The sequence below is a fragment of the Pinus tabuliformis genome, chromosome X (assembly GCF_031772625.1).
Source record: "Pinus tabuliformis cultivar Carrire ecotype Pingquan chromosome X, CPIR1, whole genome shotgun sequence".
Classification (NCBI taxonomy): domain Eukaryota; kingdom Viridiplantae; phylum Streptophyta; class Pinopsida; order Pinales; family Pinaceae; genus Pinus; species Pinus tabuliformis.
Genome location: NC_142308.1, coordinates 436,857,445 through 437,145,802, shown reverse-complemented (window position 1 = coordinate 437,145,802; position 288,358 = coordinate 436,857,445). Strand labels below are relative to the sequence as shown.

Below are 288,358 nucleotides of genomic sequence, written 5' to 3'. Positions count from 1 at the left end.
ATATTTTTCTTTATAAGAATTACATCATGACATGAGATAAAATAACAATTATGAAGACCGAAACTAGTTACATTTCCCAACACTACCTCTTAACTAGGGAGGCACTCATAATTGTCCAATTGGTACAAGGATAGTACTCCATTTGAAAATTTCTTATAAGAAGAGATTCAGATTGATAAGAATCACTCATCATAGCTAACATTGTCACATTACCCAATACCTTGAGAGGTACACTCTATCTCTCACAAGATCATAGCAAAATGCTAGGAGGCATTCCATAACACACCATACTACCTCATCATGGTACATACTCCACCTAAGATACCCAGAGTAATCCTACCATCAGACCATTCTTATCCAAGTCCATGTGACTTAGGATCTTCATCCTAATTCATCACATTACATGACTCTAAGAATGTTTGTCCAAGATGCTTATCCAATCCAACATTCTCTTTATCCATGTCCATGTACTTGGCTTAGGACATCATCCCAATCCATCATAGTACCTAACACAAGGAGAACCAAACAAGTCATCATTCTCCCTATCCATGATGCATGCACTAGACTTATGAATTTTAGTCTTGGTCTAGTACATGGCATTGGCAAGACCAATTTCAAACCATAATCCCTCTGAATTACGGAGGATATCCATATTATGATTTTAATTAAAGAATATATCATGTTCCTATTCAAGGAGACTCCTTTTACTCCCTCTCAAACCAAGAGGATATTCCCAACTTTGAAGTCACTGCCACAAGTCCTCTTACTTATCTTTCATAAAAGCACCAACTATCAATTATTTATAGCTAGCATGGCTCCCTCTTTCCTCCAAATTTCATTGTACAAAGCATGCTTCCCTTGATAGTATCACAGATCACAGAGCCATCTTTTTATGATAAATTCAGGTCATCCATCTTGTACATGACTTACGTCTTGACTTTATCAATGAAGGAATCATATTGAACCTTCCCAAACTCCAAGTTGATCATAGCTTTCTCATGAAAGTGACCTTCCTTCTAGACCTTCAGGTTATCTTCTTACACTGCTACATTCCAATCCCAAGATGAGAACATCTTGATATTCATAGACATTAGTTACCAGTTGTTGAGATTTCCCTCAATATCCACACAATTGAACTTGCCTCAACTGTCATCATGTATACCTCCAACATCTTTCTAGGTAACAAAACAACATGTTTAACAAGATATCCAAGAATAGATATTAACATCAAACTTACCTCACCATGACAATATTCTTCAACAAATCATCAACATCCTCATGGTCCATCTCTATATGAGTCTACCTTTATCAGAGTGCCCAAGGATCCAACTTTATTACCAAGTTATTGTTCCCTCCATTCATCATGCTCTTCATGGAATAAGATCAACAGATCTTTCTCATTTTTATTCCTTCATTATGTACTTGCAACATTCACCGACAAGTACTACCAAGCAAAATATACAAGTACAAGAGCATGATTGACAATCTAGGGATTCTATGAAATCTTAGACAGGGATAAATCCTAAGGTTTTTAGATCCATACCCTAATTCTCTTGATATTTCCTTTTGAAACATCAACCCTAGGGTTTCAATCTCAAATCCAATTCTACCCTCACTAGGGTTTTCCATTCACCCTAGACTACCTACAAACCCTAGAGACAAAAATCTAAGGTTTCTATGAGGGAAAAAAACAAATTAGGGTTAGAGTTTCTCTTTTGACTAGGGTTTTACGAAATCCTAGTTACCAACAAGTTTTAACAAGATGAAGAATACAAACACCAGAATCAAAACATGTCCCAAAAACCCTAATGCAATTCATGTCAGACCCTTTATGTATAAAAATAATTATATGTTCCTTGTAGACAAGGATTACATACCTCATTTCTCTGTAGAATTATACTACACAACTTTCTTTATGATTTTCTTAATGTTTTCCAGAGTGAAAACTCTGAATATCTAGAGCCAAATACTGCCATCAATGATCTATTTTTTGATACATTTGAAGCCATTTTGGAAATGTCATACGCTTGTCAAACTGTAGTACTTTTTCACTAATCATTTTCCAACCTCTTCTTAATTGTAGAAACTAGCAACAAGGTCTTGATTCCTCTTCTCAATGACTACTTCCAATATGTGACATCGGCCCTCAACAAGGTCTCCACACTACTCATTGCATATGCCTTTTAAAATAAGCCCAAAAGGTCTTCCATGTAAGTTGTCCTAGATACATTTACTAGGAATTCCTTATGTTGACCTATAGGACTATATCATGGATCCTTTTTATTCATATAAGACACCTTCCAAATCAAGATTCTTAACATACCTCTGAAGATGGAAATAGGGTTGCCTTTTTATATCTCCTTTTTCTTTTACTGTACATGAATTATTTCCACAATTTTGTTCATATTCATAAAGGTCTCGACCTCTTAATGCACAAAACTTTTGAACCTATATTAGGTATATTTACTTGGCTTATTTAGCACAATGTTCCTTCCTATCTTAGGTCTCTCAAATTTATTTCCTACTTAGGATGGTTGACTATTCTTTTGGTATGAAGTTTGATGTGCTGAACTTCAAATAGATGTGAATATGCTATGATATATGCCTTTGGTTCTTCGCTGGCCTAAAGGACTGAGTTTAGGTCCTTTTGAAATTTTAATTTGTTCAGAATGTGATTGCAGATATTCCTTACAAGACCTTTGACCTAGTCTAGCTCCCTGAGATGATCATTTTTGACCTCCTTTTTAGCTTGTACTTCAATATAACTACCTATTTCAAATAATGTTTGGTTTAAACCTTCACCACAGAGATCTCCTAGCTTCCAACGATACTAACCTTGCTCTGATACCATGTTGGAAAATTATCAGGGAAACATATTTCATTTTATCATTTTCCTTTAATGACATTTACTTATGATTTAGGTTCTTGTTTTCTTGATTATGCTTATGTTCTAATCATCAAATAAATTCCTAAAATAATGAAGATAATATGAACACAGGATGTAGCTACATGTTAGGGAAAAACCCCTCTAACAGGGGAAAACCCGCAAGAACTTCTCTTCTTATCAACTTCAAAGGAGACTTCTAATACCAAATTACCAAGTCAAGCCTTCTAGCTACAAGTCAACACTTCTCCAAGAATCTTCTCAAGTCAAAATGGAACCTCCTACAAGATTCAAGAGTTTAAATGCATTCTTGAACTTCACTATTCTTCTTGTTGCAACTTTCATACCTCTAAGATACCATTGTGCAATCTTCAGACCTTTGTTCCTCTCATGCAAACTACAGAAATTTGTTCTTCTTACTGTAGACATCAGATCTTTGTACCTATTGCAACTCTCCATGCTTTAGTGCTTCTTGTGACCTTCAGACCTCTTACTATGCTTATGAATGTAATTTTTGGGTCTCCAAGATATCCTTATACATTCACTTTGAGCATACCACTTCCTGTTTAAGTTCGAAGAAGATTTTTTTTAATGTTTTTTGGTATTCTAGTCTTGTCTTAGTTCTTTCTTCATCGAATTCTAAACTGATTATAGAGATGTCCCAAAATGATTCGAATCTCATGATATGTATACCAATCTTGAGTAGTTTGAAACAAGGCCGACATGAATAACTTCTAGGTTGACTTGAAGTGACATAGGGCCAATTTGAAGTGCTTCTAAAGGTTGACTTGAAGTGCATCTGAACGTTTACTTGTAGCTAGAGGCCTAAATGACTTCTTGAAGACAAAATTTCATGAAAAATCTTATAGGCATGCAATGGATGGCTAGACCTATTTGACCAATGACCTAATCATACAACCCATGCTTCAATAATATTTTTATTTTTACATTTTTCTTTATAAGAATTACATTATGACATGAGACAAAATAAGAATTATGAAGACCAAAACTAGTTACATTTCCCAACACGTATTAATGAACACATAATAGACAAAAACCATAATTGACTCCTAAACTTAGCCATTGTTGAGCATTCTTTGAATTCCAAGCACCTTATATATTTAGATCATACCAAAATTCTTACCTTTGCCCCCTTTCATAACACTCAAATCATTCGTGAAGCTCTTGAAATCGAAAAGAATCCCAACAATCACAACAGGGAGGATGGTTACAAACTAGTCACTCTTGAGCACCTGTGTTCATCATCTAGTCCATTGTTTTCTTCCTCTCCTCTCCTTTTTTCCTTTCCCTTTTATTAATATTTATTTCCCTCATACACCTTTTCTATATTTCTCCTTTACCTCATTATTATTTCAAATCTTTAATTATATGTATCCTCTTTTACTTAATTATTTTAAATTAATAATATAAATTTTATCCATCTCCTTCCCCCATATTTTTTATTATTTGTTATTGCACGTTTATCTTTAATTTATATTATGCCTCCTATTTTAATTTATTTTATAATTCTATTTTATTCATATAATTAACAATCAAACTTAACTCAAAATATTTTTAATTCAAATTAATTTAATCTAATTAATTTTTTTTTTTTTTTTTTCAAATTAATTTAATCTAACTTATTTTTCCTTTACTTTCACTTTATTATGAATATTATATTTCAATTGTATTTTATTGTTTAATGTTATTTATATCATTTTTAATTTTGATATATTCCTCTTTTTAACTTCTTTCATCTTGACATTTGCTATTTCTAATTATGGTTCCTCAACAACAAGATCCTATCCCTCATATATAATCTCTCTCTCAACAATTGTTTAGCATATTATCCAAGCTTTCTATTCCTGATGATGGGTTGAGTATCCACTCGAAACATTGGACACACTAGTCATCTACACAATTTTATTCCAAAAAAATTTTGACGACTTGAAGAATGTTGTAGATTTATTGACCAATTATGTTAGTTTTGAAAATTTTCCTGTTTGTCGAGAATAAATAGGCATTTCTACCCTCAATGGTGAATTATATGAATGTTTCACCCCTTTCCCATTTTTGTGAGTATTCAACAAATGGTATAATGTTGGATATATTCTCATTTCTTTGTAGGTATACTTAGTTACATCTTAATGGGGATTTAGGGGAAAATCCCTCAAGTTTTTTTTCAATCCATTATGCATTATGTTGGCTAATGGTTTATACCAATTGTAAATTTTAATTGGCCTAGAGAAATGGTTACAATCTAATATGAGTTAGTGGATTAGGGTTTTGGATGCTATACAACATGTAAATATTGTTTCGTGAATGATGAAGTTAACATTGAGATAGAGAGAGGTGCAACCATCAATTAGGTCGATTTTTCTAGTTAAAGGTTTACAAGGTCAATCTTGTGTATATTATGTGAATATGCCATTGTTATTTTTATGTTTTAAATTATATTAACATTGATTTTTTAACACATGTATCAAACTCTTCATAGATGAGAAGGATTTTTTTTCCAAACTCACTTGATTGCATTTAGTAAGGGGAAAAGTATTTTCATGCTGTACATGCATTGACCACTGATGTGTAACAAAGTTATTAGATGACATCCTACTACAAACTGTCATATCAAGGATGAAAGAGTATAAGAAATGAATTCAAAGTGATACATATCCAATGTGAAGGGAGCTCAAGAAAAAACAAACTCGATAAAGAGAAACTCATTTCCTATCAATGCCCATATGGGTTTGAATTCAAAAAACCAAAGATAAAATTGTGCTCCTCCTAACAAAAGGACTCCACCATCAAATACAAACAAGGGAAAATATCCATGTTTTAAGTGTCACACATTTAATTGGATTCCAAGCCATTAATGTGAGGAAAAAAAGTTCTACCTATGTGAAATAAATAATATTGAAAGTGACAAAAAGGAAGAAGGGATACATTTATCTTTAATATAAACTATGGTAATGAGGAATCTAAAAGATTTAATAACCTAGCAATCAAAATACCATTCAAACACTCTTTGTCACCACAAGAATGGGTATTCTTAACCCTAGACTCTTAAAGTAACCATGCTCATAGATAGTGGCATTGCACATAATAGAGATAAGAGTAGTGAAAATGATTAAATCTATTCTTTTACCCCACCTAAGTCGCAATAACAAAGGACAAAACTAATTCATGTCATTGGAATGCCATAAAGAAGAATTAATAATTTATACTTACAATTTAAGGTCTCCATTCTATGTGATGCTAATCTGAGGAGTAGATTTTGTTTTAGGAGACCAGTTGTTGGCCATTGTTGGTATGGTATGGTTAAACCTATTAAAAAAAGTTGAAATATTTTGTGAAAACGGAAAAAGACAAGTTTCATGGTATCGAGAGCCCACTGCCCTAAATATCCTTATCCAAAAAAATGAAGAAAATGATTCTAAGAGGAGCCAAACCTTTGTTTTAAAATATTATTTTATGGAACGAACACTCGATGAAACAAAGAATCCAAAAGAACCACAAAAGATACTCAAAAAATATAATATCATTTTTCAAGACTTACCTCAATGCATTCTTATAGAATGATCTATAGATCATATATGGGACTAATAATTGGATCATAACAAGTTAGGATAAAACCTTGTGGACCTTCTCACAAATACAAAAGAAAAATTTAATATTTAGTTTGAGAATTATTATACTAGCACATAATAACTCGAATCAAGGGTCAACAATAGTCCTACTTGTAAGGGAAAATGATGGCTCCTATAGACTATTTTAACTATTAAGCATTAAATAAAATTACCATTAAAAACATGTTTCCCAATCCATTTGTAGATGAATTATTATATGAGCTTCACATTGCTAAGTATTTCTCCAAGTTCGATGTGAAATTAGGTTATTACCAAATAAAAATATAAGAAGTGGGCATTCCCAAAACTACCTTTTGTACCCAAGAAGGCTTGTATGAATCCTATACCATGCCTTTTGGACTATCAAATTCCCTAGCCAACTTCTAGGATATGATAAATGGCTTATTTCATCCCTACCTACAAAATCTTGTACTTTCATTATTTAATGATACATTAGTCTATTAAAAAATTTGGATCTTGCACCACAAGCACAGAAAGATGGTGTTGAAACTATATTAGGATTGAGTTTTTACACAAAGAAATCAATATGTAGTTTTGGAAGGGAAGAAATGGAAATCCTAGGCCAAGTTGTATCAATAGAGAAAATTAAGGTAGATCAAAAGAATATTGTTGTGATCATTATATAAAAACAATGATATATCACATCATTATAAATATTCTTAAGTCTTCCATGTTATGAAAAAATATTTGTAAAAATAAATTATGTAGAGATTGTTGTTCTATTAATAGTGCCATCAAAAAAATATGCCTTTAGGTAGAATGATGCAATAAACACTTGTTTTAAGAGGATGAAAACGTTAAAAAATTCCATTATTATCTTAGTTACCATGGAATTCATAAAACTATTCGTTCTGAAATTTGTTAGTTTTTGTAGCAACAGATGGTGTTCTAGTCTCAAACTTTTTAGAGAAGCTAAAACACATGAGTTCTCCAAAACTTATAAATCATTTCTAGAAACTCCACCTAGAGATAACTCAATTAAATTAATTGACCATCATTTAAATTAATTAAAATTAATTAATTAAGAAAGGTGAGAATTTTATAGAAACTCACACAGATTGACTTGGAGATGATTTCAGCCATCGATTAAGTTTTAATCTTGGTCGTTCAAGTCTCAATTGGAGATTATAAGAAGAGGTTGATGGGTAGATGGAGGAAAAACAAGTGATCACCAGTGGCAAATACTTAGTGATCTAGACAATTCGATTTTCCAGATCAAGTGATTCAACAAGAGAGATTGAGTAACAAGTGGCAAAGGGTAGAAGTAGCAAAATTCCAGAGGAGTCCAGTTTCAGAAGAGTCAGGAGAAGAGATCGTATTATTTCTCAAGGAGGTTGTGTAGGGGCTACGCAAAGCCTCAAGAAGGAAATTCTATTTGGCTATGGAGCAGGTCGTTTCAAGTGTCGAAGGTTGAGAAAATTTCTAGAGGGCATGGCTAGAGACTTCCAACAATAGAGACATGCAAGACGTCTAATTTAGAGGGAGTTCCTGGCTGAGCGTACAAGGGAATGCGCAGAGGTTGACACAGAGGATGAGCTAGATCCGGTTTTGAGCCCAGACTAAGTCAAAATTGCTTGTGGGAGGGTAAATCCCCTCAAATATTTTTAGCTAGTATTTCTCTCAGATAGAAACACCAGTTTGGCACCATTTTATTGTACTCAAAACTTATGTTGCTACATAATAATAAAACCCCCATTTGTTGCACCGGTCTTCTCACATTGGGGTTTTCAAGGGACAATTGTCCAAAAACTACAGTGTCATATTTTATGTGTGTGTGCTAGCATTTCTCAGTTTCCAACATTTTTATTTCCACAGCGTGATTTTTTTGTGAATAAATTGCAGTGTGAATAATTCATTATTTTGTCGTAAACAAAATAAATTGCATAATTAATTTATCAGTTAGAATAATTATTTCCAGATGTTGCATTTCAAGGAATTTTCACATGGAATCAGAGCATATTTGACAGACAGGAGACTCAGAGTGGACGAAGGGAAAATTTCCCTAATTAAATGGAACAGTAGGAATTTTTTTTTAGGGGTTGTGTAGTGCCTAGCCAAGCAGTGCGAATTGATGGACATGTTTCGATTTTCCTGTTGTAGGTGGTAGGAAAGTTTGATTTATCCGGGGAAGTGATTCCAGCAGGTAGAAGTGAGCGTCACCGTATTTTCACAGAGCATATTTATTGTCTGGATGTAGAAGGGTTTTTGCAGCAATTTTCTAGAGCAAAAACATTGTTGGGTGGAAGATAAATAGGACACAAAGGGAGATTTATCTTAGAGGGTTTCTAGTTTTAAAAATAGAAATTTCTAGTTGTAGTAGGCAGTAGCAGCAAACATATTTTCTCACTCCATCAAAGAGTATGAATCGTAGAGCTAGTAGTCGAGTAGGTGAAAGAGGGATATTTCCATCCCAAGTTGATTTTTTACAGGAATGGCTTTAAGAAGAATCTGAGATCATGACAAATTAGAGAGTGCATTGAACTATTGTATCTGGAAGGCCAAAATGTCCTTCCTGTTAGATGAGTATGGTCTAAATATGTACATAGAATGAGTTTTAGCTGTGCCTACAGATGCAGACCAACTAGATAATTATAATAAGGAGATGATTAGGGAAAAGTGTTAATTCTCGATGGTGTTCAAGGTCATATTGTATCACACATTGTGGTCAAGAATACGACCAAATAAATGTGGGACATTATTGTCTCACTATATCAGAATCATTCCGAGTAGCGGAAGATGTTCCTGAAGGAAAAGATGAGGAATGTTCATATATTAACCCTTTTCTCCCCATAATTCAACATATATGGGATGAGCTTGCAACCGTAGGAGAAGCGCCTCAAGCTACTGATATTGTGCATTTGGCCCTCAACAGTGTCTTTGAGGAATGGAAGACCTTTGTCTAGGGAATTATGGGACGAGATCAGTTACTTGGGTGGGATCAGATGTGGCTAGATCTTCAACAAAGGGAGATGAGGTAAAATCTAGTAAAGAGATCCATCAACGACAATAACAAAAAATGATCGAAGGGTGTGAAGGAGGAAGAAAATGTGGCCCTTGCATCGAAAGGGAAAGAAAAAGGTCCCAGTCAGGGACAAGGCTTGTAGGGAGAGAAGAAGAAGAAGAAGGATATGTCGAAAATCAATTGCTTCAGGTGTGGCGAGTTTGGCCACTATAGTGCTCGGTGTCCTTAGAGAAAGAAGGACTAGAAGGAGAAGCAGGATCGGGTGGCAACATCCGTAGAGATAAACGAGTTGTCCTCGAAATTGGAGGAACAATTCGCTTTGTATGTAAATATACCTCCAGGAGAGAGGTGGGGAGACATCGAGTTCTAGACTCTAGAGTTGCACAAAGCTAGGCAAGGTCCATAGAGGAGCAGTAGTTGCAGTTTACTCCTCACATTGACAATTACCCTTGTTACAAGGGCCAACAATATTCAGTAGCGGGAGGATTAATGTCAATTGGTGTAGTCAGATTCTAGAGTGACATTTGCAAAATAGTTGTAGTCAGATGCTAAGGAGTGGAAATCAATGTTGATAGCAGTGCAGGAGGAACAATGCAGAGTCAACAACAACACAAATTTCCCAGTAGATAGTGCAAAGGCTAGTAGGAGTCAGAGGCTCATGAGATGGTTGCAGGACATAGACATAGTTGATTTAATGTTTTGGATGCTTCTCAATTGCAACAGTTGCAGGACAAAGACATAGTTGATTCAATATTTTGGATGCTTCTCAGTTGTAGTAGTAGCAAAAAAAGTGAGAGGGAGTGTTAGTTAGGTTGCAGTGCAGATGTAGAGTTGAAAACAATACAGGATGTACAGTGTAGTGTCAACAACAACACATATGCAACATGGTTCAACTATAGTGAATGGCAAATGAATCAGAGTTAGTGCAGTGGTTGATGGACAGTGGCAGGAAGCTATAGTTGTCAGACATCAAAAACATGTATGGAGGATGATGCAGAGACATGGTGTTGTAGTAGTGTAGCGTAAGAGAGAACACATTCCTTGCTAAGAGGGAGAGTTAGTTTTTGTAGCATCAGATGGTGTTCTAGTCTCAAAATTTGTGGAGAGGCTAAAACACATGAGTTCTCCAAAACCCAGAAATCGTTTCTGGAAATTCCACCTAGAGATAGCTCAATTAAATTAATTGACCATCATTTAAATTTTTCCTAAGTCTAACTTAGGAAAACTGGTTAATTAATAGTAATTAATTGAGAAAGGTGAGAATTCTCTAGAAACTCACACAAATCGACTTGGAGATGATCTCAGCCATCAATTAAGTTTTAATATTGGCCTTTGAAGTCTCCATTGGAGATTCTAAGAAGAGGTCGATGGGTAGATGGAGGATGAACCAGGTATCACCAGTGGAAGATACTTAGTGATCTACACAATTCGATTTCTAGTGTAGTTGATTCAGCGAGAGAGATTGAGGAGCAGGTGGTAGAGGGGCATAGGATTTTCGGGTTGAGCGTACAAGGGACTGCGCAGGGCCTGGACTGTTGGAAATAATACTGAGAGGGGGGGGGTTGAATCAGTATTATCACATCAATAAAACTTTTTCATTTCCATATTCAGATTCATATATGCTACTTCCACAACTTCTTATGATTCAGTTAGTTGATCCTTAATGAGTGCATTAGAACATTATCAACCATATTAACAGTAAACAGGTGCAGTAAAATAGAACAGATCATCACACATAAGCCACACACATGAACACCATGATATAAGGTGGAAACCCAATGTGGGAGAAAACCACCTGCTGCAATATGTCTCTATCTTCTTTTAATAAGAAACTCCTTTTACAATGATTTTGTACTGGTGCAGTCCTTTACCAGTACGCAGGCTACAACCTGCAGAGAGCTACAACTCTCTCTCTCTCGTTTTCCAGTCTCTCCTGGAAGGGAGCTACAACCCCCTACTTCTTTTCTTTCAAGAACCACTTTTCATTAATTTTCAGACTGGATCCAAGAACATCAAAAAACCCATCAACTACACTTGCATCATCAATCAGTGCTTTCACCCAAGCCAACCTGTATACAGATCTGCAAATACTTCCTTATAACTTTGCAGTATACCCAGATCATAACATGTGTACAATAAAACATGCATCAATAATTCATTCTTTCAAATATTTAGTTAACCCAGATCATTAGATTTATAGATCAAGTGTGTGCCACATATCACAGATCAAAATCATATAGAGATACCACTATTCCAGCCTTAAGATTTTGACCCATCAATAGAACTTATCCTTCTCCTTACGCTCAGGTTCCTTCTTCATTCAGATCCAGATCTGCACCATAACCTAATCACAATATTCCAGATCTAGCACTTTATCAGATATTCAATAATTCAGAAGATGCTTTGCCAAATGATCTCCTTCCTCTTTTATAGCCTTAGTCCTTTCCCAATACCACGGTCCAAAACCATAGGATCAAAAAACTGTTGGACTAATACCATGAACCAACCATGAAAGTGCGTGAGATCAACACTTTTGGATGCAATACCACGGGCCAAAACCATAGGATCAAAAACTGTCGGACTAATACCATGAACCAACCATGAAAGTGCGTGAGATCAACACTTCTGATGAGGTACCATGGTCCAAAACCATAGGTTCAAATACCAAGGACTAACTACCATGGACCAAAGGTAAGTTCTCTAACATATACGCGCTTTTCCTTGCATGAACAACCCAATACTTGGGATCAACACTTCTGACGAGGTACCATGGTCCAAAACCATAGGTTCAAATACCAAGGACTAACTACCATGGACCAAAGGTAAGTTCTCCAACATATACGCACTTTTCCTTGCATGAACAACCCAATACTTGGGATCAACACTTCTGACGAGGTACCATGGTCCAAAACCATAGGTTCAAATACCAAGGACTAACTACCATGGACCAAAGGTAAGTTCTCCAACATATACGCGCTTTTCCTTGCATGAAAGTGCGTGAACTTTTTCTCTACATGAAATAAACTTTTCTCTGCATAAAAGTGTGTGAACTTTTCTCTACATGAAATAAAATTTTCTCTGCATAAAAGTGCGTGAACTTTTCTCTACATGAAATAAACTTTTCTCTGCATAAAAATGCGTGAACGTTTCTCTACATGAAATAAACTTTTCTCTGCATAAAAGTGTGTGAACTTTTCTCTGCATAAAATTTATTATCTGAGATGAGTGGGTTGCCATCAAGTACAACATATGTATCACAATGCCAACAATCTCCCCCTTTGGACTTGATGGCAACAACAACCAATCACTCTCCCCCTTTGACATCAAGGGCAAAGTGTTATGCTCCCCCTAAGAACAGGCTCCCCCTGACTATAAACTAGATTTGCAAAGAATAACCATAATCCATGACCATGAAAGAGATAGAGACGTATTGCAGCAATATTCAGACCAGCATCCATGATCTCCTTCTGTACTTCCTCCATAATGCCAACAATGCATGATATGCTCCCCCCGAACCTGTGCCATTCGATCTTTGACCAATCCGCAACCCAGCACATGTACGCATATACTTCAGATGAACCTTGCGTACAACCAACAATCAGAAGAGATTCAACAACAAGATGATGCATCAACAACCCCCAGCTTTTTCCTGAGGTATTCAAAGGTCTCCCTAGGCAATGGTTTGGTGAGTATATCAGCAACCTGTTCCTTAGAAGGAACATACTCCAACTTGACCTTTTGTTCAAGCACTTGTTCCCGGAGAAAGTGATACTTGATTGGTATGTGCTTGGTTTTTGAATGCATGACTGGGTTCTTTGAAATGCTGATTGCACTTGTATTATCACATAAGATGGAGATGGGTGGTGTACAAGTGATTTGAAAATCCTGCAAGGTCTGCATCATCCAAAGGAGTTGAGTGCAGCAAGATGCAGCAGCAACATATTCTGCTTCAGCTGTAGACAAGGCAATCGAACTCTGTTTCTTGCTGAACCAAGATACTAATCTGGAACCCATAAAGAATGCACCACCACTTGTGCTCTTCCTGTCATCCACGCTTCCGGCCCAATCTGCATCTATATAAGCATGAAGTGTGAGATCTGTATCTCTAGGATACCATAAGCCATAGTTTTGAGTCCCTTGAAGATATTTGAAGATTCTCTTCACTGCCTGAAGATGAGTTTCCTTTGGATTTGCCTGAAATCTTCCAACTATTCCCACTGCATGCATGATGTCTGGTCGGGTACCTGTCAAATAAAGTAGACTTCCAATCATAGATCTGTAAGTTGGTTGATGCACTGCTGCTGATTCATCATTTGCACTGAGGTTACATCCTGTGACCATGGGTGTACATACTGGTTTTGCTTCTTCCATACCATATTTCTTCAAAATCTGCTTGAGATACTTGGTTTGAGACAAGAAGATCCCTCCTTCATTTTGTTGGATTTGCAAACCAAGAAAATATGTCAATTCTCCAAGCAAGGACATTTCGAATTCTTTCTGCATCACCAAGGCAAAGCTTTGACTCATAGATTCTTCATTGCTGCCAAAGATAATGTCATCTACATACACAACAAGTATTAGCAATTTGTCATTTTCAATTTTTATATAAAGATTGCTATCTGCTGATCCTTTTGAAAAACCTTGTTGATGAAGATATTTGTCCAAACGATAGTACCAAGCCCTTGGAGCTTGTTTAAGACCATAGAGAGCCTTTTTCAATCTGCATACAAGATTTGGATCATTTCCAAGAATGAAACCATCTGGCTACTCAATGTATACTTCTTCTTCTAAGTCTCCATTCAGAAAGGCTGATTTCACGTCCATTTGAAATACCTTGAACTTTTGAAAGCTTGAGAGAGCAAGGAACATTCGGATGGCCTCAAGTCTTGCAACAGGAGCAAAAGTTTCCTCAAAATCTATTCCTTCTTGCTGCGCATACCCTTTACAGACAAGTCTTGCCTTGTTTCTAATTACTTCCCCATTTTCATTCAACTTATTTTTGAAGACCCATTTTGTCCCTATAACATTCTTATCCTTTGGTCTAGGAACCAACTCCCAAGTGTTGTTCTTTTCAATCTGCTCAAGTTCTTCATCCATTGCTTTGACCCAACATTCATCTTTGCATGCCTCTTTTACATTTTGTGGTTCAGTGGAGGAGAGTAATGCCAAATAGCTTGAAGCTTCTGCAATTGTTCTTCTTGTTTGTACACCTGCTTCTTTCTGCCCCAAAATCTGAGATTCTTGATGATTCTTCTGAACGTACCGGGATGGAGTCTTCTCTTCTATTCTTATCTGTTCCTCTGGTGCTCCTTGAGGTTCTTCTTCTTCATCATTCTGTCTTTGAGGGTAGTCTTCATCTTCTTCGGTATTTTCATGATTTACTTGCCTAGGAATGTATCCCTTTTCATCAACCACTACATCAATGCTGTCAACAATTCTTCCAAGTCTTTTATTGTAGCACTCATATGCTTTGCTGTGTGGAGAATAACCAAGAAGAATGCCTTCATCTGCTCTAGGTTCAAGTTTGCCAAGTTGCTCATCAGTATTCTTAATATAGCATTTGCTCCCAAAGATTTTGAAGTGCTTTACCGAAGGAGTCTCACCATACCAGAGCTCATGAGGAGTTTGAGTGCTGTTCACTCGGACATTTGTTTTGTTGAGAATAACAACTGCAGCATATGCGGCTTCACCCCAGAAAGTTGCGGGAGTTCCAGACTCATCCAGCATAGCATGAGCCATTTGTTGGACTGTTCTGTTCATCCTTTCCACCACTCCATTTTGCTGAGGAGTTCTAGCTGTAGAGAATTCTCTTCTTATCCCATGTTCTTCACAGAAATCGAAAAATTCATTTGAGGTAAACTCCCCACCTCTGTCAGACCTGAGGCACTTAATTTTGTAACCTGATTCATTTTCAACCAAGGCTTTGAAGGATTTGAATTTCTCGAATGCTTCGTCTTTGTGCTTCATAAGTCCTAACCAAACAAACCTGGAGAAATCATCAATGAATAATATCAAGTATTCTTCTCCTCGAGGTGTCCTTTTCCTAAATGGACCACATACATCTGTATGGACTAGCTCAAGAGGCATGCTAGCTGATCCTTCCTTCTCTGGAAAGTTAGTTCTGGTTTGCTTTCCAAACTGACATGATTTGCATATGGTGTTGTCTGGAATTTTGATATCTGGAAGACCACGAACTGCCTGATATTTGCATGCTTTCCTTATTTGTGAAAAGCTTAGATGCCCCAACCTCCGATGCCATAACCAGTGTTCATCATCCTTGCTCAAATAGCATTGTTGTTGTCCTTCTTCAAATATGTATAGATTATTTGGAGTTCTTCTACCTTTGATCACTGTTTTCCCTGTATCAAGATCACGAATGCTACATCCATTTGATCGAAATATTACCTCGGTTCCTTGATCGCACATCTGACTGACACTCAGAAGGTTATGCTTCAAGCCATCAACATACAAAACATTTCCAGCTTTGACCTTTTCTTTTAACTGAGCTGTGCCTTTTCCTTTTATAGCTGCTGGAGTATCATTTCCAAAAGAAACTTTCTTTCCCTTTTCTAAAGCAGAATATGATTCAAGTTTTTCTTTATCACCTGTCATATGCTTCGAACATCCACTGTCGATGTACCATAGATTTTCCTGTCCCTCTGCATAAAAGGCTATCCCACATCTTTCTCTTTGTGGTTCCTTTATTCTCCATGTTCTGGTGCTTGAGGCTTGTTCCTTTGTCTGCTGAAACCTGCTCCTGCATTCAGAATCTTCATGACCAAAGTTATTGCAAATAGAACATTCAACTTCATTTTGAAGAGCCGAAAAGTTGTTATAGGTCCTTTTTGTAATCCCGATCATACTTCTTTGTTTTTGAGCTTCTCTAGTCATGATTGTTTTATATGCAACACATTGAGCTGCTTTGTGACCAAAGTTATGGCAAGAGAAACATTGCCCATTGAAGAAACTTCTGCGATTATCAAATCTACCGGCCAAATGATTGTAATTTCTATTGTCATCCATTCTTGAAGCAAATTGAGAAGATTTTACCTGTGGCTGGTTGTAGCTTTTGTTCATCCTTAAGGCAGATTGCCCCTGGTTTACCTGATAGTCTTTGTTCGTTCTTGATGTAATTCATCCCTGCTTTACCTGGTGATCTCCATTGTGCTTTTGCTCATTCCTTCTTGCTGCATCAAGATAACTCTTTGAGGTGGATGCTTGAGATGTTTCTCCATTATACCCCAGACCTGTCTTGTTTAGCGGAGAACGCTGTACATTGATGATCTCATCCAGAGTTTCAGATCCTTTGACAAACTTAAGATTAACAGCCTTTGTTTTCTCAATTTCTTTTCTAAGGCCAACAATTTCACCTTCTAACTTTTCAAGATATTTTTCTTTTTCATCAATTTGAAATTGTAGAGTATCAATGATCATATTATTTTCTTCTATACATGTCTTAAGTCTAGAAATTTCTTCATAAAAACTATCCACATCTATAGCATCCATGTAATCATCATCTTCAAAGGCCATTAAAAGTTTATAGTCATTACCTCGTTCATCTTCATCACTATTTGATAGACCATCACTGTCTTCATGAGTGTAGTAGCTTTTCTTATTTGCATTCTGTTTCTTGTTCCATCTAATAGGTTCCTTTCCCTTGTCGATCTTATCCTTATGAGGACATTTGGCAGCATAGTGACCTACTCTTCCACAAGAAAAGCATTTGAAGGGTAACTTACCTCTGAATCGTCCAGCGCCCCGTTGAAGATTTCTGACAAAATTTGATTCTTCTTCTTCTTCTGACCCATGTCCTGATTCATAGTACTCTCCTTTACCTGAAGCCTTGAAGGCAGCTTCTTTCCTGTCAGATGGACCTCCTTTTCTCATTTCATAAGCAGTTAGAATTCCATGTAGTTGTGACATTTTAAGATGTTGTAGATTCTCCTTTTCTTCTATAGCAGAAACTTTAGATTCAAACCTAGGTGACAAAGATCTTAGAACTTTTTCAACCACAACAACCTCTTTTATTTCTTCACCCAAATTTTTCATACAATTAACAATCTCATCCACATGAAGAAAATAGTTAGCCACACTTTCATCATTATACATTCTGAGATTCTCATACTGAATCCTGAGGGTTTGAAGTTTTGCACGTTTTACCTGTTCATCTCCTTCGTAGCTCAAAACAATCTTGTCCCATATTTCTTTTGCGGATTTATATTGCATAACCTTCACGAATTTAGATTGAGATAGACATCCTAGAAGAGTATTAACCGCCTTTGCATTTGTTTCATATTTCTTCTTCTCAGCTGAATCTGTAGGAGTAGCTGATGGAAAAGTATACCCTGTTTCTATAATGTCCCATACTTCTGTACCCAAAGATTGAAGATAGGCAGTAACTCTTACCTTCCAATATACGAAGTTTGTCCCATAAAAAATCGGTGGCCTGATTGATGCTTCCCTCTCGTAGTTGCTCATGATGTTAGATCTTCCTTCAAGCGATCAAGCTTCTTCAGAAGGACCTGCTCTGATACCAATTGTTGGAAATAATACTGAGAGGGGGGGGGGGGGTGAATCAATATTATCACATCAATAAAACTTTTTCATTTCCATATTCAGATTCATATATGCTACTTCCACAACTTCTTATGATTCAGTTAGTTGATCCTTAATGAGTGCATTAGAACATTATCAACCATATTAACAGTAAACAGGTGCAGTAAAATAGAACAGATCATCACACATAAGCCACACACATGAACACCATGATATAAGGTGGAAACCCAATGTGGGAGAAAACCACCTGCTGCAATATGTCTCTATCTTCTTTTAATAAGAAACTCCTTTTACAATGATTTTGTACTGGTGCAGTCCTTTACCAGTACGCAGGCTACAACCTGCAGAGAGCTACAACTCTCTCTCTCGTTTTCCAGTCTCTCCTGGAAGGGAGCTACAACCCCCTACTTCTTTTCTTTCAAGAACCACTTTTCATTAATTTTCAGACTGGATCCAAGAACATCAAAAAACCCATCAACTACACTTGCATCATCAATCAGTGCTTTCACCAAAGCCAACCTGTATACAGATCTGCAAATATTTCCTTATAACTTTGCAGTATACCCAGATCATAACATGTGTACAATAAAACATGCATCAATAATTCATTCTTTCAAATATTTAGTTAACCCAGATCATTAGATTTATAGATCAAGTGTGTGCCACATATCACAGATCAAAATCATATAGAGATACCACTATTCCAGCCTTAAGATTTTGACCCATCAATAGAACTTATCCTTCTCCTTACGCTCAGGTTCCTTCTTCATTCAGATCCAGATCTGCACCATAACCCAATCACAATATTCCAGATCTAGCACTTTATCAGATATTCAATAATTCAGAAGATGCTTTGCCAAATTATCTCCTTCCTCTTTTATAACCTTAGTCCTTTCTCAATACCATGGTCCAAAACCATAGGATCAAAAAAATGTTGGACTAATACCATGAACCAACCATGAAAGTGCGTGAGATCAACACTTTTGGATGCAATACCACGGGCCAAAACCATAGGATCAAAAACTGTCGGACTAATACCATGAACCAACCATGAAAGTGCGTGAGATCAACACTTCTGACGAGGTACCATGGTCCAAAACCATAGGTTAAAATACCAAGGACTAACTACCATGGACCAAAGGTAAGTTCTCCAACATATACGCGCTTTTCCTTGCATGAACAACCCAATACTTGGGATCAACACTTCTGACGAGGTACCATGGTCCAAAACCATAGGTTCAAATACCAAGGACTAACTACCATGGACCAAAGGTAAGTTCTCCAACATATACGCGCTTTTCCTTGCATGAACAACCCAATACTTGGGATCAACACTTCTGACGAGGTACCATGGTCCAAAACCATAGGTTCAAATACCAAGGACTAACTACCATGGACCAAAGGTAAGTTCTCCAACATATACGCGCTTTTCCTTGCATGAAAGTGCGTGAACTTTTTCTCTACATGAAATAAACTTTTCTCTGCATAAAAGTGCGTGAACTTTTCTCTACATGAAATAAACTTTTCTCTGCATAAAAGTGCGTGAACTTTTCTCTACATGAAATAAACTTTTCTCTGCATAAAATTTATTATCTGAGATGAGTGGGTTGCCATCAAGTACAACATATGTATCATAATGCCAACATGGACAAAGGTTGATGCAGGGGCTAAGTTGGAGTTGGTTTTGAGGCTAGACTGAGCCGAGATTGCTTGTGGAGGAGGGTAATTTCCCTCATATTTTTTCCAGTATTTCTCTCAATAGAAATGCCAGTTTGTTGTCATTTTATTGTACTCAGTATTTTTGATGCTACATAACAATAAAACCCTCATCTGCTGCATAGGGGTTTTCACATTGGGTGTTTCTGGGGACAATTGTCCAAAAAAAATAGTGTCATTTTATGTGTGTGTGTGCTAGCATTTATTAGTTTCCAACATTTTTATTTCCGCAACGTAATTTTTATTGTGAAGAAATTGCAGTGCGAATAGTTCATTATTTTTCCATAAAAAAATAATCTGCATAATTAATTGATGAGTTAGAAGAATTATTTTCGGTTGCTACATTTCAAGGAATTTTTACAAAAATGTGATGTTTTAGGGGTAGGAATAAGAGCTATACTTAGCTAGGAAAACCATCCTATTGCTTTCACTAAGTTGAAGATCAAACCAACGAGAGCAAGAAAAATGTACATGTGATAAGGAAATGTTGGCAATCATCCATGCTTTGGTAAAGCAAAAACAATGCCTACTAAGAGCTAAAATTTTGGTCAAAATCAACCAAAATAGCTTGAAATATTTCCTAAACACGATCTTATGATCAGGATAACAAAAATAGGTAAGTGAAGTTCAAATTTTGATTTTGATATTTTCTATAAGGGTATGGAAAATCAAGTTACAGATAATTTATCAAGGAAATAAGAAGGAGATGTTATATCATGTTCAATATTGGTGGTCATCCTTGAATGGGTCTAAGCCTTAAAAGAGAATCACAATTCCCTAATTATAGAACACATTGGATTTTTCAAAACATACTACAATATCTGACAATTATTCTTCTCAAAAGAAATTAAGATTGATATTCAAAAGTATTTGTTTGAATATAACACCCGCCATTGCCAAAAGCTCGAATTAATTGTATCTCCTAGTCTCCTTTACCCCTTCATACCTTATATAAAAAATGGGAAGTATTTATGGATTTTGTCATAGGTCTCCTTATCTTAGAGGGGAAGGATATCCTATATATAATCATAAACCTATTAACCAAATATGCTTTACTTCGTTAGAGTAAAATTAAAAGCTAAAATCAAGCAAATCAATAGCAATTGTGTAAAGAATTTTTATAGACTCCATGGATTCCTTAAAGTTATTATTATTAGCTACTTTTGGAAGGAATCGTTCCACAAGATGAGTACTACATTAACCATGAGCATTTTTTACCACCCTCAAACAAAAGGACAAATTAAAAGTGGTAAATAAATTCTTTGAAAGATACTTGAGGAATTTAGTGACTGACTACTAGTTGTAGTGGGACAAATCACTGCGCCTTACAAAATGGTGGTACAACACTATATACCACCCTTCAATGAAAATTACTTCCTTTGAAGATTTGCAAGGATACCGACCACCTTCAAGAAATGAGTATGTTGTTACTATTTCCAGAGCACTTGCTAGTAAAAAATTGCCTAGCCACTTCTAATGAAATGTTTGTATCCTAAAGAATCATGTTGAGAAAGGAAGCAAGCATGGAATCATATTGAGAAACAAGTCGATTTGAAAAGAACTAGTCATGAATTTGAATTACAAGATTGGTTGTTCATCTAACCCCAAAAACTTACAAGAATCATAAACTTGTGCCAAAGTTTTAATGGTTTTAACCAAATTTAGAAAAGAGTAGACTAAATATCCAATGCACTAGACATTTCAAACAAAATAACATCACATGATGTCTTTCATGTTTGAAGAATTAGATAAGAAAATGAAACTAGTATTGATATTGAGAATATCTTGAAAGAAAAAACCAAGCACATTCGTTCAAAAGATGCCATTGAACCCACTAGAAAATAAACCTACTTGGGAAAACAAACACTTTATATCAAGACACTCTTCTTTACTAATAATTCAAAGACAAAGTATTTAAGATAAAATGACTGGTAAAATACCATACTTAAAACATAAGTTAAATATAAACAATTAATAATATGTAAATGACTAATTCAATCATAGTTGAAATACTATTCCAATAATAGGTGTAGGAATAACCAAGCCATGAACCATTATAAAACACTACCTAAATAAATCAAATATATTTTTGTAACATATGTTGGTTTGTTTTCAATTTCCAATATTTAAACATATTTCCAAGTCTCTCATTCAAATTCAACTTAAAGCTCCAAGCACCATTTCCCTATTCACACTGGTGGCTCCTCCCCTTATGGTTGTTATATACTTTTTTTTCTCAATTTTGTAGTGAATTTCTAATGTTAATTAATTTTCTTCTGATACATGCATGATTTTTACTTTAATGACGTCACAAAAGAAGTGAATTTAATATAATTTGAAATTCAATAACTTGGGTTGTCCTCTCTAAAATATTTTTTTGAAAATTTTATGTTTCACCATAATGAAGATAATAAATAAGATCAATCAAAGAGATTTAGAACAATCGGTGAAGGATCGCACTGTTAAGGTGCTCCATAAGCAAAGGTCATCGGTTCTAGGCTCGTCGATACCAAAAAATCTAGCATGGTTTCCGCTAGTGCGGCTCAGGCCGGGTGCGATCCCCGGGTGACTTTGACGAGTTAGATGCCCCTGAGTCGTGGCCTCTCAGCCACAGGGTAAGAGTGATTTTCAGGATTCACCCATTTATCAACAAAAAAAAGATAACAAATAAGATCCACACCCCAATTTATATTTTATACAACATTCTGCAATGGTCCAAATCAATAATTAAAAAAAAAACATTTTATAATATTATAAATAACAAAAATAAATGTTGACACTTGGATACAATCTCTCTAAATTACTGAAATCTGTATTTTATTCCAAAGTAAGAATCTAAAATTCAAATATTGAGCTCCACAAACATCATCGATTATCTAAGTATCTTTTTCTAAAGACATCATCACAAACCCATTTAATTAATCTAATAAATATCTTTAAAAAATTAGAAGAATAATCAATATGATGGTTTTTTCCTTTACAATTATTTTTTTTGCAAATTGAAAGATTATTTATGGATATAAGTTATGACCGCGTGAAAAAAGAAGGTGCTAATGCCATTTTACCACACCAACTAGTAAAATATTTACTAATATTCATAAATTTATTCTAAATGCTTTTTATAACTTTAATATGATAAATTAATATTCAGGAAGGTAGGAGCAGGAAGGGTCATCTTTCACCCTGATGAAGAAAGGGAGATTCAATTTTCTTGGGGTTTAGGGATTTCAACAAATAAACATGCCAAATATCTAACTTTGTGGCAAAGCATGGAATTGACTTACTTTAAGGGAATTCACAAATTGATGGTCTTCGACAACTCAATGATTGTGATTCAAAAGGTGACTAAAGTTAAAGAGAATGACGAGTATATCTCAACTTCTATTTTGCATCGAATTAAATTATTATTGAAAAATTTTGAACTTATTGAACTCTTCCATGTTAAGAGAAACCTTAACACAGTGGAAAACTCTTTGGCCAATCAAGGAGCTCTATTAGAACAAGGTGTGTTAAAGATTGATGAAGGGGATTTGCATACAAAAACAATCCCATAATGAATAGATTTGGAAATTTATGCCTCTAACATTCCTGGGAATTAAATTTGGGATAAGGTGTCGAGTCTCATCATCTCTTTCGGTCATGCATCATTTTGAAACACTATTAATTACTTTTGCATTGTGGTAGCCATTATTTGACATAGAGGGATGTGATCGTGCAGCCACATGGGCGACGTTTGCCACACTACGTTGGATAAAGGACATATGGAGAGACAAAGTAGTGGTTAATAAATCCTTTCGAATGTGGGAGGTCTTCCTTCTTCCATTCGAGATGCGATTTGCATGTGTGATCACTATGCCCTTATTAGAATTTTCTTCAAACTCCAATCTTTCCATTATGGCCTCTGATTTCCTTGATCATTTAGTTTCTGTGAATCGAAGTGGCATTAATGACGAAGACAATGGATTCAATTCAAGGAAAGTTAGATTGATGAGGAAGAGAGGAAGAGATCAACATATCTAGTTAAAATGACAGGTTCTCTAGAATTTCTCATCGCTTTGGTTTCAAAGCATGCTAAGATGATTCTGACTAAATCATGAGCCCATTTCGAGCTTTTAAACCAGAAAATGGGAATACTAGAGGTTAAAATGGACAGATTGCAATTGGCATATGAAATGTTGAGTTTTCGTGTGGATCACTTAGCTCAGGTAGAGGATGTCAACACTGACGAAGACCGTAATGGAGTGGTTGAGGATATCATTGTAACGAACAAAGTTCGAAGGTAGAGGAGTAATCTTTAGAATAATTTGAAGACAAATACATCTATTGTAGGACAAGTAATGTATACTGAATATTATATAAAAGAATTGATGTGATATGAGATGATTACAAATGAGAATGAGGGCCTACTTATATACCTTAAGTAGGTGTCATTTCATGAATGGTCATGTCTCTAAGACATGCCTCTTCATTACTCACTAACTAATTATTAGTTAATTATTTATTATTATTATTATTTATTATTATTCTTATTATATTTATATTTATATGAATTATATTCATAACATTGGCCCTCTCTTCAAAAAACTTTGACTTCAAAGCTTATTAATGAAAGAGCTTGATCTCTTTTCCTATTTTGAATATATTCGCGTCTCAAAACTTTCATCTTCGTTGATACAAGACGATATTATCCTCAGAGTGATAAATAAAATTGTCGCACTGAGAATGGATTGGATCATCCTAGATCAACCTTATGTGGAATCTTTTGATCGCTAGAATTTTGTAATGAATTGTAATCATAGGACTAGATCCTGCAAACTTCAGTATTCCTTGGAACATAAATATGTTGTTTCCTTTCTAAATGGTTCAAATACATAGACTAACTTAGTTGTTTTCTCTTGTGATTTGGATGTCGATAAGGAGTTATTATGGTTGGACTTCCCCTTATCATGTGTGTGGCAATTTCCTAATTTACTTTAGGTACTGTTGCTGTTGAGTTTACTATTAAATCATCACTTGGAAATTCTATTGTTTGAACTGTAACTTCTGAATATGTTTTAACTTCTATTGGTTTTTCATCATCTTGAGTTGTGATATTGACTGGATTGGTATTTGTTCCTTTATCTTCAACTTGGACTTTTACGATTGGAGACTTAAATACTTCTTCTTGAAGTTGTTCTAACTTGTTATTTAGTGACTTCTTGTCACTTTTAAGCTTATTTGTTTGTGTAAGGAGATTTTGGTTATGATTCCTTAGACGTAAAAGTTCGTCATTTTTTGAATCATTGACTTTGTCCTTAGTATCCTTCTCCTTATCTTTTGTACTTTTGATTTGTTCTAATAATTTTTTATTAAGGATTTTTAGACGCAAATTTTCTTCTTCCTTTCCTAATAGACTGTCATTAAGTTTCTTCTTTGAACTTTCATTTTGTTGCTTTAATTTTTGCTTCTTAACCTTGAACTTTTTGATCTGTTCAAGTAATTTTTTATTATTGTCCCTTAGGAGCAAAATTTCTTTGTTACTTTCTATTGATTCTTCATAAAAATGATCTTCGAGATTTTTATATTTATAGTCTGATGCTTCATTTTTGTTGTTGAAATTTTGTGATTTCTTCTTTTAATCTTTTAATTTGCGTCTTGTTATTACCTTAATATTATTCCAAAATAAACAATCTTCGACATTTTGAACAAGGTATTGTGTGATTTTTAAAAATCGATATATACTGATCTTCTTTTTAAAAAAATAGGCATTTATTCTAAAATGTAGAGTTATGTATGGAATCTATAATTTATTTGTTCATATTCAAATTAAACTCCATTCGTTCATATTCAAATTAAACTCCACCCTTCTTTTTACTGAATGATTGACTTTAATAAATAAATATTTTTAATTTAAACTTGAACACCTTTGTAACTTCCTTTAATAATTTTTTTTTAATATAATAATTCTTTTATTTTTCACATAATAAAATGTCCTTTTTTTTTTTTCTTTTTTAATTTCTCCCTCATCCATATAAAATCATACCTTAATATATATTTATTTTCCTTCTCTTTAACTTCAAAATCTCTTTTAATTTAACTTGAAATAAAGTATTATCCCTTTTCAACAATTCTTGTATATAGTTTTAATAAGTAAGGTTGGGTCTTAAACCCTTCATTAAAGTTTTAATAAAACTTTAACCTTACTCCTCATGCTTCTTTTTATACCTTTAGCATAATTCACTAAGGATTAATGATTTTTCTAATTCCAACATTGGTTTTTTATTGTAAAACATAAATCGTTGTCTTTTGGAACTCAGACTCCAATGTAATTCATTGTCCGTTGAAATTCAGACTCCAATGTAATTCATTGTTCGTTGTGCTATATATCAGTCGTTGTTAGTGATAGGTTATAATTAAGATGACTTTTGTACGATGACTGACGGTGGAAATTCGACGGATGGTATGGTAGCAATGAGAAGCTGAATGTGGACAAAGTGAATGTAACTTGATGGGGACAAAGTGAATGTAACTTGTTGAGCTTAACACACCAACAGAAGAACAAAGGGACGAGGTTTTTAGCAGCGTGAAAGTCAGTGGGACGTGTGCAGTGGTCAGACGACTGACATAAGGGAAGTTTCGTTTGTTCGTTTTTTTTCAAATATGTTTTGAAAAATTTTAATGTCTTTTTTTAATACATATGTGTGCGTTTTTGTTTTAAATTTATTTTGATTTTATTTTTTATTTTTTTAATACATATTTTTCTTTGACTTTTTTTAATATATTTTTTTTTATAATTTTTTTTTCTAAATATTATGGCTAAAGGCTTGACTAACGAAACCAACGAAATGGAGAAACAAGAAGTTTGTGTAACAATGCTTCAATCATGACTGCAACAAAGGTTGACGAAGACTTAATGGCCAAAGGCCATGATTGGAGAACGTGGCTTTGATACCAATGTAACAAAACAAAGTTCGTATACGCAACAGATCAATTGTGAGGAAACTAATGTATATTGAATATTATATAAAAGAATTGGTGTGATATGAGATGATTACAAATGAGAATGAGACCCTGCTTATATGCCCTAGGCAGATGTCCTTTCATGAATGGTCATGTCTCTAAGAGATGTCTCTTCATTACTAACTAACTTTTAGTTAAATAGTTATTATTTATTATTATTATATTTATATTTATTATTTTTACATGAATTATATTCAGAATAATCATGGTGCAACATGGACTTACAACGTAGCACGGGGAGAGTAGCTTCATCGTCGGGCAAGACTCCCCTCTTTAGCTTGAATTAGAAGAAAATGAAGCTCAAGTCGCTTGGGATATGTAGTGACTCACTGAGTTGTTAGTCTTTTTGTTATGTTTTGCAAATATATTGTGTTTGTAGGTGTTTTTTTGGAGGATGTATGGGGAAAATCATTTTAGAATAGTTATCTATTGTCCAGGTGTAAATTGCGTCAATCCGTCTTAGAGTTTTTGGACATTAGAAGAAGAAATTTTGGCTTATGATGTACGAGATTTGGTCTTCAAGCTAGATTGTTTTAATACAATACATAACTATTTTGTTATATATATATATATATATATATATATACCTTTATCCTGTTGGCATTATGATGCATGTGTTTTCTTTGATGGCAACTCACTTGTAGACGAACAAGTATATGGTAACTAGATGAATCTACAGGTCAAAAATGACAGAATGATGGACATACAAAATCCATGGAAGTTGTGTTTACATAATGTGAAATAATGCAGGGCAGTTCAGAAGTAATATACAATGACAACTCACATTATAACAAGTCTATTCAGAGGTAACAGAGTAATGGTATAGAAGAACATGAAGATGGAAAAATGACTATAGATCAGAATCATGCAATTGTGGAAAAAGAATGTTTTCAGGTATGCTAAGTTGTAAACATGGGTTCATTGTACAAAAAGAGCATATACAAGTGGTTTCACTATACAAAAAGAGCGTATACGTATGCACTCACTTTCACAAGAGGAAAAGCGCGTATGGGATGGAAAATTAAGGAAATTAAGGTGAAAGAATACCAAGGGTCCATACGATGGTATTAGCCCACAATATTGAGTGGAATAATGGTTACTTGATTACGTCCACGAATACCACAGGTTCTAAGTGTTTTTTTGGTCTAAGGTATTAAGAAAGGGTAAAAATGTATAAGGAGGAGAAGATCAAAGGGCTAAGTGCACAAGTAATGAATATATTACGAAGTGTTAGATCAAAAGTAAATATGCATGTTAATGGGTTTTTGATGCTTTGCTTGATCTAGACTAAGTATGCACCTGAGTGTTTGATGATTGATGAGATCTAATGATGGATCAGGATTATAATGACTTATCATTATGTGATCTGATAATGGATAGGCTAAATCTGATTGCTAACAAATGTTTTCTCCTTTTAAATGCTATGATATGGGTATATTTGAAGTCTGGAATAGCTGCAAAGTTATAAGTTTCTATTTACAGATCTATACACTGGTTCGCCTTGGTGAAGGGGTGTATACACGTTGGTTCGACACTTCCAATTAGCGTATGCAGAAGAAAAACTTGTTTTTCAGGGATGAGTGATCTATTTGATCAGTGTTGTTGTTTTACTGTTGTTTGTCAATGATGTCTTCATTAGATCTGAAAGTATAACTAATTGTTTAAGGAGATTGAGTCTGGTTGATTGATTGATTGATTTAGAAGGGTGATATTCGCTGCTATCTGTTTAAAACTTTGTAATTTGACAGTAGATCTTCAGAATGTCACTGGTTGGTACAGTTTCGGTTTAGAGGTTTTTATGATTCAGTATCTTTAGAGGTATATGCAAGTTGGGTTAAAGGAAGTAGCATATACATGCAGGTTGGCTTCACTGAAGTAGCATAAACATTCTAACATATGATTTTTGAAGTTGCAGTTGGTTTTGGTTGTTGATGTGGTCTTCTGAGTTCATATCTGTGTACTTGTTACAATGATCTGTATGTTCCAATTGATTGGTTGAATTTTGATTAAGTGTCGGTTGATTGAGTTTTCAGTGATTGATTGATTCAGTTGTGGTTGATTCAGAAATTGATGATTGGGTGATTCAGTTATCTCATAGGTTTCAGTAATTGATTGATTCATTTGTGATTGATTCAGAGATTGATGATTGGGTTTCAGTTATATCAAACATTAATGATTAGGTTTCAGTGATTGATTGATGCAGATGTATTTGATGGTTGTATTGCAATGGTGATTTTTTTTAGCTTCAATGTTACTGATGGGTCCAGTATGAAAATTTGATGAAATGTGGCCTACATATTGTGTTTTTGTGTACCAGGAGTATCCAGTATGAAAATTAATTAAATGTGGTCCCTGGAGGATTTTGAGGGTTGGAGCCTTCAATGAGGAAGTCGAAGCTTCCTGCCAGTAGTGGCTAGTGATTAGATCAGGGGGTTGGAGCTCCCTTCCGGTAGCAGCTGGAGAACGAGTGAAGGTTGGAGCCTTCTATAGGTCGGCGCCTATGTACTGGTAAACATATCGGCTAGTACAAGAGCTAAGGGGTTGTAGCTCCCTTCCAGTAGAAGATGAAGAGTGAGAGAAGGTTGTAGACTTCTGCAGGTGGGTGCCTGCGTACTGGTATGAGTCTGCACCAGTACAATATTGTAAATAGATTATTCTTTATATTAAAAAGAAGACAAAGACAACAAAAACATGTGGTTTTTCTCCCACATTGGGTTTCGACCTAATCTTGGTGTTCATGTGTGTTGCTTATGTGTGATGGTTTATTTTATTATTACTACACATTGTTACTATTTAATGTCTAATAAAGTACCGATGCACTAATTAAAGATCAACATATGATGACACATTGTTACTGTTTAATGTCTAATAAAGTACTGATGCACTGATTAAAGATCAACATATGATGAATTCACTGAATCATAAGTTCACTAGATATACAATGGTTGCCTTAAGAATAGTTGCATGCACACGCAAGTTCCCTTCACTAAAGTAGTGTATATAAATCTGATTATGAAATGGAAAAATTTATTGATTTGTAAATACTAATTCACCCCCCCTTATTATTATTCCCAACAATTAGTATCAGAGCATGTCCTTTGGCAGAAGCTTGATCGCTTGAATGAGATTCGTAGTAACAATGGGAAAGAAGCAAAAGAAGAAAGAACCTCAAAAGAAGAATACATCTCAAAGGAACTGTGATAGTGGGAGATATGATTGGCTATTATGTGGAAGAAACTCTTCAGATTCAGAATCACCTCAGAATGAAGATGAACAAGAAAAATAATTATGAGGTACAAATTTGTTGTCCTCTAATGATACATTTCTCTGTTCATTCGAAGATAATGAATGTGACAACAAAACAGCTAAATTTTCTCTAATGGGTGAAAGAGAAAGAAATCGAATAGAGACAGAATTTAAAAAGCTCACAGACACAATCAGAGATCAAAAGGATCTAATTGATAAAAGTGAATGTGCCTACAAAGAAGAAGTTACCAGGTTAAAAGCCCAATTGGAGGAAGGAAACAAAATAAGGAATCAGTACAAAGAAAAGGAATATCAATGTCAAGGGCTGTAGGATGAAGTGACATCATTGAGAAATGAAGTAAATAAGAAGGATACAACAATCAAGAAACTTATAGAAAGATCCAGTTACTATAAAAGTCTTGAAGCTGAGATAGTCTCTCTAAAAGAAGATCTTGAAAATTCAAATAAGCAGAATGAAGAACTACCTCAAGCAGATGAAGAACAAGAAAATGAGATTCTCAAATTAAAACAAGTGGAAGAAGGAAGAAAATTTAAAGAAATAATAAAGAAGCAGTATATAGAAAAGGAAGAGAAATATCAGGTTGAGGCGAAAATCCTAAAAGGTAAATTAGAAGAAAAGGATAAACTTTTGAGATTTCAAGATAGTACTAAGATTTTTGATAATATTATTAGTAGTCAAAGGTCTCCTATCATTAAATCTGGTTTTGGTTTTCATGAAACTGTTGAAGGTGAATCTAGCTCACAAGATGAGGCAAGGAACTCTAATGCAAAATCTGAAATGCTCAACAAGGAGATAAGAGGTCAACCCCATCAACAACCAAGGAAAGAAAGACTTCAAAGAAAATCATTTACTCCTAACTATGGAAGTGATAATCGGTTATTTCCTATGATGAATAATGTTGAATGTTTTATATGTCATAATTTTGGACATGTTGCATCCAGATGCAGAAGTAGAATGGTTCAAGATAATAACCGTCACACAGAAAGATCATCAGCTTCCAGGTACTTTAAGGGATATTGTTTTTCTTGCAATATGTTTGGTCACAAACCCATTGATTGCTTTAGAAGGAATATGAAACATATAAGATGTTATGCTTGTAACAAGTTTGGGCATATAGCAAAAGAATGAAAGAGCAAATTTCGGCCAACATACCAAAAAGAGCAAACATCATCACACTCCAAGGTATGTAAGAAGAAGGAATTACAGTCAGAAAAATGTGGCATAGCTCAATATACAAACAAAATATACTTAGGAGGAATTGAAAGTATGAAACTTCGGTGTTCTAATTCTCATACACAGTTATTATGAAGACAAGTCGCGTATATACACGAGTTAGAAGTTGCACAGTCGCGTATATGTTGGTTTGATGTAGAAGCAGTAAGATAGACTCAGGAAAGGGGGTCTGCAATGGTCCATTCAATTATCAATTATCCTTGCTGTTCTGATTGATGATGATTACAGTTTATTGGTGATATGTAGAAGTGATTTTGACCCTCATAAGTTGTTGATGATTTGATGTATAACTAGTTGATGATGATGCCTTGATGATTCTTACTGATATATGCAATGATCAGATATGACAGTGAACAATTGGCATAGTTTCAGCGGAGAATATGATATGCTTCTGATAATACATTGTTGGCATTATGTTTAGAAGTCTTTGGTACATAAAGGTTCTTATCGATGGTGCTGATGCTTAAGTTGTTGAAGTGTTTAAATGACACATCATGCTATGCTACAGTCATGGGTTTCCAACGATAAAGTCTCAGATGATACCTATATTGCTTGAGCCACATAGTTGTTATTCAGATTAGATTTATGGATGATTGTGGATGACTCTTTTGATTATGCATATGGTATGTTTCTTACATGGTGATATTCATAAGAACAGGGAGAAGTACAAAGCTTGAGTACACAACCTCATTATTTGATAAGTGTCATTTCTTTTTTGTTGTTGTCATCATGCCTTCAAAGATGTATAAACTTCATATGGTGTAGTTATGGATGAGGATTCCTAAAGTTCTTGGCCCTCACATGGTTGAGGATTGTTGTTGTTGATGGTATCAATAAAGCTTGAAAAATGACTATGAGCTCATGGTTTGCTAGATACATATTTCTATCTCGATGATGGATACATGGATGATTACTTAAATTACACAAATAATGTTGGTTGGCCAAGACAATGGTGTTACTGCAAATTTCATGAAGACATATCTATTTGAAGACATGGTTATTTGGAGACATCGCTTACTTAGTCACATAATGATGATGACTTCTTACTTTATGATGATAGGCTTGACTCTCACATATGTTGATCGTCATGGTTGATGCTTATCAAATGTGGGATGTTGAAAGAATCCCTTCTGAAGAGGCATGGTTGATATATTGAGGGTTGTTAAAGAAAGATCATAGAGTTCTTGGTACAATGATGATGGTATAGTCATGGATGATGAATATGGTGTTTTCACATACATATGATATGTTGTGAATGGTTTTTTGTTAATGATTGGAGATATGACATATGCTTAGTTGATTCATGGAAGGTTATGTTCTACTAATGAAACAGAGCAAGTTGATCTTGATGAGATCAAGAGGATGAATTTGATATCTATATGCGGCATATTTTATCACAAGTTGATGATATTTACATTGTCATACTGATGAAGGACACATACAGGTTGTTGGTCTAGATGCCGCTGACAGATGCTTATGGTGCATATCATACATGCTGTATGATAGTTGTTGATGACTATCATGGTCTTGTTTATATCGTTGGTCTTTGTTATAAATGTCATGTATATCATTTGATGTAAAGGTCATGTAAAGACCTATGATGTAATAAATGTCATATTCAATGATGTAAGGACTTTTGAGATCAAGTCAAATATGTAAACCCACTTGGGTGGATGAGTTAAACTTGGTGTATCCCCACTTCGCTGGGTGATTGATGTATGTATGAGTCATTGGTGATGGGAAGGTCATACTCAAATAGTTGAGTTAAAGAGTCATGTTATTCATTCAAAATATTTGTGTAGACTTTGCATATGCTCAGGGGGAGCATGGATGATATAGTGCATCTCAACATGTACTAAGGGTGAGTTTGATTAGAGATTTCAGCATGTGCCTAGGGGGAGCATGGTCATTGTTCATATTCAACAGTTTAGATATAGAAGTCTTCGTTTAACATTGGTCAGTCAACGCTTTTCCCTTAATGTCAAAGGGGGGGAGTAGCTTGGTGGTTGGAAAGTGGTGTTTGGGGAATAGCCTGATGTCTTGATGTTATTTACGGGTTGTGGTGACTAAACACCAAAGTGGTTTCCATCAAGTCCAAAGGCAGAAATTGTTGGCATTATGATGCATTTGTTGTCCTTGATGGCAACTCACTTGTAGCAGAACAAGTATATGATAATTAGATGAATCTACAGGACATATCAGAGGTGACATAATAATCGAAAATAGATGAATCTATAGGTCAGAGATGATAGAATCATACACAGACAAAATGCATGGCAGTTGTGTTTATAGGATGTGACAAAATGTAGTGCAGTTCAGAGGAATCAGTTCAAAATTAATATACAATGACAACTCACATTATAACATATCTATCCAGAGGTAACAAAGTAATGGTATAGAATAACAAGATGATGAAACAAAGGACTACAGATTGGAATCGTGCAATTCTGGAAAAGGAATGTTTTCAGGTTTGTTAAGTTGTATATGTGGGTTCACTGTACAAAAAGAGCGTATACGTATGCTCGCACTTTCACAAGAGGAAAAGCGCGTATGGGATGGAAAATTAAGGAAATTAAGGTGAAAGAATACCAAGGGTCCATACCATGGTATTAGCCCACAATATTGAGCGGAATAACAATTACTTGATCCCGTCCACGAATACCATAGGTTCTAAGTGTTGTTTTGGTCCAAGGTATTGAGAAAGGCTAAAACTATATAAGGAGGAGAAGATCAAAGGGCTAAGTGCACAAGTAATGAATATCTTATGGAGTGTTAGATAAAAAGCAAATATGCATGTTAATGGGTTTATGATGCTTTTCTTGATCTAGACTAAGTATGCACCTGAGTGTTTGATGATGAATGAGATTTAATGATGGATCAGGATTATAATGACTTATCATTATGATATCTGATAATGGATAGGTTAGATCTGAGTGCTAACAAATGTTTTGTCCTTTTAAATGTTATGATATGGGTATATCTGAAGTCTATAATAGCTGCGAAATTATAAGTTTTTATTTGCAGGCCTATATGCTGGTTCGCCTTGGTGAAGGCGCATATACATGCTGGTTCAACACTTCCAAGTAGCATATGCAAAAGAAAAACTTGTTGTTTAGGGATGACTGATATATCTTATCAGTGTTGTTGTTTTACTGTTGTTTGTCAATGATGTCTTCATTAGATCTGAAAGTAAAACTGCTTGTTTAAGGAGATTGAATTTGGTTGATTGATTGAGTTAGAAGGGTGATATTTGCTACTATCTGTTTAGAACTTTGTAAATTGACAGTAGATCTTTAGAATGTCACTAGTTGGTACAGTTTTGGTTCAAAGGCTTTTATGATTCAGTATCTTTAGAGGTATACACAGGCTGGGTTAAAGGAAGTAGCGTATACATGTAGGTTGCTTCACTGAAGTAGCGTATACATTCTGACATATGAGTTTTGAAGTTGCAATTGGTTTTGTTTGTACCAGTTGATTGGTTGAATTTTGATTAAGTGTCGGTTGATTGAGTTTTCAATGATTGATTGATTCAATTGTGGTTGATTCAGAAATTGATGATTGGGTGATTCAATTATGTCAAAGGTTTCATTGATTGGTTGATTCAGTTGTGGTTGATTCAGAGATTGATGATTGGGTTTCAGTTAGATCAGAGATTGATGATTAGGTTTCAGTAATTGATTGATGCAGATGTATTTGATGGTTGTATTGCAGTGGTGATTGTTTTTGAGCTTCAATGTTTTTGATGGGTTCAGTATGAAAATTTGATGAAACATGGCCTACATATTGTGTTGTTGTGTACAGGGAGTATCTAGTATGAAAATTAATCAAATGTGGTCCCTGGAGGATTCTGAGGGTTGGAGCCTTCAGTGAGGAAGTCAAAGCTTCCTGCCAGTAGTGGTTCGTGATTAGATCAGGGGGTTGGAGCTCCCTTCCAGTAGAAGCTCGAGAAAAAGTGAAAGTTGGATCCTTCTGTAGGTCGGTGCCTATGTATTGGTAAACATATCGGTCAGTACAAGAGCTAGGGGGTTGTACCTCCCTTCCAGTAGAAGCTGGAGAACGAGAGAAGATTGTAGCCTTTTGCAGGTGGGTTCTTGCATACTACTATGAGTCTAAACCAGTACAAGATTGTAAACATATTATTATTTATATTAAAAAGAAGATAGAGACATCAACAACAGGTGTTTTTTCTCCCGCATTTGGTTTCCACCTTAAATCTTGGTGTTCATGTGTGTTGCTTATGTATGATGTTTTATTATGTTATTATTGCACATGGTTACTGTTTAATGTTTAATAAAGTATTGATGCATTGATTAAAGATCAAAATATTATGAATTAACTGAGTCATAAGTTTATTGAATATACGTTGGTTGCCTTAAGAACAGTTGCGTGCACACACGAGTTCCCTTCACTTTAGTAGCGTATATAATTCTGATTATGAAATAGAAAAAGTTATTGATTTGTAAATATTGATTCATCTCCTCTCAATATTATTCCCAACAATTCCTTCAACAAAATATAAAATATTATGTATAAAATAAAATAACATATAATTTATATTATACTTAAATAATATACCTATAAATAATAATATTCCTTATAATATATATATATATAATTTTCAATTGAGTTCATTGTGAATGTGCATATTGAATTCAAATTCATTACATTGTTGTAATAACTTTACCATTTCTTATAAAATAGTGAATAAGAAACTTAGAATATATATATATATATATATAAAAATATAATATTTATTTTTTCAAAATTAAAATAAAAAATGAAAATAATTACATTAAATTTTATTTAAAATATATTTTTATAATTAAATAATAAAAATAGAAATATTAAATTCAATATTATTTTTATTAAATAATAATTAAATTATAATATTAAAAATTATTACCTCTTAGGAATATCATATTAAAAGTATGTAATCATCTTCAACGCTTTTTATAACACAACTGGTACAAATATACTTAAGCTATATCTTTTTTCATTAAAAAAATTCATACATAATAATCATAATTTTAACGACATTAATTTAAAATAGTGAATGAGTATATATATATATATATATATATATATATATATATATATATATATATATATATACTCATTCATATATATATATCAAAATTAATTAAAAAAATTACATTAAATTTTATTAAAAAAATCATAAAAAATAATCATAATTTCTACGATATTAAATTTTTTTATCAATTAAATTAAAGTCAAGAATCCTTTTTATAATAATTTAATTTTTATTTTATTAATGATTTTTGTCATCAATTTAAAAGTCATCACTTAAATTTGATAAAAATGCAAAAAATTTATTAATATTATTAGTTTGACTATTTTTTATTGTGCCTTAATAATTAAACAAGGGTACTGCCATGGAGGCTGCATGGCATGGCAACTAGTCGCTACCTTGAGTGGGAGTAGTAGTAGTCCCTCACTTGAGAGGAAGAGTAGTACTGGTTCCATTATGATTGGGAGGCATAAAGTAGTACCAAAACTTTACAGTTATGCAAAACCCATTCACAATGCCATTCTTCTGTATGCATGTAAATTAGGCTTGCATTCTCTCAGTCAATGTGAATGGAGGTGGGTCTTGCATTCTCTCTTGAAATACCCATGTAAATTATTCTTATTGGGTATATATTACCAGAGAAAAAGATCAGAAGGACGCAAGAAAGTCTTGAATCCAACAAATGATAGATTTCGTAAAATACTGTAAGTATAAAATCTCTCTCAATAGGGACGAGCTGGAAAGGACTTAGAAAGTACTCTTCCTTAATGACATCAATTAGCTCCTTTATTTTCTACTCGCCAGAAGAGTTGCTTGAACGCTGGGAATTTCCATGTTAGTTAATGCCAATTTTTTTTGAGAAGATTCCGCAGAGCTACTTTGTTCAAATAACTGTTTTATAAGTACCTGGTGTGACTGCCCTAGAAGCTGAAGCTATTTGTATAGAGCATCAAAATCCCTTTCCAATCTCACCAATTGCTATGTTGTATTTTCATTGTACATAAAAAAAAACATTAACAGAAACGAAATTAAGATCAGGTAACTTCTGACCTTCGCAATAAACCAGAAAACTATCGAGCACCCAAGCAATCCTCTCCGTGTTCCAGTAAATCACCATTCATTCAAATCCCGCATGATGAACTTTCGTGATGTTCAAAAAGTCGTAAATTCTTCATCGATCTGAAATGCTTAGGAAGCCCTAAATGCTTAACTATATAAAATAAAAAAAATTGAATTTCTAATGGTTGAATAGATCCTTCTCTTCAAAACCTAGATTCCAACCCCATTTTTATTGTACACAAATATACCATAATAAAGATCAAAACTGTCCCAAGAGGTGTTTTGAACAATTCGAAGTAATGTTTCATAGCCTTTAGTATTAATTGTAGTAGATTCCAAGTTCAACTTTGCTAACATTTTGCTTAATGAATTGACTTTCAACAACATGACGATCATGTTCAGTACATGACATCTCAACCATCCTGCAACCTTCTTTTGCAAATATATTCAAAAAACCTATAATAACGTTTTGCTCTTTTCTTTGCCAACCCTAACCTTTTCAAAAACAAACGGAAGGCCACTCCACCCCACTTTGTTGCTCTAAGGCCCAAACATAGGCGGTCATCATCTGCTGGAAGGAAATGTTAAATGTGTTATACTAGAAACCTAACTAAACTAAAACTCGCCAACTTTGGTAGTGTGACCTCTCAATGTTTGGGCTTTAAATGAAAATGGAGCAGGGAATGTGATAGTATGGATTCGATCTAAGATAACAGACCTTCGAGAACCCATATTTTCAATTGTTGGAACCATCTAGGAGGAGCATTAGGGACCGGAAATGAGCCTGGACATGCATGGGATAATATGTCGGTGTTGACAAGCGGTTTCCAGATGGGCCTATATGTGCTTCGTCCAGTGCTTCCTTGTGGAATTTTCCGAAATGTGTTGAAATTTTATTTTTCTATCATCGCTCAACAGTTAAACAATGTTGGTTGTATGGGACAACCACTGAGGTGAAATTTGTAAGACGACTGTAATTAGACTGTGAGTCCTTGTGTTGAAATTCAGACTCCAATGTAATTCATTGTTCGTTGTGCTATATATCGGTCGTTGTTAGTGACAGGTTATAATTAAAACGACTTTTGTACGATGACTGACGGTGGAAATTCGACGGATGGTATGGTAGCAATGAGAAGCCGAATGTGGACAAAGTGAATGTAACTTGATAGGGACAAAGTGAATGTAACTTGTTGAGCTTAACACACCAACAGAAGAACAAAGGGACGAGGTTTTTAGCAGAGTGAAAGCCAGTGGGACGTGTGGAGTGGTCAGACGACTGACATCAGGTAAGTTTCGTTTGTTCATTTTTTTTTCAAATATGTTTTGAAAAATTTTAATGTCTTTTTTTAATATACATGTGTGCGTTTTTGTTTTAAATCTGTCTTGATTTTATTTTTTATATTTTTAATACATATTTTTCTTTGACTTTTTTTTTAATATGTTTTTTTTATAATTTTTGTTTTGTTCTAAATATTATGGCTAAAGGCCTGACTAACGAAACCAACGAAATGGAGAAACAACAAGTTTGTGTAGCAATGCATCAATCATGACTGCAACAAAGGTTGAAGAAGACTTAATGGCCAAAGGCCATGATCGGAGAACGTGGCTTTGATACCAATGTAACAAAACAAAGTTCGTATACGCAACAGAGTAATCTTTAGGATACTTTGAAGACAAAAACATCAATTGTAAGGAAACTAATGTATATTGAATATTATATAAAAGAATTGGTGCGATATGAGATGATTACAAATGAGAATGAGAACATGCTTATATGCCCTAGGCAGATGTCCTTTCATGAATGGTCATGTCTCTAAGAGATGTCTCTTCATTACTAATTAACTTTTAGTTAAATAATTATTATTTATTATTATTATATTTATATTTATTAGTTTTACATGAATTATATTCAGAATAATCATGGTGCAACATGGACTTACAACATAGCACGGGGAGAGTAGCTTCATCGTCGGCCAAGACTCCCCTCTTTAGCTTGAATTAGAAGAAAATGAAGCTCAAGTCGCTTGGGATATTGTTAAGTTATGGTATGTTCTATGCTTATAACAGTTTACTTCTTTTTCTTATTATATTCCACCGATTAGCAATCACATGTACATAAAGTAAAGTGCAGATAGAACATTAAACGATCGACAAAAAACAAGCCAAGACAAGAGACACAAGATGTGGTGGCTAGCCAGGGACAAACCCCACAATGTGTGGGGAAACCCTTTGATCAAATATTCTTTTATCTTCAATAATTTAGCAGAGAGAAATAGTACAATAAATCTGATTCATATCAGCAGTAGCAAACCCTAGATCAGCACCGTCAGCATTAGCGGCTTCATTATCAAACTAGGGCAGACGATATCTCACAAACCGACCGTCGGATTGACTTCATTCCACCACCAAAAGTTTTGGCTTCTAGAGGAGGTTCAGATGAACCTACAACGCAGTTCAGATGAGGAGATCTTCTAGGCCACGCAAGTCAATTTTTACTTCTGCAGTTGCAGCTTCAGTTTCAGCAGTTTCCAGCTTCAAACTAGGGTAGTCGATATCTTGCAAACAGTTCGTCGGGTTGACTTCATTCCACCACCAAAAGTTGCGGCTTTCAAAGGAGATTCAGATGAACCTACAACGTAGTTCCAAAGAGGATATCTTCTAGGCCACGCAAGTCAATCTTTACTTCTGCAGCTGCAGCTTCAAATTCAACAGCTTCCGGCTTCACATGTGTGAGAGAGAGAGACCCATTTCAGCGTAGTAGAGAAGAGACTCATATCTGTGCAGTAGAGAGAGAGAGATGTGATGAGATGAGTGAGTCTAAATGAGGAAAAGTCCTCTTATATTTATACACAACGTTGGTGGGTGAATAGATGCGACTGTTGGGCTTCTGAGCCTACATGAGTTGTAGGTCGGCTTGATAATAATTCCATAATCAAAATAAATTCATATCTCCATGAATACTTATCGGAATTGGATGATCTTTATATCAATCCTACACCTCTCGACGAGAGGAATCTAATAAAAATATTATTAGCCATGAATAAGATGACCCACATGAAGTTTTGCCCTGGTTGCCAATTTTAACACTCCCTCTCAACCATGGAGAACTTCATCTGCAATCTGTCTATCGGTCGTTACTATTCATCCATCAAATGCACTGCCTTGTACAGCCTAACCCTTGCCCTGCTCTGCTCTATTTTGCCTGTTCTGCTTTGTCTTGTTCTGCCTACACTGATCTGTACTGTTTTGCTCTGCTTTTGTCCGAATTATGAAGAAGAAGAAATGATCGAGGATGTATCATACTGACTCAAAGTCAGTCTCAGAGTATGTACCACTGGTCCCAGACCAGTCTCAACCAACCCAAAGTCAGCGTCATAGTGAGTACAACTCTAATGGTCCCAGACCAATATCATCCTCCACTGACTCAAGGTCAGTCTCAGAGTATGTACCACTGATCCCAGACCAGTCTCAACCGACCCGAAGTCAGCGTCATAGTATGGTACAACTCCTACCATTGGTCCCAGACCAATATCATTGATCCCAGATCAATGGAGGTCATCCTAGCGTAGGGAGTACGGTAGTTACAACGATGCGTCCATCGGTACTACTATGGTCCCTAACTTCATTTCCCTGCTCATTGATCAGATGAGAGGTACTTCCCATGAGTCCCAGACTGCATGGGTAGGATGCCTCGACAGGAGAACTAATCAATCCTGTCCTCACAGGAGAACACATCAATCCTGCTACAATTGCCATGGAGAACACATCAATCCAGGCCTCACAGGAGAACACATCAATCCTGCTACAATTGCCATGGAGAACACATCAATCCAGGCCTCACAGGAGAACACATCAATCCTGCTACAATCGTCGTGGAGAACACATCAATCTAGGCTGCCATGGAGAACACATCAATCCAGGCCTCACAGGAGAACTAATCATCCTGCTACACAGGAGAGCGAATCATCCTGTTCCACAAGAGAGCGAATCATCTTGTCCCACAAGAGAGCGAATCATCTTGTTCCAGTGTGCACCACCAGGGGAGAGTGAGTCACCCGGTAGTCATATGTTGCTCCAGTAGGAACCGCAAGCCCTTAGAGCTCCCAGAGCTCAATGTATGCAACATGCAGGACCCTTGTACAAAGGTTTCTTGCCGACTCCAAGTCGTTTTGGAAAATCACAGATTAGATCTTTCCTCGGGGCTTTGACAAGGTGTATCAACGTGTACATCATCTTAATGTGATGGAGCTTCCTTGCTCATCAACTTACCATATCCCAGATGATGTCTATCTGCTAGAGCAATTGACGAATACGGGATTCCTCAATAATCGAATCCCACCTCTGGTTGTTACAGAGAATCACAGTGGTATCCAATGTAAATCCAAACAGCTCACTGAAGAGCTTTCGCAACCAGACTACCTCACATGAGGTTATGCTAGCAACAATATATCCTGCTTCGGCGGTGCTCAAAGCCACCGACTTCTGCTTCCTGCTCATCCAGGATATCGAAGAAGATCCCAAGGTGAAACAGTACCCGGAAGTGCTCTTACGGTCCACCACATTGCCTGCCCAATCAACATCAGTATATCCAAGTAGTCTCACATCTCCGACAGTGTATCTTAATCCATGAGAGATTGTGTCCTGAAGACATCTCAGAAGATTCTTGGCATCAATCCAGTGAGGCTCAACCAAATATGAGCTCACAATGCTAACTGCAAAACATATGTTTAGACAGAGGTTCACCAAGAACATCAATGCGAATGAGTTTTTGAAACTCAGAGGCATTTCCCAAGTCTGGTCCAACATCACTACCATATAACTTCTAAAAGTTAAGTTCCTCGAGGTAGTCACAGGCTTGCAGTCCATCATACCGAATCTTTCCAATATATTTACCACATATTTTCATTGAGATAGGAAAATTTCCCTTGGCTTCTGCCACACTTCAAGTCCTTGGTCCTTCATTTCAAATTCAAAAGCCATCTCCCTCTAACATTTGTGAATGAGAGGGTTTGCAGCTTCAGCCCATAGAAACTTAGGAAGACTTTGATCATGTAGCATGGCCCGGACAACTTCCATAATTGTGCGGTTCTTCCTTTCTGCCACACCATTTTGTTCAGGAGTATATGGTGTAGTAGTCTCCCTCTTGATGCCAGCCTCTTTACAAAAATCATGGAACTCATTAGATTCATATTCAGTCCCATTGTCAGTTCTTAAGATCTTGATCTTCTTTTCGGTTTGATTCTCAATTAGGGCTTTGAAGTGTTGGAACCAAGGGAACACTTCATCCTTCTTTTTCAAGAAGTATATCCAGGTCTTTCGAGAATGGTCATCTGTAAAAGTGAGATAATATGAGTATCCTCCCAAGGAGTTCATAGGCATCATACCTGATATGTCTGAGTGAACTAGTTGCAATATATTGGAGGTATTGCTTTGACTTGAAGGGAATGGTCCCCTTTTGAGCTTTTCTTTGGCACATCCTTGACATACACCTTCTTTCTCTACTTGGAATTCAGGCATCCCTGTTACCATCTGTCTTACATCGGGTAGAGATTTGTAATGAAGGTGGGCAAACCTCTGATGCCAAAGTTCGGACTGAAGCATTGTGTCACAAGACATGACACCTAGCAGACTTCCACCGACTTGATATAAAGAATCAACTCGAAACCAAAGAATGAAAGCATATTTAACATTATTTTTCCATATGCGTACCTTACCATCGCTGAAGGTTACCTTATAGCCTTTGTCTTCCATTTCCGATATGGATACCAGGTTCTTTTTGAGATCAGGTACATATAATACATCTTGTAAGTGAATCGTATTACCTTGATTCAGTTTAAGAGAAACATTGCCTACACCTTTCACTGGGTATTTCATGTCATCTCCAAGGACAATTTCCAGGTTAGTTTCTTTCTCTACCAGATTATAGAGTACTTCTTTGTAACCAGTGAAGTGTCTTGAGGCACCACTATCAATGAGCCAAATTCCCATTGAGTCCGAAGGAGCGGAAGTAGATAGAGCAGCTGGTAGATAATATTCAGCCTGCTTATCGTCAACCGTGTTAGATTCATATCTAGAATTTCTAGCCTTCTTGAATGGCTGCCCTCTTCCTTGATTTCCCGCATTCCTTTTTCCTTTGTTGTTGAATTTTCCATTCCTTCGATTACCATGAGAGGGATTTTGATCATCGTCACGGTGAGAGTCCTTTCTATCAGGGCATTCCCTTGCATAGTGACCTGCTTTATTGCAAATGAAACATCGCCCTTTTCTTCCACCCTTAAATCCAGCCTTTCTTTTCGATTTAGACCCAGAATTATTTCTTTTCTTAGCATGAGAAGAAAAAGCAGTAGGAGGACCTTTAGGCAAGGGCATTTCCTGCTCTTCTACCCTTGTTTGTTCTTGAATGCATCTAGCCATTAATTCCTCGAAACTAGGAATTACATTATTGTTCAGAAGAGTGTCCTGAACACATACCATTCAGATGGTAATCCTCCGAGAGTTGTGAGTGCCATTTCTATGTCAGTAATGGTTTTCCCAATAGATAGGAGATCGTTCTTGATCTCGGTGATTCTTAAGAAGTATGCTTGCATACTTTCATCTTTACCCTTCTTGATTTCCCTCAACTTATTTCTAAGAAACAAAACTTGATTTGAATCATTAACTTTAAATAAACTCACTAGTCTGTCGTAGATTTCCTTGGAGGTGTCTAGATCAGATATGTAGGCCACCAAACGCTTGTCGATAGAGTCCCGGATGATCTTCTTTGTTTTGACTTCTCCATTTTTCCATTTGTTCCAGGCAGCAGCAGATGCATTTGATGAAGGCTCAACAATATTGTCTCTTACATGGTCCAGCACTCCTTGATCTTCAAGGGTTAGATCGATAGACATCTTCCATCCGTGATAGTCAGCTTTCTCACGGAGCTTGTCTTCGGCAGGAAAGAGTGTTGAGGACGCCATAGTTCTTTTAGGATAGCCTTGCCAATCTTCTCTTCAATGATTGCTCTTGCTCTTGCTCGGGCTTTGTCTTCACCTCAGCTTTGATACCATGTTAAGTTATGGTATGTTCTATGCTTATAACAGTTTACTTCTTTTTCTTATTATATTCCACCGATTAGCAATCACATGTACATAAAGTAAAGTGCAGATAGAACATTAAACGATCGACAGAAAACAAGCCAAGACAAGAGACACAAGATGTGGCGGCTAGCCAGGGACAAACCCCACAATGTGTGGGGAAACCCTTTGATCAAATCTTCTTTTATCTTCAATAATTCAGCAGAGAGAAATAGTACAATAAATCTGATTCATATCAGCAGTAGCAAACCCTAGATCAGCAGCATCAACATTAGCGGTTTCATTATCAAACTAGGGCAGACGATATCTCACAAACCGACCGTCGGATTGACTTCATTCCACCACCAAAAGTTTCGGCTTCCAGAGTAGGTTCAGGTGAACCTAAAACGCAGTTCAGATGAGGAGATCTTCTAGGCCATGCAGGTCAATCTTTACTTCTGCAGTTGCAGCTTCAGTTTCAGCAGTTTTCGGCTTCAAACTAGGGCAGTCGATATCTTGCAAACAGTTCGTCGGATTGACTTCATTCCACCACCAAAAGTTGTGGCTTTCAAAGGAGATTCAGATGAACCTACAGCGCAGTTCCAAAGAGGAGATCTTCTAGGCCACGCAAGTCAATCTTTACTTCTGCAGTTGCAGCTTCAAATTCAACAGCTTCCGGCTTCACATGTGTGAGAGAGAGAGACCCATTTCAGCGCAGTAGAGAAGAGACTCATATCTGCGCAGTAGAGAGAGAGAGATGTGATGAGATGAGTGAGTCTAAATGAGGAAAAGTCCTCTTATATTTATACACAACGTTGGTGGGTGAATAGATGCGACTGTTGGGCTTCTGAGCCTACATGAGTTGTAGGTCGGCTTGATAATAATTCCATAATCAAAATAAATTCATATCTCCATGAATACTTATCGGAATTGGATGATATTTATATCAATCCTACACCTCTCGACGAGAGGAATCTAATAAAAATATTATTAGCCATGAATAAGATGACACACATGAAGTTTTGCCCTGGTTGCCAATTTTAACAGATATGTAGTGACTTACTGAGTTGTTAGTCTTTTTGTTATGTTTTGCAAATATATTGTGTTTGTAGGTGTTTTTTTGGAGGATGTATGGGGAAAATCATTTTAGAATAGTTATCTATTGTCCGGGTGTAAATTGCGTCAATCTGTCTTAGAGTTTTTGGACATTAGAAGAAGAAATTTTGGCTTATGATGTACGAGATTTGGTCTTCAAGCTAGATTGTTTTAATACAATACATAACTGTTTTGTTATATATATATATATATATATATATATATATATATCCTGTTGGCATTATGATGCATGTGTTGTCTTTGATGGCAACTCACTTGTAGAAGAACAAGTATATGGTAACTAGATGAATCTACAGGTCAAAAATGACAGAATGATGGACATACAAAATCCATGTAAGTTGTGTTTACATAATGTGACAAAATGCAGGGTAGTGTAGAAGTAATATACAATGACAACTCACATTATAACAAGTCTATTCAGAGGTAACAGAGTAATGGTATAGAAGAACATGATGATGGAAAAAATGACTACAGATCAGAATCATGCAATTGTGGAAAAAGAATGTTTTCAGGTATGCTAAGTTGTATACATGGGTTCATTGTACAAAAAGAGCATACGCAAGTGGTTTCACTATACAAAAAGAGCGTATACGTATGCACTCACTTTCACAAGAGGAAAAGCGCGTATGGGATGGAAAATTAAGGAAATTAAGGTGAAAGAATACCAAGGGTCCATACCATGGTATTAGCCCCCAATATTGAGCGGAAAGGAATAATGGTTACTTGATTACGTCCACGAATACCACAGATTCTAAGTGTTGTTTTGGTCTAAGGTATTAAGAAAGGGTAAAAATGTATAAGGAGGAGAAGATGAAAGGGCTAAGTGCACAAGTAATGAATATATTATGAAGTGTTAGATCAAAAGCAAATATGCATGTTAATGGGTTTTTGATGCTTTTCTTGATCTGGACTAAGTATGCACCTGAGTGTTTGATGATTGATGAGATCTAATGATAGATCAAGATTATAATGACTTATCATTATGTGATCTAATAATGGATAGGCTAGATCTGAGTGCTAACAAATGTTTTCTCCTTTTAAATGCTATGATATGGGTGTATCTGAAGTTTGGAATAGCTGCAAAGTTATAAGTTTTACAGATCTATACACTGGTTTGCCTTGGTGAAGGGGCGTATACACGCTGGTTCGACACTTCCAATTAGCGTATGCAGAAGAAAAACTTGTTGTTCAGGGATGACTGATCTATTTGATCAGTGTTGTTGTTTTACTGTTGTTTGTCAATGATGTCTTCATTAGATCTGAAAGTATAACTAATTGTTTAAGGAGATTGAGTCTGGTTGATTGATTGATTGAGTTAGAAGGGTGATATTCGCTGCTATATGTTTAGAACTTTGTAATTTGACAGTAGATCTTCAGAATGTCACTGGTTGGTACAGTTTTGGTTTAGAGGTTTTTATGATTCAGTATCTTTAGAGGTATATGCAAGTTGGGTTAAAGGAAGTAGCATATACATGCAGGTTGGCTTCATTGAAGTAGCATAGACATTCTAACATATGATTTTTGAAGTTGCAGTTGGTTTTGGTTGTTGATGTGGTCTTCTGAGTTCATATCTGTGTACTTGTTACAATGATCTGTATGTTCCAGTTGATTGGTTGAATTTTGATTAAGTGTCGGTTGATTGAGTTTTCAGTGATTGATTGATTCAGTTGTGGTTGATTCAGAAATTGATGATTGGGTGATTCAGTTATCTCATAGGTTTCAGTAATTGATTGATTCATTTGTGATTGATTCAGCGATTGATGATTGGGTTTCAGTTAGATCAAACATTAATGATTAGGTTTCAGTGATTGATTGATGCAGATGTATTTGATGGTTGTATTGCAATGGTGATTTTTTTTTAGCTTCAATGTTACTGATGGGTCCAGTATGAAAATTTGATGAAATGTGGTCTACATATTGTGTTTTTGTGTACCAGGAGTATCCAGTATGAAAATTAATTAAATGTGGTCCCTGGAGGATTTTGAGGGTTGGAGCCTTCAATGAGGAAGTCGAAGCTTTCTGCCAGTAGTGGCTAGTGATTAGATTAGGGGGTTGGAGCTCCCTTCTGGTAGCAGCTGGAGAACGAGTGAAGGTTGGAGCCTTCTATAGGTCGGCGCCTATGTACTGGTAAACATATCGGCTAGTACAAGAGCTAAGGGGTTGTAGCTCCCTTCCAGTAGAAGATGGAAAGTGAGAGAAGGTTGTAGCTTTCTGTAGGTGGGTGCCTGTGTACTGGTATGAGTCTGCACCAGTACAATATTGTAAATAGATTATTCTTTATATTAAAAAGAAGACAAAGACAACAAAAACATGTGGTTTTTCTCTCGCATTGGGTTTCGAACTAAATCTTGGTGTTCATGTGTGTTGCTTATGTGTGATGGTTTATTCTATTATTACTACACATTGTTACTGTTTAATGTCTAATAAAGTACCGATGCGCTGATTAAAGATCAACATATGATGACACATTGTTACTGTTTAATGTCTAATAAATTACCGATGCATTGATTAAAGATCAACATATGATGAATTCATTGAATCATAAGTTCACTAGATATATAATGGTTGCCTTAAGAATAGTTGCATGCACACGCAAGTTCCCTTCACTAAAGTAGTGTATATAAATCTGATTATGAAATGGAAAAATTTATTGATTTGTAAATACTAATTCACACCCCCCTTACTATTATTCCCAACAATTGGTATCAGAGCATGTCCTTTGGCAGAAGCTTGATCGCTTGAATGAGATTCGTAGTAACAATGGGAAAGAAGCAAAAGAAGAATACATCTCAAAGGAACTGTGATAGTGGGAGATATGATTGGCTATTATGTGGAAGAAACTCTTCAGATTCAGAATCACCTCAGAATGAAGATGAACAAGAAAAATAATTATGAGGTACAAATTTGTTGTCCTCTAGTAATACATTTCTCTGTTCATTCGAAGATAATGAATGTGACAACGAAACAACTAAATTTTCTCTAATGGGTGAAAGAGAAAGAAATCGAATAGAGACAGAATTTAAAAAGCTCACAGACAAAATCAGAGATCAAAAGGATCTAATTGATAAAAGTGAATGTGCCTACAAAGAAGAAGTTACCAGGTTAAAAGCCCAATTGGAGGAAGGAAACAAAATAAGGAATCAGTACAAAGAAAAGGAATATCAATGTCAAGGGCTGCAGGATGAAGTGACATCATTGAGAAATGAAGTAAATAAGAAGGATACAACAATCAAGAAACTTATAGAAAGATCCAGTTACTATAAAAGTCTTGAAGCTGAGATAGCCTCTCTAAAAGAAGTTCTTTAAAATTCAAATAAGCAGAATGAAGAACTACCTCAAGCAGATGAAGAACAAGAAAATGAGATTCTCAAATTAAAACAAGTGGAAGAAGGAAGAAAAGTTAAAGAAATCATGAAGAATCAGTATATAGAAAAGGAAGAGAAATATCAGGTTGAGGTAAATATCCTAAAAGGTAAATTAGAAGAAAAGGATAAACTTTTGAGATTTCAAGATAGTACTAAGATTTTGGATAATATTCTTAGTAGTCAAAGGTCTCCTATCATCAAATCTGGTCTTGGTTTTCATGAAACTGTTGAAGGTGAATCTAGCTCACAAGATGAGGCAAGGAACTCTAATGCAAAATCTGAAATGCTCAACAAGGAGATAAGAGGTCAACCCCATCAACAACCAAGGAAAGAAAGACTTCAAAGAAAATCATTTACTCCTAACTATGGAAGTGATAATCGGTTATTTCCTATGATGAATAATGTTGAATGTTTTATATGTCATAATTTTGGACATGTTGCAGCCAGATGCAGAAGTAGAATGGTTCAAGCTAATAACCGTCACACAGAAAGATCATCAGCTTCCAGGTACTTTAAGGGATATTGTTTTTCTTGCAATATGTTTGGTCACAAATCCATTGATTGCTTTAGAAGGAATATGAAACATATAAGATGTTATGCCTATAACAAGTTTGGGCATATAGCAAAAGAATGCAGGAGCAAATTTCGGCCAACATACCAAAAAGAGCAAACATCATCACACTCCAAGGTATGTAAGAAGAAGGAATTACAGTCAGAAAAATGTGGCATAGCTCAATATACAAATAAAACATACTTAGGAGGAATTGAAAGTATGAAACTTCGGTATTCTAATTCTCATACATAGTTATTATGAAGACAAGTCGCGTATATATACGAGTTAGAAGTTGCACAGTCGCGTATATGTTGGTTTGATGTAGAAGCAGTAAGACAGACTCAGGAAAGGGGGTCTGCAATGGTCCATTCAATTATCAATTAACCTTTCTGTCCTGATTGATCATGATTATAGTCTATTAATGATATGTAGAAGTGATTTTGACCCTCATAAGTTGTTGATGATTTGATGTATAACTAGTTGATGATGATGCCTTGATGATTCTTACTGATATATGCAATGATTAGATCTGACAGTGAACAGTTGGCATAGTTTCAGGGGAGAATATGATATGCTTCTGATAATACATTGTTGGCATTATGTTTAGAAGTCTTTGGTACATAAAGGTTCTTATCGATGGTGATGATGCTTAAGTTGTTGAAGTGTTTAAATGACACATCATGCTATGCTACAGTCATGGGTTTCCAAGGATAAAGTCTGAGATGATACTTATATTGATTGAGCCACATAGTTGTTATTCAGATTAGATTTATGGATGATTGTGGATGACTCTTTTGATTATGCATATGGTATGTTTCTTACATGGTGATATTCATAAGAACAGGGAGAAGTACAAAGCTTGAGTACACAACCTCATTATTTGATAAGTGTCATTTCTTTTTTGTTGTTGTCATAATGCCTTCAAAGATGTATAAACTTCATATGGTGTAGTTATGGATGAGGATTCCTAAAGTTCTTGGCCCTCACATGGTTGAGGATTGTTGTTGTTGATGGTATCAATAAAGCTTGAAAAATGACTATGAGCTCATGGTTTGCTAGATACATATTTCTATCTCGATGATGGATACATGGATGATTACTTAAATTACACAAATAATGTTGGTTGGCCAAGAGAATGGTGTTATTGCAAATTTCATGAAGACATATCTATTTGAAGACATGGTTATTTGGAGACATCGCTTACTTAGTCACATAATGATGATGACTTCTTACTTTATGATGATAGGCTTGACTCTCACATATGTTGATTGTCATGGTTGATGCTTATCAAATGTGGGATGTTGAAAAAATCCCTTCTGAAGAGGCATGGTTGATATATTGAGGGTTGTTAAAGAAAGATCATAGAGTTCTTGGTACAATGATGATGGTATAGTCATGGATGATGACTATGGTGTTTTCACATACATATGATATGTTGTGAATGGTTTTTTGTTACGGATTGGAGATATGACATATGCTTAGTTGATTCATGGAAGGTTATGTTCTACTAATGAAACAGAGCAAGTTGATCTTGATGAGATCAAGAGGATGAATTGATATCTATATGCGGCATATTTTATCACAAGTCGATGATATTTACATTGTCATACTGATGAAGGACACATACAGGTTGTTGGTCTAGATGCCGCTGATAGATGCTTATGGTGCATATCATACATGGTGTATGATAGTTGTTGATGACTATCATGGTCTTGTTTATATCGTTGGTCTTTGTTATAAATGTCATGTATATCATTTGATGTAAAGGTTATGTAAAGACCTATGATGTAATAAATGTCATATTCAATGATGTAAGGAATTTTTAGATCAAGTCAAATATGCAAACCCACTTAGTTGGGTGGATGAGTTAAATTTGGTGTATCCCCACTTGGCTGGGTGATTGATGTATGTATGAGTCATTGGTGATGGGAAGGTCATACTCAAATAGTTGAGTTATAGAGTCATGTTATTCATTCAAAATATTTGTGTAGACTTTGCATATGCTCAGGGGGAGCATGGATGATATAGTGCATCTCAGCATGTACTAAGGGTGAGTTTGATTAGAGATTTCAACATGTGCCTAGGGGGAGCATGGTCATTGTTCATATTCAACAGTTTAGATATAGAAGTCTTCATTTAACATTGGTCAGTCAACGCTTTTCCCTTGATGTCAAAGGGGGGGAGTAGCTTGGTAGTTGGAAAGTAGTGTTTGGGGAATAGCCTGATGTCTTGATGTTATTTACGGGTTGTGGTGACCAAACACCAAAGTGGTTTCCATCAAGTCCAAAGGCAAAAATTGTTGGCATTATGATGCATGTGTTGTCCTTGATTGCAACTCACTTGTAGCAGAACAAGTATATGATAATTAGATGTATCTACAGGACATATCAGAGATGACATAATAATCGAAAATAGATGAATCTATAGGTCAGAGATGACAGAATCATACACAGACAAAATGCATGGCAGTTGTGTTTATAGGATGTGACAAAATGTAGTGCAGTTCAGAGGAATCAGTTCAAAACTAATATACAATGACAACTCACATTATAACATGTCTATTAAGAGGTAACAGAGTAATGGTATAGAAGAACAAGATGATGAAACAAAGGACTACAGATCAGAATCGTGCAATTCTGGAAAAGGAATGTTTTTAGGTTTGTTAAGTTGTATATGTGGGTTCACTGTACAAAAAGAGCGTATTCGTATGTGCGCACTTTCACAAGAGGAAAAGCGCGTATGGGATGGAAAATTAAGGAAATTAAGGTGAAAGAATACCAAGGGTCCATACCATGGTATTAGCCCACAATATTGAGCGGAATAACAGTTACTTGACCCCATCCACGAATACCATAGGTTCTAAGTGTTGTTTTGGTCCAAGGTATTGAGAAAGGCTAAAAATATATAAGGAGGAGAAGATCAAAGGGCTAACTGCACAAGTAATGAATATCTTATGGAGTGTTAGATCAAAAGAAAATATGCATGTTAATGGGTTTATGATGCTTTGCTTGATCTGGACTAAGTATGCACCTGAGCGTTCGATGATGAATGAGATTTAATGATGGATCAGGATTATAATGACTTATCATTATGTTATCTGATAATGGATAGGCTAGATCTGAGTGCTAACAAATGTTTTGTCCTTTTAAATGTTATGCTATGGGTATATCTGAAGTCTATAATAGCTGCGAAGTTATAAGTTTTTATTTGCAAGCCTATATGCTGGTTCGCCTTGGTGAAGGCACATATACATGCTTGTTCAACACTTCCAAGTAGCATATGCAGAAGAAAAACTTGTTGTTCAGGGATGACTGATATATCTTATCAGTGTTGTTGTTTTACTGTTGTTTGTCAATGATGTCTTCATTAGATCTGAAAGTAAAACTGCTTGTTTAAGGAGATTGAATTTGGTTGATTGATTGAGTTAGAAGGGTGATATTTGCTACTATCTGTTTAGAACTTTGCAAATTGACAGTAGATATTTAGAATGTCACTAGTTGGTACAGTTTTAGTTCAAAGGCTTTTATGATTCAGTATCTTTAGAGGTATACACAGGCTGGGTTAAAGGAAGTAGCGTATACATGTAGGTTGCTTCACTGAAGTAGCATATACATTCTGACATATGAGTTTTGAAGTTGCAATTGGTTCTGGTTGTTGATGCAGTCTTCTGAGTTCAGATCTATGTACTAGTTACAGTGATCTGTCTATTCCAGTTGATTGGTTGAATTTTGATTAAGTGTCGGTTGATTGAGATTTCAGTGATTGATTGATTCAATTGTGGTTGATTCAAAAATTGATGATTGGGTGATTCAATTATGTCAAAGGTTTCATTGATTGGTTGATTCAGTTGTGGTTGATTCAGAGATTGATGATTGGGTTTCAGTTAGATCAGAGATTGATGATTAGGTTTCAGTGATTGATTGATGCAGATGTATTTGATGGTTGTATTACAGTGGTGATTGTTTTTGAGCTTCAATGTTTCTGATGGGTTCAATATGAAAATTTGATGAAACATGCCTATATATTGTGTTGTTGTGTACCAAGAGTATCTAGTATGAAAATTAATGAAACGTGGTCCCTGGAGGATTCTGAGGGTTGGAGCCTTCAGTGAGGAAGTCGAAGCTTCCTGCTAGTAGTGGCTGGTGATTAGATCAGGGGGTTGGAGCTCCCTTCCAGTAGAAGATCGAGAAAAAGTGAAAGTTGGATCCTTCTGTAGGTCGGTGCCTATGTACTGGTAAACATATCGGTCAGTACAAGAGCTAGGGGGTTGTACCTCCCTTCCAGTAGAAGCTGGAGAATGAGAGAAGATTGTAGCCTTTTGAAGGTGGGTGCCTGCATACTAGTATGAGTCTAAACCAGTACAAGATTGTAAACATGTTATTATTTATATTAAAAAGAAGATAGAGACAACAACAACAGGTGTTTTTTCTCCCGCATTGGGTTTCCACCTTAAATCTTGGTGTTCATGTGTGTTGCTTATGTATGATGTTTTATTATGTTATTATTGCACATGGTTACTGTTTAATGTTTAATAAAGTATTGATGCATTGATTGAAGATCAAAATATGATGAATTAACTGAGTCATAAGTTTATTGAATATACGTTGGTTGCCTTAAGAACAGTTGCGTGCACACGCGAGTTCCCTTCACTTTAGTAGCGTATAAAATTCTGATTATGAAATAGAAAAAGTTATTGATTTGTAAATATTGATTCACCTCCTCTCAATATTATTCCCAACATATCCTTCAACAAAATATAAAATATTATGTATAAAATAAAATAATATATAATTTATATTATACTTAAATAATATACCTATAAATAATAATATTCCTTATAATATATATATATATATATATATATATATATATATATATTTTTCAATTGAGTTCATTGTGAATGTCCATATTGAATTCACATTCATTATATTGTTGTAATAACTTTACCATTTCTTATAAAATAGTGAATAAGAAACATAGAATATATATATTAAAAATATAATATTTATTTTTTCAAAATTAAAATAAAAAATAAAAATAATTACATTAAATTTTATTTAAAATATATTTTTACAATTAAATAATAAAAATAAAAATATTAAATTTAATATTATTTTTATTAAATAATAATTAAATTATAATATTAAAAAATATTACCTCTTAGGAATGTCATATTAAAAGTATGTAATCATCTTCAACGCTTTTTATAACACAACTGGTACAAATATACTTAAGCTATATATTTTTCATTAAAAAAATTCATACATAATAATCATAATTTTAACAACATTAATTTAAAATAGTGAATGAGAATGAATATATATATATATATATATATATATATATATATATATATATATAATATTAATTAAAAAAAAAATTACATTAAATTTTATTAAAAAAATCATAAAAAAATAATCATAATTTTTACAATATTAATTTTAATTTGATAAAAATGCAAAAACTTTATTAATATTATTAGTTTGACTATTTTTTATTGTGCCTTAATAATTAAACAAGGGCGCTGCCATGGAGGCTGCATGGCATGGCAGCTAATCCCTACCTTGAGTGGGAGTAGTAGTAGTCCCTCACTTGAGAGGAAGAGCAGTACTGGTTCCATTATGACTGGGAGGCATAGAGTAGTACCAAAACTTTACAGTTATGCAAAACCCCTTCACAATGCCATTCTTCTGTACGCATGTAAATTAGGCTTGCATTCTCTCAGTCAATGTGAATGGAGGTGAGTCTTGCATTCTCTCTTGAAATACCCATGTAAATTATTCTTATTGGGTATATATTACCAGAGAAAAAGATCAGAAGGACGCAAGAAAGTCTTGAATCCAACAAATGATAGATTTCGTAAAATACTGTAAATATAAAATCTCTCTCAATAGGGACGAGCTGGAAAGGACTTAGAAAGTACTCTTCCTTAATGACATCAGTTAGCTCCTTTATTTTCTACTCGCCAGAAGAGTTGCTTGAACGTTGAGAATTTTCCATGTTAGTTAATGCCGAATCTTTTTGAGAAGATTCCGCAGAGCTACTTTGTTCAAATAATTGTTTTATAAGTACCTGGTGCGACTGCCCTAGAAGCTGAAGCTATTTGTATAGAGCATCAAAATCCCTTTCCAATCTCACCAATTGCTATGTTGTATTTTCATTGTACATAAAAAAAACATTAACAGAATCAAAATTAAGATCATGTAACTTCTGACCTTGGCAATAAACCAGAAAACTATCGAGCACCCAAGAAATCCTCTCCGTGTTCCAGTAAATCACCATTCATTCAAATCCCGCATGATGAACTTTCATGATGTTCAAAAAGTCATAAATTCTTCATCGATCTGAAATGCTTAGGAAGTCCTAAATGCTTAACTATATAAAATAAAAAAATTTGAATTTCTAATGGTTGAATAGGCCCTTCTATTCAAAACCTAGATTCCAACCCCATTTTTATTGTACATAAATATACCATAATAAAGATCAAAACTGTCCCAAGAGGTGTTTTGAACAATTCAAAGTAATGTTTCATAGCCTTTAGTATTAATTGTAGTAGATTCCAAGCTCAACTTTGCTAACATTTTGCTTAATGAATTGACTTTCAACAACATGACGATCATGTTCAATACATGACATCTCAACCATCCTGCAACCTTCTTTTGCAAATATATTCAAAAACCTATAATAACGTTTTGCTCTTGTTCTTTTCCAACCCTAACCTTTTCAAAAACAAACGGAAGGCCACTCCACCCCACTTTGTTGCTCTCAGGCCCAAACATAGGCGGTCATCATCTGCTGGAAGGAAATGTTAAATGTGTTATACTAGAAACCTAACTAAACTAAAACTCGCCAACTTTGGTAGTGTGACCTCTCAATGTTTGGGCTTTAAATGAAAATGGAGCAGGGAATGTGATATTATGGATTCGATCTAAGATAACAGACCTTCGAGAACCCATATGTTCAATTATTGGAACCATCTAGGAGGAGCATTAGGGACCGAGAATGAACTTAGACATACATGGGATAGTATGTCGGTGTTGACAAGCGGTTCCCAGATGGGCCTATATGTGACGTATTTTTTCCATGTGTGCACGCAGATCGACTATCATTAACTTCTTGTGTGAACAGATGGGCCCATGTAGTGGTTGTGTAAGTTTACTTGGCCATAAAACAATCTAGTTATAATGTTACATAATATTATAATTTATTATAATATTATAATCCATACACGTTAAACGGATAGGTGTGAATAAGAGATATAAATTTCTTGTATAATGTTGATTTAGCTAATATGAAATTGGTAATCATTTTTCTTGTTGGTATTCTCAATACCATACCTTATCATGCAAAAACAGACATCGGGGTCATTCTGTTTTATTCCTCTCTTCACAATGTACTGTACACACCTTAAAATGGGATGGGAGTTTTAACCTGTAAATTGCTTGTACTCTGCAATTTGCACTGACACTGAGGATTCAAGATGGCACTTACCATAGAGTACTCTTTCAAAATTAAGTTGTTCATGGTACCCTTTCTTCCATTCAGTACGTAAAATACAAGAGAAAATGGAATCAACAGATGGAATTTGAGAACCGGTTAACGTTTTACCAGCGATATAAAGAGAAAACTAAATAGACATGCAACCAACGGCAATAGCGAATGACAGAGGGTAATACAAGCATAACTTGAAAATCACTGTCAAATCCACACTTTGACAACACCAATAAGAAAAAAAAGAATAAATAAACATGGAAACCTTGATATCCCACAATAAAAATATAATAAAACTAGTAATTCGACACCTTTTACATTGCCCTGATAGAAAATGGAAAGTCTTAAAGTCTGCTCCAGGGGGGCTTCAAAGCTGCATGTGGGTGAGGATTTGGACTCAATAAGAGGGCTCTTCTCGAAGCTTCGCTCAAGATTCCTAGCTTACAAGAAACTAGAATAGAGCCGACTCCCATCCTAAGGTCTAACAGTAACTTCAACATTTCACTAGAGGATAAGGTCTCAGAGAGCCTTAAGAGAATTACAATATAGATAGGTTGCCCCTTTCGCAATCACAGATATTTATAATGTTGAAACGTAGACAACTTTGTTTTTCCATCATGGAAAGTGTGTAAACCTATTTTATTGCAACAAGATGGTGCGTATCCCCTAGTACAACCTTAGTAGCTCTTCCTTCTGAGATTTATTAAGCGTTGCTCACTCGATTGGGAAGCGTTTACCTAGTATATGATCAGTTGGTCATATGGGCAAGGCACTTTCTGAATGTCTGCAAAAAGCATGATACACCTATTAACCAGTGTTTCCCTGTTGACCATTGATAAGGAGGGTTTCTAGCTAACTAGAGGGGAATCCAATGAATGGACAAGCCTGGATAGGTCACCTTTGGCCCATATAACCGAAACCACCCCAAGAGGCATGAGATCCCAACCTTGACCAGAATAATAAGAAAGTAGGTGTGATCACTCCTTGATGGCAGAGAACTACTTCATAAGATCACTTCGTTAGTTAGAGCATCCTTCTGACTTCTTTTCACTAGGAAGTACATCTTGGATTATAAGGGATGAATTGCTCAGGTTTTCTGATTAAGCGGCTTGCTCAGGTTTGACAAAGGGAATTACCAATTCAGATAATATATTCAATATATCTATTTTCGAAACCTGCAATGTGGAAAATGATGCCCGGTTGAGATGGGTATGCACCATAAATGAAACAACCCCAGAGTGCAATGGCCCATGGCTGAAGCAGAAGCTGCAATGTGGATAACCATACCCGGTTGAGATGTGTATGCAACAAAAATGAAACAACACCAGACTGCAAACGAAACAACCCCAGAAATAAGCATTTTCCATGGATCATTGCGGTGGTTGTTTCGTTACTCTGGGCATGGGCTATTGACATCTTAAACGAAGTTTCTACATGTCAATTTAAAAAAATTAATAAAAAAATTTAATAAAAAGTAAGATAAATAATAAATAAAGCAAAATTAAAATAAAAGGAAAAAATTTCTCACAAGGACCTTGCATTGAATTCACGTGTCAAGAGATTGAAACAAGCCACCAGAACCTTCACAAGTTACAAGCTTTCACGGCTGGAAGTGTCGATCCTCCAATGCTCCATGAGTCACCACAATTTACACTTAATATAATGTTTACACTTACTTCCAATAATTTAGACACCTTGATCCTTTGTTGCTTAACAACTAAGCTCCATTTATTATTCTGCAGAGGCTATGTTGGTATTCATAGTTCAGGCTTCAGGGATTTCTTCTAATACCAGAGATTATTGTAGACTGTGGATTTGAACATCCATCCGAAGGTATTCCTACTTAACCTATTAGTGCTATAATATAACAGTTCTTATAAATCTTGTTAAAAGAAATTTTGTTGTCTGAGTTATTACTGCTCTGTTTGATGTTGTTATTATTTGTTTTATTTTCTTGCACAATATTAACAGTAGCATCTTAACTAAGATAATCATTAAACTTAATAAAACAACTTAACTATTACCATAGTTATTACGAGACTGTAACCAAGGAATAGATAGGACTGAGATTTTCCCTCAGTAATAAATAGGGTGGTGCTATTTAGCCTATGATTAAACCTGTAATTAAGCTGAACAACTATCAAGTTGGCTATACAAACTCATAAAATAGACCATAAAATAGACAATCACATATAGTGGTTAAGAGAAAACAAGATAAGGTTTATGGGCTAATTAATACCTGTCCATAGCTAGCTCTAAGTATTTAGATCACTGCTAACTAGTCGCTGCACTATGTAATGGAACAAAAGCCAGGATACAAGTCAGGCTCACCGAGTTACAACTTTGCACCCTGTAATGAAACAAAAGCAATGATACAAGTGAGGCTCACCAGGTTGTATCTTCTTTGCACTGTGTAATGAAACAAACCAGTCAACTGAATCCTCTTTTTCTGCGGGTCTTGGTAATTGCTTTTCAAAACTTTTCTGGAATTTTCCCATTTCTCCACTTGCTCTGTATTCTACGGGTCCTGGTAATTTATTTTCAAAACTTTTTTGGAATTTTCCCATTTCTCCACTTGCTCTGTATTCTATGGGTTCTGGTAATTTCTTTTCAAAATTTTCTGGAATTTTCCCATTTCTCCACTTGCTCTGTATTTTGGGATTCTGTAGTCTAAATATTCTGTATTGCCCATGCAGCTTATATTCTCTGTTTTTTGGGATTTTGTAGTTTGTAGTGTACATCTTTTGTATTTCCCATGCAGGTTATATTATCAACAATAAGGGTATTAAACCGAGCTCCAGAGATTTGAGATTTTTATCGTGTGAAGACAGAGACCTGGGATTCTGTAGTGTACATCTTTTGTATTGCCCACGCAGGTTATATTCTCGGTAATAAGGTATTAAACCCAGCGCTTCTGTATTGCCCATGCAAGTTATATTCTCAACAATAAGGTATTAAACCCAGCTTTGGATATCCCAGCGCTACATAAGTGTTACAAAGGCCCAAATGGCAGTGTCAGAAAGATCCAGACCTCAAAAAGGGAAAGTTAAGAAAGGAAATATATTAAAATTGCCATGTATGTTGGTGAAACAGAACTGGCATTTAATGTGCTCCGCTAATGCTAGCATTAATTTAGCTAGTATTTACTAGTTTGAAAATACGAAACAAATTAATAATTATAACATATGGTTTTGCTTTTCGGCTCGGGAAGAGGCCAAATAAGAAGGCAAATCAATCTATATCGAAAAACTTTGGATGGCGAATCAGTCTATGTCGAAAAACTTTGGTTATATCGTGATCAGTGGGATTAACAAACAAGTGAACTAATGCTAAGATGGGCATAATCGATTACAATAGTCCCATGCCATTACCAGATGGCAGGGACTAATAAATCTCAAAATATTCAGTTCATTTGTGACATTATGTGATGATCACTACTTATATTAAAAGAAGTGTAAAGAATTTATTCTTATAATTTTTGAAGAATTTATTTATATTTTAATTATTGAATATAATTTTTAACTTTACAAAAAATTATCTATTTTAATGAAGATAATATAGTTAGGAATTAGAAGGATTGTATTATTTTTCAAAATTATAATATTTATAAAATGTTTTTAGATTTTAATAATTTAATTTCAAGTCTCATAATTATGAATTACTGAAAATATATAATTTTATTTTATTTTAATTTTAGAATTTAATATTTTTGAGTGTACTCTCTAAGGAAAAATCATTTATGGTTATCTTCTAAACACTTCGATTCCAATTGAAACCCATAAATAAGTTTTAAAATTTAATAATCATTTTACCATATTAATGATAAGTTTATAGCTTTTGTAAAATTGTTATATAACTTTCATAGCATTTACTTAAAAAATATAGCTCATTTTTAATATTATTTATTTTAATTATTCTAGCCTCCTGAATTTTACAATAAATTTGAACAAACTCAAAAATGCATCATAACCTACATGATTTTTTGGTAACTAACCGAGCCTAGGTTGATCATAACCTACAATTTTAAAATTAAATACAATATTTATTATCTTTTCTTTCTTTATTAATATTAGATTCTTTACTAATATTAGATGTACTTATCACCCCCTTTATAGAGAAGGTTTATGATAAAAAAACATTTATTTTTAAATTGTATATGTACAAAACCTAATCACACTTGAAAGATTTATGAATAAACAACTTTTCTACTTTTTTCCACTTTCCCCCTTTTTCATCCAATAAGGCAAAATAGATACCCCTTAGGATAATTTATTTCCTCACATATAGCCCCTACCCTCAACCCCGTCCCATAAAATTTAAACTTGGTATAAAAAATATAACTAAATCATTCTTAATACTATTTATTCTAATTATTCTTTACCATTCTGGAATTTAAACTTATAAAATCCTTCATAATTTTTAAGATAAATTTGAAAAAATCCCAAAATACATCAAAACCTACAATTTTAAAATTAAATACAACATTCATTAACATTCTCTTATTCATTATTAATTCTCTCTTTCTTTATCAAGATTAAATGTATTTATCTCCCCCAATTAAATATTCTTTCCTAGCATCTAAAATCATAACTACATATTTCAATTACATACATAAATAGTTCTAAAGTCACGACTACATATTTCAATTACGTACATAAATGGCTCAAAATTAAAATCATAACTACATATTTCAATTACATACATGTTGGCGGTGCAGGACCCGCCGACAAACGGGATCTCCTCGATATGAATTCCCAACTAGGCCCCACACCATTTGGTGTAGGAATCCCATCTGGTATGATGGCCCCGTTGCCATTTACTTAGAGATCTGTCTTGGCTCTAGCTGTTAGCACATGAGAGTGTTACACTGGTATCTCCAAACAACAAGGTACATGTTCCTGGTGAGTGCGTAATGTAACTGTGTCAAAGTCCTCTTACTACAAAGGGGGAGAGTAAAGTGAGCCTCTAAGTGAGAGATAGTAGTACCACCTAGGAAGAGACACACGCAAACCAGAAAGGTATGTTCGACGCCCAACGAAATAGTCCACAGTGGATGTGGCAGTCGTTAAAACAGAGGTGAAGGGGACAACACGTACACCACCCAACGGAGTAGTCCATAGAGATATGATGGTCGTTATAATCAGAAAACAAATATGGTTTGTCGAGTATCCCGTGGAGTAGTCCACAAGGATATGACAGTGGTGATAGCCAATACACAAAGGTGGTATGTCTAATATCCCGCGGAGTAGTCCATATGGATGAGACAACGGTGATAATAAATACAACACATCTTCAATAATGTAAGTACTGAAATAACCAAAGTAGTTCAACAATCTTAGTATAGGTTAAGCAAACATGCATTACAAATGTTTAAAGAGTAGCCTTACAAACATCTACAAAACATGTGTGAAAACGTGTTGGCATTAACAGGGTTTTGAATTAAACAAAAGTCCCAAGATACATATGTACACCATACATCACTAGTCCTGGTAGTGGGATATTTGAGCCACCCCTTACTCCTCAAAGCACTGATTGCCTAATTTTGAGTCTATATGGGAGGAGCCAAGGTGAAAATTCCTTGCTCATACAATGGGAGGGGTATATATAGCCAAGGGTGATGCTTGACCCTTGTGATTCTTGGACTACCCTCATGACCGTTCAACTTCTAATGAATTTTCAACTGACATGACTCTTCAACTTCTTGTGTGTGTCAATTGAACTTCAATTTATATTACATTGAGTTACAATGGATATGGCCCATAGAAGTGATGTGGCCAAGACAACTCATGACACAACTCGACATGAAACTGCTGACATGTACTAGCTAACTATGGTGTCTGTGTCAAGCTACTGCGTTGTTGAGTGATAGATGTACTCTTGGTGTGTTTAGTCTTCTCCTCTGCATGGCATAGTGTTGCGAGGTCTTCGATGGTCTTGGTCTTGCATGATGGTTCAATGCATATGTTCCTTTCACTTGTTTGATGTGCTTTGTATGTTTGTCCAGATGCAAGCAAATCTTCTAGTATGTGCGCTCCTTCTTCATCTCGTTCATCGTCTGACCATGATCTATTCGTGTGTTGATTTTGGGTAGCATTAGATGTTCTCTATGCTTGAAATTTTGTAGGGAGGCTTGGGCATGTGTATTCCAAAGAACCCAGAAAGCGTTTTTGGAAATTCCACCCAGAAGTGATTTTATTAAAATAATTAATATTTTTAATGAGGCTCCTAAGTCTAAACTTAGGAAAATTAAAATATTAATGAGTATTAATCTAATCATGGGTGAAACTTCTAGAAAAAGACACAGATCAAACCAAAACGATCTGAGCCTTTGATTAAGATTTAATCTAGGTCGTTGGTTGTCCAATAGGAAGATATAAGAAGGGGCTTGAGGGTCATTTGGAAAATACACCAAGAGAGATCAAGAAATCGATTTTTTGAAGTGAGAAGTCCTCAAGAGGAAAATTTGATTGAGGAGATCTCTTGCAGCAGAGGGGCGGGGATAGCTTCCGGAGAGAGTGACTTTCTCAGTCGGAGAATCATCAGTAGAGAGTAATCCAGCAGTGGCAACACTGAGCCAGAGGGGCTGACGCAGAGCCACGTAAAGGCAGCGTAGAAACCAGTGACGAGTCCGAAATTTGCAGAGAGAATTCAAGTTTCGGAAGCCGAGAGTCGGGGTGTGAGACCGGGAGGCAGAAATCGAATCTCCTGAGCAGCAAATTTATTAGCCATAGGAGTGATGCAGTCTCCAGAGAGCTTGATGTTGGGCTGACACAGACACTGTGCAGAGGCAACCAGAAAAGCCGGGGGCAATCATTTTGGGGCTGGATCAGCCAGGATTTCCAATGATAGTGTGAGGTAACCTCACAAATCTTTCTACCAGTATTTCTCTCTGTAACTTAATAACTTGTGAGGTATTCAGAGATGTATTCAGAATTTGCTACTGCTTAATAATAATAAACCCTCAGCGCTGCTACACCAGTTTTTCCGCATTGGGTTTTTCCAGGGGCATTTGTTCAAAAATAATGGTGTCCTATGTGTTTGTATTTCCTTGCTCAGTTTCTATGTTTCATAATCATATTTAATTTGGTGTAGGTTGCTTCAGTAATTTGCTTCAATATTTCAAGAAGAAATCTGAAATAAGTTTGTAATATAATTTACAATCTAGGAGAAGTAGATTCAGTTGGTTGTAGTAGGATTCCTGAGATTGTTAAATCTAGGAATTTTCACTTTGTATCGGAGTGTTAGACGTGAAACAGGAAGAGAATATCTAACATTGAAGCAAGGGCCAACTCGCTGCAGCAAGCAGAATTTCAAATCCCCTGAGAGATTGTGCAGTTCTAGCCAGGAGGGCTATATTTGCATGGGTGTCTCTCTCTGAGTGAGTCGACAGAGAGGTAAGACTATCAGATTGAGAATCTTCCAAGGCAAAGGGAACCATGTAGGGAATCAGCGCAGAGCTAGAGGGAGGCAATTTTCTACAAGCTAAGTGCTTGGCAGAAAAGTCGTTGGAAGGAAGAAGCAGATCACATAGTGAGGGAATACTTCCTCAGTGAATTATTGCTAGGGAAATCAGTATTTCTCAGTTACTGGGTAGCAGAGGAGCAACAAACTTACTAGCTCCATCAAGGAATGTAAGCCAACCTAGAAGCTATGCAATAGGGAGAAAGAGGAAGTTGTTCAACAATTTTTGGAGGATATGGCAACCAATGGCTTGAGGGATTAGGACAGTTTGGACAGGGCTTCAACTATGTCATCTGGAAGGCTAGAATGTCCTCCCTTCTAGATGAGCATACCCTCAAGACGTATGTTGATAGTGTGGTAGTTGTCCCTGCGGATGCAGATCCGTTGAAAATGTACAGAGTTGAGATGGTGAAGGCGAAGAGAATGATCCTGGATGGAGTCAAGGATCACATGGTGTGCCACGTTGATAGCAGAGAAACTGTTAAGGAGATGTGGGATGCCTTGGCCACATTGTATCAAGGATCTTCCAAGGAGCAGATGATGTACTTAGAACAAAATTTGAGATCTGCTCAGATGCATAAGGGAGAATGTGTGGATCCATTCCTCAAGAAACTAAAGGAGATTCGTGATGAGTTGTCGCTTTTAGGGCACACACCTCAAGATTCAAAGTTAGTGAGGCTCGCTCTAAATTCCATCTCAGATGAGTGGCAAGTATTTGTCTAGTGTATTCTGGGCAGAGCAACATTTCCAAATTGGGACGAGATGTAGGCAACTCTTAAACAAGAAGAGTTGAGGAGAGACCTAGCCAAGGTCAAACTTGACGGAAGTAACAACAGCAATGGGTCGAAGCCCAAAGTAGAGGAGGAGGATAATGCAACCCTTGCATCAAAGGGACAACATGGGCAACGGAGACAAAATGATGTCTCCAAGATTAAATGTTTAAGATGTGGCGAGATGGGCCACTAGGCATCCCAGTGTCCTTTGAAGAAAAAGGATAAGGATGAGAAGCATGATCCTAAGGTTGCAGTTGCAAAGATTGAACGGGAAGAGGAGTTCGCCATGACAACCAAGATACCTCTAGGAGGGAGGTGGACTGATATAGAATTGTAGTTCGATAGAGATATAGATGGGTGGGATCCTTGAGGAGCCCACCTCTTGGATCAACACCTTGCTACGGGAGCCCATGATCAATAGTAGTGGGATGGAGGAGTTTTCAGTGGGTACCATGGAGTGTTGGAGCGATAGATGTAGTTGTTAGCAACGCCAGAACTTGAGCAGTGCAAAGCAGAGAGGTGGTAGTGCGTGGAGGCACAGTGTAGAGCTCCAACAACACAGTGGCTTCAAAAGATAGCATGGGACTAGCAGCAGTTAGGATTTCAGCACTGAGGTGTATCCACTGGATACTTGGCAAGTTTTAAGTGTTTTCAATTGCTTCTCTCAGCAACTGAGTTGCAGTACGGATGCAATGTTAGCAGTGGCAGTGTTAAAACAGCATAGCAGATGCAACATTTGAGAGGGAGTTGTAGTGCAGATGTAGCAGTGACAGTGGTAGTATCAAAGGTAGCAGTACAGTAACAACAACATTGCAGTAATTGGTGGAAAACATGTTAGACATCAGTAGCACAGAGGACGATGGTTGAGAGTCAGAGCAGTATGCAGTAGCAGTGTATTGCTAGAGCACATTCCTCGTTGAGGGAGTGTTGATTTGGGGTAGCATCGAATGTGCTCTAGGTCTCAAATTTTGCAGGGAGGCTTGGGCACATGTATTCCAAAGAACCTAGAAAGTGTTTTGGGAAATTCCACCCAGAAGTGATTTTATTAAAATAATTCATATTTTAATGAGGTTCCTAAGGCTAAACTTAGGAATATTAAAATATTAATGGATATTAATCTAATCATGGGTGAAACTTCTAGAAAAAAAACACAGATCAAGCCAAAACAATCTGAGCCTTTGATTAAGATTTAATCTAGGCCGTTGGTTGTCCAACAGGAAGATATAAGAAGGGGCTTGAGGGTCATTTGGAAAATGCACCAAGAGAGATCAAGAAATCGATTTTCTGAAGTGAGAAGTTCTCAGGAGGAAAATTTGATTAAGGAGATCTCTTGCAGCAGAGGGGCGGTGATAACTTTTGGAGAGAGAGTGATTTTCTTAGCTAGAGAATCAGTAGCAAAGAGAGGCAAAGAGTAATCCAGTAGTGGCAGTGCTAAGCCAGAGGGGCTGATGCAGAGCCACGCAGAGGCAGCGCAAAAACCAGTGAGGAGTCTGAAATTTGCAGAGGGAATTTGATTTTCAGAAGTCGGGAGCCGGGGTGTGAGACCGGGAGGCAGAAATCAAATCTCATGGGATGAAAATAGATCAGCGAGAGGAGTGACGCATTCCCTAGAGAGCTTGACACTGGGCCGATGCAAACACTGTGCAAAGACAACGCAGAGGTAGACAGAAAAGTCAGGGGAAATCAGTTTGGGGCTTGATTAGCCAAGATTTCCAGTGATAGTGTGAGGTAACCTCAAAATTATTTTTGCTAGTATTCTCTCTGTAACTGAATAACCCTATGAGGTATTCAGAGATGTATTCAAAATTTGCTACTGCTTAATAATAATAAACCCTCAGAGCTGCTGCACTGGTTTTCCCGCATTGGGTTTTTCCGGGGACATTTGTCTAAAAATAACGGTGTCCTATGTGTTTGTATTTCCTTGCTCAATTTTTATGTTTCATAATCATATTTAATTTGGGATAGGTTTCTTCAGTAATTTTCTTCGATATTTCAAGAAGAAATCTGAAATAAGTTTGTAATATAATTTACAATCTAGGAGGAGTAGATCCAACTGGTTACAGTAGGATTCCTGAGATTGTTAGATCTAGGAAGTTTCACACAGTTTACTTGTTCCTGCAATTCACTCATGACGGGACAATATCAAATCCAAAACCTCCTAGTCTAGCATGATGCATTGTTATCGTGTTCCAGGTGACAGGGAAGGAGGACAACTCACTGAGACAACGCAAGCACAACTCAGGCTGGAATGAGGAACTCCAGGAGGACAACCTGCACTGACGAGAAAAATTGTGGAGTGACCACTGGGAGGCAAAATTGCACAGTGAAGGACACTAGTGGAAACTGCAAGGTGGGAATCTGAGGGGCACTTCTACATAGTTTTTGGAAGGAAGGAAATACAGGGTTGTAGGTGACCTGCTAGGTAGTTCTGCACAGTTTTCAAGAGCAAGGCATGACAGGGCTGCAAGGAACCTGTTGAGCATGAATGCACAATTTTATTGAATAGTGCAAGATAGGCAATAGAGGGCTTGCTAGACATGACTGCGCAGTTTTGGAGAACAGTGCAGGACAAGCAGCAAAGGGCCTGCTAGACATGACTGCGCAGTTTTGGAGAATAGTGCAGGATAGGCAGTAGAGGGCATGCTATACATGTCTGCGTAGTTTTGGAGATCAGTGCAGACCCGGATCTTGGTTTAGTGCAAGATTCCGACAGACCAAAAGGAGGAATGATGACTGTGCTTGAGAAATCACAGTTCAATTTGGACATGGAGGCAGTTTTTGCGCAGTTTTGGGAGGTAGACAGGTTGCTCACCTCCAGGATTGCACAGTGCAACTGACTTGGAGGACAACCACAAGCACTCCACAGTTCCGAGCAGCAGAGAAAGGTCACTGAGGGCTAAGAATGCACGGTGTAGCTCAGTTGGGATCAGGTGGAAGAGGGTTGACTGATTGGACAAATTTTCAGGAAAAATGGCTAAGTGTTAAAAGCAAGTTAACTTGTGCAGACTTGACATTGTGATCATACACTTAAGATACTTCGATGATGAGACAACACAAACCACCAGTGCAACAAGACAAAACATGCCCTCAGTGAGACAGTCTTAGAGCCGAAAGCGACAAGCGCGCCACTTGAGATAGGCTTTCTGACGATTGTGATGACACTTCGCAACAATGCTTACAACTTTGTGTGTAAGTACGACAGATGTTTACATAACGAAGACAACCCAAAAACACAAAGACAAACCTTCAAACTCACCAAAACAAGATCTCAAGCATGAAAAAGCAATCAATATGATAAAAGATGACCATTGGTCAAATAAGAAAAAAGGTGAAAAGATTTCACAACAACTCACGAGGTGAGCTTGAGTGTTTGCAACCATTAAAGGAAAAACCAAGGAAGGCTCTGAAATTTGGATGTAAGCCAAAATTTTGGAGGGTGTTGCAGCTGCTACAACACTTGGCAACACATTGTTTGAATACAAGAATCTCTGTTTTTGTTTGTTTACAGTGAGGCTTTTCGGGGCGTATTGATTTGTTGTGCGGATCACTTCGACTTCCCCACTTACTCTGTGGACAGACATGGTTCACCTTGAACCGACTCAATTAAACACAACACAAAATTTAGCCAGATCACAGTGTTTCAAATCGAGAAGGATAATTTGGCTCGCGAGCTTAAGATTTTCAGAGTATAGTTTTTCATCTCTGGTGTTGCTCCGTTGCTAGCAGGCCTAGACAGTACCCCGACAGAGTCACACAGGAACACAAGCATTGCTCCACTGCTAGCGAGCCTAGACAGTACCTGTGTGGAGTTCCCTGCTTCACCTCTCTGCGCAAGAATCCTTTCTCTTCTTCTGCCTTTGTTAATTTTTAAAAGAGAATTATGCATAGGCACTTATTTGTTTGGGGCAAAAGAGGGATCCTGACTTATTGAAAGTAGGAGAGGTTGTTCCTTCAGAGAAGCATATAAAGACCTCTGATTCAAGTTTTCTTGTTTAGATTTGCCCCTTCTCCGTTTCTACTAGTTGGATAAGCTTGAACACACCAAAGAAGAAAACTGAGTATAGGCATGAGGTTTCCCACACTGGACACGAGTTCATGGTTCGACCAAAACTTTCCTTACAAACATATCGTATTTTCCATCAAGACTTCATATTCCAGAAGTTACAACCAAACACAAAGAAGACAGACATAGGACTAGTCGAGCGCTGTAGTGTCACAAGACTCTTTGAACTTCAGCCACATACCCATTCAAAAACTAGAACAAAGTGCAGGCACAACACTTATTCACGTAGTGCAAACAAACGAAAAACTCAACACGAAAGGAAAAACAAGACGCAAGAAAATGCATACATAACAAGGAAACAAAACCAAAAGACAAGAAAGAAAATGACTAAATTAACAAGACGTAAAATAAGAAAACCATGATGAACTACGAGCGCAAAATAAGTATAAGGAAGGGAAAACTGAGATGCAACTAATCCTACTCCTATCCTAGCAGTTAAACTGTTGAGGTTACGTGAAATTAAATTTCCAGTGAAGCCACCGTAGTCGCTCCTGACCTACATCCACAAAGATTCAAGCGATTAAAATAGATAAAAAGTAGTGTGAAAAAAAAATACAAAAACTTGAACAAGCTGTACACGAAAGGGAAGGTCTTGCCTATGGGCAGAAAGATGTGTCACAACCACCCAATACATGTGGTTACCTTTTTTATGGATACCCTTTCTAAACAAACCTCAAAAAATTATTGCGGGTGCATCCTCTTCTGCATTGAGCTTCTCAAGAAGCGCGAGGAAGGATTGAAGCTTGTTGCCTACAACATGGCTTGCCAAGATTGTTCCAGCCATTTAGTGATTGGATCATAAAATTCATGATGGTTGTTTGGAAAGCCTCTTGATTTTTGAGAGGATGAATTCTCGATTTGACAGATGGGATCACAATGGGGATATTGTAAGGAAAAAAAAATCCAATCATTCTCGATGGTCATGCCAAGACAGTGAGGACTTTCCATCAGCGCAGGTTGAAGTGCCCCACCTGCGTGATAGAAATCTGAGGAGAAAGATGCTAAACAATGAAGATTAGAGTGCACGAAGCAAATGCCATTGGACGTGCTGATGGGAAAATGATAAGCCAAATGACAGTCACCCAAGACAAAGTAATGATAAAATGAATTAATTCAGACATCAGATTCCCAATTTGCAATAAAAAGAAAAATCCAAGTGAACGACCTTGTGAATGCTCCTAATGATGGAACCAAGTTTGTTGTGAGCTAGATATGATGAACATATTTGTAGTGCAAGATTCGCAAGAACGCCGAGGAGTTGATCATGAAGAGGTAAATTCAATAAGTATGATAGCAGGCAAAGAGAGTCTTTGAGATGATCAACTTCACAATCCCATGATTTCATGATAGATGAACATTCCCAACCCGAGTCTGACATGAGAGATTTGCATGAAGACGGATGCGCTGTGATAGATTCGTGGATTCGGTCATACGTGAAATTTTGAAAGTTTGAAAGATCACACCCGAAATACCAAACATTTTTCACACGAGAATCCACATTGAGTGCAACCATACAGATAGACAGATTGTACGTGAGAAACTAGATCTGATGTGGTTCCAGGGGCTTACCAGAGTCGCGAGGTCCTGACATAACCATCAACGGACGTTGAAGTGCCTTGACTCCCTGGTACGTCCTGAAACTTTCTAGAATTGTAGAATCGTAATTTGAAGCTTGAACCAAATCGTGCATGGCTTGAGGATGGTTGTTGTTGCTGATTTCAAAATTGCTCTCAGGATGGCAATGATCTATGTCACAGGTTTCACCAAAATTTTCAGCTTTAGCAAGTTGACTTGAAGAGTTGTCATCATGCAAGAGAAGAGATGACGGAGCATGGGAAGGAAACTTTGTGATTACTTCTTTCAAACTTATCATGGATATACTCACTGCCTTGTGTCAATTGAGGAGATAACTCATCGAATGGAGCAGCAAGAGAACATGGAGTATCTCTGCCGCATGTAGATCCGTCGTGAATGGTAGGACACAAGGGCAAGTGAGATGAACAGGAAGTTTCAATATGGATGTCTTATTTAACCGAAGCATATTCTAGATCTGAGTTAAATTCTTCATGAGAAAACAGAAAATCACATGATGTGCTTGGGTGTTCATCACGACATATGGAAGCATGGGAGTGATCACTGCCCAAGACTAGGGGTCGGTCGAAAGAATTGATTGTACAGGAGTTCCATCGAGATTAGTAGATTAAGTATTGTTCAAGAATGGAAGCTCATTATTTTGATACGAACAATTTTGAAACAGAGAGGGAAGATTGATAGAGTCCTCACCTTTTTGCTCCTCTGTCTGTGTAATGTGATTGCCTTGTACCTAACCGTAATTTGAGCCAGCGGCTTGAGAATTAAGTGAATGCGAATAGTTGGTTGGTGAAGCGGATTGATCAAGTGAGTCATGGTACAAGGAGTCATGGTTTGTAGATGATAGAGGATTGCAGAGACGCAGATCAGATTCGAGACTTGAGTTCTGCACGGTGACGTCCTCTTGCGAAATGGAGGAGTGAGTCTTCACTGTAGGCTTCCTGAGCCATTCTGGAATTTCCTCCATTGAAGCGAGATGGATGAGAAGATGGGTTAGGGACATGCTGCACAGATTTCTCAACTTTGCAATCATCGCAAGGGGACACCCACTGCGCAGATTTCTCAACTTTGCAATCACCGGAAGGGGGCACCCACATCAGGACTAGAAAGGGTGGAGGACAAGGAACAAATGAGGTGTTGGGCTCCTCCTTTGCAATCTGAGGTGCCTCATCATCCGCAAGAGTTGGGGAGGAAGGGAATCAGTGGGTTCATCATGTTGAGAAATATGAACCAAGTGTTTAAACTCTTCTCTCTAGAAGTCAAAGTTCACAAGTTGTGCAAGAATTTCATAACAGAGGTGAAGGAAGCGATCAGAAAATTCCTCAACTGATTCGTTGGGCTCCATACTTAAATGGAAAAAAAATTCACGGAAATCCTGGTGGCTATACTCATCAAACGTTTTAATCATCATTTTGGTAAGCTGACCAAATGAATCGATAAAGGCAAAGGGTAATGCGTAACACCAATGTTGAGCACGGCCTTCGAACGCGATGGTGAGTAATACAGTCCAGACATCTTCGTACTCTATCTTGTGGCATAGGAAAAAGTTTATAACTTGGTGCACATGCACATGAAAAGATGGTTCACCCTCACCACTGAAATTTAACTTGGACAAGTCATGGATAACTTCCACAGGGATGGTACATTCGAACTTTGTAGAAAAACATATCAGGATTATGATGTGAGGAAGAGCCATTTTTAAATAAGATATTCAAACCATACTCTACAGGCACAACCTATTGTCTGGCCCTCCTAGCACCATCTTGTTGACAGTGTTGGACCTGCCAACAAAGGGGCTCTTCACGATATGAAGTCCTAACTAGACCTCACATCATTTGGTGTAGGAGTCCCATCTGGTATGATGGTCCGGTTGTTATTTACTTGGAGATTTGCCTTGGCTATTACTATCAACACAAGAGTGTGTTTTGTTGGTATCTCTAAACAACAAGGTACGTGTGCCTGGTGAGTTCGTAATGTAGCTATGTCAAGATTCTCTTACTGCAAAGGGGAAGTAAAGTGAGCCTCTAAGTGAGAGGTAGTAGTACCACCTAGGAAGAGAAACACGTGAACTAGAAAGGTTTGTCAAACACCCAGTGGAATAGTCCACAATGGATGTGGTAGTCGTTAAAACTGAGGTGAAGGGGACAACACGTACACCACCCAGCATAGTAGTCCACACGGATGTGACAATTGCTATAATCAGAAAACAAATGTGGTTTGTCGAGTATCCTGTAGAGTAGTCCACAAGGATGTGACATCGATGATAGCCAATACACAAAGGTGGTTTGTGTAGTATCCCGCAGAGTAGTCCACAGGGATGAGACAACGGTGATAAGCAATACAACACATCTTCAACAATGTAAGTACTAAAATAACCAAAGTAGTTCAACTATCTTAGTATAGGTTAAGCAAACATGCATTACAAATGTTTAAAGAGTAGTCTTACAAACATCTGCAAAACATGTGTGGAAACGCGATGGCCTTAACAGGCCTCTGAATTAAGCAAAAGTTACAAAACACATATGTACACCATACATCACTAGTCCCAATAGTGGGACATTGGAGGCACTCCTTGTTCCTCAAAGAACTCATTGTCTACTCTCAAGGCTACAGGGGAGGAGCTAAGGTGAAAAGTCCTTGCTCATACAATGGGAGGGGTATATATAGCCAAGGGTGACACTTGACCCTTGTGACTCTTGGACTACCCTCATGATCGTTAAACTTCCAATGACCTTTCAACTAACATGACTCTTCAATTTCTTGTGTGCGTCCATTGGACTTCACTTTACATTACATTGAGTTGCAACGAATATGGCCCATAGTGGTGATGTGGCCAAGACAAGTCATGACACAACTCAACATGACATTGTTGACATGTACTGGTTGACTATGGTGTCTGTGTCAAGTTCTTGTGCTGTTGAGTGATGGATGTACTCTTGGTGTGCTTTTTCTTCTTCTCCACATGGCATAGTGTTGTAGAGTTTTCGATGGTCTTAGTCTTGCATGATGGTTCAATGCATATGTTCCTTTCGCTTGTTGTTTGATGTGCTTGGTACGTCCGTCCAGCTACAAGAAAATCTTCTAGCATGTGTGCTCATTCATCTCATTCGTCGTCTCGCCATGATCTATCAGTGTACATGTTCCTACAATTCACTCATGACGGGACAACATCAAATCCAAAACCTCCTAGTCTAGCCTGATGCATTGTTATCGTGTTTTGGGTGACAAGGAGGGAGGGCAACTCACTGAGACAACGCAGAGCGCAGCGCAAGCTGGAATGAGGAACTCCAGGAGGACAACCTGCATTGATGATAAAAATTGCGCAGTGACCACTAGGAGGCATAATTGCGCAGTGAAGGACACCAGTGGCACTTGCAAGGTGGGACCCTGAGGGACACTTCTACGCAGTTCTTCGAGGGAAGGCAAGACAGGGCTGCAGCGGACTTGCTGAGTAGTTCTACACAATTTTCAAGAGCAAGGCATGACAGGGCTGCAAGGGACCTGTTGAGCATAACTGCGAAGTTTTGGAGAACAATGCAGGACAAGCAGCAAAGGGCCTGCTAGACATGACTATGCAGTTTTGGTGAACAGTGCAGGACAGGAAACAGAGGGCCTGCTAGACATGACTGTGCAATTTTGGAGAACAGTGCAGGACAGGCAGCAGAGGTCCTGCTAGACATGTTTGCGCAGTTTTGGAGATCAGTGCAGACCCAGGTCTTGTTGCAGTGTAGGGTTCTAGCAAACCAGAGGGAGGCTTGATGACTGTGCTTGAGAAATGTGCAGTTCAATTTGGACATGGAGGTAGTTTCTGCGCAGTTCTGGGAGGCAGACAGGCTGCTCACCTCCGGGATTGCGCAATGCAACTGACCTGGAGGACAACCTCAAGCATTGTGCAATTCCAAGCAGTAAAGCAAGGTCACTGAAGGCTAATTCTGCGCAGTGCAGTTCAGTCAGGATCTGATGGAAGAGGGTTGTCCAGTGGGACAAATTTTCAAGAAAATGGCTAATTATTGAAAACAAGTGAACTTGTGCAGACTTGACATTGTGATCACAGACTTAGCATACTTCGATGACGAGACAACACAAACCACCAGTATAACAAGAGAAAACATGCCCTTAGTGACACTGTCTTAGAGCTGAAAGCGACAAGCACGACACTTAAGATAAACCTTCGGACGATTGTGATGACACTTGTGCAACAATGCTTACGACTTTGTGTGTGAGTACGACGAATGTTTACATAGCGAAGACAACCTAAACACACAAAGAAAAGCCTTCAAACTCACCAGAACAAGATCACAAGCATGACAAGAAATCAATATGCCAAAAGATGAACGTTGGTCAAACAAGAAAAATGGTGAAAATACTTTAGAAGAGCTCATGGGGTGAGCTCGAGTGTTTGCAACCAAAAAAAAGAAAAACTAAGGAAAGCTTCGAAATTTGGATGTAAGCCAAAATTTTGGAGGGTGTTCAGTTGTTACAACAATACATAAATAATTCTAAAGTCATGACTACATATTTCAATTACGCACATAAATGGTTCAAAATTAAAAACATTAGAAACATCAAACTACCCTTCTCACTTTCTTTATTAAGATTAAATGTACTTATTTCCCCTCTTTATTGAAATTATATTTTTTTAGCATCTAAAATCATGATTACATATTTCAATTATATACATCAATTGTTCAAATTAAATAAAGATAAACTCCTTCACATTGCTTCTAAGATGAGTAGTAAACTCCACGTATTTATAGAGGTTGGACAAAAAAAAAAATCCAACGGGTGGCTTCACTTAACTATACAAACATTATTAAAAACATCAAATTAGTAATATGAACATTGAATCTTACATTATCGTGAAGTTAGTAATATCAATAATCTTACATTATTGTGAAGTTTAAAGAATTGGAAATAAGTCATTATAGTTAGAAAATTGAAACACTATAAAGATTTTATAAATATAATACATATTTCAATTATTGAATCTTACATTATTGTGAAGATTAAAGAGCGGGAAATAATTTTTATTGTTAGAAAATTGAAACACTATAAATGTTTTATAAATATAATACATATTTCAATTATTGAATCTTACATTATTGTGAAGTTTAAAGAACCGGAAATAAGTCTTATTATTAGAAAATTGAAACCCTATAAAGATTTTATAAATATAATACATATTTCAATTATGTACATAAATGGTTCAAAATTAAAAACATTAGAAACATCGAATTACCCTTCTAGCTTTCTTTTCTTTCTTTATTAACATTAAATGTACTCATCTCCCTCTCTCTTTCTTTAATGAAATTATATTTTTTTGCATTTAAAATCATAATTACATATTTCAATTATATACGTCAATTGTTCAAATTAAAAAACATTTATTAAGATTAAATGTACTTATCGCCCTCTCTCTTTCTTTATTGAAATTATATTTTTTTTTGCATTTAAAATCATCATTACGTATTTCAATTATATACGTCAATTGTTCAAATTAAAAAACATTAGAAACATCAAATTACCCTTGTCGCTTTCTTTATTAAGATTAAATGTACTTGTCTCCCTCTCTTTCTTTATTGAAATTGTTCAAATTAAAAAACATTTATTAAGATTAAATGTACTTATCTCCCTCTCTCTGTCTTTATTGAAATTATATATTTTTTGCATTTAAAATCATTATTACATATTTCAATTATATACGTCAATTGTTCAAATTAAAAAACATTTATTAAGATTAAATGTACTTATCTCCCTCTCTCTTTCTTTATTGAAATTATATATATTTTTTGCATTTAAAATCATGATTACATATTTCAATTATATAAGTCAATTGTTCAAATTAAAAAACATTAGAAACATCAAATTACCCTTCTCGCTTTCTTTATTAAGATTAAATGTACTTGTCTCCCTCTCTCTTTCTTTATTGAAATTATATTTTTTTGTATTTAAAATCATGATTACATATTTCAATTATATGCATCAATGGTTCAAATTAATTATATTTTTTTTTGCATTTAAAATCATAATTACATATTTCAATGATTTATATGCATCAATGGTTCAAATTAATTATATTTTTTTTGCATTTAAAATCATAATTACATATTTCATTGATATACGTTAATTGTTCAAATTAAATTATATTTTTTTAGCATCTAAAATCGCGATTACATATTTCAATTATATAAATGTACTCATCTCCCTCTCTCTCTTTCTTTATTGAAATTATATATATTTTTTTATATTTAAAATCATGATTACATATTTCAATTATATCCCTCAATTGTTCAAATTAATTATATTTTTTTGCATTTAAAATCATAATTACATATTTCAATTATATATCTTAATTTTTCAAATTAAATTATATATTTTTTAGCATTTACGATTACATATTTCAATTATATGTCAATCAATCAAATTAAATAAAAATAAAAGGAAGAAAGATAAAATCAATCAAATTAAATAAAGATAAAAGGAAGAAAGATAATCTTATTTTGTTCAAATTAAATAAAGATAAACTCCTTCCTATTGTGAAGTTTAAAGAACCAGAAATAAGTCATTATCATTAGAAAATTTAAACACTAAAAAAGATTTTATAAATATAATTTTGTCTATCAAAAACTATTTTATTAAAAATTATTTTTTCAAAATTTAATAATTTAAAGAATAAAATGAAACGAGTAGCTTCACTTAACTATACAAACATTATTAGAAATATTAGAAACACTAAGTTAGTAATATCAAGATTGAATCTTACATTATTGTGAAGTTTAAAGAAAGTCATTATCCTTATAAAATTTAACCGCTAAAAAGGTTTTATAAATATAATTTTAATTTAAGGAATAAAATAAAAGTTACAAAATTTACACCCTAAACAGATTTTATAAATATAATTTTGTTTATCAAAAATTATTTTTTCAAAATTTAATAATTTAAAGAATAAAATGAAAGTTGGACAATATTGAGGTTTAATAAATATAATTTTGTCTATCACAAATTATCTTGTCAAAATTTAGTAATTTAACGAATAAAATTACAGTTGGAAATATTAAGATCAATATTGAGAACTTTCATAATATCATGAGATTAATCCTAGCCCCGAGGGTTAGCTCAATTGGTTGAGTTCTCGTCGCTACCCATCACTGTGGGTAAGAGTGTTAATCCAGGATATAGACTATCTAACTACACGGTCTCACCCATAATCACTGCCACTGAGTTTCAATCTCGATCGAAAACCAAGTAATGATATGTTGCATCTCAATTTGCGTAAGGGCCATAATCTCATTGGTAAGCACCACTAGGCTTTACTGGGATTGCTCGCATAGGCAATTTGGTGAGGCACAATGGGCGTATCAACCCACCAACAAGCGATAGATTCCCATCAACCCATCCCAACTTGACAGACCCACCAACGAACCTTTTGATGCCCACCAACGAGCTATCTCAGCTCAATTGGTCAAGTTCTTGTCGCTAAAACACCTCACTAATGGGAGACCATGAGGTCAATTTTCCTCTACGAACTTAGGGTTAGGCTTTATTAATAAGCTTGCAGGATGTGATCCCTTTGGGTGAATTTGCTTGGATATTTTCTTGGAAAAATCATGAGATTAATCCTAAAACCTTTTGAAATAAACAAATTTGTTGAACTATGATACATGGGATGTTCATTATAAAAACCATTTATTTTTAATTTGCCCTATCCTTTGTAATATAAAGTATAAATTTACCTTGTTACAAAACCTAATTACCCTTAAGAGATAATGACAAACCACTTTTTCCCTTTCTTTTTTTCTTACATCGAGTTAGGCATAAGCTAGCCAAGGCCACCCTTAATGTTGGATTGAAGAACAATTTGCTCATCAATAAGATGCTATCACCAAGAGTGCTAATTTGGCAGAGCTTAGACACCCCTTGGGATATTTTATTTCCCCACATGCCACTCCAACCCTTAACCCCTTTGGCCGAGCTTAGATACCCTGTGGAATGAGAGTAGGTAGATGGCCTAGTGTTATCTTCAATGAAGGCATCAGTGAAAGAAAGAAAACATGGATGAAACAAAACTACACATGGATGCAAAAACGGGATATCTACCTCAATGCCTGTCCCACAAATAGCAAGGAGCTAGAGGATTTTGTTATGGAGAAGTTTCGTAAAAAGGTATGGGGAAAAGGGTTGGGCAGAAAAAAGAAATATTACATTGAGGAATTCAACCCTACGTGTGATTTACAACAAAAAGAATTCATTGGCGCTGGCATTTCGTGGAGGGCAAAGGTTCTTATTGCTCAATTAAGGACCAACTCACATCAACTTTGGTGTGAAACAGGATGGTGGAAAAGGCCTAAAGAAGCTTGGGAAGAAAGGGTGTGCACATTTTGCATGTCTAGGGCTGTGGAATCGGAAAAACATCTCATTTTGGAATGTGATGCATTCAAAGACATCGGAGGAAATTATGAGAACATGTTAGCATCAATTTCTTGGCATTGTCTTTTAGCGAGGAGATTGTTGGAAAGTTGGGTCAGCGCATCATCAATTTGACTCGAAAAAGGACAGAATTGCAAAGAGCGAAAAACAGGGAACTAATGGTCTCATAGACTATTTTTAGTCTCGTGGACCTTAAAATATCATTTCATTTCATATAATGTTTGAACTTGAGACTTGATTTAAACTTTGAGACACAAACCAACTGATGTAAAGGGTGAACAACTTTAGCATGACTCCTCTATTGACACTATAAACGTGTCACAAACACTCTTATTTATTGCAGAATTTACAGCAACCCTTCTTTGATAAAAAACGATTTGGTGTTTGGCATTCTACATTCTCTGCCTTGGCTACGGTATCACCTGCAACTAATTAGAGGAACTACGAGGTGATGATCTATTCTAATCTAATTGACTGGCCGGAAGCTTCTTACCAATTTTTCATGGTATCTCCTGAAATGATTGATTAGAGGAATCACAAGTGTGCGGGTACTTCTTACTCAGCTGAATCAAGGGGCATAGTTTAGAGGAATCAGGCTCCATCGTATACCATATCATTTTCTACCATCAACAGCTCGCCTCTATGTGAGCAATGAAATCATAGAAACAATGTGGTCCTACCACTTTTTGGATTTGTACATAGTAATCGAAAATTTCTTCATGCAAGACGCTCTTGACATCCAAAGCTAGAACTTACTGCCCTGAAACCAATTGACCAATTGACTCCATTTTAAGCGGTTACCCTAGTTAATTTTATTACCTTTGCCATATTTTGATTATCTATGACCATCACATCACCACATTAATCAAGATCAAGAGCTTAATGGCATCTATCTATGCTACTCAAACTAACTCGTTTTCATACAACTCATAACACTATTTAAACGCACCCAATATCTTATTTCAAGAGCACCCCAAAGCTGATTTCAACGCTTCTCATAGTGTGACCGCTTATAGGAAAACAACTGTAACAGCATTTCTCACAAAAATAGATGCCATTTCAAAATACTACTCTGACTGTTTACGTCCAAGAGTTAATGTGTATGACTCCTCTCCGAATGAGTTAGTAAATTCTATTTATAAAAACTAACTAAATGGAAAACTTAAAATCAAAAGATCAATATTCTGTCCATCCAAGGGTTCATTTTTACAAACCTGTAATATCTAATGACACGTTTAGGCTTTATGCAAATAATCACCCAACAAAAAAACTACAGTGTGCTAGCTTCTTTCCCTCCATGCAAAAGTACCCCAGAAGACAACAACCAGACACAAGTTAGCCAAGGGTTATTCCAAAATGCCACCAGAAAATAACAGAACTGCAAAAGCTGGGATGAACTACCTGTGACGGAGGAGACCAGCACTGCAAGAAAAGTGTTACTCGGTATCCTTTAGAGCAAAAAGCGTGGGTATAATTCCTAAAAGGAGAAAAACATCACTGTAGGAAAAATGATCTCAGTATCACGCCCAGCCTGTCCAAACCTTAATTTACATACGTCGAATGAGAAAGCAGCAGCCTCTTACTTTCTTCATGCAGTTTTGATACAAAATGTTCCTTTTAGATGGCCAACTCATCTATCATCAAGGCCAATGAGCCAGGAGTGACATCTTTCATCTGGCCTTAGCACCTATTTGATTTCCACTGTCTAGGCACGACTTCTCCATATACTCTCGAAAGTTAATGATGCCATTGCAGTAAACAATTAATCAAGACATAAGGCTACATCCCCGGAACTATTTTTATGATCTCTGTATAACTATTAATTTGAGGCAAGTGAATTCATGAAGCACTTGTCTTCATCCTCTCGTCTTTCGTGGAGGGACGCAAAATGTTTCCTGAACTCCAAAAAGGTGTCTTTCCTTGCTTTTATCTTTTCATACTCTTTCATACCTTTATGTACAAAGAAGATCTTCCTTGATGCTGGACTACACGACGGCATTAGCTCCTGCAACAGGAACAAGAAATAGAAGAATCATCAAGTTTTTCCTTAGGAAAAAAACTGTAATTTCATTTCGTAAAAAATTAAAACAAAAAATTACATTTTGCATATACACATCTATCAATGTGTATTCACTTAAATCTTTCCAGATACATAGCGTTGAATTTTGTAGCTATGGTGAGTCTTCATAATCAAGTTTTAGCCCTCCAATTAATCAAGAAATGATAAATATATATGTGGATTCCTAGTCGGCTTATAAGAAGAAAAATTGAATTTTAAAATCATGAATTTTCCCTCCAAAATGTAAGGTCAGCTTCAAGTCGGCTCCAGTGAAGGGACACACCAATTCGGCACATTCAACCACTATTTATTGGCATTTGTCCTCTCCATTTGAGCAAGAATTCAGATCATTTCTGAGGCCAAAAATTTGGATTATCTGAGGCAGAATTTCAGAACTAATTAAGGACAAATCTGAGGCTAATAATAAAAAAGACGACTACGGGGAAGAATCAAGAATAAAATCTGAGGCAGACCTAATTCTCTAAGGAAGCCCAAAATTTCTGAAGCACAGCAGTCCACATTCGTGAGGCTAATTGAGGGCTGTTTGACCAGGTTTGACTTGGGTTGGTTACTGGTCAGTTTGATTTTATTTGATTTGAAAATTCAGATTGTATTCCTTGTTGAATGGACAAATTTCTCTAAGAAAAGGTTGCTGGTTTTTCTCCTGGTTTGGGGTTTTCCAAAGATAAATTTTGTGTCTCTTGTATTTGGCTGTCTCTATTGTCATTATTGTTTTACTGTTGATGATTTTCTTGTATAATTACTTAATGATGAATATGGTATATGACGAACTGGTTTAAGAATCATTGGAAGTAATTATCAGTTAAGGAAATCATGTAAAAATCAACATGGCATCAGAGCTATAGTGAAAGAGCAGCCTTGAAGTCAAGAAAACTTAAAGCTAGGGCTTGCATTAGCCCTCCTTAAGAGACCATCTGAAGAAAAAAAAATTGTTGTCTACTGGTCAAGAATGAAAAGGGATGAAGTTCTGTTACATGAGGCCGAAAAAGCCTCAGTTTGGTTGCAGAACGCTAAAAGGCCTCACGGCTAATCTCAGGAACGTCGAGGAGGCCTAAGGGCTAGTGGCAGAAGGCCAAGAATACTTCAGCATTGTAGAAATTTCTGTTTTCCCACCCCGGTTTTCAGTTTCACCTTATTTCTCCCATGTAGTTAAATGCTTTTTCCCATAACCATACATTTAACAAGCTGAAAAAATAAATATTGCTGAAAACACAAATTCTGGAAATTTTACAGAATGCTGGAAATTGCAGAAATAAAAATCAGCAGTAATAAACAGCCATTAAAACACATTTAAACACTGAGATTTTTGGTCAACTTGACCCTGGAAAAACCCCGTACAACTCTTGGGGAAAACTAGTTCGAGAGCTCTTCTTTATTTCTGAAAATGTCTTTTTCACAGTGAGAAATATTCAACAAGCAAATTTACAACTTATCTCTTTTCCCATGCCTCACAGAAAACTAGAAATTACAGCAAACAGGACAGCAATAAATGTTGTACGGCCTCCTCGATTTTCGTGCCCACTTTTAGCATTAAATGCTGCTGTACTGCCAACATTAAATGCGTTGTACGGACTGCAATAAATGTGTTGTACAGCCCTCGTTTTGCATGCAGAAAAATCAGCAAACTACTTGATTTTTGTGCAAACCACTCCTCAAAAATCGTGCCAAAATCTGCCTTTCACTGTGTGCTGAATCAGCTGTACAAATCTGCTCAACTGCTGCCTTGGAATGTGTGCCAAGCTGTTGTCTTCTCCTCCCTGCTCAGAAATTTCTCTTGCTCTCCTTCTCCCAATCTGCTCATGAAAGAATGAATGACCTTTTCCTCATTTTCCTCCTTTAATGTAACCCCAAGTGACTTTTGGGTGATCCCTAAATCCAATGGTTGAAATAGATTGAGATCTAAGGCTGAGATTAAATGCTTATTTAAATCTCACTTTTTATTTTTTAATTCACCCCACTTTAATAAAGACCCACTTAGTCATTTATTTCCAAAGTCACTTTTCCTTTCTAATTTTTCATTGATTTTATAAAAGTCACTTTAAAATTAAACTTAATAACTTTATCACTTAAAGTCACTTTTAAATTAGATTTAACTTTATAAAAACTATAAAGTTACTTTAGGAAAAAAATTAAATTCTTTTGGACACTTTTCCCTAGGCCAAAGATCAAAGCCTTAAAGAACCATCTATCCTCCGGTACCAAATTTCAACACTCCCTCTTACCGAGGAAGGTGTTCCTCACCACACCTATCTTGTCTCTGAAGTAGACATGCTTGCCCCGTGGTAAGGCTTTGGTAAGAAGATCTGCAACCTGCTCATCAGTGGAAATATACTCAAGCTTCACAGCTCCCTTCTGAACATAGTCTCTGATGAAATGATATTTGATCCCGATATGCTTTGACCTGTCATGAAATACTGGATTCTCCGTGAGTTTAATGCAACTCTGATTATCACAGTAAATCACTGAAGGTCTCAACGGCTGACCAAATAAGCCAAACAACATCTTGCGAAGCCAGATAGCCTCACAACTAGCTAGACTGGCTGCCATATACTCTGCTTCCGTTGAACTCAGTGCTACTGACTGCTGCTTCCGGCTGAACCATGACACTACTGCTGAACCCAACCCAAAACAGCACCCTGAAGTGCTCTTCCTATCAGAAGCACAACCTGCCCAATCAGAATTAGTGTATCCTGCTATCTCACTCCATCTCCCTGCCTGTAGTCCAGACCATAATCCACTGTCCCCTGCAAGTACCGCAAAATGTGTTTTGCAGCCACCCAATGAACCTTCCTAGGCTCACACATAAACTGACTCATCGTGTTGACTGCAAAATAAATATCTGGTCTAGTGTTGACCAAATACATCAAGGAACCAATCAGCTGCCTGTACAATGTGGGATCCACCAACTCGGAATCCGAAGCATGAAGGTTCTTCCAGTTGGTGATCATCGGTGTCGACATGGGTCTACAATCCTCCATGTGAAATCTGCTAAGGATGTCCACAATATACTTCCCCTGCCCCAGGAAGAAATGCCCCTCCTCCTGCCACACCTCCAAGCCCAAAAAGTAATGCATCAAGCCGATGTCCTTCATCTCAAACTCCGTCGCAAGATCTCGCTTGCAGTGCTCTATGAGTCTCTCTGCACCTGTAATGACCAAGTCATCCACATACAACACCAGAATGAGAGGCTCCTCACTAATCACAATAAAGTAAAGGTTCAGATCTGCCTCACTCTTTGTGAAACCCATCCCCTGCAAATATGTATCTATCTTGGAGTACCAAGCTCTGGGAGCTTGCTTCAGGCCATAAAGGGCCTTCTTCAGTCTGCACACATGGGACTCCTTCCCATGCACCTCAAAGCCCTATGGCTGCTCAATGTACACCTCCTCCTGTATGAAGCCATTGAAAAATGCGGTCTTCACATCCATCTGGTGGATCTTCCAACCCATCTCTACTGCTATCGATATAATGGAGCGGATCGAAGTATATCGAGCCACGGGAGCGAAGGTCTCCTCATAATCAACTCCCTCTACCTGGGAGAACCCTCTAGCCACAAACCTTGCTTTGAATTTCTCAATGCTGCCATCTGCAGCATGCTTTACCTTGTAAAGCCATCTGGAAGTAACCACAGATTTGCCTTTAGGCCTCGGCACCACCTCCCAAACATCATTCTTCATGATAGAAGAATACTCCTCCTGCATGGCCTCTCTCCAGACCTGCTGGCTAGCTGCCTCCTCATAGCTAGAAGGCTCAGAGTCAAGGATGTTGGTAACCATCGCCATATAGCTACAAAACCTCTCTGGTGGTCTACTCTCTCTGACCGGCCTCTTCGGCTCAGCAACAGATGTGGTATCTCTCAAGGTGTCCTGAAGCCACTTGGGCTTTCTCTTCCCTTAGCATGCTTCTCCCATAGGAGAATGAAACTCCTCCTCCTCCTCCCTGACTGTCTATCTGTTGTCCTCCTGCCTGCACCTGAACCTGTAGAAGCTGAGGTACCGTGTGAACTGTCCATCAGTGGACTCCCTAGTGAACTGCTCTGTGAACTGCTCTGCATGCTGCCCGGAGCACCACCCCTCTGGCTCGACGAGCCACTGCTCACTGATAGACCTAACATCCTCATAGATGTACCTCCGGATCCTCCTGATCCCTGCCCACTGGATCCCTGCGACTGACTCAACTGCTGCTGAGGGTCTGGCTAATCCAGATACTCTAACTCCCGTGACCTCCTAAAGGCCCTGTCCTCCTCGAACTTCACATCCCGTCTGACAACAACTCTCCTCTGTGCAGGAATGTAAATCCGAAAGGCTTTTGAGGTCTCATTATAGCCCACAAAGATACCCTTCTCTGCGGTGGGCTCTAGTTTGGTCCTCTTCTCCTTGGGTATATAGGAGTATGTAATGCATCCAAAGATATGAAGATGACCAATATCAGGCTTCTTCCCAGAGAAAGCCTCCTTCGGAGTCATGTGCCCCAAGGCACAATGCGGACTCCTGTTCTGCAAGTAAACAGCTGTGTTGCAGGCCTCTGCCCACAAGAACAATGGCAACCCCTGATCATGTAACATGGCTTTGGCAGCCCCTATGATGGATCTGTTCTTCCTCTCCGCAACCCCGTTCTGCTGCGGGTTGTAAGGAACAGTGAACTCCCTCCTAATGCCTGCCTCCGCACAATAATCAACAAACTCTCCAAGGGTGTACTTTCCGCCATTGTCCGACCTCAGGGACTTGATCTTCCGACCTGTTTGTGTCTCCACAAGAGCTCTGAACTCCTGAAACCGCTTGAAGACCTCACTCTTGGTCTTCAAAAAATAAATCCAGGTCCTCCAGGAGTGATCATCAATGAATGAAACATAGTACTCATATCCACTCAAGGAAACATGAGACATCCGACCGCTCACATCGGAATGAATCAAATCAAGTATCCGAGTCGCTCTGCTGTCACTGCTGGGAAAAGGGGATTTGGCAAACTTGCCCATCGCACAACCTCTGCAAGTATCAAAGTGATCAGTACTGAAATCTGGCACACCTGTAGTGATCTCCCGCAATGTCCTCAAGGCTCCATGATACATATGTCCCATCCTGCGGTGCCAAATCTCACACAGCTCAGAACTGCTAGCTCTGCTGTCGGTACTACTGCTCAATGCCAAAAGGGGCTGGAATGCAAACTTGTACACCTTTGCATGGCGTACATCTATCACTCTAGCTGAATCAGTTGGAGTGCCCCTGGGATACATCAACACCTGTCCTCCCCTAAACAGTACCTCATATCCTCTGTCCTCCAAAGCTGAGACGGATATGAGGTTCTTCCTCATCCCTGGCACATAAAGAACATCTAGCACTTTCAAGGGAGGTTTGGACTCCCTTTGAAATGTTAGTGTCCCCACCCCGACTGCTCTAACAACTCTGTCATCACCGAGTACTACCTCTATATCAGTGCCACTCTCTGAAAGCTCTGAGAAGTACTCACGAACTCCTGTCATGTGACGTGAAGCCCCACTGTCCACATACCAGATACCTGAAGATGCTCCGCTAATCGAGGGAAAAGCATGCTCCCTCTGAACCTGTGTGGCAGGTGATCCTGCACTAGAGGACTCACACGTAGTGAACGCAGACTCCCGGTCAAAACGACTTGCAAAGTCCTCAATCTTTGCTGAAGCTGCCACGTCCTGGTTCTTCCCCTTCTTCTTCTTCTTCTCCAGACACACAACTGCATAGTGTCCCATCTTTTGACAATTCCTTCACCTTGGAATAGTCCTTCTGTGTGTTCCCCGGTTTACCTTTACCTTTGCCTTTGCCCCCACCACTGCTTGTGGAAGCCTGCTTCTTCCCTTTGCCTTTCTTACCTCCTGCCACCAGTGCTACATTCTCATCCTGCTCAACTGGCTTCGCTGCCCCAAGCTGACCTTTCCTGATCTCTGTCTGAATGCAATCATCCCAAAACCTCTCCCATGTGGGAAGGATTTCACGTGCACAAACTCCATCAGCAAAGTTCAACCATGAACGAGGGAGGCCATTCACTGCAATCCGCACCAACTCAGTGGGTGGAATGGCCTCTCCAATCGCTGCCAACTCATTTCTCACATTAGTAATCTTTGTGAGATATCCAGCTGCACTATCATTACCCATCTTAATGTTCTTCAGCGTCTCCTTCAGGACCATCTTCCGGTTCTCATTGGTACTCTGGTAGAGATTAGACAATGCTGTCCACATCTCATGGGCATTGCTCTTTCCTCTCACATGAAGAATGCAATGGTCTTTGATTCCGTCTAGAATCAGCCTCTTACCCTTATTGTTCTTCTTATTATACTCAACCAACTGAGTAGCATCAGTAGGCACAACAACAGGGTTCTGTGTGGTATGCACCATGATATCCTAGACTTTTGCTTCCTCAAAGATACTCTGCATTCTCTCCTTCCAAACGCTGTAATTTGTATGCCCATCCAGCCTATCTCCACCCTCAATCCCAGTGACATCCTGTTGTCCTAAAACTGAAAAATAGCACTGTTGTAGTAAAGATAAAACTGTTGTTTATGAAAAAATCAGCTTGCTGGAATTTTCTGAGTGAAAAATCAGCCGCTGTAATTTTTCCTTTTGCTGTCCCAAACTGCCCTTCAGCACTCAAGCTATGATACCATGTAGAAATTTCTGTTTTCCCACCCCGGTTTTCAGTTTCACCTTATTTCTCCCATGTAGTTAAATGCCCTTTCCCATAACCATACATTTAACAAGCTGAAAAAATAAATATTGTTGAAAACACAAATTTTGGAAATTTTACAGAATGCTGGAAATTGCAAAAATAAAAATCAGCAGTAATAAACAGCCATTAAAACACATTTAAACACTGAGATTTTTGTCAACTTGACCCCTGGAAAAACCCCCTACAACTCTTGGGGAAAACCAGTTCGAGAGCTCTTCTTTATTTCTGAAAATGCTTTTTTCACAGTGAGAAATATTCAACAAAAAATCAGCAAGCAAATTTACAACTTATTTCTTTTCCCATGCCCCACAGCAAACTGGAAATTACAGCAAACAGGACAACAATAAACGCTGTACGGCCTCCTCAATTTTCGTGCCCACTTTCAGCATTAAACGCTGTTGTACAGCCAACATTAAATGTGATGTACGCACTGCAATAAATGCGCTATATGGCCCTCGTTTTGCGTGCAGAAAAATCAACAAACTGCTCCTCGATTTTTGTGCAAACCACTCCTCGAAAATCGTGCCAAAATCTGCCTTTCACTGTGCTGAATCAGCTGTACAAATCTGCTCAACTGCTACCTTGGAATGTGTGCCAAGCTGCTGTCTCCTTCTCCTCCCTGCTCAGAAATCTCTCTTGCTTTCCTTCTCCCAATCTGCTCATGAAAGAATGAATGACCTTTTCCTCATTTTTCTCCTTTAATCTAACCCCAAGTGACTTTTGGGTGATCCAAGTGACTTTTGGGTGATCCCTAAATCCAATGGCTGAAATAGATTAAGATCTAAGGCTGAGATTAAATTCTCATTTAAATCTCACTTTTTATTTTTTAATTCACCCCAGTTTAATAAAGACCCACTTAGTCATTTATTTCCAAAGTCACTTTTCCTTTCTAATTTTTCATTGACTTTATAAAAGTCACTTTAAAATGGCACCTTTCTCTTAAGTATGTGAAATTCCTCTTGGGTACTTTTATGTGAATTATGTGGTAGTTTTCACTTTGAAAATATGTGATCATATCTCTTGATGAGATCACGAAACCTTGTTATGTACCCATCAAGCCAAGCTATTGTGATGATATTAATTCAGTGATATTATTTTATAAAGAAGATCGAGCCTAATAAGAGTCCAAATCTTGCTAAGCTTCTGAATCTCGTCTCTATGGAAAAAGGACCGAATGTTTTAAATACCAAGACATCTGAGCTTAACAAGGTCATCTTTGCGCAATCAAAGTTTGTGCTCTTTACTATTATGATGTAACAATGACTACTTTAGGGGACTCTATTCTACGAATAAAAGAAGAAAAAAATATAAGAAGCCGAAATCCATATGTACTATCTTGTGAAAGGAAAAGTCTGATATTAGTATATTCCTGAAGAATGATCTGAACGAAGAAGAAAGTTGAATTTGCATGTCTAAGATTTTTTTGAATTAAGGAAATGATCTTTTGTTGACGAGTAATGTACTCCTCTCTATACATATAATTCCTAGTCAATATACACTGCAAAGAAGCCAACCTTTCTAAAATTCCAAATTAGAGAATCTATTATATAGCCATGCTCCTCTACAAATCTTCAAATCTATGATCAGGTTTATATAATTTTACTAATGATCTTCCTTTGGATTTTCTTCAGCCCTATGAGCAGTCAACAATGCCGGATGACTCAGTATCTCAGGATTCAAGCCTTCAAAATTAGCAAAAAGACACTGCCCTGGATGTTACTTGCCTATGTCTCCCTTGATGATCTTCTAAAATTCTGGCATGAATATTTATCACAAACGCAATGTGATCTGAAGCATGTAGCTTTGAACACTAGAATAAATGCAAGAATGTCAAGTTTACTTCATTTGCTAAAGTTTATTATTGCTAAGGTTTTTTTAAGTCTTGACGAGATTACATCTCCTAAGGTCTGAAAGCCTAGATGTCTGACCAGGCTCTAGGAATATTTTTAGGTTTGCAGATCTCTAGTAAGGGTTTGTTCAAGTAAACTCTAAGATTAAATGTAGTTCAAATGTTCTCAAATCCCTAGGACTATTTGATGAAGATAAGTGTTAGGGTTTATAAACCCTAGTCTAAAATTGAAAGATCATTAGGGTTTGGAGTTAAAACCCTACCAAGTCAAAAGGGGTTGAAAATGAAAGCCCTGGGCTTGTGGATTGATTGCTTCCACTTAGATAAAGAAACCCTAGCTCTCAAAAGATTTGACATCTTAACGATGAGGCTGATTTGCAGGTTGGATTCAAGAAGACTAAAGATCAAGAGGGAGTTGTCATAATCTCAAAAGATAAGTATCTTGTATTTCTTTTATTGTCATAATCATTACTGACATTGGATTGTTTATGATTTATAATCCCTAGGTAGGGTTTGAAGAAGAAAATCGAAGGCTTGAAAGAAGAAACCCTATCTCCTTAATGATGTGGATAATGTAAATTTATTGATGATGTGGATGTCTTGATGATAATGTAAAATCTGTACTTCTTAATGATGATATGTGTTGACTTTGGGGTAGCATCGGATGTGCTCTAGCTCCGAAATTTTGTGGAGGGACTAGAATACATAAGATCTCCAAGACCCAAAAATTGTTTGGAGAAATTCCACCCAGATTGTGAGTTACTAAAATAATTAATATTTTTAATGGGGTTCCTAAGTCTAAACTTAGAAAAATAAAAATATTAATAGGTATTAATAAAAATATGGGTGAGAAGCTTCTAAGAGACAAGGATCAAGTTTGTTTTGATCTTAGCCGTTGATTAGGGACTTAATCTCAGTCGTTGATTCATCAACAAGAAAAGTATAAGAGGAGGCTTGAGGGTCAGTTGGAGATACACCGAGTGATCAAATCAATTCGATTTTTCTGGGGCGTGGTTTGCTGAGAAAATCAAACCAGTGATCTAAGTTGCAGTGAAAGGACCAAAAGCAGAGATTGGGATCGGAAAGGAGTTTCAAGCCAAAGAGTACCGAACAGAGAGGCAGCAATAGCATCAGAGAGGCAGCGCAGAAGCCTACGCAATCCAGGAAGGGTCTCACGCAATGTTGACGCAGGCCAAGAGGGTCTCTTGCAGCAGCAATGCAGGATATTGGTCAGACGATCGAGATTTCGTTGAAGAAGCGAGGTTTTGAGCCAGGAGGGCTGAACAACAGTCTTCCTCCAGCAGACGGGGTGACACAGTCTACTAGAGGCAAGACGTTGGCCCAAGCAGTGATTGCGTTGGGATTTCGCAGTGTTTGTCGGAGTCAGGCCACTCAGTGGATCAGTTGTGACTTGGAGAACAAGGTAAACCCTCGTATGTATTTCTTGTTGTCGTGATTTCTCTGAAAGGTTAGCCAGTGTGAGAGGCAACCTGTTGTACTCAGATTCTGCTTGCTTAATAATACAAACCCTCTATTTGCTGCACCGGTTTTCCCGCATTGGGTTTTTCCGGGGACATGTTGTCCAAAAATAACGGTGTCCCTTGTGTGTTTGTCTCATCTATTGTTTCAGTTTATGATTTGTATGTCAGTGTAGTCTGCAGTAGTGTTTTTCATCACTGTTTATAAATTAAATAACTTGTTGAATGACATAACAAGTAGGAGATGCTAAACCATTAACTGCAGTAGGATTTCTATGTGTCTAGATTCATAAATTTTCACATGGTATCAGAGCATTGCAGATCATAGGATATTGAAGCCATCAGCCAGGAGATCCAGCAAATCTGCTGCAGAGAGGCAGTTGTCCCGAGTGATAGCGTTGTTCTAGAGCCAGAGATGCAGAGGGAGAGTGACGCAGTGCAGAAGAGGTGACGCAGAGGCTCACGCAATGCTTGCGTCCGCATTTGAGCCAGGTGAGGGTGACGCAGTAGCTGGGAGAAGTCCACACAGCATCAGCATTTTGAGCCAGGTGAGGGTGACGCAGTAGCTAGGAGGAGCCCGCGCATTAACTGCGTCAGCGATCTAGGCCAGCACAGAAGCAGAGAGGGGCAGATCAGGCTCACGCAGAGCCACATCATCTTTCTGGACCAGGAAGGAGTGACACAGTGGCCAGGAGGAGCTGATCTAGCTCACGCAGTGATTGCGCAGAGCCAGAGGAGCTCAGATTCTTTAGTTGTCGGGGCAGTAGGAGCAGTGCAAATTCGATCTGAGGTGCTGATGGGACATTGTTGCTGCTAGTGCAGAATAGTGTCTGTGGAGACGAAAACAAGGTAGAGGGAGTCATTGCCTTAACGGATTTCTTGCCAAAGAAATCTAGGTCCAGGTTGCTGAGCAGCAGCAAAGGAGGATTGGAGAAGGGGTGATTCAACATTATTTGGTGGGAGGATTTCCGTGAAGGAAATCAGGACTCAGAGGGAGTCTAAAAGGAACTTGTTCCTTAGAGGATTTCTAGTGCCAAAGAAATCTAGATCCGAGTCTTGCTGGGGCAGCAACGAGAGAGGGAGAAGAGAACCTGTTCTATACTTGTTTGAGCAAAGATGACAGTTAATGGACTGAGGCATCAGGACAGATTGGATGAAGCATCCAACTTTGTCATCTGGAAGGCCAGGATCTTGGCAACCTTGGACAAGAATTGCATCAAGGATTATGCCTTCAAAGTAGTTGTTGTTCCGGTCGATGTTGATCCTCTAAAGAAATACGAGGAGGCTCAGGCAAAGGTGAAGTGAATGATCTTGGACAGGGTCAAGGATCATGTGGTCCCACATATTGTTGAAAAGGAAACAACAAGAAAAATGTGGTAGGCCTTGACCAACTTGTATGAGGGAACTTCCGTCCAACAGAAGATGTTGGTGGAGAATCAGCTAAGCCAGTACCATATGCAGAAGGGAGAAGAAATCGATCCCTTCCTTCTTAGCTTGCAAGGGATTCGAGACCAGCTGACTTCCGTAGGGTCTACACCAGATCCTGAGTTCATGGTCCAGACTACCCTGAATGCAGTCACTGAAGACTGGGAGACCTTTGTCCAGAGCATTTTGGGTAGGGCTTCTCTCCCCAGTTGGGAGGAGATGTGGGCAACTCTTCAACAGGAAGAGATTAGGCAGTTAACCAAGGCGGGAAGTAGCAGCAAAGGGGTCAGAGTCAAGAAGGAGGAAGAGGAGGATGCAGCTCTCGCATCAGCAAGACAGCCAGGGCAGTAGAAGAGGAAAAATAAAGACATAACCGAAGTCAGATGCTTCAGGGGTGGGAAACTAGGACATTTCGCCACTTAGTGCCCTCGGAAGAAGGGAAAGGAAGAGAAGTCTGACTCGAAGACTGCTCCAACGAAAGCTCACAAAGAGGATGATGACGAGGATTGTGCCATGAGAGCTCATGCACCTCTGCAGAAGAGGTGAGGCGACATAGAGTTGTAGTCGAGAGGACTACATGAGGGCAGGATCCTTGAGGTGCCCAAACTCTAGATCACATACAGCTATGGGAGCCCTTAATGATAGTAGCAGAATGACAGGAGTCAGTTGGTGCGAGGGATGATGGAGCAACAATGGCAGAGCTAGAGTGCCAGAGTCTGAAGCAACACAGTGGAGGTTGCAGCAATGCGAGAGGCACAAAGCAGATTGTAGCAGAGGGTCAGCACAGATTAGCAGCAGAGGTAGCTTCAACATCACGAGGTACCCAAACTTACTAGTATGTCAGCTTTTGGGTGGCTTTTTCAGTTGCTTACTTCTTAGCAACTAAGTTGCAGTGTAGTAGTTAGTAGTGGCAGTGCTATGGGCAACATGATGCAGCATTTTGAGAGGGAATTGTAGTACAGATGCAACAGTGGCAGTGGCAGTGTCATGGGCAACAATACAAGATGCAGCAGTGCAGAGGATGAAGGACAACAGGGCAAGCATTACCAGCACAGAGGACCAATGTCATGGATCAGTGTGATGCTTCTATTGGAAGTATTTCTAGAGCACATTCCTCGCTAAGAGGGAGTGTTGATTTTGAGATAGCATCGGATGTGCTCTAGCTCTGAAATTTTGTGGAGGGGCTAGAATACATAAAATCTCGAAGACCCAGAAATCGTTTGGAGAAATTCCACCCAGATTGTGAGTTATTAAAATAATTAATATTTTTAATGGGGTTCCTAAGTCTAAACTTAGGAAAATAAAAATATTAATGGGTATTAATAAAAATATGGGTGAGAAGCTTCTAAGAGACGAGGATCAAGTCTATTTTAATCTTAGCCATTGATTAGGGACTTAATCTCAATCGTTGATTCATCAAACAAGGAAAAGTATAAGAGGAGGCTTGAGGGTCATTTGGAGATAAACTGAGTGATTAAATCAGTTCGATTTTTCTGGGGCGTGGTTTGCTCAGAAAATCAAACCAGTGATCTGAGTTGCAGTGAGAGGGGCAGAAGTAGATTTTTGAATCGAAAAGGAGTTCTGACCCAAAGAATACCGGACAGAGAAGCAACAGTAGAATCAGAGAGGCAACGCAGAGGCCTACAAAGTACAGGAAGGGGCTCACACAGTGCTGACGCGGGCCAAGAGGGTCTCTTGCAGTGGCAATGCAGGATATTCGTTAGAAGTTCGAGATTTTGTTGGAGAAGCGAGGCTTTGAGCCGGGAGGGCTGAACAACAATCTTCCTCTAGCAAATTGATCCAGCAGAAAGGGTGACGCAGTCTCCTAGAGACAAGACGCTGGCCCAAGCAGTGATTGTGTCGGGATTTTGCAGTGTTTGCCGGAGTCAGGCCACTCAGTGGATCAATTTTAACTTGGAGAACGAGGTAAACCCTCGTATATATTTCTTAATGTCGTGATTTCCCTGAAAGGTTAGCCGGTGTGAGAGGCAACCTGTTGTACTCAGATTCTGCTTGCTTAATAATACAAACCCTCTATCTGATGCACCGGTTTTGCCGCATTGTGTTTTTCCGAGGACGTGTTGTCCAAAAATAACGGTGTCTCTTGTGTGTTTGTCTCATTTATTGTTTTAGTTTATGATCTATATGTCAGTGTAGTCTGCAGTAGTGTTTTTCATCACTGTTTATAAATTAAATAACTTATTGAATGAAATAAAAAGTAGGAGATTCTAAACCAATAACTGGTGGAAACGAACATGGGTTAATAAGTGGTGAGGCGGTACCCTACAACCTCATACTGGAGACTACATATTAGTGGGTTGCCTATTGGATCTACTACCATGACAACTCCTGGCATGGCCTACCACCAGCGAGTACTAGTAGGATTTCTGTGTGTCTAGATCAAGAAATTTTCACAATATGAACTCGATGATGTAAACTCCTTAATGACGATAATGATGGGGACATGTTGATGATGATAATGATGTGGACTCGTTGATGATGTAAACTCCTTGATGACGATAATGATGTGGACTTGTTAATGACGTACACTCCTTGATGATGATGTTGACTTCTTAATGATAATGATGTGAACTCGTTGATGATGAACTCTTTGATGTTGTGGACTCCTTGATGATAATGATGTGAACTCATTGATGTTGTGGACTCCTTGATGTGAACTCCTTTATGATGGTATGAACGAAGTTAACTCCTTAATGATGTGGACAAGGTTGACTAGATCTGAGAAGGCTAAGATCAAGAGGGAGCCATCTTCTACTTCACCATCATCATCATCTTGACCATCTTGACCATCTTCTACTTGACCATCATCTTGACCATCTTGACCATCTTCTACTTGACCATCATCTTGACCAGATCCTCCTTCAGGAATTATTTGATTAATTCTAATGTCCAGATCTTTTAATAAACGTCTCAACTCACGACTACTCTACTCCACACCATTGATTTATATCATAATCAGAATGGGTACACAAAACAATAATGGGATATAGTACCCCTATCCCTTGATACACTCTCAAAAGATAAGTATTATCTTGATTGTTTAACTATCTGTCTCTTCACTACCTTGGTTGTGCTTGTTCTTCCATGCCCTCCTAATGAGGATTGCAAGTACATAATGTTCAGAAATCTAGGTGCAGAAAGGTAGATGATTTCTCTTCTTGATAACTGCTTGTGATGTGTTTTTACTTCACTTAGTCAACTTCTTCTTTCACTTATTATTATTAGTGTTATCTATCATCAAACAACTACCAAAGCATAAAAAGCAATGAGACAATAGGAGACAATATGTAAGCTATCAACCAGGGCCAAAACCTCTCCAACTAACAGGAAATCCCACAAGAATTCTTCTTATAGAATCTTATATTGAACAATTCCAAGACCTGGAACCTTGACCAAGACCCTCCAAGACCAAGTCAAACCTTGCTTCTAGCAACTTCTGCCAATTCTAACATTTAGCAGCTTCTTCTGCAATTTCGACCTCCCTAGCAGATTCTTCTGCAACTTTGACCTTCCCAACAAATTCTTTTGCAACTTCAACCTCCCTAGCAGATGCTTTTGCAACTTTGACCTTCCCAACAAATTCTTCTGCAACTTCGACCTCCCCAGAAAAATCTCAGCAGAAACCCTAGATCTTGTTCCTTTCTCCTTCGTTTGAGTAGATTCTCTCTCCTAGAGAATTCAACTTGCAAAATAGCTCTGCTTGATGACCTAACTTCACTTCTACAACTCGGCTTATTCTGCTGCAATAGGAGCCCTAATTTCTTCACACGTGTGGAGAGTATTAGTCCAGAAACAATCCCAAAAACTAGATTTCTCTTCCTCCTTCGTCCTCTTCTTCTTCGCACTCCTTTTCTTCCTTGTGATCGAACTTGAGTGTGTGTAGTGTGTTCTCCAAGTGAGGTCGTGGTCTCCTTTATATAGGCTTCTCATTGGGTCATGCTGTCGCCTGGATTGTAGAGGCACTGTGACAACGCTCAGGTCGAGGGTTGTCACCCTGATCCCCGACATCTCTGTTCTAGTTGTCTCCCAACAATACGCTATGGGGGGTAGTCCTTATGGAAATGAGATGAATGAAAACAAGTTAGGAACCAACTTGCATGGGAGACACAGTTAAGTGGTCTAACCACTTGGTAAAAAATTAGCAAAATTAATGATTTGATTAGATTTAAAGTTTAAGACCAGTGCCTTGTGGAGTCAAGAGTTCTTGCTTATTATAAATTATGACCAAGTAATGGGATGGACAATTGTTGCTTGTGTTGATTTCTGGTAGCATCAGATGTGCTCTAAGCCTCAAAATTTGCAGAGAGGTTTGGACACATGTATTTCCACAATACCCAGAAATCGTTTTCGGAAATTCCACCCAAAGACGGTTTTATTAAAATAATTAATTATTTTTGATAGGTCCCTAAGTCCAAACTTATGAAATTAAAATAATTAAAGAGTATTAATTTAACTGTGGTGAAACTTCTAGAAGAAGACAAGGATCAAGCCAAATGATCTGAGCTATTAATTAGGATCTAACCTAGGTCGTTGGCATTGTTTTAAAAAACGGTCGTTTCGATACCGAAACGGCGGAGTTGATCCGAGCCGATACCCTCAGCCATGACTCGGCCTTTGAAACGGTACGTTTCATTCAGTGACTCGGCCGAGTCATGGCTGACTCGACCAACTCGGCCGTTTCCGTTATGACTCGGCCGAGTCACAAAAAGCCGGCCCAGAACACGTTAAACAACGATTTAATATTTTTTAATGGATTTTTAAGGTGATTTCTGAATGGTTTGGACTCCAAGGTGTTATATGAATTTGCTAAATGTCATTTGGGGTCCATTCCCCCTCCCAAACCCTATTTAACACACTCAAATGCTCTCTACTATTGATATGCTATTCAAATTTCATGGTAATGTTAAATTCTTAAAGTAAAAGTGACATTCTCCTTAATCTTCATTTTCATCCTTTTACTTAAATTTTTAACATTACCATGAAATGACTCAGGATGTTTGAGAGTGGTTTCAGCCTCATTGGATTTCATATGGAGAAAGTAGAATTTTAGATTTCATTCAAAATCCAGCAGACTTATTAGTTTTTCAGGATTTCAGGATTGGAGGATTGCAATGTTTCCATTGAATTTTGTCATGTATTAGGGTATGGAACTCGTATTTAATCAAGAGCACCAATCCCTCTATGTACCTTGATGTTAGTGACATTGGTTGTCGAACTCCTCTGGGATTCGCTCCCAAACCAAGAGCTTTTGAAAATGTCGCTCCCGCTCCCATTTTCGCTCCTGCTCCCAAGTAACACAAAGAAGAGAAACCGTTTGGATCAAAAACGGTTAAATGATCTAGTTTATGTCTAATACAACCTCCGGCTTAGACAAAACCATTTGCTAAACAAAAGACCTGATTCAAATCCCATTGTGTTGGAAGACATTGATCCAACATCAGATTGGGTAGTGGAGAGTCGTTCAGCAGAGTTTGATCTTGATGAGGATCTTGATTTAGATTTAGATATCGAGACATCAATTGAACTTGAACATGTTGTTCAGTTGAATGCAGATCCCAATCCACCAGCCTCAGTCTCACAACCAGCAAGGACTCCAGTTGTAGGTGCTTCCTCTGCTTAGCCACGACAGACGCGCAGCCGCATATCTACTCTATCTCAGCTTGCATCTGCTGCAATTGCACAGCCTGCTAGTGGTACCACTTCTACAACTGCAGTTGGAGATGATGATGATGAGGAGGAGCCATGGACCCCCTGTCTGACTCTGATGATGATCCAAAGATTGATCGACATGATCTTGGCTCCTCTGGCAATAGCTACTAGCCAATAGCTGTAGTACTAGTACTGGAGTCTGGTCACAGTTTACTTTTGTTGTAGAGGCCATTTCTAGCCTCCTTGGTTATGTGTTTTTTGTTTTGAGTCTTTGATCATGTATGACAGTTGACTATGTATTGCCATTGGGTACCATTTTGATATAATGGATTGGTTCATGAGCCTACTTTGATCATATGTTGTCTTCCATCTATATTATAATGCTGTGTGTTTGGAAACATGAATGAAAATCTCTAAAATTATGTTTAAAATCTTTAAAATTATGTTTTTTTATAAAAAAATAAATATTTAATGTATTTTTTACAACGACCGAGTCATTGAAATCAAGCCGGCCGAGTCATTACCGTTTCGGAGTCGGAGTCGGAGTCGATCCTCGGCCGAGTCGAAGTCGGAGTCGGAGTTTTAAAACTATGGTCGTTGGTTCTCAATAGAAAGATTATAAGAGGAGGCTTGAGGGGCATTTGGAAGATACATTGAGTGGAGATCAGAAGATCGAATTTCTGAAGCACGACAATTGCCGAAAGAGGAATTCGAAGTGATCTTTTGCAGTGAGGGGCAGAGTTAGCATCCGGTGGGGAGTTTTCTTGGGATGGAGAGTACAGGGCAGAGGGCAGAATGACGTCCAGAGAGGCTGACGCTGGGCCACACAATGGAAACACAGAGCCCGAAGGGAGGTCGAATTCCTACAGAGAAAAACGAGTTTCAGAAGCCGGGAGCCGGGGTGTAAGACTGGGAGGCTGAGAGCCGAAGTTTCTAGCCAGCAGAGGGTCAGAAAGAGGAGCAGCGCAATCCCCAGCAAAGGTGACGCAGAGATTACGTGGGGTTGACGCAATTCTACATAGAGGCTAACGCAGAAGGGACGCAGAGGCTCTTTTCTAGTAGATCAGAGCTGGATCTTCCAGTGACAGGGTGAGATCATCTCACTATTTTGTTTTGTCCACTTTCTCTCTTTATTGGATAGCCAATTGGGCATCCAATGAATTGTACTCAGAGTTACCACTGCATAATAATAAAACCCTCAACTGCTGCACCGGTTTTCCCGCATTGGTTTTTTCTGGGGATGTTTGTCCAAAACTAACTGTGTAGATGTGTGTGATGTTTCTTTCTCTCCTCTGTTGTATTTAGTTTCCGCAGATTTATTTTGGTGTAGGCTGCGGTCTATGTATTTCAGTATTTGTCGTAGAAAACTGCAAGTAACTTGATCAAAAAAATTTAACAAGTAGGTGAAATATAATTAGTTTGTTGTAATAGGAATCGAGTAACCAATTTTTCACATGATCAGAGCACAAATCGTAAGCAAAAGAGCTCATAATCAAAGTGGAAGAAGAGTTTGAAATTACTGGAGAGGTAGCAATGTGAAACCCTAGAGGCAGCGTAGTTCGAAGGCCTGAAGGGCAAAGTTTTGAGGAGAAACCAATTTCTCTGAGTGAGTCGACAGGGAAATTCGATCTCTAGATCGAAGCTTTCCAGAGGCAGAAGAATGCTGTAAAAATTTCTCATTTCCCACCCCGGTTTTCAGTTTCACCTTATTTCTCCAAAATAGTTAAATGCCCTTTCCCATATCCATACATTCAACAACTGGAAAATAAATTTTGCTGAAAACACAAATTCTGAAAAAAATTACAGAATGCTGGAAAATGCAGAAATAAATATCAGCACATACAAACCGCCATTTAACACATTTAAACACAGTGATTTTTGGTCAAGGTGACCCTGGAAAAACCCCTACAACTCTTGGGGGAAACCAGTTCGAAAGCTCCTTATTTCTGGAAAATGCTTTTTATAGCGAGAGAAAATATTCAGCAAAAATCAGCAAGCAAACTTTTACAACTTATCTCGTTTTTCGTGCCTCACAGCCAACTGGAAAAACTTGCAAACAGCAAAACTAAACAGCAATAAATGTTGTATGGCCTCCTCGATTTTTGTGCCAAATTTCAGCGTTAAATGCTACTATACAACCTAACTAGAAAAGGTGCAAGCTGCCATAAATGCTGCTGTACGGTTTCCTCGATTTCTGTGCCAAAAAAAACAACAACAACAACAGCAGTACAGTGTACAGATTTCTGCCTAGAAATGTGTGCCAAGGTACAGCGACTTGTATGGCCTCCCTTGAAAAACGTGCCAGCAAATTTCAGACTTTCTGCTCCTTGATTTTTGTGCTAACTTGCTGTACGGCCTCCTTGGAATCTGAGCCAAAACTGCTGTACGACCTTTTTAGAAAATCGTGCCCAAAACCTGCCTTTCGCTGTGTGCTAACTCAGCTGTACGAACTTGCTGAAATGCTGCCTTGGAATGTGTGCCAAGCTGTTGCTTCCTTCTCCTCACTGTCCAAAAATCTCCCTTGCTCTCTTGCTCTCCTTCTCTCAATCTGCTCATGAAAGAATGAATGACCTTTTCCTCCTTTAATCTAACCCTAACTGACTCTTGGAGAATCCCTAAATCCAATGGCTGAAATACATTGAGATCTAGGGCTGAGATTAAATGCTCATTTAAATCTCACTTTCTATTTTTTAATTCACCCCACTTTAATAAAGACCCACTTAGTCATTTATTTCCAAAGTCACTTTTCCTTTCTAATTTTACATTGACTTTATTAAAGTCACTTTAAAATTAGACTTTAGTAACTTTATCACTTAAAGTCACTTTTAAATTAGATTTGACTTTATAAAAATTATAAAGTCACTTTAGGAGAAAAATTAAATTTTTTTGGACACTTTTCCCTAGGCCAAGGATCAAAGCCTTAGGGAACCATCTGTCCTCGGGTACCAAATTTCTACACTCCCTCTTACTGAGGAAGGTGTTCCTCACCACACCCATCTTGTCTCTAAAGTAGACATGCTTGCCCCGTGGTAAGGCTTTGGTAAAAATATCTGCAACCTGCTCATCAGTGGGAATATACTCAAGCTTCACAGCTCCCTTATGAACATAGTCTCTGATGAAATGATATTTGATCCCGATATGTTTTGACCTGTCATGAAATACTGGATTCTCCGTGAGTTTAATGGAACTCTGATTATCACAGTAAATCACTGAAGGTCTCAACGGTTGACCAAATAAGCCAAACAACATCTTGCGAAGCTAGATGGCCTCACAACTAGCTAGACTGGCTGCCATATACTCTGCTTCCGCTGAACTCAATGCTACTGACTGCTGCTTCCGGCTGAACCATGACACGACTGCCGAACCCAACCCAAAACAGCACCCTGAAGTGCTCTTCTTATCAGAGGCACAACCTGCCCAATCAGAATTAGTATAACCTGCCAATCTCACTCCATCCCCCTGCCTGTAGTCCAGACCATAATCCATTGTCCCCAGCAAATATCGCAAAATGTGTTTTGCAGCCACCCAGTGAACCTTCCTAGGCTCACACATAAATTGACTCATCGTGTTGACTGCAAAACAAATATCTGGTCTAGTGTTCACCAAATACATCAAGGAACCAATCAGCTACCTGTACAATGTGGGATCCACCAACTCAGAATCTGAAGCATGAAGCTTCTTCCAGTTGGTGATCATCGGTGTCGACATGGGTTTACTATCCTCCATGTAGAATCTGCCAAGGATGTCCACAATATACTTCCCTGCCCCAGGAAGAAATGCCCCTCCTCCTGCCACACCTCCAAACCCAAAAAGTAATGCATCAAGTCGATGTCCTTCATCATAAAATTCCGTCGCAAGATCTCTCTTACAGTGCTCTATGAGTCTCTCTGCACCTGTAATGACCAAGTCATCCACATACAACACCAGAATGAGAGGCTCCTCACCTATCACAATATAGTAAAGGTTCGGATCTGCCTCACTCTTTGTGAAACCCATCCCCTGCAAGTATGTATCTATCCTGGAGTACCAAGCTCTGGGAGCTTGCTTCAGGCCATAAAGGGCCTTCTTCAATCTGCACACATGGGACTCCTTCCCGTGCACCTCAAAGCCCTGTGGCTGCTCAATGTACATCTCCTCCTGTATGAAGCCATTGCGAAATGCAGTCTTCACATCCATCTGGTGGATCTTCCAACCCATCTCTGCTGCTCTCGATATAATGGAGCGGATCGAAGTATATCGAGCCACGGGAGCAAAGGTCTCCTCATAATCAACTCTCTCTACCTGGGAGAACCCTCTAGCCACAAACCTCGCTTTGAATTTCTCAATGCTGCCATCTGCAGCATGCTTTACCTTGTAAAGCCATCTGGAAGTAACCACGGATTTGCCCTCAGGCCTCGGCACCACCTCCCAAACATCATTCTTCATGATAGAAGAATACTCCTCCTGCATGGCCTCTCTCCAGACCTGCTGGCTAGCTGCCTCCTCATAGCTAGAAGGCTCAGAGTCAAGGATGCTGGTAGCCATTGCCATATAGCTACAAAACCTCTCAGGTGGTCTACTCTCTCTGACCGGCCTCTTAGGCTCAGCAACAGATGTGGCATCTCTCAAGGTGTCCTGAAGCCACTTGGGCTTCCTCTTCCCTGAGCGCACTTCTCCCATTGGAGAATGAAACTCCTCCTCCTCATCATCATCAGGAGCCTGAACTCCTGACTGTCTGTCTGTTGTCCTCCTGCCTGCACCTGAACCTGTAGAAGCTGAGGTACCGTGTGAACTGTCCATCAGTGGACTCCCTAGTGAATTGCTCTGTGGACTGCTCTACATGCTGCCCGGAGCACCACCCCTCTGGCTCGGCGAGCCACTGCTCACTGACGGACCTGACATCCTCATAGATGTACCTCCGGATCCTCCTGATCCTTGCCCACTGTATCCTTGCGACTGACTCAACTGCTGCTGAGGGTCTGGCTGATCCAGATACTCTAACTCTCGTGACCTCCTAAAGGCCCTGTCCTCCTCGAACTTCACATCCCGTCTGACAACAACTTTCCTCTGTGCCAGACTGTAAATCCGAAAGGTCTTCGAGGTCTCACTATAGCCCACAAAGATACCCTTCTCTGCGGTGGGCTCTAGTTTGGTCCTCTTCTCCTTAGGTATGTAAGAGTATGTAATGCACCCAAAGATACGAAGATGACCAATATCAGGCTTCTTCCCAGAAAAAGCCTCTTCCGGAGTCATGTGCCCCAAGGCATGATGCGGACTCCTGTTCTGCAAATAAACAGCTGTGTTGCAGGCCTCTGCCCACAAGAACAATGGCAACCCCTGATCATCTAACATGGCTTTGGCAGTCCCTCCGATGGATCTGTTCTTCCTCTCCGCAACCCTGTTCTGTTGGGGGTTGTAAGGAACAGTGAACTCCCTCCTAATGCCTGCCTCCGCACAATAGTCAACAAACTCTCCAAGGGTGTACTCTCCCCCATTGTCTGACCTCAGGGACTTGATCTTCCGACCTGTCTATGTCTCCACAAGAGCTCTAAACTCTTGAAACCGCTTGAAGACCTCACTCTTGGTCTTGAGGAAATAAATCCAGGTCCTCCTGGAGTGATCATAAATGAATAAAACATAGTACTCATATCCACTCAAGGAAACATGAGACATCCGACCGCTCACATCGGAATGAATCAAATCAAGTATCCTAGTGGCTCTGCTGTCACTAGTGGAAAAAGGAGATTTGGCAAACTTGCCATCGCACATCCTCTGCAAGTGTCAAAGTGATCAGTACTGAAATCTGGCACACCTGTAGTGATCTCCCGCAAGGTCCTCAAGGCTCCATGATACATATGCCCCATCCTGCGGTGCCAAATCTCACACAGCTCAGAACTGCTAGCTCTGCTGTCGGTACTAGTGCTCAATGCCAAAAGGAGCTGGAATGCAAACTTGTACACCTTTGCCTAGCGTACACCTATCACTCTAGCTGAATCAGCTGGAGTGCCCCTGAGATACATCAACACCTGTTATCCCCTGAACAGTACCTCATATCCTCTGTCCTCCAAAGCTGAGACGGATATGAGGTTCTTCCTCATCCCTGGCACATAAAGAACATCTGACACCTTCAAGGGAGGTTTGGACTCCCTCTAAAATGTCAGTGTCCACACCCCGACTGGACTAACAACTCTGTCATCACCGAGTACTACCTCTATATCAGTGCCACTTTTTGAAAGCTCTGAGAAGTACTCACGCACTCTTGTCATGTGACGTGAAGCCCCACTGTCCACATACCAGATACCCGAAGATGCTCCGCTGATCAAGGGAAAAGCATGCTCCCTCTGAACCTGTGTGGCAGGTGATCTTGCACTAGAGGACTCGCACGTAGTGAACGCAAACCCCCGGTCAAAACGATCTGCAAAGTCCTCAACCTCTGCTGAAGCTGCCATGCTCTGGTTCTTCCCCATTTTCTTCTTCTTCTCCGAGCACACAACTGCATAGTGTCCCATCTTTTGACAATTCCAGCACTTCACCTTGGAATAGTCCTTCTGTGTGTTACCCGGTTTACCTTTACCTTTGCCTTTGCCCCCACCATTGCTTGTGGAAGCCTGCTTCTTCCCTTTGCCTTTCTTGCCGGCTGCCAACAGTGCTACATCCTCATCCTGCTCAACTGGCTTGGCTGCCCCAAGCTGAACTTTCCTGATCTCTATCTGAATGCAATCATCCCAAAACCTCTCCCATGTGGGAAGGGTCTCACGTGCACAAACCCCATCAGCAAAGTTCATCCATGAATAGGGGAGGCCATTCACTGCAATCCGCACCAACTCAGTGGGTGGAATGACCTCTCCAACTGCTGCTAATTCATCTCTTAGATTAGTAATCTTTGTGAGATATCCAGCTGCACTATCATTACCCATCTTAATGGTCTTCAGCTTCTCCTTCAGGACCATTTTCCGGTTCTCATTGGTACTCTGGTAGAGATTGGACAATGCTGTCCACATCTCATGGGAATTTCTCTTTCCTCTCACATGAGGAATGCAATGGTCTTTGACTCCATCTAGAATCAGTCTCTTACCCTTGTTGTTCTTTTTATTATAATCAGCCAACTGAGTAGCATCAGTAGGCACAACAACAGGGTTCTGTGTGGTATGCACCATGATGTCCCAGACTTCTGCCTCCTCAAAAATACTCTGCATTCTCTCCTTCCAAACGCTGTAATTGGTATGCCCATCCAACCTATCCTCCACCCTCAATCCCAATGACATCCTGCTGTCCTAAAACTGAAAAATAGCACTGTTGTAGTAAAAAATAAAACTTTTGTTTGTGAAAAATCAGCTTGCTGGAATTTTATGAGCGAAAAATCAGCAGGCTGTAATTTTCCTCCTTGCTGTCCCAAACTACACTTCAGCACTCAAGCTCTGATACCATGTAAAAATTTCTCATTTCCCACCCCGGTTTTCAGTTTCACCTTATTTCTCCAAAATAGTTAAATGCCCTTTCCCATATCCATACATTCAACAACTGGAAAATAAATTTTGTTGAAAACACAAACTCTGGAAAAATTACAGAACACTGGAAAATGCAGAAATAAATATCAGCACATACAAACAGCGATTTAACACATTTAAACACAGTGATCTTTGGTCAAGGTGACCCTGGAAAACCCCCTACAACTCTCGGGGAAAACCAGTTCGAAAGCTCCTTATTTATGGAAAATTCTTTTTACAGTGAGAAAATATTCAGCAAAAATCAGCAAGCAAACTTTTACAACTTATCTCGTTTTCCGTGCCTCACAGCCAATTGGAAAAACTTGCAAATAGCAAAACTAAACAACAATAAATGTTGTACGGCCTCCTCGATTTTTGTGCCAAATTTCAGTGTTAAATGCTGCTGTACGACCTGCCTAGAAAAACATGCAAGCTGCCATAAATGTTGCTGTACGGTTTCCTCGATTTCTGTGCAGAAAAACAGTAGTACAGTGTACGGATTTCTACCTAGAAATGCATGCCAAGGTACAGCCACTTGCTGTACGGCCTCCCTTGAAAAACGTGCCAGCAAATTTCAGACTTTCTGCTCCTCAATTTCTATGCTAACTTGTTGTACGACCTCCTTGGAATCTGTGCCAAAACTGCTGTACGACCTTTTTAGAAAATCGTGCCCAAAACCTGCCTTTCACTATGTGCTAACTCAGCTATACGGACTTGCTGGAACGCTGCCTTGGAATGTGTGCCAAGCTGTTGACTCCTTCTCCTCACTGTCCAAAAATCTCCCTTGCTCTCCTTCTCTCAATCTGCTCATGAAAGAATGAATGACCTTTTCCTCCTTTAATCTAACTCTAAGTGACTTTTGGGGAATCCCTAAATCCAATGGCTGAAATAGATTGAGATCTAGAGCTGAGATTAAATGCTCATTTAAATCTCACTTTCTATTTTTTAATTCACCCCACTTTAATAAAGACCCACTTAGTCATTTATTTTCAAAGTCACTTTTCATTTCTAATTTTACATTGACTTTATTAAAGTCACTTTAAAATTAGACTTTAGTAACTTTATCACTTAAAGTCACTTTTAAATTAGATTTGACTTTATAAAAATTATAAAGTCACTTTTAAATTAGATTTGACTTTATAAAAATTATAAAGTCACTTTAGGAGAAAAATTAAATTCTTTTGGACACTTTTCGCTAGGCCAAAGATCAAAGCCTTAGGGAACCACCTGTCCTCTGGTACCAAATTTAAACAAAAGCAACGTATTTTTCCTTACAAAGCAGATCTTCCACTGGGATGCAAGAATTTTGCAGCAGTTATTGACAAAATAGCATCAGTGGGAGAGAGAGCGAGACAACATTGAGGGAATTTCTTGCTCAAACAATTCCTAGCCAGGGAATTCGAATTCTCCATCCAACTATGTGATCTGGAAGGCGAGGATGTCATGTCTTCTGGATGAACATTTTCTCAAGATCTACGTCGACAATGTGGTCAGTGAGCCCGCGGATCCAAATCTGCTCAAGAAGTACAAGGGAGAGGTGGCGAAGGCCAATGGATGATCTTCGATTGAGTGAAGGATCATGTAGTATGTCACATCTCAGGCAGAGGGACTGCCTAGCAGATGTGGGATGCCTTGTCCACGCTATATCAGGGATCTTTCGAGTAGCGGAAGATGTACTTGGAGCAAAAGATGAGATCCACGCAGATGCAGAAGGGGGAACACATTGACCCGTTCCTTGCAAAGATTCAGGAGACCCGTGACGAGTTGGCGGTTGTGAGGTCAACACCTCAGCCTACCGAGATGGTGAGGCTGGGCCTTAACTGAGTTTCAGAAGAGTGGCAAGTATTTGTCCAGAGCATCCTAGGCAGAGAAAGATTACCAGACTGGGAAGGGATGTGGGTCACTCTTCAACAAGAAGAGATGAGGAGAGACTTACTCAAGTGCAAACTTGACAGCAGCAGCAGTGGGTCGAAGCCCAAGGAGGAGGATGAGAATGCAGCCCTCGAATCTAAGGGGCAGCATGAGCAGCAGTAGAAAAGGAAAGATATTTCGAAGATCAAGTGCTTCCGATGTGGCGAACTTGGTCATTATGCTACACAGTGTCCTCTCAAGAAGAAGGACAAGGATGAGAAGCATGATCCGAAGGCTCCATCCGCACAGATCAAGGAGGAGGAGTTTCCCATGATCACCCAGAGGTGGGGTGATATAGAACTGTAGTTCGAAAGAACTACAGATGGGCAGGATCCTTGAGGAATCCACCTCCCGAATCAATACCTTGCTACGAGAGCCCAGATCAGAAGTAGCAGGATGGACAGGGTCAGTGGATGAAGAGGAGTGTTAGAGTTACAGTTGCAGCGGCTAGGAGCGCAGAGGCTTCAGAGGGTCAACATAGAGACTAGCAATAGTCAGAACTCCGGTAACAAGATGCATCATACTGAACACCAGTTCAGTAATTTGGGATGCTTTTCTGTTGCTAATGTAGTAGCAGCAGCAGTTGGAGAAGGTTGCAGTGAAGATGCAGTGTTGGCAGTGGCAGTGCCAGCAACAGCACGGATGCTAAATTTGAGAGGGAGTTGCAGTACAGATGCAGTGTTGGTAGTGGCAGTGTCAACAATAGTACAAATGCAGCGTTTGCATAGTCGTAGCTGGGTAGCGATGTCAGACATCAGCGGTGCAAAAGGAAATGTTACAGAGCAAGGTGATGCTTCAGCAGGTTGCATTAATAGAGCACATTCCTTGTTAAGAGGGAGTGTTGTTTAGCATCAGATGTGCTCTAAGTCTCAAAATTTGCAAGGAGGCTTGGACACATGTACTCCACAATACCCATAAATCGTTTTGGGAAATTCCACCCGAAGATAGTTTTATTAAAATTATTTTTAATGGGTCCCTAAGTCTAAACTTAGGAAATTAAAATAACTAAAGGGTATTAATCTAACTGTGGGTGAAACTTCTAGAAGAAGACGAGGATCAAGCCCAAACGATCTGAGCCATTGATTAGGATCTAATCTAGGTCATTAGCTCTCAACAGAAAGATTATAAGAGGAGGCTTCAGGGGCATCTGGAAGATACATCGAGTGGAGATCATAGGATCGAATTTTTGAAACAAAGTTGTTACCGGAAGAGGAATTCGAAGTGATCTTATGCACTGAGGGGCAGAGATAGTATCCGGTGGGGAGTTTTCCTAGGGCAGAGAGTACAAGGCAGAGAGGGCAGAACGACGTCCAAGAGGCTGACGATGGGTCACACAGAGTTGACGCAGTGGCAGCGCAGAGACTAAAGGGAGGTCAAATTCCTACTGAGGAAATCGTGTTTCAAAAGTCGGGAACCAGGGTGTGAGACCGGGAGGCTGAGAGCCGAATTTTCTAGCCAGCAGAGGGTCAAAAGGAGGAGCAACACAGTTGCCAGCAGAGGTGACGCAAAGACTATGTGGGGTTGACGCAAAGATTGCGCAAAGGCTAATGGAGAAGGGACGCAGAGGTTCTCTTCCAGCAGATCAAAGCCGAATCTTCTAGTAACAGGGTGAGATCATCTCACTATTTCATTTTGTCCAGTTTCTCTATGTATTGGATAGTTGGGCATCCAACGAATTGTACTCATAATTACTACTGCATAATAATAAAACCCTCAGTTGTTGCACTGGTTTTCTCGTATTGGGTTTTTTCGAGGATGTTTGTCCAAAAATAACTTTGTAGATGTGTGTAATGTTTATTTCTCTCCTGTGTTATATTTAGTTTCCGCGGTTTTATTTTGGTGTAGGTTGCAATGTATGTATTTCAGTGTTTTCCATAGAAAATTGCAAGTAACTTGTTCAATTTATTTAACAAGTAGGTGAGATATAATCAATTTGTTGCAATAGGAATCGGGTAACCGATTTTTCACAGCTTGTATGATTAACTAACCTACATGCTTATGGAAATCCTAATATTAATTATATGCCTGGTCTAGTTGTAACCTTCCCTTAATTGTTTTGCAGCTAGGCTCCAAGGTAGGTTGTGGGAAGAAGGCCAGCAAGAAGTAGGCAAAGACCTGATTAACGATACCTTTTGTTAGGCTCCTATAACCCAGTTTGAAAATAAGCAACCTGCAAAAATAGCCTGAAAACCCTAGATGTCTAGGGTTTCTATGGTCTCCAATGTCAATTTCTTCCTCAATCCTGAAACAAATTTAGAATAGAAACACAAATACCCAATATAAAAAAATAAATAAATAAAATAAAATAAAAAATTCAAAACCCCAAATATATAAAAATATACTAAGAATCCCCAAAACCCAAGTTACAAAAAATAATTTACAAGCTAGATCTACAAAATTATTTACAAGATTTACAAAAGTACAAGGGTTTTGAAATTTTTGAAATTTTGAGAAAATATTTTTATGGAGTTGTTTCCTTTGATGAATGGTTAAAAACGCTTTAGAAACCCCCAATGTATACTATAGCCTTAGCAAGGATTCAATTCAACATAAAAATATTTAGGATCCAAGCAACAGTGATTTGTGTCGAAGCTTGTGAACTTGGAGACTAAGGATTGAAGTACCTACATACAATGTATTTTTCTCAAAATAATATGTTAAGATCAAATGGGGAATAATCAAACCACCTAAGATTAGACCAAAACTATCAATAGTATGATTTTATCTCCATATAAATGATAAAACAGATCCTACCAATATTCAACACAACATAGGAATGCTCATAGTCAATGCATACCACAAATCATTAAGCATGAACACTTCGAATTTGCACCAAAAATTCTTTATTATGATAGAAGAATAGTTCCCAGTGGGACAATAGTTACAAAGAATGTTTCAGCAACAATTTTCTAACTAGAGATCAAAATGGCTAGAGACTCAAATGACTCTCTAATTTATAGATAAATCCTCCAAGTGGAAAAATAACGGTTAATTTCTTTGGTCCTTGTCAAAATAATCTTGGTCGTTGATAAAACTTCAAAATCTTTTAATCTTAGCCCTTGATTTTTTATTTTTGAGGAATTTTCGAATTTCTCATTTAACTCCATATTAATAAAGCTCAAAATTAATTATTTTGAGCTAATTTCATCAAAAATTTGACTTTGACTTAACCACCAAGGCCCAAGGGTCCCATTTTTATTGAAATATACAATATTCCCTTGATGGAGAACCTTTAAAAATGACTTTTTATAAACCCACAAATTTTTCCACTTGGAGAATTAATTTTCCTACGACAATTTAATTTGACTCTAATTAATTAATTTTCTTGCTTAGGATTTAATTTTATTTTGCCAAAAAAAATTAATTAATTCACACATGAGGGGATTTAATATTTTTCCAACCCTCTAATACATAAGATTTTACATTTACAAGCCTCAAAGAGGGAATACATGTTCGGCTTATACTCTCGAGACACATAACCCATCTGAAACACAATATGATCTAGTAGACCAAGAAATTTGTAGTAAAATAATTAAGCCAACTAGCTTAAATTATTCCCAAATCACTTTTACATCAAACTCGACTAGAACACTAGGAATCATCTATGATTTGAAAATAAATCTCACCCTAGCTTTGGGATTTAAGTTGGAGGGAAAAAACTCTTATGATTGGTCATGTTTAGAAACACAAGTAATCAAGGAGATTAAAAAACTGCCTAGGATGAAATTCGTCATCAAAATCATAGACTTACCTAGGTTGTTACATATACTCAAGGTCTTACTAGGATCATTTACATTACATAACTTGCAAAATGGGTTTACTAAAACATGTAAATCGCTGATAGATGGCTTGATATTGTTGAAAAAAATTGGCACTTTCACTTCCCTAGAACTTTGACAATTTGAGTGCAACATATGGCTCCATATGGGGACACGTAGCTTTTGTGAAGTAACGTGAGAACCCTAGAATCTTGCATCCAAGAAAACAGAAGTCCATCACATAGATATCCATTCAACCTCGAAATCATCTTGCATATATACAAAATATCGCCATAATAGAAAAATCTACTCTAGTAAACTAAAATATAAAAGACATAATATAGATGTATGAAATGAAACTATCTAATAGCATGAAATAAAAGGAGTAGGGTTAGAGATACTATACAAAGATGCCCTATGGCATCAGATGTTTTCAACATAGTGCATATTGAGCATCTGCCGACTTTCCGATATGTCTGAAGGTTGCTCCTCTGTTGTGCCATGCCCAATCTTGCATATTATAGGACTTCGTCTTATCTAAATATCGAGTTGCTCTCGGCTGTCAAATGCATCAAATCGCTTCCTTTTTCTTTTCTACTTTTTGCTTTTCTTTTCGATGGGTTGTGATGTCAATAATGAGACCACTGTAGATTTTATGTATTGATCTTGAAGATGCTCAAATGAAACATCTGAAGAACCTGAAGTATGGCCAACTTATTTTGAATATACTCTGTCAAAGGATAGACATAAACTTGGTCTTTCTTAACCTCTTTTCCAACCCTGATACTTCTAATGAACCTATTTTCAATGGGAAAAGTGACCTTATTGTTATGAGATGGGAATTGCTTCGGCAGACTAGGAGACTTGTGAGTCGTGAAAAACTCTTTGTGCTTACCCCCTGGATTCTTCGGCCTAATTTGAAGTCCCAAAACCTGTACTTTTTCCATCATTTGCAACTTATTTTGAAGAGTGGTATTTTCGATTCTGATGGCATCCATATGGTTAGAGTGTTCAAACTTTATAGCATTGATTTCTTTGGCATGGCTTTCTTCCATGATCAACAACTTATTCTGAAGGCATATTTGAGCAACTTCCATATCTTGTATTACTTTGTCATTATCCGCTTTCATGGCAATCAAATGATTTTGCATATTGGACATCTCTTGAGCACACTTTTCCTCAATGGTGGCTACCTGATTGGAGTGATTAATTTTCATGACCTTTAGTTCCTCATCATGTTTTTCTTCCATAGCTGACAACCTACTTTGAAAACTGATTTCCATGTCCTTTATTACTTTATTATGCTTTGCTTGAATAGAATCAATTTCTTCCTTGTGATTTGTTTCCATAGTAATCAAATGATTTTGCATGGTGGATATCTGATTAGAATGTTTATCCTTTATAACATTGATTTCCCTGGCGTGATTCTTCGCCATTGCTTGTAACCTGTTCTCGAGGTCACTTATCTCCTTGTCACGATCGGTAATTAATTTTGCTTCATTAAGCTCCATGTTCTTTAGTTCCTCAGCATGTTGTTCTTCTATGGTTAATAACCTGTTTTGAAGGTTGACCTCCCTGTCTTGCATAGAGCTCATTTCTTTCTTATGGTTTTCCTTTATGATGTTCAACTCTTCAACATGCTTTTTCTCAATAGCCATCCACTTGATGTGCAAGGAAATTTCATTTCCTTGGAATGGTCTGCCACCAATTTTTTTTAATTAAGCTCCATAGTTTTCATCAACTGAACTTCATTGAACTCCATGTCTCTAAGCCTTCAGGTTAATTCTCAGATAAGATCTCTTTGATCACTTGTTCCTGCCATTTTACTATCTCGAATTCTGATTGCAAAGGTACAAGAGGATTCATCATGAAAGTGGTCACAAGGTCTACAATATAGCACTTCTTGATCGTTATCATATAGCATCTCATTCTCTTGAAACTTCTTCATGCGATTCTTTATATCAGCAAGTTGATCTCTATGCTCCTCTCACATACATCTAATGATTTACTTTAATTCATCAATCTAATAAATTTTCTCCACGACTTCTTTCTCTGGAAGGTCATGAGGGTGACCTTCGATGTTAGTAAAATGACAAGGGGTAGACAATTCATCCATGGTGACTTGCTTGAAGGGAAAGGGAGCCAATGGATGTCAGAGAGAAAGATCCTTGTTCAAGAAAAACAAGGAATCCAAAAGAAGTGAGCTTCTAGCAGGAACTCTTGTAAGAAATGAAAGAAGTGAAGTCGCCACTTGAACATGAATCTATCTATAAAATCCAAAAGGCGAAAACCAAAAAGTTAGTTAGGGAGAAACAGATAGATATCAGGGAGGGATTCATGTCTAAGAAAAATGAATGCTTTCTAGAATGTAATTTGTTCAATCGAACTCTTAGAGTGGGGTTAACAAAGCTACCAGAATTCTTTCTAATGAAAGATTTTGTGAAAGGATGAATCAGTGGAGTCACCACCCAAACAGGAAATTAACCCAAATTTCAGGTGCTAAGGTGTAGATAGAAAAGTTGAGTAAGGATATAAGAAGATTAGTGAAAAGGATAAACTGATGAAAAGATGAAGAATGATAAAAAATGAGAAGATTTAAAAACTATCATTGAAGCGCAAAGAACAAAATAAATTTATCCCCAACAACGGTGCCAAAAAATGTTGTCCCCGGATTGTACAGGCACCGCGACAACGCTCAGGTCGAGGGTTGTCGCCCTAATCCCTGACCTCTCTGTTCTAGTTGTCTCCAAACAACAAGCTATTGGGGGTAGTCCCTATGGAAATGAGATGAAGGAAAACAAGTTGGAAACCAACTTGCCCGATAGACACAATTGAGTGGCCTAACCACTTGGTAGTGGACCAAAATTCAAGGGTTTTGAATGGCTAGAATGAATTTCCGTTGATGCCCTAGGTGACCCTCTAGGGTTAGGCCTAGAATTCGGAAAAGTGAAGAAAAGAGGGGTAAATTTGACCACCAAAGGGATACGAGGATTAATGCATTATTGCTTGGGCTTAATGGAGTCAAGATACACATAGATCAAGAATTTTTGTGAGCTAAGGAGCCCTAATTGATCTTTATTAGCCTCTCCAAGGGCAGGAACTAGGTCAATAGGGATTTATACTTCAAATTTGCGAAAGAGACAGTTTCGAGGTCTTCAACCTAAGAGGTGCCTCTAGGAACATTCACCCAATCCCTCAAAGATCAACGCATGCATTTAATCACTTATTCAAGGTCCCAGAAGAATTTCACATTACATTAACCCATACAAGAATAATGATAACAAGATACATGCATTTGATAAGTAAGATAACAAGAATAGCATCAAAATTTTGACTTACATGCGAGAGAGAGAATTTATCGATTCATCAATTTCGCATTAGAAAGAAGATCCAAAGACAATAGCGAAACTACAAACATCATAGTGCATCAAGAAAGCTCCAAAAAATAATCCCAACAAAAAGTGTGAAAATCTCTCAAGAGATACTAATCCAAATCCAAGTGACGATGTGATCCGTAAACTGTCATGGATATTCCACTGGACAATTCGTCACAACAAATCTAAATATATTATATTAAAACTCTGAAAATTCTACGCTATTACAGTTTCTTAAACTATAAGATTTGTGGATTTAACTGTAATTAGTGCATGCGTGCGAATTGAAATTATACAGAAAAGTAGAGAATGACAAAATAAACATACACACACAAGACAAAAGATATCCTCTCTGGGAAACCCTTTTGGGAGAAAACCCAACTAGAAGGTGAGGCCGCTTTGCTCTCTTTCTCTGTTTGGAAATATGGCTGCAGGTACAAAGAAGTAATGCATGTGGCCCATGGGTGCTACAGTGCACAAATCCTCTCTGTGTGCTCTACCTCCTATCTTTCCTGGCTATCTTTGCTCAGCTATGGAACAAAATGCTCTCAACAGGATTGAATGCCTTTTCCTCCTAGTGGCCCAGTTATAACACAGCCTGATAACCTACCAGTGGTTAATTTTGACTACATCAACTCTTAACTAGAGTTACAATATAGACTCTCCTAAAGTCTTTTACATCACAAACACGTGGCTAGCCCCTTTTCCATAAATAATGGGGGTTTACACGGCATCCTCCTAAACTATAGGTATGAAATAGGAAGGTCAACTTCTGAGTGGCATAACTTTTGCATACGGACTCTGATTGACACGCTTCTTACGTCGTTGGAAAGGCCTTTGTGTAGAATAGCATGAAAAGTTGTTGCGCTGGAGCGACTAAGTTTTACCCCCAAAAAGCATCATTTGATGCCTCAAAACGCACCCAGAAGGTTTCAGACCTCGTTTCGCCAAACTAAGTCCTGTCGGTAAAAACGGTCTCGTGAGCTGATTCCTCCACTTTTTCCACACCAAATGCATCGAGATGTATGACAAACAATATAATGATCCAATTCGGATCACACCTCCCCATTTTGGGAGGCTTTTGGTCCCCAAAATCTTTTACTGAATGAGGCGAGGAAATTTTTCTTCCACTTTCTCTCTGGTGTACCATTTAGCTTTGCCTAGAAGTTGTCCCTTCAACCCAATCAGCCAAAGGCCATGCTGCCCTTGTCTTGTAGTTCTGGACCTCTTCTGCAACATTGTACCTTCGATCAACTCTAACTGAGCATCTAGTGCCAAATCCTCCACATAAGGTAGGACATGTTCCTTTTCCGCATCTAGCATGGAAGGCTCATAGAGTTTTAAATTCACTACATTCACAACTGAGTAAATGCGCATATATGGTGGTAAACTAAGTCAATAAGCATTATCACCTGTTGATTTGGGGTAGCATCGGATGTGCTCTAGCCACGAAATTTGGTGGAGAGGTTGGGGCACATGAGATCTCCAGTACCCAGAAAGGGTTTGGGCAGATTCTAAACAGTTTAGGACATATTAAAATAATTAATATTTTTTATGGAGTTCCTAAGTCTAAACTTAGGGAAAATAAAATATTAATGTGTATTAATATGACACTGTGTTAGATTGGTCCAAAAGACATGGATCAAGCCAGATCTAATCTTAGCCGTTGATTAGGGACTTAATTTCAGTCGTTGATATGTCAACAGGAAAGTATAAGAGGAGGCTTGAGGGTCACTTGGAGAAAACACCAGAGTGATCAGTCATTCTATTCTCTAAAGCGGGGTTTGCTAAGAGAAATAGAATTAGTGATCGGGAGTTGCAACTGAGGGGCATTGAGTACAGAGACACAGAGAGGCAGAGATAGTGTCGGGAGAGCAGCGCAGTAGTCGAGGAGAGTGACACAGAGCTAGCCAGGGCTCACGCAGGGTCACGCAGAGGCAACCGAGAGCTACGCAGAGCCTCAAAGTGGCCAGCGTTGCTGACGCAGAGGACCAGAAGGCTGACACAGGGCCTCCTAAGGTTGACGCAGACCCATTTGAGGTGACACAGGGCCAGCGCTAGGCAGAGAGGGGCTGACGCAGTCCAAAAAACGCTGACGCTAGGGTTTCTAGCACAGTTGGTGCTGAGGAGCTGTCGGAAGGATTATCCGAGGTTTTAGCCAGGAGATTTGTCTCAAACTGAGAGGTATTACTACCAAGGAAATTCTTTGTTGGGTAGGCCAGTTTCAACACCTAGATTGTACTCTGATACTGCTTAATAAGAAAACCCTCAGATAGCTGCAACGATTTTCCCACATTGGGTTTTTCCGGGGACATTGGTCCAAAAATAACGGTGTCATTTGGTGTGGTTGTTTTTGTTTCCTTCAATTGTTGATCTGTAATATGTTGAACATGCACTAGTGTTTATTTTCAGTATTTACATTGTAAATAACTTGTTAAGTAACAGAACAAGTAGGTAGGAATAAATTAGATAAAGTGCATGGAGGGTTTCTAACTAAGTAGAGTCAAAAACTTCAACATCACCCACCTTTTCCAGTATCTCAAAGGGGCCATACCTTAGAGCCTTGATTTTCTTACCAGGCCCCTGCAACCTCTCCTTATTCAACTATAGCCATACTCTGTCTCCCACCTTGAATGATTTCTCTATTCTATGTTGATCATGCATGGCCTTATACTTCTACAATGTTTCATGTACCTGTAGATGGATCTACCTGATCTTCTCTATAAATTTTTCAGCCCTCAAAGCATCTCATGTAAGATCTTTCCTCACTTCTCCTTGCTACCCATATGTAATATCCAAAGGTGAAGGTGGAAAATATCCAAAACAAGTCTCAAATGGGGACTTTCGTGTAGAAGTGCAAACTGCTTTGTTATAAGAATGTTGTATATATACCAGATTTTCATCCCAGGTCTTCAGATGCTTTTGGTTGTATCCCCTCAAAAGCTGCACCAAAGTTTTGTTGACTACTTTTGTCTGCCCATCTGTCTGTAGATGGAATGTTGTAGATCTCTTCAACTTTGTGTCCATCTCCCACAATGTAGTTCAGAATGCACTGAGAAATCTTGTGTTCCTGTCTGAATTGATGCTCCTTGGTATCCCAAAGTGCACCCAGACCTGTCCAAAGAACAAGTTTGTTGCTTGTGTCCGTTTATGGTCTTTTTACAGGGCATAAAAACACATATCTTGCTAAACTTGTCAAATACCACGAACAGGTAGTCGTGTCCCTTCCTGGTTGTCGGTACACCTCCCACAAATTCCATGGAAATGCTTTCCTAAGGACGAGTAGGTACAAGTAAGGGATGATACAGACCTGTTTCATGTTGCTAGGTTTGTTGGTACAACAAAGCATGCATACTCTTATGAACCTAGCTACCTGCTCTTGCATCTTGGGCCAATACACATACCTCTGCAAGTTAACCACAGTCTTCCCTACACCAAAGTGCCCTGTAACCTTGGAGGTGTGAGCCTCTCTAATCAGCTGCAAACGCTCACCTTTAGGAACACATAGCTTATCCAGCCTGTAGAGTAACCCATCATGAAGATGGTAGTCAACAATGTTGTCGCCATCGTGCACATGACTCTGACTCTGCAACCACTGATACACCTCCTTGAAGTCCTCATCTTCTAAATATGCCTCTCTATATGCATCATGGGTGAATGGCTCCATGTGCATAAGAGTCCCCAAAGTTGTAATCTTTGATGTGGGTGACTAAAAGCATATTGTCCAGCTTGTTTGTGTTGCCCTTCTTATACTTGATCACCAAATGAAACTAACGTAAAAACCCCATCCACTTGTAATGTCTGGTCTGTTGTAGCTTACTCTGGGCCTGCAAGTACTGTAACGGTTGGTAATCTGTGTGGATTATTGTCTCCTTTCCCATCAGATAGTGCTTTCACTTCTTCACAGCTTGCACCATGGCATAGAGCTCCTTATCATAGGTAGGGTAGTTAAGAACTACCCCATGAAATACTTCAAAATGGTAGCAATGGGCCTTCCTCCTTGCATCAAGACAACTCCCATAGCATACCCACTCACATCTATCTCCACTTCAAAGGGCCGTTGCAAGTTTGGTAATGTCAGAACCGGTGCTTGAATAATCTTCTTTTTTAGCTCCTCAAAAGCCTTCTGCTGAGTTTTTCCCCACTGGAAACTCTTGCCACTTGCTGTTATGGTGTGGAGCGGTGCTGCTACTGCTGAAAAAGAGGCTATGAATTTCCTCGGGTATTGTGATGCCCCAATGAAACTCAATGACCTTAGAAACATTAGTAAGCACCGACCTTTTCATGAGGGCATCCATCTTGGAATGATCTATCTTCAACCCTCAACCGATCACCATACCCCAGATACACCAAAGACAACTGCTCAAACTCACACTTCTTGTGATTTGCTAGCAGTTGGTGCTTCTTCAAGGTTTCCTACACCTGCATCAAATGTGAAATATGCTCCTCCTAGGTAGCACTATATACTAGTATATCATCCAGATAGACAATAACAAATAAATCTATAAAAGGGCGTCATATATCATTCATTAATCCCATAAACGTAGTCAGTGCATTACATAGGCCAAATGGCATAACTAACCACTCATACAAACCTTGCCTGATTTTGAAGGCAGTGTTTCTTGTATCTTCTTCTTTGACTCGAACTTGGTGTTATCCAGACTTCAAGTCCAGCTTGGTGAAATACTTTGCTTGCTGCAACTAATCTAGCAGATCATCTATCCTAGGCAGGGGGTATCTGTTCTTGAGCGTGATTTTATTCAACACCCTGTAATCTATACACATCCGCCAAGTCCCATCCTTCTTTGGCACAATGACGATGGGTGACCCACATGGTAATGTACTAGGTCAAAAGACACTCTATTCCAGCAGTTGTTGCAACTGTTTCTTCACCTCACTTGCTTCTATAACAGATTGCCTGTACAATGTTGATTTTTGGGTAGCATCGGATGTGCTCTAGCTCCGAAATTTTGTGGAGTGGCTAGAACACATGAGATCTCCAAGACCCAAAGATCGTTTGGAGAAATTCCACCCGGATTGTATTTTGTTAAAATAATTAATATTTTTAATGGGGCTCCTACGTCTAAACTTAGGAAAATTAAAATATTAATGGGTATTAATGAAAATATGGGTGAGAAGCTTCTAAGAGACGAGGATCAAGTCTAATTTAATCTTAGCCGTTGATTAGAGACTTAATCTAAATCGTTGATTTATCAACAGGAAAAGTATAAATGAAGGCTTGGGGTCAGTTGGAGAAAACACACAAAGAGACTGAGGAAATTAATTTTCTAAGGTGAGAAGTTCTCGGGAAGGAAATCAATTGGGGAGATCTTACAGCTGGGGGGCAGTGATAGTTCGGGAATACAGACAGAGAGCCAGAGAGAAACTTGTGGAGGCAACACAGTAGCCGAGAGAGCTGATGTTGGGCTAGTATGGGCCCATGCAGCCTTGAAATAGAGCCAGGAGGGTTAGCGCAAAGGAAGAGCTGCCTTCCACGCAAAAAGTCGGGGAGCTTCGAGAAACTGTCGGAACAGCCGGGGCAACGGGCAGTAGTGCTGACGCAGAGCCTCAGAGAGCTCCACGCACACCCACACAGTTATTGCGATGGGGCAGCGCAGTTGTGGCCAAGGGCCAACTAGATTTTTTGCCGAATCAACAAGATTTTTCTGGGTGAAGTGAGGCAAAACTCACTTAGGTTCTCCGACATTGTATTTCTCTGTCACTGGTTTGTCAGGAGGGCAACCAACATTGTATTCAGAACTTCTGCTTAATAATAGAAAACCCTCAATGCTGCTGCACCGGTTTTCCCGCACTGAGTTTTTTCGGGGACATTTAATCCAAAAATAAGTGTCATTTGCATGATTGTCTCATTTATTTTTCAGTTCTTGATCTGTATAGAGGTGTAGGTTGCAATGTATTTACATTAATATTTGTTGAACATTTATGAAAATAACTTGTTAAATGAAGAATACAAGTAGGTGATGTAAATCAGTTTTCTGCAGTAGGATTTCTGGTTTGTTAGATTTAGAAATTTTCACATGGTATCAGAGCAATTGCAGATCAAGGACTAAAGCCATCAATGAAAGGACAGAGGAGAATTTTCGCTGAAGACAGTTGTCCCAAAGGACAGCGCAATTTCTGGCCGAGAGTAGAGGAGGGTTGACACAGTCACTAAGGGAGGCTCACGCAGAGCCTGCATCAGCCTGATTGGGTGACATAGTTGTTGTAGAGGGCAGCACAGTGATTGTTGGGCCAACGCAGAGACTGTTGAGTCTCGTTTTCCAGATTGTCATGGCTAAAGGTGCAGCGCAGACTTCATCTGGAGTTGCTAGTGGGGTGCTGATTCTGTTGGTGCAAAACAATACCTAGTGGGGCAGAAGCAAAGTACAGAGAATCAGTTCCTCAAAAGATTTCTGCCAAGAAATCTAGATCCAGTGCTAAGCAGCAGCAAAGAGAGATCAGAGGGGTGGTTCGACAGTTGTTGGCAAAAGGATTTCCGTGAAGGAAATCGAATTTCATAGGGAGCTTGTTCCTTAGAGGATTTCTAGCGCCAAAGAAATCCACATCAGAGTTTTGTTGGGGCAGCAGTGAAAGAGGGAGAAGAGAACCAGTTCGACACTCATTTGAGCAGAGATGGCAGTTAATCGACTGAGGGATCAGGACAGGTTGGATTGAGCATCCAACTTTGTCATCTGGAAGACCAGGATCCTGGCAGTTTTGGAAAAAAATCGCATCATGGATTATGCCTTGAAGACGGTTTTTATTCCGGTTGATGTTGATCCTCTCAAGAAGTACAAGGAGGCTCAGGCTAAAGCGAAGTGCATGATCTTAGACGAGGTCAAGGATCATGTGATCCCACATATTGCCGAGAAGGACACAACAAGGGAAATGTGGGAGGCCTTGACCACTTTGTACGAGGGAACTTTCATTCAGCAGAAGATGTTGCTTGAGAGTCAGCGGAGACAGTTTTAGATGTAGAAGGGAGAAGAAATCGATCCCTTCCTTCTCAAGTTGCAAGGGATCCGAGATCAGCTAACTTTCGTCGGGTCTACACCAGATCCTGAATCCATGGTCAGGGCTGCTCTGAATGCAGTCACTGAAGACTAGGAAACCTTTGTCCAAAGAATCTTGGGTAGGGCTTCTCTCCCCAATTGGCAGGAGATGTGGGCAACTCTTCAACAAGAAGAGATCAGACGGTTGACCAAGGCAAGAAGCAGCAACAAAGGGATTAGAGCCAAGGAGGAAGAGAAGGATGCAGCTCTCGCATCAGCAGGACAACAAGGGCAGCAGAAGAGGAAAAAGAAATACATATCCAAACTCAGACGCTTCAGATGTGGAGAAATGGGTCATTTCACCACACAGTGCCCTCGGAAGAAGGGCAAAGAAGAGAAGTCTGACTCAAAGGTTGCTTTAGTGAAAGCTGACAAAGAGGAGGATGATGAGGATTACGCCATGAGTGCTCATGCACCTCTGGAGAAGAGGTGGGGAGATATTGAGCTGTAGTCGGGAGAACTACATGACAAGGACAGGGTTCTTGAGGTGCCCAAACTCTTGGATCACATACGGCTACAGGAGCCCTTAATGACAGTAGCAAAATGACGGGAGTCGGTGCGAGGGATGATGGAGCAACAGTGGCAGAGCTAGAGTGCCAGATTCTGAAGCAGCATAGTGGAGTGTTGCTGCAGTGCGGGAGGCACAACGCAGATACGACAACAACGCAGTAGCATCAAAGGGTCAGCACAGATTAGCAATAGAGGTAGCTTCAGTGTCACAGGGCATCCAGACTGACTAACATGTCAATTTTTGGGTGACTTTTCAGTTGCTTACTTCTCAGCAACTGAGTTGCAGTGCAGTAGTTAGTGGTGGCAGTGTTATGGGCAACGTGATGCAACATATTGAGGGAGTTGCAGTACAGATGTAGCAGTGACAGTGGCAGTGTCATGGGCAGCAGTACAAGTTGCAGCAGTGCAGTGGTTGAACGGCAGTAGGTCGAACATCAGCAGGGCAGAGGACCAATGCCATGGATCAGTGTGATACTTCTACTGGGAAGTATTGCTAGAACACATTCCTCGCTAAGAGAGAGTGTTGATCTTTGGGTAGCATCGGATGTGCTCTAGCTCCAAAATTTTGTGGAGGGTCTAGAACACATGAGACCTCCAAGACCCAGAAATCGTTTGGAGAAATTCCACCCGAATTGTATTTTGTTAGAATAATTAATATTTTTAATGGAGTTTCTAAGTCTAAACTTAGGAAAATTATCATTTTAATGGGTATTAATGAAATATGGGTGAGAAGTATAATAAATCAACTAGAAGAGAGAAGGAAACAAGAAGATATCTTATGGAGACAGAAGTCAAGGGTTCAGTGGCTTAGAGAAGGGGAAAGGAATACTAAGTTCTTCCATAAAGCAATGATACAACATAGACAAAGAAACATAATTTTCTCCATTAAGAACCAAGAAGGTCAGCGTGTCCTCCAGCATGATGAAATAGAAAAAGTATTGGTTAATCATTTCAAAAATTTGCTAAATGAAACTCAAGATAATAGAACAGAGGCTATAACGAAGATAAGCAAGGAGATCCCTAAACTGGTAACCAGAGAACAGAATTTGGCATTGATGAGGAAAATTACTATGGAAGAAGTGGAGGAAACAGTCAGGAATATGAAAAGGAACAAAGCCCCTGGGCCAGATGGGTACACGGTAGAATTCTACCAAGCAGGATGGCACTTCCTTGCTGAAGAAGTCCTAGAAGTGGTGGAGGAAGCTCGAATTCATCAAAGAATATGGCCAGGTATAAACTCAACCTTGTTAATCCTCATTCCTAAAACTACCCAAGCGGATCAAGCTGAAGGCTTTCGCCCTATAGCTTTATGTAATGTTATCTATAAGATAGTGGCACCAGTGGTGGCCCAGAGGTTGAAATCCATCCTCCCGAACATAATATCCCCAGAACAAACTGGGTTCGTAGAAGGAAGACAGATTCTGGATGGATTAGTGGTGGCCCAGGAAGTAATCCATACATTAAAAATGAAAAAGGAAAAAGGAATGTTGATTAAATTAGATCTGTCAAAAGCCTATGACAGATTAAATTGGAGATATTTAGAAGCCATCCTTCAAGCCTTTGGATTCTGCGACAGATGGGTGAAATGGGTCTTAAGTATGATCTCCACGCCAAATTTTTCCATCCTGCTAAATGGAGCCCCATCTGCTACTTTTAATGCTTCAAGAGGTCTTCGACAAGGGGATCCCCTATCCCCCTTTCTCTTCATAATAGCAGCAGAAGGATTAGGTAGATATTTCAAAAAAGAATTAAGAGAAAGGAAAATCCAGGGTCTGAGGTTATGGGGCAATCATACTACAGTTACTCACCAACAGTTCGTGGACGACATCATGATATACTGTAAAGTATCCCTGAATGAGGTGAGAAGGATAAAGCGAATTCTAGAGGTGTTTATGAAAGGTTCAGGTATGGAGGTAAATAATGAAAAATCAAGAACGTTCTTTTTTAATACAGTAGAACCCATCAAAAATCACTTAACCAGGACCTTGGGCTATAGAAAAGGGGAGCTTCCAACAAAGTATTTAGGAACTATGCTAGACTCATCATCCCTAAAAATAGGAAACTGGAGATCCATTTTGGAAAAGATCATGAAAAGACTTGAAAATTGGTCTTTCCATACTTTGAATCTTGTTGCAAGGGTTGTATTGCTCAAATCAACCATTCCGGCGATCCCGATATATCCATTATCAGTAATGGCAACACCAAAAGGGATATGCAACAAGCTGATAGAGATATACAGAAAATTCCTATGGGGAGGGCCTAAGCAACAAAAGAAATGGGCACTCTGCTCATGGGATAGCCTAACTAAACCAAAAGAAAAAGGCGGACTAGGTCTAAGGGACCCATCTGTTCTAAATCAAGTTCTAGCAGCCAAACTAAGATGGAGATGGATGCAAGGAGGAAAGGACCTGTGGAAAGAAATATGGACAGCAAAATATAATATTCCATCAACTGCTGAAGAAATATTAAGGAAACAAGAAATACCAAGAGGATCAGACATATGGAACCTGACTAACCAAAGCAGAGAACTAGTAGATGGAAATATATTTTGGGAAATCAGAGGGGGCCAGAATGCGAGATTTTGGGAGGAAGCGTGGCAGCAAAGGGAGAAAATGGTGAATCTACAGGGAATGCAGGATATCTACAGAACAGGGATTGACAGAGAACTCATCTTGGTCAAAGATTATTGGATAGAAGGAAGAGAAAATGAAGAATGGAGAGAATGGAAAACAATAGAAGACTGGAACAGGAATGCAATGGAGGAACAAAAAATCTTGTTTAGTAAGGAATTAGAGTCCAGGAAAATAAAAAACAGAGGAGGCAATGATATTCTACGATGGGGAAAAGAAACTAAAGGAACTTTCACTATTAGGGAAGCATATAATATAAAAATCCAGCAAGAGCAGAGGGAAGAGGAGCAGAAATGGAGAAAACTTTGGAAAAATAAATGGTGGCCGAAGATAAAGATGTTCGTGTGGTTGGTAGGGAGGAAACGTATTCTAACCTGGGATCAAATCCAAAAAAGAGGATTCTCAGGCCCATCAAGATGTTGTCTCTGCAACCAAGACGGAGAAGACCAGGAACATTTACTAAATGGCTGCAGAATAGCCCAATTCCAATGGGATAAGACTAAAGATCTCTTTTCAACAATTGAACGAAATCCACAAGATATCATACAAACTCTGTGTAATTGGGGAGAAGGAAAGTTTAAAAGCTCGGTGGTGAGAAGAGCCTGGAACATGGTGGCAGGATTCAATGTGTGGAATATTTGGAAAGAAAGAAATGGAAGAATTTTCCAAGGGAAAATATCAAATCCGAAAGAAGTTTGGCAAAGGACCCTGAGACAAATCAGGGAATCAATCCTTGCAGAAGTTTGGACAGAGGAAGATTGGAAGACCTCTGAGGAAGAAGCAGAAATCCTAAGAAGGTTGAACTTGGAACAAGGGATGGTCTTTCAACAAAAAACAAAGCAACAACAACCTATCGCTGCCCAAAGTCTTGCAGTCTTCCGAAGGCCACAGGAAGGGTTTATCAAGCTTAACTTTGACGGAGCGGCAAAGGGGAATCCAGGTCCAGCAGGATATGGAGGAATCTTTAGAAACAGTCAAGGAGATATAGAATGGATTTATGCAGAACATGGAGGAACTATGAGTAATAACGAAGCGGAATTCATGGCGGCTTATCAGGGCCTCAAAATTGCGATAAGAAATGGATATAGAAAGTTAGAGATCGAAGGTGACTCAGCCCTGGTTATAAACACCATAAAAAAATTAATACAAGGGAAACAGTGGGAGCAGGTCGTCAAAAGTTGGAGAACAGCAAGCATAGTCCAAGAAATTGAAGAAACATTGAAAGATATTGAATACAAGATCACCTCTCATGTCAAGCGAGAAGGAAATAAGCCTGCGGATTGCTTGGCCAATTGGGGAAGTAAGGAATTAATGGGGAAAGTGGATGACAGTTGGACAAATCAAATGGTGATGACAAGATGGGATAGTTTAAAACAACTCATAGACAACGATACCCATGAAACAACATAATTGTAATAAAAAAACCGTGAAGCTCCTGAGCGGGAAGATAAGGCAGGTGTATTCGGCAGCAAAGATAGGACAGAAGGACGGCGGCCATACCTCCCTGACCATAGTAATTAATGATAATTCAGAGCAGCAGGTACGCAATCCAAAACAAATCTCGGAAAACACCGAAGAGAGCATCATTCAAGTTACAAGGGAGAAAGGAAGTGGAGGACAAATTCATCATAAACAGAAAGGTGGCGATAAATCTATAAGGCGGAACAAGAGAAGGATGAAAGACAGCAAGAAGTTGAAGAAGGTGGCGAGGAAAGGAGAGACCTGGCAGAGGAATCAAAACCAACGTCTTAAACGAGTCAAGATGGCAGCGAGCTGGGATAAAGAAGTCCAGGCAGAGCGGGAGGATTTCGGAGACAGACAATTTGAGCGGAGCAGAATAAAAATTGAGGTCGAAAGCTCAGAAGACATGGAGATTAACCAGGACGAGGGTTTCCGGAGTAAGACTTTTGAAAAAGGACAGAGCAGCAAAAATGTTAAACGAGGCAGAACAGACGGAAGAAGGAAAGCTCGTGAACAAAGAGGTAAAGGTCGACCCTGGCAAGCAAACAACGGAGAGGAGGGAAACCAGCCTCAGGGAAGGCGAAAAAGGGGAAGGAAATCTATCCGCAGGACGGTTCATGAGGCAGAGCAGGCTTACAATCAAGAAACGAATGAAGACATCCGAAAAATCATTGAAGTCATGGAAAACAGAGTCCTGGAAGAACCGTCGGACCCTGAGATGGAAGAATGGAAATCCCAGATGCCTGATCCAGGCAATACCAGAGGTAGACTAACCCTATACCGTCGAGCTCTTCACACTTACTGGGTCCTGAAGCACCTTTTGGCCAAGGCAATGGAACAAGTCGCTGCAGAAATGGTGGAGATGGCTCAGGAATCGATGGCAGCAAGAAAGGAGATGGCTAATGTTGAAGGTATAATGCGTCAACAGAATGAACAGATTAAGGAGATTCGGGAGATGCTGAAGGAACTGGTAAAAACCAAAGACAACAATGAAATCAAAAGGGGAAGCGCGGAGATTTGAGAGGCTTGTTAACTCTCTCTTTTTGATTTTTGATGCTACTGCTCTGTTTTTGGGAATTTGATTGCATGTCTCATCAACCAGTAGTGAAGATAGGTCTTTTAGTAGATCTTAGAAAGAACAGTCTTTGAAAACATTCTGATTACAAAGGTTTAATGTCTTGTAAGTTTTTTTTGACAGTATGTAAAAAGAAAAACAATATCGAATGCTTGATGAAGAGGAACCAACAGATCCGGTTTCCCATATGGGCAGATTGAGGTTCCTTAGTATGTATTTTTCAGTTTGCTGTAGATAATAGAAATTCCTTAGCTTACAAAAAAAAAAAAAATATGGGTGAGAAGCTTCTAAGAGACAAGGATCAAGTCTAATTTAATCTTAGCCGTTGATTAGAGACTTAATCTCGGCCGTTGATTTATCAACAGGAAAAGTATAAATGAAGGCTTGGGGTCAGTTGGAGAAAACACGCAGAGAGATTGAGGAAATCGATTTTTTGAGGTGAGAGGTTCTCAGAAAGGAAATCGATTGGGGAGATCATGCAGCTGAGGGGCAGTGATAGTTCGGCAATACAGACAGAGCGACAGAGGGAAACTTGTGGAGGCAGCGCAGTAGCCGGGAGAGCTGACGTTGGGCCAGTCTAGGCCCACGCAGCCTTGACACAGAGCCAAGAGGGCCAACCCAAAGGAAAAGTTGCCTTCCATGTCGAAAGTCAGGGAGCTGCCGGAAACTGCTGGAACAGCCGGGAAAGCTGACACGGTGAGAAGTAGTGCTGACGTAAAGCCTCAGAGGGCTCCACGCAGGCCCACTCAGTTACTGCGAAGGGACAATCCAGTGGTAGCCAAGGGCCAGCCAGATTTGTTGCCGAATCAACCGGATTCTGTCAGGGGAAGTGAGGTAAAACTCACTCAGGTTCTCCGCCATTGTATTTCTCTGTCACTAGTTTCCTAGGAGGGCAACCAACATTTGTATTCAGAACTTCTGCTTAATAATAGAAAACCCTCAGAGTTGTTGGATCGGTTTTCCCGCATTGGGTTTTTTTGGGGACATTTAGTCCAAAAATAAGTGTGTCCTTTGCATGATTGTCTCATTTATTTTTCAGTTCTAAAACTGTATAGTGGTGTAGGTTGCAGTGTATTTACATTAATATTTTCTGAACATTTATGAAAATAACTTGCTAAATGAAGAATACAAGTAGGTGACGTAAATCAGTTTTCTGTAGTAGGATTTCTGGTTTGTTAGATTCAGAAATTTTCACATACTGCCCAATATTTGGCAATGGGGAGTCTGGCAATAGTTGGATCTCGTGCTCCACTTCTCTCTTAGGTGGTAACCCTTTAGGTTCTCGGAACACATCCTTGTATGCCTGTAACAACTCCTCCAATTGTTGTTTTTGTTTCTTAGTACACCCCTCCAGGGATGCCTTGTCTCTTATTGACTCCTCTTCAGACTGACTTTCTCTTAAAAACAATAAAACATACTTCTTGTTGGAACTGATCAATTTCTTGGCTTGGTTGGCACTTACCAGTGAAATTTTCGACTTGCCTTTGTGCACGTTGATGATGAACGATTTTCCATCCTTGATGAGTCGATACTGGTTAGCTCTCCTCATGAATATTGCATCACGCATGTACATGTATGGACTCCCAAACACGACTCCACATACATCAAGGGGAACCACATCTAGATCTACTTCATCAATAAAATTAGCACTGATAGCAAATCTAATTTTATACTTTTTTGTTACCTTCAGCTCTAGATCCCTATTTATCCATCCCATTGGATATGGGTTTGGATGGTCACGTACTTCCAACCCTAACTTCTTGACCAGATGTGTTGCAATGAGATTTGCCTACGATCCTGAGTCAAACAGAACATCAATCTTTGTCTTCTTGCCCTGTATCTTTATATGGAAGAGTTTGGTCATTTCTTTCTCTTCCATGTTGCTGAAGCCTACTCAGATTCACCTACTTTTGCACTGATATACAGACGATCTTCTCATCCACAGCCGAGTTGCTTTCAACTTGGTTGCTCGAATCAGTGGCCATGAGATTCTTCTTCTTATTATCTTTCTTCTTGTTCTTCAAGTTTATCTCTGGATGCAACTTCCATCACTTCTCCTCTGTATGGCCACCAATGTTGCAGTGGTTGTAGTGGTTGCTAGGATTGTTGCACTGATGTGTTGTGGCTGTCGTCTTTTTATATTTTCCCCCTTTATGGTTCTTCTTCCCCTCCTTAGAAGCTTCATGTTGCTCCTTCTACTTCGATCCACTTGATTGCGCTCTTTTCAGGCCTATGTTCTCCAGGTATTGTACCTGTGCACAAGCCTCTGTTGAAAAGTAACTAAGTTCGATCTTCATAATGACATGTGTAATTGTGATTTTATGTAATTGATGAAAAGAAGAAAAATAAAATTATTATTGTAATGCTTGTCTCATGGGTTTCATGAGCAAGCAATCTTATTTTAGAAATGGCTCCCATTGTGAGCCATTATGATTGAGTCATCTAGTCATAAAAGTCCAATTGAGTCTATGTCATGTATGAAGCACCCTTCTTGGGCATGTTACAAATATATACAAGTCATTAAAAGAGTCAAAGAGACCCTCCAAGATCAAGCCCAAGCATCCTCTTCATGTCGGCCTTAAATGAAATAATAAAGCTTCTCCAAAAGGCATGTCGGCCTTATCTCCAAGACAGGTCGGCTAATTTATGGGAAAACCACTATATATAGGGTTGCCTGTCTTCATTTCAGGACAGGAAATTCAGTCAAAGGTCTGAAACAAGAAGGGAGTGCGAGGAAGGGTCTGAAACAAGAAAGGAGTGTGAGAAAGTGAGATATAGAAGCCTCTTATCCAACGCAGCAAGAAGAAGAGAAACCTAAACTATTTTGGCATCATTCCTGGTCATTCATCCTCGCACGTGTGACAGGTGTTAGGGTACTGTAGTAGGGGTTACAACAATTAGCAACGAAGCAAAACAGAAGGTTTATCTACTAGCCGAAGTTACAAGGATAAGACTCCTAATAAAGCGAAGAAGAAAGGGATCTCTAAACCACTCCAAAGAAGCTCACACGTGTGTTTTGCAAGGGTACAGTTAGGCCGAAAGTTGCAGGTCTGTGGAGGAAAGCAGAAATTTAGAATAGTTGAAATTGGAAGTGCTAGAAATCAGTTTGACTAGTGTTGACTTGGTCAAGAAGGAGAAGCAGTGAAGAAGGGTGTTGTGGCTTGATCTTGGAGAGGTTGTTGTGTCAAAGGTCTTGGTATTGGTCTTGGTATTCGTCAACTGGAATCTCTATAAGAAGAAGAATTTGTTCATGTTTTCCTCTCAAAGAGTGAGAGGTTTTGGACCTGGCTGACAGCCTATATTCTGTATCTCTTGTCTCTTTATGGTTTATGCATTGGTAACTGTTTGATGAAGAGGAACACTAATAACCTAAGTAAAAGAAGATCCTAATCTAAAGAAGTAAAAGCACTCACAAGCAATTACCTGAGTAACCTGACACGGGGATTCGGATTCGTAGGATACGGGGATTCGAGTGTCGAATTCGAACACGTTGACCCCCCGGAACAGAACACGTAGGATTCGCTATATATTATTTTATTAAAAAATATAGATATATTTAAAATATATATATACATATATATATATATATTAAAAATTAGATATTTCTTACACAAATTCTCATTAATGATACAAATTCATTGATTTCAAACATAGATCTTCATCTAGATGTTAGTTTTACTGTTTACAAAGTAAGTTAGTAACATTATAGCATGCATAATACATACAAAATTCAAATACATGTCACATAAATCATGATTCATAAATGAAAGACGAGATAGTAAGATAAAGACACTGACAGCTGTAGTTTTCTCATTAAGTCATCAAATCAAAATGTGTTACATACATAGTGCAATGCCAATGGCAAATAGAAATAAAAAATATAAAACAACTATAGGTATACAAGCCTCAAGACAGTAGGTAGCCCATGACTCATGAGTCATCAATCCTCACAGTCATCATCAGAATCAGCATCAATGTCCTCATCATCATGGTCACCATTGCTCTCCTCTGCATCATCCTCCTCCCCTGTATCCATAGTCGCCTCTGCATCTGCTGGTGTGGAGGATGACCCCTCTAAAATATCACCATCATCAAATCTAACAAGCTCTAGCACTGGATCATTGAAATCCATGTTGGCCAATGCCAACTCAACATTGTTGTCCAAACCCATATCATCAGGAAAGACATTCCACATCTTTGTCTTTCCCCTCAACCACTCTTCCCTCTGCTTGTAAATAAGACGAAGGTTGGTGTGCACATACCCCATTGTCTCTGCCCTGGACTGTTCAAGCCTGCTCTTCTTCACACCATACAAATTCCCATATGTGCTCCAATTCTCTCGCAACAAGAGGATGAATTCACCTGAGAGAGGAGCCTCATGGCTAACTGTTGAAGAGGAGGGCTTGGTGCCCCATGATTTGCCCACCAAGAATAGGACTTCTTAGCCCCCTATCTCTAATCACATCATATCCTGCAAATCGACCAGTGCCAGTGGAAAACTCTGCAAAGGCATCGTCCACCTCATCAAATAATGCTCTATCCTAGAAAACCCGCCTGAATGCATCTTTCCTCCCCTATGAGATTTCACCATCCATGTGAGGAGGGAATCTGCGGGAAGGTCCACCATTCAGCCACTCATGGTTGTAGTATTTTGGGTTCAATGAGTGAGCCAAACAATGTAAAGGTGTGCAATTCTTGTCCCATCTATTGACAAGAATATCCTGTATAGTACCACAAAAGGCCTCTAGTGATGTCTCATACTCGGGGCACTCACTCTATAGAATAATGCTCCTCACAGACTCAATCATGGAATCCCATCCCTCATAAACCTCTCCTAGGATGGGTTTGTCTGTATCTACAAATCGAAGCAAAGAAATGCTAGGGTCCATGATCTGAATAATTAGATCTACTCTCTCCCACCAAGCATCATCTAGCACTATGTCCTTCACTCTTTTAGAGGCTACTTGATCTGTCTTTCTCCAAAAAGACCAAAACTCAGAAATAACCATGGCCCCAAGAGCGATTTTGACCTCCCTCAACCTCTTCAACATGATGAATGAAGAGGCAAACCATGTATCAGCAATCTTCAACAATGATAGATTGTTGTACTCCTTGTAGATAGTGACGGCATTTGTATGATTTTGCACAAAGTTACGGATATGTCATGCATCCTCAATAATGTTACCAATCCAAAGCACATCAGAAGCAATGGATTTCAATGCAAAGTTCAATGAATGGACAATGCAAGGTGTCCAAAACACTTGTGGATATTTAGCTTCCACAATCATGTCAGCAGCCTTGTAAACAGGTGCATTATCTGTAATGATTTGCACACAAGAATCAACACCTACATCTTCAATAACTTTAATAAATAACTCACCCATAAATTGTGCATCCTTGTATTCTCCAAATGTATCCATTGCTTTCAAGAAAACTGGACCATTCAAGGAAGACACCATGAAGTTGATGAGTGGCTGTCATGCTGGATCTGTCCATCCATCAGAAACAATGCTAACCCCAGATGTTGGCCATGATGCTTTAATAGGCTCAAGCATTTTTTGCACCTCTTTTTTTGCCTTCGTCAACAATGTGGTTCTAAGCTTCTCTGAACCAGGAGGCACATACCATGATGGAGACCCGTGAGTTAGAGCTCGACACATCTCAATAAATAAAGGTGAGCATGCAACATTAAATGATATGAAGTTTTGATAGAAAAAGAAGGCAATGGTGAGATCAAGCTCTTCCCGTTTCTCTTTTTGAAAAATCTTGTCCATTGGACCAAGTGAAATTGCTTTTCTTTTTGGTGCTTGTCCCCAAATAGAACTCTCAAATGGAAATATGGTGGTGCCTTTCCTCAAAAATGGAAGGGGCTCTTCAGTCTTGGATTTTCTTGATTTTACAGCCACATTTGCCATACCAACAGTAAACTCTTTTTCCATTTCTTTCCTCTTTTGTAAAGGAATAGCTTTACAAGCTCCAACTCCACAACCTGGTAAAGCCAACAAATGGCCTTTCACACGGTAATATGTGCTTGTGAAAGAACTGTGGCAAAAGTTGCATCTCCAATGCACATTGCCTCCTCCCTTCCCCTTGGTGCTTGTCCCATCCTCTCTTGTGACATATTTCCACAAGGGATATTTCTCAATGTTGTCTTTAGGAGGAAGTCTTCCCTCAACATTACTTGCAGCAGACTCTGATGATATTGGGAGAGGAGGGGCATCTCCAATGGGGACATTCTTCCCCTTCCTTTGCCCCCTACCTCCTGCCCTTGATTGAGCTATGAATACTGTAAAAAAAAATAAACAAAACATGCACAAATTTGTAAAAGAAATACATATACAAACTGTTGTAATAGAAATGCAAAAAAATAGAGATGAAAAGCACTTACCTGGTGCTTTAATCTCCTTGTTGAACGCTCCAAACCCTCGGCTCCTTGCTCCAAACCCTTAGCTCCTTGCCCACAGCTCACTGTTTGCAAAAATGAATGAGAGAAATGGTAAATAATGAAAAGAACAACGTTGTTTTAAAGCCGTGGGTTTCACTTTTTCCGGGATTCAAATCCCAAAATCGGGACATGATGTGTCCTAACGGGACACTACCAGGATTTGATCGTGTCCCATTTTTGGGATTCGAATCCCCATCAAATCGTGTCTGATTCGCAGGATTCGGAGTCCGGACACGCCGCCTATTTTGGACGAATCCGGTTTCAGAGATGGTTACTAATAGAAGAGCAATCACTTAATCTCCATATCCTAGATTTCTCAACAGCATCATCCACCGATTTGGGCTTGAACAACATCACTTTCTCATGCAGATGGTGTTGCAGACCCTCCAAATACTTGAGGAGTACATCTGGGTTCTTTGGAGAGATACCCAGCATTATAGCCATCTTTCTGAATTTTGTGGTGTACTCTTGCACGCTTTGGCCCGACTTTTGCCTAAAGTAATGCCACCAGATCCACTGGTCCTCCACGTACCCAATGGGATAAAACTGTGACTTAATGAGGGTTTTGAAATCCTCCCACTTAGTCACTGGAGGTTCTCCCTCCAACCTCAGGGTTTTCGTGTGGCTCTCCCACCAAGTCAATGCGTGGACCTCTAATTTCAGCCACACAAATAAGACCTTTTGCCCTTCCTCGATCTAATGGATGTTTAAATAAACTTCCAGTTGTTGCAACTAGTGGTTCAGCTTCAGAGCATCAATATCACCATGGTACGGCTTGATATTGACTTTTGCTTCCATTTTGAACAGGGATTGATTCACGGCACTCAAACTGGGTTGATCTTTTCCGGGTTCTTTCTTCGACTGGTTCTCCGTGTCTTCCCAATCTCCTAATCCCACTTCTGATTTGTCCTCTGCATTCGAACCCCCATCTTCTCTAAATATCCTTATAGCATATTGATGAGGGCTGCCATGAGGAGGTTTACATTACGGTTTATATCTGCGACTTGTTGTCCAAGCCGCGAAAACCTCACCTCTGCAAGATCACGAGGTTCGTTTACAGATTTGTCGGCCATGATTAGGGTTTTACAATTTTCAACCCCGCTGACCTAGATCCCCTGCAATTATCCACAAATACCCAAAGAAACCTGCTCTGATACCAAATGATCCGTAAACTGTCATGGATATTCCACTGGACAGTTCGTCACAATAAATCTAATAATATTATATTAAAACTCTGAAAATTCTACACTATTACAGTTTATTAAACTTTAAGATCTGTAGATTTAACTGTAATTAGTGCATGCATGTGAATTGAAATTATACAGAAAAGTAGAGAACGACAAAATAAGCACACACTCACACACAAGACAAAAGATATGCTCACTGGGAAACCCTTTCGGGAGAAAACCCAGCCGGAAGGTGAGGCCACTTCGCTCTCTTTCTCTGTCTAGAAATATGGTTGCAAATACAAATAAGTAATGTTTGTGACCCGTGCGCTGCTACAGTGCACAGATCCTCTTTGTGTGCTCTACCTCCTATCTCTCTTGGCTATCTTTGTTCAGCTATGGAACAAAATGCTCTCGAAAGAATTGAATGCCTCTTCCTCCTAGTGGCCCAGTTATAACACAGCCTGATAGCCTACAATGGTTAATTTTGACTACATCAACTCTTAACTAGAGTTACAATATAGACTCTTTAAGAGTCTTTTACATCAAAAACACGTGGCCAGCCCCCTTTCCATAAATAATGGGGGTTGACGTGGCATTCTCCCAAACTATAGATGTGAAAAAGAAAGGCCAAATTCTGAGTGGCATAACTTTTGCATACAGACTCCAATTAGCATGCTTCTTGCGTCATTGGAAAGGTCTCTGTGTGTAGAATAGCATTTAAAGGTGTTGCACTAAGGCAGCAAATTTTCACCCCCAAAAAACGTCGTTTGATGCCACAAAACACTCCCAGAAGGTTTCAGACCCCATTTCGCCAAACTGGGTCCCGATAGTAAAAACGGTCCCGTGAGTTGATTCCTCCACTTTTTCCTCTCCAAATGCATCGAGATGGATGTCAAACAATATAATGATCCAATTCAGATCATGATGAGAGAAATGAATCACCTCTCATCAATTTATATGATCTCTAAAGAGTTCGATTTGCCTAATTAGGCCTAATTGAGCCCCAAATAATAAAATAATGTGCAATAACAACTTCACTTAGTGACAATCCCACCAAGATAGCCCAATAACATAAAAATAAGCCTCTCAAGAGGGTAGAATAATCAATATAATGAGTCATTAGGCCATTGAGAAGGCCTAATGAAGTCCAAAGTGTGCCATGGTGAGAGACTGGACTCCAAAAATAGTGTACAAGAGGTTGGCCCCTTGTTTCCCAAGTAAGCCACATGTGGTGCTAGCAAATGGTGTGGTGGGCACAAGGACGTCCTCATGGGTCTCCAAGTGGATCAATAATGCCTATAAACCATCTGTAAGGACTAGGATGATGACATAAGCCCTCCCTTTATCTCAGTGAGACACATCCTCATCTGGACCCTCGAACATCTGCCAAGTATATGGTGCGAGTGTGGAACCGGCTAGGCACAATGAACCAGGTGCATCATCCTCATCCAAAAGGTGGAAAACGAGAAATCACTGAGAGGTGTTGGGGATCCATGAAGTACTCTCTGTTATGGTGGAGGCCCATGGCTCTCAACGCTCACCCTACAAGTGCCAATATGGCCCTCTAGAGGGCTTGGACCCCGTATAGGGAGGACTAATCCCCAAATGGAGACCCACCTCAACCTTGCATAAGATCCAATGTGTCCCCTTGCCCTCCAATACAACAAATCATTAGAATAATCAAGTAAAAGAGCTTACAAATCAGGGAATCAATGGGGCACCTCATGGTGGCATGTCCTTCCATAGTGGTATTTGGCATGTACAAGTGTCTCCAAGCTCAATAAGGGGGTTAACCAAGGACCTTATTAGGTGGTTTCAGGTGACATGTCCATGGTACATCCATCCGGTGGTAGGTGGCATGTGATATAGTGATGTAACGGAGTGGGGATTAGGGGAATTCTCTAGGCCACATGTCATGGTATAAGCGTAGCTATGATGAGGGAAGCCCACACTTGGGTATATGAGTGTAGGAGGGAGCAAATCATGGTGCATGAGTTACCCCAACCTTTGTTTTTCCACCCTTCTTCATATGCCTTTTGTCTTTTGATTGATTTTTCTTCATAATTGCTCGAAGCTCTAGGGGATGAGAGCATGATGCGTAGGATATAGTAGTATGTACCCCCCTTTTTAAGGTGGGGCATTTCATTGCCCACCAAGGGTTGGCAAAATCATGGGTTCCTTAATGTGGAGGGTGCTCATCAAGCCCATACGAACCAGGGTGATGGCCATATATAAGGGGTAGATCTCATCTTTGTGTTTTGCCCATGTGTTAAATTTGTATGTCTCGGCCATCTTTTGCATTTTGTGGTACATTTCTTGTTGAGAGTAGCCAAATTATGTATTTTCTTTTCTTTTTAATTGCATCAACCTCAAGGGCATCATTCTAGGCTCGACCCAAGGTGTGGACAAGGGGACGAGGAGGCTAACCCTATGTGGACTCAATGGACACAAATGGACCCGAATGGGAAAAGAGATGAATGGGGCTAAAATGAGCGAAGGACAATGAATGTATATGGTGTCGGGAAGTGGCACCACGCAACCAAAAACGAGATTTCTCATGTAGTGTCAATCCTAAAGCTAATAGTTTGTAAAGGAGATCCCAGGGGACTGGGATACAAGGCTAACCACCAAATTGGGCAAAGGCGACAAGAGTACAAAGCTATCCCACTCTTTCCGCCGAATACCCCCACCAATCCACGCCTCAAAGTGTCCACAATAAGTAAGGAAAATTACTCAACTATACCAATGAAAATCCATACCTTCGGGGTTGGGAGACCCACCTTCAAACATACGACCATAACAGATGGGTGAGGAACCACATGGCCTGCTCAAGTGGCGGAGATAGTGGTACATCGAACTATCTGTTGGCTGCAAGGGGCTACTGGCTACCGACTAAGGACCATCTAGGAGAAAAAAATTCTCCTATGCATATAGGTGGTGGTTAACAGGACATACTACAAAATCAATATCTTTTTGTCAAATAAATGAATTCTTCATACAATTATGAAGACTGAACCTAGTTTAAATTTCTAACAGACCCCACCTGCCTTTGCCAAAAAGTTTGATAAAATCATTGATAAGTTGATGCAGGGGAAAACATCTATGATGAACAAGTTGACTATCCAAGATAAAGAAAGAGCTTCATGTCCTAATTATCCTCCTAAAGCCTTAATTTAACAATGATACGGCCCCTAGAAGAAATCAAAACACAGGTGGTGGCAAGAACACATCTCAATGGTCTGCAATTAACACCCTTGCCCCTACTAATATGATAAATCAAAAGGGTTTTCCTTGGTGTCAAAATGTAATGATTTCAATATTGAAGAAGAGTTCCCTCATAATCAAGTTGATGAGGAGGATAGCTAGGAGTATTTGAATTTGATGAATGACTCCAAACCCTTCACTACCTTGCTTGATAGAACTTCTCTTCCTTAACAATAGCATGAAGAAAAGACTGAAGAATATGATAAAGAACGCAATGGGCATATTAATGTTGTTGAAGCTAAGGATAGGTTCAAAGGGTTGCACTATAATAGAAAAAGTAATGAGCCAGGAACCCTCGAGGCAAATAGTAGTACTACACCCCCAAAGAATGTGTCCAAGGCACATTTTCCCTCTAGTAAGAACATTCCCAAATCTACTACACCTAACACAAGAAATGTGTTAAAAAGTGTAACTAGGTTTGGTCTTCATAATGACATGTAATTATGATTTTATGTAATGAGATGTAAGGAAGAAAAATAAATTTATGGTATTGCTTGCTTCATGGGTTTAAAGAGTAAGAGATTTTATTTATGAGTCAAGACTCCCATTAAGAGTCTTTAGGAATTATTTGTCATCTAGTCATAAAATAATAGTCATTGTCATGTAATGAAGTCATGTTACACTTTGTAAAAGGTCAATATTGTCTATGTAAAGTATCCTCCAAGACCTTGTCACTTATCCTCTTCAATTCGGCCTACAATGATGGAAGAACATGGTAGAAGAAGTCGGCCTAACCTCCAGTGATCATGTTGGCCTAAAGGACATGAAATGAAGTGTATATAAAACCTAACTCAGCCTCACTTGAAAGCAAGATGCTCGACTTGCATTCGATCAAGCAGAAGTGCGAAGAAGTGAGAAAAAGGGTTTCCTCTAGCGCAACGAAAGAGATTCTTCTAGGCATAGTGAAATATTTTTCTTTTGGGCAAGCGAAGAAGGAAACAATGTAAACTTTGAAACAAGAACTATAAACTCAAAACAGGAACTCTGGCCAAAAAAACCCTATAAAAACATCAAAAACAATGCTAAAAACGAAAAGTGTTGATGCTAGAATAACACCCTTTTTTTCTAGGGTAAATTTTCAACATGTTATAAAAATGGCAGTGAAAACCAACTTTTTGTGCAAAAAATGTCCAAAACACACCCTCAAAACAAAAAGTGTTGATGTTCGAATAACACTTTGCAAAAAACACCCTCAAAATGAAAAGTGTTGATGTTCGAATAACACTTTTTTTTCAATGGTAAATTTTGTGCAAAAAACACCCTCAAAACGAAATGTGTTAATGCTAGAATAACACATTTTTTTCCAAGCGAAAATTTTCAGCATTTCGAAATAATGGCGTAAAAGATTTTATGATGACTCCGAAAAACATTAAAATTTCAAAAAAATAATGAAAACATAAAATTAAAAAAAAAAAAAAAAAAAAACAATGAAAAAACAAAAAACAAAAAATTAAAAAATAAAACAAAAAACAAAACGTAAAATTAAAAATAAATAAATAAATAAAATAAATAAATAAAAAATCAATATATAAAAAAAAAAGACAAAAAAAAAAAAATCAACCATTAGACCGAACAAAAAAAAAACCAATCATAAAACCGTTAAAAAAAAAAACAAAATGAACCGATAAAATATAAGAATTAAAAAACAAAAAAAAATTTATAAATTATAAACAAATAAAAAGTAATAAACAACATATTTAAAAAAAAATGTAAAAAAGAAAAAAAAATTATCTTATAAACCATAAAAAGATTTGGAAAAGAAAATGATAATTAAAAACAAACTAGATTTAAACAAAATAAATAAATAAAAATAAAAAATAGAAAAATAACAAGGAAGAAAAAAGTCCTAAAAAATAAGATTAAAAACATTAAAAAATAAAACTTAAAAAAACAAAAATATACTCAAATTTAAAAAAACAAGAAACAAAAAAAAAAACCAATTAAAAAGTAAAAAATATATATGTATTTTCAAATTTAAACAAAAAAAAAACAAGCAAACAAAATACATTTAAAATTTTTATTAAAAAAAACAATTTTAAAAACAAATATTTTTTATTAAAAAAAAAAAAATTATTAACCATTTTTTTATTAAATAAACTTAAAAATAAAAAATAAAACAATTTTTTTTATTTAAAAAAAATGGACCAGCCCGGCCGCCCATGGTGGCGCGGGCACTACGCAGAAGAGGCTGCATGCAGCCCCTCCGCCCATGGCCACGCCGCCACGGCGGTCGGGTGTAGAATCAATTTTCTTTAAAAAAAAATTTGTTTAAATTTTTTTTAAGTTTATTTAAAAAAATAAAAATAAAAAATGTTTATAAATTGATTAAAGTATATTTTTTTCTTTTAATTAAGAAAAAAAAGGTTCTATTAAAAAAACAAAAATTAAATAATTGTTATTTAAAAAAAAAATACGCGTCATAGTTTTTTTGTTTTTTTTTAAATAAAAAAATATTTATTTATTAAAAAAAGTTAATTTTTTTTTAAATCAATATATATATATATATATATATTATTAATTTAAATATTTTTTGTTTTTAAATATAAAATATAGGGCTTGATAAAAAAATTTAAAAGTTTAAACTTTAAATGTTATATATATATATATATATATATATATATAATTTTCATATTTTTTTTTGTTTATAATTTGAGTTTATTTTTGTTTTTTTAATTTTTCTTTAAATGCTTTTAATCTTAATTTTAGTAGTAGTTGTTGTTGTTTTTTTAATCTAGTTTTTTTTCTTTTTCTTTTTCTTTTTTTCTTTTTTTTTCTAGTTTTTGTTAATGTTTTTTTAAATTTTTCTATTTTTACTTACTTAATTTTATAGTTTTATTAAATTTTGTTTTTATTTTCCAAATTCATTTATGGTTTATGAAATATTTTTTTTTTTTTACATTTTTTATGTTTTTGTCTTTTTTATATTTAATTTTTTACGTATCAACATTTAAAAAATAAAAATAAAACAACTTGAGAATTCGTCAAGTAATCATGATTAAAAAAAAAATTGACATAATAAATTTTAAAGTGTGAAAAATAAACCCTCTACAAAAAATATGTTGCATTAACACATTTCAAAATCAGCATAAAAATCACTACATTTAAAAACAAATTTTTATATTTGATACATAAGAAAAATTAAAGTGTCAAAAATATGCTCCGAAAAAAAGAAGTGTATTATGCATCACCACTTTTCAAAATCAGGTTACTTTGTTACTACCTCTACATTTTTTTACATTTTTTTTATGTTTTTTTGTCTTTTTTATATTTAATTTTTTAAGTAATCAACATTTTAAAAAAAATAAAAAATAAAACAACTTGAAAATTCGTTAAGTAATCATGATTTCAAAAAAATTGGACATAATAAATTTTAAAGTGTGAAAAATAAGCCCTCTACAAAAAAATATGTTGCATTAACACGTTTCAAAATCAGCATGAAAATCACTAACATTTAAAAACAAATTTTTATATTTGATACATAAGAAAATTTAAAGTGTCAAAAATATGCTCAGAAAAAAAAGAAGTGTATTGTGCATCACCACTTTTCAAAATCAGGTCACTTTTTTACTACCTCTACAAAACAGGTAATCATATCGGTTATTTAAAGTGCCAAGAACTACGCGCTAAAAAAATGTGTGTGTTCTGCATTGCCCCTATTCAAAATCCGGTCACTTTTTTGCTCTCTACGAAATGGGTTACAGTATCAGTTCCCGTTTCAAAGTTTACATTGTTAGGAGGTTTCTTCTAGGAAAGCGAAGGAAGTTTCTTCTGGGGCAGTGAAGGAAGTTTCTTCTGGGGCAGCGAAGGAAGTTTCTTCTGGGGCAGTGAAAGAGGTTTTTTTTGGGATACTTTTTCTGGGTAACCGAGAGAGAGATCTAGAGACCGAGATTCTCTAGAGGAAGCAAGTGAGATCATAGAGACTGAGTTTCTCTAAGAGAAGTCGAGAAGAAGCAGTGTAAAGTATAGAGACCGAGTTTCTCTAGAAGGAGCCAAGGAAAACAGTTCGAAGGAAGTCGAGAAAGGGAAGAGGCAGAGCATCAAGGATAGTGACAAGGTTCTTGGGAGGATAGTAGAGTTGAGGGTCTGTGTCATGGTCTTGGTACTCATCAATTGAAGATCTAGAAGAAGAATTTTGATCGGGTTTCCCTCTCTGGAGGTGAGAGGGTTTGGCCCTGGCTGACACGCCTACATACTGTGTCACTTGTCTTTTATTGTGCATATTGGTAATTGTCTTGATGAAAAGAACACAATAATAACATAACGAAGAAAAGACTATAAGCTAAGAAGTAAAACTATATCACAAGCAATTATCAAGTAGAGAAGTATTTTAACTATTCATGCCCTTGATTTCTCAACAAAACAGGGTATCATTAGATGTAGATTCAAGAAGTATGTTGACTAAAGTGAATGTGCATGTCCTATCTTGGAGCTTGGAAAACTTGAACCTCAAAGAGGTCAAGTTAGAAAGATTCTCAACCTTGATAGAGAACTTGAGGATCCTTATATGATATTGCAAAATATGTATTATGATTGGAAGAAAGGACACACACCTTTCTTGTTATCGTTAGTGATTAATAATTTGACACTACACAACTATATTCTTGAGAAACATAAAGTTTCTTACCAATGAAGACTTCCTCGGGTGCCTTGAAATCCAAAGCTTGATACGAGCTCCTATTTTGAACATATACGACAGTGTTGGCAACCTTTCCCCATAAGAACTTTCACAGACCTTGATCATAGATCATGGCACGAGTGGCCTCCATAATTGTTCGATTCTTCCTTTCAACGACACCATTCTGTTGAGGAGTGTATGCAACCATTGTCTGCCTCTTAATGTCAGCCTCTCTGCAAAATTCATTGCATTCGTTTGATTCATATTGAATTTGATCTTCTTCCCTGTTTGATTCTCCATCAATGCTTTAAAACAACGAAACCATTTAAACACTTCATCCTTCCTCTTCAAGAAATATATCTATGTTTTGCGTGAGTAGTCATCCACAAATATTGCATAATATGAGTATCCTCCTAATGACGTTACGGGAAGATACTAGACAAGTCATAATGGACCAATTGAAGAATATCAGTAGTCTTGCTTTCACTAGAAGGGAATGGTCCCTTTGTATGTTTCCCAGCTGCACAACCCTAACAAACTCCTTCATGATTCATGTTAAACTCGAGCATACCTGTGACCGTCTTCCTTACCCTAGGTAAGGCTTTATAATGCAAGTGGGCAAATCTTCTGTGCCATAATTCACATTGAAGATTAGTATCACTCGCCAAAGCTCCCAAAGGACTTCCTGCAACTTGATAGAGACCATCAACCCTAAATCCAAGAGTAAATGCATATATAGGGTTCTATGCCAAATACATACATTTCCATTTATGAATGCTACCTTGAAGCCGTTATCTTCCATTTGCAGAAATAGACACCATGTTCTTCTTCAAATCGGGCACATACTTCTTGTAGATGTATGGTTTGACCTTGATTCAAGTGAAGAGTGACAGTACCTATCCCTTTCATGGGGTAGGAGGCATTATCTCCAAGTATGATCTTTAAATTGGTTTTCTTTTCAACCAAATTTGAGAGGGCCTCCTTGTATCCAGTGAGTGCCTTTAGGCTCCACTATCTAGTATCAATCAACCAATGATCCAAAGTATCTGGAAGAGAGGCAGTAGATAGAGCAGAAATAAGATAAAACTCGTCTTGTTTTTCTACAACATTACTTTCATCATACCTAGCATTTCTTGTCCTTTTGGGAGGTTGACCATTTCCATTTCGAATAGTGGGAGCATTCTTCTTTCCTTTGTTGTTGAACTTGTTGTTCCTTTGATTGCCATTGCCTTTGAAATTGTTGTTGTTGTTGTCATCATCCCTTGGAGAATTCTTCTTGTGAGGACATTCTCTAGAATAGTGGTCGAACCTGTTGCAATTATAGCACCTTCCTTTTCTTCCTTCTTTGAATCCCTCCTTGGATCCTTAACCCTATCTCCTTGGACCAACATTATTCTTCCTTTTTGCATGAGCGAAGAAGGGAATAGGCTCATGTCCATTTGAGGACTTATCTCTCTCCATCATCCCTGTTTCCTCTTGAGTGCATCTAGCCACTAAATTAATTGAAACCAGGTATCCTATCATTGTTGAGAATGGTGGTGGTAAATACATCCCATGGTCTTGAAAGACCTCCAAGTGCAATGAGAGTGAGCTCCCTGTCAGCGATAATTTCTCCAATAGATAGTAGGTCATTCTTAACTTGTGTTATTCTCATGAAGTAGGATTGGATAGACTCCCCTTTATCCATCTTGATATCCTTCAACTTGTTTTTGAGAAAGAAGATTTGATTTGCATTTTTCACTTTGAACATCCCAACCAACTTATCATATATTTCCTTAGAAGTTCCCAAATCATAAATATAGGCCACCAAATACTTTTGAATGGAGTCAATTAGAATTTTCTTTGCTTTGACCTCACCTTTTCTGTACTTTGTCTTAGCAGCAGCTGGTGCATTTGAAGGGGGCTCCACCACTTTTCCCTGCACATAGTCCAATACTTCATGCTTCTCCAAAGTTAGCTCCAAAGTCATCTTTCATGCATGATAGTCAAATTTGTCATTGAGCTTGTCCTCAGTGTTGAAGTAAGATGTAGAGGCCATTGAAACTTGTCCAATAGTCTTTATCCAACAGATCTCTTAGTGATTGCTTCTCTCTCTTGCTTGAGCTTTGTCTTCACCTAAGCTTTGATACCATTTTAATTTTAGTTAACAATGGCATGTTCTATGCTTGCAACAATTACTTCAATGTCCTTTTATCAACCCAATGACAATTTCTTCTTAATTCCCAATAGCAATCACATTGACATTAACTGTAGATAGCACATAAACAATAAATGCAAAAGACAAACCAAGACAAGGGAACACTAGTATTTGGCGAATGCCAAGGAAAAACCCCAAGATGGGGAAAACCCTTTGTTCAGTTCTTCTTATTATTATATCAAATGTTCAGCAAAGAGAGTACAATAATCCAAAGTCAAAGTCAAAATTCACTTGCCAAATCACTATCCAAAACAGCCCTGTCAAATCTGTAATTTTGCTCTCAGTCAACAACAGTCAAATCAGCGCAAACGAAAAAGTCAACAAGAGTCAAAATCTGGTCAAACTTATTCCAAACAGCTTAGTTAAAGGAGAGAGGAACTCGGCCTTTCTTGTTGGTCAAAGGCATCCCAAAACAATCAACAAATCTACATTCAAATTCGATCAACCTGAAGTCAACCCTGTGGTCAAACAATCCTGCGGTCAACATAGGTTAAAGTGCCCAGATCACCTTGGTTTTTGTCCCAATAAATGTGGCCTGCTAAAACAGAGATTCTCTCAAAATATTGAAGTCAAAAGTTGCCCAGAAAGTCAAAGTAAAGGTTGGTCAAACCCTGGTGAAACTGCAGAAAAACTTCAGATTTTTGTCCCTGTAATTTCCGTCCTATCTGTCACACATGTGAGAAAAATTGGCTACCCAATACTTGTACGAACCAATCAGATGAGGAGAGAAAAGGATGTGTGAGTTGATGAGGTGCCAAATGAGGTTTGAGGTCATCCTTATTTATACAAGTCATTGAGGGTGAAAAGACATATCGCTTGGGCTTCATGAGCCTACATGATGATGTGGCCGACCTTAACAAATTACACGTGTGGGCTTTACTTCAAAAACACATTTCTCCTTGTCTGATTTGGGTGATCTTTAAATCAATTTTGGTTCTCTCGAACAGAGAAATTCAATGTAATCATTATCTCCATCAAATGAGTTGTCCAAAGAAGAATTTGGCCCTAGTTGTCAATTTTAACATTTCATCATAGGTTGGGCAACTTAACTGGGGCCCAAGCCCACCAGAGGGTCATATTCACACTAGTAGGGGATACATTGAGGGCCATGGGACTCCATCATGTGATATGGCATTATCTCATCTTATGGGTGCCCTTAACACCTTCAGCAGCTTGTTCATTGCCCCGCATTATATGCGAGATGATGCACTTGGACTAGCAGTGCCCCCCGCTGACTTAGCAGTATATACAAGGTTTGGCAACTGATCTGAGACCCAAAGGAGGTTTGTCTCATCCTTGAGACATGGGAGGGAAATCACCATCTTCTGTGCCCTCATTTAGAGTAGCCTACAGGCTTATTTTCCATCAGGAGACCCATGAGACCATTACTTCTGCCCCAAAGCCACTTTGGAGCACAACATGATGTTTTACTTGGAGATCAAGGGGTCACCCGCTTGTCTATCATTCATGGCGCCCTCACTCTCATTATGGCACCTTTAGGACTCAATGAGGCCCTCCAACGACCCTTCTCACCATCTTTTCATCATTTTGGCTCACTTTGGATGGCTTATTCTTCACTTTATCAGCTACTTGGTGGGCTTGTCACCAAGGACATGTTACTTGCACATTATTTTGTTATTGTAGGGGAATCTTAAGTTAATTCGAACTATTAGAGGATCATATAAATTTATGAGACTCTCATTTGTAAGAGCATCATCATCACTTGGATTCTTCTCTTGTAAAAGAAAACGCATTTTTTTTGGAGACTATTGGAGATTCTTAGATGCATTTTGACATTTGGAGCTGTAATATTTGATATTCTTTGGAGCTATCTCATCATTTGTGGATGGGTATCCCATATTGTCATCTTGTAAATGCTTCTTGTTGAATATTTTCTTGGAATTATGTCTAATGTATGGAATTATTGCAACTAGTTTAATGTTATTGCGCCCTAATTGTTGAAAATAATTTTTTGAAAGCTTCTTGGTTGGCAATTGCATATGTTACTCATTATATGGCAAATGATGAATGTTCCTAGTGGACGAAATTTTGTCTTTCTTCCATAAAACTCCATAAATCTTGAGTGGGTAAATGTTAAAGGTTGGATGTTACGGTATCAATCTTTAGCCTCGTTAAGGACAGTTTTCGCCAATTTTAAATCATCTAAGACTTCATAGCCCAAAGGACTAGGAACTAGTCCAAGAAGTTTGGTGATCAATTCTTCCCTTCTCCATATTTTCTCCTCCTAAAATTCCATCCCCTAAAGGTAGGGTAGAAATCTAGAGCTTGCAGCGAAATTTTAGGGATGTGATTTTTCGGGAATCCAAGGTTCCACACATCAAGCTTAGGGTATAGGCTACCTATGCTCCAAGTTTGGTGGGCATCCACCTAAGTTTCATCCATAAAATCTCTTGTCCTAAGTGCCACTCCAAGAGGGAAAACCTAGGTCTTTCTCTCTCACCTTGGAGACTTCTTTAAGAGTTGTGTGAGCTTATTATTCATTGGAATAAATCATAAAAATCCCTTTCTCCTCCCTTGCATTGACCTAGCAAGTACCTTGGAAGTATTTCTTCCCACGCTTATTCATAAATCCTAGGTCTAGCACAAGCCTTCCTTAGGTCTTTCAAAGAGAGTGAAGAGCCTTTTAGAAGTGTTAAATCATCACATAGATCTCCTCCTTTGAGAGGTCCTACCTCATCCCTTAAAGTCTTGACCTTAGGAATACTTATTACCATTGCAATCTCAAACTTAGGTCTTGATCTTCTCTCCCAAAGCTCTTTCTTGGAAAGCTTGTTAGCTTCTATGAAGCATTGAGCCTTTATTGTGTCTCTCCTTGAATGGGATTTGTGAAATAAATTAGTCCCTAGTTATAGACGTATCCATTCCAAGTGATTTCCTACCTACTGGGACTCCTCCCATCGGTGAAAGTTCGTAAAGAGCAAGGGACATTGATTGAGGTGAACGCAAGTCATTGTCCCATTGTTGTCGCTTAGTCTAGTAGTTGTCCCTTAGCTTTCCCCTCCTACGGCCCTGCTAGATTGTGTGGTAACAGTAACTTGCCTACAAATCATGAGCTAGAAAGGCATTGGAAGGCAAGGTTTGAGTGAACTATTTTGTTCCCCTAATGGAATATGGCTCACAATGATTACTTTAAAGGTTTTTATCCCTAATGGTGTTGATCTCACTTGATCTCCATATTTGCTGCATAATAAAATAAACCCTCACTTGTTGCACTAGTTTAACCTTCAAGGTTTTTCCAAGGACTATTGTCCAAAAACATTGATGTCATTTTTAATGTGTGTGCATCTTGTTGAGAAATCTAGGGCAGCAAATTAAGTGATTTCTCTTATCTTTGATCACTGCTTGTGATGTATTTTTACTTAACTTGATTGGCTTCTTCTCACTTGATTATTATTAGTGTTCTCTATCATCAAACAACTACCAAACAATAAAATCAATGAGACAATAGGACACAAGATGTAGGCTATCATCCAGGGTCAAAACCTCTCCTTTTGAGAGGAAAACCCATAAGAACCCCTCTTCTTATAAAACTTCAATTGACAAATTCCAAGATCTATGACCCTTGAACAAGACTCCTCCAAGACCAAGTCAAAATCTCTCCTTTATGAGCTTCTCTTCCTCCAAGTCAACGTTGGTCAAACTTGCTTCAGAACTTCAAATTTTGGCCCTTCTTCAAAATTTCAGCCTCTTCTGCAAAAACCCTAGTTCACACATGTTGTTGGAATATGGATCAATTTGCCTATTTTCTCCTTCACTTGACTTGTCTTCTCTTCCTTGTCAATTCGGCTTGCAAATTAGGCTTCTTGTTACTAGAATCCCAGCTCCTACAACTCAATCTTCACTGCAATAAGGTGATGCCCTAAACTTCGTATGTGTGGAGGAATATAGCCCAAAACAGACCCAAAAATTCTAACTTTCTTCTGCTTGTTTTATCTCCTCTTCCTCGCTCTTCTTTTGGTCTCCTTCTTGCCTTAATTGAACTTCTTTGTTGCTCGATGGAATCTCTCTTAAGTGAGGTCGGGTGCTTCTATGTATAGTCTTCCTCGAGTCCTCAAATAGGTCGACTTGTCCTTCTAAATAGGCCGACTTGCACTTTTGAAGGCCAACTTGATCTTTGCACTATGACGAGCTCTTGTTGGGTCTTTGACTCAAATAAATTTTTCTTTTACAATATGTAACATGCCCAAATGGGTCTTCAATACATGACAATGACTCAATTGACTTGTAGACTAAATGACAAGCCCTAGAAGCACTCAATGGGTGCTTGACCTAAAATTAAATTTCCCTTGAGCATGAAATCCATGCCTCAAGAATAACAATAATAAATTTATTTTTCTCTTTACAATAAATACATAGAATCACAATTACACATGTCATTATGAAGACCAAACCTAGTTACATATTTCAACAATCCCTCTTAACTAGGGAGGTATGCATAATTTATTCAAGGTACTTGGACATTGTCAATCTGAAGAATTCTCAAAAGAAGAGTCGGATTGGTAAGCCATCTCATAAGCTACTTCCTTAGTCGATGTCAGAGCATCTCATCATACCAACCAAAATTGTCACACAGTAATGCCTTGACTAGCAGCTCTATCTCTCCACAAGATCAGAGCACAATGCTGGCAAGACCAATGATTGATAAACACCATCATCATTGTCTCTCAAGGCACATACCCCACCCGGATGTTCACAAGGTATGTCCTTTTAGGACAATTCCTATCTTGGAATAACACATCCTCAAGGAATTTCCTCTTCAACTACTCTTATCTTGGATGCCCTACCTCATCCTCAAAAAGTATTGGAATCAATTTCAGATGCTTACCCAATCCTCCATTCTTTCTTCACAATATGCAGACAAGAATGATGTTTCTTTATCTCCCTCTCAACAAAGGAATATACAATCATTCCTATAAAAGGAATATACCCAAGCTCCCTCTTATCCAGGGACTTGCCCAAGCTCCCTCTTAACTAGGGACTTGTTTCCAATAACTCTCTGCTCTTTAGTGGAGATCATGTTACCTTCAACTGCTTGTAGAGCTCCTCCTTTCAATGTCATGAAATTTTCTTCATCATTATGGAGCCTTCATCTTCTCGATTTTCTTCGTAGGGCATCAGCCATCCATCACTTTCCTTCATGAACCATATCGTCATGTCATCCTTCTCTTCATCGGAAAGTGATCTTCTAGTCCACATCTGGCTTTTCTTCATCCAGCTACCTTTCTCCAAGTCATGTTACTTTCAGGATCTTCCATCCATTCTTGGTTGTAGGTGACATCTACAACTCTCTTTTGGTAGCCTTGTTTCAACCCAACCAGATGTTGTTCAAAAATCAAAATGAACATCAAATCAAAGTTACCTTTTATGATGTCCTTTCATCATGACATTTGTTGCTTGCAACATCAACATCCTGCACATTCATAAACATGTCTCCAAGATTTTCAATGTCAAGGGTCTCCTCCCTTTACAAACTTTATGAAAGTCTTTATACCTTCTCCATGGAGATGGCATACCATATTCTTCTAGTCACTAGATATTGATTCCTCATATTATGTGGCCATAGCTGCATCATTTTCATGAATCTTTCTTCCTTCCCTCACATACTGTACCCTAAGAACTTCTATACATAGTTCCTTCATCTTTTCAACCACCTCATATTCCATATGAGGGCATATTATGTTGACTTTATCTTATCAATATGTGAACTAGTTCAAGGTGTACTCCTTTATGAATCGAGAAGAGATTCTTCTTTTTCCATCATGCTCATAAGATAGAATATTCAACCGTACTATCTGCAACTATATGATGACATGACTTAATCTATCAAATACATGCATACATACCTCTTTTCTTCTTTTGGTCATCTAGACTTCCTTCGGCAGCTTCCTTTCCTTGCTTGAAAGTACTTCAATCATGATACAATCCTTTGTCATCATACCATCATTCTTCTAAACAAGGGATCCCACACAAGGTGGAATGTAGACCATCAACGAGTCACTTGCTTCTTCCAAGTAGAGGTGAACCTTCTAATGAAGATTCCAACAGAGGATCTTGATTATCCTCATCCTACAAATGCTCCTTTCTAATGATGATGATGTATGATGAATTCTTTTTATCTTTTGTCATGCTAGATGACTTTCTTTCAACCATATATACTACTTATGCTTTCAATGAGGTTACCAAGAACTACTTTCTTTCTATAATGATTGCTACATCCATGTAGACTTCTACTTCAGTTATCATTTCAAGCTTCTATAATGAGTTCTTGCTTCAATCTTATGTTTCTACTATGATGACATCTCCTATTATGATGTATCCTATCATACTTACAATGCTTTCTACCATGATAGCTATCTTTCACAAAAACTTAAAAGAACTGAGTGAATGAGATTATCTTAGACATAGTAGAGATCTTTCACTACCTCCTTTGATAGCTTCTTCTTAGATCCTTCCACTTCTTCGGTGACATGGGCTTCATTCTTTCCTTTCATTTTCTTGTTGTCCTTGAGTTTCGGACAATCTCCTCTCCAAATGCCCATATTCCTGATAGTGATAGCATTGGATCTTTGACATATCGGTCTTCTTCTTTTTCTGAGGACCAAACTTCCCAAACTTTCCTTTTATCTTTGCCATGGCAGCAAATGCTTGAACTTGTCCATTCAATCTAATATCGCTTTTGGCCTTCAACCTGGTTTCTTCAATCTTACACAATGACCATAGTTCATTGAATAGGGTGGCTTCCTTCTTTCCATAGATGCTTGATACGAAGTTGCCCCATTCATCAGGTAGTGCATTGAGCACCACGATGGTCATTTCTTTATTGGACATTATTTCCCCTAACTCTTGCAGTTAATCTCGTATTTCTAACACCCTCATAAGATATGAGGCTATCCCTTCTTCTTTTGAAACCTTCATTTTATATAGCTCAATTCTCAAAGATATTACTTCTCTTGCAATGCTCATGGAGAATAATTCTACCAACTTGTCATAGATGTCTTTTGGCTTTTCCAATTTTGCTACAAAGGGGATGAGAGAATCCTTGATTGATTCTATAAGGATTCTTTAAGCCCTTATTTCCCCCTTATTATACTTTGCTAGAGCTTGAGCTTCTTCCTTTGGCGGTTCAAAAATTAAACCCTTAACATGTCCAATGACTTCATTATCTATGATTCTATGAGGATCAAATTTGTCCTCTTCTTTCATGTAAGATTATTTGATGACCCAACCAATTTATTGCTCTCCTTGCATAATGAAGTCATTTTGATAGTAGATTAAGCCATAGATATAAGAATACATGTCAAGTGAAGATGCTCCTTTGATGGTGATATCTTCAACTTGATGCCTTCTTGATTATGATTATGATGTTTGCTTTCTTGAAGATGACAATGCCTCTTCTAGTGATGCCCTTCTTCAAATATGTTTGTGATGAGATTCTTGATTCAAATAGAGGGAGAGCGCCTTGTTTCCTTTGATGATGATGGCACCTCTTCTTCTTGCTTCCTTGAAATGGAGACTTCAAGATGCTTCAAATGTGTAGTCCTTCTTTGAGTGGACGTAGGGTCCGTGAGGTCTTTCTTTTCCTTGTGATAATGATGCATGATCTTTCCAAGAATGCTTTGAGTGAAGAACCCTTCTTGAATGAGGTAAGGTTTTGAGGCCTTCTTAGATCCTTCCTTCAAGATGATGAGTGAGTTAGTCCTTCTTGATGATTTCCTTGTACTCGACCCTTGTGTATCCCTTCTTGATGATACGACGTCCTCTTTGATGCCTTGGCCTTTCTTGATACTCCTTTTGACGGTCCTTCTTCAAGCTGCCCTTCCTTGCCTTGTCACCTTAGCTCTGATTCCATGATGAGAAATCTAGGGTAGCAAATTAAGTGATTTCTCTTATCTTTGATAAATGCTAAGTTACCAGGATTCGGATACGGATACGGATACGGATCCGGATCCGGATCCGGATTCGCTAGTTTTTTGAAAATCCAGGATCCGGATACGGCAAGGATACGGCAAGTACAAAAAATATAATAATATTAAAAATATAATAAAATTAATAATAGACACAAAATCATCCATTTATATATATATATTAAAGCTAAATTATTGTCATTCATTTTGTGCTTTTACCATATATTCAAGTTCATCTTTAATTATCTCTTCAAATTAACAAATTGTTGTTTTTTAAGTTTGCATTTATAAAACACCATCATTAGTTTATGCCCACACACCTATATTTTAAGATTATTAAGACAAAATTAAATTTAAAATTATATCTATATATCAATATGTATATTTAAATTTGTATAAATTTTATATATCATTTTAAATTTTAAATTAATTAATAAAAATTAGAAAAAAAAATATTTTAAAATAAAAAATATATGCTCAAATTCCAATCTATAAGTCAAAACTAAATTATAAATAAAAACTAAATTATAAATAAAAAGCAATATAATTTAAAAAATACATACCTATATTTTAAGTTTATTAAGACAAAACTAAACTTAAAGAAATATATATATATATATTTGAAATTTGTATAAATTTTATATATCGTTTTAAATTTTAAATTAATTAATAAAAATAAAAAAATAAAATACATTAAAATTTAACAAATAATTTTGAAATTTTCTTAACACTTCATAATAAAATAAATATAAATCTAAATACACAATTAAAATACATCATAATAAAATATTAAAATCTGAATAGTTGAATGTTAAAATTTAAACACTACTAATTTAAATAAAAAAATGGCATTGATATTTATAATAACGGTTATATAATATAATTATATTTATAATAATAATTATTAAAATTATATAAATAATAACATATCATATATACGCTCAGATTTGAGATTTCCATACGATATTGGATATAGGCTTATAGCGTATATATAAATATTAAATATTAGATAGGCTAATAGCATATATAAATTAGGGACAGCGTATATAATATTTGTTCATAACAAATGGTTAGGGATAACCGTATGTAATGTTTTGTATATAACATAGTGTACGCGATGTTTTGTTATAATATATATAACCATTTACCCATAATATTTATTATGTGCTAGCTGTCCGAGTTGGTGGTGCCGACAAGCTTGAGCGGTTGAGCCCACTGCCAAAAGGAACAGGAACAGGAACATGAATAGTCTAGCGTTGTCTGCCGTCGAGTTGGTGGTGCCGAATGGTCGAGTTGGCTGTCTACGCTGTTGTTTGCGTCGCTGTCTACACTGCGGCTGGATGGGGTGGTCACAGTGTATATAATGCAAACTCGATTCAAATAACAATGCAATATAAAAAGTTAAAAACATTCGACTGTTTTAACTTTTAAAACCACAACCGCAAACCTAAAGTGTGTTAAATTTTTCTGTTTCATTTTGGCGGTTCTGACATACAGTCTCAGGATCCGTTTCGGGACAAGATATCCGTTTCCGTAAAATGAAGAACCGCCACAGTGCCGTATTTCCCACGTTTCCAGGTGTATCCGTATCCGGATCCGGATCTGATCCGTGGATCCGTGGATCTTGGCCCTCTGCCTGCCGGATCCGGTAACATAGGATAAATGCTTGTGATGTACTTTTACTTAACTTGATTAGCTTCCTCTTTCACTTTATTATTATTAGTGTTCTCTATCATCAAACATCTACCAAACAATAATATCAATGATACAATAGGACACAAAATGTAGGCTATTAGCCAAGGCCAATACCTCTCCTCTTGAGAGCAAAACCCACAAGAACTCCTCCTCTTATAGAACTTCAATTGACAAATTCTGAGACCTTTGACCCTTGACCAAGGCTCCTTCAAGACCAAGTCAAAATCTCTCCTTGATGTGCTTCTCTTCCTCCAAGTCAACACTGGTCAAACTTGCTTCACAACTTTAGATTTAGGCCCTTCTTCAGAATTTTGGCTCTTTGTTGCAAGACTACAATTCCAGCCTCTTCTGCAAAAACCCTAGTTCACACGTGTGGCTGGAATAAGGATCAATTTGCCTCTTTTCTCCTTCACTTGACTTGTCTTCTCTTCCTTGTCAATTCGACTTGCAAATTAGGCTTCTTGTTTACTGGAATCTCGACTCCTACAACTCAGTCTTCACTGCAACAAGGTGATGCTCTAAACATCGCACATGTGGAGGAATATAGCCCAAAACAAATCCAAAAATTCTGATTTTCTTCTGCTTGTTTTATCTCCTCTTCCCCACACTTCTTTTGGTCTCCTTACCTTGATCGAACTTCTTTTTTGCTCGATGGAAGCTCTCTTGAGTGAGGCCGAGTGCTCCAATATATAGTCTTCCTGGAGTCCTCAAATAGGCCGATTTGTCCTTCTAGATAGGTCGACTTTCACTTTTGAACGCCGACTTGGTCATTGCACTATGACGAGATCTTCGAGGGTCTTTCACTCAAATAAAAATTTCTTTTACAATATGTAACATGCCCAAATGGGTCTTCAACACATGACAATGACTAAATTGACTTAATGACTAAATGACAAGCCCTTAAATACTCAACAAGTGCTTGACCTAAAATTAAATTTCCCTAGAGCATGAAACCCATGCCTCAAGAACAACAATAATAAATTTATTTTTCTCTTTACAATAAATACATAGAATCATGATTACATATGTCCTTATGAAGACCAAACCTAGTTACATATTTCAACACATTTATTTCTCAGTTCCTGATTTATAATTCCGCAACCTATTTTTATTGTGAAGAATGCATTAGTGATTTATTCGTTATTTGTTGTAAACAAATAAGCCGCTAATCAGTTAGAAGAATAAACTCTAGTTGGTGCATTTAAGGAAATTTCACATCTTCTCCTCCATTAAGACACCCAGAGATTCTAACTCGTGGTTCTCATCAACCAAACGCTGGGACTCAGCATTACAGGCTGAATCTTGTTTCCTTAATAAACGTGGTTCATATTTCTCACCATTTCCAGACTTGTTTTGAGCCCCATTGCTACTGTGAGGCAGAGATTTTTCTTTGCCCATACCACCAAATTCAAAAGATTGATGTCCTTTATCCTTTTTAGGAGGGTATAGCTATGACCAGTTATTTGGGCATGCCTTTGCCCCTGCTTCAGCTTCTTTTGTACTTTGTTTTTCTGTCTTGGGCTTACCATCAGTATCACCTGACCTGTCTTTCCTGCAGTTAGCCCAAAAATCATTGACTGCTTTTTGTTGTGTGCCATTATCCTTCAATTCAAGTGCATGTTGAATTTTGGGAGTCACGGGTGTGGTAGCCATTATATTCTGTTGTGCGGGTTTCCCAAAGGTGCCCTGCCCAAAACCTAGAATTGATGTGCCACCAAAAACACCAGAAGCAGCTGCTTGTGCTTGACCAAAATTACCAAAAGAAAATGCACCCTGTGTCTAGGTAGAATCTGATGATTGAAGGGCATTGAACATGGAAGTAGTTGATTGTACAAGGCTTGTTGGCTTGCTCTGCAACATCATTGTTGATGTGCTGCTAGAGAACAGGTTGCTCTAAAAAGAAGGAGTGCTTTGGCCAAAAATTGGTGTTGAAGATTGAAACATTCCAAATGACTGTTTACTTCTAAGAGGTGTGCTTGATTCATATGCAGAAGTTGACCCTAATGATGGGATTGACCCAAAAAGAGATGCAGGTTTGAGATGATTAATCAAAGCGTGATAATTCAAAATTTTGTCTCTTCATTGAAATACTAGTTCAATTTTGTCTCTTGCATTATTTTGTCTCTTCATTGAAAATGCACCGTGTCTACAAAGAATTTGGTGATTGAAGGGCATTGAACATGGAAGTAGTTAATTGTACAAGGCTTGTTGGCTTGCTCTGTGACATCATTATTGATGTGCTGCTAGAGAACAGGTTGCTCTCAAAAGCAGGAGTGCTTTGGCCAAGAATTGGTGTTGAAGATTGAAACATTCCAAATGACTGAGTACTTCTAACAGGCGTCCTTGATTCATATGCAGAAGTTGACCCTAATGATGGGATTGACCCAAAAAGAGATGTGGATTTGAGATGATTAATCAAAGCATGATAATTCAAAATTTTGTCTCTTCATTGAAATACTAGTTGAATTTTGTCTTTTGTAATCTTTTGCAATCTCTGATCCTTGCAATTTGATCCCAGTGCTATGAACATGGTGATTGATATCTGCATTAATCCCAAAAGGGGAAAGAAGCCAAGACATCACCTATTGGTGTTGCTCCATTGAGCAACCAAGGTTTGCTCGGCCTTTTCCCAAAACTATTCGTTCTCCATTAAGCCTTACCTGAAGACCCTGGGTCCGTAACATCAACTCAATTACTCACAGGCTGGCAAGGTGAACCAGCTCTGATACCACAGTAGTGTACTAGGGTAATTTTTATCCTCAGGGTTATAGGGTTTGCAAGATGAATTGTGTTGCTTTTCACAGAATTCCTTTCAATTTCAGACAGGGATAATATAGAATACATAACACTGTAATTGAGCAGTAAACTCCAAAACACATCAATGACTTGGAATAGTACAGTTTAACGACTAATCCAATAGTTTTGTTCTCTACCAATGGCAGTTCCACATAACAGCAGTAGTACAAAGATTCACCAATACAACTCCAGTTATTAAATGAGTTCACCCTAGGGTTGTTGCAACAATGAGGACAACCCTAATAACATGAAACACTACTAGTACTAATTAAATCCAATTCTGCTACTGCTACCAACTCACTATTTACTAAACCGAAAACTTTCAGGCGCCCTAGCAATTGCCAGCTAGACTGTGCTATTCAAATACCTGCTTCGCTGTCAAGTAGGGTATATAACAGGAATTTCAATGTTCAGGTTTCCCCACTGTCCTGTGTGCTGCAATCTGTTGTTTCGGCTGATTATACTGCAGGCATATTTCGGCCCTACAGTTGCAGCTCTAGTTGTGGCCCTGCGGCTGTCCACAGCCTGCAGCCCTGCAACTACTAGCAGCCTGTGGTCCCACAGTGTTGTCTCGTTGTTTTTTCACCGCTATGTTGTCCCTTTGCACTTCGACTGTCTACGGATTGAATCCTTGTTCACTGGCTATACAAACAAACAAAAAGGGGAAGTTACACTCTGGGAATAGGGGCCTTGCTGTCCTCAATTTTCCCTCAGTGCGTCCCAAAAAGATCACAAAAAGGCATTGCACAGGAGACTGTGATTGGAATCCTAGGAAGACTTCTGGTGCTCTAAAATAAGCCACAGTGTGGATTTTCCTTGCTAAACCAGACAGATCCAAGCTGCTTATGAAAGAATGCTGTGCCAGAACAGTGAAAAAAGGTGTTTAGGTAGGGTAGGATCATCTCCACTAAAACTAGACAAAGGATTAGCGAGGGTGAGATCACCTCCACTGAAACTAATCAAGAAGGGGTCTTAAAACTCTCAAAGCCTCAGACTCAAGAAAATCAGATATATTCCAATCTAAAATGATTCCAACTCTCCTCTCTTTATAGATTCCATTAGGGGGTTTCTCACATATGAGGGGTTGCAAGTGCAACCCCCAATTTGGGCTTTTTTGCCCCAACCGACCCAAACTTTACCCAATGTTGCCCCAAACATTGCATAATTGGGTTTCCCCCCTTCATCAAGACTATAGCCTATGGGGTTGGATAGGCTATTTCATCCTCCCGTGGACAATTAATCCATAAAGGGCATTACACACACATACTCTACAATCAAAGTTTAAAACTAGCACACCTGCACCCTCACTAACTTTGGTATTTTCCACTAAAACAAACTCATTGTATATGAGGTTGAAAATGACTTTTCTTATAACTTTTATGACAGAAAATGTTACATACAGACTTCTTAGTTGAACTTGACAAAAATTAAGCACATGTATTTTAATTATATATACCATATTTTTACCACCTCAAACCTTCTCCTATTTAAATGGTTCAAAAATGACAAATAAGAAACCTTAGAGTTTCAGACCTGCATTGAGTGCACTAAAATAAAGTTTATAAAGTTGACGACACTTTGTTTACAAATCAAATCAAACAAAATCCAATTTAAGGGAAAAAAAATAAGACATTAGCATTACCTTGGAATTTACTGTAAAATGTTCAAAAATGCCATCAGATAGCCTATCCTCAATATCAAGCACAACCCAGGGCCTGCAAAATACAGACAATATTTATGTATCCATTTTGTGCTAATTGCAAATTGCAATTTGCTTACGAAGCAAAACACAACAGCTCCCTTAGTAGGAATAAAAGCTGTTTCCATTTGAAAGGATATATCATGGTACCAAAATATGTGATATGTAATTGTTTGGAAGAACAGAAGATCAGGAGAGTTCAGAATTGTTCACAACCAAAGCAAGCACGCAGTTAACAAATCAAATTTTAAGCACTGCATTTGGTTATACAACTAAAGCAAATACAAACTTATATAGACATAAGAATTGAAATAATTTACTGATAAAGGATTTCAGAAACATATCAAGAATCTTTATCGTTAAGTTTCAAAGTTGAAAAAAACTTTAAAGCATCACACTAGGTTATATAAGCAAGTACAATCTCAGTTTAGCTACTTTTTGTTTTGAAAGAGTCTTTAAACAAACAATCTCTTATTTAAAATGTAGCCAAATACGCATAGAAGCCATTCATGATAAAGAATCACATACCTTCCATTTGGAGACACAACAAAAAAGTTGTCATCTTGCAAACGAGCATATGCCTTCATCAAACTTTGACGATCATGGAACAATACGAACCCACTTGTAAACTTTTCAAAATTTAGACATGGGACAATATAAACTTGAACTATACCAGAAGTCAGATCAGACATGACCTTTATCACATCAGAACATGATACATCTTTTTCTAGATTATCCAAAACAAGAACTTCTGAAGAAGAAAACCGTCTCTCCTGGACCTCAACTTTAGCAGCATTACTAAAATGACCATGGCTTGGCTGTTCACTGTCTTCTGTAACTGAACCAAACTTCCTTACTGGATCGACATTTATAGCTAAGAGCTCTTGCAGATGAGCTTGATTACAATGTTGCCTACTGGTATCCTTACTTTCATAAACAGTTTCATTGTCTCTGTCAGATGAAATAACCACTGCTTCATGCAGCATTTTTGATGGATTTAACTCAGAGTCAAAGTGTTTGCGCTTGGATGCATGCTCTTCTGTCCTCACAGTTTGTTCTTGAAGATCACTTGAGTCTTTAAAACTATCACATGGATCCTTTCTCTTCACAGATTGTTCTTGAAGATCACTTAAGTCTCTAAAACTATCACATGGATCCTTTCTCTTGTTACACTTCATAGATGGATCTGTCAAACAGCTGGTTCTTAAAGCATCAGTGGCAACATTAACAGATTCCCCTTTCTCAGTGTCCACTGGACCAAGTGAAATTTCAGGTGTTTGCACGTCATTGTTTATCAGTTGTTTCAGAGTCAGTCTGTCCTCGTCTACATCCTTTCCAATCTCTTCAATATTCTGCATAGTCTGATGTTGAACTCCACTCAAGTCTCTAAAGCGATCAGGAGGGTCCCTTGAATCTATAGGTTTTGGAGCTAATGTTGTTGAACTTGATTGTAAAGCAGCAACTCTATTAGAATCATTAGTAGGTTGTAAGATGTCCTCTAAGGCATTTTTATGATTACCTTTCCTGATATTGTCCTGTACTTGTCTTTCACTGACAAGCATTTTGTTGACTCTGTGCTTTTGCTTCTTAACCCTACCCCAAGAAGCAGGGATTTTTTTTTTACCACCCTTATCCTGTGAATTTTCTTGACCTTTCTGATTCTCTTCCATTGTCAACGGTCTGCTTATTATTTCACTCTTGTAACTCCCACAGTCAACATTTATGGATGAAGGCTCATCAATGCCATTGTGAACAACGTTATGTTCACTACTTTCCTTAAGAAGGTTATCACAATTCCCTGCCTGAAGATTGCCACTATAGCAAGGCCTTACATTTTCAATAATCCCTACACTATCATCCAACTCCCCAAATCTCTCATCTGTTCTACCAACAGTATCTATAGCACCCATAGCATATGACACAGAGCCAGTGCATGTATGTTCTATTTGTAACTTACCTGGCACTGAATTCAGATTGGAAAGATTAGGGTTTTGTTCCTTTCTTACTATATTGAGATGTGTTTCCTTGCATTCACCAAGAAGCTTTGCATCAACAGTAGCTTCCTTGCTATTCTTTGGTAGAATTTCATGTTGTAAATTTGTATTAACCGAGGATAAAGTTGGTGCTTCGGGTGGAAAAAATTCTTTCCTGTGCATATCACCATCCTCTTGTAGCCTTGATATTTCACTAAATTTGACATTTTTCCTTAGCGTAGTACCTTTATGTGAACACCTCGAACTCTTTGTTTCAGAGCCTATGTCAGACTCACTTTCAACAGAACTTTTAAGCTCATGATCACTGGCAGCTGGTTCTTTGAGCAAGGGGTCAGAACCAGTGAGAACATTCTCTGTGACGCTTAACCCCTTCTCAGCTTTCTTCTCCTTTATCTTAGATTTTGATGATAGAGATCCTGAAGAATGATCAGATACCTGTAGAGAAGTTTGCAACACATCATTGTCAATGTCCAAGAACTCCAAGCATTACTGTTATCGGACTAATCTCATCAGAATTATACTGCCTCTCTCTTTTGCACTAGACAAAAACAACTCATTTCTGCTATTAGGGGTCTCACAACCCATGAGCTGTTTATAGACATCTTTAAACTTAGCTCTCTCATGCTAATTTATTAAATAAATGCTTTGGAGATCAATAATACTTACTTTTCCATTTGCTCTCTCCCTTAATTCTGCCTGTTTATCTTTTAAGTCTGTTGCATTTCTTCCTGCAATACATACCAACTGCTGGTAAACACTCAGCCCCACATATATTTTATCAAACCTTGCCTGAATTTTAGTGGAAAAAATTATATACATTTATATATAAACACAGAATAGCAATTTTATATCACAAACCTTTTTTATTGGTTATCTTTCTCCTGGAAGTATTCCTACCAATAGATTGTGTCCTAGAGTTCAATTTTTCGTCCACCAACTTTACAAAATCATTAATGATAGGATGAGTTTCAATGTTTCCCGCAGTCAACAAGCAGACATTCTCACAGGAAACGGAGGTACTTTGATTTGCATATGGACCAGCTTGCCATAGAACCTTGAAAGTACACGTACATTGATCCTCACCATCCACCAAATGGTGTTCAGACCGACAAACCTGCAATCAGATATGCCCTGTTACTAGCTTCCGGTTAACTATCTTTCTTACATGCCCAGGCACTAGTCCAGGTTAACTTTTTCAATTTTGCAAAAATCAACATGTGGACACAACACAATTGATGGAATATTTGACAGCTCAGAGATATCTGCATCTCAACATTTCATCTCTTTGTTGCAAGGATGTAATAACAAAACAATAGAGTATAACTGAATAAAAATGGAAATCTTCATCCCTCTGACAAGTTCAGACTAACAAACATATATAAAGAATTTGGAAAACCAGAAAAGTTGAAACTGCCAGTAACATTTCAGCAAATCTCAAACAGTGTTAGCCCCTCAGATTATAACTCAAACCATTCCACATACTCAATCCACAAAAGTTACATTATGCACCTTTTCAAGCTAAACATCAAATAGCTTGCAAAATAATTTGGTTTACATCCCGACAATTTGTTCTTTATGTCAATTACTTATTGGACACATGCTGCACTTTCATTAACAGGTAGAGGTTAAGCAATGAAGCATGCAATCAGCGTTGGAGGCCAACTCCAGTGGGATGGGTCAAGTTCAATTTCAGTGGAGCTTCCAAGGGAAACCCAGGTCGAGAAGGGCCATGGGATCTGCTTACGGATAAGCATGGCCATATTCTAGGCATGTCTTACAAACTCTTGGATATCAAATCTATTAACCAAACAGAGATTGAAGGCTTGGTATTAGGCAACACAGAAGCACTAGGAAGGAGATGTAAAAAGGTTGTCGTCTATAAGGGGAACTCAAAGCTCATCATCAATCATATCTACTGCAAAATATTTCATCTCTCACATAGCAAATGGCAAGCAAGGTCACTTGGATTCACCAAGCAGGGAATTGCTTAAAAAATATCAAGTTCTGACATGTGGCAAGATCCTACAATAAAATAGTGGATTGGCTAGCAAACCAGGCTATCTTATTCCAGTCCTAGTATCTTCCAATAGGAGGTCCTCATATCAAAGAAGAGGGCGGCTGAAAGACATTGCTGACCAGGATATTGAGCCAAAGAGGGGCATTTCTCCAAGCACATCATTCTATAATGATGATTCATGTAGTATTGTATGCCCTTAATCTCAAATGCATACAAATTCCTTCTCCCATCATGGCATAAAGTCTAAACTCGTTGGTGCATCTATCACTGAAAAAGGCAGTGTTACCGCTCAAACTAGCAGGGATCCTAGGAGAGGGTCCTATAGGGCAACTACTAGGTCAAGAGCAACAATGGAGCGATAGCCCACTGTCACCTCAGCTAAGGCTCCCTGCTCTTTACGGACTTTCACTGACGGGAGGAGAGCCGGTATGATGGAATCACGAGAAATATATGATCAATGATAAGGTAATGAGGTTATTCCTAGGCCTATTCACCAGAGAGACTCAATTAGATGGGCTGCTTGCTTTAGAAGCAAGGTGATGGGCTCTCTAGGAAGGTCCAAGAGGATCCTTAGGGCTATGTTTTGAGAGTATGCTTTGTCAAAATGGTTCCTAGTGTTGAAAAGTGTAACTAGGTTCGGTCTTCATAATGACATGTAATTATGATCTTTGTAAATGATTAAAAGAAGAGAATAAAATTAATATTGTAAGACTTGCTGCATGGGTTCCATGAGCAAGACATTTTATTTTAGATGGCTCCCATTAAGAGCTTTAGGATTTGTCATTAAAGTCAAAGAGTCAATGTCATGTATGAAGAGTTCTTGAGCATGTGTCAATTGTATATGAGTCTATATAGCCCTCCACCGACAAGCACAAAGTCCTCTCTTCATGTCGGCTTCAAGATAAGGTGACAAAACAATGTCAGTTTCCCATTATGGAGACACATCTATTCATAAGTACATGTCAGCTTAATATGACAGATAGACCACTATAAATAGCAACCTCGGCCAGTCCACAGTGAGAATTTTCGGATATCTTTCTCTGAGTTTTTCAGGTGACACAGACAGAATTTTGCATTTTGGATGGACAGTGGAAAGGCACAGTTCAGAATCCAGATATCTCTGTGATTTCAAGTATACAGTAGCAGGGATAAGTTCGATGCACTCACCGAAAGGAGAAGGTCGGATGATCATTAGTCAACAGTAGTTCGGATCTCTGTCTAAGTTCGGATGGATGTTACAGAGACAAGAAAAGGAACAGAAGTTGGAATTACAGGTTCCGTGCTGCACAAGATGAAGGTCACATGTGTGTGACAAGATCTCGTTGTTGTTACAAGGAAGAAGGTCTCAGTGGTGTCTCAAAGGGCAGAAAATATGGTTCAGCAATATGTCTTCAGAATTCAGTGTTACAGCTGGAGGAGAAGTTTGATATCCTTGACAAACACAGTGATCACAATTAGGTGTCATCACATATGGTGTGAAATCTGAAGTAGAAGGAACCGAGAAAGAGTGAATGAGAAAATGCAAGAGGACTTGTGTCTTGGTCTTGGAGAGGCTACTAAGTCAAGGGTCTTGGTCTTGGTATTCATCAATTGGAATCTCTATAAGAAGAATTTGTGCGGGTTTTCCTCTCAAAGAGTGAGAGGTTTTGGCCCTGGCTGGTAGCCTACATTCTGTGTCTCTTGTCTATTTATGTTCATTGGAAACTGAAGGAAAGGAAGAAGTCATCTAGGACAAGTCTCATCATACATAAAGTCAAAAGGAAACATATGTTGGGTAGGGATATGAAAGATCCTCAAGATTCTCTGATGGAATCCTCATCAAAGGGTTCACCGATCTAGAGAGGAAGCGTCTCATCAGAAACTCCAACTTGTGAAATTCATGGGATGATGGTATGATGACATAAGAAATGTAGCAGATAAAGGGGTTGAAGATCTTTTCAATCAAGGAAGCTACTGAGAGAAGCCTAGATGACCTAAAGGTAAATGAGGTATGTATGTTTACATTCAATACTATAATGTCATGTCGTATGGTTACAGGTAACATGGATCATTGCTCGATCTTGAGAAGCATGATCAAAGAAAAGGAATCTCTTCCTATGAAAGGTTGTCGGAAAGCATGGGTCACACTAGATGAAATCAACATAATATGTCCTCATATGAAGAAAGAGGTGGTTGACAGTAATTTAGAGGAACTCTGATGGGAAGTTCTTAAGAATGAAATGTGTGAAGACAAGAGGAAGAGATCATGGACTATGCAATCATGGAAAAGGCAATCAACATCCGAGGACTAGAATATTTGACTAGGAAATCTCCTAGAAAGATATGAAGACTCTGATGGAACTCTGAAAAAGATGGAGACCTTTGACAATGGATATCTTTGGGAGATGTGTCAACATGTATGCAGGATGCTAATACCTACTGGAAGATGTCATGATGAAAGACCATCACGAAGGTAAGTCTGATTTAAGTGTTCATTTCTTATTTTGAACAAATATCTGGATGGGCTTATGCGAGACTACCAAAGGGAAGAACTGTGGATGACTTTCGAGAGGACCATACAAAAGGATGTAAGATCCTTCCGGAAAATATGGCATGAAGAAGGCAGCATGACACGAAGCAAGATCAGACAAAGACTAATAGATCACTTTCTGATGAAAGGAATAATGACATGATTGACCCACGGATGAAAGTGATGGATGGTCGATGTCCTATGAAGAAGCCACAAAAGATGAAGACTCCTTAACAAAGAAAATTTCATGACATCAAAGGAAGGACCCCTTCAAGCAGCTAGTTAAGGAGCTATTATAGGTCCCTAATTAAGAGGGAGCCTGAAAATAAGTTTCTTACTCAGAAGAAACTTGGAAATTCCTAAGCCAAGAGGGAGCTTAGGTACATTCCTTCTGTAGGAATGAGTACATTCCTTTATTGGAATTGATATGTCCTCCCTAATTGAGAGGGAGAGATAGACACGTCATTATGGTCTTCACTTGAGAAGACAGAATGGAGGATTGGGTAACCATCTGGCATTTGATACTCTTTGAGGATGAGATAGGGCATCCAAGATAAGAGTAGTTGTGGACCGATATTCTTTGAGGACTAGCTATCTAAGATAAGAATAGTCCAAAGTAGGTCATACTCTGTGACCACCCGAGTGGAGTATGTACCTTGAGAGATAATGATTATGGTGTCTATGAATCATTGGTCTCGCCAACATTGTGATCTGATCATGTGGATCGAGTTGTTAGTCAAGGCCTTGCTATGTGACAATGTTGGCTAATATGATGTTAGATAGATGGGTTACCAATCTGATTCTTCTTATGAGAAATTCTACAGATTGAAAATGACCAAGTACCATTATGAATACCACCCTAATTAAGAGGGAGTGTTGAAAAGTGTAATAAGGCTCGGTCTTCATAATGACATGTAATTATGATATTCGTAAATGATGAAAAGAAGAGAATAAAATTATTATTGTAAGACTTGCTTCATGGGTTTTGTTGTCGCATAGAATGTCTAGGCACCACGACAACGGCTCAGATCGGGTGCTGTCACCTTGATCCCCAATCTCTCTGTTTAAGCTATCTCCCTACAACAGGCTAAGGGGGGTAGACCCTATGGAAAATTGGAATGAAGAAGAACTAGTTGGGAACCAACCAGTTCGGGAGACACATTGAAGTGATCAAGTATTTGGTTAAGATTTAACAAGACTTATAGGATTTGATTAGATTTTAAACGATTGATACCTGTGCCTTATGGAGTCAACGATCTTTCTAGGGAAATTAAGACCAAGTAATCAATTAGCAACTGTTGCTTAGATGAATGACTATTTTATATGAAATGCAGATCCTAAAACTAATGTGAGATGCAAGAATCTTGGTTAATTTTAGTTAAATGCCTATTTAAATGTGAACTCTTCAATCCTTTTTGTGTTGAGCCTGATTTCGTAATAATTGGCAGAGAGAAGATCAGGGGAAGCACACTAAGGTGTGATTAACGATACCTCTCTTGAAATTCTAACATACCCGGTGCCTCCGGCACTGCAGAGAACTGTGGCTTTGACGACTGCAAGGTCACCGTTTTAAGTACTATTAAAACAGGTTTCTCAAGAAAAGACGGATGGAGATCTATTTGTCTATCGACCAAGCTTATGCCTGGAAGTAAACTTTATCTATGCAAAGTTAACTTATATGCAAATGCACCGGAAGATGAAATGAAGTTAGACTCAAGAATGGGAAAACACTTATGTCGCAAAAGCCCTCAATTACCCCAATGAAATGCTCCACTTTTTTTTAGATGAAGACTTAGAAAATAAACTCTTGAAGATATTATAGTTAAAACACCAGTTTATTTCAAATCTTCTTGATACAATTTAGCTCAAAGAGAACAAAAACAACTTTGCAATTCGATATCAATGTCAACAGATGCTCAAAAAAATACTCAGTTTATGAAACAAAGGATATGCATTTTATCACAATTCCATGACAGAGTACTTAAAAATTAATTTTTATGACAGCAGTAAGAAAAACTTTACGACAGCAGCGATATGACAATGAAAACAGTAAGCTATCAATGATATCTTTATGCCAAAAATTTACCGAAATTTTTCCAAACTTGCCCACATGAATTATCGAAAATTTTCAGCCTGTTGTAATGTCATTTCCGGATTATATCAGATCTGATATACTTATTACAGCCAGCAATTAAAACATGAAATAAGCCTAATGATGAATGCCCAACTCAAGAAATTATTTCCTTAATGTATTAGACAACTTAGGAACTGATTTTAGGCTAACCCACATGAAATTTTTCCACTGTTATAATTCAGACTTCAGAAATTATTCAGAGATAACAACGACCCAAAATGTAGATCTAAGCCAAATTCTTGATACACATCAAACATAAATGACTTATTAATGTATTTATCAACTTTTTAGTTAATTTCAAACCACTTAAATGTGTTTTTCACCACTATTAGAAAGGTATACGATTGTTGTAGCAAACAGTGAGGAAAAAGATGGTTTAGAGATCAAACCCTTAGGCCCTATGCATTGAAGATCACCTGCCCAAGTTGCCAAAAAAAATTCAATACTTAAAACACAAATTTTTACCAAATTTTCTGCAAAAACCCACCAATGATTAGCTTCAGAAAATCAAATATTCAAATCAGAAATGTAGCAAGGGGAATCTAGGGCCAATGAGAGCTAGTACTAGGCCCAATGGAACTAGCGTTCGCCTAGGAGAAGGCAAATCTGGGCTTAGGAGCCCCAAAACTTGAAACCCTTATTCTGAAAAGAATATTTCGCTTTAGATCTTCAGATTTATTGCAAAATCTCTAATGGTTGGCCCTGCAAAAACATTTGGCACAAGATATTGCCCTCCAGGGCCTAGATCTGTCTCAAAAGCCCCAGATTTGCTTGAAAAAATCTCAGATCTGAAGATTTACTTGGCTGATTTCTCAGATCTATTCTTGCAAACAATCTTTGAGCCCAGATCTTGCGCTCCAGGGTCTAGATCTAGCTCGAATCTGAAAATTTACTTGGTTGATTTCTCAGATCTATTCCTACAAACAATCTTTGAGTCAAAATCTAGCTCAGATTTGAAAATTTTCTTGGTTGATTTCTCAGATCTATTCCTGCACAAGTGAAAAGAGAAAAACCCAATACCCAATATGTACAAAAATAGAGAAAATCTAAAAAACCCAAGTGTTAAAATTCAAAATTATGTTACAAAAATTTCAGATCTACACAAGTAAATAACAGATCTATACAAATAAATAATAGATCTATCAGATCTAAGGAGTATGAATCCAACTCCGCTCCTAGATCTGATAATCTAAGGCTCTCCCAGATCTGATAATCTAAGGCTCTTAATAGCCAAATCTATCAAAATTTCCACAAAATATTTAAAAGATTTTGAAATTTTAAAGAAGTACTAGCCCAAAAACACCCTGCAGAAAAAAGATTATTGTTAGATAAATCCTGAAGCTTATATGAATGGGCTCTTCAGAAATTATGTGTTGAGAGTTGGTTGGTCCAACTAAGGACTATCCCCAAACGCTCAATGAGAACCTAAGAGATTTTCTGTAAACACTAGATCAACCATCAAATCAAGTAAAGAAATAGAACAACAATAAAATTCTAAAGAAATAGAGATATCTGCTACTTTAATCAAAATTAAAATTGTTACCCTAAATCGAACAAACTGAATAAGATACTTGTATTCAGATTATTCTAAGAGAGCTATTGATTGATAGTTTTCACATAATATTAAGTAGAAATTAAAACAATATTACCATAAATTCATGAAGAGGAACACTACAACACGTTGAAACCCCAAAGACTTTTAAATTTATTCAAAAAAGTATACAAGAGAGCTTGAGAGCTTAGTACACGATCCAAAGATCGGATGGACTGGCTGACAAATAACCTCCTATTTAAAGATAAATACTCCAACGGTTAGTTCAAGTGATCCTCGTCAAAACAATCTCGCCCATTGATGAGGATTAAAATTTCTTTTAATCTCATTGGTCGAAATTTTAAATTATTGAGGAAATTCGAATTTTTTAATTAAATGCATTTTAATTAATTCAAAAATTAAATTTTTAAATTAATTTCCTCAAAATTTTGACTTTGACTTAACCCCAGGGACCAAAGGCTTAAAACTTAGCAAAATAATTAATTTACCTTAGTCCCTGAACCTCTTAAACTTTAATTTTTTAAGGACCAACGGATTTTGCCTTTGTAGAATTTAAATTTACCTAGGACCTAGAATTAATCAAATTTTTGGCTTGGGATTTTAATTAATTTTGGCCAAAAATTTTAATTAATTAACCTATGAGGGGATAAATTATTTTTCCAACCCTCAGGACACTTTACATCATGATTTTCACATTTTTTACATCTCAAGGGGGAAAACCCATCTGAAAAAGACCCTCATACTACCCAGTTATGCGACACAAATATAATCTAGCAGATCAAGCAATTTGTAATAAAATAACCTAACCAAATAGTTAGGATTATTCCGAAATCACTTTTACATAGACTCGATCTAGAACACTAAGACTCCCCTAAGATCCCAGTGACAAAATCCATTCCGGCTTTGGCGTAAGGCTGAAGGAAAACTCTGCCGACCATTTGAGAATGGATCGGTGAAACAAAAAACCTCCCGAAATGTAGATTGTCACCAGAAAAGTAGGTTTACCTAGGTGGTTACATACACGACATGGATCTGCTGAGATTATTTACATTATACACATGCAGACTGTGTTTACATTATAAGATGATGATCAAGTTGATGATGATAGTTGGACGGCACAAACACATCGATCAGGGACTATCCCTTTTGCGAAAAAAGGGGGTGCACTGCCATGGGTCGTTGACATGTAGTAGTCAATAGGTTTCATGAGCAAGAGATTTTATTTTAGATGGCTCCCATTGAGAGCTTTAGGATTTGTCATTAAAGTCAAAGAGTCGATGTCATGTATGAAGAGCTCTTCTTGAGCATGTGTCAATTATATATGAGTCTATATAGCCCTCCAACGACAAGCACAAAGTCCTCTCTTCATGTCAACTTCAAGATAAGGTGACAAACTCATGTCGGCTTCCCATTATGGAGACAAACCTATTCATAAGTACATGTCGGCTTAATATGACGGACAAGCCACTATAAATAGCAACCTCGGCGCAATCCACAGAGGCAGAATTTTCAGATATCTTTCCTGAGTTTTTCAGGTGACAGAGACAGAATTTTGCATTTCGAATCGACAGTGGAAAGGCACGGTTTGGATATCTATATGATTTCAAGTAGACAGTAGCAAGGATAAGTTCGATGCACTCATCGAAAGGAGAAGGGACTGTGAGGTTCTGTTTAGGGATGATCATAGTCAACAGCAGTTCAGATCTCTATCTAAGTTCGGATGGATGTTACAGTGACAAGAAAAGGAACAAAAGTTGGAATCACAGGTTCGTTGTTGCACAAGATGGTCACGTGTGTGACAAGATCTCGTTGTTGTTACAAGGAAGGTCTCGGTGGTGTCTCAAAGGGCAGCAAATATGGTTCAGCAATATGTCTTCAGAATTTGGTGTTATTGTTGTAGGAGAAGTTTGATATCCTTTACAAACACAAAGATCACAAATAGGTGTCATCACATATGGTGCGAAATATGAAGTAGAAGGAACCGAGAAAGAGTGAACAAGAAAATGGTAGAGGACTCGTGTCTTGGTTTTAGAGAGGCTACTAGGTCAAGGGTCTGAATCTTGGTATTTGTCAATTGGAATCTCTATAAAAAGAATTTGTGTGGGTTTTCCTCTCAGAGATTGAGAGGTTTTGGCCCTGGCTGATAGCTTACATTATGTATCTCTTGTCTATTTATGTTCATGCATTGGTCGTTGTTTGATGAAAAAGAACACTAATAAACTAAGAAGAAGAAGATCCTAATCTAAAGAAGTAAAAAGCATTCACAAGCAGTCACTAATTGAAGAGAAATCACCTAATGTTAATGCCCTAGATTTCTCAACACCTAGACCTAGAGATCTTTATGGAGACTCGGCTTTTATGTGATCATTGTGAAACTGGCGTTATTGGGTTGTGGGACCACACAAGGCCAAGTGGACCCAAAAACTAGGTCAAGTGTATGGAGTTGATCAACCAAGGAGGGGCTTGACCTAATTATGGAAGGAAAGAGGATCAATGGACAAATCTTCTTAGATTGGAATGCAAAGATCCAAATGAGGTCACTAGCCAAGGGAAACCTAGGACAAGAATCGATCCTTAATCTAGGGCTTGCAATACTTAGAGATCCCACTGTTGGAATTTTGTGAAATTTGGAGAGATTCTAGAGAAAACCCCAGCGCAATAGAGGGAAAGAGATCAAAGTCTTTTGATGGCTAGAACGTGAGATAAATGATGCCCTAAGTGACTGATGGAGATTAGGCCTAGAAGAAAGAGGAAAAGTGAAAGAAATAAGCTTTCAAAGTTATCTCCTATAGAGGATTAGTGTCTTCTCCTCCATAACAAAAAAAAAATCATATTACCATTCATCTTTTAGAATCTAGATTCTATATCTAAAAATACATAATCATCATCATCAATTCAACATAAACAATGTCATCATCATTAATGATTATTATAACATTCATGATTCAACATATCATCAAGCTTATGTTGCAAATTTCAATCATCAACATGACAACAGCATCACCAAAATTAATAATGCACACTACATAGTACAAAGTACAAAATGAACTATGACTGACAGTCTACTATCATATAGCATATTATGGTATTCAATGTTCATTGTTCAAAAGTTTAAAACATCATCATAAATTACATTTACATATCATCAAATATGTCTTCATCCATGTCATTAAGAACCACATCCTCTCCACGAGTGGAAGCATTGCTGCCATGTCCAATTGAAAATCCAACTATTGTTGTCTCCTCATACAACAAAGTTATATGAGACCTAGCATTCAATGTCATATCTCAGTCAGACAACTCTAGTTCCACATCCCGTAGTTTGGTGGGCCCAAATTTGTATTCGTCACTCGTGTGCCAAAAGGCAAAGGTTCAAATGAACATACATTAGTTCTGTTGGAAATACTGAGAGGGGGGTGAATCAGTATTTCTTTTTCTCACTATTGTTTTACTAGTTAAAACATGTATGTTCAGAACACAAAATGAACAGCAGGAATAAATGCTTTTATTAATATAACTGTGCAGTAAAATAAATACAATAAATAGAATGTCACAATTGGTTGCCAAGCTCCAACTTGGACTTTAGTGAGGCTCCAACCTCCTGAGCACCAACTCTATTTTGCCAAGACACCAATCTTGGACTTAGGAGCACCAACTCCCAAGGACTTCAATCCTTTTCAATTCTGAGGCTCCAACCTCTTTGGTATACACTGGTGTGTTGCTGCGCTCTTTTCAGCTTCCACTGCTTTTGCTGCCCCCTTTTCTTCTACTGCTTCCACTATCTCATGCTCAAGTTATGCCATCCACCAACGACAACACAGTTCTCTGTTTTTGCTGCTTTTATATGCTCCATGCCCCTGTCCATTCGTTTCCTCTTACGTGCTGGCTCTTTGGCTTCCTCCTCACTTGATCGCTTGACACTTCGGCTTCCATTTCTTTGCTTTCTTTATTTTTTCTTACAGGCTTTATCGGAGGCGTTTAATCACCCATCAGAAGCCACCACCCGAGCGTTTTAATCAACCATCGGAAGCCACCAACCAAGCCTTTTAATCAACCATCACCGAGCGCTTTAATCAACCCGCCACACTTATAGAATCATAGCCACCCTTTTATTGCCGCTTTTATGTCTATCGGAAGCCAACGCCCAACCGTGTCCACACATACAATCAACACAAGCGTTTCAATATATGTCTTAAGGCTTAAACCCGCAGCCACATATAATATATGGGAAACATTATAAAACCCCTTTATAAAGATTTCGGTCACTTTTACATTACTACACAAACCCATGTAAATCCGCTCAAATGATCATTCGCGGATTTCAAATCTTATCCGCCCGCCTTTATAGTTATCGGCGAGTCCGGATTTCGGCGATCACAATAAATCCCTTTACTCTGATCTCCGATGAGGAGCGGACCCGATGCTCTTTAGACTCCCTTTAATATTGTTTCGGGTCCGATGAACATCGGCGTTCGCTGTAAATAATAGAACAGCCTCCTCCGATGCGACGGACCCGACACCCTTTTATGATCCAGCCTATTCAAATTTCGGCTCCGTCAATTCGGCGAGTTCACCTCGACGACTTTGTAACACAAAGGGTCTGCGGACCCGACACTCCTTTAAGCTCCCTTCTAAAGAGATTTCGGGTCCGGCCTATCGGCAGTTCCCTATCGACAGATTTGCAATGTAATGGGTCTGCGGGCCCAATGCTCCTTTAGGCTCTGTTTTATAATATTTCGGCTCCGGACAGTCGGAGCTTACACTTAACAGTCCCAAAGGCCTTTGCGGACCCGATATTACTTTATGCTCCCCTTTATAATGGTTCGGCTCCGGTCTGTCAGAGCATACACTTCGGTGATTGCGAAAGGCTCCACTCCTCCGATGCGATATTGATTTCGGACCCGAAATCCTTATCCGCTGTACTTCATAATACTTCGACTCCGGGATTTCGGAGCATACACTTCGGCGGTTCCGAGGCCTCTCCTCCGATGCAATATTTGGTTTCCGGACCCGATATGGGTTTGGACCAAAATTAATATTCTTTCAACTCCGCCACTGTCCCACCTAAGGGGAAATATTTTGAATTCTTTGTGTAAACATAGATATTCGATATAGCACTTGTAAAATGATTTAAGGAGTCTGTATAAAAAAAGAAATGACTCCCAAGGCTTCAATCATATGACTCCGATGGCCCTATTTGTTTGTAATATATATATGGCTCCTCTTGGCTCCTCTTGCTCCATCTGCTCCTCTCGGTCCATTTTCTCCATTTGCTCCATATATATTGCTCCTCTCTTGCTCCATCTGCTCCTCTCGGTCCACTCTGTTTGCTCCTGTAGCTCCTCCGATGGCTCCTCTTGCTCTGACACTCCTTCGATATGGCTCCTCTTGCTCTGGCACTCCTCCGATATATGTGGCTCCTCTGGCTTGGTCCGCTCCTCTTGGCTCCTTTTGCTCTGTCTCCTCCTCTTGAATATTGCCATATTGACATCAATGACAATCTGTGTCCAACAATCTCCCCCTTTGTTATTGATGGCAATATTCTTCTGCCTTCTCCACCTTTGACATCAATGGCAAAGGAATGCATACGAACTCCCCCTGTCAAGCTGCTCCCCCTGTCCTGCTGCATCTTTATGAATAAACTTGAGCGATGATAAAGAAATAACCCCCATCTTTTGTCGCAGATGTTCGAATGCTTCCCGAGGAAGAGGTTTTGTGAAAATATCAGCTATCTGCTCCTTAGTACTGATATATTCCAGAGCGATGTTTTGTTCAGCTACTTGCTCACGGAGGAAATGTTACTTGATTGGTATGTGTTTGGTTCTTGAGTGCATCACTGGATTTTTGCTGAGACTGATAGCACTAGTGTTGTCACAATAAACAGTAATTGGTTGATCTGTACATATGTTGACATCCTTTAGCGCTTCCTTCATCCATAGTATCTGAGTACAACAATCTGCTGCAGCAATATACTCGGCTTCGGTTGTGGATAATGATATGGATGACTGTTTTTTGCTGAGCCAGGATACCAAACAGTCTCCTAGGAAGAATGCATTTCCACTAGTACTTTTCCGATCATCTATATTTCCAGCCCAATCAGCATCGGTGTATGCAGTTACAGTCAGTGTTGAGCTCCTTGGGTACCAAAGACCGAAATCTGAAGTTCCCTTCAGATATCTGAGGATTCTTTTTACGGCTAATAAATGGGATTGTTTGGGAGCCGATTGAAATCTTCCCACCATTCCTACTGCTTGCATTATGTCAAGTCGTGTAGCTGTTAAGTATAGGAGGGCTCCAATCATTGACCTGTAATGAGTTGCATCTACTAGAGGGGAGTCATCATCTTTGCTCAGTTTGCAGTTTGTGGTCATGGGGGTGCTCATGGGTGCACAGTCTTCCATTCCATATTTTTTGAGCATGTCTTTTAGATATTTGGCTTGAGATATATACAATCCTGCTCTGGTTTGAGATACTTGAAGTCCAAGGAAGTGGGACAGTTCTCCTATCATCGACATCTCAAATTCTTTTGCCATGCTTTGAGAAAATTCTTGGCTCATTTCATCATTATTACTAGCAAAAATCAGATCATCGACATAAACAAGAGCAACTAGTAACTTACCTTGATCTGTCTTTATGTATAGATTGCTTCCAGCCACTCCCTTTTTGAAGCCTTGTTGTTGGAGATAGTTATCCAGTCTTGCATACCAAGCTCTAGGGGCTTGTTTCAGCCGATACAAAGCCTTTTTCAACTTACAGACTAGGTCCTTTCCTGCTGTCAGATCAAAACCTTCTGGCTGCTCCATGTAGACTTCCTCCTTGAGCTCGCCATTTAGAAATGCTGATTTCACGTCCATTTGATAGATTTTGAATCCTTTCGAGCAAGCAAATGCTAAGAACATCCTGATAGCTTCCATACAGGCCACTGGTGCAAATGTCTCTTCAAAGTCAACTCCTTCAATTTGTGAATAGCCTTTGCAGACAAGTCTTGCCTTGTTTCTGATAACCTGTCCTTCCTCATTCATTTTATTTTTGAACACCCATTTGGTTCCTATTATGTTTTTTTCCTTTGGACGAGGTACCAGTTCCCATGTCTTGTTCTTCTCAATTTGGGACATTTCTTCTTCCATTGCTTTTACCCAATGAGGATCCTTACTTGCTTCTGTGAATGTTTCTGGTTCTATCATAGATAGGAGGGCAATGGCTTTTCTCTTGGGTGAGGTGGTTATCCTTCTTCTGGTCTGCACACCTTCATCTTTATCGCCAATGATTTGTTCTTCTGAATGATATCTTTCTACATACTTCATCTTTGAAGGGGTATGAGGTGGTTCTCTTTCCTCTTCTTCTTCTTCATCATCTATCTCTTCTTCTTTAGGTTCTTCTTCTTCAATGAGAAAGTCATCTTCTTGTTCTTCAATTTCCTTTTCTGGAAGATCTTCATCAACCTTTACATTGATGCTTTCCACTATTTTCTTCAGTCGAAAATTGTAGCACTTGTAAGCCTTGCTCCGTGGTGAATATCCAAGAAATATCCCCTCATCAACCCGAGAATCAAATTTTCCAGGTGAACCATCATTTATTTTTATGAAGCACTTGCTTCCAAATATTTTGAAATACTTCACCGAAGCAGGTCTCCCTTTCCATAGCTCATAAGGAGTTTTGTCACAATTTAGTCTCAATTGAGTCCGATTCAATGTATAGACAGTTGTCCCTACTGCTTCCCTCCAGAATTTAGGTTGTAGATCTGCTGCTAACAGCATGGTTCTTGCCATTTCTTGGACAGTTCGGTTTTGTCTTTCAACTACCCCATTTTGCTGAGGTGTTCTGGCAACCGAGTATTCCCTTTTAATTCCATGAATATTGCAGAACTCTCTGAACTCGTTTGATGTGAATTCTCCTCCTCTGTCTGTTCTGAGACAATTAATTTTTTAATCTTTTTCATTTTCTACAAGGGTTTTTAGATTCTTAAAACACTCAAAAGTTTCAGATTTATACTTTATGAAATATATCCACATCATTCTAGTATAATCATCAACAAATAATACAAAGTACCTTTCTCCTTGGAGTGCTTGATTTCTAGTTGGCCCACACACATCAGCATGTATGATTTCCAAGGGCTTTGATGTATAGTGTTCCTTTGTCTTGTGGCTGGTTCTGGTCTGTTTTCCATGTTGACATGGACCACACACTACTTGATTTGGTTTGGACAGCCTTGGGATGTCTTGTACAGCTTTGATTTTGCTGATATTGACCAGATTTTTGAAGCTGGTATGTCCAAGTCTCTTGTGCCACAACCAACTCTCATCTGCCTGACTCAAGTAGCATTTGTTCTCCTGAATCTTGTTCAGAACGTAAATATTGTCTGGTGTTCTTACTCCTTTTGCCACAAGTTTTCCAGAGATAGAGTTCCTTATTTCACAGTCTTTGGTGCTGAAGACAACCTTATGTCCTTGATCACAAATTTGGCTGACACTCAGAAGGTTGTGTTTGAGTCCGTCAACCAGCAGAGCATCTTGAGCTTTTCCTTTTCCATTGATCAGAGTAACTGTTTCTCTTCCTGCAATTTTGTCAATTCCGCTTCCAAAGGACACATTCCCTTCCTTTTTGCTCAGTGAGATAAATTTCCTTCTGTCTCCTGTCATGTGTCTGGTGCACCCACTATCCACAAACCACTGGTTTCCATTATTTTGCGCAAATAGAGCCAGGCCGCATTTGTCCATTGCAGAGATCTTGCTACTCGTCTTTCTTCCTTTGAGTGGGCAGTTTTGTTCATAGTGTCCATTATTGTAGCAAAAAGAGCAAGTTAGATCAAATTTAGTCAAGGGATCGAATGAATTGAAGGTTTTGATTTGTCCCTGTCTTTTGGGAGCATATAAGTTGATTACTCGGTCCTTTTGCGTTGTCTTTTCACTTCTGCGAGCCATGCAGTGTCTAGCTTGGTGACTGAAGTTTTTATAGTGAAAACAGTGTCCAAGAAATATGGTTTTGAAGCAACCACGGTTTAATTCGCCTTCCTTTCTGAGAATTACTCCTCCCTCGTCCTTTGGATTTTTGATGGGCCCTTGGTGAAGTACAGGTTTGTATTTGTTGTAGTGTCCATGATTCAACTCCACATTCTTCTTTGGAATAACTCTTTCTTGATTCTTGGAATCTGGGATGCACTTTTGATAAGATACTTTTTCATCTTTTGGGTTGCAGGAAAGTGCATCGGCATAGCTTTTTGCACTATTCTTAGTGCTTGAGGATTCTCCCTTGAAACCTATTCCAAACTTATCATGTTGAGGTTTTTTATTTTTCATAATAGTATCAAGTATTTGAGAGCTTTTACAGCGCTTTTTAATTTGCTCCAACTCCTTTCTCAGAGATACTACTTCGGCCTCACGTTCTTCACAAGTCTCTTCTTTTTCCTTAAGCTTTGTTTCCAAGAGATCTTCTCTCGTTCTTATTTCCTCGTTTTCCACTTTGAGAGAGATAATTTTGTTCCGTAGTTTCTCGTTCTCTTCAATGGCACTTATTAACAGTTCATCTACATTTCCTTCTTGCTCCGAGTCATCATCATCTGTGAGTGCCATGAATAATGCTTCTTGGCTTTCATCATGATCGCTTTCCTCATCTGATTTCTTTTTGATGACCATAAACTCATCCTCATCAGACTCATCTTGCTTGGAGAGAAGGTTTTTCTTATTGAACCCTTTCTTTTTGTATGTCATTCTTTTAGAATTTCTTTCATCATCACTGTCATGTTTATGAGGACATTTTGCTGCATAATGACCTATTTTACCACATTTAAAACAGATAAGAGGATACTTGCCTTTAAGCTTAGATCCTCTCTTCAGCTTTCGTACATATTGAGCCAATTCAGATTCCACATCTGACTCATCACTACAGTCATTCCTTTCTTTCCCTTTCTTTGACTTTGAGGCCTTGAATGCTGCATCTTTGGAGCTAGGTCCACCTTTCCTCATTTCATAGGCAGTGAGAATTCCATGGAGTTCATCCATTTTGAGGGTGTCAAGATCCTTTGATTCTTCTATAGCACTTATTTTGGAGTCAAATCTGTCTGGAAGGGACATTAATACCTTTTGTACAATAGTACTTTCTTCAACCTTTTCGTCCAATCCTTTCAGGGAATTTACCACTTCAGCTACTCGGAGGAGGTATGCTGCAATATCTTCTTCCTCTTCCATCTTCAAACTTTCAAATTGTCTTTTGTGAGTTTGAAACTTTGCCTTTTTGACTTTTGAGTCTCCATCATACAAGCTAACTAGCTTCTCCCACATTTCTTTGGCAGAGTTACAGTGCATGATTTTTGTAAACTCGGAATCAGTGATTCCACTAGTGATGGAGTTCATGGCCTTTGCATTTGCAATGTAGGCTTTACTCTCGTCTTGGTCTGTTGGAAGAGTGGAAGTCGCTTGGTATTCAGTTTGACAAAAATGCCAAACTTCAAGTCCAAGGGACATTAAATAGTAAGTCATTCTTTTCTTCCAAAAACCAAAGTTAGTGCCATCGAACAGAGGAGGTTTTCCTGATGCTTCATGATTTCTCATCATGGTTGCCGATCCTTCTTCAAGCTGTTAGGCTAGAATGAAGAAACTTGGCTCTGATACCAATTGTTGGAAATACTGAGAGGGGGGTGAATCAGTATTTCTTTTTCTCACTATTGTTTTACTAGTTAAAACATGTATGTTCAGAACACAAAATGAACAACAGGAATAAATGCTTTTATTAATATAACTGTGCAGTAAAATAAATACAATAAATAGAATGTCACAATTGGTTGCCAAGCTCCAACTTGGACTTTGGTGAGGTTCCAACCTCCTGAGCACCAACTCTATTTTGCCAAGACACCAATCTTGGACTTAGGAGCACCAACTCCCAAGGACTTCAATCCTTTTCAATTCTGAGGCTCCAACCTCTTTGGTATACACTGGTGTGCTGCTGCACTCTTTTCAGCTTCCACTGCTTCTGTTGCCTCCTTTTCTTCTGTTGCTTCCACTATCTCATGCTCAAGTTATGCCATCCACCAACGACAACACAGTTCTCTGTTTTTGCTGCTTTTATATGCTCCATGCCCCTGTCCATTCGTTTCCTCTTACGTGCTGGCTCTTTGGCTTCCTCCTCACTTGATCGCTTGACACTTCGGCTTCCATTTCTTTGCTTTCTTTATTTTTTCTTACAGGCTTTATCGGAGGCGTTTAATCACCCATTGGAAGCCACCACCCGAGCGTTTTAATCAACCATCAGAAGCCACCAACCAAGCCTTTTAATCAACCATCACCGAGCGCTTTAATCAACCCGCCACACTTATAGAATCAGAGCCACCCTTTTATTGCCGCTTTTATGTCTATCGGAAGCCATCGCCCAACCGTGTCCACACATACAATCAACACAAGCGTTTCAATATATGTCTTAAGGCTTAAACCCGCAGCCACATATAATATATGGGAAACATTATAAAACCCCTTTATAAAGATTTCGGTCACATATACATTACTACACAGGAACCCATGTAAATCCGCTCAAATGATCATTCGCGGATTTCAAATCTTATCCGCCCGCCTTTATAGTTATCGGCGAGTCCGGATTTCGGCGATCACAATAAATCCCTTTACTCCGACCTCCGATGAGGAGCGGACCCGATGCTCTTTAGACTCCCTTTAATATTGTTTCGGGTCCGATGAACATCGGCGTTCGCTGTAAACAATAGAACAGCCTCCTCCGATGCGACGGACCCGACACCCTTTTATGATCCAGCCTATTCAAATTTCGGCTCCGTCAATTCGGCGAGTTCACCTCGGCGACTTTGTAACACAAAGGGTCTGCGGACCCGACACTCCTTTAAGCTCCCTTCTAAAGAGATTTCGGGTCCGGCCTATCGGCAGTTCCCTATCGACAGATTTGCAATGTAATGGGTCTGCGGACCCGATGCTCCTTTAGGCTCTGTTTTATAATATTTCGACTCCGGACAGTCGGAGCTTACACTTAACAATCCCAAAGGCCTTTTCGGACCCGATATTGCTTTATGCTCCCCTTTATAATGGTTCGGCTCCGGTCTGTCGGAGCATACACTTCGGTGATTGCGAAAGGCTCCACTCCTCCGATGCGATATTGATTTCGGACCTGAAATCCTTATCCGTTGTTCTTCATAATACTTCTGCTTCGGGATTTCGGAGCATACACTTCGGCGGTTCCGAGGCCTCTCCTCCGATGCGATATTTGGTTTCCGGACCCGATATGGGTCTGGACCAAAATTAATATTCTTTCAACTCCGCCACTGTCCCACCTAAGGGGAAATATTTTGAATTCTCTGTGTAAACAGAGATATTCGATATAGCACTTGTAAAATGATTTAAGGAGTCTGTATAAAAAAAGAAATGACTCCCAAGGCTTCAATCATATGACTCCGATGGCCCTATTTGTTTGTAATATATATATATGGCTCCTCTTGGCTCCTCTTGCTCCATCTGCTCCTCTCGGTCCATTTTCTCCATTTGCTCCATATATATTGCTCCTCTTTTGCTCCATTTGCTCCTCTCAGTCCACTCTGTTTGCTCCTGTAGCTCCTCCGATGGCTCCTCTTGCTCTGACACTCCTTCGATATGGCTCCTCTTGCTCTTGCACTCCTCCGATATATGTGGCTCCTCTGGCTTGGTCCGCTCCTCTTGGCTCCTTTTGCTCTGTCTCCTCCTCTTGAATATTGCCATATTGACATCAATGACAATCTGTGTCCAACAAGTTCCTCAACCTTCTCAGAGCCCAATATGTTTCACTTCACCGAATGGGTGAAGCCATATGTACTCCAATTCCTTTCTGCTGAAGAGGAACTAGTAACTTGTGACAAGATCCTGATGGCCAATTTTTGGATATGTGGAAGTTCCCCACCATAGTAGTTCCACCAATCAATTGGACTTAATCTGGTCTTGTCCCGCATACAATCAATATCAACACCCAAACCCTCTGATCCCACAAAATGAGCAAACTTTGAACGAATCCAAATCCCAATTTCAGGATCTACAAAAAGCTTTCTAAAAAAAATTTTAAATCCTTGAGACTTTTGGGTCTTTGTTTGGTGCGGTTCTTTCTGGATCACTTAGCATCTTTGCAGAATAATATTTTGGATTCACTACATAGGCCAAAAGGTGCAACGAGATGGTCATCTTGTTCCACCTTTTGGTCAATATATCTTTTAATTCTTTGTAAAAGACTTCATCTAGGTCCTTCTCTTTAGCATTTATAACCACCATTATCTTCTCTATCATGGAATCAATGCCCTCATACACCTCTCCCAAATTAGGCATATTTGTCTCAAACATGCGAAGCAATTTACAATTGGCATAGTAAATGCCAAAAGATACTCCACCCTATCCCACCATTCATCATCAACAACCAATCTTTTCACTGTTTGTGCTCTTTCAGATTGGGATTGCTCCCATTTATTCCAAAGAGAACTACATACCATTGATTGTAATGCTTTTTTCACCTGCATAAGCCTTGTTAAGACTATGATTTGAGAAGCAAAACGAGTCTCAGCAACCTGCAAGTGCCAATGTTTCAATAAATCGAAAATCATAATTGATTGAATACCTATTATAATTCACGAATCATGACATTTGAGAATCCAATTTACATATTTGAATTTAGAGTCATAAAAATTGGAATTTATGAAATAAACTTTAAAGTTTAGTTACCTTAAGGAGCTCCAACTTTGCAAATTCCCTGTGGATGCCTTGAAACAAGTGGTGGTTTGTGATGAAAGCTTGAATTTCTTTTGCCTCTTCAACAATAACTCAAATCCACTAAATTTGCTTCCCCATCTTGCTCAACATGAGGTTCAATGAATGTACAGCGCAAAGGGTCCAGAAGATGTGTTGATATTTGCCTCCAATAATTACGTTTGCTGCTCTACACACCGTGGCATTGTTAGTTATTACCTGGACAACATTTTCTAGCCCCACTAATTCAATTGCTTCAACCAAGATGTCAGCAATGAATTGGGAATCTTTCAGCTGCCCCTCACAATCCACTGTTTTTAAAAACATTACCCCTTTGGGCTCTGAGCAATCACATTGATCAAAGGCCTATTCTTTTGATCTTTCCATCCATCGGAAATGATGGACACCCCTACAATGTGCCATGAATTACAAATATGGCTTAATTTAGCCTCCAAATCTAACTTCTCAGCACTCAACATTGTAGTATGGACCTTCTCATATCCAGGGCTCTTTTACCCTTTTGGGGCTTCATTCACTGCTTTGATCATCTTTGCCCAGTAAGCAGATAGCATAAAGTTTAAGGGAAGGACATTCGCATAAATGCATTAACCTATAGCTGCATCTATCGTTTCTCAAGCATCACTATTAAAACTCTTTTCAAGAGGCCCCAAATTAAACTACTTTGAACCAACCATAAGAGGGAAGTGGAGGCTTTGATGAAGATGATCCAAACCTTGTTGGTTGTTTGAATTGAGAGATGGGATTTGTCTCATTTGCTTTAGCATTCCTTGCTTAAACCTTTTCCCTCTCTCCCATTCTCTTTAGGTGGGTCAGTGCATATTCGAATCCCAATGCCTCTTAACCTACGTAAATGTTCTTTAACCCGGTGTATGATCCCTTAAACTCCTTTTGACACTCACTGCAAACCTATGCCAATGATCCGCCTCCTTGGATCCTCCCTACAACAATTACATATTTCCAAAGTGGTGACTTTGGATCAACTTTAGGGACAGATTCAATTTCTTGTTCCTCACAAATGGCTAAGCTTGAAGTTGCCATGATGATGATTTAATGAAATTGCAAAATAAAATTGACAATTACAAATTCAAACTCAAATAATTTTAAAATTTATAACTATAATTCGTTTTCACACTAGAAGATATTTGCCCCCTACAATGAAATTTGTTTTAAGAGGAATGGTATTCAAAGACTAGCCTTTCAAGTTTCATCTTATATGTTTACAATAAGCACTATTGTTCTTGTACTTTTGCACAAATTTACTGATTCCTTCTGAGTCACAAATCCAGATGCTCATAAAAATTACAAAACAGTGAAACACACCTTTGGATTGTTAATTGTCAATTTTGTTAAGGTTGTCTTCTCTGCAATCTATTTAAGGCCCAAGGGGATTTATATTGTAAATTATTGGACAAATGAATGCTAGACCAACACTAGTAACTAAACAGTTAGTTCTCATAAACATGGGGGTTCAACAAGGCAAAGAGAACTTCCAATGATCTGATTTTATTAACTTCCTAGTGTATACCTTGATCATAAGTTGGTTATGAACAAATGGGCATCGGAAGACCTTTTACTCTCTATATACAAATGGTATTATGGTAAGAATAAGAAAACAATTTAGCAACATCCAATAGGACATTTTTAAGATTCACAATCAAGAACGACATAGACTTAAAGCAAAGTGATCTAATTTACAAACTATGAAATATTGTGCACATAACAACAAATACAAATTATGCCACTTTTCAATCCTCATTGTAACCAACTGTATGAACAAATTTACAAAAGTTAGAAGTTAAAAGTTAAAACCCTTGAACAGTGGAACAATCATGACTCATACCTCGTCCGCTTGCCTGGAACGGTGGAACCGCTTAAGTTTCAATTGGCAGCTTTGGCTCTGGCTCTAATCTTTGAATGGACGGCTTTGAACTTTGAAGTTTGGTAGTTTGGCTTGGCTCTAGTTCCAAGTTCCAACAAACAAGCGGCTTTGGCTTGGCTCTAGTTCCAATTTCGAACAGACTTTGCCAACAGATGGCCCAGGCTCTTATGGTTTACCAACAGATGGCTCTTACGGACCACAGTTTACCATTGACCAACAAACGATTCCAACAATGTTGGCGACTCTTCAGAGTTAACAATGGCTCGATGAGTCAACAAATGAGGCGGGTAATGAGCCTTTAACATTTTAGGTTTAATCACCTTTTTTAATAGTATCTAATACCAAACAATTAAAAACATTTCATCCATTCTCGGCAATTGAGAGCAATTTCGTCCATTCCCAACAATTGAGAGTGTATCCATTCCTAGCGATTGGTCTTGCGTGATTTGTCCCCTGTGATTGGTCTTGCGTGATTCGTCCCCTGCGATTGGTCTCAAAATTTATCCAATCCTTTTCCAAAAGTATGTGATCCGTATCACGATTTCTGGATCCGTGTCACTATTTTCCTGATAATGATCTGAAAATCGTGATATGAATCTGTCATTTCATAAACGGATCTAAAAAATGGAAAAATGTCATGGATTCATTTCCGATCAAAAAAGCGTCGTTTCCAAAAAACTGAAACGGGACAGATTCGTTTCCAAGCCATTTCCAAGTCAGATCATACATGTTTTTGTACCGGAAACGGTGAATGGCATTTTAGAGGGTTAGGGACGACGTTTCTGGTACCTTAGCATCATTCATACTAATACATATATCATTCGTCCATACACCATGAGATTCAATAATGAAATACATTGATTGATACTCAACATTCTAGAATCTACATTGATTTAAAAATTAAATTCATCATTCATCATTCTAAATTCTAAATTCTAAATTGATTTAAAATTTAAATTCATCATTCTAGAATTTGATTAGTACTAGGCACAATATACTATAGTAGACACTGCACTTTGAAGATTGGAATAGTAAATTGATATAACTCAAACTGAAAAATAGTAAAGAGTGATGAGCCAAAGAATCAATCTAAGATTGTTGATATCTAAAGTCAAGACTCGAAAGTTAAAACTGAAAATTAACAATGGCCAATGAGCATTGAAGGAGCGTCGCGGGGGGGAATAGGCAACAGTGAACTGGGAGTGGGAGCAGAAGAAAGGAGCAAGGGTGGAAGTGGGAGCAGGAAGCGACATTTTCAAAAGCTCTAGAGTCTCTAGTGTCGGGAGCAAATTTTTATATAATATATATTTTTATATATTTTGATGCATATATGTCAACAAAAGCATGTAGAATGGTGAATTAGATATAAAAAGCATAAAAGCATGGATTAAACCATATAACATCAATCATCTAGAAGTTATAATCTTCATCAACCACGTCCACAAGTTACAAGTTGTCATTTATATAGCATGTAATGGTACATATAACCAAAATAGAATCGAGTGCAATCCATCTCTGCACCGAAAATACATCAACAAATACGCTCTAGATGGCCTCTAGCATCCAAAAAAATCATGCTATAACGAATAGCTACATATCATCAAAATCATTGCCTATCTTGGAATCTTTGTCATTAATATCACCCTCTAAGCAATTAACATAAGATATAAAAAAAAAGTAGCATGTCAAGTCAGGATTTTGTTTGAGTAATGGGTACATTTTTAGTAGGGTCATGAGAGAGGAGTTTGACAACCAATGTCACTAACATCAAGGTACATAGAGGGCTTGGTGCTCTTGATTAAATACGAGTCCCATACCCTAGTACATGAAAAAATCCATTGGAAACATTGCAATCCCCCCAATTCTGAAATACTGAATAAAAAAAAAAAAAAAACTAATAAGTATATTAGATTTGAGAAAGATCTAAAATTCTACTTTCTCCACATGAAACCCAATGAGGTCAAAACCACTCTCAAACATCCTTAGTCATTTCATGGTAATGTTTAAGAATTTAACATTACCATGAATTGCATATCAATACTAGGGCCATAGGCTTGAATATTAGGCTTCCCTACTCAAAAACTCTTGTTTCTTTGAAACAAAAAATTGTGAAAAAACCAGGGAGCGAATTTTTTTCAAGGGCGTGCTCCGGGAGAGATTCGAAAGCGGGGGGGGTGCTCCCCCGCCACCATGAGTCAAATAGCACCATGGGGTAAGTAGAGTAGAGGTAAGCTCAGTAAGTCAAATGAGTGAGTTAAGGATTGCAAATTAACTTAGGTTCTAATAGTTCTTATGTATTTTTTTTAAGTTTTAATTTTTGTTTTTTATAATTTTTATAATTTTCTTTATAATTTCAAGGCTATTAGACAAAATTGAGGGGGGCGTATCCCCCCTCAAAAGGGGTGCTATGGGCTAGGTGCTCTTGATAAAGTGCTAGTTCTAGACCCTCATTCATGATGGTGGAATCGAATGGAAATATTGTGATCCCCCCAATCTTGAAATCTTGAAAACGGTTAAGTGTGATGGATTTTGAGTGGGATCCAAAATTCTACTTTCTCCATAAGAAATCCAACAAAGTCAAAACCACTCTCAAGCATCTAGAGTCAATTAATAGTAATGTTAAATGTTTAAGTAAAAGGATGAAAATGAAATATAAAGGAAAATGTAAATTTTACTTTAAGAATTTAACATTACCATTAATTACATAGCATTTGTAGGGCCCTAGGGTTGAATATCAAGCTTTCTCACTCATAAATTATTGTTTTCAAGCAAAATTAAGGGGGTATGCTTAGCCCTTTTTGAGAGGGGATGCCCACAAGCACCCCTTTTGGGAAAACGCATCCCCCACACTTGTGAAACGTTCCCCCCTACATCTTGTTAGTTTTTGGTAGCAGCGGAGAAGTGTTTTGGTCTCGACTTATGTCGGAGAGGCTAAAGAACACAAGATCTCCAAAACCCAGAGAAGGTTAAAGGAGAAAACACTTAGAGACAACTCCATTAAGTTAATTGATCAATAATTAAAAATGCCTAAGTCTAACTTAGGAAAATTGATTAGTTAACAACAATTAATTGAGAAAGATCAAAAAACAACTATCTTGGTCGTTGGTGATCCAACGAGAGATTATAAGAGCAAATCGATGGGGATGGAGATAGAGAGTTGTGAGACACAAGGAAAGTAAGTTCCTTGGCAGATCAAGTTATCTAGTGCAGTGATTCAACAACGAAGTGATCTCGAGTCAAAGCAACAGTGATCAAAGGAGCAACAGGAGGATTCCAAAGCATTTCCAATCAGTTTCCAGTGCAGAAAAGAGAGGCTACATATTTCCACAGAGAGGTTGCGCACAGGCAACACAAGCCTTCATTGAGGCAGTTCGATTCAGCCAGAGGGTTTGGATCCAAGTGCTAGAGGTTGTGAAAATCATCAGAAGGCTAAGTGAATTGAATTCATTCCACTGGTAGAGAGAATAGGACAAGGGCCAGCAGAAGCAGATCTGAGCAGTGCAAGTTAGAGGTTGCGCAAAGCCTGCGCCCAGGTGTTTCAGGTGTTGGTTCGAGTGGCAAGGAAGAGGCTAAATTGCTTGTGGAGAAGGCAAATTTTCCTGCAAATATTGTAGCCAGATGATCTCTGGAGGATTGCCAGTTTGGCATCCAGATTATTGTACTCAGATTTTGTTGTTGCATAATGATAAAAATAAACCCTCATCTGCTGCACAGGTTTTCCCATCGAGGTTTTTCCGAGGTCTTTTAGTCCAAAAATATTGTTTTCATTTGTATCGTGTGTAATGTCCCTAATTGGAAAATTAACATTAATTACCAAAACATGCACTTGCAACAACAATTAAAATTTCACCATGCACACACAAATCAGTACACCAAAGAAATGAGACAAAAGTGTTGAGCCATTTTATCAAATTTCAAGTTGGAACTATTAGAAAATTAGAAAGGCGGAAAGATTTTCTTATATAGATAATTACTTGTGATTCTTTTATCTTTATGTTCTTCTTTTATCTTTTAGTTCATCAAACAATTATCAAAACAATAACACAAGGACAACAGATGTAGGCAGCCAACCGGGGCAAAGCCCCTATCTAGCAGAAAACCCAGTCAACAATTCTTCCTTCAATAGTTTCTCGAGATGATCCAAGACTCTAGACCTAGACGGAGACTTCCTCCACACCAAGTCAACCCCCAATCCTTCTTGCAGATGATAACCCTTTCAAAGAAACTTCAACCAGACTTGGAAGATTTCGATCTCCCTTGATACACCTCAAAACTGAGTGAGAGTTGTCCCAAAATTTCGATCTTGAGGTCTTCTATCTCCTTCTAGAAACTCACACTTCTTTCCAGCTCCTTTTCTAGCCCTTAACCAACTTCACACTTTTCCAGCTTCTAGCTTCAAAGATAGAACTATGAGAGAGAGAATGAGATGCTCCAAATGAATTCGAACTACCTTGTATTTATAGCCTTCTAGGTAGTTCGAATTACTTGTCTTGAGGCTGACGTGGTGTTGGAGGAGACTAAAGTCATTTTTTACTCAAAAATATTTCTTTTTACATGATTCGAAAGCCCAAGAAAGGTCTCTTTTAATGTACAATGACTCTAATGACTTAGAATAAATCCTTGAAGTCCTCAATGGGGACTTTGACCTAAAACATGATGACCCAAGCATGAAACCCATGCTTTAATAAGTCATAATAATAATAATAATAATATTTTCTTCATTCTTTTGATAAGTACATCTCAAATACATTTATGAAGGCCGAACCGAGTTACAAATTCCAACAGGAACTAAGTACAATGGAGTGAAATGATAGAACTTGGGCTTGCTATTGCTAGCATGCAATACCTAGGTGAGAAACTAAGTGGAAACTCCAGCTGAAATGGCCAAATCTGCGTGTTGTCACACAGAATGTCTAGGCACCGCGACAACACTCAGATCGGGCGTTATCACCCTGATCCCCAATCTCTCCGTTTAAGTTGTCTCCCTACAGCAGGCTAAGGGAGGTAGACCCTATGGAAAAGTGGAATGAAGAAGAACTAGTTGGGAACCAACCAGTTCGGGAGACATAGAGAAGCAATCAAGTACTTGATTAAGATTTAGCAAGACTTATAGGATTTGATTAGATTTTAAACGATTGATACCAATGCCTTATGGCTTGCTAGGGAAATTAAGACCAAGTAATTTATTAGCAACTGTTGCTTAGATGAATGATTATTTTATATGAAATGCAGATCCTAAAACTAATGTGAGATGCAAGAATCTTGGTTAATTTTAGTTAAATGCCTATTTAAATGTGAACCCTTCAATCCTTTCTGTGTTGAGTCTGATTTCGTAGTAATTGGCAGAGAGAAGATCAGGAGAAGCACACTAAGGTGTGATTAATGATACCTCCCCTGAAATTCTAACTGTAACATACTCGGTGCCTCCGGCACTACAGAGAACTGTGGCTCTGACGACTGCAAGATCACCGTTTTAAGTACTATTAAAACAGGGCTCTCAAGAAAAGACGGATGGAGATCTATCTGTCTATCGACCAAGCTTATGCTTGGAAGTAGATTTTATCTATGCAAATACACCGGAAGATGAGATGAAGTTAGACTTGAGAATGGGAAAACTCTTATGCCGCAAAAGCCCTCAATTACCCAAATGAAATGCTCGCCTTTTTTTAGATGAAGACTTAGAAAATAAACTCTTGAAGATACTATAATTAAAACACCAACTTTCCCAGATCCGGGTGTTTAATGGTCTGATCGGTACGTGGGCAGCTAAAAGGGTTGGCGCGTGGCTTATTACCACCACCACTTGGCCTCGCACAACTCCAGTCTTTAATTCCCATGCTCTTAACTTCAATGCTGCATTAATGCAGCTTGTTCCTCCTTATCAGTCTATTCATTCTTCTAACATGGCGCCTCTTTCTAGTCTCATTTGCGCTCCTCCTCTGCGCTCGCATCACTCCCTTGCTGCCGCAGAGCCGTGCTCTCGAACCAGCCCAGGGAAACGTTGGGCTCTGGAATCCTGGATAGCTGGGTGGATTTATTGTCGGGCCTTCAGGTTTCTCACAACCCTTTCAGCATTTTCAATAGCAGCTCGTCGTCTGTCCTTCTCACTGCCCCTCTATGTGCTGAAGCTAAGCCACTTCTAATCCTCTGTATTGTAGCCCATTCTGAACCTCCTGCTCTTCCCACTATGCCCAGAATGCGCCAGAGAATGAGTTGCGGGAGGGGAAGTTCCCGGGGGCAAGTCAACCGCCAAGCCTCCTCCTCCACGACGGATTCCTCATCATTCTCCTCGGACTTCTGCTCTGACCGCTATCCTGCTACCAGGAGTGGTCGTGGACAGGGTCGTAGGCAGCCTATTTCAGCAGAGCGCTCTCTCAATTCTCCATCTAATGCAGCTCGTCTTCAATTCCCCTTTACTCTCAGTAATCTCACCTTATTAGCCTCTGTCACCATTGAGCTTTGACAGATTACTTCTAGTCAGGTTGTCGTGACCCCTGGGGTGACTCTGGAGACGAGGGCGGAAGATAGGCATGGCTCTACGCAGATTGATAACAAGCAGAGTAAGGCACCGGGTCCGAGTACAGGCATTGCAACCCAGGTCATGGATAATCACGCTGGTCCGAGCGTCCCTACTTGTGGAGGTTCTTCAAGCAAAGAGGGCCATCCCTCTGAGGACAAAGACCTCTACAATTATGGATGCCGCATCATTGAAGAGCATCCCTCCACCTCTCATGAAACTTAATCAGGTCTGCGTTCAACGGTTTTTGTTTCTATGTGGCTCGAAGGTGCTCAATTCCCTCCTTTTTTATCGCCATGATATGCTAAACAGTTCTCAGGCTCAGTCCTTTGTTCCAAAGTCAAATTGTTGGTTTCCCCTACGTGGGCGGTGTTGACCACTATGTGTCAACTACCCATAGCAGTACACCCCCTTTTCTTCGCAAAAGGGATAGCGCTTGATCAAAGTGTCCGTGCCATTCGACAGTAATCGTCGACCTGATCATGTTATGTTGTAAACCCAATCTGCATGTGTAAATTGTAAATAATATTAGCAGAGTTGAGTCATGTATGTAAATTGCCTAGGTGGACCTAATTTTCTAGTGATAATCTACACGTTCCGGAAGGTTTTTTGTCTCACCAATCCATGATCGGCAGAGTTTTCCTTCAACCTAACCCCAAAGCCGGAATGAATTTTGTCATTAGAATCTTAGAGGAATCCTAGTGTGTTAATCTACTAGATTATATTTGGTCGCAGAACTGGGTGGTCTATGAGGGTCTATGTCAAATGGGTTTTCCCCCTTGAGATGTAAAATTGTAAAAAGTCATGATGTAAAGTGTCTTGAGGGTTAGAAAATGTTTTAATCCCCTCATAAGTCCTAAGTCCTAGGTCCTAGGTGATTTTTCCAAAGGCTAAGTTCGAGGATCCAAAAATAAAAATATAAAAAATTAAAAAATAAAAAATAATAATAATAATAAATTTAAAAAATAAAAAATAAATTAAAATAAAATAAAATAATAATAAGTCAATTTTTTGAGTAAATAAATGCAGAATTTTAATTGTTTAATATATTAAAATGCATTTAAAAATTCGACGGATGAGATTAAAAGAAATCTTGATCCTCATCGACAATCGAGATTAGTTTGACATGGATCACTCGAACTAGCTGTTGGGAAATTTTCCTTTAAATAGGGTGCTAGGAGTCATTTGAGATCAGATTGGATCTGAGAGTCTGGTGCTAAAGAAAGCTCTCATGTAGTCATTTTTGTGCAATAAAGAAAGACTTTGGGGTTGAAAATCTTGTTGGTGTTACTCTTCTGAAAATGTTGTAAGATGTTTCATTTTTTCTGCATAATTTTATTTTCAGCCATTGATAATAGCATGATGAAGATTGATCTAGGCACAGGTATTTTGTCTGATCTCTGGGGTTTGAATGATAGTTTAGATTCTGAAATATAATGGCAGGTATCTCCATTTGATTTGGATTTCACTATTGTTTTTTCCCTCTATGTTAATGGTTGATTGTAAGCTGTGCAAGAAATCCTTTTTTTAGATTACTGGGCGTTAGGGGAAGTTCTCGGCTGAACCAGCCAACTCCCGGGTTGTGTTTTCTGAAAGAGCCCACTTAGTTCTTGATCTCGGACTTATCATTTGAAAAAAAAAATTATGAATGCATGAAGGGTTTTTCTGAAGCATCTCACATTAAATTAAAATTCTGAAAATATTTATGTGGCATAACGAGAAATCTGGCTATTTTAGAGCCTGCAGTTTGTGAATATTGTAATTATTTAGTTAGGGTTTTCAATTTCGTTTCTTGCACATATTATTTTTGGGTTTTCTTTTCTTTTACAGGTTGCAGGTACAGGTTTTGAGAAATATTTCAGGGTTTCATCCAGACAATCTGGAGCAGCTGATTCAAAATTTTATTAAGATTCCTGGAAAATATTTAGAGTTTCTAGTGGAAGTTCTGCAGATTGACTGCCTGGTTTCTTCTGAGCAGGAAGATTTCGATTTTGTTTTGAAATTTTCTTTTGTGATCTGGGTTCGAATTTTAAAACCTGGAAAATTTATGGGCTACTTCCTGCTGCTCCAAAACCGGCTCCATTTTTTCAGAACGCTATTCAAACTCTCCCCCATGCAAACTTCTCCCAGCATTTCTCCTCTCTGCGCTTGCGTACCCATCGCACAGCTCCTGTTCGCTGCCCAAATCTGCTCGCTGCTACCACCACCTGAATTTTCCTCTCCCAACGCTGCGTCCTTCTCCACGCTGCCACTTTCAGTTGCATCTTCACGTCTTCCTTCCATTCCACGCCAAAGACCTGCAACAAACTCTGCCTTCGAACTCATTTTCCATTGCAATCGAATGTCCCTCTCAGCCATCGAATTTTCCTCTCATGTCCTTTAGCCACCTGCGTTTCCTTCTCCCAAATCCTCACACGTTGTCCACGATTCCTCACATCTGCAAACAAAAGCATAGAACCCGCTACTCCTGTGTTTCTATCATTCCAGTGTTAAAACCCTGCGTGTTGCTATCCCTTTTGCCGCAAAACTCACCAGCCTGCACACGTTGAAACACAACAGCAAAAACGCAGATAAAAATTCGATGTGCGTATGGTAAGTTTAGTCGTTGGATTCCAGGTTTGATTTCTATTTTATTTTTTATTAGATTTCATTTAGTTTAAAACAAAGCATTCGATTTTTTTTATTTTTTTTATTTGCTGTGCATGCTTAGCGTAGGTGTGTAGTTCATTATCCTTTTTGTTAGTGTGATATATGCTTATGTTTAGGCTAGGTTAAATTTTTATTTAGATTTAGACTTTTATTTAGATAGAATTTGAAATTTTATAAATTTTCATTCTTGAATATAGATTAGATGTTAGCTTTACGTTTAGTTATATTTAGTTTAGATTTTGTATAGTTAGGTTTTAGTTTAATCTTAGTTTTGTTCTATGTAAATTTTAGTTTTAGAATTTTATCACATATAAAAAATAAAAATCATTAAAAAATAATAAAAAAGAAATTTGAATTTTTTTTGTTTTGTTCAATGCTATTAGGCGTTAGTTTTTTTCAGTCTTAGACTTCTTTAAGTTTAGATTTAATTTTGGTTTAAAGTTAGATTTTAATAATAAAAAATCATAAAATAATAAAATCATAACAAAGTTTCCTTTTAGGATTTAGATTTAACTTTAGTTTAGATTAGACTTTAGATATTATTTAGAATTTTAGTTTTGTTTAATTTTTAGACTTAAAATTTTAAATTAAAAAATATTTTTTTTTTTTTAATTAGAATTTAGATTTTCCCCCTTTTTTGTATATATGATAAAGTGTTAGTTTCAGGTTTAGATTTAAATTTTTTTATATCTTGTTTTAAACTTACAAAAAAAAAATTGAAAAAGCTTAATAAAAAATTGAAAAATTCATTTCTGGTGTCTCTATGTTCCATTTCTCTATAGTTAAATGCACTTAATGTTTATTTTGAAGTTAACTATGTGAAAGTGGTAACTGGCCAGCATTTAAATTTTATGATCATTTAAAGCATTTAATTTTCCTTGAAGTTTAATTGCTGGATCATTGTTAAAGCATTGTGCATTTATCGAATATCTTGCATTGCTTGGGTGATTTGATGATAAATGATCGTTTTACATGGTTTATATTTCTGCAACGTTTAATAAGTAATCATTTAATCATCATTAACTCCATAAGGCACTGGTCTATTAACTTAATAAAATCAATTAAGTGCTTGTTTCCCCTTGTGTCTCCCAATCCAACTGGTCCACAATTGGTCATCCATTGTCCCATAGGGTCTACCCCCCTTAGCCGTGGGAGACAGGCTTAAACGGAGAGATCGAGGATCAAGGTGACAGCCCCCGGTCTGAGCGTTGTCACGACAATCTGTGCGACAACAGGCGGCATTTTTCTAGCTGTGTATTTTGGTCTCGATTTCGGTCACAGTTGTATTTGAGGTCTGCTTTCAATTTTGATTTGGGCAACGCTTCTCTGTTTTCTTGCCCAGGCCCAGTCATCTTGTTTTGGTTGCCGAATTACCTCTGGTCAGTCTTCAGTTTCAGTTACAATAATGGGGTTTTCCAGTTTCTTTGTACTAGTCATGGTCATGTTCCTAGAAACCCTTCTGGTCGCTCTTTAGCAGGTCTTTTTGGACAGTGTTCAGCTTAGCAAAGTGAGCATGCCGCATCGCTGGGCTAGACTTCTCGAGGCCATGGCCTCTATGTAAATTTATTTTGTATCAATATAGGAGTAGACAAATTCAAAAAAAAAAAATAATAATAATAATAATAATAAAACACCAACTTATTTCAAATCTTCTTAATAAGCTTATAGCTCAAAGAGAACAAAAACTTTTTTGCAATCAATGTCAACAAATGCTCAAAAAATACTCAGTTTATGAAACAAAAGATATGCATTTCATCACAATTCCATGACAGAGTACTTAATTTTCATAAATTAATTTTTAGGACAGCAGTAAGAAAAATTTTTACGACAGCAGCAATATGACAATGAAAACAGTAAGCTATCAATGATATCTTTATGCCAAAAATTTACCGAAATTTTTCCAAACTTCCCACATGAATTTATCGAAAATTTTCAACCTGTTGTGATGTCATTTCCATAATTATATCAAATCTGATATACTTATTACAACCAGCAATTAAAACATGAAATAAGCCTAATGATGAATGCCCAACTCAAGAAATTATTTCCTCAATGTATTAGACAACTTAGAAACTGATTTTAGGCTAACCCATATGAAATTTTTCCACTGTTATATTTCAGACTTCAGAAACAGAATTATTCAGAAATGACAGTGAACCAAAATGTAGATCTAGGCCAAATTCTTGATACACATCAAACATAAATGACTTATTAATGTATTTAGCAATTTTTTAGTTAATTTCAAACCACTTAGATGTGTTTTTCACCACTACTAGAAAGGTATATGACTGTTGTAACAAACAGTGAGGAAAAAGATTATTAGCTTAAGAAAATCAAATATTCAAATCAGAAATGGAGCAAGGGAAACTAGGGCCAATGAGAACTAGCACTAGGCCCAATAGAACTAACATTGGGCTAGGAGAAGGCAGATCTGGGCTTAGGAGCCCCAAAACTTGAAACCCTTGTTCAGGAAAAATTTATTTTGCTTCGGATCTTCAGATTTATTGCAAAATCTTTAATAACATCTTGTATAAAAAATTGGGATAAGATATTGCCCTCTAGGGCCTAGATCTGTCTAAAAACCCCCAAATCTGCTTGAAGAATCTCAGATCTAAAGATTTACTTGGCTAATTTCTCAAATCTATTCCTGCAAACAATCTTTGAACCCAGATCTTGCCCTCCAAGGTTTAGATCTAGCTCAGATCTAAAGATTTACTTCGATGATTTCTCATATCTATTCCTGCAAACAATCTTTGAGCCCAGATCTTGCCCTCCAAGGTCTAGATCTAGCTCAGATCTGAAGATTTACTTCGCTGATTTCTCAGATCTATTCCTGCAAACAATCTTTGAGCCCAGATCTTGCCCTCCATGGTCTAAATCTAGCTCAGATCTGAAGATTTTCTTGGTTGATTTCTCATATCTATTTCTCCACAAGTGAAAAAAGAAAAACTCAATACCCAATATGTACAAAAATAGAGAAAATCTCAAAAACCCAAGCGTTACAATTCAAAATTATGTTACAAAATTTCAGATCTACACAAGTAAATAACAGATCTATACAAATAATTTACAGATCTATCAGATCTGAGGAGTATGAGTCCAACTCCGCTCCCAGATATGATAATCTAAGGCTCTTAATAGCCAGATCTATCAAAATTTCCACAATATTTAAAAGATTTTGAAATTTTAAAGAGGTACTAGCGCAAAAACACCATGCAGAAAAAAGATTATCGTTAGATAAATCCTGAGGCTTATATGAAGTAGGCTCTTCAGAAAATATGTGTTGAGAGTTGGCTGGTCCAACCGAGAACTATCCCCAAACGCTCAATGAGAACCTGAGAGATCTTCTACAAACACTAAATCAACCATCAAATCAATTAGAGAAATAGAACAACAATAAAATTCTGAAGAAATAGAGATACCTGCTACTTCAATCAAAATTAAAAATGTTACCCTAGATCCAACAAACTGAATAACGTACCTGTATTCAGATTATTCTAAAAGAGCTATTGATTGATGGTTTTCACATAATATTGAGCAGAAATTAAAACAATGTTACCATAAATTCATGAAGAGGAACATTACAACACGTTGAAACCCCAAAGGCTTTTGTATTAATTCAAAAAAAGTATACAAGAGAGCTTGAGATCTTAGTACACAATTCAAAGATCGGATGATCTCAACTGACAAATGACCTCCTATTTAAAGATAATCCTCCAACGGTTGGTTCGAGTGATCCTCGTTAAAGCAATCTTCAAGTGACAAATGACCTCCTATTTAAAGATAATCCTCCAACGGCTGGTTCGAGTGATCCTCGTTAAAGCAATCTCCACCGTTGTTGAGGATTCAAATTTCTTTTAATCTCATCCGTCGAAATTTTAAATTATTGAGGAAATTCGAATTTTTCAATTAAATGAATTTTAATTAATTCAAAAATTAAATTTTTGAATTAATTTGCTCAAAATTTTGACTTTGACTTAACCCCAAGGACCAAAGGCTTAAAATTTAGCAGAATAATTAATTTACCTTAGTCCCTGGATCTTTTAAAATTTAATTTTTTAAAGACCAACGAATTTTGCCCATGGAGAATTTAAATTTACCTAGGACCTAGAATTAATCAAATTTCTGACTTAGGATTTTAATTAAATTTTTGGCCAGAAAATTTAATTAATTAACCTATGAGGGGATAAATTATTTTTCCAACCCTCAAGACACTTACATCACAAGGGGGAAACCCCATCTGAAATAGACTCCTCACAGGCTACCCATTTTTGCGACACAAATATAATCCAATAGACTAAGCAATTTGTAATAAAATAACCTAACCAAATAGTTAGGATTATTCCCAAATCACTTTTACATAGACTTGATCTATAAAATTAGGACTCGCCTAGGATCCCGATGACAAAATTCATTCCGGCTTTGGGGTAACGCTGAAGGAAAACTCTGTTGTCCATCCAAGAATGGATCGGTGAGACAAAAAACCTCCCGGAATGTAGATCGTCACTAGAAAAATAGGTTTACCTAGGCAATTACATACATGACACAGATTTGTTGGGATTATTTACATCATATACATGCAGAATGGGTTTACATTATAACATGACAATCAGGTTGATGATGAAAGTTGGACGGCACAGACACATTGATCAGGTGCTATCCCTCTTGTGAAAAAAGGGGTTGTACTGCTATGGGTCGTTGACACGTAGTGGCCAACACTTCCCAAACGCACTGCCAAGAAATTACCATTGTTGCTATTGGAGGCAAATTGTTATATTAACCCTCAAAATTGCTCCAAAAATTCAGAAAAATTAGAGAGAGGCTTCTCACACCCCAACCAACAAAACCCAGAAAATCTTACAGACGCAAGTGGTCGAATAACTTCCCCAAATTACTGCACCCTGCTCTGGAAACACTGTTGTCGCTGGCTGGCTTCAACCCATTGTTTTTACCTTCAAAAGTGCTCAGAAAATTCAGCCAAATTAACTGGATTCTCTCCTCATAAAACCCACAAAAACCCAGATATATCTTTGGGCTAATTCCAACAGACCCTGAATACCCAGAATTTTTGTTGCAATAGCCCCAATTTCCTCCCTCAAACTGCTGGAAATTCCTCTGCAAAATTCTTCCGAGAATGAGTGAGAAGTTTCAACCCAACTCCTGGTCGAAATCTCCTCTTCAAACCCCTGCATTTTATGGTGCCCAAAAAATGCACGCACAAGCCCTAGAGGGGAAAATTTTGGCCCTCTGAATAGATGTGCTCTTAGCTTGGAAAATTCTCAAGAGAAACTCGTCCTCCGCTAAGCAAATTTTCTGCAAATTCTCCAACCCAAATTCCACCGGTTAGCAGCTCTCCTAAGCACAACAAATTATTCTTCTATGTCCTCTTCAAATTCGCACTAGTTGAAGATATGTTGTGAATTGGCTCTCCATATGGTAGATTTTGCTCTCAAATTCTCTCCTAGAGTGACACTCGATGTTCACCAAAGAAGAGGTGGAATTCCCAGTTGGAAATACCTTGTCCTAAACAACACTAGTTAACTTGGCTAAGCAGCTCAAGCAAACTCTCTAGTTTTGAAAATGAAATGTCAAAAAGATGTCCAAAATGAGACTCTCCTCTCCCATTTATAATTGTTGCTCATCCATTCCCTATCGGCTCCACCAATTTCAACCTCCCTTTCTCACTTCTTCCTTGTGGTTCATTTTTCTCAAGGGGCGTCGATTTTCTTTTTTGAGTAGCCCCCACAACCCATTACAACTTTAGTCTTTATTTTCTCCTAAGTTTAGCCTTCTTTTCTCTCCAAAAATTAAATTGAGCCTCCCTAACCCACTTTTCCTAGGTTTATTTGCTCAAATATTTATCCATCACCAAAATTACAAAATTGGGGATTTTACTTAGCAAAATTATTTATTGGGGACATGACAGTGTGTGTGCATCTACTTTTGCAGTTCCAACATTTTATTTAGCTTCCACAAAAATTTATTTGTGAAGAATTACAACGAGATTTATTCAATGTAAATCAGAAAATTAATAAACTGTTAGCCAGTAAGAAGAGTAAATTTCATTTACTGTAATTCAAGAAAATTTCACATGGTTTCATAGCATTGAAGATCAGATCAAAGGCTCAAAAGCGAGAGGAGAAAAATTGTGCACCTTCTGAGGGAAATCTGGGCACAATTTCTCCATATTTGCATAGGCCAGCCAGAGGTGTGAATTGCAAAGGTAGTGGGGTTCGATTTCATGTGGAGGAAAATTTGAATAGCCTCAGACGTAGAATTTGCATGCAGCGGATTTACTGAATAGAGGGTTTCGGTGAGTAGATCAGTCAGTTCGTTGAGTAGATCTAGCGTAATGATTTTGCAGCAAGGGTTTCAGTTGCAGATCCGTGCAGGGACAGGAAGAGAAAAGCACACAAAGGGATTTCCATAAATTCTCAGAGGTTTTCCAAATCCAGTTTCGAAGAGGAGATCTGAGATTTCCAGTAGCAGTAGGTCATAGCAATTTTTCCAGTCAACCAGTGCGAGCTGCAGGAGCAGCAAAGCGTGTGCCAAATTCTAGAGGACTCCCAGAAGGTTGAGTGAGTTGCCCAGTTGAGGTGTTACAGGCAATTCGAGAACCAAAGAAGGATTTTCGAAGGCAAGCAGTAGAAGATCTACACATTCCTAAGGGAGTGCAAGTAGCAGAAGAAATATCAAGCAAGGAAAGTGAAGGAGATTTCAATATTTAGTCTCCAGTATTTGAGTTTCGCAATTTTTTTTTACAGCTTTCTAGAGATAGTCGTACGAGATTACCATTAGAAGTCATACGAGTTACCCAAAATGCAGATCTCGGCAGCAGATCGACTTCCAGTTGCCAGAGACAGGTGCCGAAGGAAGTGCGAGTTGCAAAGCGAAGAAGGGTTCCAACCAGGGACTATGCTTCAAAGGAGATAGCGAGGCACCTGATCCAGGAGAAAGAGAAGCTTGATACCTATGCATATCAAGCTAGGCAAAGTCCAACGAAGTTGCAACAAGGGGATCAGTCAGATTAGTTCCAGATTGTTGCAACGAGACCATCACCTTTGCTACAGGGGCCCATAGTATCATAGTAGCAGGTTCAGTGTCAGCAGCTGCAATTAGTCATCCAGAAGACAGTTGCAGAGCTAATTGCAGTCAATACTCAAGAGACAGTTGCAGAGCTAGTTTCAGTGACACAAGCAATGCAAATTGCCCAGTTGCAGGTAGCAGGAGCAGTTCCAGCCAAAGAGGCTTCCAGTTCTCTAGAGAAGGAAAGGAGGTTGAGCTAATTCCAGTTGATAAAGCCAAAGGAGGTTGTGCAAATTGGCCATTTGTAGAGGGAAGGGCACAGTTCCAACCAGATACAATCAGCGAGTACATGTTGCTACAAGAGAGCGGCAGGAGGCGGAGTTTCTACAAGAAAGGGTTTCTGAAGACAAATTGCTTTTCTCGTAGCAGAACTATGTAGTCCAATTCGGCATGCAGATAGGAGTGTGAGTTGTGGTAGAAATGCTTTGTTGGAAGGGAGGAAGGCATTTCTTAATGGGAGAACGAGACTCGAAGGGAGTCTAGCTTAAGAGGGAGTAGCCCTATGGAAGCATGGATCCTCATATTTTGAGAGATCAATACATCAGTACACAGTTGCAGTGGTTGCAACACCATGGTGACAGTGCAGGAGCATCAACAGTGTGAGGTGAAATCGAGATGAAGTTCTCAGTTGCAGTGGTTACAATAGCAGAAGCAGCATGACATCAGATGCAACACAAGCAGTGTTGGCAGCAATGCAAGATGGTATAGAGCAGTGTCAGCAGCAGCGTAGATGCAGGGTGGTTTAGTTATAGAGTTAGCAGATGAATCAAAGTATGCACAGTGTTGATGGACAACAAGAGCTAGTTGTATCAGAGTTGTCAGACATCAGTAGCGTGAGGTGGTCTAGCGACAGATTTCAGGGATTCATCAGGATGATGAGTACAGTAGTGGAGTGGAGAAGACAGAGAACACCTTCCTTGCTAAGAGGGAGTGTTAGTTTTTGGTAGCATCAGACAGGTGTTCTGGTCTCGACTTATGTCGGAAAGGCTAAAGAACACAAGATCTACAACACCCCGAGAAGGTTTCAAGAGAAAACACCTAGAGACAACACAATTAAGTTAATTGATCAATAATTTTAAAATGCCTATGTCTAACTTAGGAAAATTGATTAATTAACAACAATTAATTGAGAAAGATTGAGAAATATCTAGAGACTCACACAGATCGAGTCTAAGATGATCTTAGTTGTTGATAACAATTTAATCGTGGTCGTTGGTGATCCAACGAGAGATTATAAGAGCATATCGATGGGGATGGAGATAGATAGTTGTGAGATACAGGGAAAGCGAGTTCCTTGGCAAATCGAGCTATCCAGTGCAGTTATTCAACAAAGAAGTGAGCTCGAGCCAAAGCAACAATGATTGAGGGAGCAACATAAGGATTCTAGAGCATTTCCAGTGAAAAAAGGGAGGTCGCATATTTCCACAGAGAGGCTACACAGGGGCAGCGCAAGTCTTCATTAAGGTAGTTCGATTCAACCAAAGAGGGTTTGGATTCAGGTGCTAGAGTGCAAGAAAATCATCAGAAGGCCAAGTGAATTCATTCCAGTGGTAGAGAGAGTTAGACAAGGGCTAGCAGAAGCAAATATTGGCAGTGCGAGTTAGAGCTTGCGCAACTAGTGCACAGAGCTTGTGCCGAGGCGTTCCAGGTGCTCGTTTGAGTGGCCAGGAAGAGGTTAAATTGCTTGTGGAGTAGGGAGATTTTCCCTCAAATATTGTAGCCCAATTATCTCTGGAGGATTGCCAGTTTCACATCTAGATTATTGTACTCAAATTTTGTTCTTGCATAATAGTAAAAATAAACCCTCATATGTTGCATCGATTTCCCTTCGGGGTTTTTCTGGGAACTTTTAATCCAAAAATATTGGTATCATTTTTATTATGTGTGTGCATCTATTTTCTCAGTTCCAACATTTTATTTAGCTTCCATAGAATTTATTTGTGAAGAATTGCAGTGTGATTTATTCGATATTAATCAAAAGATTAATAAATTGCTAACCAGTTAGAAGAGTAAATTCCAGTTACTACAATTCAAAGAAATTTCACACATCTCCCCAAAAGGGGGACGTGGGGAAAAGTTTCACCAGGCATCCCCTCGTCCCAGGTGCGTGGGAAGCGAGAGGTGCATGCACACCACCCTAGGGGGCGTGTCCCTGTGGAACCTTATTCAGAAGGAGAGGGGAAAACCATACCAGTTAGGGTTTGGCAAAAAAAATTGTGGGTGTTTTTAAAGGACCGGAACACAAATCCACAAGGAGATCTTAGCAAATCTATAAACCAACATCATTTATTTTCTTGTGGGTGGTAGAAAATCTTAGCACAAGGCACTAATAATCAAATCTAGAAATGGAAACAACCAATTTGAGATTTGAGGACAAGTTGGATGGATCATCTAACTTCTTGCTTGGGAAGGCAAGGGTTACCTCACTACTAAAAGAGAATGACCTCTAGGAGATTGTTGATAAGGAGATTCAACAACCAACAAATGCAACGCAAATTGGCATCCCATGAAAAGAACACTAGAGCTCAACGAGTCATCACTTGATCCCTCGCTTGGCAATGACGAAGACAATCAGGGAGATGTTCAAGGCTCTAGTGGACCTATTCTAGAGCAACAACATGAAAAGAAGATGATCTTCAAAAACAAGTCCAAATTCATTTAGATGTCAAGGTCTAATAATATTACTAGTTACTTCATAAGGATCACCCAAACATGGGATCAACTTGTAGCCATTGGGGAGAAAATGGAAAACATAGAATTTGTAAATGCAGAACTGCACGAATTTTTAAAGTCATGAAGACCATTTGTCAATGGAATTTGTTCTTGGGAGAAACTTCCAAATTGGGAAAGTATTTGGGATGATTGCATCCAGGAAGAGGCTCGGGAGGAGCTTAATACCGGTAGGCAGGAAATGGAGAGGAAAACCTAGCCCTGTTGTGTGTGGCCTATTACCCACCATTTTGTGGGTGATATCCCTAGAAAAAAAGAAAAAAATCTAGAAGATGGTCCTCAGTCGACAGCTCCTTGTAGCTACCAACTAGCTCGTTGTGCCGTTTCTCTACCACCTGAGCCAGCCATGTGGTCCCTCACCCATCTATCATGGTCGTTTGTTTGAAGGTGGGCCTCCCAAACCTCAAGCTATGCCTTGTCATTTGGTAATTGAGTATTGTAGTTTACTTATCATGGAAACTTTGGGCATGGATTACTGGGGGGATTCGGCTAAAAGAGTGGGCTAGGTCTGTGCTCTTGTCCCCTAGACCTCTTTTGGATGTTAACCTTGTACCCTAGACCTGTGGGATCTCTTTTACTGACCTTTGGGCTTTAGGGATGGTACTGCATGGGAAACCCCGATTTTGGTTGTGTGGTCCCGCTCCCTCATCCACATATATTACTCCCCTTCCACTCATTATAACCCCATTCATTATTTCTCCCGCCTGGGTCCACATAGAGTTAGCCTTCCCCCTCCCCTTGCCCACACCTTAGGTCGAGCCTGGAATGATGCCACGGAGATTGATGCAGCTGAAAAGAAAAGTAAAAGCATAAATGGCCACATTCAATAGGAAGATTTACCACAAAATGCAAAAGATGGTCGAGACAAACACATTTAGCATGTGGGCAAAAGCCAATACATGAGCTCTACCCCATTATCATGGCCATCACCCTGGTTCCTACAGGTCCTATATGAGCCTCATTTATCATTCAAGAACCCATGATTGTCCCAACACCTGGTGGGAAATGAACCACCCTAACCTAAAGGGGGTATCCACTGTTATATGGTATACCTTACACATCATGCCACATGCCACCACCCTTTGAAGGATGTACCTTGGATATACTATACCCTTTAAAGGTAGAAACCACCTAATAGGATACTTGGTTAACGCCATTTGGAGCTTGGAAACATTAGCACATGCTAAAGCCCGTTATGGAATGGCATGCCAATATAAAGTGCCCACATGTTGTCCATGGTTGTAAGCTACTTAACTCGATTTACTTTGTACTGGAAGGCTAGGGGACACATTGGATATTGTGCAGGATTGCAAATGGTCTCCATTTTCGGTTTGGTCTCCTTATACGGGGTCCTAACCCTCCCGAGGGCTACATTGGCACATGTAAGGTGTGCGTTGAGAGCCATCGGCCTCCACGACAATAAACAACACTCCATGGATCCCCAGAGATGTTCAAAGGTTGCTCGAGATTCACCTATTGAACGAGGAAGATGCACTTGGTTCACCATGCCCAGCCGGCCCCACAGTTGTACCATATAATTTGCAGATGACCCAGGACTTGTATGCTAATGTGGCATCACTTACACCATCATCTGAGCCCTTACAGATGGTCTACAGGCATCTTTGACCTACTTGGAGGCCCATGAGGTTACTTGTGTGCCCTCACACCCATTGGGAGCACCACAGGTTTATTATTTGGAGAACAAGGGGCCAACCCCTTATCCACTACTTTTGGGAATCTTATTCAACATTTTGGCACTTATGGACTTCATCAAGCTTCTTAGAAGGCCCAACGACATGTATTATTGATCATTCGACCTCTTAAGAGGCTTATTCTTTTGTTTATGAGCTAATTTGGTGGGCTTGTCACCAAAAGTTAGTTGTTTTGCACATTATTTTATTTTAGGCACTAATGTAGGCCCAAGTAGCTAAATCAAACTCACTAGAAGTGTATAAATAGAAGTGATGAGGATTCATTTTAGCATCATCACTTGGATTAGGAACTACTATCTCTTTAGAGATTTTCGCTATCCTTCTTGTAGGACGAATTTTTGGAGCATGGAATGAATTTTGATGTTTGGATTAGACAATGGTCCACCCAAAGGTGATCACCTTAAACCTATGTTCCTTCTCCCCTTTCCTCTTCTCTAGGTCTAGTCCTCTCGGTCACCTAGGGCATCAATTATCTCACGATCTAGCCATCCAAACACTTCGATTTTTGTTTCGCAATTGCGTTGGTGTGTCCTCAAGAAGCCCTCCAAATTTCATGAGATTCTGACGATGGGATCTTGAGATATCGCAAGCCCTAGCTCGAAGACCAATTCATGCCCTTGGTTTCCCTTAGGCTAGAAACCTCACTGGGAGCTTTGCATTGCCTTTCATTGAAATTCATTCCTTGACCCCTTTCCCCTCTCTAATTAGGTCAAGCATATCATTGGTTGCTAAATCCTATCCCCTTGACCAAACCTCAGGTCCACTTGGTCTCGTGTGGTCCCATGCACTATCAAGGTTAATTCTTCAAAGATCACCTGGAACCCAAGTTTCCACAAGAATTCTAGGACTTAAGGATCTCCTTTACAAGACACATACTCAAAACCTAACCCTAGAAATTTCCCCAAGCCCTTCCTAGAGAGCCTTCCATCTCGTCTTCCAAGACAAGCAAGCCACATGTTTGAGCCTCTCTTGTGAACAGACTTCCAAGATCACCCCTCGCCCAATCATTGGTTCCATCCATTTCACAATCCTTATAATAACGGGTCTCCTCCCATCAGTGAAAATTCGTAAAGAGTAAGGAGCCCTAGTTGAGGTGACAGTGGTCTATCGCTCCATTGTTGCCCTTAGCCTAGTAGTAACCCTTCAAGGATCCCCTTTTAAGACCCCTGCTAGTTTGAGCGTTAACATTTTGGCATTGTTGTCGAGGACACAAAACATGTGTTTTGTTCCCCATACGACATATTAACATAACATTATTGAAGAACAAAGCCCAGTTCTTCATTGAAGTTTAAGGTTGATGCTTGTAGGGTGAAGCAAGCATTTTTCTAGGCATATTTAAATTCACCCTAGCAACTCCTACATATTTTTCATGTATATCTCAAATAGGTTGTGTTTCTTTGATAAATTTCTCGCTTTGGACATTGCTAGCATCCCTGGGCACCCTAATCGTGTCACGAGAAGGATGGTACATGGGGTGCCCGTGTTCGATGGTGATCCACTCTCCGCAGTTGACCACGTAGAAATATTCAATGCACATGCTTCAAGAGAGGAGGTTGTTCACCAAGATGTCCTTATGTTGTTTTCCATGGGATCTCTCGGTCATCATAACTCATGGTTGTATGATCATGAACCTAAGAGCATCTCATATATTGAGGAGTTCGTTGATGGCTTTCTTAGGCATTTCCAAGTATGCCCCACATTTAGCACCCAAGAGGAATATTTCATTGACCATCATCAAGACATTGAGAATCTAAGTAATGAGCAAGAAGACAGAGTCCTCCTTAGGTCCACATGACAAAAAGGATGATTTTGAGAACACGTGTTGGGAAGGATGAAGTTGAGACTAACCTTACCTTTCTCAAGATATTACTCCTGATGACTCTCCTTTTGAGAACCTTGAGGAAGGTGATCCCATTTGCCCCTTAGAAGATGATATTGGAGATTACTTCCATATTGAAAAGGAGAAATGGGAAATTGTTGGTCCTCAATTTGATTGTGCTCCCATTTACAACACCGACAAGGAGGATGAGGTTGAAATTGGTCCTCCCTTTCTCTCAGGTATTATTTATGATGACATATCCATTGATACCCTTGGGAAGGAGAAATTTTATTTTCCCTTACATAAGGAGGGGCAATTTGAAGTGATCAATTTTCCTGTTAGGAAAGGCCCAATCTATGATACTAAGGAAATCCATAAGGCTCCTCCTTATGATTCTATATCCAAATCACCTGAGCCTTTAGATTACAATTTCGGGAAAGAGAAACCTATTGGATATAACACTCCACCCTCCCATTTGCCTTCTTCCCTTCTTGCTTATCATTTTGAGAGTGATTCCCGCGCTTGTTCTCATATGATCTCAAGTGACCTTGATCCCTTTCCCCTTTCTAAGTATAGTGTCAAGGAAGAACCCCTCATTGAATATTCTTTATCTCCTTGGGCGCCCCCTCAGGATCATGATCAATCTATAACCTCCCCTTTCCAATGTGATCATCATAGGTAGCCTACTTGTGTTTCTCCATCTCATCAATCTACCATTCCTACTAATCATAACCCTGTAGAGGCCATAAAATATGACATAAATAATAAAGACCATCATATGCCTGAGGTTGCCATCCATCAAGAGTTTATGGATTTTATGGGCCTAATCATTGACAGCTTTATATTTTGGTTAGAAGAGAGGACTTCATGGACTAGATAACATCCTTTTCTTACCTCTTCTCATGTGATCATCCATGTGTGGACATTCTATTTTCCTACCTCCCATCAACCTTATCATCCATATGATTCTGTCCACATTCGCTTTGGCATTTGCTACATGAGTAATCATATAGGCTGGCATATTTATATTGATTTGATGATATGTTGGTTGCACTGGCTTTATGATTACACTTAGTATTAGTTTTGTACCATATGCATGTTAGGGTAGGATGCATTGCATACTGATTTTTGCATTAGAACTAATGTCATATGATATTTCTCATGATAGATTAGCTGCATTTAGATTTAAAACTACATTTGAAAGTTTATTTTTATGAGTCGATTTTATGGGTCTAATCCAAGCATGTGTGATCATGAGACATTGCGAAAGCATGCTGCCCCGTGTTTTTCATCTATGTGCAGGTAACAAGTTTGCGATGTACCAAGAGATTGTTGGTGTTCTCGTGACCTCCCATTCGTGTAGCTTCGCCCACTGTTCGATAAATCATGTCTCAATTGGAGTTAGGGGTTACCCACCACTTTGTGGGTGATATCACTAGAAATATTTTTTTCTAGAAGATGGTCCTCAGCCAACAGCCAGCAGCCCCTTGCAACCACCAACTAGCTCGTTGTGCCATTTCTCTGCCACTTGAGCCAGCCATGTGGTCCCTCACCCATCTGTCATGGTCATATGTTTGAAGGTGGGCCTCCCAAACCTTAAGCTATGCCTTGTCATTTGGTAATTGAGTATTGTAGTTTACTTATTATGGAAACTTTTGGACATGGTTTAATGGGGGGATTTGGCGGAAAGAGTGAGCTAGGTTTGTGCTCTTGTCCCCTAGACCTCTTTTGGATGTTAACCTTGGACCCTAGTCCAGTGGGATCCTTTTTACTGACCTTTGGGCTTTAGGGATGGTACTTCATCTAAAACCCTGATTTTGGATGCATGGTCCCGCTCCCTCATCCACATATATCAACTACCCTTCCACTCATTATAACCCCATTCATCATTTCTCCCACCTGGGTCCACATTCCTCCACTAGGTCCACATACGGTTAGCCTTCACCTCCCCTTGCCCACACCTTGGATCGGGCCCTGAAATGATGCCCCAGAGGTTGATGCAGCTGAAAAGAAAAGTAAAAGCATAATTGGCCACATTCAACAGGAAGATTTACCACAAAATGCAAAATATGGTTGGGACAAACACATTTAACACGTGGGCAAAAGCCAATACATGAGCTCTACCCCATTATCATGGCCATCACCCTAGTTCCTATAGGCCCTAGATGAGCCTCCCTTATCATTCAGGAACCCATGATTGTCCCAACCCCTGGTGAGAAATGAACAGCGCTACCCTAAAAGGGGTATCCACTGTTATACCTTACACATCATGCTCTTATCCCTGGAGCCTCGAGCAGTTAATCAAAGAACAATCATAAAAGGCAAAAGGCATATAAAGAAGGGTGGAAAAATCAAAGTCGGCGTACCTCATGTACCACGATTGCTCCCTCTTATACATTATATACCCAAGTCCGAGCTTCCCTTTTTGCTAGCTACCCTAGTACTCCAGCATGTGGCCCAGGGCTGCCCCTTTTCATTCCCTACTCCATTCATCTCTTTATCACATGCCCCCACCCTTTGAAGGATGTACCTAGACATATTATCCCCTTTAAATGTAGAAACCACCTAATAGGATACTTGGTTAACCCCATTTGGAGCTTGGAGACATTAACACATGCCAAAGCCCACTATGGAAGGGCATGTCATTATGAAGTGCCCACCTGTTGTCCATGGTTTGTAAGCTCTTTAACTCAATTTCCTTTGATGACTTGTTGTACTGGAAGGCTAGGGAACGCATTGGATCTTATGCAGGATTGCAGATGGTCTCCATTTTGGGTTTGGTCTCCCTATACGGGGTCCTAACCCTCCCGCGGGCAACATTGGCACATGTAGGGTGTGTGTTGAGAGCCACGGACGTCCACAACAGTAGACAACACTCCATGGATCCCCAGAGATGTTCAGAGATTGCTCAAGATTCACCTATTGAACAAGGAAGATGCACCTGGTTCACCATGCACAGTCGGCCCCACAGTGATACCATACACATTTGCAGATGACCCAGGACTTGTATGCTAATGTAGCATAATTTACACCATCATCTGAGCCCTTACAGATGGTCTACAGGGATCTTCGACCTACTTGGAGGCCCATGAGGTTACTTGTGTGCCCTCACACCCATTGGGAGCATCACAAGTTTATTATTTGGAGAACAAGGGGCCAACCCCTTGTTCACTACTTTTGGGTGTCCTATTCATCATTGTGGCACTTATGGACTTCATCAGGGCTTCTTAAAAGGCCCAACGACATGTATTATTGATCATTCAACCTCTTGAGAGGCTTATTCTTTTGTTTATGAGCTAGTTTGGTGGGCTTGTTACCAAAAGTTAGTTGTTTTGCACATTATTTTATTTTAGGGGCTAATGTAGCCCCAAGTAGCTAAATAGAACTCATTAGAAGTGTATAAATTGAAGTGATGAGGATTCATTTTAGCATCAACACTTGGATTTGGAACTAGTATCTCTTTAGAGATTTTTGCTATCCTTCTTGGAGGACAAATTTTTGGAGCATGGAATGAAATTTGATGTTTGGATAATTTTCATATATCTTGGAGCTTCTTGATGTCAAGTGTTGGATGGTTGGATATATTCTTATACATGTAAATACATTTTAATGTCATTCTTTCTTGCTAATTGTCACATAAATCGTTGTTGGGATTTCGCTATACTAGGGCTTATTGGTTGCATCTCTTATGCGAAGTTGTGGAAATTTTGTTTATGGATAGTGAATGCTTCATGTATGGTCCATGTATAATGAATGAATGTTCCTAGGGATGTTTCATTACTGAAATTCATCTCGACAAACCACTTACCTTGCAAACGAAGTATAGAGTCTTTGAAGTTGCTTTTGTTGTTGCCCTAGTGCCAAGCGAAGTTGTCTTTGAGGCCTCCTTGACCTAGAAAATTCAAATGTCCATAGTCATAATTCTACCTGACTCCAATCTCCCCAAAGTATTAGGCATTGGTCCACCCAAAGGTAAACCTATTTTCCTTCTCCCCTTTCCTCTTCTCTAGGTCTAGTCCTCTAGGTCACCTATGGCATCAATTATCTCACGATCTAGCCATCCAAATACTTCGATTTTTGGTCCACAACTGCACTGGTGTGTCCTCAATAATCCCTCCAAATTTCATGGGATTTTGACAGTGGGATCTTGAGATATTGCAAGCCCTAGCTCAAAGACCAATTCTTGCCCTTGGTTTCCCTTAGTCTAGAAACCTCACTGGGATCCTTGCATTGCCTTTCATTGAAAATTCATTCCTTGATCCCTTTCCCCTCCCTAATTAGGTCAAGCGTATCATTGGTTGCTAAACCATATTCCCTTGACCGAACCTTAGGTCCACTTGGTCTCGTGTGGTCCCATGCACTATCAAGGTTAATTCTTCAAAGATCACTTAGAACCCAAGTTTCCACAAGAATTCTAGAACTTAGGGATCTCCTTTATAAGACACATACTCAAAACCGAACCCTAGAAATTTTCCCCAAGCCCTTCCTAGAGGACCTTCCATCTCGTCTTCCAAGACAAGCAAGCCACATATTTTGAGCCTCTCTTGTGAACAGGCTTCCAGGATCACCCCTCGCCCTACCATTGGTGCCACCCATTTCGTGATCCTTATAATAACAGGTCTCCTCCCATCGATGAAAATCCGTAAAGAGTAGGGAGCCTTAGCCGAGGTGGCAGTGGACTGTCGCTCCATTGTTGCCCTTATAGCCTAGTAGTAACCCTTCAAGGATCCCCTTTTAAGACCCCTACTAGTTTGAGTGGTAACATGGCCAAGAAGGGAAAAGAAAAGGGTTCCAAGGGGAACGGTGAAGGATCACAGTCAGGGAAGAAGATAGACTACAACAAGCTCAAGTGCTTCATTTTCCATAAGAATGGGCACCATGCATCACAATGCCCAAAGAAGAATAAGGGGAAGCAGAAGTCATAGCACACAACAACATCGACAGATGTTCAACTTGATGAGTTCACAACAAAGTTTGACAAGGGCATCGTTTGTCTCTTGTCTATCTACCAACACCATCACCAGGAATGCTTCGTATTTAGATAGTGGTGCATCACATCATATGACAGAGGCACAGAAGCTATTTCACAATCTGACAAAGAGACACGTAGATTTACATGTGAAACTTCGTAATGATGACAGGGATGTAGTGAAGGGTGTTGGAACCATTAAGTTCCAGCTAGAGTTAGGAGAGATGTTGGAAGCCAAGGTCGTGATGTTTGTACTGCGACCGAAGAAGAACTTGCTCCCAGTCTTAGTGATCGAGGATAGAGGGTATGAGGTTATGTTCAAGAATGGACAGATGCTCATTCTTCCAGAGGAGCCTAGCCCATACACAACAGCAGCCATTGGGATTAGAGAAAGCAATTTAGATAGGTTCACCAACAAGCCTATTCATGCATTGTTTCATGATAGTGACAACCTATTTGAGCTATGGAATAGTAGGATGGGACACTTACACTAAAGGGTGTTTCTGATCCTAAGGGAGACCGTTGTTGGTCTCCCAAATTTCAATATTGAGCAGTAAGGCATGTCCAGAAGGTGTGCACTTGGCAAAAATGTCAAGGTTGCTTTTCCAAGTAGAGGCAGTAGGTCTAAGGAGATCTTGGATTTCATTCACTCGTATGTGTGGGCCAATGTCAATGGCATCAATACAGGGAGCACAGTACTATGTCACATTTATTGATGACTATTCCAAGAAAATTTGGAAATTCTTCATGAAGACCAAGGATGAGGTCTTCAATCGGTTCTGAGAGTTCAAGGCCCAGGTGGAGAACTAGACAGGCAAGAAGATCAAGGTCTTGAGGACAATTCATGGGGGTGAGTACACCTCCAATGACTTGAAGGATTTCTACAAGGAGGCAAGGATCAACAGGAAGATGACAATCTCTTACAACCCTTAGTAGAATGGGGTTGCAAAGAGAAAGAATCAGTCCATCATCGGTTCTACCAAGGCTATGCTACATGACCAGGAGTTGCCTAAGTTTCTTTGTGAAGGGGCATTTAACACGAAAATTTATGTGCAAAACAGAAGTCCTCATAGAATATTGGGGGGCAAGACTCTAAAGGAGGCATTCACTGGGTTGAAGCTAGAGATAGGACACTTGAGGATCTTTGGTTGTCTAGTTCACATCCATGTTCATGCAGAGAAGAGGACAAAGGAGCCTATTACCCACCAAAATAGTAACCCCATAGGAGAAAACTTTTGTCTTGCATTTGACAGCCACCCTGTTAAATTTCTAATACCAACCAGATTTATTTTCTCATGACAATTTAATTTATCCCCAATTTATTATTTATTTGCCCAAATAATAATTGAATCACTGAAAAATAAAACCACTGGTATTTATAACTTCGAGAATTAAAAATATGCAGTGCAAATAAACCGAAGAGATCAATCACACAGTGCAATATTAATTAACCCACAAACAATTCGATGTCATTATTTGGAAAATCTGGGTTATGTGATCCATAAAGATACAAGGAAAATTATGATTTGGAACCTGCAACTTGGCTCCCTCAGAATGAATTCAGCCGAGGTAAATCAACCTCAAGGAAATTTGCCTCTAGATGAAATCGCTCTACAGAAATCAGCCTCTAGCAATCAGATTTGTGCCCTGCCATTAATGCACACAGGAAAAAACCCCAACACTCTAGCAACTCTGCCTCCTCTAGACACACATGATCTCCTTCCGACAACTTAGCCCTGCAATCTCCTCCAACTCTGCCTTACTGGATTCGCTCAAATCCACTCGCACTCCTTCCTTCTCTACGCACTGGTCACTGAGCCACTCACACTACAGAGAAAACCGCTCTCTCATCATGACTTGCTCACACACTTGTGCTCTTCGTTGTGTCTTCACATCTATCTCTAGCCTCCATTTATAATCTTCATTGAGTCCAAATCCCTAACCCCAATCTCCCCTCTAGAAACATCTTGAATCTTCCTTCTAGAAACATCTTGAAGATCAACGGTAGAGATTATTTCTAAGTCACTTAAATAATTAAATTATTTATCCTTATAAAATAACCCAATAGTCCACAATAATTAATTGACTTCAATTATTGTACTTTTCCTAAGTTAAACTTAGGAAAGAAGACATAAATCTTAGAAGAGGAACATAATGTCTTCCACATGCAAAGACACCAAGCAATTGTAGAAGACCTTTTGATGCTACTCACATCAACATAGTCGGTCAACTAGATAGCCAGCAACCTGTGATAGCCACCACTAACCTAAGTCACCAGATTCGCCGAATTTTATCCATTAAATTCGAAATTCGGCGATTTTCATTGGCAAACGAACATATTCGTTCGAGTTCGCCGAATTTAATGGCGAACTCGAATTTCAAGTCGAATTCGATTTTTTGTCGAACAAAATCGCATGAAATTCGTTTAAATTCGTTGAAATTCCATTAAATTCGTTTTTTTTTTTTTCGCGCGCCCGCGGGTTTTATTGTTCCTGTTTGGGTTTCAATTTTTCATTGTTTCATTCGCGCCGGCGGTCCAGACTCGTCACTCAGCAGACTTCACGACTCGTAACTTGTAAGGGCTTGTGTTTACCAGTCTCCATACCGACTCCTGGATCTGAAGCTTCAGAACGCTGTCCAGTCTCCATACCGATCGGCGATAGGCGATACCGGATACGTAGTTCAGTTATTCTAAAACAGAACAGAAACAGCTATAGACCAAAACATGATAAACTACAAATTTACAGGCAAAGAAGCAGCTTTTTCAAGATTATATTTATTGTCCTCTCTTCCGTTTATTTAAAGGTAGCATTAAAGTTGTTAAACTACCCCCTATTTAATATGAAATAAACTGAAAGTAAATTTCAACATGAAGTTGTTTGTGCCTAAAAGCCAGGCATGTTGTAGGATTTCCAGGGTTTACATTTATTGACTTTCCTCTCATTTATTTAGTAGGCAGAATTAAAGTTGTTAAACTGTCCATATTCAATCTGCAACTGCAAGAAAGATTCAATAGGCACCCATGACTCCATCCATGATTCGCTAAACTAAAATGAAGCAAACTACCATAATACTAAATAACAAGGACATGTTTGACCGTCACTGATTCAGATCAGTAACATGGGCAGAGGTTACTAAGTCAAATCAGTGATATGAGGAGAATTTACTGGTACAAATCTGGTTGCATAACAATTTAGTTTTTGTAAGCAGGGCTGTGGTCCAGTGGTAGGTCGATTGATAATCACCAATGACAATTGTCAATAACAGAAATAAAGCAGTTTGTACTGTTTCTAAATCAAGACTTTAAACGCATTTGAAGTTGCCATACCATTTCTCATATGCATATGATATATCTGTCTTTAATATACATTTTTTTTTCGAATTTCTATATGTCGAATTTTATCGACAAAATTTTAGTTGCCGAACTTTATTCGAATTTCATGGTCCTCGAACTCGAACCTGGTGACTTAGCCACTAACCAATGATATGCAATGTATCTCCACCACTTACACTAGCCTTTGCTTCTCACCCATCGTGCATGAGCACATGGACGAAGGTGAGCTTCCACTCATAGGTACTTCGGTTATTTTGCAATCAGGCGCTTATGCTTGTTTGTTCTTGGGCATTTAGTATATGATGGGCTTTGAATGTGATCTTGTTCTCTCACCTTAAATGGGGGGTTAATCTTCAATCCTAGTCCATTGGGACCTCCCCTAATGGCCCAATGGGTATAAGAGGGGCACTACTTGGGAAGCCCTGATTGAGATAGCGTAGTTCCATCTTCCCCTATATTATAGTTAACACTTTCCATCGCACATTAGAAACCCCATATTCCACCTCCATTCTTCAGGTTCAACCTATCATGAGTTCTTTGGGATTTGGCACCCATATGTCCACATACCTAGGTAGGGCCTAGAAAATTAGCCCTGGGAGGTTGATGTAGTTAAAAGAAACAAGCAGAGCATATCATGGCCACAGCAAAGCTAAAGAAAGAAAAATCAAAATGCAAAATATGGTCGAGGACATAAAGATTAGCACATGGGAAAAAGCCTAGTGTGAGCCCTACCTCACTAATATGGTCATCACCCAATTCTTGACCACATGTTGCTCCAATACATCAAAAGAAGGAACCCTTGCATGTCTGTAATGCACCCCCTCCTAAGTCCCACCAAAACACAGGTTAGGAGGTGGTCACTATGTTGACCCGAGATCCAAGATAACATTACGAAAATGGAGTATAAAATTTCGATCTCTTTTCAACCTATTCAAAACTTTCATAAACATTATCGATGCATTCATCTCGTCAAGACGATTCCGGTGATATAAATTTCGCCCCAATCCAACCTCCGAATCGAGAGATATGACCACTTGAACTTAAACAAATCAAATGGCACCATGCCATTAACTCGCCACGTGGCTACCTAGCCAACCTCCCAGCGCCACTTGGCAATGGCGTATTAGCTACTGACCCGTTCCTAGCATGGGTTCTACATTTAAATGTGCATACAAGGGTATAGTCAACCTTCTGGGCTCACTTGTCTCGTGGGTCTGCCCCACGCCAATTGTGAAAAATCCTTAATTGCATTTAACTAGAAAATTATCTCTTATTTGTTCTGTAGTTTATTTGTTATTACGGCAAATATCGATGAACTCACAATTGCAATCTTCACCAAAAATAAAATACGCTGCAAAAAATTAAACTGGAACTGAGAAATTCATGCACACAATTAACATAGTTATTTTGGACAAATGTCCTCGGAAAAACCCCAAAGGGAAAACCGGTGCAGCAAATGAGGCTTTATATTATTATTATGCAGTAGTAAAAATTTGAATACAATAATTTGGATGCCTCACCAATCCTCTAGAATCTGGCAAACTTTTTGGCAAAGAAATTTCTCCCTCTGCAAATCAACTAGCCTCCTTTTGGCTTGCTCGCACTAGCTACTAGTTGTTGGCACCATTGGCCTGCGCAAGTCTGAACGGCCCTTGACACTACCTCCAACTAGGTTGTCTAGCCTCCCTCTACCTATGAAAATGACTCGCTCTGCCTTCCGGGTGATCTCCTGTCCTTCAAGAACTGAATCGATCTCTTCCTGGCACTCGTACTAGGGTTTTTGGCTCACTCACACTGCCTAGATGGCTTTTCTGCAGAACAATTCAGCCTCCCTCTTTCTTGCCTCTCCAGCGCCGGAAATCTACTAGGAAATTCCTCTGAAATTCTCTTTATTTCTCCCTCAATCATTGATGCTCCTCCACTAGCTTGAATTCTTCCCTCATTAAATCACTGTGCTTTGGGAAATTCACACTGCCTACATGCTTGCTCCCTCACTTATGTCTCCCCTCATCCCATTGATCTACTCTTATAATCTCTCGTTGGAGCTTCAACGGCCATGATTAGATCATCATCAATGACTAAGATCATCTTAGACTTGATACATGTGAGTCTCTAGAGCATTCTCAATCATCCTCAATTAATTCCCTTTAATTAATCAATTTTCCCAAGTTAGACTTAGGCAGCTTTTTATTATTGATCAATTGACTTAATTGAGGCGTTTCACATGCTTATCTCGTGAAACCTTTTTTGAGTTTTGGAGATCTCATGTTCCTTAGTCTCTTAGACACAAATTGAGACTAGAACATCTGTCTGATGCTACAAAAACTAACACCAATACGATGATAGTCAAGATCACGTGGAGGCCACTGTGTCCTGGTCTAGTGTCATCCTGCTCCTTTAGAAACGCACTTTGTCTTTGAACTGTTGGGAACCAGCGTTCAGGCTTATGTGTCCTCATGGGCCACTCCTCTACACGGTAGCACTCCAGATTGGTCCACAACTCCCATTCTTGAGGAATAGCTTTGGCAGCTTCACTCTGCGTGCCATCTCGTCGCAAGCAGCAACAACAGCACACCCAGGTCCATCCCTGCCACACCATCCCAACACTGAGTCATCCCAACCCTTCCTTGGCTACAATCCGAGAGGTAGATTTCGATATGGAAACTTTCTTGTCGTTTATCACAACCAATTCCCGTCTATGCGAACCCCAACGAAAGCCTTCCTTCGATGTGGTACTCCTCCGGCATGGTGATTTACCCTCCTACCAAATAATGCAACTGCTCCAACTCACCCCAATCCCTTCCACATAGATGGCTCAGCTAGGTCATCCCAACCCTTATCATCCTAGGCTTCCCTTTTTGCATTTCGTTATGAACTCTCGGGGTCGTGACCTCCAAGACACGTCACCCCAAGCTCCTTTCGAGGCGTCAATCTCTCTTGATCAATCTCAGTCATTCGAGATGCTAGGTTCGCTTGTGGTTATGTGTTACAGTTGTATGGGCTAACGACCTAGCCATCAACTAACCTGCAAGCAGCCCAATAAATCCCGCTACAATCAAGGGATAAGGTTATGAGGCTAAGGTAAGAGGTAAGATCTTTCCGTCCGCTCTACACTATGAGCCTGTTTTGCGAAGGGACTCGACAATTGCTCGACTATGGTGGTTCTGCAAGCAATTGGACTTGCACCAGAACTCAGCAATGGCCATCGAAGTTTTATGATACACACACTGGTGCTATCCCTCCTGAGCTTACAACAAAATTACCTTTCCTGGGTTCTCGATCACTGAAATGCATAATGCAATCCAAGGATTTAACCATTCAACCTCTCAGAGGTCTGCGATCCCTTTGAATCTTAATGATTTGCAAGAAGCAAGTCGATATCATTCTAGAGATTTGCAAATCTCTTTTAAGGAACAAATAAGCATAATAAATGTTAGACACCTAATCTGCTAAGGGTTGGTGTGGTGGAATGTGAATAGTCACTGGAGTCAAGGGACCTTAAAATATGAAACCAATGGTCATAGGGATGTATTATATGGATTATCTTTGTGAATAGAAATGCACTAAACGATTTACCTTATCTTGTGTTCAGCGTTCCATGTGTGTGTTTAACATGGTATCAAAGCAGGTAAATTTTGGCCCTGCTCTAATTTGAGCCACCTGTTTTGCGGCTTTTATCCTTGTTAGGCCTACAACGCAACTGCACCAAGTCATTTCATTTAAGTCTCTCTCTTCCATTCTGCCTTAGCAATTGTCATTCCTCGAACCCATTTCATCGTTATTCTCTGCGTTGGCATCACTTTCCTCACCAGGGGTTACTCCCATGCTCTGCTCTATTGTTATCTTGTCAGAACCCTGACACTTAACAATACATTGGCGCAGACCCAGTCTTAGAAAATAGTCCGTTGAAAGCCCTAGGATACCAAGGGACGCAATGCTAATGCATCTATCCTAGAGCAGGGGTTGTTAAGCCTATTCCAGCGTTGACACATCTATGTACGTGTTGTATTCAATTCCTTTGTATTGGAGTTGTTTATGCATTGAATCTTCGTTTTGAAGATTTGATGGTTAGCCATTCCAAAAATGTGCATTCAAACATAAAGCAAAAACAAGGAGTTAAAGGTCTAATGTCTATTCAGGTATAGAAATCTCTGCAAAGTGTATAGAAAGCTCTGCATAACATCGACATCAACGTGTATTTGTCCCTTTGTGTTGAAGAGTTGAAGTTACATATGCATTGGGCTCACATATGTGCATTGAATGTGACTTAAAGGTTGGTTCATACACTACATTAAATGACTATCAGATGCGTTGAGTCTCTCTACGCATACGTTGGTCAAGGAATACACAATGTTGAAGTGTTGATTGGGAATGGAGCATTGAATCTTTATATTGTCAAAGGTTGGAGGTGGGTTATCGAAAGTCGATAATGGATGTGCCAACTGAAAGCTACTATGCAGACCCTCTCCTGCAAAGGGATTTATATCGACTTGAGTTAGGAGCCCCTGTCGCTGGAGGTCCTCCTACATATCTTGGATCATCTTCGTTGTATCGCTAGATTTATAAGCTATTGAATTTTGAATCATAGGCTTACTATTGTTTCTTTGCATACTTTTAGTTGTGAACCAGTCTTAAAGAATTGCGCTAAGAGGAATTGTTGAGAGATGTTATGCTACGCTATCAGGAGGAAGAAAGACATGGAGCACATACTGATTATATTCCTCAGGCTGTCGAATTATAAAGTGGTTGTGCACTTTCTTTTGAATTCAATTTTGAATCTCTATGTTATATATTTGCGCAACAACTTGACAATTCGACGAGTGGAATAACACAGGTGAATACACCGACTTTAGGAATATTTTAGGTACACCTACCCGAGCTTATTAGCATTGTTGTTAAGGAGATGCATTAATTATATGCAAGTTAAGAGTGGACTCAGATATCATATCTTTTGGTGATTTTTTATAAGTTTGGATGGTTGAAATTAAAGTAGTCATTTCAATAGCTTCAGGAAAAGAGTAATGTCATGAATCATCTATGTGGGTCTGTCGAGGAGGCATCAAATGTGCCCTAAATCATTATATTAAAATTTGCAAACCAGATGATAAATAGAGTCGGGTGTCCTTGTAAGATTCATTCTATTCACAATTGGGAGGACTTCTTCATTGTTTTTTCATGCACTACTCATTGTGTAGTTGCAGTTTTTAGTATTGAGAGTTATCTATCCTTTTGTATGTTTATGAGTGCATTTTCGATTAAAGCAAACATCCTTCATTTGATGAGTTTGTATTATTGAGCTTGACAAATGCCTAGACTTGGTGAAGTATTAGAGTATCCATATCAGGTATCCTCTCAAGTTGCTTCACCCACAATCAAAGATTGTAGTAGTCGTAGACCATGTCATTAAGTCGCTAAGTCTCCGACCTGTACAAAGATAATAAAATAATAATTATAAAAAAAAAATATTTAATGAATTCAAAAAATTAATTGGAAATTTAGAATATTTTAAGTTTTAAGTTTAACTTGTTGCACTTCTTGTTGTGTATTTTTTCACATACACTCCAGTTGCGCTCGCATCCTAAGGAGCTACATGTTTGGTTGAGGATTCGAATGGCAAGCTTTCGCAAATGGGGTACTCTGGCACCATAGTGAGTCCACCATGCATCTACAACAAAAATACAAATAAGATAAACATAAGAAAAAAAAATGAAATTTGAAAGTTGAAGCAAAGTATGAAGTTATGAACTTGAAGAGACAATGAAATTTGAAAATACTTGGCATTGTAGTGTTCCTATCAATTACAGCCATCTCAAAGCCAAATGTGCCATCTACCATCCTGTATATCTCCATTTCTTTGGAGATTTCTGCGTGTTCTGCTGGAGATCGCACCATCCTCTGAACACAAGTTAAGAATCCATCCATGATCTCAGCATCAAATAAGAACCCACATGGATAAGAAAATGCGGGGTTCAAGAAGATCCTTGCAGCATGAATGGAACGATGGAGTGTGTTGTTCCATCGTTCAACAATCACTTCCCATAGGAGGAGTTGTTTCTAAAACCCCTCATCTCTCTTATCATCATAGTAGGCATGAATGGATTCTTTGGCTCTGTCCATGACCTCATACAAAGAGCCCATTACAGGATTCTCACCATCAACTAATCGAAGAACCTTTACCAAAGGTTCAGTAACGGTGCACACCTCCTGCACTCCCACCCAGAAGTCCTCCTGGTATGAAACTAATCTGCATATGGCCTCTCCCTCTGGTTTGCGGCTCATTGTCAAAGCACACCACTCCTCTGAAAGAAATATTCTTTTCACATCCCACATAGAATTCAAGAGGGATTGAAGAGATATGAAACTGGTTGCAAACCGTGTAATGGCGGGGCGCACCAACTCCTTGTTGTTGGTGAATTTTCTCATCAAGCTAAGCATAGATGCATGATTATATATAAATTTTGTAATGTTTTTTTATGAGTCAACAATATCTTTGACAAAGAAAACTTTTCCTATGTCCTCCAACATCAAATCAATACAATGTGCAACACAAGGTGTTCAAAATAAAGTAGGATGCCTCTCCATAAGCATCCTGCCAGCAGCAACATAATTATGACTTGGACAACATGTTCTGCACCCACCTCCAAAATAAACACATCCAACGAATCACAATAATTTTTCATCTTTGGTATGTGAAGATGTATCAACAAATTTCATAAACATTGTCGCATTGGGACAACTAACCAAGAAGTTTATACGGGTTCTCCCTTTTTGGTCGCTCCAACCATCTGACATCACAGTGCATCTTGTTTGTGCCCATGATGCCCTAAACTCCTCCAATCTTTTGGTGCAGTCAACCTTTTCCTCTTGAAGAATGCGGCCTTTAAATTCATCATAAGAAGGGATTTTGTACCCTGGGCCAACAGTTGCAATAGCATCAACAGCAGGTTGGAAAAATGGATTATTCCTTGCAACGTTGAAAGGAATATCACTCCAAAGGAGAAACTTGCCCTTTTTTAAGCATTGAAGTGATAGATGGTTGTGAACTAGGCGTGGTTTTAGGAACAAAAAATGATGAGGCAGCGACAGGGTTGGTTATAGACATTGATGTTGAAGTAGAACCAGTGCCACTTCCATATTCACCTCCTAACAACTTCCCTGTTAGTTGCTTCTTCAATTTACTTTGACCACTCTCTTTTGCTTTAATTCTTTCAATGATCTCATGGCTCTTCGAATGATTTCCGCAATTGTATTGTTGCAAGGCCCTATAGCATGTCCAAGGATTTGTGCAAGGTGATACTTCAATCTATAAACCCCCCCTGACATATACTACCCATACAACTTGCAAGACAAGTTCAATCTATCAAATTCTCCATCAAGTTCACCATATTCCCACAGAGGGTCCAATTTCCTTGGCATGTTTGTAACTTGGTTGAACTCTTGAGTTCTAATGTAAAATGAAGTTTGAACTTTGAAGTTGAACCTATGACACAATAAGAATTGCAAGTTACAAAAACTACATACATGACACAACACATTGAATTTTTTACAAACAAACAAAAAAACCTCCACTCAATCCAAAATGAACTCTCTTCACTCTATGCAACAAAAATGAAAAAAACACCATCAAATCCACTAAAAAATCTTTGATAGACAATGGGTTATAGAAACCCAAGCAAAAACAAGAAAAAAACCAAAACAAAATGCCAAATTTGGTGCCCATACCTAGAAACCACAGTTTGCTGGAGAAATTTGATCCAAAGACAAAGTTCTCTTGCTTGGGATGCTAAAATATCCAGGCTTCATCCTCCTCTGCCCTAGTAGACGCCTTCCAGGGTTCCTCTCCTCCTCAGCTCTCAATCCACGTCGTTGTCTATTCAAAATGACAAAAAAAATTCATGTTTTCCCTTATAAAACGCGTTCGCTGCCACCCCTGCGATAACTTCCCATCGAATCGTGATTATTTCAAAATTATCACGCTTTTTTGAAGTTATCGCGATAATTTCACCGATTTTTTGGTAAAACCAACCAAAAAAAACTACGTAGTAATCGAGCAAGTTTATCGAGGATTTGGAAAACTCACAATTTTTTCATGTTATCGCGATTTTCGCAACACTGCTTATAACACAAATAAATTCATAACTTCATGAATACTTATCGAAATCAGATGATCTTTAGATCAATCCTACACCTCTCGATGAAAGGGATCCATGAAAAATATCAGCTGCCATAAATAAGATGACCCACATGGAGTTTGGCCCTAGTTTCCAATTTTAACACTCCCTCTCAACCAGGGAGAACTCCATCCGCTGATCCATCTTCTAGACTGTACTATCTCTGCCATCAGTGCCCTACACTGCTCTGCTCTGTTGAACCATGAAGAAGAAGAATTGATCGAGAATGTCTCATATCATTCTCTGCTGACCCGAAGTCAATTCCATATGAAGAGAGTGTGTCATAACACTCTTATTGATCCCATATCAATTCCAAGAGAGTGAGTCCTATCACTCTTACTGACCGGAAGTCAGTTTCATCAATCCCAGATCAATATCAAAAGAGAGTGTCTCAAACAACTCATACTGATCCCAGATCAATGGAGGTCATCCTAGCACAGGGAGTAGGGTAGATACAACGATGCATCCATCGATAGTACTACTATGGTCCCTAACCCCATTTCCTTGCTCATTTGGCAGATGAGAGGTACTTCTCATGAATCCCAGACTGCATGGGTAGGATGCCTCGACAGGTGCACCATTCATCCTGTCCCTAAGTCGCCTCAGGGTATCACAGGGGAAGGTTGAGCCATTCACCCTGTACACAGTGCACAATTAGGGGAGGGTGAGTCGCCCTATGATCATGTGTTGCTCCAATAGTACCCCAAACCCCCTGGAGCTCCCAGAGCTCAATGCATGCAACATGCAAGACCCTCATAAGAAGGTCTCTCAACAACTCCAACTCGTTCGGGAAAGTCACAAATTTGACCTTTCCCTGGGGCTTTGACAAAATGTCTACGACCTGTACATCAGTGTCAATGAAATAGAGCCTCCTCGCTCATCAACGTACCATATCCCAGATAAGGTAGTATCTGATGTCTATATACTGGAGCAATAATAGAATATGGGATTCCTCAACAATCGAATACCCCCATGGTTGACACAGAAGATCATGGTGGTATCCATCATGTGTACAAACAACTCACTGAAGAGATCCCACAACCAGGCAGCTTCACATGAGGTCATACTTGTAACTATGTATTCAGTCTCAACGGTGCTCAAAGCAACCGTCTTCTGCTTCTTGCTCATCCAGGATATCGAGCGGAACCCAAAGAGAATCAGCACACAAAAGTGCTCTTGAGATCCTCCACACTGCCTGCCTAGTCAGCATTCGTATAATCATGCCGCTTCACATTTCCGGCAGTGTATCTCAATTCATGAGAGATTGTGCCATGAAGATATCTCAGAAGATTCTTGGCACCAATCCAGTGAGGCTCAACCATATATGAGCTCATCATGCTAACTGCAAAACATATGTCCAGACAGAAGTTCACCAAGAACATCAATGCGAATGAGTTTATGAAACTCAGAGGCATTTCCCAAATATGGTCTGGCATCACTACCATATAACTTTTGAAAGTTAAGATCCTCGAGGTAGTCACGGGCTTTCAGTTCACCATTCCAAATCCGAAATCCAACTCTCTCTTACTTTTGCAAATGAGAGGGTCTACACCTGTCAGAAAAAAGTCATCCTCAGAAGGTGCCAGTATGCGAGGTCTACCATCCACAACCTTCAAGCAATGGTTTGGATCGACTTCACTCCTAGTGAATCTCAACTGCATCAAACAGCTACCAATTCTCTCATATTAAGCCCAGGGTGTTTAGCTTCAAGCCATAGAGGGCTTTCTTCCACCTACATACATGAGATTCCTGATCATGAATCTCAAACCCCTCGAGTTGTTCCAAACCTGTGGACCTGTTACATGAGGGGAATTGCCCCCTTGTAAGATTTTCCTTCAGTACATCTCAGACATGTACCTTCATGCTCTTCTTGAATTCAGACATCCCTGTCACCATCTAACTCACATCAGGTAGGGCCCCATAATAAGTAGACCTTCAGTGCTATAGATGAGATGTGACAATTGACATGGTCCCCAATGGACCATCCTGCAACTTGATACAAATTTCCAACCCTAAACCCATGAGTAAAAGCATCTTAGAAAATTCTATTTTCAAACACATACCTTTCCATCGATGAATGCCACCCTGAAACCTTTGACTTCCATTGCCGAAATGGAAACCAGATTCTTCTTGCGATCAGGTACATAAAAGAGATTTTGTAAATGAATCGAGTTACCCTTATTCAATTGAGGGGTAACATTCCCTACACCCTTTCCGGGATAAGTGGCATCGGCTCCAAGTATAATCCCACGATTGTTTCCACCTCTACTAAATTAGAGAGATCACCCTTCTATCCGATGAAGTGCCTTGAAGCAATATAATCAATAAGCTAGATTCCCACAAAATTTGAAGGAGAGGGCCAATACAAGATAACGCTTCTTTATCTTATAATAAACAACATTTGATCCTTCATACCTAGGGTTCCTTACTTTCTCTAAAGAGCCGGCCATTTCCTTGATGACCTGCACTATCATTCCTCTAATCATTAAAGATGTCCCTGGAATGGTTGTTATCATCATCAAGTGATGCGTCCCTACCATTCGGACACTCCTTCGCATAATGGTTGAACTTATTGCAACCAAGGCATATTCCTTTCCTTCCACCCTTAGATTCGGACTTCCGATTGAAGTGATCTTTAGGTAGGCCATTAGAAGCTTCTGCTGCGCCATTCTGATAATGTTCTTTGCTTCGATTTCACCCTCGGTAAATTTGAAGAGGGATGAGGAATCCACTAATCCTTTTGCTCTTTCCCAACTGTCTTCGGTGATTTCTCTTTCACTCTTGCTTGGGCTTTGTCTTCACCTCATCTATGATACCATGTTCATTTTAGGTATGTTTTATGCTTAGAGTAATTTATTTCAATTTTCACAGTTAGCTCAATATCTTTTCCAGATTAGCAATCACATTAGCATTAAAGTAAACTGCAGATAGAACATAAACATAAATCGCGAAAGACAAACCAAGACAAGAGGACACAAGATGTGGCGCTAGCCAAGAACAAACCCCAATGTGGGGAAACCCTTGATCAATTCTTCTTATATGTTCTTCAATAGTTCAACAGAGAGAGAGGGAGAGAGAGATAGTACATTTACAACAGAAATCAACACGTTGACTTATCTAAATAAGAGCATTGATCATCTCTAAGTAGATGATACATGAGGTAGCTGAACTCAGTTGAAGACATGTTGCTTCAACTGATTCTCCAAGGTGACTCCATCACCTATCATTGTGTTGCACCTTGTCATCACGATCCACCTCACTATGTTGCACCATGTTGCACCCATCATCACTATGTTGGACCTCATTACCATGTTGCACACATCATGATCATACTCTTGCACCTTCATGTATTGCAACATCTTGTTGTACCTTATCATCTTGCTGCACTCATCAATGTTGCCTCATACTGTACCTCATTGTACTACATCATGTACCATTGTTGTTTTATGTGCCATTGTTGCACCATGTTGCCAAACTGTTGTCCCATGTGCTTGCAGCATCATGCTTGCCACCATGTGCTTTCCGCACCTTGCCCAATGTGTTTGCAGCATCATGCTTCCCACCATGTGCTTGTTGTACCTTGCTTGTCGTATTGTTGTCCCAATTGGCTACTGCTACACCATGTCATGTTGCAGTCCCAATTGTTACTGTCGCATTATTGTTGTTGTTCCAATTGTTATTCTTGTCCCAATTGTTAGCATACCATTGTTGTTGTCCCATCAATACTATTGTCCCATTATTGTTGTTGTCCCAATTGTTAGCATACCATTGTTGTTGTTCCATCATTATAGCTGTCCCATTATTGTTGTGGTCCCAATTATTGGCATTGTTGTGACTGCACTTCTGGTTAGGGTATGTGCCACTACCCTTAACCTAACACACAACAAGACTAGCCTTCTAGTGTTGTGGCCAGCCTTGAAGAGGCTCTTCCCATGCCACGTTATCCTCTCAACGCAGCCATGAAATAACTCCAACAGCTTGCTATGGCCTACGGCCTAGCTTGCTGTAGTTTTCAGCTTCCTCAACATGCCCAAACAGCCACTCAAATTCCTGCGTTTAGCTTCCCTCTACTCGGCCTAGCAGCTTGCCTTCTCAACCCTAGATCCTTGGCCTTCCATCCATCAATTCGGTCACTTGAAGTGGCCTATGGCTAGGGCATCATGGACCTGCGGTTAGGGCATCATATTAACCCTCCTTAACTGCGGCTAAGGCTTGTAGGGACTAGTGTATAGGGCAGTGTGTATGCTTCCTTCTTGACTGCGTCTAGGGCTTGTAGAGACCAGCGTATAGGGCGGTGTGTAACCACCCTCCTTGACTGCGTCTATGTCTCATACTTGGGCTCCTTACCTTCTGCGTTTAGGGCTTCCTCTCTTAGATTTCTCTTCCACTAAAACCCAGAACAAGTGGAGAGAAATCAAGACTGAAGTGTGTGTAAAATGACTCTCAATTCATCTCCTTTTATGCTAAAACGTTGAGCACATGTGGGGGTAATTTGGTTGTTGGCCGACCTAGACGATTGTCTTATAACACAAATAAATTCATAACTCCATGAATACTTATCGAAATTTGATGATCTTTAGATCAATCCTACACCTCTCGATGAGAGGGATCCAAGAAAAATATCAACTGCCATAAATAAGATGACCCACATGGAGTTTGGCCCTAGTTGCCAATTTTAACAATAACCAAACCATATTTTTATGTTGGTGATCCTCCCTGTTTTTTCTTCCAAAACCCTTCTCTTGACTTTGTAGGACAGTCTCGTGCCATATGTCCAAAATTGTTGCATTTGTAACACTCTATATTATACTTGGATAATGGATAAAATGAATTATGATTTCTATTATTGAAGCCATCGGTATCTCTAATTTTGTTGTTTACAAGCTTATTCTTAGAGGTTTGGTGAGAACCTTTGTCATAATCATTATAAGCTTTACACTCTCTTGCTTGATGTCCAAAATTTTTGCATAAGAAACAATGACCAAGAAAAATAGTTTGATACCTAGCTATATATAATTATTGTAGTGGAGCAGTTCTTTTGAAGTTGATCTTCTTGGGAGAAGAGTATTGGTCATTGTCCCTTATTGGATTGCTACCTGCATTATGAATGCACTTCTTGAGAGCATCAGCATAGCTTTTTGGTGTAGCAGTGTTTCAAACACCTCCCATCTCTTGTCCTTGCTCTTGCTAAGATTGTAGCTTTTAGGTTTTTCTTCAACTTCTTTACTTGGTGACTTGGTGTTTGCATCTAATTTGTATAAAGTATCACCCATATAACCAAGACCAGTCTTGTCATAAGGTGATCTTTGACTGTTGAAAATAGTATCCAAGGTTTGAGAGCTTTTCATGTTTTTATTGAGCTTATCTAGCTCTTTCCTTAATTAGACAATTTCTACTTCAAGTTTTTCACAATTTTCTTCATTTTCTTTTAGTTCACTGTTCAACACTACTTCCACTCTTTTTGCTTCCTCTCGTTCAGTCTTAATGAATATGATTTCTTTGGATAGTCTCTTGTTCTTCTTCCGTGTGTTATCAATTTCTTCTAATGCACTATTAAGTTCTGCTTCAAGATCCAATGCCCCTTCAACACTTTCTCCCTCTGCTTTTTCTTTTTGCTCCTCTAATTTGTCTATGATGGATTCCTCATTTGTGGCTAAAAATAGGATCTCTCTTCTATCATCACCAGAATCATATTCTTCTTCTTCAGAAAATTCATTATCCTCTTCGGAATAGAGATTTTTCTTTTTTGAAGACCCTTTTTCTAGGTTCTTCTTCATCATCACTATCTTTCCCGCAAGGACACTTAGCAGTAAAATGTCATATCTTACCACAATTAAAATAGATAAAAGCTAACATACCTTTGAATTTGGATTTTATCGTTAGTTTTCTGACTAGCTAAGCCTTTTTTGTATCAGATTCATCATTGGAACAATCACCAGACTTGCATTTTCTTGATTTCTTAGATGCTTTAAATGTTGCTCCCTTATGTGATGGGTTTCTTGTTCTCATTTTGTATGTAGTGAAAAATCCATGAAGCTCATTTATTTTCAGATTCTCCAAATCCCTTAATTCTTCTATGGCAAAGACCTTGGCATCAAAATGTAGAGGAAGAAACCTCAAAAAAAATTGAGTTGTCATTTCTTTAACTTTTTCACCCAATCCTTTAAGAGTATTAACCACTTCATCTACTCGAAGAAAATAAGTAGCAACATCTTCTTCATCATTCATTTTCAAGGTTTGAAATTGTCTCTAAAAAGTCTAAATTTTTGCCTTCTTTACTTTGTCATCTCCTTCATAGTTGCTTACAAGCTTGTCCCACATCTCTTTAGTTGATTCACACTACATAACTTTAACAAATTATGAATCTAAAAAGCCACTTAAAATGGAGTTCATAGCTTTTGCATTGGATACATAAGCCTTTCTCCCATCTTGATTAGTTGGACGAGAGGATGGGACCTTATATCCATCTATAACAGACTGCCAAACTTTAGCACCAAGAGACATCGAGTGTGTTCTCATTCTTATCTTCCAAAAGACAAATTTGTTCCATCAAAGAAAGGAATTTTGATTGATGCTTCTCTACTAGCCATGGCTCCCTGTAAGATCTTCTTACAACTATTAGATTGTTCTTGAAGAAGTTTTCTCCAATACCAGTTGTTGGAAACACTGGGAGGGGGAGTTAATCAGTGTTTTGTTACTTCTGACAATTTTTCACTTAGTTAATATTGAAATTGAATTCTCATCACATAATCAATCATCCACAATGCTCGAACAAAGAGATTAAACTGCAAATTACAATCTTTAATTTATTACAGCCTCTTGTGAGGACACCAATCCTTTATAAGCACCAACTCACAAAAATTCCAGGCTTCAACCTATCCAGAAGATGAGGACACCAATCCTCAGTAAGCATCAACTTACATTAATTGTAGACTCCAACTTGAACTCAACCTTCAATTCACCAAAACATGGACTTCAGATCAGGCCTGAACTAGATCTTCAAATCGCAGAACTCAACACTAAAATTTGGCCTTCAAACAACAGAACTCGTCCCCTGAAACTCAACCTTCAAACAACAAAACTCGTCCCCTGAAACTCGACCTTCAAACAACAAAACTCATCCCTTTAAACTCAACCTTCAAAACAACAGCACTCAACCCAAAAAAACAAACCTCGAACATACCAAAATCCCTTCCTAAGAACAATGCCAAAAACCCTTCCACAAAAAGTTGCTTCAACTTGGCTTCACTTCACTTATTCTTAGTTCATGATGTATGAACTTTGGACTTGCTCCTTCGCTCTCCTAAACACAGAACCAAATTATTGAGTCGAGTAGTTAGAAATGCTCCTTCTCACACCTATTTATAGTGCATTTGGACGCTAGGTTAGGGCCAACTTGTCCACTGGCTACGTTGATTGGTGAAACTAGCAAAATGTATAATGAATATTAAAAAATTCATTTCTTCTCAAACATGAAGAATTAAAAGGTATGTCATATACCATTGAAAAGGGCTCGGAATAATCTTTCCAACCATATATTTATGCTCCCATCTGAGCTAGGTAATTGGAGTAAAAATGCCTTCAAAGATAGGGTATCCAAATGGGGCCTACCTGTACTTTGGTTGGGTCATCTTGACAAAATATTTCATATCTGTTCATTATGGAATTACAAGGAGTGCCATATACCATTGGAAAGGCCTTGGAATATGCTATTTGACTGTGTAATTTTCCTCTTTCATTTGGACAACCTTTGACAACAATAAGAACCATTTTTAGCATTTTCTTAAGTTTCTAAGTTAGGAATAGGTAAAGGTGATGTAATTTGTGAAAGGAAACTAACAAAAACCTATGAAATAACTTTCAAAGTTATGAAAATATGTGTTAGATATGCTTCTAGTCCAACTATCCATTTTTTGGCTAGAAGCCTTCATTTTATTTGTTGCAAACCTTTAAAAGAGAACCAGTTTCATTCACTTTTCTACTTTACCTTTTTCTTCCCCCCATTTGTTATATTTTTTTAATTTCTAGTTCTTTTTTCTTCCGATTTAGCTCTAAGGAGTAGGCCTTCTATTAAAGTAATAAAACTATATTTTCATTATTTTTCTTTGCTCTTCACCTCTCAAGCCTTTAGGTTTACTTGGTTTTTTCTTTGAATTCTTCATTCAAATATTTTTGGTGACATTTGATAGGCTATTAACAAGCAAAGAATGTAATTTATATGGATGAGATGGAAACATAAGGGAATTTGCAGCAAACGTTAAGCATGGAGATGATATGATTACTCTAACCACCTTGATCCCTAGTAGTACCTAGTAAACTGGGCTAAGACACACTTATATCCAAGGACAATTATATCCCCCCCCCCCCATGGTTAGACAAAGTAAAAGGTAACATTTTTACTTAATTATAAATGATAAAGTTTTAAATCTAATATGTTAAGTTATGGTATGTTCTATGCTTAGTGCAATTTACTTCAATTTCTTCTTATTAGCCCAATGTCAATTTCACTGTTTAGCAATCACATTAACATAAAGTAAAATGTTGATAGAACATAAATAAATCGACAGAGGATGAGCCAAGACAAAAGACACCAGATGTGGCGACTAGCCAGGGACAAACCCCAATGTGGGGAACCCTTTGATCAATTCTTCTATAATCTTCAATAATTCAGCACAGAGAAAGAGATAGTACAATATCACAAGTATGATATTTTATATCAACAATAATAAATCAGCAACCAGCAAAGTCAAAGCTAGTCAAACAGCCCCGGATTGACCTCTAGTCAACCTTGAAGAACTCGGTCTTCAACAGCAAACTTCAGCAACTCAAAACAACCCTCAATCAACGGTCAAAACAGCAGTCAATGATCAGCAGCCTGCGGTCAGCCCTAACCAGTGAATGCTAGTCAACAATTCGGTCAACATTGATCAACACAGCACCCGAACAGCATGCGCAGGTCAACGCTTGGTCAGCACATCAAATAACAGCCCTGCTCCTTGGTCAAAGCAACCCAGAAAAGTCAACGTTTCCCAGAAAGTCAACGCTGCCCTAAAACAGAAAATCGTCCTTCCTCTTGCACGTGTGAGAGAAACTGCTCCTACGTTGGCCCAATGAGATGAAGAGAGAGAAGATGAGTGTTGAGATGATCTGAAATAATACCACAAGAAATCTTCCTTTTCTATGAATCGTTGAGGTTAAGCTGGGGGTGTACCACACACTTTATCTTGTTGGCCGACCTTGACAAATTTTCAAGATATACAAATAAATTCATATCTCCATAAATACATGTCGGAATCAGATGATCGTTAGATCAATCCTACACCTCTCGACGAGAGGAATCCAAGAAAAATATCAACTACCATAAATAAGATGACCCACGTGGATTTTGGCCCTAGTTGCCAATTTTAACACTCCCTCTCAACTAGGGAGAACTCCATCTGCTAATCCATCTTACCGTCGGTACTATCTGTGCCATCAAATGCACTGCTCGACTCGGCTCTGCTCTGTTGAACTATGAAGAAGAAGAAATGATCGAGGATGTATCACACCATCCTCTACTGACCTGAAGTCAGTTCCAGAGAGTGTGTCATACCACTCTTACTGATCCCAGATCAGTTCCAAGAGAGAGTGATCTATATCACTCTTACTGACTCGAAGTCAGTTCCAATTGATCCCAGATCAATGTCAGTCATCCTAGCATAGGGAGTACGGTAGATACACGATGCATCCATCGGTACTACTATGGTCCCTAACCCCATTTCCCTACTCATTGGCCAAATGAGAGGTACTTCCCACGAGTCCCAGACTGCATGGGTAGGATGCCTTGACAAGAGAACCACTCATCCTGTCCATAAGTCGCCACGGGGTATCACAAGGGAAGGTTGAACCATTCACCCTATACACAATGCACCATCAGGGGAGGATGAGTCAACTATGGTCGCTTGTCGCTCCAAGAAGTACCCCAAGCCCCCCGGAGCTCCCAGAGCTCAATGCATGCATCATACAGGACCCTCATACGAGGGTCTCTCAATGACTCCAAGTCGTTCTCGGAAAGTCAAGAATTTGACCTTTCCCAGGGGCTTCGTCAGAATACTGGCGACCTGCTCATCTATACCGATATGATGGAGGCTTATTTCTCCTCGTTGTACCTAATATCGATATGCTTGAAGCAATCATGAAATACGAGATTCTCGGATAATCGAATCCCACTTTGGTTGTCACAAAGGATCACGGTAGTATCCAATGTATATCCAAACAGCTCACTAAAGAGCTTCCACAACCAAACAACCTCACAAGAGGCCATACTCGCAACAATGTACTCTGCCTCAGCGTTGCTCAAAGCCACTGACTTGTGCTTGCTGCTCATCTAGGATATCGAGGCAGAATCCAAAGAGAAACAGCACCCAGAAGTGCTCTTTTGGTCCACCACACTGCCTGCCCAATCAGCATCGGTATGTCCATGTAGCCTCACATCTCTGGCAATGTATCTCAACCCATGAGTGATTGTGCCCCGAAGATATCTCAAAAGATTCTTGGCACCAATCAACGTGAGTGATGAGGCTCAACCATATGTTGGCTCAACGTGTTGACTACAAAACATATATCTGGACGGGAGTTCACCAAGAACATCAATGCTCCTATGAGTTGACGATGCTCGGTAGCATTTCCCAAAGCAGGTCCGACAACACTACCGCATAACTTCTTGAAGTCAAGCTCCATCAGGGTAGTCACGGGCTTGCAGTCCACCATACCGAATCTCTCCAATATCTTCACCACATAGTTTCCTTGAGATAGGAAAATATCCCCTGGTTTCTGCCAGAGTTCTAGTCCTAGGAAATAGTGCATCAGTCCTAGGTCCTTCATTCAAATTCGGAAGCCAACTCCCTCTTACATTTGTGAATGAGAGTGTTTGCACCTATCAGAAAGAGGTCATCAACATACAGCACCAGTATGAGAGGCTTGTCATCTCCAACCTTAAAGTAAAAGTCCGGATCGGCTTCACTCCTAGTGAATCCCAGCTTCATCAAGTAGTTATCGATCCTCTCATACCAAGCTCGGGGTGCTTGCTTCAGCCCATAGAGGGCTTTCTTCAACCTGCACACGCGAGATTCCTGATTATGAATCTCAAACCCCTCGGGTTGTTCCACATAGACTTCCTCTTTGATCAAACAATGCAAGAACGCAGTCTTGACATCCATCTGATGTAGGTTCCATCCTTGCAAAGTAGCAAGGGTTATGATTGAGCAAACGGTGGTGTATCGGGCAACAGGTGCAAAATGAGCCTTATACTTTTCAGCACTTCCATCAGCGCCATGCTTTATTTTGTAAAGCCACTTCGAGGTGACAAATGTTTTGTCCTGGGGTCTGGGGACCACATCCCAGACATCTTTCTTCATGATGGACTTGTATTCCTCATTCATAGCATCCTTCCATACTTGATGCTTCACGGCTTCTTTGAAAGATGAAGGCTTATTTTGAATAATGGTGCTCATAATGGTCAAGTATCCCTGATACCTGGTTGGCTTCTTACTTTCGCGGAAAATCCCTCTGGGTGCAATGTGTCCTTCGGCATCATCAAGTGTCCCCCTAAGCCATGAGGGCCTCTTCCTAGAAGAGGAAGGCTCTGGCAGAGGGGGATCAATAGGATCCATAGGTTCTTCCACATAGGGCATCGTCTTATCTTCCTTCTTATCCGGCTTCTTGTTGTCAGCTTCTTTAGTTTTCCTGGGAATAGGAAGATTGTCAACCTTGCTAAGAGCCATGTCTTCGTCAAAGGTGACATCATGACTAATCTCGACTTCCCTTCGACCAACCACATAGATTTTATAGCCCTTAGAATTTTCACTATAGCCCACGAAGATTCCCTTCTTTCCAGATGCACCCAATTTATTCCTTTGCTCTTTTGGCACATGAAAATATACGAGACTTCCAAAAATTCTAAAATGAGAGACATCAGGTTTCTTACTAGTGAACATCTCTTCGGGAGTCTTGGAACCCAATGCTTGATGAGGGCATCGGTTTTGAACATATACGGCAGTATTCGCAGCTTCGACCCATAGAAACTTTGGAAGCCTTTGATCATGGAGCATAGCATGAATAGCTTCCACAATCATACGATTCTTCCTTTCCGCCACACCATTCTACTCAAAAGTGTATGGTGGTGTGGTCTCCCTCTTAATGCCAGCCTCTTTGCAAAAGTCATGGAACTCATTGGATTCATACTCGGTCCCATTATCAGTCCTTAAGATCTTGATCCTTCTTTTTCATACTCGGTCCCATTATCAGTCCTTAAGATCTTGATCCTTAAGTATATCCACGTCTTGCGAGAATGGTCATCTGTAAAAGTGAAATAATATAAATATCTTCCTAAAGAGTTCACAGGCATCATACGAGATATGTCGGAGTGAACCAACTGCAATATATCGGAGGTCTTGTTATGGCTTGAGGGGAATGGTTCCCTTTTGAGCTTTCCTTCGACACATCCCGGACATACAACTTCTTGCTCTACTTTAAACTCAGGCATCCTGGTCACCATCTGTCTCACATCGGGTAGAGCCTTATAATGAAGGTGGGCAAACCTCTGGTGCCATAGTTCGCACTGAAGACATGTGTCACAAGACATGACTCCCAACGGACTTCCTCCAACTTGATATAGAGAGTCAACTCAAAACCCAAAAGTGAAAGCATCTTTAAAATTATTTTTCCATACACGTACCTTGCCATCAATGAAGGCCACCTTGTAGCCTTTGTTTCCATTGTCGAAATGGACACCAGGTTCTTCTTGAGATCAGGTACATATAGGACTTCTTGCAAATGAATTGTGTTACCCTAATTTATTGAAGAGTAACATTCCCTACACCCTTTGCGGGATAGGTGGAGTTATCTCCAAGAATAATCTCCAGGTTGGTCTCCTTCTCTATCGAATTAGAGAGAGCTTCCTTGTAACCAGTGAAGTGCCTTGAGGCACCACTATCAATAAGCCAATTGCCCAACGAGTCTGGAGGAGAAGTAGTACAGAGGGTCGATATCAGATAATATTCATCTTGCTTATTGTTAACAACATTAGATTCATACCTGGAGTTTCTTGCCTTCTTGGAGGGTTGACCACTTCCTTGATTTCCGGCATTCCTCTTTCCTTTGCCATTGAACCTACCATTCCTTTGATTGTGGTTGGAATTGCCCTAGGAGTGATTTTGATCATCGTCATGAGATGTGTCCTTCCTATTTGGACACTCCCTCACATAGTGGTCGAATTTATTGCAAACGAAACATCTTCCCTTCCTTCCACCTTTCAATCTGGCCTTTCCTTTGGATTTAAACCCAAAATTATTTCTCCTTTTAGCATGAGATGAGAAAGCAGTGGGATTGCCTTTAATTGAAGGCATTTCCTGCTCTTCCATCCTAGTCTCTTCTTGAATGCATCTTGCCATCAATTCCTCAAATCCTGAAATTACATTATTGTTGAGAAGAGTGGTTCTAAATACATACCATTTGGATTGGAGCCCTCCAAGAGTTGTGATAGTCAGTTCCCTATCAGGAATGACTTCCCCAATTGATAGGAGATCATTCTTGATCTTGGTGATCCTTAAGAAGTAGGATTGCATATCCTCATCTTTGCCCTTCTTAATTTCCTTCAGCTTATTTTTGAGGAACAAAACTTGATTTGCATCACTAACTTTAAACAAGCTTACCAGTCTATCATAGATCTCCTTGGAGGTGTTTAGCTTAGAAACGTAGGCCACCAGGCGCTTGTCAATAGAGTCCCGGATGATCTTCTTCACTTTGACTTCACCCTTAGTCCACTTGTTCCTTGTAGCAACCGGTGCATTTGATGGAGGCTCTGTAATTCTGCCTCTCACATAGTCCAACACTTCCTGCTCTTCCAATGTCAAATCGAGAGACATCTTCCATCTATGATAGTCAAACTTCTCATAGAGCTTGTCTTCGGCGGGGAAGTGTGATGAGGAACCCATGAAGTCTTAAGACTTTTTCCAACAGTCTTCGGTGATTGCTCTTGCTCTTGCTCTTGCTTGGGCTTTGTCTTCACCTCAGCTCTGATACCATGTTAAGTTATGGTATGTTCTATGCTTAGTGCAATTTACTTCAATTTCTTCTTATTAGCCCAATGTCAATTTAATTGTTTGGCAATCACATTAACACAAAATAAAATGCTGATAGAACATAAATAAATCGACAGAAGACAAGCCAAGACAAGAGACACCAGATGTGGCGGCTAGCCAAGGACAAACCCCAATGTGGGGAAACCCCTTGATCAATTCTTCTATGATCTTCAATAATTCAGCAGAGAGAGAGAGATAGTACAATATCACAAGTCTGATATTTTATATCAGCAATAATAAATCAGCAACCAGCAAAGTCAAAGCTAGTCAAACAGCCCCGGATTGACCTCTAGTCAACCTTGAAGAACTCAGCCTTCAACAGCAAACTTCGGCAGCTCAAAACAACCCTCAGTCAATGATCAAAACCGCAGTCAATGATCAGCTGCCTGCGGTCAACCCTAACTAGTCAACAATTCGGTCACGTAGCACCCAAACAGTGTGCGCAGGTCAACGCTTGGTCAATGCATCATATAACAGCCCTGCTCCTTGGTCAACGCAACCCAGAAAAGTCAACGCTGCCCAAAAAGTTAACGTTGCCCTTAAAACAATCAACGCTACCTTAAAAACAAAAAATCGTCTTTCCTCTTGCACATGTGAGAGAAATTGCTCCTACGTTGACCAAATGAGATGAAGAGAGAGAAGATGAGTGTTGAGATGATCTGAAATAATGCCACAAGGTATCTTCCTTTTATATGAATCGTTGAGGTTAAGCTGGGGGTGTGCCACACTTTATCTTGTTGGCCGACCTTGACAATTGTCAAGTATATACAAATAAATTCATATCTCCATAAATACATGTCGGAATCGTATGATCGTTAGATCAATCCTATACCTCTCGACGAGAGGAATCCAAGAAAAATATCAGCTGCCATAAATAAGATGACCCACATGGAGTTTGGCCCTAATTTCCAATTTTAACATAATATCATAACATTGTTACAAACAAGTCAAAACTATCAACACCATTTCAGAGCTAGGAAACAACACATGGAATCATAACAACTAGAGGAAATCATCGTGAAGTAATATTTGCTAGCACATGAGATATGAAGTGTATAGGGGGCAAGATCTACTATACCATTGTCGAAGAGCACAGTTGTATGATGGAATGTATAAGAGAGACAACCCTGGATCTGAGAAGCTAGAACAAGAACCATGTGCATGCAACAACACCACACTCGACAAAGTATGTCTCTAAGGTAGTCAACCCTAAATGGGCAACATCTAGCTCCTACCCGATCACATGCACTCTCACAATAGGAGTGTATGAAAACTCCAAAATCTCCAGTTTCATGACCATCCAAGCCTATAATCCACATAGTATCTAACTTTGGAGACATGACAACAAGGGCCAATTTACCCCCCTTGATAAACTATTGTTAAAATCATACAAAAAGGAAATGTAATGAAACACAAATGCCACTATACTAGTGGAGCCATATAAATCAAATGGTTGGTAAATGTCGATAGTTATCAACCTATAATAAGCATCAAAACACTTACTTCATCATATAGTTCAAAATGCTAAAATTAAAAAAATCACAATAATTAACCAAATTCTAACTTTATTTAAAATTACTATTATTATTGTTAATGATAAAAAGAATTAATATATAAGTTAAACATATATACATGTAACAAGATTCTTAACCATGGATATTCACCCCCACTTTATCATGGAGATTCTTAATCTATAAATAGGCTTTCTTACAATACCATGGCTTATCAATACCACAAGCCCCAAAAACCATAACTCATTTAATATGACACTTGTTCATATCACATTTTTGTAATTAATGAATTTGAAAAGGAAGAAAAAGGGCATAACTACCTTGGAAAAATATTTGAGCATTTGATTTGTGTATACTACAAAGAATATTCTAGAATATTCTATGGAGGTTAAATCCCTACCATCCACCTAATAATTATATTAAAATTTTGGAAGCCCAATTCCAAAATAGACATGCCTAGCGACATAATTAAGAAAGCAAAATGAATCTAACTATGAAATGAAACTATTTTAAATAAATTAGGAAATGAGAGGACGGAAATCACACAAAATTACACTATATGCACAAAGGTCTTATTCTTTTTCTAACATGTTAACTAACTAAAGGACGTAGTTACCAGGTGAAGTCAAAGATCCAATATAGCCACATAAGAAATTCAAACACAATCTAATATCTTCCCTTGTGTTTGATTACAAACAAAAATAGGGAGGTATAAAATTATGTGGATATCAAGGAGAAATTTGATCATCTTTAAGCATGGAGCCAAAGTAAAATTATGATCATGAGGCACTAGGCCCAAACCAATGTTGCGGGGGAATGCCCCCCTCCACCCCCCGATCCCGCTCCCAATCTGCGCTCCGGGCGGGAGCGACTCTAGAGTGGGTCGGGAGCGCGCTCCCTAAAAAAAAAACACTCCCTACCTTTTCAGGGGTGTTTAGCCTTTTTTGCAAAAAAAAATTTGCAGTAATGTTCCAAATGCAATTTTTTTTCAAAAAAACAAGTAAGTTTTGAGTGGGGCAGCTTAATGATCAAGCCTATGGCCCTAGTATTGATATGCGATTTATGGTAATGTTAAATTCTTAAAGTAAAAGTGACATTTTCCTTAATCTTCATTTTCATCATTTTACTTAAATTTTTAACATTACCATGAAATGACTCGGGATGTTTGAGAGTGGTTCCGACCTCATTGGATTTCATATGGAGAAAGTAGAATTTTAGATTTCATTCAAAATCCTACAGACTTATCAGTTTTTCAGGATTTCAGGATTGCAATGTTTCCATTGAATTTTGTCGTGTATTAGGGTATGGAACTCGTATTTAATCAAGAGCACCAATCCCTCTATATACCTTGATGTTAGTGACATTAGTTGTCGAACTCCTCTATCATGACCCTCCTAAAAATGTATGCATCATTCAAACAAAATCTTGACTTGACATGTTATGCTTTTTCTATCTTATGTTAATGCTTAGAGGGTGATATTAATGACAAAGATCCCTATACTGTTGAAATTTGGTATCCGAGGACAGGTGGTTCCCTTAGGGTTTGATCTTTGGCCTAGGGAAAAGTGTCCAAAAGAATTTAATTTTTCTCCTAAAGTGACTTTATAATTTTATAAAGTTAAATCTAATTTAAAAGTGACTTTTAGTGATAAAGTTACTAAGTCTAATTTTAAAGTGACTTTTATAAAGTCAATGAAAAATTAGAAAGGAAAAGTGACTTTGGAAATAAATGACTAAGTGGGTCTTTATTAAAGTGGGGTGAATTAAAAAATAAAAAGTGAGATTTAAATGAGCATTTAATCCTTAGATCTCAATCTATTTCAGCCATTGGATTTAAGGATCACCCAAAAGTCACTTGGATCACCCAAAAGTCATTTGGGGTTAGATTAAAGGAGGTAAAGGAGAAAAAGGTCATTAATTCTTTCATGAGCAGATTGAGAGAAAGAGAGCAAGGGAGATTTCTGGACAGTGAGTTGCGGAGTTTCAGCAGCGGAGTTTTAGCAGAGCGGAGTTTCAGCAGCGGAGTTTCAGCAAATCTGTACAGCGAAGTTTCAACAGGGCGAAGTTTCAGCAAGTTTGTACAGCGGAGTTTCAGCAGGGCGGAGTTTCAGCAAGGTGGAGTTTCAACAAGGCTGAGTTTCAGCAAGGCTGAGATAAGTTGTAAAAGTTTGCTTGCTGATTTTTGCTGAATATTTCTCTTACTGTAAAAAGGCATTTTCCAGAAATAAAGAAGAGCTCTCAAACTGGTTTTCCCCAAGAGTTGTAGGGGGTTTTTCTAGGGTCACATTGACCAAAAATCTCAGTGTTTAAATGTGTTTTAATGGCTGTTTATTACTGCTGATTTTTATTTCTGCAATTTCCAGCATTCTGTAAAATTTCCAGAATTTGTGTTTTCAGCAAATTTATTTTTTCCAGCTTGTTAAATGTATGGTTATGGGAAAGGGCATTTAACTATATGGGAGAAATAAGGAGAAACTGAAAACCGGGGTGGGAAATGAGAAATTTCTACATGGTATCAGAGCTTGAGTGCTAAAGGACAGTTTGGGACAACAAAAGGAAAAATTACAGCTGCTGATTTTTCACTCAGAAAATTCCAGCAAGTTGATTTTTTCATAAACAGCAGTTTTATCTTTACTACAGCAGTGCTATTTTTCAGTTTTAGGACAGCAGGATGTCATTGGGATTGAGGGTGGAGGATAGGCTGGATGGGCATACAAATTACAGCGTTTGGAAAGAGAGAATGCAGAGTATCTTTGAGGAGGCAGAAGTCTGGGATATCATGGTGCATACCACACAGAACCCTATTGTTGTGCCTACTGATGCTACTCAGTTGACAGCTTATAATAAAAAGAACAACAAGGGTAAGCGGTTGATTCTAGACGGAATCAAAGACCATTGCATTCCTCATGTGAGAGGAAAGCGCAATGCCTATGAGATGTGGACAGCATTGTCCAATCTCTACCAGAGTACCAATGAGAATCGGAAGATGGTCCTGAAGGAGAAGCTGAAGAACATTAAGATGGGTAATGATAGTGCAGCTGGATATTTCACAAAGATTACTAATGTGAGAGATGAGTTGGCAGCGATTGGAGAGGCCATTCCACCCACTGAGTTGGTGCGGATTGCAGTGAATGGCCTCCCCCGTTCATGATTGAACTTTGTTGATGGGGTTTGTGCACGTGAAACCCTTCCCACATGGGAGAGGTTTTGGGATGATTGCATTCAGACAGAGATCAGGAAAGGTTGGCTTGGGGCAGCCAAGCCAGTTGAGCAGGATGAGGATGTAGCACTGGTGGCAGGAGGCAAGAAAGGCAAAGGGAAGAAGCAGGCTTCCACAAGCAGTGGTGGGGGCAAAGGCAAAGGTAAAGGTAAACAGGGGAACACACAGAAGGACTATTCCAAGGTGAAGTGTTGGAATTGTCAAAAGATGGGACACTATGCAGTTGTGTGTCCGAGAAGAAGAAGAAGAAGGGGAAGAACCAAGACGTGGCAGCTTCAGCAGATATTGAGGACTTTGCAGGTCGTTTTGACCGAGAGTTTGCGTTCACTACGTGTGAGTCCTCTAGTGCAGGATCACCTGCCACACAGGTTTAGAGGGAGCATGCTTTTCCCTCGATTAGCAGAGCATCTTCAGGTATCTGATATGTGGACAGTGGGGCTTCACGTCACATGACAGGAGTCCGTGAGTACTTTTCAGAGCTTTCAGAGAGTGGCACTGATATAGAGGTAGTACTCAGTGATGACAGAGTTGTTAGAGCAATCGGGGTGGGGACACTGACATTTCAGAGGGATTCCAAACCTCCCTTGAAAGTGTCAGATGTTCTTTATGTGTCAGGGATGAGGAAGAACCTCATATCCGTCTCAGCTTTGGAGGACAGAGGATATGAGGTACTGTTCAGGGGAGGACAGGTGTCGATGTATCCCAGGGGCACTCCAGCTGATTCAGCTAGAGTGATAGGTGTACGCCATGCAAAGGTGTACAAGTTTGCATTCCAGCCCCTTTTGGCATTGAGCAATAGTACTGACAGCAGAGCTAGCAGTTCTGAGCTGTGTGAGATTTGGCACCGCAGGATGGGACATATGTATCATGGAGCCTTGAGGACATTGCGGGAGATCACTACAGGTGTGCCAGATTTCAGTACTGATCACTTTGATACTTGCAGAGGTTGTGCGATGGGCAAGTTTGCCAAATCCCCTTTTCCCAGCAGTGACAGCAGAGCGACTGGGATACTTGATTTGATCCATTCCGATGTGAGCGGTCGGATGTCTCATGTTTCCTTGAATGGATATGAGTACTATGTTTTATTCATTGATGATCACTCCAGGAGGACCTGGATTTATTTTTTGAAGACCAAGAGTGAGGTCTTCAAGCGGTTTCAAGAGTTCAGAGCTCTTGTGGAGACACAGACAGGTCGAAAGATCAAGTCCCTGAGGTCGGACAATGGAGGAGAGTACACCCTTGGAGAGTTTGTTGACTATTGCGCGGAGGCAGGCATTAGGGGGGAGTTCACTGTTCCTTACAACCTCCAGCAGAACGGGGTTGCAGAGAGGAAGAACAGATCCATCATAGGGGCTGCCAAAGCCATGTTACATGATCAGGGGTTGCCATTGTTCTTGTGGGCAGAGGTCTGCAACACAGCTGTTTACTTGCAGAACAAGAGTCTGCATCGTGCCTTGGGGCACATGACTCCGGAGGAGGCTTTCTCTGGGAAGAAGCCTGATAATGGTCATCTTCATATCTTTGGATGCATTACATACTCCTATATACCCAAGGAGAAGAGGACCAAACTAGAGCCCACCGCAGAGAAGGGTATCTTTGTGGGCTACAGTGAGACCTCAAAGGCCTTTCGGATTTACATTCATGCACAGAGGAGAGTTGTTGTCAGACGGGATGTGAAGTTCGAGGAGGACAGGACCTTTAGGAGGTCACGGGAGTTAGAGTATCTGGATCAGCCAGACCCTCAGCAGCAGTTGAGTCAGTCGCAGGGATCCAGTGGGCAGGGATCAGGAGGATCAGGAGGATCAGGAGGTACATCTATGAGGATGTCAGGTCCGTCAGTGAGCAGTGGCTCACCGAGCCAGAGGGGTGGTGCTCCGAGCAGCATGCAGAGCAGTTCACAGAGCAGTTCACTAGGGAGTCCACTGATGGACAGTTCACACGGTACCTCAGCTTCTACAGGTTCAAGTGCAGGCAAGAGGACAGCAGACAGACAGTCAAGAGTTCAGGCTCCTGATGATGATGAGGAGGAGGAGTTTCATTCTCCGGTGGGAGAAGTGCGCTCAGGGAAGAGGAAGCCCAAGTGGCTTCAGGACACCTTGAGAGATGCCTCATCTATTGCTGAGCCGAAGAGGCTGGTCAGAGAGAGTAGACCACCTGAGAGGTTTTGTAGCTATATGGCGATGGTTACCAGCATCCTTGACTCTGAGCCTTCTAGCTATGAGGAGGCAGCTAGCCAGCAAGTCTGGAGAGAGGCCATGCAGGAGGAGTATTCTTCTATCATGAAGAATGATGTTTGGGAGGTGGTGCCGAGGCCTGAGGGAAAATCCGCGGTTACTTTCAGATGGCTTTACAAGGTAAAGCATGTTGCAGATGGCAGCATTGAGAAATTCAAAGCAAGGTTTGTGGCTAGAGGGTTCTCCCAGGTAGAGGGAGTTGATTATGAGGAGACCTTCGCTCCCGTGGCTCGATATACTTCGATCCGCTCCATTATATCGATAGCAGCAGAGATGGGTTGGAAGATCCACCAGATGGATGTGAAGACTGCATTTCTCAATGGCTTCATACAGGAGGAGGTGTACATTGAGCAGCCACAGGGCTTTGAGATGCATGGGAAGGAGTCCCATGTGTGCAGACTGAAGAAGGCCCTTTATGGCCTGAAGCAAGCTCCCAGAGCTTGGTACTCCAGGATAGATACATATTTGCAGGGGATGGGTTTCACAAAGAGTGAGGCAGATCCGAACCTTTACTTTATTGTGATTGGTGAGGAGCCTCTCATTCTGGTGTTGTATGTGGATGACTTGGTCATTACAGGTGCAGAGAGACTCATAGAGCACTGCAAGAGAGATCTTGTGACGGAGTTTGAGATGAAGGACATCGGCTTGATGCATTACTTTTTGGGCTTGGAGGTGTGGCAGGAGGAGGGGCATTTCTTCCTGGGGCAGGGGAAGTATATTGTGGACATCCTTAGCAGATTCCACATGGAGGATTGTAGACCCATGTCGACACCGATGATCACCAACTAGAAGAAGCTTCATGCTTCGGATTCCGAGTTGGTGGATCCCACATTGTACAGGCAGCTGATTGGTTCCTTGATGTATTTGGTCAACACTAGACCAGATATCTGTTTTGCAGTCAACACGATGAGTCAGTTTATGTGTGAGCCTAGGAAGGTTCACTGGGTGGCTGCAAAACACATTTTGCGGTACTTGCAGGGGACAGTGGATTATGGTCTGGACTACAGGCAAGGAGATGGAGTGAGATTGGCAAGATACACTGATTCTGATTGGGCAGGTTGTGCTTCTGATAGGAAGAGCACTTCAGGGTGCTGTTCTGGGTTGGGTTCAGCAGTAGTGTCATGGTTCAGCCGGAAGCAGCAGTTAGTAGCACTGAGTTCAGCGGAAGCAGAGTATATGGCAGCCAGTCTAACTAGTTGTGAGGCTATCTGGCTTCGCAAGATGTTATTTGGCTTATTTGGTCAGCCGTTGAGACCTTCAGTGATTTACTGTGATAATCAGAGTTGCATTAAACTCACGGAGAATCCAGTATTTCATGACAGGTCAAAGCATATCGGGATCAGATATCATTTCATCAGAGACTATGTTCAGAAGGGCGCTGTGAAGCTTGAGTATATTTCCACTGATGAGCAGGTTGCAGATATTCTTACCAAAGCCTTACCACGGGGCAAGCATGTCTACTTCAGAGACAAGATGGGTGTGGTGAGGAACACCTTCCTCAGTAAGAGGGAGTGTTGAAATTTGGTACCGGAGGACAGGTGGTTCCCTTAGGCCTAGGGAAAAGTGTCCAAAAGAATTTAATTTTTCTCCTAAAATGACTTTATAATTTTATAAAGTTAAATCTAATTTAAAAGTGACTTTAAGTGATAAAGTTACTAAGTCTCATTTTAAAGTGACTTTTATAAAGTCAATGAAAAATTAGAAAGGAAAAGTGACTTTGGAAATAAATGACTAAGTGGGTCTTTATTAAAGTGGGGTGAATTAAAAAATAAAAAGTGAGATTTAAATGAGCATTTAATCTCAGCCTTAGATCTCAATCTATTTCAGCCATTGGATTTAGGGATCACCCAAAAGTCACTTGGATCACCCAAAAGTCGCTTGGGGTTAGATTAAAGGAGGAAAAGGTCATTAATTCTTTCATGAGCAGATTGAGAGAAGGAGAGCAAGAGAGCAAGGGAGATTTCTGGACAGTGAGCTGCGAAGTTTCAGCAGCGGAGTTTCAGCACAGCGGAGTTTCAGCAGCGGAGTTTCAGCAGGGCGGAGTTTTAGCAGGGCAGAGTTTCAACAAGGCTGAGTTTCAGCAAGGCTGAGATAAGTTGTAAAAGTTTTCTTGCTAATTTTTACTGAATATTTCTCTTACTGTAAAAAGGCATTTTCCAGAAATAAAGAAGAGCTCTCAAACTGGTTTTCCCCGAGAGTTGTAGGGGGTTTTTCCAGGGTCACATTGACCAAAAATCTCAGTGTTTAAATGTGTTTTAATGGCTGTTTATTACTGCTGATTTTTATTTTTGCAATTTCCAGCATTTTGTAAAATTTCCAGAATTTGTGTTTTCAGCAAATTTATTTTTTCCAGCTTGTTAAATGTATGGTTATGGGAAAGGGTATTTAACTATATGGGAGAAATAAGGAGAAACTGAAAACCGAGGTGGGAAATAAGAAATTTCTACATATACAGATACAGAGGTAATGACAAAGATACCTCTGGATATTAATGCTTAGAGGGTGATATTAATGACAAAGATCCTGAGTTTCCAACAAGACTAAAAAATTAGACATTTCTCATGGTGGCAAGAGGCCCAAGCATAAGCAATAAATAATAGATTTACTTGTCTTTTCTAGTTTCTAGTAGTTTTTATAACTATTGACTCTTTCATATTTATTATGATATTTTTTTAAACAATATATGACAATTTAAGTTTGAAGTTGGCAATTATAACTCATTACTAATGAATTATGAATATGATGCTTCATGAAGGTTGAAAGTTATTTCATTTCATTTTATAACATTTCATTTCATGTTAGATATTATTTTGTTGTAATGGTTACACTTAGCTTACAAGTACAACTTTGGTGATCAATGATGATAAATGTTATATATTAAATTTTGAAAGCTTGAAACTTTAAGATTGATGAATCATGAGACTCAATATGTTGTATGTTACTATGTTATAACTTGTGGACGTGGTTGATGAAGATTATAACTTCTAGATGATTGTTGTTATATGGTTCAATCTATGTTTTTTTATGTTTTTTATATCTAGTTCATCATTCTACATGTTTTTGTTGACATATATGTATCAAAATATAAAATATATATATATATATATATTATATAAAAAACACTCCGGGATTCGCTCCCAAACCGGGAGCTTCTTAAAATGTCGCTCCTACCCCGTTTTCCCTCCTGCTCCCAAGTAACACTGGCCCAAACTGAACCAAGTCTTGTGGTTATTTCAACAGATTTCATCCATCCAATGTTCTATTAAGCTGATGTAATCATCATTGGAATGGATGATTTCACAATTATGGTGAAGAGTTTGAGAAGGCAACTCCAACTAGGATATGAATAGAAATGGTCATCTATCATTGTTTCTCTTAGACAAAGACAAGGAAGGAGAATAAATCAAAGACAAGCAATGAGGATGAGGACACTCATAGGGTAAGTGTATGTTTTCAAAACAAAAGGCAAAGAATGCTCAAGATTTAGGATAATCATACCCACTATACTATTACTCAAAAGTCAGCTAGGCCCATCAACACATTCTCACCAAGGTGAGAACAAGGCTCGCCACAAGGTAACCAAGCAATTTCAATGGTTTCAAAGCATAGGGAGAGGGGGGGTGGTGGACACGATGGCCTCCTAGCCAAACCAAGAATAATAAGTAAATATGATTTTGGCCCCTCCTCATATTAAAGAACACCAAGCAACCAAGAATAATAAGTAAATATGATTTTGGCCCCTCCTCATATTAGAGAACACCAAGCCTCTTGACTAAGCTAATGATGTATGGGATTAGTGCATGTATAATGCTTCCCCCAATGACTAAAAGGGGCCTTGCACCAAATGGTCATGATGACCCTAGTTGTGAATATTTAATATTACTTTCCATTAGCCATCTTCCATCTCGATGAATTCCTCTTGTAGTAAATTTATCTCACCGCATGTCATCTAACAACATTTTGCCTCTAGACACACATCCACACATACATAAAAATACATGATGTAGTACCGTTCATGCCAGTAAATGGCACCATGTAACCATCTCATGAAAGTAGCACTATATTTGAAGTCCCAAAAAGAAAAAACTTTAGAGAGGCCGCCAGGGAATAGGAACTTTTAGACGTAGAAAAAATTCCACACAACATGGACATATCCTACTTTTTCATACATACACGCAATCACATCACAGAGCCGAAGAGGAAGGAATAGAACCCGAGCAAAAGGCATAAGCATTCTGTTTCAATCTATCAATGTGTCAGCAATATGTTAGAAATTATGTAACCACCTCCATTTGTATGTAGGAAATTTGATAGGCCACATACCTGACCCCTCAACCAACAGCCCAAAAAGAAACGGGTGGAGATCAAGCAAAAGGCATACGCATCCCGTTTTAATCAAGCAATGTCATCCATCCCGTTTCAATCAAGAAATGTTAAAGACAAAGATCACGACTGCTATGTAACGTCGTTCGTTGGCATAAGCTTCATGGCATACAAAGGACTTTTATAACCCCCCAAACATGCCCCCTCGACCAATGTAAAATACACGAGGGAAGAGGCCCTTAACTAATGCGGAATACACAAGGACGGAAGAGGTGCTTTTACAGTGAAGAACTCAATTTCCTTCGAACGAGAAAAGGTGCTCGCAAGAAATAAGAAATTAACTAACCTGTTCCACAGTGGCATCGTAAAATTTAAAATCTTCGCCCTCGTTCGCTGAGCAAGAAGTACATATGACCATACCCTCTTTCACTTGGTCGCAATGCTGATCTTGCAGCTGTTTGGACAAGAATCGAAACCTCGACCTCACTTCCTCTGCCGTTTTAATATCTTTCAATTGCAGCTTTTCATCTTCTTCCTCTGGAAACTCTGTGTAATGCATCGCGAGATACGAAGATTTTATAAGCTTCACCGATACATCATACCATGCATTGTCTACAGACCTGAACTCTAACCTTGGACTGCTTTTTGGCTTGCGCAATCTCATGGTACTTGTCGAATTTCAACCCCTGAATTTCGCGTCAATAAGGATTCTGGATCTTCTTGATACCCTAACTAAGCGGAATTTCTCGCCAGAAGAGACGTCACCAGCGAAAATAGGAGAATTCCCAGGCTTCAGGCCATACATATATAAAGGTGCTTCTAGCGGCACTTAAAGTACCAAACACTGGAATCTTTATGTAAAGGAAGGGAATCCTCCTGTCAATTTATAACAAACCCTCAATTATTGAGCTGTAAAGAGTTAAAAACAGGGCGTCAAGCCTCAAGGATTCACTAAAATACTGGACAGAGTGGTCTGACATTTCCTAATTTAGGCTAATTTAGGCTCACAACATGCTAGTGGTTATACGTTATAAATAAATCTATATTGGGTACAACGTGTAAATGTCCGTACGGAAAGTGGCGTCTCACATAGGATTTTCATTACTTAACTGCCACGTGTTCTGGGCCACTCTAAGTAACTGTGTAACTGTAAATGCTGGGATATTTAACATATAACAGTTATTAGTTACCCGTGTAAAATTTCATTCAGCGTTTATTGTAATATTGTATTTTTATGATTTACTAGTTAAAATTAATTTCATATTTATTGAATTTAAGGAATGGAATTTGTGATGGATTGATGTGATATTATTATTATTTTGGCATGGGTAATTTATTTTTGTGAATATTATAATTAATAAATGTGTGTTTTTAGTAATTTTTGAATTGTCGAATATTTTTACTTTGATAATATGTTTTTATTACAACTTTAGCTCAAATAATGTGTTTTAGTCAAGGCTTCTCAATCTTGTCATCTCCTCACCACCTAGCACTATTTTCGTTCTTGCCATCTCCTTTGAAACCTAGCATTATTCAACTTTACACCTAGTATTGTTTATCTTCACACCCGACTCACCATGCACAAATTGTGCTATAACAAATCATTATAAAACTACAAAGTAAAGGACATGTTTGTCATGTACGTGATTTTCTCCAAGATATAACTCTAATGATTTATTTCACTAATTAAATTTAATTTCATATTTATTGAATTTAAGGAATGGAATTTGTGATTGATTGATGTGACATTATTATTATCTTGGCATGTGTGATTTATTTTTGTGAATATTATAATTAATAAATGTGTGTTTTTAGTAATTTGTGAATGGTCGAACACTCTTAATCTAATAATGTGTTTCTATGACAACTCTAGCTCAAATAATGTGCTTTAGTCGAGGCTTCTCGATCTTGTCATCTCCCCACCACCTAGCACTACTCTTGGTCTTGCCATCTCCTCGCAAACCTAGCATTGTTCAACTTTACACCTAGCGTTGTTTATCTTTACACCCGACTCACCATGCACAAAATTGTGCTATAACAAATCATTATAAAACTACAAAGTAAAGGACATATTTGTCATGTGCCTGATTTTCTCCAAGATATGACTTTAATTACTAGGTTCGCAAAAACAATATTTCTCCAAAGTGAGTGCAACATACCTACCTACTTGTCCTGAGCCTGATTTTCCATGGGATTTTGATTGTTGTCATGAGCCTAATTTTCCATGGGGTTTTGACTGTTATCCTAAGTTTGATTTGCCATGGGATTTTGATTGTTATCTTGAGCTTGATTTGCCATGGGGTTCTGATTATTATCCCGAGCCTCATTTGCCATGGGATTTTGATTGTTAAATAGCATGATATTGATTTTCATAACATTCGCCATGACTAACAATTTTTTGACATTGGTCATGGTGGCCACTTGAGATCGCCCTCAATGCAAAATTGGCCCGTCGGTGCCAAATGTGTGTCCCTATGTGTAGGGTAGGGAAATTGCGAGATAGATTGTGTTCTTGGTAGGGAAATTGTGGGAGAAATTATGTTGTTGGTGGGATCCTTCTCACAGAGCCCCTGCGCAGGCCCTTTTGCAAAGTGAAATGCAATAGAAAGGAAAAGGGCATCAACAAAGAATTATTCAAAATATGTTTTCACAAAGCCCCTTAGTAAGCATTTTTGCAAAGGGACCTAAAGGGCATCACTAAATAATTACTCAAAGTATCTACCATTCATTTGTAAATGTGATGACAGGTAAGAAGTTGCAACCCTAATCTTGAAACATTTGACATCTTAAACATTTCAGTGTAAATCAATGGAGTAGCTTAATAAGAGTCTCAAACAAAATTTCTAACGCGAGCATTATTTTCTTAAAATCTTGTCAAATACTCATGAAAACATTGGCTTATAGATAACAAGCCTTTCATAGTTATATATTGTAATTAAATTCATAAGTTGTAGTACTTTGTAGACATAAAGGATTGCACAATATATATAAAATATGATGGCCATTATTCTAAATTTCAATTTTCTTTCCATGCTTTTACAAATTTTTCAACTCCTATGATTGCATGCAACACAAAATTACTTACCTTTGCCCAATACTTAAGTCGGTTTCCATTCTACTCATGGGCTTGAGCTTCAGCCACATAAGGTCCCATGACTGGTCCCAACCTTGATTTTGATTTGTCAAGAGTGATTATAGAACCTAAGTTGCTAGATTATACAATAACCAATCTTCTCTTCCCCTTATTCCTTTCCTTAGCACTGGCGATAGAACAAAAACTAAGGTTCTGCATTTTTATTCCTTCTTGGGAGCTCTAATTAGACCAATACCAAGCTCATCAAACACCTCACTTATAGGTCTTAAGGTATGATCCCAACCTTTAATTTGATACATGTATTTCCATGTTTTACTGATCCTAATTGATTGGTATTCCCTTGGCGTATCGGTGCAAATAGATAAAGATACAGATGATGAGTTGACTTGATTCCAAGGATGGAGGAAAAATCATAAGGAATAGTAGAGGTAGAGGCAACATAGGTGAAAACAAACAAAGCATAGCCATGGGCATTAGATGACATAAACATATGGCTTGGGAATGAGCATGGGTAGGGGGGTAATGTTATTATTTCTTTTAGTGGCATAATCATGTCATATACACAATTTAAAAATGCTTATTGTGGGCAATACCTTTCATAATAACTGAAAGTTGCAACAGAGTTCAAAACAAAAGCAAATAATAATAAAAATTGTACAAGTGATCACATATTTTGTACTAATAACAGTAAATTCAAAGGCTTTAACAACAATATTTTTTATGACATATTCAACAACATTAATAATAGGTCAAAAATTGTAATATACCTAATTTAGAATACCAATTTTTTTATTTTGTTTTTTTACTAAAAATTTTATATAGATATATATATGTATGTATGTATGTATGTATGTATGTATACATACTCCTTGTGTGTTTTCTATTTGTAACCCATTAACTAACTTCCTTCGAGAACTTCATTTCTACACCTTAACCACTTTACTAAAATGTATTTTTTCCTCAGTGTTTTCTTATCTAAGTGCCATAGTTTTACTAAACCCTTGAAGATATAAAGTATCTCTTTTACAAAATTAGTTGGTTCCACTAATGGAAACATCAAAATCTTTTTTCAATGAATTGTTTGATTTATGTTTACCTAATTATTTGTAACACTATGTTTTTATACCTATATCAAAGTCATATAAATGTTTCACCATGTTTTTATATCAACAGCATGGTTATACAATATATATATATATATATATATATATATATATATATATATATATATATATATATATATATATATATATATATATATATATATATATATATATATATATATATATATATATATATATATAGTTGTTGGTCTATTGTCCAAATTTTGATTTGACAATAAAGTTTCAATCGTCACAATAGGGTTTATCGTATACCCAACTTTATAACATATAACTAATGTACAGTATTTACACATTTCTTTTGGTAACCATACATTACCAAACCTTTTAATATTATACAACTCTTTTGCTCATTGTTTAAATGTGGTGTAATTGTTATTATGTTTTTTAGCATGAATTCGATATATTTGGTGTGATATTGTTTCTATATAACACACCCTCTAGACCCTTCCACGTGTACACATGTTGGTTTATGAGACTTCCATGAAAGGTCCTTTTGACCTACCGCGTCGACGGATGCCATTTGATCTCTCCAAATCAACAGTTTCAATGTTTTTAAGGTTTTCTCTGTCACTGAAAGACTATTCCGATAGAGATTTGGCTCATTCATTCTCTTTGTGGTGCTCAAAAAGTTGTTTTCCCTACAACTCTCCTTCTATCATTCATTCGTTGTTTTGGGGTAGATTTTATAAACATTTTCGTCATCTAATGTGTTAACAAATCTTCTAGTCCTTTAAAAACTCACTGCATTTGTGGTTTTCTTAGCGTTTTTACCATAGGTAACTTTTGTTAATGTTACTCAAAATCCTTTCTTATTTAGTTGTTCCTTAATGAAATTTCGTGAACGTTTGAACTATTTCAACTGATTTGGTATTCTATGTTTTCAACAGATGGTTTATCCTCAGAGTTTTCGACATCTTCTTTGGTGAGGAATTATTTCAGACCTAATGGCCAATGACCATAGGGTTCTATTTATGTTTAATCACTGTAACATTGTACGTATACTTCTTTGCTTTCAACATTGGCACTTATTTGGGTAAATTTTCACAGCATATATAGTTTCCTAATACATATTTTTGTTTCAGTTTTTCTTTTGATATTTTTTCAATTATTAAGGGTTTCTAATTTTTATTGCAGGTCCCCATTTTTGAAATATGGAGTTACCAAAGCACCGAAGCTCCTACCTATGCTCCAACTGCTTCGCTTTCAGGTAATGAAAACATTATTTTTCAATATTTTCATGTTTCCATATAAACTCTCAATCCTTTTGTATAATTACCCTATACGGTTTGTAAATTTTTCCTATAAGTCCATTTAGGGTTTTAACTATGCCTTTAACTCGAAAAGGGTTATGTTATTTGTTAGTTCTCAATTGAGTTAGGGTATAATATTTTTGTATTGCAATAGTATATTTTGTATTTTTTTTATGGACGGTCTACTTGTACAGAGATTACATCTGTAGCAATTTTTTATTTTGTATTAAGTACTTCTCATCAAGGTTTATACCCTCTCGACCATATTGGTAAATGACAACTCAGTTATTGAGAAGTATATCTATTTTTTTTTTCATTTTAGGTGTAATTATTAAACAATGGTTTGAAGTTTCTTCTCCACTGTAACATAGATTAAGTCATTCTTTTACTGCTTATATATATATATATATATATATATATATATATATATATATATATATATATATATATATATATATATATATATATATATATATATATTACCTTCTTTACAAGTTGTTAATTGTAGCTCTGAAGCTACAAAATTTACGGTGCCTCTCATGTCAAATTCCCCAGAGAACTTTTAAATAATATGTATTATTATACTTGTCATCTAAATAATATTTTTTATCCGTATATCAACATCTAGTTGATTTATCTCTTTTTGTAGGTGGAAACTAATATAGGTCCATTAACCTTTTCAAGGTTATGTATAAGAACCCATTTCCTTATTTTCTTATTGCTAAGGTTTTGTTTACAACTTCTATCTTAATTTTGGGTTTTTAATAATTATTATTGTGTTTATGTTTCCATGTAATAATAATGCATCACGACCGAACATCTTTTCCTTCGATGTTTCTAATTTCAAGCATACTTCAGTTTTGACTCACCAAAATAATCAATTCTTCTACCAGGTCGGATGCTCCTGTACACAGTTTCTAAGTCTATGACCTCATTGACAAAGATCTCTTATATTTATTTATAGAATTCTTCGTGATTTCTCTCTTTTTACTTCCAATTTTTGGAAGATTGTAATTTATTCAGGGTCGCATGCCTGTATGTATTTTTATACATTTAACTTGAATATATTTACTTAAAAGGTCAATGTTTTGACCTTATCTTCTTTTTAATAGTTCATGTCTATAATATTTGAGCGTAATTATATAAATTATGTTTATTTCCTTTTTGTTTAACGACATGTACATGTTCATGCCTTACTGTTAACATGAATTTTTTTGTTAATATAAACAATTATTGCACTTTACTAAATATTCATACTCCATCTGTTTCCTTTTATAAGTGAAGCATTCTTTCTAAACATTTCCTTTCTTTAATCAATGTTTCTCTAATAAAAATAAATATATTTTGTTTTCATTATCTCTAATTCATTGTAGGTTATTTGCATTAAAAATTGTATCGAATTTTGTTTCATAAATACTTCTAAATTCAAATTGTACTTATAATAGAAAACTTTTACAATTTGCCTTCTTCTTTCAGAAAGATAATTTAACAAGGGTTTTATTGTTCTTTTTATTCCTTAAAGGGAAAACTTTATGTTTATTAAAACCTCCTTGAATATAAATATATGTGTATATTTACATATTGTTATTCCATACTCCTCTCCTTATTCACACATAGAATTACTTTGTGTATAACCAGTATATGGTCTTATATATGTGTGTGTGTGTGTTTATGTTCTTACAAATATATTTATAAACATACTTGTATTTGTGCTCACATAGTTTTCATGCCATCGCACATATAGTTTTGCTACAATGATATAAATATTGTCTATATACTTATAACTTTTTCTATTTCTCGTTTTAGAAATTTACCTACATAAAAGACATTACATTTTATATACTATTTTTGGTCATTAGTATGTTCAACATACTGTGCAGACTACTTCAAAATATATTATCAGCCCTTTGTTAATTCACAATGTTCACCAAAAACAAAACTTAAAACGTTTCCTTCTTTTCATTATACAAAATTTGTAATTAGAAACATAACAACTAACTTTTTTTTTCTTAGAACAAAATTGTTAAATAAAAACTTAGTTGTTTCTTTTCTCTTCTTCTACACTATTTTTTCTCAAAATAAACCCAACTAATTCTTCTTTCAAAGAAATAAACACAGTAAGTAAGAACACCGACTTGAAAATTAGTAGTCTAGAAAATTCATAATTGAATACTTGGCTCCTCCCAACCTTGATACTGCATCAAGCCAGTATCCCCCAAACATAACAGGTCTACAATTTTTCCTCTTGTCCTTTTTCACTTGTTTCTCTTCAGTTTCCTTTATTCTTAGAATGAGACAGTAGACAAAATTTTTTGTATTCATTATCTGTCTACCACTCTTTTGGTGGTTAGTAAATGCCTCCACCTCACCCAAAGATGGCAGATAGTTACTAGATCATTAATAAGCTTACGTTTCCCACTCCCAAGAACAACTTATTGTCTTTAAAGAAACATTTAATTGGACAATATCATAATTTCTTCAATAAATCTAATCATCCAAATTAGACGCCTAAGACTTATTGGTGAATAATAAGTATTCAACAATAATGTTGCAACCTCAACTTTTCATCCATTTGTACTCAAGAATTAATTTTCCAGATTTATTTATTTAAAAAAATAAAACATCATAATTATAGATTTATAATTAGTTATTATTAGTAATAAATTACTGATAATTAAATTTTCAAATGTTTTTCAAACTAACACACTTAAGGAACATACATATGCACATTTAATTACATAAAAGATCAAGCCAGGGGATACCACATCCTCCCCCACTTGAATTTGACACTGTCATGGTGTCTAATCAATGTTTTTTTTGGAATGCATTCCAGTTAATCAAAAAAGGGAACGATATGCTTCTTTTAAAGCATCCTCCAACTCCCAAGTTGCTTCCTCCAGGTTGAAATGTTTCCATTGAATTTCCCGTTCCACTATGTCTCTATTTTGGAGTGTGACTACCCTCTGATCTAGTATAAACAGTGGTTTTGCTCTGAACTTCCCCTCTGGTTCCACCTATACAACATTTCAATCAATGACGTGAGCTAGATAATGCACATATTTCTTTAGTAAAGACACATGAAAAACATTGTGAACTTTTATGTTTGTTGGAAGGGCAAGTTGATAAGCAACAAGTTCAATTCTAGCTAAGACTTTAAAAGGTCCACAATATCTAGGTGATAACTTATCACAATCGCCAAGTCTACGCGTACTTCTCTTGGGTTTCACTTTCAAATACACATGATCTCCCACATTGAATTCTTTTGGTAGTCTTTTCAAATCTGCATAACTCTTTTGACGGTCTTGTGTTGTTTTCAAATTTTGTCTGACCTGTTTAACCACTTCTTCCATCTCCTTTAACATATTTGGCCCCAACACTAACTGATCTTCAGGATGGTCCCAACTCAAAGGTACTTTTCATTTTTGTTGTATAGTACTTCAAAGGGACTCATCTTTAAAGAATTTTGGTACCCATTGTTATAAGCAAACTCAACCAGGTGAAGGTAATCTTCCCACTTAGTTGGTTTGTCCATAACATACATTCTCAACATGTCCTCTAAGATCTGATTATTCTTTCTATTTTCCCATCAGTTTGAGGGTGATAAGTTGTACTAAAATTCAGCTTTGTCCCCATTCCTTCAAATAGTCCCTTCCAAACTTTGAAGTAAATTTGGCATCACAGTCTGAAATTATTGTTTTGGGCATACCATGAAGCCTAAATATTTCCTTCATAAAAAATTATGCTATGTTGATAACTTTAAAAGTAGACTTAACATGGATAAAATGTGTAGCTTTACTAAGCTTATCTACTACTACCATTGTTGAATTATGTTGTTTCTTGATCCTTGGCAAATCAGTAATGAAATCCATGGATATGGTCTCCCATTTCCATTATGGAATTGGAAAAGGTTGTAGTAAACATGTTGGATGTTGATGGAAAGCTTTTACTTGTTGGTATTCCAAACATTTAGCTATATATTATGTTATCTCAGATTTCATGTTTGGCCAATAATAATCCTTTCTTAACAAAATTATTAGTTTTTGTTATCGAGGATGTCTAGTTGTTGGTCTTTTATGTAATTCTTCTAACACAAAGATTTTCAATTCTAGGTCATTAGGCAAGTAAATTCTACCTTTAAACAACAACAAATCTGCATTATTTACTGAAAAACAGTCCCATTTTCACTTGATTAATTAGTTCCCTTGTCAAATTTGTTTGCTAATTTGTTGCTTAAATTCTGCACATTTGATGTAATTCCATTCTTAAGGCATCAATAATTTTATTTTCCTTGCCTTTAATATGTACAATTTCAAAATCATACTCACTAAGAAATACTAACCATCTAGCTTTTCTAGCATTTAGATTTGGTTGTTAAAAGATATATTTAAGGCTAACATTGTTTGTTCTTAGTTGAAATTTTCCCAATCAAGTATTGTCTCCACATTTTTAAAGCATGTATTATGGCTTCCAATTCCAAATCATGTGTAGCATAATTCTTTTCATGATCCTTTAGCTTTCTAGACTCATAACTGATTACATGACCATCTTGCATCAAAACACCTCCTAAACCTTCTTTACAAGCATTCGTGCACACAAAAGACTCTTTATTTGGATAATCTAGTTTCATAATAGAGTTGTGGTTAATAACTACTTCAGCTTCTCAAAATTGTCCTAACACTTTTGACTCCATTGAAATGTTATCCGCTTCTTCTGTACATAATTAATAGTATAGGCCAACTTAGAAAAACCCTCTATAAACCTTCTATACTAACCTATAAAATGACCTCATATAAGCGACATCTTTAGGCACTGGCCATTCCGTAATGGATTTAATCTTTTCTATATCCATAGCAATCCATTCTTTTGACATACAACTCATTATCTCTAAGTGTTTGAAGAATAATTTGCAGGTGTCGATCATGTTCTTCCTTACTCTTAGAGTAAACTAGAATATCATCTATAAATACTATGACAAATTTATCAAGAAAATGACTCAACACAATATTCATTAAGCACATGAAAGTTGATGGTGCATTAGAGAGTCCAAATGGAAACACTACAAATTCATAGTGTCCATATATCGTTCTACATGTTGTCTTGTGTATATCTTCATCATTGATCCTTATTTGATGATATCCTGACATTAAATCAATTTTTGAAAAGATTGATGCTCCTTGAACTTGATCAAACAAATCATCAATCCGGGGTAGGGGGTATTTGTTTTTAATTGTCATTTATTTAGCTGCTTGTAGTCAATACAAAACCCCATTGTCCCATCCTTCTTTTTGACAAACAAAACGGGTGCACCCCAAGGAGACACACTAGGCCTTATGTACTTTTTATCCAATGACTCTTGTAACTAAAACTTCAATTCCATTAGCTCATAAATACTAGTCCTATAGGGATCTTTGGACACCAGAACAACTTCGAGAATGAGATCAATAGTGAACTCTATATCTCTTCTTGGAGGCAATCCTAGTATCTCCTCTGAAAAAACATCTTTGAACTGTTGTAAAATAGGATAGTCTTCTAAATATGGTTTTTGTTTGTTTTCAGTTAAGTTTTCAACCTGTACAACAAACATTTGACAGCCTTTGTGAGCACATTTCTTCAGTTGTAAGGCAAAAATTTGTCTCACTGAAATAGCTCTTGGCACTCCCCTAGCCATGCAGTCTTCTCCATCATCATTAACATAGGTAAAGGATTTCTCTCAGCAATTCAAAATTATTTGATGAGACTTTAACCAGTCCATCCCAATTAACACATCATATGACCCTAGAGGTAAAACATTTAAGTTCAATTGGGTGTTCATTCCATTCAAATTCAATAAGCATTTTTTGTTGATTTCAATTACTTTTCTTTTTGTCCCCATGGTTAGTTTTTTTTTTTTCAATTGTGGTTCACGGGCACTGAGTGGCCGCTACATCCACAAGAGAGAAGCGGGGCAGTTCCACCCGAAGGGATCTGCCCGTCGGCCGTTAACAGACCTAACCCCGAGGGCGTCGAGGAGATTTGACCCCGTGACCTCCCAAACTGGGAAAGTACTTAGCAACGGGAACTCGACCATTTGAGCTATCCCTTGGGGCTGTCCCCATGGTTAGTTGTACTAACTAAGGTTTTCTTTGTTTTTCCTTCTTAAGTTAACAATTTTAAATTGTAGCAGGGGAAATGTAACATAAGTTAGATCTAGGTTCTATTAATACTGAAATTTTATGTTCAGAAATTGTACCTTGGACTTCCACCATTGTTGACTAATGGTTTGCCTGTCTTCCATATAATGTTGCGTTGATCCTTGGAATGTTGCAGGAAACATCATTAACAGTTGAAACTTCCTACAAATTATTCACTATCCCCCTTTTGTTTGTTGGATTTTGTGGACGGTCTCTCCACAAGTGGTTTTCATTGCAACCCCGACACTTAATTGGTGGTCTAGTTACATCTGCAAAAATTTTATTCCCTGCACTAGTTCCTTGTCCAATTTTCTGTCCAAAGTTCCTTTGTTGGTTTACACTTCTTCTATAATTTCCTCCTTGATTACTCTAAGCATTTGGAAAAGCTGGTTTCTTAAACCCTTTTTTCTTGGTGCTGAACTTTTCGTGCTTTTTAGCCATCCACCCCTTTGAGTTGTCTCATTTCTTTAGATTTTGAACAAAACACAACTTTGATTTTCTTATGGTTTCGTCCATATTTTTTGGATTATCGAACTCAATTCTCTCTATATGAGAAAGGTAAACAATTGAAAAATCTTTGTATTTTAGCATTTTCTTCTTTTAAGTAGCACACATACCTTAGCAAACTCATGAATTTGTTAACATACTCATCTATGGTAAACTATCCCAATCTCACCTCATGAAACTCTTTGGCTTTTTCATCGAAATACCTTTTAGTTAGATGTTTATTTTGAATTATTTTCTAAAGAGTTTCCAATTTAGATTTTTACTTCTAATCTTTTTAACAACTTTATTCTCCTCCCACCATAAAGTTATCTTACCAATCAACTGATAAGTTGCCAATATTTCCTTCAAATTACTTAGGTAATTATATACCTCAAAGTACTTTGACATATTAAGAAGCCATGGCCTTTTCTCCTTCCCCGGATTCACCATCAAAATTAAGAGGCCTAATCTTTTTAAATTCTCCTTACAACTGAGATGTAGTCCTCTTCTTCCTAGATGTGGAAGTACTGCTCTCATATTTGTGTTCCTCTTCCTTATCAAATTCATGATATTTACGTTCACTAGATGTTATAGAATCTATTGTGTCTATTTTCTCGCCCCTAGCTCTCTTTTTACGAGTTTTTGTTGTTTTCTTATTAACTTTGTCTTTTTCCGTATTACTTAATATATAACCATTAATTTTCTCATGTTCTTCCTTAGATTTGGACAACCTTTCTTGATTTGTATTTATGTTTTTTAAGTCTACCTTCAAGCTACTTCCTATTTGCAGTAACTCGAATTCTTGATTTTCTACATTACTGGTTCCTCCACCCATCATTCCTAATTCAGTATCAAGTTCTTCACCACCTCCCGGTGATCCTATGGAAGTATTTCCATTAAATTCTTCATCCATAATTCAAACTCCTAATAGACCTTTGAACAATTTGAAGACCCATAAAAGGCCCAATGTTGTAAACTACAACTCTGATACCACTTGTAATGTACCTCATTTACAACTACAATTTCTTTTTTTTACTAAAAAGTTTTTATATATGTATACATACTCTTTGTGGGCTTTCTATTTGTAACACATTAACTAACTTCCTTTGAGAACCTCATTTCTACACCTTAACCGCTTTACTAAAACTTCTTTCTTTCCTCATATTGTTTTCTTAAATCTCAGGTGTCTTAGTTTTACTAAATCCTTGAAGATATAAAGTATCTCTTTTACAGGATTAGTTGGTTCCACTAATGGAAACATCACAATATTCTCTCAATTGATTGTTTGATTTATGTCTACCTAGTTATTTGTAACACCATGTTTTTATACCTATATCAAAGTCATATAAATTTTGGTCTCTTGTCCAAATTTTGGTTTGATAATAAAGTTTTAATCGGCATGATAGGGTTTATCGTATACCCAAAGTTATAACATATAACCAATGTAGAGTCTTTACACATTTCTTTTGGTAATCATACATTATCAAACCTTTTAATATTATACAACTATCGTGCTTGATGTTTAAAGGTGTTATAATTGTTATTACGGTTCTTAGCATCAGTTCGATATATTTGGTTGGATATTGTTTCTATATAACACACCCTCTAGACTCTTCCACGCGTTCATGTGTTGGTCTGTGAGACTTCCACGAAAGATCCTTTCAAGCTAATGCATCAACAAATGCCATTTGATCTCTCCAAATCAACGATTTTAATGTTTTTAGGGTTTTCTTTGTCATTCAAAGACTATTCTGACAGAGATTCAGTTCATTCATTCTCTTTGCAATGCTCTAAGAGTTGTTTTCCCTACAACTATGCTTCTATCATTCATTCATTGGTTTGGGGTTGATTTTATGAACATTTACGTCATCTAATGTGTTAACAAACCTTTTGTTCCTTCAACGACTCAATGCGTTTATGGTTTTCTTGGCATTTTTACCAGAGGTAACTTATATTAATGTTATTCAAAATCCTCTCTTATTTAGTTGTTCCTTAATGAAATTTTGCAAGTGTTTAAAATGTTTAAATTAATTTTTTATGCTACATTTTCCAAAAGTGGTTTATCCTTAGAGTTTTCAACATCTTCTTTGGTGAGGATTTGTTTCAAAATTGATGGGAAATGACCATAGGGATCTATTTGTGTTTAACGACTGTAACATTATGTGGATACTTCTTTTTTTCCAACATCCACAATTACTTAGCTAACCCTTGTTATGATTTTCACAGAATATATAGTTTCCTCGTGTATTTTTGTTTCATTTTTTATTTTGAGGTTTTTTCAAAAAGGGTTTCAAATTTTTGTTGCAGATCCCCTTTTTTGAAATATGGAGTTACCAAAGCACCAAAACTCCTACCTTTGCTCTAACAACTTGGCTTCTAGGTAACGAACATTGTATTTTATTGTTTTCATGTTTCCATATAAATTCTCCATCGCTTTGTATATATACCCTCTATCATTTGTCATTTTTTCTTGTATGCCCATTCGGGGTTTTAACTTTGCCTTTAATTTGAAAAGGGTTATGTTGTTTGTTAGTTCTCAATTGTGTTAAGATATATTTTTTTCATACTACAATAGTATATTTTGTATTTATTCTTTTATGGATGGTCTACGTGTACAAAGATTATGTTTTTAGCAATTTTTTACTTTCTATTAAGTACTCTTGGTCAGGGTTTATACCCTCTCGACCATATTGGTAAATGACAACTCAATTATTGAGAAATATATCTATTTTGCTTTCATTTTAGGTATAATTATTAAACATTGGTTTGAAGTTTCTTTTCCACTGTAACCCAAATTAAGTCATTTGTTTACTGCTTATAATTTAATGCATTTATGTTTTGTATATATACATATTTTCTCTTCTTTATAGGTTGTTAATTTTAGCTTTGAAGCTATAAAATTTACAATGCCTCTAGTGTCAAATTCCTCAAAGCACTTATAAATAATATATATTATTATACATGTCATTTAAATAATATTTTTATCCTTATATCAACATCTAGTTTATTTATCTCTTTTTGCAGGTGGAGACTATTACAGGCCCAGTAACCTTTTCAAGGTTATGCCTAAGACCCCTTTCCTTATTTGGTTATTGCTAATGTTTTGTTTACAACTTCTATCTTATTTTTGGGTTTTTTATAATAGTTATTGTGCTTATGTTTCCAAGTAATAATAGTGTATCCACACACCACATCTTTTCTTTCGATGTTTCTAAGTTTAAGCATATTTCAGTTTTGACTCACCAAAATAATCAATTCTTCTACCAAGTCGGATGCTCCTATACCCGGTTTCTAAGTCTGTGATTTCGTTGACAAAGATCTCTTATATATATTTATATAATTCTCCATGAATTCCTTCTTTTTACTTCCAATTCTTGGAAGATTGTAATATATTGAGGCTCGCATGCATATATGTATTTTTATAAATTTAACTTGAATATATTTATGTGTAAGATCAATGTTTCGATCTTATCTACTTTTTAGCAGTTCTTGTCAGTAATATTTGAGCGTAATTATATAAATGATGTTTATTTCCTTTTTGTTTAATGACATGTACATGTCCATGCCTTATTGATGGCATGATTAAAGAAAATTGTTAATATAAACAATTATTGCTCTCTACTAAATATTCATACTCCATTCATTTCATTTTATAAGCGAAACATTTTTTCTAAACATTTCCTTTTTACAATAATATTTTTCCAATAAAAATAAATTTATTTTGTTTTCATGATCTCTAATTCATTGTAGGTTATTTGTGTTAAAACATGATCGAATTAACTTTCATAAATACTTCTGAATTCTAATTGTACTCATCATAAAAAACTTTTGCAATCTGCCTTCTTTCAGAAAGAGAATTTGACAAAGGTTCTATTGTTCTTTTTATTCCCTAAAGTGAAAAAACTTTATGTTTATTAAAACCTCCTCACTACTAGAAATTTATATGTATATTTACACATTGTTATTCTTAACTCACACAAAGAATTATTCTATGTATAACATATAATATATCTATATGTATAACATATATATATGTTCTTACAAATATATCTATAAACATATTTGTATTTATTCTCACATAATTTTCATGCCACCACATATATAGTTTTGCTACAGTAACATAAATTTTGTCTATATACTTATAACTTCGTCCATTTCTCTTTTTTTTTTGAAATTTACCTAAATAAAAGACATTATATTCCATATACGATTTTGGTCTTTAGTGTGTTGAAGACTACCTAAAAACATATTAACAGTCCTCTTTTAATTCACAATGTTCACCAAAAACAAAACATAAAACTTTCCCTTATTTGCATTGTATAGAAATTTGTAATTAGAAACATAATAACTAACTTTTTCTCTCTTAGAACAAAATTTTTAATTAAAAACTCAGTTATTTATTTTCTCTTCTTCTACACAAAATTTTCTAAGAATAAATCCAACAAATTTTTCTTTCGAAGAAAATAAACACTATAAGTAAGAATATTGGAAAATGTAACTAGTTTAGGTCTTTATAATTGTCATTATACTTATACCAAAATGTATTTTGTAAAAACAAAAAGAAGAAAAATAATTATTATCATTATTATTTTCACTAGTCAAAGCATGGTCTCATGCTCATTGGATTTATTGTCAGACAAATATTAGTAATTGAGTCAAAGTCCTATTTAGACTCCTTGTAAGAAAAAGAGAAAAATATTTTTATCTTGTATCAAAAGATCAATTTATCCTCCACTAGTCCAATTTGTCCCTCTTGGATGGGCAAGTCGGCTTGCCAAAGGGATGTGACCCTTCACATAGATGAACAACAATATATTGGCAACTGTTCTCCTCCATTTTGGCGAGCAATTTCATTAAGTTTGTGTGGCTAGTTCGTTGAAGTTCTTGGGAAAGATATGTGAGCTTCCTATGGCAAGATATTTGAGCAACATGTGGAAATATATACTAATATTTTGTGGCATATAATCTAAAAAGAATGCAAGTTCTTTAGGCTAAAAAAATGTGAGCTCCTAAAGCTAGAAGTTTGTGAAGATATAGGAATTACTGAGGCTATTTTTGTGATGATTGAAAAGCTAAAAGAAGGACTATAATGACTATGATATGCGAGTTTTTTTGTGATGATTGAAAAGCTAAAAGAAGGACTATAATGACTATGATATGCGAGTTGTAAGAGGATTGTGAGGTCTGTGAAATACATGCTACAGGAAGGACAAGTATCTTTGTGGGAACAAAGAATGGAGGTCTGACTTGGGGCACTTGTGGAGGCCTTGGTATTGATTTTGGGTCTTGGATTTCTCACTTTGCTATGATTCTATAAGAAGAGAACTTAGTTGGGTTTTCCCCCTTATTGGGTTTTTCCTTGGCTTGGAGCCTATATCTTATTTTCTTTGTCTTTTGTGATCTTCATATTTCATGTTTTCGTAATTGCTTGATGAAATCATACAAGCATTATAATAAAAGAAGCCAAAAAATTCATAAGTCATTATCATGCAAAGAGAAATCACCCCTAATTTCATAAGCCTACTGATTTCTCAATATGGTATCAGAGCTAAAGTTAGAAGGATGAAGGTCACATCTTGTTGTTAGTTGTACTTGAAGTCTTCTTTGAAATCCCTGTGGAGTCCGAGTTCACATCGTTGTGGCTTAAATCTAAATTTCAGTAGTCCAAATTGTTCTCTGTGGAACATATGCAAAATAGTGTTACAAGTTCCTTCATGAAGTCTAGAGATCCCAACTTTGTATTGTATTTTCCATTATCCAAGTGATCCAGGTGGATATTGGTGGGAACTCACCTATTGCACCTATAACTCCAGCCAGTTTCATCAATTTCCTTGATTATAGCAACATTTACTATTTTTAGTAATTTTTCAGGTCCTGAAAATGACGTTTTTCTGAGGTCCGCAACAAGCATGTTGCCATTGGTAGGGGTCTGCAGCAAATCCTATAGTAATTGGAGAGATATTTATAATGTGGTATCGTACGCACCAAACAGAGATCATATGACCAAGTTACAACCCCGGGAAGTTGGTTGCCCAACTAACCCCAACAAGGCCCACATACTCTTTTTGTTCCATCTCCTAGGGTTAGGGATTTGTTTGTTTAGGTTTTCCTTTTGTTGTTCAATAATAAGAAGGCCCTTGAGCCTCATTGTAACACAATTCAAATGAAATGAAGTTTATTTCAGTGTTTTAATATTAATGAAATGAAGTTTATTTCTACTGCATCTATGTGTTTATGTTTATTTATGTATTTTATTGCATTCTTGTATAAGTCTGGATCAGTGGAAAAAATCACTTTTTCACTCCTCAAAGTTTCCCCCCATGTCAAGAATTGTGGGTAACCTACTGTGAACAAAGGGACAAGAGAGAACCTCACTGTTTTTAGTTGCACCCACTTGGAATTCTTTTCAAGATGCCATCAAAGAATAATATAACCCTGTGGGGAGCTATGAGGAAAAGTACATACAATGGACTACGATGTGGCACTAAAGGGATCAAGATGTGCATGAGCTGACGAATCTTGTTTATACCCTGCGCACAAAGCTGGGTATCAAAGATTCTGAGAAACACTTGGTGCTCAAGTACCACAATTTCTTGCACAAATACGTTCAAGAGGAAATGGAGTTCCTAGACATCTCCTCTCTTGGTGCAACATACCAATATGCTGCCAAGATTGAGCAGAAATTCAGGTAGAAGAAGCGAGAATTTGGATCTGCAAACCCAAAGCAGAGCAAAGGCACCCCAAGCCATAGATCAAAGGGCAGAGTCAGGTTGCGACCCCCCAAGATAACTCCTTAAGTATCAAGCCAAGAACCATGGGAAGGTGAAGAAGGGCACCGACAAGTGGCGTGAGTTCCATAAAACTCCCACTCACAACACGAATGAATATCGTGTGAAGCAAGTGTTGTTGGCCGAGCTAAAACACTAAGAGATGGATGCATGCTTTGACTCTGAGCCAGAACCTGACAAGGGAAAGTAGATCATTAACGTCAAACTCACTATGACAGTAGCCACCACCAAGCTCCAAAAGGTGAAACCTGAGGATCTAGAGGAGTGTGAGCACCTCTTCCACTCGCGAATATGGGTAATGGGTTCGCCAGTGCAATTCATCGTTGATAGCAGGCGCCAAAAGAACCTAATCTCAACCGAGGTCATTAAGGGATTCAAGCTGCCAACAATGTTGCACCCACAACCATACATAATTGGGTGGCTCCACCAAGGGTGATATCTCTGTGTCACCCAATAGTGCCCCATACCTTATAGCATCAAGGCCTTTGCAGATGAGGTATTGTGCAATGTTTCCCCTCAGAAAGTTTGTGATTTTTTTATTAGGTCAGCCATAACTATGGAAGCATCATGTTGTATATGAATCTAGACCTTGTTATGTTATTATTACTTTGGGTCAGAAATTGTACAGGATACCAGAGGTAGCGCCTCCTGCCACCCTTTCTTTAATCTCTGCTAAACAATACAATAAGATCATTTCCTAGACCGAGAAATTTGTCTTCCTTATGATTCGCCCTCATAACAAGAGGAAGATTGTGGCCACCTCCACAACCTCCAAACAGGGCTCCTTTGCATGGAAGTAGTAGATGGACAAGGTCATGGAGGAGTACAGGGACATCTTCACTTCATCCATAGGGGTACCCCTACACTGTCAGGTCAAGCACTCCATTGATCTGACCCCAAGCAATTCACTACCCAGTGGACCAATCTATTGACGCTCTGTTATGGAGAACAACGAAAGCAGGAGGTAGATTTAGGATTTGTTGCAGAAAGGGCACATCAGGCCAAGTTCATCACCCTGTGGGAGCCCGATCGTGTTGATATAAAAGAAAGACGAAAGATGGAGGCTTTGTATTGACTATCGAGTTCTGAATAAAATCACTGTCCAAAATAGGTATCCAATCCCACTGATTGATGACCTTCTGTACTAACTCAAGGGGGGCAAATATTTCAGAAATATTGACTTGAAGTATGATTATCACCAAGTACCAATTGAACCCTTTGATGTGTGGAAGACTACCTTCAAATCCAAGGAGGGCCTTCAAATGGTTGGTCATGCCTTTTGGGTTAACGAAAGCCCTCATAACCTTCATTTGGATGATGGACGACATCTTGATGCCCTTCACCAACTCGTTCGTGGTAGTGTACCTAAACAACATCCTAATCTTCAGCCAGAATTGGGAAGAGAACATACACCATATTCAATAGGTCCTCCAAACCCTGCGACAACACAAATTATGTGCTAATTTGGAGAAATGCACTTTTGGTATGGCCCAGATTCAATATCTGGGGTACATCATTGATGAGCGGGGTGTGCCTGTGGACCCAACAAAGATACAAGTTATCAGTGATTGTCCAACCCTAAGCACTCTAACAAAGCTCCGCATATTTTTAGGTCTTACCAATATTTATCACATGTTCATGTTGGGATTCTCTCATATCACTTGGATTTTGAGTCAAGTCACCAAGAGCAAAGCGAAAGCAAAGCTATTTTGGTCTGAATCCCAACAAAAGGAATTTTTTGTGTTGAAGCATCACCTATGCTCTACACCATTACTTGCATTACCAGACCTGCAACAACCATTTGAAATTGAGACAAATGCCTCCAACTATGTTATTGGTGCAGTTCTTACCCAACAGGGGCATCTAATGGCATATCATAGCGAGACGCTTTGAGATACAATCTGAAAGTGTCCCACATATGACAAGGAGATGTATTCCATTGTCCAGGCCTATCGAAAATGGAAGCATTACATTCTTGGGAAGGAAACGGTCTTTCACACAGACCACCGACCCTTACAGTTTATACAAACACAAGGAAAGTTGCAGAACGATCACCATAAAAAATGGTCCACATATCTACAATAGTTCCACTTAAACATTAAGTAAAAGAAGGGTGACACCAATCATGTTGCAGACTGCCTCAACCAACCGCCAATTATGGCGCTGACCATTGTGCTCGACTCTTATGGACATGATCCAGGTCTGGGTGTGATGAAGGACCCTTCTAAGACATTTTACTTTCGTGATGTGCCAAATTGCATTTTTAAAAGAACATAAATGAATACATATGCATGATGTCAAGAAGAGGAACATGTCAATCATCAACACATGAAAACATAAGCCATTGAAAACGAAGTTCGTCTAGGAGGGACTACGTCTCCGAGCCCCGGTGTCAAGATGGTGTAGGCCGTTGCATTAAGTGTTGTCAATAGTGATGATGTACATAAGGGATGATGTCGCTATCATACAAGGAAAATGCCCTCACACAAGAGTGGCTCTGAGAGATGTTCTGCTACAGGAACTCTCAGTCAAAAAGGGCTCCTATCAGTATGACACAAACTCATGCATGCTGATAATGAGCATCTTGCCAACATGGCATAAAAGAGATCTCAATGCAAACATACATGGCGACACATGAGTATCCCATCAACATAATGACAAAGGGATCTCAAATAAAACATGATGAATCATGACAACAAGTACATCTCACAAATGATTCCGCATCACATTAAATAGGAATCATGAAAACAAGTAAGAAACAAGATCCCACATCAAACATCAAACAAGGATATGTGCAACATAATGCATAGCAAAAGAATTACATGAACACACTGCATATACCTCACATCCAGGGGCCATTTGAAGAAGTGGATGTCAAATTGTTGAAGCTGGTTGCACCATCAATCTCATGGCGTCGCATCTCATGGAAATGGCTACTTGCACATGAATTCTGACACCTGCACTCCACTTAGAAAAGTAGCTGAAAAATGAAATGAGAAAATGGAAAATCTGAACACATCACCATATTTGTGGCGTCAAATAGTACAAAATCGACTGTCAAATTTCTGAATTCTAAGAAAGTGGAAATCTAGGGCTCAAGGAGTCTTTTAGATTCCCCCTAGATTCCTCAAAGATTCCCTCCTCTAGGTCCTCTACAAATCGGCTGCTCAGATCAGGAAACTGACGGTGCCATCGGGTTCGTGTCGTTGAGAAGTGTAAGGTCGACATAAAATTTGTCCAATTTGGACACTGCAAAAATTTCGCCCTCCTAGAAATTTCACTCAGTCATGGTTCCATCTGCATTAATTAAAAAAAAATCCCATCTCATTTCTGTGCACGCTCCCCCTCTGCCTGGGTGCACTGACGAACTAAGTTTAAATAAAAAATTATGGGCGAAAAGTCCAAAGTGGATAGTTTGGCACGATGGTTAAGATAGCAAGGTTGTTGAGGAGGGGTTGGGGGATCAAATCCCGCCCCTCCCTTTTTTTATTGCATAGTAGTTAAAGGTTTGAAATGGGAGGCGGGTCCACCGGTTTGGTGGCCCGCTCCCTGATTTTCCGCCAGCTTTTACGTGGCTTGGAGTGGCGTGGAGGGGAGGTGGGGTTGACAGCCTGTCCCCCCAATATATATTGATGTTTATAGTGGGTACCGGGGGCGGCGGGGTCATGGCCGCCCGCCTCTATTTTTAATGCGATATTTTAGTGAGGTTTTGGGGGCAGTGGGGTCATGGCCGTCCGCCCCTTATCATTTTGTTATGGCAGTTCTAGGGTGGCGGGGTCATGGCCACTCACCCCTATACATACATACATACATACATACATACATACATACATACATACATATACATATACATATACATATACATATACATATACATATACATATACATATACATATACATATATATATATATATATATATATATATATATTATTAATTTCTTATAACCACCGTCCCTCTGGGGATTTTCTAGAACCTAGGCGTTAGGAGACAAATTAACAGACCCACAAATTTGCCCGGAAAAGTGGCCAGATTCCGATGCTAGATTCTTGCCAAATTGCGCTCTCCTTAAGCCTACCACATGGGTAAGTCAACCCACAACTTTGACTCCTTCTATCTTCTTCATACGGACTCAGATTGACTAATCGTTCGCACCACCATGATCATGATGACAAGATCTTTAACATGAACCTAGTTCGAGCATAATCCAAACACTTTGATTTTCGAGCTTCCATAAGCCCTCTTTGTCTTGTGTGTGTCTCTGGAGCCACCTAGATTAGGACACAAGACTTCAGGATGGCCACATCTTTACAAGAGTGATCCAAAATTCGACACCACGTACCAAATGCTCTTGGAAGGTAAGCAAGTTCTAGACTTTCACCTCAAGGACACAATGTTATCCCACCTGGGACACCTCTGTGTTCCTTCAAGCGAGCGTGCCAAGATGATTTGGGAGGTACACTAAAGTCGGGTCACTGGACATTTTAGGGTATAGAAGGCAGTGGCAGTGCTGCAAAAGTATTTTTATTAACCGAAACTTTGACAGGATGTTGGGAAGTACATCAGATCCTGCACTTCATGCACCATTTCAAAACCTACAATCAAGAAGCAAGGCTTGTATACTCCTCTGCCTACTCTTAGCCAGCCCTCGGAATACATATCCATGGATTACATGTCTGCATTTTGTTTCGTTCCTACATAACTCTAGATCATCGAAGTACTGCCCAATAATTCATACGAGATGTGATACACTTGGACATTGATGCAAGTCTCCTCTCTATTATTTGTGTTATATATCCCTCCTCTATGTAAGTTACTATGACCAACATCTAAAGTAATTTTACTCTTGAGATACTTCAATAGGAATCAAAATTCTCATATACAATGACTAAGATCCAAGAATCTCCTACTTAGTAATTCGAAGTTTATTCCTAACGATTATGTGGTACGAGTTCACCCCTAAGGTTTGACAATAGCATAAGTTACTCCTTCTAGGTAAAGGCTTAACAAGTATAACAATAATCAAAGTTGTATGGATCCTGAGTTGTGTGATTTGATGCATACGAAGGTGTGATAATTTGAGATCTTGTACAATAATATGAATAACTTACTCTTGGACTATGATGTGAGATGCCTCTCCTTCTGGGACAATGATCTGAGCCACTTATACTTTGACTACAATAGTATGGGTTCCTTTTTCTATACAGTGATATGCACGATACAAGTTACAACAATGATGTGCAAGGGTATGACAATAATACAAAGGTTTGATCTTGATAAACTGAGGCAATACAAGTCTGAGCAATGAGAGGTATGATTGATTATAATTATGTGGCAATTCGCTTGATACACAACAATAACACTGAGTATGTGATAATAAGCATGACATATGGCAATAACCTTACAATAATTCACCTTGATATGGCTATGACAGTCTGATGCATGACTTTCCTCCTTGACAATAACTTGGCATTGTGCCATGAAACCTTGTGAAAACTAGGACTATGACTTGTCTCTTTGACAGTGAGTTGACAATAATATATATGATAGTATAACAATGATCCAGAAATTCATTTGACAATGATACATATGGCAACATTACAACAATGATATGACTTTACAACTTTTAACTAGTATGGCTCATCTCCATAACAATGATATAATACATATATGCTCTGCATGGTTGAAAGAATGAAGGCACAAAGAAAGGCATATAAAACTATCTAAGGCATATATGGCATCTTAATAAAAGATATGCATTTGACTATTCAGATTGCAAAAGCTCACTTTGTTGAAGGGACCAAAAGCTACAAGAGATCTGAAGTTCATGGAACTCAAATATAAAAAGGATCTATAAAAGGAATCCACTACATTAGTGAAATCAACCTATTATCTCAAAAGAATTTATGTAATAATTGAAGTATCCTTAGTATTTGACAAATTGAAGAATCTCTTAATAAGGTAATGTTTGAGCAAGGTACGTATATTTTTCCCTTCCGTCTCTTGAAAATTTGTGATGCATCATGAAAAACACTGATGTAGAGATCCATAACATTCTCTTGCATATATTTGAAATTTCATGAAGAGAAGTGATGTCTCTAGGGTTTTGTGACTAACCCTTTAGTATACAGAATTTAAAAAGAGTATACATGATTTCTAGGGTTTGCATTAAGAATTTGCAAATGAAAAACCTAGGGTTTATGAACCTTTGCAAGGCTTTGAATTAGAAGACCCTAGAAACCATAGCTAATTGTTTTCTCTAAAAAACCTTAGATTTGTAGGATTGACATCATGCTCTTAAGAGATAAGTACCTTCTTGGTTCTATTCTTTTATCTTTGTATATTCTTCTTGGTTATACTTGCTGGTGAGAATTGCCTATACATAATGAAGGTTGTCAAAGTTGTGGAAGAAAGATGAGAAGGTTGGAAGTACAAAATGAAGCAATACTCGTGTTTGATGATGACTCCTTGATGATGAGGAGGATAAGGATGATATATGAGAAGACCAAAACCAAGAAAGAAGGGATGAAGCTTGAATCAAAGAAGTCGACTAGAGAGAAAGAAGTTCACCTACCTCAGATGGAAAGAGGGAGCTATAAAGACCCTAATGGATACAATATTGAAGCTTGTTGATTGTTTCATTCCAGGAACACATTGATTAATGACTCAAAAGCAAAAGAGCATGAAACATGACTCTATTACAATATGAGGATAGACTATGTGAAGGAATGATGACTTTAGAGGGAGCAAGTAGCAAAATTTTAACATATGCCACACCTTGACTAGAGGCTATTATGATTTGGTAAGCTTGACATTGATGATTTATTTAGGATATGGTTTGGCTCCCTGGAAAGGCATTTTGAAAAAGTATATGAAGAGGCTAGAAAGAAAGCTTGTTTAATTACATTGTACCAACAATTATTTGATTTGATTTGAGAGCACATGGATTGAATGGACAATACTGATGATGGATTGGAAGAGCAAGAGGGAAAAAATTACATTTGGATATGAATTATTGAAGAATATGAGGTTGTACTCTATAATGAAAGGCATGTGCTAGCAGTTGTGAAAGAAGTTTGGCTCCTTGAATATGATATATGAACCAATTGATGACAATGTGGCATGCATATTATAAACATCCAAGAAGCTCGTAGTTTGAGATGATGTGACGTTGTTAGGAGCTGATAAATCTTGTCATGAAGATAGATTGTGAAATAATTTGGCTCTGTAAAATGTTTGATATACAAGAAGGTCAAAGCTCACGTATGATGTAATGTAAGAAAGGAGCCATACAACTACAACTATATCTCCACAGAAGAACAAGTATTTGATTTATTGATTAAGTATGAGATAAACTAAGGATTGTGGTTATGTCTCCCTGGTTGAGAGGGAGTAAGGATCTCCTTCTTGGTTGATAGGGAGTGAAGATGAACATTATATTCTCCACTTGTCATGCACTAGGCCAAGACTAATAACCGTAAGTATAGTGAAGAAATTGATAGGTAGAATGGAGGATTGGATAAGCATCTGAGACTGATACTCCTTGAGGATTTGGAATCCAAGATAGGTAGTAGTCTCGTGGACTGATACTCTTTGAGGATAGGACATGGTAACCAATATAAGAGTAGTCGAAGAGGACCAATATTCTTTGAGGATTGGGAATCCAAGATAAGAATAGCCTTGTAAGGACATACCCAGTGAACATCCAGATAGGAAATGTGCCTTAATAGGTTACGGTATTGGTGTCCAAATGAATGCCTCCCATCATTGTGCTCTAATCTAGTGGAGAGTTAGAGCTTGTTAGTCAAGACCTTTCTATATTGCAATTTGACAATGTTGGGCACGATTTTGATGCTTGATGATGCTTATCAATCTGACTCTTCTTATGAGAATATTTTAATTTGAGAGTATCCATGTACCAGTTATGGAATTATGAATACCTCCCTAGTTAAGAGGGAGTGTTGGAAAATGTAACTAGGTTGGGTCTTCATAATTATCATTATACTTATATCAAAATGTATTTTGTAAAAGAAGAAAAATAATTATTGTAATTATTATTTTCACTAGTCAAAGCATGTTCTCATGCTCAGAGGATTTATTGAGTCAAATATTTGTAATCGATTCAAAGTCCTATTTGGACTCCTTGTCATGAAAAGGGATTTTTATTTTTTTATTATTATTATCAAAAATTCCATTTATCCTCCACAATTCCAAGTCAACCCTCTTGGATGGACAAGCCGTCCTACCCAAGGTACATGGCCCTCCACATAGATGAACAACTATATATTGGAATTGTTCTCCTCCATTTTGCAAAGCAAGTTCATTGAGTTTCTATGGCTATTTCGTTGAATTTTTAAGGCAAGATATGTGAGCTTCCTAAGGCAAGGTATGTGAGCTTCCTATAGCAAGATATGTGAGCTTCCTATGGAAAGATATGATAAATTTATGTGGCATATAATCTAAAAAGAATGCAAGTTCTTAGGCTAAAAAAATGCAAGCTCTTGAAGCTAGAAGCCTGTGAAGATATACAAATTATTGAGGCTATGTATGTGATGTTTGACAAACTAAAAGAAGGACTATAATGACTGTGATATGTGAGCTACAAGAGGACTATGAGGTTTGTGAAATATGAGCTACCTGAAGGACAAGTATCTCTTTGGGACAGAGAATGGAGGGTTGACTTGGGGCACTTGTGGAGGTCTTGGTCTTGATTTTGGGTCTTGGATTTCTTACTTTGATTTGATTCTATGAGAAGACAAGTTGGTTGGGTTTCCCCCCTTGTGGGGTTTTTCCCTAGCTTGGAGCCTATATCTTGTGTTCTTTGTCTTTTGTGATCTTCATGTTTCATGTTTTGGTAATTGTTGATGAAAGAAGAAAAACATAATAATAAAAGAAGCCAACAAATTCACAAGTAATTATTATGCAAAGAGAAACCAACCCTAATTTCATAAGCCTAATGATTTCTCAACAAGAACACCGACTTGAAAATCACCAGTCTGGAAAATTAATAATTGAGTACTTGACTCCTCCCAACCTTGATACTGCATCCATCCAGTGCCCCCTTAAGAATAACAAGTCTGCAATTTTTCTTCTTGTATTTTTTTCACTTGTTTCTCTTCAGTTTCCTCTCTTCTCAGAATTAGAGCTAACGAAAGATTTTTTATTCATTATCCATCTACCACTCTTTTGGTGGTTAGTAATTGTCTCCACCTCACCCACAGGTGGGACGTAGTTACTAGCTCATTAATGACCATCTATTTCCCACTCCCAAAGGCAACCTCCTGTCTTTTAGGGAAACATTTAATTGGCTAATATCATAATTTCTTCAATAAATTTAATCATCGAGATTAAATGCCTAGGACTTATTGATGGATAATAAGTATTCAACAATAGTATTGCAGCCTCAATTTTTCAATGATTTGCACTCAATAATTAATTTTCCAGATTTATTTTTTTTACAAAAATAAAACATCATAATTATAAATTTATAATTAGTTATTATGAGTGATAAATTACTGATAATTAAAATTTTCAAATGTATTTTAGACTAACACACTTAACAAGGAACACATATATGCACATTTAATTACATAAAATATCAAGCCAGAGGATATCACAAATACACAATAGTGGCTAATAATAACACTTGAATGCTCCCAAAAATTATCATCACAATTCTAGAAATATCCTGAGAAGGTCTAGACACAAGCTTAGGAAAAATATGAAGTGGTATAGAAACTGCACTTAGCTCAAAACCTATCTTATAAACTGCACGTAATAACACATTTCCCATAATAAAAAAATCAAGATCAATTCTCAAGCCTAAAAGCCTTTGTATAATGAGAACTCATATTTTTCCGCAATTTAATTGAATCACATAAAAAATCAACATAATTCATTTAACTAATGGACTAACAACAATTTCTGATAATTCTTATATTTTCGTTAATGAATTATCTAGCATGATCAATTGATTGACAAAATTAATCTGTTTGTATCGTTAATAGACTAACTCACTGTTTTTTTAATGACTCGCTCATAATTTTTGTCTATGAGTACGTAGTCCCTCCTTTAATTCCTTTGTCCAAAAGCAATTGTCGTGATGTGTTTTGTAGGACATTTGGGCCTTCCCATGTTGTATCTTTTGCCAGTAGATATTTCCTCTATCCGGTTGTCATACACATGGAAGATGTTGGAACATAGCATGCAAGTCTTCATGGAATTACACCAGAAAATGAAACATGGTCCGCTCTTAGCAAGTGGATTCGACATTTTGTACGCTAAAATAATTGTTGGGCTTAATTTGAGATTTCATTTCTTATTTTCCTAGGAGCACAAACTTTGGTAAGCTTCCGGACACAACATTTCATAAATATATATCATGTAAACAAAGTATTTCATGCAGAGTAAGAAAACTTTCAGCAGAAATCACATCATCAAAGTTTTGTCGACGCGTTTAGAACCATCCAGTGTGGTTCACTGTAAGGACAAGATGAAGAACAAGATCTTGGCATCAAGTTAAATACATTAAGATATTTTTTTAGCCCAGTTAGATTTGACTAAATAAGTAATATTTTAATATAAAGAAATAATTGTTAGAATATAATTGTTAATATTGAATTAAGGAAAATAATTAATCAAAAATAAAATTTTAATGAAATAAATATCTAAAAATAAAAATAAAAATAACATTTAGGTCAAACCTAAATAATCAAAACAATAAAACCGTTAATAAAATCAATATAATAAAATAAAAATAATATTTGAGTCAAACTTAAATACTCAAAACAATTAATTCTAAAAACTTAAAAATAATAAATCGGTCAAACTTGAATAAAAATATTATAAAAACTTAAAAATAAATAAAATATTAAATAATCAAACTAAAAAACAAAAATAAACAAACAAACTCATAATTATATTCAAAATCAATAATGAAAAAAATAATTAAAAACTTCAAACTTATATTCAAAGTTTATTTTAATATTATATTTTAATTATTTATTTTAGAAATTAAATGAAATTTTATATTTATTGAATTTAAGAAATGTTATTTGTGATTGGTTGATGTCATTATTACTTTCGTGTGTATAATTTATTTTTTTTAATTATTATAATTATTGATAAATAATGTTTTTTTAAGTAATTTCTGAATGGTTGAACACTTTGGCTTTGACAATGTGATTCAATTGAAAGTGATTCAATTGAAGCTTTTGACAACTTTAGCTCAGACAATGTACTTCAGTCAAGGCTTTTTGGTCCTCCCATCTCCTCACCAGCTATCACTATTCTTACTCCTTCCATCACCTCACCACCTACCTACGACTATTCAACTTTACACCTAGGAGTATAATTTTAAAAATTTAAAAGAATATTTCTATAGTTAAAAATAGAATTTAAATTTAAATATAAAAAACATTTCAATTTTATCAATCATATCATCCAATTCCTAAAAAAAAAAACAAAAAAAAAAATTTCTTTATTAATGTACACTAATAAAACCACCACCATGCAATGCCCTTGCACATGTTTTAACCTTTCATATTGTCTAGCCACACTCAAGTCTCGCTTTTCCGTTTGACTAAAACCATAGCCTTGATCCGCATGTTCCATGATAAATATTTCTTTAAATAGAGATTTAACCGCATGCTATCAATTTTAACACCACACCGCGTCCACAATAGGAATAATTAAAAGTTTATTATATACATATTCCTTTAATAGAAATGTGGGGTTTTTTAATTTTTGTGGAAGTAAGACTTTATGCTAGAATGTTTGACCCATTCTCATTGGAAGAATTACTTATAATAAAAATTTGCCACCGTAATGTGGCAATTTTGTTTTTAATATTATAGTGTTGTTTTTAAGGCAAGGAGGCTATTCATTCAAGGAGAGGGTTGCAGATTGTGAGAAGAGACTTGTAACATCAAGGCTATCAAGGCTTTGAGGTTGTAAGTTTATTATCCATTTCATTAATATTAAAACAATTGTTCTTTCCTAATTATGTCTTCTTTGATATCATTTGTGGGATTCCTTGATCACACACATAGGTTATGATTTCATATTGATCAATTTATGATATACGATTGAGTTAATTAGTCAATTTACCTTTTATGCTATGTAATGGGTGCTTTGATCTTGTGTATGTTTTCGTCTATGCAGATCTCCTTGAGGACACCATGGAGAAGTTGTGGGAATCACTTCAACGATCTCTAAATCATCAAGGAGAGCAAATTGTCGAAAGCTCTGAAAGGGGATTCATGAGGCATTTCGATTAAACGGTAAGTGACCTCTCTCATATTATTTGTTTCAATCAATTGTAAGCTAGGGAAATGTAGCAGGTCTTTGTTATTTGTTACTAGATTTCTCTAAGGTCTAGGGAGATTTGTCTTGTCCGTAAGATGGATTTGTCCTCCTAACAAATTTGCTACTTTGATGGGGAATGACTCATTCTCCATTATTATCTTTGTTGACCTTTTGATCCTTCTGTTGAAGCCTTCTCCGAGTGTTTGGAAATGTTGAAAATTTGGATTTTGTATTTTATTTGTCTTATTTTATTTTTTCTAAAAATTTCTCGGTGTGTGCACTTTAGTTTTAGACCCGGAGCACACTTTTCTCTTTGCAACAATGCATATGCGCACTAGTTTGTTTTATGACCTGCACACATACCTAGAATTTTTTAAAATTTCGGTTTTCTCCTCCTTATTTTGATTTGACTGTCTAGGTTGATTTTTGAAGAATTCTTTACTTTTGCAAATTAGGGTTTGAAGTTTGACCTGGTGAATTGTTAGTTGATCAACAGAAGGACTAGTCATTGCTCGATAGTTTGAGTCTGTCCTTTTTTATGTCAAAGCATCAAATTAAGTACTTTGTCTTATGAATTACAAAGTGTCATTAGTATTTAGGAAAATTTAAGTTTTCTCAAGAGAGCACTTGTGGTTGGAAGTTTGTTGTTTTGCCAAAGTGATTACTGATTATTTCTTTCTTTAAGACAACATAATCATCTACTTTACAGTGATTTGCAACTCATTACGTCAAATTGAAATTATAGCTTGTGTATGTTGAAGGAAGAATTTATTGATTGTTTGTTTGGGTATGCTAGAAGTTGATAAGTTCAAAATTTTGTTGCTTGTAACTTGGATTTTGAGAAATTTAGGTTGCATTTTTCGAAGAAGAGCCAAGAATCGTGTATTTTGCATTCTCTCTGATGTGGATTTTGAAATGATTCATTGATTCTTGTATATTTTGAAAAGTTAATGAAACCTCTTCCTTTATTTTAGTTAGAATACATTGAAAAGAGAAGATTACAATTTCATGCTTGATTGCATTAGGTTTTGAGTCAAGTCACAACACCATCAATTTCACGTCCATTTACCCTGTGAGTAAATAACAACTCTTAAAATCAATGCTAATAAAATCAATCTAGAAATTTTTATTATTTTAGGGCTCTTTTCCACCTACATTAGATCAGGTTGTAGGGCTTTGGAATAGGGAAGTGAGTTAACTTTCCAAAGCTGCAAATAAACATTAGCATCTTGCGATAGGGAGAAAAATCCATTTACTGCAATTTTGCTCTGGGAAGCTCCCCTTACAAAGGAGTCAAGCACGAGATCATATCAGACCCAGTGGAGTGATCAACCCCACTTCATTAGTTATGGTAGAGTGATTTACACATATTAAAAACGATGTTGAAAGGTACTTGGGAGTCACTTGGAAGTAAACCTTAGATTAACCATGTTGAGGAAATTTCAAGGGGATTGAGCTTTGTTACTCTGCCCTTGCGTGTACATCTAATCTATGTCTGTCCCCCAGGTTAAATAGCTTTACGTGGTAACCTTAGAGACCATAATCTTAGGGCTATACCTGAGGTGACTACGGAGCGGAAGTCTATGTTGTACTTGGAACAAACATTGGCTAGAATCACTTGGACCTTTTTGGAGGGTATTCTTCATTCGAGATGGCATAAATGAACTTTACTTGAACCAGATCGTGTACATTAAGCAGCTTGTCAGCGTAACTGGTTCCACTTGCTCTATCTTTAGCCACTTTTCACTTTGATCTCTGCAACGTTAGATTTCATCACTAACTAGTGATTTCACTATGAAAATCTTGTTTGCATGGCTTGATTCCTTAGATTTACTAGCACATGTTATTTGCTTGTTTTTACTTTTTTATAGACCTTAGGTGTGGATTATGATTTTCAATTATTAATATTAATAGTAAATTTATCTAAGTTGAATCTAATGGCAACAATGCCGGAAGTTACCGATAAAGAATCCCCTTTTAACGAGAATCCTAGTCCTCTCCTTGACTTTGCAAATGTCGGTCCTCCTTATATGGCTACATTGTCACTTCCTGGATTCACGATAGGTTTACCGGTGTGGTTGTTTTCAACTTATTTGATCCCAAATACCCAAACTATTCCACCTCAACCGAGTTTTTCACCTCAACTAAGTTCATCATCTCAACATCACCAACCTCTTGTTGACCCTTTACCTTCTTCACCCAACATGTCCTCTTCTTCTTCTTCTTCTTCGCTTGGTAAAATCATTGATGCTAGTAACCAGGTGACTAAGAAGAATAAAAAAGGGAAGAAGAAGAAGAAACAAGATAAGAAAGATGTCAACCAACCAACCATGGTTGTAGGTAATGGTAATGTTGAGGAAACTTCCAGTATGCATTGCAAGCCCAAATACCCTTGCAAGCTTTGTAAGGGTGACCACTTCCTTATTGATTGTCTTGGTATTCCTAAGGTCTTGGAAGTATGGTCAAAAAATTCTTATCAACCTATTGTTGATCCATCAACTAGTGATTGTGAGGTTCCTACAAGAAAGGGTAAAGTTAGGTTTCCTTGTAGGTTACATAAAGGGATTCATCATAGTCACCTTTTCCCTCATATGGATAAAGCCTCAAAATTGTTGGAAAAAATTATTGTTTCACAACAACAACTTCCAATTGGTTACTGTAAAATTTCTTTCAACCTACTGTAAGTCGATGAAGTGATTTATATAATTCCAAGTATAGTCAATCCCACTCTTCCATTAGAGAGTAAAACACATATCACTCAATATGATGAGCCATTGGTTGATCAAGTGGTTGACTCAATTCTATCTTCGATCAGTCCCACTCTCCCTTTAGAGAGTGAACTTAACACCCCTCACGTTCTCCTGGTTACTTCAGATTCTTCTACACATGGGGGCATTTCACCTTTTTCCATTGAATCCTCTCCAAGTAATGAGGTTATTTCCTTTGATTGGAGTAGACGGACAAAGCCTCGTCTTCCTTCTTCGACCCCTTTCCAATTCATTATGAAAGTGTATGGTAAGCATGTGCATCACACAAATGTAGACGAAGGTGCTTCTGTCAGTATTTTATCCTCAACCACTTGGAAAGCTTTGGGTTCCCCTCAACTTGTGCATGTTACACAAAATCTATTCGCTTTTAGCAGAACCATCAATGAACCTTTAGGGATACTTCCTGAGTTACCTATTACTCTGGAAGGAAAAAGTCTATATTGATCTTATGGTAGTCCAAGGCCCCTTGGCTTTCAATTTTCTCCTTAGGAGAGACTATGTCTATGCCTTGAAAGTTGCCATATCGACACTCTTTCGCGTGATGTGTTTTTCTCACAATGGAAACATTGTGACTATTGACCAACTTTCATTCGTAGATCTCGATTCGACTACGAACCATACGAAATCCCTGAATGTTCCTTATCTACAGGTGGTGTCCACCTTGCCACGGGTTAACTATGTTTCAACCACTCCCATGTCTTCCGTTACCGATGCAAGCGAGCCTTTTACTGTTTGTTCGACTTCTTATGACTTAGATCTGGTAATTGACATAGGGAAACTTATGGGGGGATTTGAAATGGATTTTCTTGCCCCTTTTGATTCTCTTCACATGGTCTCCTTTCAGAGAGCTATTCTTTCTTATGATGAAGATCTCTTGAAATCCATGGTCGGAAAGTATCCCTTGGCACTGTTTCTTCCAAATGGAAGCCATGATCCAAGTCCTTGATGGGGATGGCTTTTTTCCTTTGTCAACCTCATTAAAAAATGAAATAGGTCCCTATGAGGATAATTCTTTTATTGTGTCAACCTCGTTAAAAAAATGAAACAACTCCTATGAGTAGAGTTATTTTCTTGTGTCAAGCTCGTTTAAAAATGAAACAAATCCTCCCCTATTTAAGTCGAGTCTTTCACTTGATCTCATAAATAAACCTTAATTTCATCTACCTATTAGTAACCAATAGCCTACTTAGGCAGATGAAATGAAGCTTGAGGGGCATGTGCCTATGTCGTTATGCTGGGGGCAGGAAAACCACTCTCAAGCACAGTTTTCTCTCCGTTTCAAGCTTGTATAAAAATGAAACCACTCTCAAGCATAATTTTTCTCAGTTTCAAGCTTGTATAAAAAATTAAACCTATCTCGAATCCATTTCGGTTATTATTGTCAAGACTCATTAAAATGATGAAAATCCCGAGCTTCTTTTACTATCTTTTCTTACTCGTAAAACGTACATGAAAATGCTGATTTCTTTCCATATTTTCCTCCTCATTAATTAAATTGAAAGTCGGTGATCTGAGTATACTTTTATGACTTTTTCGAACTCCTAAAACTTACGAAAAAGAGAAACCAAGAATTCTCTTTACAACCTTTTTAGACTCCCTAAACATGAAAATATTTTCGAGTACTTGACTATTCGAACTCATAAAACTAAATGAACAGTCGTCTATTCAGTATAAGTTTACCACTTTTACGAACTGAACTAGAATATTTATGAAAAATGTATACGTTGTCAATAAAGTTCTCTCTTGCATTATTTTACCATTTTTCGGGCTTGAGGGACTCAATTTATGAAAAAGGACACTGTGGAGTTTACTTTTGTTTTTCTCCTGACTCCCTAAAATTGAAAAAACATCAAGCTTTACTTTCTCTGGGCTCATTAAAATTTATGTTGAAAGAACTGAACGAGTTTTTTTTTTCAAACTCTTTAAACATGAAAACGACATCGAGTTACCCCTTCACTGGACTCGTAAAACTTAAACAATGCAGGACTCATTAAGCATGACGGGACCGAACGACTGCTTCCTAGGGTTCGTTAAAAATACTTCGAAGGACTGATCTGAATGATGAGCTTAAAGGACAAGCATATGTTATCCTCGTGAAGCTTGCCAAAAATAAAAAGATACTTGCGAGTAATGGTGGGGGAAAAGTGGGAAAGAACCTTAGTTTTCGTATTGTAAAAGGTAGTATGTCGCTCTCGAACATGAAACTCCATCACTTTTTGTGTCCGGGTTGGGAAATCCATTTATTTCTTAGTTGAACATAACTCATTGAAAGTCTTCAGTTGGTTTGGGTATTATTTTTTTAGTCAAACACTGCCAAGTCAGAATGTTGTGTCGTTGATATGTTCAAGAGAAGTCCAACCTCAATCAAACTAATTTGCCATTCATAACCTTCAATCGTGTCAACCATCCTTGATTTAGTCATGGATTACTCCAAACTGTTGTTCTTCAAAACTCAACAGTGAGTTTCACATCGTAGGCCCTCATACGAGAAATCACTTCCTATCGACTTCAATTCATTATTTAGGAAGTTGATTTAGAAAATTTCTTCAGTACCTTGGAGCATACATGCCTTAATGGTAGATTTGTCGCATTCGACGACAGGTTCTCATCATTGACCTTCGATCGAATGATTCTATGAGTGTTCAACATCAACACATCTATTCACACTTCGTAGATTGTGCGAGAAGTACCTTGAGAGCCATTGACATTATTGGTGGTTTCTCTTGCACTTGTTAATGGTTCACATCATTGACCGGTAATTAAGTGGTTTCTACCATGTTCGACTACAAGACATTCATTGACATGGCTAGATTCGTACTATGGATTGAGAGATGGAGATCAAGACCCTAGATCTAGTTTCATCCATCCAGGTTGCGTGGAGTTAATATATATTGATGATTGTAAACTTAGATCCATTGATGTCTGCATCCATAATATGTCTTCTATTGACATGGATCTTCAGATGTATTTCCATATTGGTTGTTTGAGACATTTATACTTTGTCTATGGGAATGCCTACCTCATCGATGATTATATATTTAACTGTAACATTTAATTGATTGTTTCAGGTCTCTAATTACAGTCTCTAACCCAAACCTTAGCATGATAAAGCGCTTCAGTCATAAAACATCTCTTTTGACTTTGCACTTTAAGGGGAAATTTGTTACACATCATTTTGTTGCATTAGGAAAATGACCATCGGTTTGGATCTTTCTATTCATAAATGTGTTTGAAAGTATCCCCTTGCAAGGCTAGAATCCAAACTATCCAAAAGAGATAAAATTCATGTATCCCATGGCTCGAATTCGTATTTTTGGCTTCCTGCGCAGTTCCCTATTCAATTTCTACGCATACACAGAAAGGTCCATTAGAAGTTGTGCATAAGTGCGTGTTGTCTTACATTGTGGCCCGCACACATGACTTAACACATGTAGAAATAAAAAATAAAGTCTAGAAGCATTGTTAATCGAATATTTCCCAACTAACAAACTTCAAATGGATGCATATTCAGCCTTGATCCCTCCCATCATGGAGCTACCTCCCTCTCTTTGTGGAACCCTTATCCCACCATTAGTGGATCTCATCCCTTGGGAAATGGATCCCAAACTTCCCCCTCTTGGCCTATAAAGCTAACACGGGCCTGAGGATTGAGGAGGACTATTGGAAGTAGGCTTATGCTGCAAAAATAAGGCTAGGAGGCTATTCATTCAAGGAGAGGGTTGGAGATTGTGAGAAGAGACTTGTAACATCAAGGCTTTGAGGTTGTAAGTTTATTCTCCATTTTATTAATATTAAAGCAACTATTCTTTCCTAATTATGTCTTCTTTGATATAATTTGTGGGATTCCTTCATCACCCACATAGGTTATGCTTTCATATTGATCAAGTATGATATATGATTGATTTAATTAGTTTATTTACCTTTTATGCTATATACTGGATGCTTTGATCTTGTGTATTTTTTTTGTCTATGCAGATGTCCTTCAGGACATCGTGGAGAAGTTGTGGGAAGCATGTCAACAATATCTAAAGCATCAAGGAGAAGCAAATGGTTGAAAGCTACGAAAGGGACTTCATCAAGTATTTCGATTAAACGGTAAGTGACCTCTCTCATATTGTTTGTTTCAGTCAATCATAAGATAGGGAAATGTAGCAATTCTTTGTTGTTTGTTACTAGATTTCTTTGAGGTCTAGCAAGATCCATCTTGTCCGCAAGATGGATTTGTCTGCCTAACAATATGCATTGTTGTTAACCTATATACACTTTTACACCGTATTTACTTCATATCAGTGAAGTGAATGCAATAGTAGAGGAGTTTGTAAATATGTAATGGAAACTACCAAGGAAACCTAAATGAAATGGACATATATGTTATGTCATTTGTGATAATTATATAGATTAACCCGTTAAGGATTCAAGCTCAACGTTTCTAATATCTTTCGAATGTAGCAAGCAAGAATTTCCCTTAACATTCATCAGTGTCACCTTTGAGTGCATAAGTCTCGAATGCCCGTATCCAATCCTGAATTACAATTTGATGGTTGTAGAAGAAAAATACTCATTATCTAAATAACCTGTTATAGCAAATACTTTCATGAGAATTGAAAACTTGTTCTATTTTCAATGTTAAACATAAATTAATTTTATATCGAAATTTATGTGATAAAAAGGATGA

The 288,358-nt window shown here is 38.1% G+C and overlaps 1 protein-coding gene across 1 annotated transcript; it reads right to left on the bottom strand.

Moving 5' to 3' along the window:
• Positions 1 to 80,224: 80,224 nt before the first annotated feature.
• Positions 80,225 to 250,675, bottom strand: LOC149140443 (uncharacterized). The gene is made up of 6 exons (XM_089446633.1): positions 250,044 to 250,675; positions 162,337 to 162,592; positions 162,145 to 162,206; positions 160,013 to 161,913; positions 159,428 to 159,500; positions 80,225 to 81,249 (listed from the first exon to the last, which is right to left on the bottom strand). The coding sequence occupies exons 1-6, from the start codon at positions 250,359 to 250,361 to the stop codon at positions 81,064 to 81,066; spliced, it is 2,796 nt and encodes a 931-aa protein (XP_089302759.1). The 5' UTR covers positions 250,362 to 250,675; the 3' UTR covers positions 80,225 to 81,063.
• Positions 250,676 to 288,358: the final 37,683 nt, after the last annotated feature.

Bases quoted from the DNA above. Each gene is read 5' to 3' on its own strand.
- LOC149140443 (XM_089446633.1), bottom strand. From the start codon at position 250,361: ATGAGATTGCGCAAGCCAAAAAGCAGTCCAAGGTTAGAGTTCAGGTCT. The intron at 161,914-162,144 runs GTAAGTATTATT...ACTTCTCTACAG, and splicing joins GGGAGAGAGCAAATGGAAAA to GTATCTGATCATTCTTCAGG. The intron at 159,501-160,012 runs GTATGTGATTCT...TGTATTTTGCAG, and splicing joins GTTGTGTCTCCAAATGGAAG to GCCCTGGGTTGTGCTTGATA.